A 276,068-nucleotide genomic window follows, 5' to 3' on the forward strand; every position below is an offset into this window, starting at 1 on the left:
CAATGAATTCACTCTCAAGATTTCCCAATTCCCATTGTCCTTCACCTCTTATTGTTCAAGATAATAGACCTACAGTTTAGTTCTCAAAAGCCTAAAGAGGGGCCAATCAACATGATACAAGTGAGAAATGAATAAACAATGAGGTGCGCTGGAGGGCACAGCATGGAAGAGAAGCTTTGCCTCCCTAGAAAAAGGAGTGAGCCCTTCCATTTTTTTCAGTTTCCCCAAATTTTCAAGAGAAGCCAGATACCTGAGTTTTTAAAGGTTAGAATCTAATTTTCCAAAACTGAAAAATGATGTTTGTGAGTCAACATTATTCAGACCAACATCACGGGTTTGAGAGATAGATTTGGCTATTTAGTTACCAATTTTGGACTTCCATAATCTCTTTAATGATTTCTCCCCAGATTGCTGGGGTAATTACACAAGTAGTACTGGTGGCTCACTTATCACCCCTTAGATAGTTTTGATGAGCAGGCCAATTTAAAGCCTGCTTATGGTAGAATCATCTCATGTCTTTTTCAGCTCCGTCTGGCAAACAGCTCCCCCTGGCTCACAGAAGCACTGCCCAGCTGACTGCTCGCGGTACACTGGGGCTCCCCCAAGAACAGAACACAGGAAAATTGCCAAATCACTCTGTCCTGGGGATGAAACTGTCTATATTGAATAGTTTATGATGCCACAAGCTGGTCTATGGCTCTGCAGCCACCCCTGCAATAGCAGTCCAGAGCATCTGTCATACAGACTCTGTAGACATCAATACTATTGTTATCTTAGGCACTAGGATTTTATTTTCCTGAATACTTTATTTACTTCATTGAACTCTATTGAATTTTCTTCTGCCTGAGTTGGGTTGTGAGGCTAAATCATCAGCAGGTGCTTTAAATCGTTCTCTTGATGATCGCTTGTTTCTATTTCTGGTATCGTTTTATCTTTGAAGTACTGCTTTGGATTTTCAATTTCAGTGGTCAGTCTGTGTTTCTCTTTACCAGAGAAGCTTAAGCAAGTCTCAGAGGCATGTCTTACTATTTTATTCCTTGTTTCAAATGTGTCAGGCTAGGTTGGGCAGTAGCCTGTGGGAGCTGCAGGCTGTTACACAGAAAGTTTCAGAACCACACCAGACAAATTTTGGGTGTGGTGAGAGAGGGAAGAAAAGTGAAAAATCTGTTTAATCATACTCCAAAAGTAAAAGAATAGCTATCAGGGCTTTTTTTTTGACCACCCTTTTTAATTTTTATTTATTTGTTTTTTGCCCAGGTATGATCCTATGCATCTGAATTACACATACTGTGATAAACCCCCATTACCTGAATAAAAAGCAAACCATAAGAAAATCAAGATGCTATTTCCTTCCCAGGGTTATGAAAGGACTGTTTCAGTCATTTTCTCATTGCCTTATAGATAGTTGTTTTCTCCCTGTGTCTCTTCATATTGTCTTTCTTCTCTGTATGTCTGCTTTTGTGTCCAAATTTCTTTTTATAAGGATACCAGTCATGTCCTTCAATAGAATCATTTTTAATTTTATTAGCTCTATAAAAAGTCTTATCTCTAAATATGGTCATATTCTAATATAGTGGGGATTAGGGCTTATTCTATGTATTGATACTATATAACTGAGGAAGACGTGACTATAACTGAAAAGAATTATGTTATCAATTAAAGCACCATTGTTTAAAAGGACTCTGATAAACAGATGCCCTAGACACAAGGATAGATAAGAACCTGACTGTGTCTAGAGGCCAAACACAAAGCTAACATATAGCCATGATAATACATCTCTGATGGTCATATAAATAGAGGAGGTAAATTAAGCCAGTCTGAGAAACTTTGCCCCTGAGGACTTCTAAGGCTTCTCCAGGTTTTTGCAACACCCCTGGAGGCTTTGCCCAGAACAATCCTCCCTGTACCATTAACTGAGACCCCAGTGGAAACTCTGGATCTGAAGGAACATGGCCAGCCTTACACATGTCTTCAGAACCCTGCCCTTGTGGTTCATAACTTCCCTCCTATTACTGTCATTGAATTGTATGCTTACATTATTGTAATATGGGCTTTCTCTAATAAATCATAATGTAATCATATGCAATTGGCTTGACTCACAAGTGGATGTTAGCATATGAGATCTAAACCCCATATTGTAGAAATATGAATTTTTGGAGGACAAAATTCAGCTCCTAACATATTTATTATATAATTGTAATTATTTTTTTTAAGATTTATTTATTTATGTGTACAAGAGCTGGGGTACAGGCCAGAGATATGGGGGATGAGAGAAGTCACCAGAGACAGAGTGGGGAACAGAACAGGCAGATTGACTGAAATACACTGCTGAGGGGAGCAGTGGGTGAGTCAGGAGAGGTCTGGGGCGCCATGTGTGTAGCTCCCTGGCCAGGGATCAAACTTGTGCTGCAGTGGCTACAGAAAGGTTCATAGGTTGCGTCTTAACCCCTTGTGCCACCAGAGAGGCCCAATATAATTAATTTTAGATCTCAGGGATCATACATTGCCTACACTTATTGGGTAAACTTAACTACACTCATTAAAGAGTTTATGATATAAAGAACTATGTAACCAAGGGTCAAAATTGTACTGATTGTGTTTATGTGTTGGAGTTAAAAATAAAAATAGCATTGTGCACTAGGTGTAATCAGAAAACATCCCAGACTCTAAGAAAAATGGAGGCTTAGTAAAAATAAAGCTAGACTTTACTAAAAATAGAATATATGTATATGATTTATATCATATATATAACATGAAAATGGCATATGAGAGGAAACTTGTTGGGAATACAGAAGTATAAATGATTAAAAATGTAAGGCATATTTATGTCAGCGTGAGTAGATGATCTGACTCAGGAAGAAGTAACATGTTGAAGAAAAAAATTTTTAAAGGCTAAGTTAAATGAAAAATGAAGGTTAGGCTTATGGACACAGTTTTTGGATTTGATATCTTGGGAGCAGAGTTTTTACGTGATCAGAAAATGAAATAGCTAGTCCTTGAAAATTTACAAGCAGATTGACAGTGATTGAAAGTTTACAGATAGGATACAGAAAGTTCCAAAATATTTAATTCCTCCTCTCATCCATGTACTTTATAATGTGACTTTACAGCTTTTTCCTTCAGGAGGTGGCGACTATTTTCCCTTTCCAGTGAATCTGCTGACTTGTGACTTTGGCCAATTGAATATGTCCTAGTTAATAGCATAGCCATTTTGACCTTGGCCTGAAATTAGTGAATTAAGACTTTCCATCTCTTTCTGTTTCTATGTCTCCCCACCTCTCAAACATATACACTCGAATATACACAAAATTTGAAGAAGTTTGGTGTACCTTTATTCGAGGATAGAAAACCATTGAAGAAAATTCACTACAGATGAGGCAATTCTTGATTGCTAGCTTAACTGTCAATTGCCTGCAGACACATGAGTGAGCCCAAGCAAGATCTGGCCTCCCCTCTAACCAATAGACTCATGAAAATTAATAAACCCATAATATTTAAATCATTAAGTTTTGCAGTTGGTTGTTAGGCAATATTATTGTAGTAGAAGATAATTCGAACGTGACATTCGAGTAATTAAAGAAAGATGAAACTGGCAGCAATAGTAGTATGGATTGGAGTGTTTGTGAGTGAAATAGGAAGTGGAGGTGGGCAATTATAATAAGTTATTGATAGGAAATTGATCTAAGACAGAATGAAGACTCTGTTACAGTAATCAAATTATATAGATAGGAAATTGATCTAAGACAGAATGAAGACCTTGTTACAGTAATCAAATTATACAGTAAGGAAGTCATGAAAACATTTGGAGAAGACTAGTAAACCTTGTGAATGGAAAAAAAATGGGAGGGGAAGGAGAATTAAAAATTTCATTTGTATTTTGACAAAAATATGATAACCTTTTGCTATTTTCACCTAAAAATCTTTCTAAGGTGAATTTTTATATATCAAATGAGAAATTTCTTTTAGTCAATCTGTTACAGGGCAGGGAGAGGGGCAGCCCAGACCCCGCAAACCTGCCTGCTCTAAATAGGTTCTGCCATCTGACGCATCAACACAAAACATAGGAGACTTTAATGAAAAGGAACTTTGATACAATTAGTAAACAATACAGGAAAGGCAAAGAATATAGTTTCTAAATCAAGTACCTGTCCCCTCGCGGATAAAAGTCCACCCAAAAGGATTGGCCCAGAGCAAGGCCCAAAAGCCTGCCACAGGTCTAAAGCACCTTTCGGTGGGAACCCACAAAAAAGTGTCAGAAACAACGAGAAAAGTTTGGGAAGAAAAGAGCAAAATCAAAACCAATATAAAGGTTGCCATTGTTATCTCCCCACGGTTCTCTACCTACATCTGTGTCAATCAGTCCATGACCAAAAGGCAAGCATACTTTCTTCACGTGTCTCTCTGCTCCATGTGCCTCCTCCAGGTCTCCTGGCTCCATCCTGCTTCCTTCCTTCCTCAGTCCTTTCTCCAGCTTCTTGTTCTCCTTGCTCAGCTCCACCCTCCTTTGGGTGTGGCAGGAAACATCAAAACTCCCCCTTTCCTGGGGACCACCCTGTTGCAATTCTTTTATTAGTTTGTCAAAATATATCTAATCATTTGGAGTTCTAATAAAGGGAAACTAAAACACATTTCTATAGGATATGTGGCTTATCAAACATTTTTCAAAAATAAAGACTTGGCTTTAGATATTTTGTTTAAAACACTGAAACTAGGGGCCCCCTGTTGGCACAAGGGGTTAAGACGCAACCTATGAAGCTATCTGCACCTCTGAAGAACGAGTTTGTTCCCGGGCCAGCCAGGGAGCAACCCACATGGTGCAGCAGACCTCTCCTGACTTGCCCGCTGCTCCCCTCAGCAGTGTACTTCGGTTGATCTGCCTGTTCTGTTCCCCACTCGGTCTCTGGTGAATCCTCTCATCCCTGTACTTCTGGCCTGTATCCCAGCTCTTGTATGCATAAATAAATAAATCTAAAAAAAAAAAAAACAACAACATTGAAACTATGGCCATTCTACCCCCAGTTGGAATAGCTACCTTTTGAGCTTTCTTTCCACAGAAGCAACAGGGCATGAATTTAAACTGCGAGTCATAAAGCTGGAACCAAGAGACACTGGCACGGAACCAAAAAGACAGGAAAAGGGATCACCCTTTCAGAAGGAGGGACTATCTACCAGGAAAAGACTTTGTCCCTATGGAACTCTTTCTAATTATCCAGAGGATTTTAGCCAACTCTGAATTCCTCCAAAGGAAATTTTCTCTCCTCGCCAACAGATGAGTGTGGGAGAAAAGCATTTTAAAGAACTTTGCTCAATAGTTCAAGTTATTTGGCCTTTAATCTGTTGTCCAGTATTGTCCAGAATAAATAATATGTCAGTCTAATGGATACAATTGATATTTTCTGGAAGGAATTGCAATTATATATCAGGAACAACACAGTGAATAAGTTTACAAAATTGTTTTAGTTTTGTGTAAGGTACCTATGGATAAAAACAGAGACTAGGAGAGTCTGTGAATATAATTTTTATATGTGCAAAAAATGAAAAAGTGAGACAATTATCTGTGGAAAAGAGAAAGAGAGAGAGAATGCATTTTTTTATATGTGGAAAACAAAAATGTCAAAGAAAATGTGATAAGAAACCTTTGAGGAATTGTATTGTGGCAATACTCTACTTGCATTTGCTTTTTTTGAAGAGAAATCGTCTCAGTAGCAAGATCTGTGAATAGAGGCATCTGGAAGTAGGAAACAATATGGAAGCTATTAAAATTTTATGGTAAGAAAAAACATCACTACCCTAAATTTATACGTGCAAGTTTCAACATGTGTGAAAGATATTTAAGAAGGCAAATTGCCAGAAATACATGATTGATTTGCTGGAATAGCAAGCAATTGACAAGGACTCAAATGTTTTCAATTGGCCAGGTGAGTGTGTGGGTAGTGGTGCCATTAGCTGGGATCAATACAAAACATATGAGATATTTTGTTTAAAACAAAATATCTTTGCCATCTGAGAAAATGCATTTTGGATTTAATAAATACTCCATTATTACAATGTCAAAAAGTTTCAATACAGTGCAGGGTATGAGTTCTATACTACTGGATAGAAGTATAAATGGTGGGTGAGTGTAGGATCCCCAGCCTCCTTGTTCTCAAGAATATTGTCTTGGTGCCTATAATTCTTGCTTGTCAGCTAGTGTAGGGTCATCAGGGGATCTCTTACCAAGGGCAAAAGTCCTGGTATGAGGAATATACTGAGAAACCAGTATCTGCTGAAAAGAGCAGGCAGGTATTAGAATAGAGATAATATGCTTTGACCTGCAGGAACAATGGAGTCCCCCAGGCAATAGTCCCTGGTCACTCCCCCCTAGCTTACATCCCCAATAACTGCTTCCCATACACTTATACTCCCTACTTACTTGTGCCACCTTTGTACTTGATATTCATAAATACAAGACTGCCTTTGAATTGGGGCTGCACATTACTTTGGATGTAGCCCCTTTAGGCTTCTCATTGCACCTCTTGGATTTTGAGTAATCTCTCCCTCATCAAGCACCCCTTCCAACACTGCCGCCCCATGACAGGTGAGAATGTGTAGGCAATGTTTATAATCCACCTATAAGAAGTTTCACTTTGAAGAGCAGGCAAGGGAGGACATAAAGATATGACACCTGCATTTGTATATTAAACATACATTGAATGTCTGAAATACCTGATGATTTTATAGCCAGATAATATTTTTCATATTAAATATATACTATTATTTCCAAGACTTCTTTATTTGTGTGCTAATTTTTCTTTATGAAAATTTCCATATCAGCAGGCACAACTACATAACAACAAAATTTTAGCAGTTAATTTACCTATAAATCTGTATCTTCTGGGCTTTAATGTACATGAACTTCTATGGGAAATAGGCCACTTGCCCGTAACCTTGCAAACTTATATTTTTAAACAATCACAAATTATTTTCATATGCACTTTTTAAATTAAAAAAAAAAATTCATAGCACTGGGGTGTAGGCCAGAGGTGCCAGAGGTGCGGGGTGGGGGGAGGTGAGAGGATTCACCAGAGACAGAGTGTGAAGCAGAACAGGCAGATTCTGTTGTTGAGGGAGCAGCAGGTGAGTCAGGAGAGGTCTACAGCGCCATATGTGTTAGTTCACTGACCAGGGATTTTGAACTCAGGCCCTCATGGTGATAATGCATAGACGCAATCCCAGGGCACCAAGGAGGCCCCCACATTTACTCTTTACAATAGTATGTGTTGCAATAGGAGCTACAATGTCAACTGATAAACTCATGCCACGTGACATTTATCTCACTGAGACCAGTTGGGTTTTTAGAGTTTGGTAAAGTTAAATTTTCTTTTTTAAATTTGTCTTATAATATATATTCTTTTTTAAAAAAAAAATTATTTATTTATTTATGCAACAAGAGTTGGGGCACAGGCCAGAGATGCAGGGGGATGAGAGGATTCACCAGACAGAGTGGGGCACAGAACAGACAGACTGACCAAAATACACTGCTGAGGGGAGCAGTGGGTGAGTCAGGAGAGGTCTGTTGTGCCATGTAGGTAGCTCCCTGGCCGGCCGGGGATTGATATGCTGCAAAGGCAGTGGATTGCTTCATAGTGGAGTGCTAAACTCCTTGCGCCACCAGGGATGCTCCTAATATATATTCTTAAAGGCTAGGCAACTATAACTTATTTTAAGATTAATTCAGTGACTGGTCTAAAATATTTTAAGGTAAAATATGATCTTTTCATATTTCATTCTTGATCACTGATTAATTGGCAATTAGATAATCATATTTTCAGGCATTGATGGCCTATGATTCAATCATTCAGAAATATTTGACTGTCTTTAGAAATATTCAATATCCTGATGAAATAACTTTCAATTATTCACCAAAATATATAAAAAAAGTTTTTATCTAGTCATATTGCTTTTCTATCTTTGGTTAAATAGTCAATGCTTTTCAACTTTTGTTTGTTTCATTATTATTTCTCCTTTTTGATTCTTATTTCCCTCAGTGGTCACGTAAAAATCACTAGCTAAGGCCTCTCTGGTGGTACAAGTGGTTAAGACGCAACTTATGAAGCTGTCCGCAGCCACTGAAGCACAAATTCAATCCCAGGCCAAGGAGCTACCCACACAGCACAGCAGACCTCTCCTGTCTCACCCACTGCTCCTCACAGCAGTGTATTTCAGTCAGTCTGCCTGTTCTGTTCCCCAATCTGTTTCTGGTGAATCCTCTCACCCCCTACACCACTGGCCTGTACCCCACTTCTTGCATGCATAAATAAATCTTAAAAAAAATTGCTGGCTATATAGAAGGTAATAATGTTATCTAACATGACTTAGTTTCATTTTATATAGCTAAGATACTTTAGTTACGTACAAATACAATTCAGGGTTTTAAAAATAAATTTTACCTCATAGAAAAACTGTGATAGTAACTTTTACGCAATAATTTTATTTTCCTTAAATAGACAAGAAGACAAAGTCCATATTATTAAGGAATTGGTTTCATAGAACTTTCCACTGGGTTGACCTGAGGGCTCTGCACATCAGTGTCTATCTCAGAGGCTTGTCTGTTCCATTTAATATTGCCTGGCCACCCCTCACAGGGTTGAGCCCAAAAGTGCATGTCATTTTGTGGATTTTCCCGTGGGCCTTGGAAATACAAATTTCCTTCAGAGAACCAAAAAAATAGCAGTCAAACAATTTTTTTTTAATATCAGAGAGCTAATAGCATGATGGCAAATTAAGATAGTAGACGTGTCAGCTTACTCTGTGCCCGGGGCAGTTATCAGAGTCAGAGCTGGTATGGGGACCTGGGTTTTTCTTTTTGATTTTGATGAAAGGCAAATATTTCCATTATGGAAAGAAGGCCTACTTGTTTATTTCTTACTAGGTACATAGAGACAATATATAAAAATAAGAATCAGTATATTTATATACTTTATGTAAGTGTTACTATAGGCAGAAATGCCATAAAAGTTATTATAAGTCCTAGTGCCTGCAATCATTTCAATTTATAATTTTGAAAAGAATTAACAATAGCCTTTTGCTACTTTTCTTTCTCTGCTTTGACCTTGATCATTATTATTTATAAATATTGACTGATGGATTTACAAGATAGAAATTTAATGAGGAGGGCCTCCCTGGTGGTGCAAGAGATTAAGTTTCAGCACTATGAAGCTATCCACAGCCACTGCAGCACAAGTTTGATCCCAGGCCAGGGAGCTAAGCCATATGGTGCAGCAGACCTCTCCTATCTTGACCCCCGCTCCCCTCAATGGTGTATTTCAGTCAATCCACTTGTTCTGTTCCTTACTCTGTCTCTGGTGAATCCTCTCACCCTCCCCACTGCATGTCTGGCCTACAGCCCAGCTCTTGTACGCATAAATAAATAAGTCTTTAAAAAAATAAATAAAATGAGGATTCTTTAGGGGGCTGCTGTGTATTGATTACTGAATTTGGAATGCTTTTAGTGGGATTTTTTTTTTTTTAAGAATTGTAATAGCAAAAATGATGCAATATCTAGCTTTCTGGATTTCGGTTGCACTGTGGAGTCAGTTATATAAACAGTACAGATATAGGAGTAACAAAGAATAAAATATTAGAGATCCTGAAAGCTACTAAGTTCATCCTTTTGAAAAATAAAATATACCCTGGTAAAAGGGGATTTGAGAAACTGTTTCTAATGAAATTATTACTTCTTTTTCCATTGCTGCTGCTTTTCTGTTTTATTTGTAAATCATTGGTAAAGCTTGTACTTAACTGAGTATGTTGATTTGGGCCTCTGATCATGCAATTTGTGTAATACTTTATAAAAATCAAGTATTTATAAAGAGGGGATGAGGTATAACAGGTGTCATTTGTTACATTTTGGAAATGAACTTACGCACTGTTAGTAATTGTGGCAATAAGAAATCTAAAACAGTTGCAATTGTTTACTGAACTCAGTCTTTATCAGTGTACTAGATCCTTAATCAACTAATTTATTTTGCAATTATTAAGCATGCAGAAGACTATTTACTGTGAAACTATTAAAGTTTAAGCTTCAGGATTTTTCCCTTGCCTGGGCAGCACTTAACACCTCAAGGAATTTCCTGAAACTATGTTCATGTGGTCATACAATTGGTAAAATCTTCCAAAAGAAGATTATTTAAAAATGGTTGCTTAAGAATCTTGTCATCCCACTTCAACTCCCCTCTGACATTCTATTCTGTATTAGGTGGCATGGAAGGAGCCAGTGATATTTGATTAGGGATTATTTGGAGTTAGTAGAATGTTTCCTCGGTGGACTATAATTGTATGGCTTGTATTTCATATTTATGTATAATAAATGCGAGTAATTCTAGCATAGAAATGATTTTTTGAAATGATCCTACTACCCACTATGTTACAAAGATGAAAAAAAAAGAGGGCAGAGTTGGAACCAGGACACAAGTATGTTTCATGGTGCCCTGAACCTGAAGAATCTAATGATAGTGGAGGACAAAGAAGGTATGAAATGTACATAATCAGGAGGTTGTCTGTGGAAAACTCTCACAAATTTACAGTGCATTTATGAGATAAAGCTCTTACTAAATTTAAAATGACCTAAACATTTTGCAATACTTACCATTAATAAGATACAAAACTGAAAGAAACATCTCTATACCAATAAAATAAAAAAAAAACAACAACAACCTGTTAAACTTTTCTATGGAAACTCAAATTTAACAATTCTCATAAAAAGGGCACTCAAAGAGACTGATTGCAAGCAAAAAAAAAAAATTAAAAGGAACCACATAGGATTAAAATATTACAAAGTATTTCAGAGAGTTAATCAATCATTGATATTTTCCAATACTTTTGGTATGGGCTCATTTTAAATCATTTGTTGTAATTTTTTTACTCATTCTATATAGTAACTTCTATATATTTTTTGTAATTTTGTATTCTTTTTCTTAAAGAGGCAACCAATTTTGTGTGTGTCAGATCCAGAATCTATCCATGTTTTCAAGGCCAATATTATTTTTCAGAATTTACAGTAAATAAATGACACATACTTGGATCAGCCTTTTTTTTCCATTCAACTGAATGGACTATAACAGTGGGCTATGGGTGTCATAAAATAACTGAACTTCCCGTTGTCCAGATTAAATTCTAAGGGAGAAAAACATCTTGTGTTATTCAAAATCACATATGATTCATGCAAGAAATAGGAATTGGTAGATGATAGTATATTCATTAATTTGATCAAGTGCCAAATTTGAGTCTATTTTGTTTAAATGGACAAATGATACAACTTCCCCAAGTCAATATGGAAATTATTCTCTTATATTCATTTCATTGTCTGATTTATAGAATCCCTCTGGAAAAACAATATTTTATCTATGATCTATAAGATATATATGTGTAAAGATATAGAACATATATACACAGGTGTATATATGTATTTTTTTTAATTGTGGTAACATTGGTTCACATCATTGTTTGTATATTACAAGTATATGCTCTCCTTCCTCAGGTACTGTTACCAAGTCACACCCACCATCAGGATATCCACAGTCCATCACCATAGTCCATTGTGCTCCCTCCCTGCCATTCCCTCCCCCCACCCTGTACCCTCAGTTTTATAGTAGAGATACAATAGAGATTATATTTTAAATAAAAAGTTCTGGAAATATTTCTAAGGCTAAAATGATCAAAACATTGTGAAATGCTTAATTACAAAATATGCTTTGATATTTAAAATACAACCTATATTATTAAGGTAATATATTAACCTACCTAAAATAGTGTATTATCAAATGGTTTTTATTATTATAGACATGTGGAAAAATTAAACATCTCTGAAAGAAATATGCTTACTAAAAAGTGTAAAACTACTCTAAGCTGGATGGTCAAGAAATAGATTTGGAAATATTTTCTGCAATAGAGAATAATTTGGAACTACTTAAGAAAGAGAATGACCAATCCAGGTAGACAAGACTTGAGTTTATTTATATGATTCATATCTCCCTTCTTCAAAGGACATTTACAAACTTGATTTCAAAAATAAAAGAACTTCTGAATGACAAATGTTCACTTCTTAAATTCAATATTACAGGTATGCTCTTTTGTGATAAATTATCAGTTGAAAATGTTCCAGAGGAGTCTGGTATCAGTTAATTTAACACTCATATAAGAAATAATAAAACATTTATTTTCAAGTCTTACATATATTATTTAAAATAGATACAAAGTTCAATTTGTAATTTTAAAAATTCACTGCTATTTCAAGCTACTGGAAAGAAAATACCTTAGCAGAAAAAAAAATGCTTTGATTGTTTTTAATAAGAATGAATTGTAAAACAATCACTGTTAGTACAGTCCACCCATATGTTATTTAGCAATTAATAGGTCAAATAATGTTTGATATTATTTTGAAATAACCATTATTTATTGGGCAGGTGCAGGTAAAATAATATTTGAGACTATTATAATATGCAACTTAGAATCAAATTCAAAAAGTTGATTAAAATATAACATTGCACAAATTCATAAATAATTGCTTGTTTTCATCTTTTCATATTAACCTGCATCATTGAAGCACACTGAAAACAATAAGATGAGAGAAGGTAGTAAAAAACTGTACATCTGATTGCTTGTTGGAAGCATAAATTTGTTAAAATAGCTCTGACACACATTTTTCCTGTCCAAAAATATAAACTTGCTTATTTTCCATATATACAAGTATCTTCTAAAAGCTTGGGTTCTGAAAAGAAAAAAGGTTGAGGTATAGCATTAAATAAAGCATCAAAATGCATGATATTTTTGGATGAAATTCAGCAATTACTGTCAGTAGAAGAGTTGATCGGGGTGTGCTTCCGAAAGTCTTCCAGTTTTTTGCCCTCTGAGAAATTTGTTGGCGGCATCAAATAACTGAACTCTTCAACATCAATATATACAAAGGCATTTTATTATTAATCAAAGAAAGGGAATTAGAGTCATCAGAAATTACAACTTTATTTTTTCATAATACATATATTTATTGCCATCATAATTCTGCAATTGTCATAAAATTAGAGTCAGATGGAATTCATAGGCACGTGCAAGTTTTGGAAATGGACACATAGATAACAGTCTAGAACTGTACATAAAATAATTACAATTTATTAAACACACTGTTTAGCACATCCTTGATGGATGAGAATGAATGAGCACCATATCTTTTATGAATATATATTTTTCTCTCTTTTTTTCTACAGCACCAAAGAAATCCAAATAGAAAAAGAAGGGATCAGAACTGGGAATAAAGAAAAAGGCCTGTTTCCATCTCAGCCACACTATCTCAGTTTTTATGATTTTCAAAACTTTTGTCACATCATCCTGTCCCCACAAGGGCATCAGTATTCCCTAATTGGCACAACTAATTGTTCTCTATACCATCCTTATTCAAAACTTGCATGTGGCATAAAATGGGTTGGTGGCACCATGGTAAATTTCCTGTTGATTTCATGTATTCTTTTTCCTAATCTTAGCCAAGAAAACAAACAGGACCAACTTCAAATCCAAACTTCTGATTCTGATCACCAAAGTCATTGATCATTACATCAACAATAGGGACTTGATCAATTTTCGGTGTATTGATTTCAATCACAGTCTTTTCATAGCCTTTTCTGGACTGTAAAGTTAAGCAGAAATGAGAAGTTATACAATCGTTTCATATTTTTAATATATATATCACTTTTTTTCTTAAGCCTCTGAATGAAGGTTAGAAAGTAAAAAAGAGTGAAAGGCAAATTTTTCACTGTCTGTGGTAATTAACTTTTCTTTTTATCACTACTGTCATACATAGTTTTTAATCTTGAGTGTTGAAAATTACATTTTATATTTAATAGTAATTACCCAACTATAATACTCTAGTACATTGCATAGTTTAAAAAAAATCTTACTAGACTGATAAACACAGTTTAGTATGAAAACTGATGCTGGTATTGGGTCATAACATACTCCTATGTAAATAATATATCCTTGTCTATAATTATAATTATATATACACAGCCAAATAGTAAGAAAAATTTGAATACAGTATATAAAGTATAATAGAGTTCAAAAGTCAAAACATTTCTGCTGCTATCTATTAATTTTGTGGATAATTCTTAATATTCATTAGGAAATCCTTCCAAAACACTTGTTCTTTTAATTTGCTTTATTTACTCTTCTTTATTCTACTTGTATTCCATTCATTTTGCTGAAGACATAGGCCTGCTAATTTATAATTGTGACTTTTCTTCAGTTGTCAAAGACAGCCAAAACAAGTAGCTCTTTAGGATGCTCTATGCATCGTTTTTAATATAAAATTCTTACATGTCTGAGAAAGAGAGTTCCAGAAGATAAAATAACAAAATTGATAGCAGTTTCCTAAAGTGGCATAAGATAGTTCCATATCAACAAGCCCCTCTATGAAAAAAATGCAGGGCAATTATCTGTTATAATTATTTATTTATTTATTTATTTATTTATATTCCTAAATTTTTTTTTTTTTTTACATTTTTGTTCATTTTGATACAGCAATTGGTTTCTCCCCTCAGGTGTAAATTATATAAATGATGATCCATTTATCTATCATCTTAAAAGCAAGGAGTAAGGAGGCAAATGAAATAAGGTTTTTGATTTTTTTTTTATTTCAGGAATAACCAGCTCTAATACCATTCAAACTAACCAACACTACCTTCTGCTATGAAATCCAAAAATGTGCTTCTGGTTCCGAATTTCTGTGTTTGCATGTGTTACATTAGTGACTTCTAACATACTGTATTTTAAAATGTCAGTGTTAAGCACTGACATTTTAATAACAATTGGCAACCACTTCAGGAGAGAAACTTGACTCACACCAGCATTCCCTCTCACCTTTGCGAGAGGAGGCAGGCAGAAATGGTACTCACCGAGCAGCCATCATATAGCGCTTTCACATAAGGGTTGTTGTCATAGGATAACTCCTCATCATTGGATCCCAGGAACCGAAGTGCTTTGTCATAGCTTCCTGATGACACGTCATACCAGGCTGCTGACTGATGACAGTTGTAGGTGAAATTTTGCCGAGCAGAGGCTGTCAGCAGCTTCAGGAATGTCATTTGCACCATATTAATGGAATTGCCTTCAACATCCAAATAGGAAAGCTGTGAATAAAGGAATAAAAGCATTAAGATTAGCTTCTTCTGTTACATGATAAAAAACAAAATAACTGTTGACAGTGAACGGTGATCCCAGAAGCATGCAGATAAATGGACCCATGTTAACTTAATGAAAGAAAATGTGCATTAAGCAACAGAAGACGGAGACAGGATTTTATGAAATTAGAATTGTATTCCCGCAGGAGTTAATGTACGCACTGCTTATATTTGAAAAAAAAAAGTGATGTTATTTTCTATGTGTCAGTTTTCTTATCAGTAAAACCTGCACAAAAAAATACTTTTGTATCTTTATATATAACAGATTAATGAAATAGGGCAGCACTGACAAGAGAACTGTCAGTGCAATGCTACAGTGTATAGCATAGTATAGTCCATTAAAAAACATATCACTGTGTAGCTATATTAATATTTGGCTCAAACTTTAAATATGTTTCTGCAATTCTCATTTACTGACTAGGGACTCAGATGATGAGGATCCTTGTGAGGATAGAGAAAAAAATATTTGGGAAATGTACTCTAAGCAAAAGAATACAAAACAGCAAAAAATAAATCCATAAACACAATTCCATCTGTGTTTGTATTATTGACTCATACAAATAAGAATGTAATATGGATACTTAATATGTAGCTTGAAGACTGATCTAGTGAATAGTGTCAAGTGGAGAAATTTACCAGACATTGTAAATATGTATAGGCTTGTATAGGGATAATTGAATAATCATCATTGGAAAATAATATCATTTTAAAAGAAAATTAAAAAATTAATAATTATCAGGATGTGTAAAACTTTAAATACATTTCAATTAAACATTTTAGTATTTTATTTTAAAGTTTTAAAATGTAAATTTAGTTTTGGCATAATCTTAATCTTAGAAAATTATAAACAATGAATTCATAATTGGACAGAAATATCTAAATAAAATTGTTCTACAAACAAATAAATGCACAAGCCCATCATTCACATTATTTCCAAATATAGTTATCAGAAAAATATATTGCATTCTAAAAGTTTTTATTGAAGTAGGTAACAAAAAAATAAATTAAGATTCAAGTGAAATGAAAATTAAATAATTGGAATCAAAGATATCAACTAGATATTATATTTTCTATATTTGTTATTAATAACAATCTATTTTTATTATGTCTACCTCTGCTCTTTATGAAATGCATACTTTATTTTATTTTATTTTAATAATTTAGCATATTTCAATTAATTGTGATACAAACATTTTGACTTCTCTAGAATATATAAAGGTAAAAACTATAGATGGAGTAAACTAGGGAGCATAGTAAAATTTAGACTTTTACAGACAATATTTAGACCTATATAACTTAGCTTCATTCATGAAATTCAAGATAAACCATTTCATTAGGAGGTAATAACATACCAGCTTTCCTCTCTTAAATTCACTAAACCAGCTTCCTGGTTTCTCCTTCGGCCATGATGAAATTCTTACCTGTTGCATAGAAATGAAAATTAGACAGTAGGTAAAAGCCATGAACAATAATATATATGTATTCAAGAGTAATTTTCATTGACTAAGATACTAAAGCACTTTTAAGTGGCATCTACCTTGATGTATATAGAATGAGGCAAGAAGCAAAATTTGAGGTAGAACCTGTGAATTCTAATCAAATTTAGGGGAGGCTGAATGGGGGAGATGGTTGGTGGGGAGGAAAAATAACATTGTAAATGGATACTAAGGACGTAGGGGATGCTGGTGGAACTCTTAGGCCTTGCAGAGGAAACCCTCACAAGACCAGTGAGCATTTATTATTGTCATCAATTCAGGTACCATCTGTATTCCACAGCCCAAGGAGTCATCCTGAAAGTAACCAGCCAGTAAAGGATGGGATTTTATGGAAAAGTCATTGGCAGGGTGCAAGAATATTTAGAATCTTTTATTGATCTGCACCTTTGCAAAAATCAGTATATACGTGGGTGTATATCAGCTCACTATAGGGAATTTGAGTCATCAGTATAAGGGGAGGCATTTCCCATTTTTTCACATCCTTCTGAGACTAGAGAAGCTTTATTAGGCTTTGCTGTATGCCAAGGTGGTTGCAAAACAATTACTTTGCCTCCTATCCCTACTATTGACCCTTTGCTTATAATCTTCTCTTCTACAAGTTATTGGCCACACAGAAACTTATTAGTTTTACCTTAAGGAATTTCCATTTCTCTGTACATCCACACCACTTACTAAGAAGGTGATTTACTATGTTATTAATTTGCATGTAGTTTTAAAGATAGACCTCAAATAATTGATACTACTATGTGAAAATAAAGAAATATGTTTGAAGATCTTATGCAGTCAAAAAATAGTCAAATTCAGAGAATGCTCTTCTTTTATAGTAAAGATTAATTCTTTATAAAAATGCATATTTTGAATATACTATATAGCTGTGAGTTCTACCACATTCTAATTGGAAGGAAGAATACCAGATTCATGCACTAAATCTGAGAATCAGCTGTGCCATGTCATGGGAAACCAGAACATTTTAGGGAACAAGCAAGTGCAACTGGGTAAAAAATACAACTGGGTGAGAAATAAAGGAGAGAAGTAATTGTCAACTCTGTACGTCACTTTGGTGACTTACTCATGTTTATGCACATGAAATGCTCTAATTATTCTGTAAGAAAAGCAGATAAATGAAAATATGACAGTATAATTTCCCTTTTTAGTTCAATATTGCAAAAACATGGCAGGAACTGTCAGCAGTCACCATCAAAACGGACTGGTACTTACGCCTTCAGATTTTTTGTCTGGATAAATGCAAGTCTCACCCCCGGATGTGAAATTACAGTAAACTTTGAAGGAATCTCCTGAGCAACCTTGGTTAGGATCAATCCAATATTCACCTAGAAGGCAGAAAAATATGTCATCTATATGTTAACACATCAAAAACCAAATGTATATCTATCACATTTAATTAGAAAGAAATAAGGAAAAACGAGTATTCATAGTTCTTTCTCAACATGAATCATGAATTCCTTTTATGCTTTTGGTCATATGAGGATATTTGTTTGAAAAGTTAAAGAGTGACACTGTGTCTTTCGCCTCAAAGTTTGCAAATGCCCCTCACACTTCCTGGAACATCCTTTTTTCTTCTTAGCATGCCGATTGGATTTAGGTTTCAGCTTAGATGTCACCTCTTCAAATATTAACATTGTATTTATCCATGTGTAATAAATTGTATGCATATTGGGATGGGGTACACACAAATGTAAATACCATATGCATTAATATTTAAATAATCTGAAAATAATAATCAATATTTTTTCTAGGTTTATTAATCTGTAATAATGGAGGTGATAGTATCTACTTAGCCTCAAGAATCACATTTTTGCATTACTTTATAGCAAATAAATGCATTGCAAATAAATGCATTCTACATTTGAATGGGATCCTAAGAGGAAGGTCTGTTTTATATATTTAAATGAAGTTTTCTGTGAATACAATCATTTAAATACTGCAGAACAAATTTGTCATGTGAATAATCATGACTGTTAACTTGGTATGACATGAGTAATGATCAGTAGTGGGAGTAATGAAGTTATTGTTTAAATAATTGACAAAGTGGTATTTGTTAACATGAGTTATTTGGTATAGAATTGATACACATGTAGTGACTATTCTGTTTTCCGCCAATCATTTTTCATACTGTCACATATTTGAATTATGCCAATCCATTGGTTATAAACTTTCAAAATTTTAAAAGTTCCACTGCTTAGTTTAGTGCTGGATTTCTTGAAAAGCCAATGCTAATCTTCTTTATCTTTTACTGTTACTGCATAACTAGAAAATAATAATGATTAAGTTTCTATTATATCAGGTAATTTGAATATAATATGTACCACAATATTTATACATTTCCTAGTTATTCCATTAATGCAATCCCACCTAGAATAAGTTGAAATTCTCAGGAAAAAAAATACAAAAAATCATGTAATAGTTTATCAATTGGAATAACAATTCTTAATTTTTGATATTTCTTATGGTTTTTAGGAATATATAAATTTGAATTATATGATAAGCATTACTTTTATCTTGCTTTATTCAGTTAACATTGTCATTAAACATTTCAAACAATATATTAATATCTTATTCAGTAAGATATCTTTGTTCAATAAATTCAATATATTATAGGTACTATGTTAATTTCATCCCCAATTTATTAATTTCCTACTTCTACTGTCACATCCCTAAGTCAGACCTAGATTAGTCCAATAACTTCTTTGTTACTTTAACTGAAGTAACATTGCATTACATTATGTAAGTTTCGACTGTACATCACTAAAAATCAACATATATATATATATATATATATACTACATTAAATTCACCACTAAAAGTCCATTTCAGTCCTTCAATATTCAAATGATCCTTTAGGTAAACTGACTTAACTTCCTTTTTCTCTGGTAACTACTAACTGGTCTTACAGTTTAAAAGTTTATTTTTGTTTTATTTAGTTCATTCGTTTGTTTTTATTTTTTTGTGTGTATGAGAAATATTTTAAAAAATATATTATTTTTTTAATTTCATATATATTTTTATCATTTTTCATTTTTGCACAATGTATTCATTTTCATCTTGATTATAGTCCCCATGTAATTACAACTCCCACCACTCCTTGTTTTGATCCTACTCCCTCCTCCCTCCCTGTATAGAATGTCTCTGGTTTATAGTTGCTTGTTGATTTTGACTTTTACTTTATTATAATTAGTCTTCTTCCGATCCCTTATTTAGCTTTTCTAAATTCCTGCTAAGAGTGAGACCATCTGATATTTTCTTTTTTTTTTTTTTTCTGGCTTATTTCGTTGCACCTGATCCCTTCCAGCTCCATCCATGTTGCTGCAAACTGCATGTGTTTATCTTTTTGGATTGCTGAGTAATATTCCATTGTGTATATGTACCACATCTTCTTGATCCAGTCATCTATTTTGGGGGCATTTGGGTTGTTTCCATAGCTTAGCTATTGTAAATAGAGCTGCTATAAACATAGGGGTGCAGGTGCCCCTTTCAATTAATGTTTCTGTATCCTTTGGGTAAATACCTAGGAGTAGAATTGCTGGATCATATGGAAGCTCCATCTTTAGTAGGTTGAGGAGTCTCCACACAGCTTTCCACAGTGGTTGGACCAGTTTGCACTCCCACCAGGTGCAGGAGAGTTCCTTTTTCTCCATAACCTCGCCAACATTTGTTGTTGCTAGTTTTTTTTTAATATGTGCCATTCTCACTGGTGTGAGATGGTATCTCATTGTAGTTTCGATTTGCATTTCCCTGGTTAGAAGTGAAGTTGAACATTTTTTCATATGCCTGTGGGCCGTTTGCATATCCTCTTTGGAGAAGTTTCTTTTTAGCTTTTCTGCCCATTTTTTGACTGGATTATTTACTTTGTTTTTGTTGAGTCTCATCAGCAATTTGTAGATTTTTGTGATCAGTCCTTTGTCATTAGTGTTGTGTGCAAAAATTTTCTCCCAATCCGTGGGGTGTCTTTGTTTTGGTTGCTGTCTCTTTTGCTGTATAGAAGCTCTTTAATTTGATGTAGCCCCAGCTGTTTATCCTTGCCTTCACTATCACTGCTTTGGGTGATATGTCTTTAAAGATGTTACTGAGGTGTATGCCATGTAGTGTTTTGCCTATATTTCCTTCTATATATTTTATGGTTTCATGTCTTATGTTTAGTTCTTTAATCCATTTTGAGTTGGTTTTTGTGCATGATATGAGGTAGCAGTCAAGCTTCATTCTTTTGCATGTAGCAACCCAGTTTTCCCTGCACCATTTATTGAACAAACTTTCTTTGCTCCATTGCATATTCTTTGCTCCTTTGTCAAAGATTAGTTGAACATAAATCTGTGGGTTTATTTCTGGATTTTCTATTTGGTTCCATTGGTCTGTGTGTCTGTTCTTGTTCAAATACCATGCAGTTTTGATTATTATGGCTTTGTAGTATAGTTTGAAGTCTGGGAGTGTGATACCGCAATTCCCTTCTCTTTTTTTTTTTTTAGGAGAGCTTTGGCTATTTGGGTTTTTATTGGCTCCATATGAATTTCATCATTATTTGTTCTATTTCTTTGAAGAAGTAACATTGCATTACATTATGTAAGTTTCAACTGTACATCATTAAAAAATCAACACACACACACACACACACACACATATATATACTACATTAAATTTACCACTAAAAGTCCATTTCTACCCTTCGCTATACAATTGATCCTTTGCCTGACTTACCTACTCTTTCCTTTTTCTCTGGTAACTACTAATTGGTCTTATAGTTTAAAAGTTTATTTTTGGTTTATTTAGTTCACTCGTTTGTTTATTTTTGGTTTATTTAGTTCACTTGTTTATTTTTGGTTTATTTAGTTCATTCGTTTATTTTTAAAGTCTCCTTTAATTCCATCTTCCTTCCAAATCAAGTCATTTTCCACTTTGCTCACTATTATTCATCATAATGACCTTCTTTCAGTTCTTTGAAGACAAGATTTTCCTTCAAAGTTTTGCAAATGTCCCATGTCCTTTGTATGGAATAAACTTTTGGCTATATCACTACTATTTCAACTTAAATGTCACCTTCTTAAATTAACATTCTATTTATCCAAACTAGAATGGCTCTTTAATTATCTAAATATCAATTTTTTCCCCAGTATCTGTCATAGTATACTATTCTTAATACTTTTGGTTTTCTTGTCTCCATCCTTACATAACTAACTCAAAGATTTCTTTCTATTTATGTGTGAGTCTCTGAGATAATCAGTGCCTGGAACTGCCAAAGAGGTAAGGTAGGTCAGTAGGTAAATAAAAAAATAGTAATTATATATAACACATTAATGAAATATTAAAGCTCATCATAATATGGAAACCACTTGGCACTGTAGTCCATAGTGAGCATTCCACTTCCCAAATTTACAATATTTTTTTCTTGAGGTTTTCATTCATCACATTTGTTTCATAACTAAGTACATGTTGGCATCTTAAACATTTCAGTTGCAATTGCTTAGCTACATCAGTGTGAGTCATTAAGAATCATGGAATTGATATCAAACTAAACATATTTTTTCAATTAAACATCTATTTTAAGGTCTTGTATGCCAGTTTGCATAGGATTCTAAAAAAAAAAGTGTGTTTTAGTTTTAACAGGCTGTGTTTGATTAAGATAAGGGATTTTGTGACATTCTTCCTGTATGATGGTGACTGTTTCTGAATTGTATTAAACTTTTCTATCTGTAGGGGCTTATTTAGATATGTTGTAAACATTCGGTATATGACTGATAGTACAAAAAAGCTGTATTTGAGAGTAAAAAGTGGGGCAAAGTAGACCAACATAAAGTGGGAGCTTAAAAATCAGATAAAGATCTGCCCCATGTTAATTAGTAATTGTCTGAGATAACTAACTTGGATAGTCGAAACTCTTATCTTCTTAGAATAGGTATATGAAGGTTTTTTTAAACAGTAGGTATAATAAATTATTCTCATTAGTTTCACTAATAAATTATTTATATCTGTTCTGGTTATTTGTGGATCAAAGAAAGAAATCTTTGTCTCCACCTATCCCAATTCTTAAATATTCTGTTTACCACAGTACTACTAAATTGATAGTTAAAATATGATTCAGTTACACTATATAACAATGTCAATTTTGCCTATATTAATGTAAGGTAAGTTAGGAGAGAAGACATACATAATTATATAGAAATATGCTCATGTGTGCGCACACATAAAACCCATTCCATGACAGTCACTACAACGCAAAACGCATTTGTGTTACCTATAAGCATCCAAAAATGATGTTGTCATAATTAAATGAAACCTTATTTAACAAAGATTTTCCAAAGCAGATCTTGATTATGCAGTGTAAATTACCTTTTCTGTTGACAAGACTGGAATTAATAATTGTTTGTTTTAGTTTTACTTAGAGACTATATTAAACATTTAACTAGAATTAATGAGCTGACAATGCACCTCAGTAACTTAGAAACTCAGTACATTTGCTTTGTCATGTATTATTAACATACCATCTGGGAAGTCAGGATGACTGAGCTGCAGATCCTTGCAAGTCCGGGCTGGGTTGGTCTGAGTACCCATTGGAAATTTCATATGCTCAATGTCTTGTTTCAGGGAATTGAGTGAACCAAAAATTTCTTCCATGCCATCCGAGTAATCAAGAATATTATCACTTGCATCTGCTTGTATGCTTTCAGTATGTCTTCTTGTTTTTTTGGGTGACAAGATTGGTAAGGGTTGAATGACTTCACCAGGTGGACCCTGTAAAAGAGATGATGTGCATGTAATGGTGTCCTGAGGTAAATATTCCACAGATGTTAGTTTGTAGTGGTTATATCATTGTTACAGGAAATTATAGTTGGTTTAGCTTTACAATGTTCTCCACATATTTGTTTTGGTTTCTCTAATTTTACTAGCTGCTAGTTTTACATATAGGCTCTGTATGTTTATGGATATATACCTATATTTAAACAACTTTGTAAGTTCTTTAAAAAAGAATATAGAAGAGATATTGAGGGAGGCATAAAAATCAGCTGATTTTTGGCCCTTTTTTCTATATAATAGTGTCACTCAGATTTGTATGGACATACGTTACTTTATATAACATGTGTTACTTTTTTTATTAGTTGCATGCTCATTTGCATGCTCTAGCTCCACAACTAGATTCAAAAGTCTCTTAGCATACCATTTTAAGCTTCTTGTACTATCTAAAGAGCTGTTGATTATAATTGATGAATTATATTGGGAAATATTAAACTTTTAAAAATATATTAGCTTGCTTCAAATATTTATAACTGAAATCTTTTAAAATTAACATACTTAAAAGAAATACAACCAGATCTAATTTACACATTCAAGAATATATCTGCACTAAATTATTAATCCATTTCCTTATGGGTGGAGTTGTGTACCATAAAAATTCACATGTAGAAGTTCTGTAGTCCAGTAGCTCAGAATATGACTTTATTTGGAAATGGGTTGCTAGAAACATAATTAGTAAACCTAATATGAGGACATCAAAGTTGGCCCTAATCCAATATGGCTACTGTTCTTATATGAAGGGGGCATTTGGACACAGAGGACCTATAGGCTGAAGACCATGTGAAAAGATGTGAGGAAGAGACAGTTATCCGTACATGAAGGTGTGGTTTGGAGCAATTTTTCCCCCCTTAGCTCTACAAGGGACCAAATGCTGCTAACACCTTGTTCTAGGACTTCTGGCTCTAGACTTCTTAGACAACACATTTTTTTTTTTGTTCAAGCCACGTTGTGTATGCAACTTTGTTATGGCAACCCTAGCAAACTAATACAAACTAATACACATATAGTTGGAAACGGTTTAGCACAAGAAGAAACTATTTTTTTCACATGGATCTACAATTAGTAATTGCACGAAGCCTGGAAAATGTGAGCATTAATAAATGGGAGCTATTATTGTTGCTTTTATTATCATCACTGTATGTTGTAGGAAAAAATATCAAGTATCTGAACTATCTTTATTCTTAGTTTTAGTTATGAATGCAGCGCTGTGGAGCACAACTAGTTAGTTTCATGAAAATGTGACAGAAAAATATATATATTATTTTCTTCAAAAACTAATAAAAATGCTATTATCTATATCTATTATCTATCTGTCTATCTGTCTATCTATTAATCAATCAGGCACTATCACATTTAAAGAGTAAAACAATTAATAGACAAGACTTGGCATGTACACTGATTACTTAATCAATGCAGCTGTTATTTCCTAGACAATCAGTATTTTGAAGGTAATGTGATTTTTCATCTTTATAAATTCAGAAAAATCAATGACAGTATCAGGATGCTAATTGTCAGAATATTACTCTTGTAGCCATGCACTTACAGGAGGCCCAGGAGGTCCAGGAAGACCACCATCACCCTTCTGACCAGCAGGACCCTGTTGAAAAGAAAAAAGAACAAAATAAATAGAGGACAAAGCATTCAGATAGGCTTCACTGAAAAAATGCAAACACTGAAGGGAAGTACTTACAGTAGAGCCTTTGTTACCCTTTGGACCTTGAGGGCCCTATACAATGCAAAGAGAAAAAAAGTACAGCTAAATATCTAAAGAATTGGTGTCTCTGATATATTTGCAAGTTAACTATAAAATTATTGTTTCCTGTACTCCTGTACTTACTGGCAAGCCTGGAGGACCAGGTGGGCCTATGGGACCAGCAGGACCTGGAATTCCCTAAAAAGAGAATCATCCAAATTAAAGAATTTCCTCTGCTATTCCACTGCATGGTTTGCATAACAACACACATTGCAAAATCTAAAGAATTCAAAAATATTTAAGAAAAGTCTAAATTTTTCCATTGTGAATCTATGAAATAACTCTTGCAAGATCATCTGAATTATTTTTATTTTGCTGCATTTCTGAAGGCTGAAGGAATGTGTGTGTGTGTGTGTCTGTATTTAAAGATTTGCATGTATTGAGGATTAACCATTAAGCTATAATTTTATAGCTCACTTGTCACAGTTTTAATTTATTTAAGGTTAAATGAATTTCTTTCTGAAACATCACAGATTTAAGGAAATTAGAATAAAGATGCTCTAAATCATTTTGTTAGTCATCTTTAAAGGTATGTGTGAAGAGTGTGTGTACGTATGATTGGAAAGGAGCAGGAAATCTCCCATATGTTACTCACCCCATCTCCCTTTGCTCCTGGAGATCCTTGAGTTCCAGGGAGTCCCCTGTCACCCTTTTCACCTTGTTCTCCTGGAGGACCAATTAACCCAATTAAACCAGGATGTCCCTGTGGAAGGCAGAGAAAAGAAATTTTAGGAATATATAAATTACAACCATTTCATTAAGTGAAAGTCATAAAATAATTTCACATTAAAACTGTGAAGCATTACAGTGAAAAATTTATATAAAATTCTCTAAAATCACTTTGTGAATGCAATATATGATTAAGAACCTCCTCCTCTTAATCTCACAGAACTGTTAACTGCTTATGTGATATTTCTATCAAGAGTTGGGAGTATTATGGAACAAGCTGTTTTTCTAAAATATCATCCCCAGTGTTTCATTAATTAAAAAGTATTCCCTCAACTATGATCAATAATGACCTTATGCAATAGTCATGAAACAAGCAATTGAAAATCATTATTTTAATAAACATCTCATTTTTTATGAAATAATTTCTATTCTTCAGAGACTCTGCAATCATTAAAAGCTATTTGCATACTTAAAAATAATCCAAAACTATGAGTGCCATTCTAAAAAAGACTTATTTTCTTTCATTGGTTTATACAACTCAGAATATATTTTGGAAGATCAATTTAAAAGATAGTATATTTCAAATATTATTATTTGAAAGATATTCTAGTTTAAATTTTATATTTTCATTCTTAAAAACATAAAAATGGGCATTTTATTATTCCCTTTGTCTATTTTCTGAATAGTTATTTTAATATAACCATATGCTTTCACCATATGGTTCCTACAAGGGGACATTAAAAATATATAGCACTGAATTCTGGTACTTTTTTAACTATTACTTACATATTTTGTCTTTTCTAAACTCATTGGAGTGGGTTATCTAAGAATTGACAACTTTTTTTTCATTGTTCTAATGACAAGATATTCTTTGAAATTTCCTTTTGAGTTATTTTAATCTTCAAAATTATTGCCTCTACCATTTGAACATCAAAATTATAACAGCATATTCTTTGTTCTCACCTTTTCACCCTTGGAGCCAGGGTCACCTTTGAGACCAGGTAAGCCAGGAGGTCCCTAAATAATAAGAAATAATAACCACAGTAAGTATGAATTAGAGAATTGCATTAATTTTAACAGGATGTTTCGTATTGTTAATATGATGGGAATTAAAATAATAAATATGATCAGTGTTAATTTACTTTTTATGATTCCAAATTAACTTATTTTAAAACTTCATGATTTAATACTTAACCATATTAAAATATAACATTAATAGCTTGATTAAATAAATATGAAGTTAGAAATAGGATGTGGTGTATATGGTTTTTCAGTTTAGACGATAAAAAACACTTTTAATTATAGGAATTTTTTTATGCAAGAAGTTTCCAAACCATACAGCTAGTTAACCAAATATTCTGAAGTTAAACTCAAATACAAAAGTAATCATATTTCTGGTAATATGTTATTTAAAACATATGTTATTTAAAATATGTTATTTTGAAATATGTTATTATAAATAAGTTATTTAAAACAATAACATCCAAAACTTTTGACAATACACTGGCCTCTAATAAACACTTTTCCTAAGTAAACTCACAAAAAAGTGTTTTAAATTGCAATTCCTGAATGGAATCTTTTCTGAATGATTTGTATATTTAATAATAAGGTGATTTAATTTTTTCATAGAATCATCTCTATTTTAGAAATGTGACATACATTTACATTCCATTTATAACCTGTGCATCCCTTTATGCTAAATTATATTTTTATGGAAATCATGGCATGACTTTAGCAATTAACACTTGCCCTGACTCTGCCCATAGAAATATTGCATACTGATGACTCTTAACAAACTTTTTCATGTAAAAATCAATGTGCCCCAACTTCAAGGCAACACGAAACAATATCCTTGTTCTGAAATTATAGCAAGTGAAATGAAGAAAGATCTGATCTATCAGAAGTGTAACTAAAAGATGGTTTCAAAATGTAGGTAACTACTGCCTGCCTCAAGACACAGAGTCTGAATTATTAGATGAAATGAATTATTTCAATAATGATCTTTAGCCTATCACTCAGAAAGCAAATTGTTTTCACTTTACCAAGCTATAGCATGAGTCTTTACTACTATAATTTTTACAAGGCTACCATAAATAATTTTCCCCCTCTACCTAAACACTTTAATTGTTTAGTGTGAAAGAGCACTTTAAATCCCAGCCCATGAGTTTTTATGAATTTAAACTATTAAGAACTGTGGATATGATCCAAGCTGCATGATGCAATATGAAATCTATGGGTTTAGGATGGGATACACTTGGAAGAACAGTTAACCTTCCTTATTAACAATGTAAATCAGCTAGACAAAGGGGACTTCAGTTTTGTCATCTATAAAGCAAAGATTAAGAGATATATAAGGTAATTCTTATTGCATGGGGCTTCTATTAGATTGAACACATGGGCACTTTCCTTCCTTAGTTTCTCAAATCTATTTCTCAAACTGAAAATCTTACCATCAGGAGAAAATGAGAATTGTGTTAGTATCAATTAGTTCTGTGTAACAGTAGTATTTTGGTCTATTACTAGATTTATTTGTATTTGTTTTAATTCATGAATGATTCAGAAATTCTGTAAGAATTGATATAGACAGGGGCAATTTCCTTACATCAGTCAATTAACAATATACAAAAATTTTCATAGCAATTATGTATGACTTAAAATGTGAATGTGCTTAAAATATTATAAGAAAAATATTTGCAGAAAAATATGTTAATTCAGTTTATAGTCTCTTTTATCAAAAAATAAACAGTCATGCCACCTTTTTAAACTCTGCAAGGAAATTGATAAATTCACTTTCAAATATATCCTAAGATTAGGGTGAATATTGAACTTTCATCTAGTTTACTAATACCCTCTCATAGCAGATCTCAAAGTGTGGAATTCAGACCAACAGCACTGGCATTATCTGTGAATTTTTAGAAAAGTAAATTCTTAGTTATCATCCAGACCAACTGAAACAGAAACACTGAATTTTGAGACCAGCAATTTTTTCATTAAAGTTTGAGAAACAGCTCCCAAATGCAGTTAATCCAATATGCAAATCAGAACAGCATAAAAGGTTTCAATTAGTTGAAAATCAAAACATTACATATTCAGTCTTAGTAGTTTAATAATTTTAAAATTAAGGGAATAATTTGCATCTTCCGCTTTCTGATCTCATCAGAAGTACTTGGTGAATTAATTAGGAAGACAATCTTGTCCAATCTCATAGTCTTAAAGAACTAATGTAAATAAGTAATGGAAGCAATAATTTCTTGAGTTCCTGTTACCATCAGGATGGATGCCAAAACTCTACATGTTAGAACAAGGTGACATAAAAACAAGACATGAAAAAAATAGTTCTAATAAAAACATAACTGCATGAAAGAACCATATACTTTTAAAATTCACAAAAACCATTTAACAATATTGGTTATACTGGACATATATTAATTGCATAATAAGTTAAAAGTAAATACATTCTTAAATTGAAAGAACAAAACTATTTAAAAAGGCCACATTTTTTCTTTCTTCACTTCTCACTTTACATGCCTATGATGCTCTCAGGCCTATGATATACTTCACAGGAATTTTGCTGTAAGTGGGAAATGGTGGGGCTATTTCTTGCTGGGCATCAATATTTCAATAAGTATTTCATTCAGTCCAAATTTAACACTTACAAACTGGGTTATACATGAATCTATTATTTATTATCTTTGAGATTTATTTATAAAATTATTCTAATGATAGTAACTTTGTCATAGAAATGTGATGATGAAAGAAAAATCAGGCCTATAAAATCAGTGCATAATGAAGCATCATGTAAATGTACATTATTATCATTCATTTCTGATATGCTACAGAGGCATCTGTTAGTTTCCTCATCACATTCTAGTAGTATGAATTGAAATGGCAAAAAAAAGAAATATTAGTAATTCTAATTGCTTAGGCTTAATGAGAAATATACTAGACATCACTTGTGTTTTACGCATTTTAAATCACTTCTACAGTTTTATTCACTAAGAAAGAGGAAATAAGTATGATTCCTATAAACTAATAATTCCTTATGAAATTATGAACTATAAGGAGGAATTTTCAAGAAAAACAGTTTCTTATTTTCATCAGCTGAAAATAGAAACTGGTAAAGTTATTATATTGATAGCAGTTATAAATAACCCTCTAAACCTGGAACCTATCACAAATATCAACTGCATATAAAAATGTTATTCCAAATAAACATATTTTCTATTTCATCTTTAGGATACAGTAAATTGAAAAACCCTAGGGAAATATATAATTCATAAGTAATAAAGTGAAAAGGAAAACAGACGATCCATTCTTGTCTGGAATGCACAATCATTGTCCCCTGCAGTATTATGCTTTACAGAATATTTGCTTTGATATGCATCTCAAAACTCCAGGGCCTTGAAGATTAAAGAAACTACAGTCTATTTAGAATGTGAAATTGTGAAATATGTTTAATTTGGTGAAAAGCAAATGCTTTGTTCTTTAAGTCTGCTTAATTATTATGGATGGCTACACATCTCAACCTCACTTTGAGATAGTTTATACGTAGCATTAAAAAAACTGCATTTCAAATACCTATTCTACCTCTTATTTAGGCATATATGGTTTGAAAAATAATGCTATCACATTTTTTATTTACTAGTTTGTAAATGTATGATAATACTAAGGGGCAAACTTGTTGAAAGATAAATACACAACATTTTTCAGCTCTTGATACATTAGAACAAATATGTTTCTAAAATGAAGGAATATGAAACAAAATAAAAACAAAGCTAAAACAGTTATTAATCTGACCTTCAAAAAATCAAATAAATGTTAGAGTAAGATGATTCAATCATGATAATTTTGACTATGCAGAAGAGGATAAATGTAGCCAACACTATTCTTTACTTAAAAACACTCAATCTTGGGCCTCCCCGGTGGCGCAGCGGTTGAGCGCTGGGTTGCGAAACTGCGCGCGGCCTCTGCTGCGCCGGTTCGATCCCCGGCTGCTCCCCGGCCACCGGAGGAGGGTCCCACATGGCGCGCAGACCTCTCCTGCCGCCCGCTGCTCCCCTCAGCAGTGTACCTCGGTCCTTCTGCCTGCTCTGCTCCCAGCTCTGGCTCTGGTGAATTCTCTCACCCTTCCTCCCGCACTTCTGACTGTACTCAGTGCTTGTATAAACAAACAAACAAAACAAACCAGCAAACAAATAAATAAAGCATGCCTCTATTAAAAAAAAAATTAAAAAAAAAAAATAATAAAAACACTCAATCTTAATTAATGTTTTGTTGATGACTCAAAAAAATTATCAGTCCAATTTAAAGAAATTATTAAATTCCATCATTCTTCATTTTTCTTTAGTTCACACACATAATATTTATCTTCAGTTCTATATAGTAATTGTGAATAGTTTAAGCTAATTTTTATTATGAGAAATCTGTAACCTTTAAAGTAAAAAATAAATACTATATCATATTTGAACTTTACAGAGCAAATTACATAGAGGGTGCAGACAAGAAACAAATATTATTTTAAGAGTTTTTAAAAAGGTTTGTTTTACTCCATCCCAAACTATCTCCAGAAGTTAATATAAAATTATTTATCTGTTCCCTATGCCCTATTAGAGAGCTCTATTGTCAAATTAGTTGTTGCCAATCTGGAATGAATGATGGAAGAATTGTATGTGTTGAATAATTAAGTTTTACATTAAAGTGAGGAGGGTAATGGCATGGAGGCTTTTTCTGACTAGTGTGGCACATAATTGGAAGTTACCTGCTGCTTCTAGAAGAGGAAAAGAGACTCAACAGACTCAACTGCTAGTTGCAAGATTCTAATAATATACAGTTGGAAGCAAGTATAGACTTGCATGTGGGTATAAATATATTTATAATTATAATGAAAACAAGTACATTTTGTAGGAAGTATTCAGATGAACCATGTGCATTAATTTCAGTGACTAATGTAAACTTGGAGTTTTCAAACTTCTGTTACATTTGCCTCCCATAGAAGAGCATCCTTCCCTTGATTAATCATCTCACGCTACTTCTAAGGAGGGCAGGGTGCCAGAGATGGCAGGTAAACAGTACTACTCAGTGTGATCTATTACTGTGCTTTTCATATACCCTAACTGCTATAAGTAAATTTAACTGTGTTTGCTGATCTGTTGATGTCAATGATTTAGAAACTAGTTTATTTATCATAGATATGCATGAATGAGGTCACATTTACTTTTCATTAGGATTATGAAAGTATTTCAAAACATTATCATTGGCCTTCCCTGGTGGTGCAGCAGTTGAATGGTTGAGCGCTGGGCTGCGAAGCTGCTCGCAGCCTCTGCAGCACCAGTTCAATCCCCGGCTACCGGCGAGAGTCCCACATGGTGTGCAGACCTCTCCTGCAGCCCACTGCTCCCCTCAGCAGTGTATTTCATCAGTCTGCCTGTCCTGTTCCCTGCTTTGGCTCTGGTGAATTCTCTCACCCTCCCACGCTTCTGACTGTACCCAGTGCTTGTATAAATAAATAAATAAATCTTTAAAAAAAAACCATTATCATTATGTCATTCATTTAAAAATTCTTTGGTGTAACTAGTGCCATCAATTGTCTAAGTGTTTTAAAATTAATTCATTTTATTAACAATAAGAACTTTGGGCTTCCTTGGTGACCTAGGGGTTAAATCTCAGCTCTCTCACTGCTACAACCTGAGTTCGATCCCTGGCCAGGGAGCTGACTCACATGGCGCAGCAGACCTCTCCTGTCTCGTTCACTGTTCCTCTCAGCAGTGTATTTCAGTCAATCCGCCTGTTCTGTTCCCCACTCTGTCTCTGGTGAGTCCTCTCAACCCCACCCTCCCCACACCTCTGGCCTGTGCCCCAGTTCTTGTATGCATAAACAAATAAATCTTCAAAAAAAATTTAAATTCCTAGCAGAGAAAAAGCTTTGTCATGAAGTCAAATGAGACACTATACTTCCTTCTTTGTGTAAGGGGATTCAAGAAACACAGATAAAAGTGGTGAAACTTAAAAGAATTGATTAAACCATATGTTAGAGAGGATCAAGATAAACTGAAATTCTCAAACACTACTCTTTGAGAATGCAAGATTGTTCAACTACTTTACAACACAGTTGGACAGTTTCTTATAAATAGACACACTCGTAATCTGACAAATACATATAATCCTAGATCTTAACTCAAAAGAAGTTCAACAAATTTCCATATAAACACTTGATACAAATGTCTGTGACAACATTTTCTCTAATAGCCAAAAAATGAAAACAACCAAATGCCAAAGTTAAATGGGCTAAAACCAAACCAAACAAAAATCTGTTTGTATGCCTTACACCCAAGGATGAACTTCAGAATGATTATATGGTAGGAAAAAACTACACAACAGAATAGTCAGTTTATACAAAATTTTGGAAAGGCAATCTATACTAAAATATACAAATGTACCATGGCAGACAGGGAGAGGGACAATCAAGGGAAGGGAGAGACAGTTAGATTTAACATCTTATTCAGGATGATGATTTCACCAGTGCTTGTCCCCAAGCCCATCAGTCAGTGTGTAGTCAAACCAGGACCTCAGAGAAGCAAATTCTCCAGCATCAAATGGTGGTTCAGAAGTGACTCAGTCTCATCAAGGAGACCCATACCCCCAAGAAGAAGTACATAGCCACCTTTTCAAAGGTCACCCTGCCCCCCAGGAAAGACACCCACGCTTTCTGGCAGCTACTGCAGTCCTGGCCCCTATTCCACTGTTCTTTAGTCACACCAAAGCCAAGTCACTCAGTGTAGCTGACACCATCAGGGTCTGTGGGAGTATGGGGCCAAAGACATAGGAGAGGAAGGATTCCCCAGCCACAGCAATCACCGTCTTAGCCCTGGTGAGACCCATGGGTGGCTGCACCAAGCCCCAGAAACCCCTCAGTACTCTGGAGTCTGTGAGCTGAATAAACACACCTGAGAACTGAGGGTAGTTCTTGTTGATAAAACTCAAGTAACGTGGCTTGAGAGTCAATGAACTTACCCTTGAGAAACCACAATAGGCTACTTCTCACTCTGACAAAAAAATATCTACTAAAAGAAAACTTCTTACCTGACTGGAAAAGCTTATTAAAGTGCTGTAAAAGGTATGTTAAAGATGATTTCCCTGCCCACCATCACCTCAGGAGGATCAAGTAGCGTTTTCACTTAATTGAGATATCACAAGCTACAAGAAGCTACAGTCTATTCACATTATAAGTACTCTAATAAACAGCAGCAGAGAAAGGAAGCTATGCTGTTCCATCCTGATGCTTTTCATTTCACTTTTGCTATAAAGGGTTATTCATCCCCTCACACTACAAACTCACATTTACCTAAGAGTCAGAAACATAAACTTTTGCAAGCTGGATTCAGGTGGTGTGTCTGATGGTTTTATTTTTAATATTAGCTGAAGGAAATCTTCAGCATTATGCTTTTTTTATTTCATCTAGAGAAAGGTCAAACTACTTATTGGAAAATTCTGAAATAATAAGAAAAACATCTCTGGCAAATTTTAAGGTGACATTAAGGCAAAGTATTTTTTTTTCCAGCCGCTGACTCTGTGCAGTTAGGAGTTTACCCTATTTAAGGAGATCCTGCTTCAGCCAGACTTATGGAATAAGGTGCAGATTTAATCATTTCCTGTTTGATGTCACTCAAAATGGGTAACTACTATCCAGTTATGAGAATAAGTGATATCTAACTTTTAGTGAAAGTTTAAAATTAATCTCTGTAACACAGGGGATATTTGGTATGTCATAGGAATTTTTTGTGTGGCATTTTTACTAAAAGGAATGGCTAAAATTCCTCCTGAGTAATTAGGATTGTGAATCCAGTTTGGTCATTTTGTGAGTATGTATATATCTCTGAGTTAATTGCTATAGTCATGATATGAGAGGCATTTTTGGAAAATTTAAATTGCTACACAGAGGAACTTAACTATTTACAACAATAAGCATTCCATCTGTGTAGTGCTGTATGAAATTTTTACTGTTTTCATTTATCCTTTTTACACATAACTGGATTTAGACAATTAAATTCAAATACATCTACCATGAAATAGAATCTGCTTATAAAGCAAACATATCATCTAATAAATGTGATTTAAAGAGTAGAACTTGTATGGCTCAATTTTTTTCAAAATTGTCTCATGAGGTTAATCTTGATTCCTGTAATAAACTTCATCTATGACCAGATGCTGGTCAACGAAATGCTTTATTGCACTGTTCAAGCAGGTTGTTTACACATAGTTTATGACAGTGATCAAGTTTCAGTATTGTCATAATTATATCTTTCCTCACTTATGGGGCTTAATATTTTATCTTTCAGCCTGTGTGACTCATGAAGAGAACAATTTATCCAGTGAAGAATCACTGGATATTTGAGCCAATGTTATTCCTTTTAAATGAAGAGCCAGGAAACTCAGTGTAATTGCCTACATTCTGGGGAACTGTCCATGTTTGGAAAAATATTTGTTGGGTCATTAGTGGTATTTCACTCTGAATGAAAACCTTTTTTAATATATAAATGATATAAGAAAAGAAAGATATTCTGATTAAGGGGAATTATTTCCAAATAACTATTAGTTGGGGTTATTTCCCTCTTTTTAGTCTAACATAGTACATTGAATATTGTACAAAACATAAACCAATTGATAAGATAATATGATCTGACTTATTGCTTAGAAACAACACTGTGTTGGAAATCTTCCCTTTCTAAGCAACAGAAAGGATGTTACTCACCATAGGACCAGGTGGCCCATCTTGGCCTGCAGCTCCAGGGAGACCTTGTTCTCCCTGTAGAAAATCAACATTTATTAGTATTAGGACTATTAGTATTATTAACAAAAACAGACATATTTATTTCTTTATTTTAATTTTGGAGCTACAAGAAAGAAAGTAATCATCACCTTTGAATTCCATCAGATGAAGAACATCTACAAACACAGTAAGAAGAGCCTCCCTGGTGGCGCAGAGGTTAAAGACAGCTCTATCAAGCTATCACCAGCCACTGAAGCAAGAGTTCAATCCCTGGCTGGCCAGGTAGCAACCCACATGGTGCAGCAGACCTCTCCTGTCTAGTCCGCTGCTCCACTCAGCAGTGTATTTTGGTAAATCTGCCTGTTCTGCTCCCCACTCTCTCTGGCAAATCCTCTCACCCTCCATATCTCTGGCTTACATGCCAGTTCTTGTATGCATAAATAAATAAATCTTTAAAAAATACTGTAAGCAATTTTGAGCCTTTTTAATGTGAGTATATCTACATATATACCCTGATGGAACTATGTAATTCACACAAACAAGTGACATAAGAATTGTATCCTTTTTTTATTCATGCATAAAAATTTCACATCTTTGAGATAGTAGGGTTCAATTTTCTAGTCTTCCTCTATAAGTTAGAATTTTGTGATGAATTTATTAACAAAATGACACACTTGAATGTGTCATTTAAGAGTATCTGGACTATAATTATTACACCATATTTATTGAATTCCCTTAAAACATTTACTCTATAACTTATAATGCTGCCATAAAAAGTCCCATTCACTTTTTTTCAGAAATAATTTTTTTTTTAAAGCACCTTTTAGGACAGATGCTTACCACAGGGCCAGGGATGCCCCGAAGTCCTTCTGGACCTGTCTTTCCAGCAGGTCCCTGGGGGCCAACTGGGCCAGTTTTTCCAGCAGGACCTTCAGCACCTGCTTCACCCTTTTGGAAAAGAAAATATGCAAACAATTAATAATGAAGGAAGATGTCATTGATTTATTAAAAGTATTGTTACAGATGGTCAATGTATGCATAAACTTTTCAAACATAATTCCTTTAAAACATAGCTTACCTTAGCACCTTTTTCACCTTGTCTTCCCTCTGCACCAGCAGCTCCTGGGGGACCCTAAAAACATAATATTCCATTTAAAATATGTATTGAGTAAAAGTATTACAGTTGAGCACAATTTAAATTATAACAGTTTCTAATAAATCACAGTTTCCTATAGCTCTTTGGTGTAAAACACAAGGAAAAGCCAAACCCTTTATATATTTCCAATTAGCATATTAAGACTATTATAAATAAGTGAGCCACAGATTGGGTAGAACATAGATAATCACATTGTACCAGTGTAAGGAAACACCAAAGATAGAGTTTTTAAAGAATTGCTGATAACTTAGCCACAATTAGTCTTTTGAATAATCAGAAACCATATATCTTCCTGTGTCAATAGAAATGGACTGATTGTATTGGATTTCACTTCTATCTTTCCATGTGTTTTATGAGTGTCACCTTTCTAAGTCTTAGAGCATGGACATGGTCATGTATTTTTATGTTTAAACCAGAACAGAGCATGTAAAATCTTGATCAAACGATGTAATTCACATAAACAAGTGACATAGGAATACTATCATTTTTTAAAGCCTAATGAGAGTCAAAGTAGAAAAAAATATTCACACTTAAGAAGTCAGAAGAAGCATTGAAAAAGATGTTCTGCTATTTTCATGACTCTTGCATAGCTGGGATGGATGGAGAAATGTTAAATAAACAATATAAGGGTTGTGGTGCTAACCCACAGCCTGTTGAAAATCCATGTATATAGTAGATCCCTAAATGACGACACTAATCCCTTCTATAGACAATTGTATAATGAAAATATATGAACCCAATAATACATTGACATTGCATAATTCATTCTAAATGGCATAATTTAAAATGTTACAACTACGCTTTTTTAATCTAATACTGTGATATATGCAATAAAACAATGAAAATACTGAATTTCATTTTATTGACATTAAAAAGATAAAATTAAAAATAAGTAAAACAACTAAAGCTGGAAAAGGTTATTTAAAAATCACTTAGTGATTTCTAATGGAGCTGGTGGGTAAAACCAAATTATCATACCATGTCACCTTCAATGTGTTTTCATAATTTCTTGATTCAATTTTATTGACATATTTTTAAAATATGTACTTTAGGAATCAGCGTTACAGTTTAGCATAGTGTGTATATGCATTTCAACAACTACTACTTGTATGAAAGTCTACATAAAGACTAAAGGAAAAAACATATCTATACTAAAATAAAGTGTCTTCCTGTGTGACACAGAGTTCACAAAACTGATAAATATGTTGTGATTGGCTCATGGACTAACAATTATTCAAATACCCCACCCAAAATGGCCCACCCATCTGGTCTAGACGGTAGCAATAGTTCTGTGAATATTAAATCATGAAGTGATTAATATTTCAAGACGAAGAACTCATCTTAAAGTAAGCTGACCCTGTACTGGACTAATCGTAAAGCAAAGTTGACTGTAATTTATAGTGAGCCTTATAGTATATGCAGGTTCCAAATCTGTGTATTCAGCCAACAGATATCTGACATCCAGAGTAAGTTTAAACCCTGACTGGGGAACCTATGAGGAGGAAAAAAAAATCCTGTGAAAATAGACCCACACTGTCAAAAGTATTGGTTCAGTGATATAATCTTCTATCTTTGTAAAGTTTCTATTTACCTAGTTCTCTTTAGTTCTTTTTTTTTTTTTGTCTCTGTGACTAAACATTTAACAAATATTTAGCAACTAAATATTTAGTATTTCTGAACTTCAGTTTTTAGTATTTCTTAATTTTTTAGTATTTCTGAACTTCAGATGGGTATCAAATGTTACAAAAAGAATTCTGGGGGCCTCCCTGGTGGCACAAGGGGTTAAGTCTCAGCACTATCAAGATATTGGCAGCCACTGCAGCATGACTTTGATCCCCAGCCAGGTGGCTGACCCACATGTGGTAAACTGACCTCTCCTGTCTCAACCACTACTCCCTCAGCAGTGTATTTCAGTAAATCTGCCTGTTCTGCTCCCCCACTCTGTCTGGTGAATCCTCTCACCTCTCACACCTATGGACTACAACCTAGCTCTTATATGCATAAGTAAAATAAAATCTTGAAAAAAAAATTATCTTTCTATAAAATTGGTGTTAAATTTATTTATTTATTATTTTTTAAAGAAGATTTATTTATTTTTATACAAAAGCTGGGGTACAGGCCAGAGGCATGGGAGGGTGAGAGGATTCACCAGAGACAGAGCAGGGAACAGAACAGGCAGACTGAAGAAATACACTGCTGAGGGGAGCAGCAGGCGAGACATGAGAGGTCTGCCACATCATGTGGGCATCTCCCTGGCTGGCCGGGAATTAAACCTGCCTGCAGAGACTGTGGACTGCTTCATAGCACTGCACTCAACCCGTGTGCCACCAGGGAGACCCAGAATTGGTGTTAAATTTAAATGCTATCACACATTTTAAAATATTTTCAAATGTTCTAATGTAGCAGTATCAAAGAAAGGTATGGAAATTTACATGTAAAGCCTAGGCTTAGAATAACTGACTTCAGATCTTGGCTCTGTCACTACCTGCATGGTCTTGGACAACTTGCACGCCCTGTTTGTGCTTCAGTTTACTTCTCTGTCCTAATATTGCTAATAACAGTAGGTTGTGTTCCATAGTCATTGTGAGAATTCTATGAGTTGATAAGTACAAATGGCTTGTGACAGTGCCCAAGACACAGAAAACACTGTGTACATATTGACACTGTCATTATTGTCTAAAATTATTAAACAGCATTATTCTTCATTAAATTATTTTATCTATACTTTTCAACATATCAGTAATCTAACAAAATCTAACAAAACAGACTTTCAAAATACATTTGTCGACACCTTGTCAATGAATTACTTTTCCTATAATGTTATTCATTATACAAAATAAATTCCATGTTTAAAACCAGTCTGAAATAGAAAATTTCAGGTAGGTTAAAAATATACTGTATAGTACAAGCCTATAACAGAATTGTATCATGAAATCTGATATTCTAATTTCCTTCTTACATTTATGCAGCCATATATGAAACATAATACTTGATAATTCTAAAACTTGCAATACAATAACAGAAATGAATGACAAACTATGTAATATTCAGAGAATCAAATAAAATAATTTTTCAAGATAGAAATGAAATATAATAATCAGCATGATTTCTAAATTTTGAGTTTTTTAATTACACTGAGTGCTTCATAACTGTATTTGTGCCATTTTAGGCAGCCCTTTCAGCTGAACATAAGCAGGGCATTGATTTGATAGTCCACTAAAATAAGAGTGTTTTTGGCCTGTAAATCTGCTCAATATATCATAATAACTCATACCAGGAAATACAAAATTTCAATGTTAGACTAAAATATTTATTTTATTTCCATTATTTACTTGATTTTTTGGTTTGTATTTAACAGGGGTCAAGATTCAATCTGATGGTTAAAATTTTCTATGAAAGTTCAGATATAAAGATTAAAAAATAAATTTAATGATCTCCAAGAAACTGCATTTCATTTTCCCTTAGAACTTCTTGTTTTCATTTGTCTACTTCAATTTTTGCAGTGAATTGGGATAAAAATTATCAGCTGAGATTGGGGTTAGAGGTTGGGGACAGTGGTCACTGTGGTGTTAATTGGTGAGAATAAGGTGAGGCAAGAGGATGACTTTCTCTCTTTCAGATGCTGTATTAATATTCTAATGGTGAATATAAGCTCGACTTTCATATGGTCTTTTAAATATACTTCTAAAATGAATATCAAGCACTTCATCAAACAGAGTTCTGTGAACTCATTTATCTCTGAGAGAGTAAATTAAGACATCATTAGTAATTATTTTCTCAACATCATCACCGTAACTTCTTACATTATTAGACTTTCATTGTGCTTCAACCCCAAATTAAGAAATTGCATTTATATAAAAATATATATAGTATAACCAGTGTGTTGAAGCAGTAACAATATGTTAATATATGCATTGAAATTGAAGTGCATCTTTTTAGCTTCATACTATTTATGCAACTGGATTTCTATATTGAAGCATAGGCTTCAAATATTTCCTAGTGTTAAAATGTTGAGTCACACTTTATTTTGGTGTGATGTTTAAAATATTAACCTAATGCAAAGTGGCTAAAACAACCATAATGAGTAAGAATTAAGGAGTAGAAATTATTAAATTCATCTGAATAATAGAATTTTCCTTAGTTTTTAAAAGTTTTTCTTTACACTAGTGACATAAAAATATAGGGTCTTATCCTGAAATGATTGCATATAAACACATGAGCTTTATAGTTCATTTATAAATTTCTGGGTTTTTTTTCTTTTGAAAAGCAAGTCATCAACTATCTAAAAAATGATAAAAATACTGCTTTCTTGCAAATGAGAAGAGAAAATCCAAGAAAATTTGAAAATCCTAGAGAATTTTAACATAAACTACAAATATGTATATACATATGTATATTTACACATATATAGCAAAGCTTCCTCTGTATTTGTACAATAAACATTATCAGTTATTATTTTAATTTTATTATGAACTTTCTTGTGGAAATGTTAGATTTCATAAAATTCTATTTAATATGTGAATTTTCAATTTGCAATGTTTAAATTATTGTAGTCTGTTCTAAAATTTTTTTCAATAAAAGGCCATGAAATTAAACTTGGTTTCAAACAGCTATAATAACTTGAGTATTAAAATTCCTTGACTTATCAATACTAACTTTATAATACTCTAGTTCCTTAAGGTGATATACATTTATTCTTAAGTTTTACAAATGCAGGACAAATGTTCATGCACATTAAATGACAAATAATTTTCCCACTTGTTCAATAACTGTTGAAATGTTGTTTTTCAATATCACTGCCACTCACAACATTCTGATCAATAGTCTATTAGGAAGGTTTGTTAACATTTATTTGTAATATTCACTCATGGAAAAAAAGTGATAATATTTTTTAACACTTTTTTTTAATCATTACTATTCTGCTATAAGATGCTATAGCAATACTGTTAAATTAGTCTACTTTTCTGTTGCCTCTAATCCTAAGGACAGAAGAGATATTCATTTTCACAAAATATATACAAAGCTTACCGAAATTTACATGTTCTAACTCAACCATGTAAAGGGAAATATATGGTAAGGCAGTTGTTCATTCTCTCAAATCACATGTGTGTAGATCATATATTGTACATTATTTCATAAGACTTTGTTCTTACTGTTTCTATTAAGATGACATTTAGTTGACTATGACATCAAAGACATCACTCTGCTCACAGAACAAAGGCTGGTGAGAACAGAAGTCTTCCCATGACTTTCAGCTCACAAATTCACCCTGAACTATTCCCCTGGGGATTAAGATGATTTGTTTGCCCACTGAATAAAAGAGTGACCTCAGGTTTGTACAGTACACTTAAGTTCCCAAGTACTTCCTTCCTCTTTACTCCATTAAATCACTAGTTTTTTCAAATTAGTCCTAAACCCTGTTGTTTGGCAAATCCACTTTATCAAAATATATGCAATTATCAAAAATTTAAATCCTCCCTTTTTGGGCAATAGTTCTCATATGAACTTCCTTTACACTGATACAGCATTTTACATAAACATGCACCAAAGAATAGTACAAATTTAATGTACATTATACCAATATGTATCAATTTAACAGAATTATAATAAATACAGTCCTTTGAAAATGTAATTAATTTTTTATAGACTTTTGTATGTCATCCAGTTAGTTCAATATGAATCATTTTATTGTCAAAGAAAAATTCAATAATAAACAAAAGTAAACTACCTGGAAGTTATTATGAATTTATTACCAATAAAATTTCAATTTACACAACTCAGGAATTTAATGAAAATGCCTGAATCTTCTTTTTACTTGTATATTTTGTTTAATATGTTCATTTACTTTCTAAATATTGCCATTCCTTAAGCTCCAAATAAATACAGATATTGGTCATGATGCTTCAAATATAATTTTATTTAATTTAGTCCTCATTTCAGCAAAAATTAGTGTGCTCATTTTATAAATGAGAAAATTGATATTCAAAGAAATGAACTTACTCTAAGTTATAAATCTAGGTAGCAAAGAAGGGCTTGAAACCAGTTTTGTTAGATTCTAATGCAACAGTATTCAGTATTCTTCTATGTGTTGATAGTTGTGAAGAGTGTCAGCTTATAAATTGAGCAAAATCTAAGTAAATAATTTGCATTTATATTTTTTAGCTAAGCCAGCTATTTTTCAGGCTAAGGTAGTACTCTTGATTAAATTAACTAATTTGGTTGATTTCAATTTAAAAGAGTACAAGCATTAATTGTTAGTGTTAAATGAGAGCAAATAATAGTTTTAACAATGATTGTTGACACGAGAATAATCTTTCACACCATTAAAAATATACTTTACTCTGCTGATGAAAACAGACTATTGTGTAAAACATATAAAGTCAATTAAGCCCGTCAGTTTATCCAAATCTAATATAGGATGCAATTGAACACAACATGTTGAATAGCTTTCAGGTTAGATTTAATGATGACACATTTGTAAAGAGAAAAGCCTGCACGATGGTGCTCAATCAGACTGACCTAAGGTTGATTTTTCTGCTGTATTAAAATGAACGTAAATAGTTTTGTAGGCAATGCACAGTCATCACCATTCTCAAGTCATTAATAATTCATGGATACAGAGTCTTCTAATTTTGTTTACAGTGACTGGAGTGGATTAAAATAGCTCATTGTATTTGTATAAATTGTTTAAAATGAGAGGATAGAACATCCCCACAATTTTTTATGAGACTATTTAAAAAATTCATCAAAAAGCAAAAAGGGAGAATTCCCAATGAAGAACTTTTAAATAATGCTGAAGAAAAAATATAATAGAGAGAATGAGACAATTAAGTATTTTACTAGTTCTTTCAACATGTAAATGCATTACTTCCCATTTTTCCCTCACAATAATTGTCACCCTCTTTCTTTCAGAAATGAATGCCATCCTAAATTTTGATTAATCATGGCTTTAATTTTCTTTGTCATTTTTTACCACTGATGTCTAAATGCTACATTATGTATTGCAGATTTTTTTGCATATTATAGAAATACATGAACGTACAATCTCCAGCTCGATGTTATTATATTTTCAACCATAAAAAAGGATGCAGTGCAGTCACTTTCAGCAAAAAGGAGGGAATTTGAGAGAATTATGTGCAGCCTAGTCAGAATAATAAAAACAAATACTGGACATTTGCTCCTTTGTCAAAGATTAGTTGACCGGCTATAAACCAGAGACACACTGGGGGTGGGGGTGGTAGGGAGTAGGATCAAAACAAGGGGGGTAGGAATTGTATGGGAACTATAACCTAGATGAAAATGCATACATTGTGTAAAAATGAAAAATGATGTAAAAATATATAAATAAAAAATGAAAAAAATAAATGGATGATTGAATGAAAAAAATAATACTAAAAAAATTGGATATTTACATAGCACACAATTAGACAACTCAAAATACTTTTCAAAACTAATAGATATTAACATTCGAAGGCTCTGAGGTTAAGAGGCAGGGGGGAAGGGGAAAAAAAATGGGGACATAAGAGATAGTAGGGGAAAAATACTATAAACATTTTCTCCTTAACATCAGCCATTTGTAATTTATTTATATTGATTTGTGAGTCTGCAATATATTCACTTTCATTGCTGTATAATATCTTAGTTTATTGATATATCACAGTACTTTTATAGTTTACTGTATCATGAAAAAGTGATATAGATAATTGTTTTATACATATATACACACGTGCATACATATGTAGACACATATATACATGTGTATCTTGGTGAAAGTGTGTAGATATCACCTAGAATGTGTACCTAGGAATGAAATTACAAGATGGCAGGAAAATTTCATGATCAATTCTACCAGGTAACATACAGCAGTTTTTCTAAAGCAGTTGTATCTATTAACTTACAATAACTGCACACTAATCTCTATTATACATTTGAAATTGTCCTCTCCAACCTTTGGCCTGTTACACTTAAATTTCTGTCATTTCATGGATATGAGATGGCATCTCAATATCATTTCTAACACAAATTATCTGAACTTTTACACATATCTTTTCATGTATCTGCAGAGTATTTCTGTCATATAACTTCCTGACTTTTGCTGATATTTATTCTATTTGTGAAGATCTTAATTTGTTGGACATACTTAAATATTTTTTTCTTTGCAAGTTTTCTATATTCTAGAAATACTTTCTTCTAATTGGATATTTTCCTTTTCAAATTTTTAGATAAGAAGAAACTTTTAATTTTAATATATTTGACACATCAATCTTTTCCATTCTGGCCAAATCTGTGTGATTAGAATCTATGACTAGAGGTCATACATTTATTGTCCAATAATCTTTGCTAAAATATTCCAAAGCTTTTTTCATATTTAAATTATAATTCAACTGGAATTGATTTTCTGTGAACAGAGAGAGGTAAGTTGCAATTTAATTTTTTTCCATATAGATGTTCAGGTTTCCCAGCATAATTTATTCAAGTTTATCCTTTATCCATTGACCTGCCATGTCTAATTTGTATCAAATTGTGCTTCTACATTCTTTGAGTTTTTTTTTTTTTTTTTTTTTAGGCTCTCTTCATTGAAACCATTGACCTATCTAAGTTAATATAAAAATTCAAAATTTTGCTAATACCGTACCTTAATTCCTTATTTTCTACCTGTCTCTTCGATGCGCTCACAGTTTTCTATTTCGCCAAGATCGTGCTTACTTAAAAAAATTAAGCATTCAACTGTTTTAAAATGCATGATCTGGGGCCTCCCCAGTGGCGCAGCGGTTGAGCGCTGGGTTGCAAAGCTGCCCGCAACCTCTGCAGAGCCAGTTTGATCCCGGGCCGCTGGGCGAGGGTCCTGCATGGTGCGCAGACCTCTCCTGTTAGGCCCGCTGCTCCCCTCAGCAGTGTACTTCGGTCCTTCCGCCTGCTCTGCTCCCTGCTCTGGCTCTGGTGAATTCTCTCACCCTCCCGTGCTTCTGACTGTACCCAGTGCTTGTATAAATAAATAAATCTTAAAAAAAAAAATTGCATGATCTACCACTGTATAGCTACATCTTATACCCCTATACCCTGAGTTGATATACAGGGTACCATAGGATCTTTTACAACAGCTATGATATTTGTACTAAGGGGAGACCTTAGTACAGGGAGGTGGGAAACTACTTTTATTGTGACACAGATGGGTAAATTGTGTTCTGTTTCAATCAGTGTTTCGAAAAATTTAAAAATTACCCTTATCTCTAGGAATTACAATGTGTTACCTATAACTTACTTATATTTAAATTTATACACATATATGCAAATTATCCATAGATAGCAGATAATGAATAGATGCTTCAATAGAGGATTTTTAATACTTACTCTTTTTCCAGGAGGACCTGGTGGACCAGCCTCACCAGATGGGCCTGGAGGACCCTACAAAATGTAAAAAATGTTTTTAAAGAAATTATTATAGCCCATAGCTCTTTTAAAATTCTGAACTAAAACCAATTTTTTTCTTCATTTCCCCACATCTGTCTCACCTGGAAAAAATCTCACCCCTACTTCAGATATCTAAATTTCCTCTGCATACCTATAGTTAGAACGAGTAAATTCATAAGAAAAATTCTTGCTAGTTGGAAAAAAGTGACTCAGACTCCTGTTTAACTGTGTTCTTTCAAAAAGTGCTAACTTCTATCTGGAAATCATTTAAGAGACATACCACTTAATGGAATCATGTGGCCAATAATTCTACTCATATTTCATAATTTATGAAATCATAAAATTATTGCCTTGAAAGTTCTTCTTGTGCAGCACCAGCAAAGTTTTTATGCTAAGGTGTATGTGTCCCACTGGGATATGATCTTCGAGTCTTCTCCACCCAGAATAAGCCTAGATCTCTTTGCAAATATTCAGTGAGAAAGGCTCTAGAGACAAAGCTGGGTTGTGTTAGGAGTATAGTGTGACACCTACATAAATTAGTGTCCTCCATTATTTGTCTAAAAAATCTATGTGGCCAAAGTACCCCCACATTGAAAAAAATAGTCCTACATTTATGTTCAGTAAATTAAGTTAGTGTTTAAAGTATTCATACTAATGATATGCTATTTTACTTGTCTTTCTTCTGTCTTATTTGTATTTTTAAAATAACTTGTTTTTTTTAAAAACACAAATGGATAGATGATTTTGATACAGTATGATAGAATGTATAACTACATTTTTTATTGTAGTTGTTTATATTAAATAACAAGTAACCATTTTTAGTGTAGTTGTTTATATTAAATAACAAGTAACCATTTTTAGTGTAGTTGTTTATATTAAATAACAATAACTACAATTTTATTGTAGTTGTTTACATGAAGTAACAAGTAAATACTTCATAAGATCAACTTTGATCTGGAATTCAAGAATAACTGATGATTTTTTTGAAAAATATTACATGTATTGTTATGCTTTTGAATGGTTGATCATATTTTGTTACTGCTATAAAGTGCCTCAAGACAATGAAAGATGAAATAAAATTGGTGTGCTTCCTTACCGGCTGGCCAGGATCTCCGTCTTCACCCTTATCACCACCAACACCATCTTGACCCTATAAATGGGCAGTAGAAAGTGAATTCAGATATTTCACATTATTAGTTGACTTTTATCAGAAAAAAAGTACTATAGTCTTATCTTTGCACCTTTTCAAGATAAATTATTACCAGATGGAGAAATAAAAAAATGTATTATATTTTTTTCTTTTTAAGGATCAGATATTTTATACTATTGCTTGACTTTTATCAGAAAAAGAGGTACTACAGTCTTAGAATGTTCTCAAGATAAATTATTACCAGATGGGTAAATACAAAAGTATATTCTTTCTTTTTAAGAATTGTGTTATATCTCTCACAAATAAAGATTTGGGAAGTTACTATCTTAAATTTAAAATATAGTTTATACTAGATATAAGAAAAGGAGAGGATGTTGTTTGTATTCAGGGATGATACATGCTTTTGTTATGAATAAATATGGCAAAATTGAGGTAGGATTTGCATTACAGAAGAGACTAAGATGAAAGCAAAGAACCCATAACTCTGAAAATGCTACTTAGGTAATTAGTTTGTGCAACCCAACCAAGTCTGGGGAGCTAACCCAAATGAAAAGAATAATCATGCAGCAGAGATCTAATAGACTCCAACTACATTAATTTTGTTGTTGTAGTTGTGAATGCAGTTTATGTTTTCTTTTTTTTTTCTATTTGTTGTGTTCACTTAATATAATTAAGACATTTCTTTAACAATTCATCACCGAGACATAGAAACATCTTCACCAAAACAATTCCTTTATTTTTCCATGATACTTACTGAAGGGCCAGGTTCCCCAGGAGGACCAGGATCTCCAGGAAAACCTACAGGACCCTGGTATGATATTTTTAAAGGAAAGGAAATAAATGAAACATTTTTATAAAATCATGATTTTTTGAAATTGAAAAGGTAAAAGTCATGCAAACTACATGAGAATGTATTTCTTCTGCTACAAAGCATATTAAAAATGAAGTCAACTGAGATGCTTAGGGATAGATTAAATAATGATAAGTTGATTTCACCAACTATAGGCCAGCTCCTACGCTTTCTAATCTTTCTACAAAAAGTTCCATAATGGTTTTGACATAGATGCCACTTACAGGAGGACCAAGCTCACTCACCGGGTTACCCTTAGGGCCATCATCTCCTGGCGGCCCCTTAGCACCAGGAGGTCCAGCAGCACCAGGTGGACCAGCTTCTCCTTTTTCCCCTCTTTCTCCTTTGGGGCCCTATACAATGTAAGAAAATAGAAAGAATATCTCATGAGCTCTAAGTAAGATTTTCTTAACTTCAGTCTATTGGGACAGAGTATTCTTTGCTATGGAGGGCTATCCTGTGCATGAAAACAGCACCCCGATCTCTACTAATGAAGTATCAACAGCTGCCTTCCTCCTAGTTTGACAAGCAAATATGTCTTGGTTTCCTGGGGATGAATTAACATCTGGTTGAAAATAACCTAAATAATAGTATGATATTATATAATTATGTTTACTTGGTGTTTTGGTTTCTTTTGTAAACAGTCCACCAAAAATAATTAGACAATAAATAGCTTATAATATTAAACTCCTAACTTAAGCCAAATGTGACTTTTTTTATATCAGTCAAAATATACAGAAGATACACAAAAATATTAAACAAGAAAGCTCTGTATTTGTGATTAGTCCTAATGGACTGGACAGGGAAAGCAAATAACTGAGTTGCAGCTAGGAGTTATGTGACAAGTTTCAAGTGTGCTGAAATTAACACCTGCATCAATTACACCTTAAACTGACAATAAGACAGCACTTACGCCTGTGCCTGCTTCTCCTGGAGGCCCAGGGTTCCCTGCTTCACCGGGTTCACCCTATATGTAAAGAAGAGACAGAAAGAATATTAGAACACAGAAAAGATGTTTGACATTTGTAAAATTACATTCATGGCTGACCATGAGAGTTTAGACTAGCCCTGAAATCATTGTAGTATTTAAAAGGTTTTGAGACACTTTAATAAGAGGAAGAACTTTTTCCATGACTGACCTCAATACACTTATTTCTCTAGTAAAGAGGCAGAACTAGATAGGGTGGGTGCTACAAATTTCAGTAAGTAGCTAATAGTTAATTTATTAATCCAGGTTATTACCGAACTGCACAAAAATATATCTGCATATTCCCTAACAATTGTGTATTTGTACTGTATCAATATTCATATTGTGATTAATTGATTATTCCACCAAATTGAAATCCCAACAAAGGACAATACACAAGGCTACACATGGCCTTTTAAAAATGCTCCTTTGTCTGCTTGTATTTATGCAAGTGTACCTTTTTCTTAGTAAACTCTGGAGTCATAGGTTGTGTGTGTTTTCAGTTTAGTAGATATTGCCAAAGAGTTTCCAAAATAAGTGTACCAATTTACATCCCAGAGAAGTATTTAAAAGTTCAGTTGATTCTACATCCTTGCTAACACTTCAATCTGTCTATTTTTTTTTTAAGATTTATTTATTTATACAAGCACTGGGGTACAGGCCAGAGGCAAGGAAGGGTGAGAGATTCACCAGCGACAGAGCAGGGAGTGAGACAGGAGAGGTCTGCCATGCCATGTGGGTATCTCCCTGGCCGGCTGGGAATCGAACTGGTGCTGCAGAGGCTGCAGACAGCTTCACAGAGCTGTGCTCAACCTACTGCACTGCCGGGGAGGCCTTATTTTCTTTTTTAATCATTCATGTGAGTATGTGGTGCTAATGCATTATACTTTTAATTTGCACTGCCTTCTAAGTTGCCTTCAAATTTCCACATGTTTTCACATGCTTATTATTTCATATTTTTATTGGCCATTTTGATATGCTCTGTGCAATACAACTTCAAGACTTCTGCCCATTTTTCTTTTCTATACTTTAACTCTTATTGATTAATGAGTTTTTTTCAGGTATATAAGTTGGAAATTCCTTATACCATGGTCAAACTTTCCTTCTCACTATTTTAGTGGTGTCTTTTAATAAAATGAAGTTCATAATGTCTTCTTTTTCTTTTAGAGGTAGTGTGGTCACAAAAGAATTTTTTTTTAATTTTTTTTAAAGATTTATTTATTTATACAAGAACCAGGTTACAGGCCAGATGTGCAGGAGGGTGAGAAGATTCACCAGAGACAGAGTGGGGAACAGAACAGGCAGACTGATGAAATACACTGCCGAGGGGAGCAGCGGGCGAGACAGGAGAGGTCTGCCGCGACATGTGGGACCCTCACCAGCCGGCCGGGATTGAACCGGTGCTGCAGAGGCTGCGAACAGCTTCACAGCATGGCGCTCAACTGCCTGCACCACCTGGGGAGGCCCCACAAAAGATATTTTATGAATTTTTCTAAAGTTGCTATCTTTATTTTAGTTTTAAATTGTGTGTTTTTTTTTTTTATCAAGGTGACATTGCTTTACAATACTGTATATGATTTAGAGAAATAGGGCTATACCTTTGCAGATGTATGTTATCTTTGGAGGAGAGGGTTGGTTTCTCTCTTATGTTCATCAGACTATTTGTCCTTGAGTCAATACCAATGGTCTTAATTAGCTTTATATAAATCTGATGTAAGGTACAATAAGTCTTCCTCATCTGTTTTTTGAAATAGAGTTGCAACTATTATTTTTTATATAAATATTATTAAAGATTGCCATTTCTACAAATGACTTCCTGATATTTTCATTGAGATTGAGATGGATTTATACAACTAAATCTAAATAATTTTTGTCTCTAATGCATGAATAATATATCTGTTTATTTCTATCTTCCTTAATAACACAATGATGTTATTTTTAGTATAGGGTTCTTTCATAGATTTATTAAGCTAGGTACTTGATGTTTTTGTTGCAAAATGCAATATTTAAAATTTTAATTTCTATTTGTTACTAATATATATAAATGAAATTATATTTTATGTTGGTCTTCAATTAGGTAATTTTGCTAAATTCTAGTTCTTTGCATGTAATTCCTTTGCAATTGCTACATCACATCTATATTGTTTGCCAGGAAAAAAAAAAGACGACCTTACAATCGTAAACTCTATTTTGCTTTTGATTTCTTGGGTGCCAGGAGTTACCTATTGTTTGTTTTTTTCCCCCAATTTTTCTACCTAGAACCTCCAATACTATAAAATAATGATTATGTCTGGCTGGTCTCAAGCTGAGAAAAAAGTTTTGGAATTTTCACCATTAAGTGTCATTTTTGTGGGAGATTTCTTATATTGATTTTAAGAAAAACATTGTATTATTTAAGCATGCCAATAAATGTTTATTGGCATCAAAGTGGCTTAGGAGATAACAGATACATGTTAAATTCATTATTCACATTTTGATGTTAACTTTGAAAACTATAATTACCTGACTCTATTAACCAGATATTTGTCAAGCATTGACAAACATTTATATCATACATACAAATACACACACATGGATATACAAATATTAGCATTGTCACTATACATTTATTGCCTTGACTGAAATTTCAAAATGAAGTGATTTCAATAGTTTTTTCATTTTTACCGCTTAAATCCCTCCTATTTTTTTCTAAAAGTCTTTAGTTGCTTGCTTTTCAATACATGTATTAAATGATTACAATTCAGCTGTGAATCCTCTTCTGAACTTATGAACTATTGATTACAAATCAACTTCTAAATCCTATATCTCTGAGGATATGGTATTATAAATTTGATAGCCTTTATTATTTCCCAGTATAGATATGGAAGGCTATTTCATAGTTCAGCAAACAAATAAATCTCTTAGACTAGTAAGTTTTATTTATGAAGGTCTGTCACTAATGCTTCCCACTTAGAAATGAATAAAAATATCATATTCCATGAGTAATATTTCAACTGAAAAAACACAGTATATTCATTTACCATGTTTCTACACAAAATCAGTAGCACCAGAAAATTTGAAGAGGAAATTGTTCTAATTTCTTTTATAAAATGTTAAGACCTGATTTTCCTTTAGTTACTTTAATTAATTTTCCTTTAATTCCTTTAATTAATCTGCTATTTTCGATATCCCCACTATTGCTCATAAATTGGTTTGAAATGTATTACTGTGAACATAAACATACTATCAGGGCACAGAACATTTTATGTACATAATTCTTAATCTTTGATAATATATATATATGTGTGTGTTTTAACTTTCAGAATTATCTATGTAATGGTTGACACTATCAAATTTATTAATTGTGTTGTTTATGAATTATTTTCTCCTCAAGATGAGTAGCAAATATTTCCAAGTGAATATCTTGGATAAACCTTACAAGTAAAATATTGCATTTGCATTATTTATAAAGCAATGAATCATTCAGCTATCTCAGCATGATGGAATGATATATAAGTACAATTTCTATAAGCTGTTATTCATCTTTGAAATAAAATTTCAGCAGTTTGCAATTCAATTGCAAAATTTCATATTAAAAACTTCATGTATAGAATATATCAACATATACAGCATACTTCATGATCTTACTTATATTTGGAATTTAAATATTTAAACTCAAGTAAGCAGAGAGCAAAGTGGTGGTCCCCAGGGACTTAGGGGTGGGAAAATGTGGAGCTGTCGGTCGAAAAAAGTATGAAATTTCAGTTGTGCTAGATGAATACATTCTGGACATTTAAAGGATGTCAATATGGGCCTCCCTGGTGGTGCAAGGGGTTAAGACACAATCTATGAAGCTATCCGCAGCCTATGCAGCATGAGTTCGATCCTTGGCCAGGGAGTCACTCACATGGCACAGCAGACCTCTCCTGGCTCGCCCACTGCTCCCCTCAGTGGTGTACTTCAGTCAATCTGCCTGTTCTGTTCCCCACTCTGTCTCTGGTGAATTCTCTCACCCCCACACACCTCTGGCCTACACCCCAGTTCTTGTATGCATAAACAAATAAATCTTTAAAAAAATAAATAAAGGATGTCAATATGCCTATAGTTAATAACACTGAATAATATGCTCAAAATCTGCTAGAGGACAGATAGATCATAAGTGTTCTCCCAACACAGTGAAACAAAAGATATCGGGTGATGGGTATACTAATTACCAGGAATGTGGTATTATTTCACGATGCATTTTTGTATATATATTAAAACATCAAGTTGTATACCTTAAATTCATTTAATTATTATTTGTCAATTATACCTCAATAAATATTAGGAAAAAATAACAGAACTCAATTGGTCATGTACGAAATGTTTTCTTATGCACCACATGACCCACAGATAATCACAGAAGTTAGGACAAAGGAGAAATAACTACTTTTAGTTACCTGCTATTTAGTCAGAAAAATAACTTTACTAGTTGAAAGAAAATAGCCACCACTACATATTTCATTGTTCCCCTATAATTGGTGTCCATGACAAAGTTAAACAGATTATGAAGGGATTACTTTACCTTTTTTAATGAGGGTCATGGTAGGTGACAAAAAGGCGGGTTTAAGAAATTGTCAAAAGTTAAAGACAGGTTGTTAAATAGTCTTCATTTTAGAATAATGCATTCATATTCTTTTTTTTTTAAATACAGATGAAGAATAACTTTTTGTATACCTAAATCATCAAATATGTTTAAATCTTTAGGTAATGTTCTGATATATATTCTTTTTTTTTTTTAAAGATTTATTTATTTATTTATACAAGCACTGGGTACGGGGACACAGAATAGACAGACTGATGAAGTATACTGCTGAGGGGAGCAGCGGGTGAGATAGGAGAGGTCTGTGCGCCATGTGGGACCCTCGCCAGCGGCTGGGGATTGAACTGGCACTGCAGAGGCTGTGGGCAGCTTCGCAGTCCACCACTCAATCACTGCGCCACCGGGGAGGCCCTGATATATGTTCTTGTTTAAGAAGGTCATTGAAGTACAAAACCAGCCAGAGCAAATATATATTACATGAAAAGCTGATTAAACATACTTATGCAAAATGTAATATGACTAAAGGATATCAGTATTTTTTTCCCTTCTTTTCTTTCATTGAATTAGTAACTTGGAATAACATTTCCTAAATAGAAATAGCAGAGCATTTGGCCAGAATCAAAGTCTATGAGGAACTTATAGCAATTTATATTAGCCCAGAGTAGAGAAAAAAAAAATAAAGTTCAAGTTTATCTATTGCCTCTTTGTCAAATAGAGTTTTTTTAAATAAGGAAAAATTAACACTATGCCTTTTTGTGTAATAAGTTTAAAATCAGATACAGTTGAATTTTAAGAAGTTGAATCACCATTCTGACTGACCAAATCATTTTCTTAAGATTCAGAGTTGGCAAACTATTACCAGATAGGTTTTAAACAAATGGAAACAGTATGGAAAGGGAGTTCCCCCAAACTCCAAACATCTGGTATCCACGTCTATCTTCCAGAGTAACATATATAATAAAAGCATAAAAGCAGCAACCAAAGTATTTTCAAATGTTCCCACTGCACCCCAAAACTTAAGGGAACAAGTTCAATAGCTGAAAAGGCTATTAAATGATTAAATGGTTTTAGAATTTGCTATGTAGGCAAAACTAAAACTAGCAATTAGCTCACACAACAATTTAAAGGACATTAGAGTCCAGAGGAAGTGATACAAAGGGAAGAAAGAGAATGCCTGGGGGCTGTCTTCACCTAACACAGCCACACCAGCCTAGACCAGTCATCTCCCTGGTTGTACTCATGACAACTGACCTCCATAAGAGGGGTTCCTTTAATTCCACCACTAACTCGCATGCACATTTCAACACAAAACTTTACATTTAAGAGTATAAAAAGGTCCTCTGGAGTGGGGTGAGGGGGAACTAGACTGTTTATGCAATAAGAAATAGATAACTTTAAATTATTTCTAGCAATTAAGAAACTATTTAATCATATAAGGATTAAATCACAATCTGCGCACCTTTTCAACATAAAGCTTTAAGAGTATAACTAGGTCCATGGGGAGGGGGCGGGGGAGGAGCTAGACTGTTCATGCAATAAGCAATAGATAACTTTAAAAATTTTCTCATTTAGTAATTAAGAAACTATTTAATCATATAGGATTAATCACAATCAAAACACTAGAATGCGGATAATGAAAATAAACATCAAAATACTACATTCTATCCTTAATACAATTTTTTCACTGAGGCTTAAATTCTTTAATTAAATAAATGAATTTAAACATTTGATAAATCAAGAAGTTTTAAGACCAAGCAACAAATAATTTTTGAGATTAGGATAAAGCTATGCTTCTGATATCATTTAATTAATAATCAGCAAATTCAGAAAATGTCTTTTTTTTTTTCACTGTATATTTTATGGTATGAAATTTAATATTCTCTCAAAGAGATTTTTTTTATTTATTTATTTTTGTATTTTTTTAAAGATTTAGTTATATGTTTATGCATATAAGAGCTAGGATATAGGCCAGAAGTGCAGGGGGTGAGAGAATTCACCAGAGACAAGAATGGGGAGCAGAAGAGGCGGATCTACTGAAATACATTGCTGAGGGGAGCAGGGGGCAAGACAGGAGCAACCGGTCTGCTGCTCCATGTGGGTTAGCTCCCTGGGCAGGGATCAAGCCTCTTGCTTCAGTGGCTGCAGATAGCTTCACAGTGCTGAGATTTAACCCCTTGCACCACCAGGGAGGCCCAATTTTTGTATTAGTTTTTTTATTGATATAATGTGGGTTCACACTGTACATGATCCAGATGTACAGGTTCTCAGCTCTTTAGAAGTATGTTACCAGACGACACTAACTACCAATTTAAAGTTGGCATTGGGACCTCCTTGGTGGTGCAGGGGTTAAGTCTCAGCGCTATCACCACTTTACAGCCTGAGTTAGATCCCTGGCCAGAGAGCTGACCCACATGGCATAGCACACCTCTTCTATCTCTCCCCTGTTCCCCTCAGCAGTGTATTTCAGTAAATCTGCCTGTTCTGCTCCCCACTCTGTCTCTGTTGAGTCCTCTCACTCCCTGCACCTCTGGCTTACACCCCAGTTCTTTAACGCATAAATAAATAAATCCTTAAAAAAATGTTGGCACCGATGGAGTTGGCACCTCTACTGAGGTCCATTGGGCTCTCTTCCCACACTGCATTCAATTCAAACCCACCCCTCTGGAGCCTCAGTTCTACAATTTGTTTTTAAATGTAGCAATTATCAATGCTCTTCTTGAAAATCCTAGTTTAAAAATGAGCATGAATGCATAAATAAGAAATCAGAAACTCATTTTGACATTTTTATAAAAAGAAGAGCGGATATTTTAAGTGAGTCATGTTTATGAGAAAAGAAAGCAATTTTGAACTCAGATGTTATGGCACATGCCAACGATTTTGAAAAGTGTCAAAGACAGGTCATAGTATTAATAATGAAAATATAATTCAAAATATAATAAAATAAATGATTAATTCTTTTGTAATTTTAATGATTCTCTTTTCTCTTTTAAGTCACTGCATCTACAAATCTTTTACTCCTTTCAATAATGAAAGTCATTACAGACACTTAGACTAGTCAGCTGTAGAGGCATTGACACGAATCCTGACTTAGTCATATTCTAATACAAAACACTGAAGAATTTACTGAAAACTTCTGCTTTCTCAGCTTAAAAATTTGAGTAATAATGCTATTATCAGTAGGTAGGTATATTGATTAAAAGAAATCATTCATGGGCCTCCCCTGGTGGCGCAGCGGTTGAGCGCTGGGTTGCGAAGCTGCCCGCAGCCTCTGCGGCGCCGGTTCGATCCCCGGCTGCTCCCAGGCCACAGGAGGAGGGTCCCACATGGCGCGCAGACCTCTCCTGCCGCCCGCTGCTCCCCTCAGCAGTGTACTTCGCTCCTTCTGCCTGTTCTGCTCCCCGCTCTGGCTCTGGTGAATTCTCTCACCCTCCCGCGCTTCTGACTGTACCCAGTGCATGTATGAATAAATAAATATATCTTTAAAAAAAAAAAAAAAAAAAAAGAAATCATTCATGTGCATCAATCAGCACAATACCTAGCAATCAAAAGCAAGATATCACAAAAGCATTTTATTTTATGGACAGAGAATGAGCTATGATTCATAGCTCTTCTTAAAAGACTGTATTGTTAAAAGCACTTAAAATATTAGCTATTATCAAATTCCTCAATTCTTGCTATTCTAAACTATAGATCTACATTCCTTACCTTATCTCCAACACCACCAACTGAACCAACAGATCCTGGGGGTCCTTGGGGTCCCTGCAGTGTAGGAAAAGGATTACAATTGATCCATATTCTTGTAATGAAATAATGCATTCTTAAGTATGTATCTTGTTATTCTCAAAGAAATAAATATGAACAAGAATATTCTAAGTCATGTGAAGGATAGGACAAAATGATGCCTTTTACTGAATTGTCAAATTTACTGGGCAGCCAAAAATTTAATTTAAAAAGTTATTAGATTACTTTGATATTCAAATTTGTCAGAAATTTGAAGGGAAAGCATGAATTTTTCCAAGTCCAGTCATGACAGTTGATTCTCTCAACATAATTTCAATCTCTCTGCCCACTAGGTCACTTTTAGAGGGTGATTTTGTAGACTTTTGTGGTGTAACAAAAAGTGACTGATTAAGAATCACGCAATCTATGAAAAAAACTGTCATCACTTAGCATTTACATTATATAAGGGAATTAAAACCTAAAGGTTATTTTAGTTCATCTGCTTCTAGTTTGCTTCTATTCTATCTGGGTCTAGCCCAGAATGAAAAACAAGCAAACAAAGATCAATAAAGACAAAAATAACTGACTTGTCCATTATGTAAAGGTGAAGTCAGAAAAAAAGCTGATAAACTCGCTAGTGATAACTATAAGATAAACATGGCATTATATCTCAAGATTCCATAATATTAGAAGAGTAGTCAAGATTTTCGTTTTGGGGAAATCATCTTTATGAAATTGAGAGGAAACATTTTGTATAGTAAAAGGCACACTAATTATAGTGCACATGTTACTCTACCATATTTTATAGACTAACCTTTTAGATAAAAGCCACTGTGATAGATTCACACATAAAGAGTGTTAGGAGTCTAGACTTAGACTAATATAATCAAAGCCAATTACAAATTATCTCTCAATATTGTCAGAGAGAAAAAAAAATGAAGCAATTCAGCAATTATTCATTGGCCAGTTATTACATGCAAGGTAAAGTTTTAATATATTGAACTGAAAGTGCTATTTATTATAATATGGAAAATATTTCTCACTTATCAGTGAATATATATTGAATGTGTACCTATACCTATTTTATATGTGTTGTAACTACTTCCCTTAAAACATGTTTCTTTTCCAATAAAATAAAGTACATGATCCTTGATTTGCTTTCCACTGCTAACATTAATTAATGGTGTTATTATCTCCATTGTATCTTAGTCATCATGTGCCATTAAATACCAACACTGCATAAAATAAAAATATTCATTTCACAGTTCTTACATCAGCTCCATTGGGACCTTGAGGGCCTCTTGGGCCTGGTGGGCCTGGTGGACCCTGTAAGAGATGAATATTAAGATTTATGAGGAACAAGTTCAAATGCATTTTTTTAAATTTTATTTTATATATTTTTTATGTCATTTTTCATTTTTGCACAATGTATGCATTTTCATCTTGGTTATAGTCCCCATACAATTCCCACCACCCTTGTTCTGATCCTTCTCCCTCTCTCCCCCACCTCACGTAGTATGTCTCTGGTTTATAGCTGCTTGTTGATTTTTATTTTTACTTTAATATAATTAGTCTTTTTCCTGCTCCCTTATATAGGTTTTCTAAATTCCTGCTATGAGTGAGACCATCTGGTATTTTTCTTTTTCTTTCTGGCTTATTTCGCTGAGCATGATCCCTTCCAGCTCCATCTATGTTGCTGCAAATGGCATGAGTTTATCTTTTTGATTGCTGAGTAATTTTCCACTGTGTATATGTACCACATCTTCTTGATCCAGTCATCTATTTTTGGGCATTTGGGTTGTTTCCATAGCTTAGCTATTGTAAATAGTGCTGCTATAAACATAGGGGTGCAGGTGCCCTTTTGAATTAATGTTTCTGTGTCCTTTGGGTAGATACTTAGGAGTGGAATTGCTGGATCATATGGAAGTTCCATTTTCAGCAGATTGAGGACTCTCCACATAGTTGTCCATAGTGGTTGGACCAGTTTGCACTCCCACTAGGTGCAGGAGAACTCCTTTTTCTCCACATCCTCGCCAACATTTGTTGTTGCTAGTGTTTTTAATATGTGCCATTCTCACTGGTGTAAGATGGTATCTCATTGTAGTTTTGATTTGCATTTCCCTGATTATAAGTGATGTTGAACATTTTCTCATATGCCTATTGGCTGTCAAATGCATTCCTTATTTTTTTTTAAGATTTATTTATTCATTTTACACAGGAACGATGGTATAGGCCAGATGCGCGGGAGGATGAGAGGATTCACCAGAGACTGAGCGGGGAACAGAACAGGCAGATTGATTAAATACACAGCTGAGGGGAGCAGCGGGCTAGACAGGAGAGGTCTGCTGCACCATGTGGTACCCTCGCCGGCTGGCTGGGTTCGAACCGGCACTGCAGAGGCTGCAGACAGCTTCACAGTGTAGCGCTCAACCGTCTGCGCCACCAGGGGAGGCCCCATTCCTTAATATTTTTGTTTTATGATTATGAAAGCTAAAAGACATTTCAGCCTGTGAAATCATAATCAGGGAAGTATATTAAAGTTAAAAGTAATTTTTGACAGATCATGTTAGCAAATGACTCTATATAAAGCTATGGGAAAACTAGGACTCAAGAAAAACAATTTCATAAAAAATCAGAAAATTCTATTGCTAATATCTGGTACAATAAATCATTATACATTTAGAAATATTTTATGCTAGACTATACTGGAATGCTGTAGTATAAAGGGAATAGAAAGTTGGAACAAGGAATTGTGTTTCAGTAGGTTTTAATCTTACTAATTAATCCTATAAAAACATTTTTCATTGTATTTTTGAGTTTGTATCAATTTTTATGCTTTACATACTAGAATTGAAATAAGATTAACTAGTTAGTTATCTTTCTTCCTAAAACAGAATTTCTTTTTCTGATTGTGTATAAAAATTATGTTTGGGCACCTTTTTATAAAATAGGCATGGCCTGGACTCCTTACTCCAAGGTCATGACACAATTATTGTGTAGTGAATATTAGGGTATTAGTCATTTTTTTAAAGTCAGGATTATTCTGATACCATTACTGAAAAGTTTATTTACTATTAACTGTCTCCCTAACTATAGGTTAAGGAGAAAGTATTAATGAGTCAGGGAACGAAAGCCATAATATCTATATGGGAGCTTGCTATGTGTCTAATGCTGGAGAGAATTATTGAAGTATTATTCAGTTATTTGAATCAGTGGTGCTGATTATGTTCCCTATTTTTAAGTTCATTATAATAACAATTATTTATTATTTAAAGATGTAAAAATCAAACAATGAAGTGTAAAAATATTGAAACATACATTCTTAAGAGAGTAAATATTGAGGGTAATGTTTATTGAAAGGAAGGCTCATATAGGAAATGTATTCACTACATTTCATTACAGATTTCAATTACCTTGGCCAATTGTTTCTTTACCTAAGGTAGTGCTTAATAAACACATGAATTTCAAATTTTTCAGTTGAGCTATTTGACATACACTTGGAGAAGAAACCCAAATCGATAAAAGCAACTAATTATGCCACAGCATTCTTATAAAGACAGAATTCCTTATTGAATTAAAATTTTGTTTCATTAAACAATCAGTTTTTAAGACATTTAATATCTGCTAATTATCCAAATCTTGGAAAGCTATTATCTATCTATACCCATTCTAAATTAAATTCCAGGGCTAAAGACTAATGAATAATTGTAGCATGACAGTTTATACACAACCCATTAACATGTACACAAAGAAATAAAAAATACATGACATAATATAAACCAATGAATGTTGTGCATTTCTATAACATTATTCCAAAGTGAAAAAGAGAACAGATAGAGATGCAGGATGATGAAAGACTTTAATGGTGGCAGATGTAGGTTAAGTGGGGGAAATAGTAAACAACAGTCTAAAATGTAATAGTCTTTAGGATTAGTTTATATTATACTTTAGGATTAGTTCATATTATACAACCTTAAAAAAATATTGGTAATGTGGAAATGCACACTATCCATTAAACACGAAACCCCAGGAACTTACCATAGGACCCACATCTCCATTTTCACCCTTTTCACCAGGTGGGCCAGGCAGACCCTAAAAAAACATAATAGGAAAAAAATAAAAGTGACTCATGTATTTAAGAAGAAACTTCTAATATAAAACCAAAAGCTAAATATAAAGACAAACAAGGACATGGAAATTAACATTCAGAAACTAACATTTGCAAAAATAATTACAATACAGGAGTTGACTATATGTGATAAAATCTTCTATCTATATTTACAAATATGATTTTTATAATATTATACTGTTTGATTTTAATTATAACAGCTAAAATATATAATTTGATCTGGGAATTTAGAACACCTTGTCATTCACTCCATCTTTTGTGAGTAGCCCATAGGGCTGCTTTTGCAAAGATTTTCTGAAGAATATTACCTCAAATTATTTTAGAACACACTACCCAGGTGAGGCTTTTATAGTTAGGTACCATTTTGACAAAATTCTTTGAAAATAAGTATTCTAATACATTTCCAGAGTTAGAAATATGTTCTGAATTTTTATTTTGTCAACTGCATTTCTGTTTTATTCAATTGCAGTGCAATTGCTTTAGGAGAGATTCTGTGTTACAGAATAAACTCACTAAACAAGTTGCATTCAAATTTTACTAGGCTATATATTTCTGTAAAATCATTTGACTACTTCTTGACTTTCCTAACTAGTTCCCTCATGCAAAATTGTTTATATTTCCTTTTGTATATCATAATACTTTGCACATGTTTGAATGATATACTTAAAATCATGAGCTACTTTGGAGCAGTGTCAAATTTTTTTTAGGTGTCAAATTTTATCTCTGGCAGCTAGCAGAGACACAACAAAATGATTTTAATAAAATTTTGATTAAATGAGGAACTAATAAATTCTTAGAAAATAAATCAACAAGAAAAGCTTAGATTTCAAGGTCCACAACTTCAGAGATTCTAGTTTTTGATGGAACACATGTATCTAAATTCTTATATATGTAAAATTTAACACAGATGAAATAAACATTTCATTTTAGTCCCATTTTTAAATGGTCATGAATTTAAGATGACTTAACATGACATGAATTTAACTTAAACATAATTCTTATATGCTACATATAAATCAACAATCATATTCCTTACCGTTTGTCCTGGTTTGCACTTCCTTTAATATAGGGTGGATCTCATTTTTGATCCCCAAAATGAATGAAACATAAATATTCATAGTTTTCTTTTTTTTTATATATATAGCAAATCCAGCTCTGCATTGTCATCTTTTTATATGCATATGATTCTTCCTAATATTAGATTAATAGGAAGCTCCCAATAGAAAAGACAGAAATATTTCTTTTTGATGAAGTTTGATAATAGTTTGAGTTGATTAAGACAGAATGTTCTTCTTATTAAAAATAATGGAGATATAATGAGTCAAATTCTCTTGTCGCAAGGAACTAAACATGTTAAATGCCACTCCAGCGTTAATCAGCTTTCAAATGTCCTAACTTTCTCCTAGGGAGTAATTTATGCAAGAAGAGGTTCTGTTTTAAGGTCTGTCAGTTTAAAATCACATGCCACTTAAGTGATGAATCAAAAAATGAATTTAGCCCAAGAACTCCCATTACATATGTCTCTTTTTTATGGAGTCAAACAGTAAATATCAAATTGAAAACTCAAGTCACTGAACCAGAATACTAGATTATTATTATTTATGTCTATTATAATTGCTAATATCTAGTCTGCCACGAAGACTTAATTAAAGGATGGAGATGCAATTGTGAACATGTTAATTACATTACCATCTTTTTGATTCCTGATTTAAAGAGGTAGCTGTGGGAAAATATAATCATTTTTAAATGAATGATTTCTTGAGTCATCCTCATCAAAGAGCACATTTCTTACATAGTGGAAATGAAGGTAGTATGTTATTTAATATTTTATAAATATAATCTGTGAGGTATCTTCTTTAATCATAAGAATGAAATTCCTAAATTACATCCTTATAGGATTCTGACTAATCAGTTAAATGAAAAAGCAGAGAGTGAGTGGTAGTGTATCCATTAGCTATATAATTTTTAATGTCTTGTTGTTATCAAATATGTGCTTAGCACACATATTGACACAGTACTTATGATTGCGTATTCATTATTATATAATAAATATAAAACAGTTAAACACAAATATTAAAATGAAGTTTTTGTATTTTCCATGTTAAAGAAATATTTTGGCATTTAAATAAGAACAGAAAACATATCCACCAGCAGACATCCAGTGTTATAACAATAATGACTATAATATATTAATTTTACTGATTACAATGTATTATTAAGTACAGGAGCTATATAATAGTGAAAATCAATAGTTTATAACTTATAAAAATAAAGGTAAAAACTGAATTTATATAAATTCAGCTTCTCTTTACTTTCCTACAAATTCATGTTTTTAATATTTTTGTTATTCAGGTAGCATTGGTGTACCATATGCTATATGATACACAAATACAGTATCCTACCTCTTCAGGTATTTTTATCACACCATGCCTACCTTTAAGTACAGTTAATCTAACTACTTCTGACACTGCCAGTGTGGCATAATTAATAGAACACTGTACCCAATTTCCTGCACAGGAAAAGGAAAGCTGGTTTGTTTTACATCCACCAGAAAGCTTGGTGTAGCAAGCAGGTAGAATGATGTGCACAATGCAGAGAGTCTTACCTGAAGACCTATGGGGCCAGGAGGTCCCGGGAAACCTCTCGCACCCTCATCACCTTTTTGGCCAAACATCCCTTGTTGACCTCTGGGACCTGGTTCACCATCACCTCCCTACAGAAAAGCAACACAAATGATCACAAATCAGAAAATCATGAATTTGAAGCTTGTATTTATATATATATATATATATATATATATATTCAAATAAAGCAGGTCTATTTACAAAGTCAACCAAGGAAAATTTTGACTAAATTTCCATCGTGTCACAAACCTGATTGCTTTGTTTACATTGTTTTTGAAATACGACTGTCCTTTATTTCCTCATGTTTACCAAATGAAGTAAAAGCTGTCTAACAAGGTAAAAATGATGTTCAGCATTTACTGCAAATTAAGTATTTCTCAACTGGTTATTACCCATTTTCAAATGAAGTCACAATGTTTTTCATTTTTAAAGAGAGGATCTGCAAGCTGTTTTAGATCATTTAAATTTGATTCAATGTTAAGCATACAAACAAACTTATCACCATGAAAAATTAACTTGTTTTCTGATGGCTCATAAATGGAATAAGGGAACTATAAGAATTTAGATTTGCTGAAGAGGAATACTTACAGCAATTCCAGGGGCACCAACTGGTCCTTGAAGACCTGGGGGGCCAGGAGGACCCTGCAAGGAGATAAAAATCAGTAATTTTGAAACTGACACGAGAAAAGGCTCAGCTCTATAACACAGAACATTTGGCTGATCAAAATCTATTAAGCATCTTTGCTGGAAAAAAATATTTTGCATTTAGTGCAGTCAACTGTTCTTTATTTTACTGTTTGAAACTGATATTTGCAATCAACTTTAAATTGGCAGTTATTGAAAGCACTCTCATTGGTAATGCAAGGAATATTTAAAAATAAGTTTCTATGCTAATGTTAATCAGGATGAAGTTTTCCATTTAAAAATTTCCGAAATATTAGTTTTCTTTAAAGAGATAAATATGAGTGGTAAGAGCTCATGAAAATTTGTCTATACATTATCTTTTAAGTTAATTTTAGGATCTGAGGATTCTAGACAGCCAAAAAGTAGTGATATGAAAATTAAAAATGTTATTCATATATGAGCACATGAAAACTCGGTGTTATACTTAGTATATCAAAATTTCTTATTATGAGCAACAGATTTCAATAGCCATCATGAGTATGAATGCATAGATATTTTTTCTTAATGTATTTTTTTTTTACATAGATAAGATCAAGCACCGGCCCAGGCACTAAAGAAAGCGCAATGATTGGACTATATGTCTTTGCTATAAATGCTGCATATTGGGACGGTGCTTGAGGCAAATGTTTTGAAAGGGAGGCTCATGGACTCTAGGGATACCTGGGACTCTTTCTAACAGGTCAAAATTCTTTCCACAACAACACTAGGTATCATTTGTCTTTTATACCATGTGGAATTTTGAACTAATGATGCAAAAACAATCGAGGGTGAAACAGCTGGTGCGCTAGCCTCAGTCTGAAGGTTTTAGGCATTTTTGCATAAGTTAACACATAACTTTGAAAACAGTTTTATTAGAATTTAACTGAGTTCCAAATTGAAGAGTTCCCAGAGAGGTAATACAGAGGTTAGAATCTTCAGATAGGTAAGTGATATTATAAAGAAATATCCATGGTTATTAAGAAAAGTAGTTACAAGAATAATGCCTTGTCAGTAAAATATAGAAAACTCACATTTTCTCCTTTGTCACCCTTGCTGCCTTTTTGTCCTGGTTCACCAATTTCACCCTGTATTTGAAATATTGAGTTAAAGTTTATCTCCATTAAGCCATAGCTGCATTACATTGTCATCACTATGTTCTCATTAGTAAACAAGTGTAACTTTAAAATAATCTCCTGCGAGCCTTTCATATAACTGATTATATTTTAAAAGCTTAGATTCCCACTGCTTACCATTTTTTAGTTGAATATAAGTCATCTTTAAGGAATGCTGCAATTGGGTTTTTAATTAATAAATCAATTTTATCTGAAATATCAAAATAAACTGACAGTGGAAATACATTGATTTATACAACAATAGCACTTCTATTCATCAACAATTACTTTTTCCCCTAGTTTCCAAATGCTAAAATGATGTACATTATCAGAGTGCAAGGTCACGGATTTCATTATAGCACTTACTCATAGAAGAAAATATACAAAATTCAAATACCACAACCCAGCTAATAGGCAGAACCAAGAACGTCAAATCTTTACTTTATATGCTAGTAAGACAGAGAAAAAGATCATCAAATATGGATGCAGCTCATTCTTAATCTTACCCAGCAATAGCCAAGAGAAAGGGCTATACATATACAAGCAATTAATTACATACATTTTATATTTATTTCAGAAACACATTTAAAAAATGTCTTATTACTTTGGAGAATAAAAATGCTAGTTTGCTTAAAACAATTTTTGAGAATATAATAGATATAGGAAACATTGAAAACATTATTTATGCATAAAAGAACTGGGGTACAGGCCAGAGGTGTGGGGGGTGAGAGGATTCACCAGAGACAGAGCGGGAAACAGAACTGGTGGATTCACTGAAATACACTGAAGAGGGGAGCAGCAGGTGAGTCAGGAGAGGTCTGCTGTGCCATGTGGGTAGCTCTCTGGTTGAGGAACGAACTCATGCTGCAGGCTGCAGATAGCTTTATAGAGCAGTGACTTAACCCTTTACCCCACCAGGGAGGACCTGAAAGCTATATCCTTTCATTTGGCTTTTCAGCTTTAAAATGATTGAATCTAGGATTCTTGAGAAAAATTATTTTTTCACAGAATATAATAACATGAATTAAGAACACTGACCTTGTCTCCATCTTCTCCAGGAGAGCCAGCAGGCCCAGCTGGCCCTGGAAGACCCACAGGGCCCTGGATTCCATCTCTCCCAGCGGGGCCTTGGGGCCCTTTTTCACCCTGTATCAAAAATCCAGCAGATCATTACTTTGTTGTAAGAAACTTGTAAATTAGCTCTTTGTTGCAATTTTTAAGTACAGTGACAATAGTCATTCCTACTCTAATTTCCTATTCAGTAAGGACATTGTTTTATACCCCTAAGAAAAAGATATTTTCTAGTAACCAAATGAGGGCACAAAATATTCACTATATTTTTTCATGCTGCAACAGGCTATTCTTGTTAACAGTTTATGAATCTCAGGCTATGGTTCATGAAATGACCCAACTTAAAATGTTTTTTTTCAAACACACATTTTCTAATCAAGTATTTATATGGATAAATCAGATGCTTGATCTCTATGAAAACTTTCTGAGCTCTTACTTGTCTTCATTGGTGCTAGTGAATAGTTGGACAGTGGAAAATAGGCTTTAAATGACATAAAATGTACCAAATAAGACATTAGTGGTAAAAAAAAAATCAACCTAGTAACAATACAAAACACAACAAAGCAAAAACAGACATTTATAAACCAGAGACATCCTGCAGGAGGGGAGGTGGGAGACGGATCAGAGGGAGGGAGGGAGTAGCACAGGGGACTGAGGTGATAGTGCACAGGTGCATTGGTGAAGGAAACTCTATGAGGACTAAACCTGGGGTGGGAGGAGCAAATATTGTTTCAAAATGAACAATGATCTAAAAAATTAAAACATAAATAAAAATTTTTAAAAAGTCATAAAATGCATTTGCTTATATGCCCAACTTTATAATAGGCTTTCTCTATTTTTAACAAAATGTTTTGTGGATTTTCCCATATTCTATTTTGAAAATTAATTCTATTTCCATAAAAACAAATCCATCCAGAGTTTCAAATAATTTCCTAATGCTCAAGATTTCATCAGTTTCGCACAAAGTGCATTCTTGATAGCACTCAGAGCTTCCACCTTTATTCCTGTTAACACAAACAATGGATTCTACAAATATTAGTCCCTGCATATGCATTATACCTTTTTACTCCTTTTTCCCTCACACCCCTACTCATTTACAATGACTTAAGTTTCATCTGTTTTGTCTCTTAGGAAAAAATATATATATATATGTGTATACACTTCATTTTATTTCCACCTCTAACACCTTATTCCAAAATACTGGTAGTCTTCATCTGAACTACTGAAATAACCTCCTGCCTGTCTCAGATCTATGTTTATTCCCCTCTTCTTTAGTATCTATTTTATGCTACTATTCTTGTATAGACACCTTCTTTAAAAATACTACCCAAGACAATGTACACCATTTATTCTCAATAACTATTTGCTGAATAAAAGGACAATAGAATGAATACATTGAAACTTTTGTGGGTGGCAGGAATAATTGAGAGAGGATAGGTAAGCAGAGTGTTCCTTCTCTCTTGCTAGTCAGAATATTATCAATCCCAAGGAAAACTTGCTCTAACAGCTCTCAGAATTCAGTAATCCACAAAAAGCTAGTTTCTTGCTATCATTTTCAGTTTTTTCTATGCATGTCATTAATTTGATTTTTTCTTCATAAAGTCAAGGTATTTAACCACTTTAAAACCCAGCCTTAATTTATTATCTTCATAAGATTTTTTTTTTTTTTTAAGATTTATTTATGCAAGCCCCGGGTACAGTCAGAAGTGCAGGAGGGTGAGAGAATTCACCAGAGCCAGAGTGGAGAGTAGAACAGGCAGAGTGATGAAATACACTGCTGATGGGAGCAGCGGGCATGGCAGGAGAGGTCTGTGAACCAAGTGGGACCCTCACCCAGCGGCCGGGGATTGAACTGGTGCTGCAGAGGCTGCGGGCAGCTTTGCAACCCAGCGCTCAACCACTGCGCCACCAGGGAGGCCCAGTCAAGAGATTCTTGACTTCTCATGTTTGTAGACTATTGATTTGTATAAAAAGCAACATATATCCTTTTCCATTACATGCATTCTTTATTGTGTTGTGCCAAGATACAGATGCCCTGGATTTTTAAATAAACTTCTATGAAAGGACTCAAATTTGTATCTTTTTATCTCTTTCCACCCAGTGCACAGTATACTATAAATGTTTTATAGAAAAATGATTCTGAGGATAGCAGAAAAATACATAACTTGTAAGAGGAAGACAGTGAATAATTTTTCATTGTTTACAAACATCTCAGAAAATACCTAAATTTCCACAGGTTTACTAAGCTGGAAATATATTGTTTTTTAAAAAGTTCCAAGTAATTAAAGATGCTTTTTCTGTTACCCAAAAATACTATCCACAGTGGCATGACCTCACTCTATTAGTCTAAATAATTCTGCAAGGAAATGAATAACAGAAAACAATCATTTTAATTTGGAAACACTTTAATAATATCACAGTGATGACAAAACATGCACAGACAATGAATCCAGACAATGAATCAACCTGCCAAAAATAAAGTCTTAGTGATAAAAAAGTATTTCAAAAATTATAGGCTTATGCTAGATTATATGCATATAAGAGCATTAAACTCAGACTTTTGTATGCTGTGGTCAGTGATTTTTATGTATATTAACTAAATGAGTTTGTGTTTTACTCTTGAAGAATGAACATCCTTTCCTTTTAAAAATGATCATGATTGAGCCAAAAGCTGGCCCAAAAATGAGGAAGAAATCTTGACTAAGAAACATAAACCTAATGAATGGAATAGCACTTATAATCATTTAAATTTAAAAATTCAATAAATATAAGATGAAATAATTGGTTTCATGTTTCTCATCTCACTTACAGTAGAACGAACTTCAAATTACATGAGACGGGAAACCACTTTTTATGGGTTTCATTTGCAGACTATGGAAGTGATTGGAAATGAAGTTGTATTATAAGAGGAATGAAAAGTGCACTCTTTTCTAATATACAGCAGTAAGGCATAGTTTTAATCAAAACTCCAACTTTATTTTTTAAAAGGAGCAAAATCAGAGACCTTTTACATTAATAATATTCAACTCCCTTGCAGGTATTAGGGTTTTATAAAGTGTGGAAAAATGTCATCTCATTTAATTGAATTTGAAATTTTCCCTATTATAAATAGAAAAAGAGATGTGTTTATATGCCAGACACATATGCAGAGAGAATGCAGTGGAGTATGAAGAGCTAATATCCTTGAATAAAAAGTAATAACTTGTGCAGGGTGGCGGTATAATGTATTTCTCCTTGAAATTACTTACAGGAGCACCTTTTTCTCCAGCTGGACCAGGAGGACCCTGGGGTCCTGGACGCCCTGGCAAACCAATTGGGCCAGCTGTACCTGCTGATCCACGTTCTCCTGGTGAGCCCTGGTGTGTGAGAAAGGAAATATTTTGGTTATTAATAATGGAAAGTGTGATACTCCTTAAGAATCACTTACTGTGCAATAGAATCTCATAGTCCAGTAACTATTATAAAAAAATCATTTTTAGTTAATTTTAACATAGCAAATATGAACAACTGTACATATTAATTGCTAACCTTCATAGTAAGCAAAGATATGGGAGTTAAATACTGGTAAGATGAAAAATATTGTCAAAGTTATATATCTTTAACATTTCACAAATATTAACTTTTTGCCTTTAATAAAGTTTTCAGTTTGTTCACAGTGCTTAAAAAAACATAAATGCAATAAATAATTTCCTATACAATTTTCTCTCTATTTTATTACAGATTGGCAGGATGTACTTTCTAGAGTAGCATTTCTCAAAGAGATTTCTGGGCTTCCGTTTAAACATGCTGAATAACAGATTCAAAGTCCTATAAATGAGTTGAGTAATTATCATTGCATTAGGCTACAAATATAATTTTTCATATAATACAATTTGATAATCACTATTACAGTGTTTGGACTTTTTACGAGAAAATAAGACTAATAATCCTGTGGGGATCATTAGGCTTATTAGAAACACCAGCAAAATAATTCACATGATATAAGTTATATCCAATTGAGTTTAAGAAAGAAGCCAATTTTTTTTTTTACATTTCACAATTTAAAATATCTGTTATTTGAAATTAAAAAAAAAACTGTGTGAATGTCACATCTGTATAATTATCTGTAGCAATAATTTAAGAAAACACTATTCAAAGAAAGAATAAAAGAAATTCAGAAATACACTTACTAGGCCATGTAAAGCTCAAGTATAATCTATTTACTATTTCCCATTTTATTTATTAAAGCATAACAAGGCCGTTGTCCTTCAAATATACTACTGATGAATGGCTAGGTTATGATCCATTATTTTCTTTCATAATTTAACAAAGTGTAGAATAACTCTTCCTTATATTGCATCATGATTAGTCAAGAGTTACATGAAAACTAAATTCTTAGTTGTCCTTTATTTCACATACTAAAGGAAAAGAAATGATTATAAAGAAAACTAGCAGTTAGTATTTTTTAGATAATAAACATCTACCCTGTGTCAAAATTTTCTTTTTAATAATATTAAATTAATTTTATGAAATCAAGTCAACCACAAGTGATATAACTGTTAGCCCGTTTGGCACACTTTGTATGAGTGGTTCCAGCGGTCAGTGCAGAAGACACAAATAAGGGCAGAGGGCTCTAGTTGTTTTACATTCAAAAATTGTAGCCCTAGGCCTGCCTGGTGGCCTAGGAGTTAAGTCTCAGTGCTATCGCCAGGAGGGCCTGAGTTTGATCAGTGGCCAGGGATCAAACCCACATGGCGCAGCAGACCTCTCCTGTCTCACCTGCTGCTCCCCTCAGCAGTGTATTTCAGTAGATCCACCTGTTCTGCACCCTATTTTGTCTCCGGTGAATCCTCTCACCCCCGCAACTCTGGGGTACACCCCAGTTCTTGTATGCATCAAATGAATTTTAAAAAAAGTGCAGCCCTAAAAGTGAAAGGAATATAAAGATCTGTATTATTAGTGAGCTGCAGGTTAGCGGGGACCTGACGGAGTGAGGACAAGGACAAAGGTAAGGGCTAAGGGGATGGAACAGAGGAGTGGGTGAGGAGAAAGAGGGGGGCAGAGAGGACAAAGAAAGGGAAAAAGAGAAAGAGAAGTAATGAGGCAAGGACAAAGGTAGTAAATAACAAGACAAATAGGGCTCTGAAATTGAGGGAATGCAAAGGTATTTCTTGATTTACAAAAAAAGTTCCTTAAGGAAAGCACTTTTTTTCTTTTAGTAATAGAAAAATGTCAACAGAATACAATATATAACATGATCAGAGCAATTCTGTTCTATTTGGCTTAACACTAACAACACCCCTGAAGTTAAATCTCTACTTCTCTGAAAAGCTGATTTATTGAAGATCAATGTCCATGCAAGGTGACTATATTACATTTTTGTTTTAACATTTTACTTGTAAAAAATCTCAGAAAAGGATTACTATCCATTAGTGTTATCAAATCTAATCTAAAAATTCAATTTAAGTGTTGAGATATTTTATTTGTCATGACTAACAATAAGACATGATTTTGATTTGTCAGACCATAAGATTTTTCTTTTTAATCTTGTCTTAAATTTAAGCCACCAACTGTGTGAAGACTATCCAAGGAAGATATCACAATAGGCTGTGTTAAGGTTGACAGCTATGAAACTGTAAAGATAAAAAGGAAGATTCACTAGAAAGTGAAAGCATGTATTAAGAGAATTTTTTTTTTATTTTCCAGTTTTTGAGCCTATTAAACAAGTATCATGCTACTTTACATACGTGATATAAGATAATTTCTGTATAATTTATTTATTATTCAGGTAAATGTTATAAGACTCAGGGTTTAGCTGATATGCCCTGATTCATACAAAGTCTTTTCCTACAGTACTGAACACTTCATAAATGGTGGGAAAAAAAAAATCCTCAGTCTTTATACCACAATAAATCAAATGTATCTTACATAAGTAGAAGAAATATAGGCTTTCATAGGCCACTTCTACCAAAATAAGCATAATGATTGACACTTTCTTAAATAAGAAAACTTAGAAGAATTGATAATTCATTCTCCATTGTTGAAATAAACATTCTGCCATTTATTTAGTTCACCTGACCTTTGTTATGCTATTTATTAGCATCTCTGTCCTAGTTATAACTGTTTACTAACTTGTTTTTAATTTTCAACAACAATGAATTACTTGTTTTGAGAACTCTTCAAAAAGTGTTATCCATGACACTACAGGGTCTTTCAACATGTTTCACCTCTGATTCAAGTTAAATATTTCATTCTCATCAATGAAGAACCATAAAACAGTTTAAATTAAAGCATCTTAGTGAGAATATGCTTATTCTTAATCTTCCTAGAAAAAATATTCACATACTCAGAATTTTATTTTACCTCATATTTTGGTATAGTAGATTTATTTTCTTACTCTTGTTTCGCGTGTTTACCCCTGAGTGTTCAGCTCAACTTATCTTTTGATATGGACTGTCTTTTTGTCTTTTTCTGTACACTTAAAATTCTAGTCATTCTTTAAGTCTAGGATAACTACCATCTTTTCAAATGGGTGGATTATTCTCAGAATTTATAGCATGAGATATTATTCTATATTCCCTAGACAGTGAAACATAGCATGTACATTTTCTACCATTATTTTTGGAATAAATTAATGTAGCATTGGCATATTGAATTTTATCCTATAAATATCTCCATGTTTTCTTAATACCTCCAATGCATAAAATACTTACTGTGCACATTAAATAATTATAACATAAATAATAGTAATAAATATGAGCACAGTAAAATTAGAGATACAGGGTGTGTCCATGATGGATATGTTAAAAATATTTAGGATCTAAATGTACTCATATGTAGTCAATAGAAATTTTCCATATTTGAAGAAAAAGGGTGGCATCAGAATTAAAAGAATACAGGGATTTTACTTAAGAGAAGAATGCCTCTCCATTGTAAAGTGAAATGCGTTCAAATATTTAGGATTGGGGCCTCCTTGGTGGTGCAGGGGTTAAAGACAGTGCTATCAAGCAATCTGCAGCCACTGCAGCACTAGTTGGATCCTGGCCAGGCAGGGAGCCAATCCACATAGCACAGCAGACCTCTCTTGTCTCACCCTCTGCTCCACTCAGCAGTGTATTTCAGTCAATTCACCTCTTCTGCTCCCTGCTCTGTCTGGTGAATCTCTCACCCCCCTGCACCTCTGGCCTGTAACCCAGTTCTTGTATGCATAAATAAATCTTTAAAAAATAATTTAGGATTAATCAAGGAAATCTTTTCACATATATTAGTAGAAAAAGAATGCTGATTTGAATCAATGACAATGTATACACTCTGTGGATGTTATATTCTGCTTTTGTACTACAAAACTTAACTTTTTTAATTTCCCCCTTGGGGCATGCATAAGATTAAATTTCAGATTGCCATCTTGCTTGTGCAAGATGCATTAAAATTAATAACAAAACATGTAACTTTCCTGTAGTTAAAATATTACTCATGATCTTGTCACAGCTCATTAACTTCGAAACAGTGGATGAAAACTACCAGAGGAGACTTTTTCGATGTACATTCATGCCCTAAAGTACAACTGCAATTTCCCTTTCCATTAGTTTTTCAAGCATTCTATAAGTCTAGATGTTTTTAATAACAGCATGCTCTGCAATGTCTTTATTTTATCTATCTACAAATGAAAAGAGAAAATCTCTGATGGTATCTACTGATTAAGCAAATGCTATTACAAACTTGCAAATTTTATTTAAACATTCCCTGGCCAACTTTTAAAAGGATAAGCCTCATGAATCTTTTAGTCCCAATTGAATCACTGGAGAAGTCTTGTTTAAAAGAAAAATGAAAATTTAAACCTAATATTAAAAAGAGAACATTATATACATTCACCAGAAAATACAGTGAGGTTCTACTCTCTTCTGACTCTGACAGGGAATTTGAAATGTATTATGATAGGTATCAGCCCTTGAGAAATTCATATTGCAAATGTAATTTTTCCTATAAAGGGTAAAACATTTATAGGGATAGGGAATTATAGCATTGCAGTATAACTGGTCATTAAAGAACAGAGAAGAGGGCTTTATAGTTGTCAAATAAACAATCACATCTAAAACAAATATGTTTGTGTTTAAAAATGTCAAATGGATAATGATCAGCTCCACAAAGGTGGGATTTTGTTTGTTTCTTCCACTCATCTCCAGTACTTCAAGTACTTCAAGTTCCTGGCACACAGCGTGTCCTAAATAAATACATGAACTGAGTATGTGATCATTTCCTGAGCTAAAATCGTTAAGCTTACATCTTGAGCAAAGTGATAAACTTCTCCAGGGCTCACTTTTCTCATTAATAAAATGAGGACAGAAAATGTTTGGCATCAGGTTTTTGTACCATTCTGTATAGTAATACAACTAAACTTCTTTCAACGATGTCTTAAAGTAGGAATACAACAGATGTTAGAGAATCGTACCTGAACAGCTATGTATTTCAAAATAGAAATGAAATCTCAAATAACTGTAAAAATGAAACTTTATAGAAAAGAAAACAAAGACCCAGAAGGTTACTTGAAAGTTGACATTGGGGGATGGTGGTGACCTATGTGTGATTTGGTGGTGTGTGCACTCTGGGGGAAATACCTGATAGGGGTGCCTAATATTGCCTCAATTAAAATAAGTAATAAATACACACAAACACACGTCTTTATAGGAAGACCTAGAAGATGATATAGAATGTTTAACTTCAAAATGTTAAAAAAAAAGTACAACTTTTTTTGACATAAAAGTAGCATTAATCCTAATTTAAATTGCTTTTAAAATCATGTGCCCATAGCATTGATAAATAATTTGCACAACAAAAGTGCTTAACTGGGGGACCTCCCTGGTGGCTCAGCAGTTGAGCACTGGGCTGCGAAGCTGCCCACAGCCTCTGCAGTGGCGGTTCAATCCCCGGGATCCCAGGCTGTCTGCAAGGGTCCCACATGGTGCTCAGACCTCTCCTGCTGTGCCCACTGCTCCCTTCAGCAGTGTACTTCAGTCCTTCTGCCTGTTCTGCTCCCTGCTCTGGCTCTGGTGAATTCTCTCACCCTCCCATGCTTCTGACTGTACCCAGTGCTTGTATAAATAAATAAATAAATCTTTTAAAAAAAGTGCTTAACTGGGAAGTACTCACAGAAAAGGTGCTAAAAACTATAGAAATATAATTTTCCCAATTTACAATTTAAATAGCAATAATATGTGATAAATTAAAAGTTTTCCAAAGGCAATTGTCCGTATTGAGTTATATCAATTATAATGGCCACAGTATCATAAAACTATTCTGTTCTTTTATTACCAATAATCACCACAGGTTACTTGTTTTTCAACTGAAAGTTACTTGTTTCAAATGTCAGATGGACATTTACTTGATTTAAAAGGGAGGAACTTACATTACTCTATTTACCTATCTTTCTTTAACTTTATGATAGCTTTATCCCCTTATGTAGCCTTTTTCCCTAAAACTTACATTAATGAAACAATAAAAAGACATCAATTTATGTTCTTGGAGTGATGACAAAACAATGGCAACAATGGTGTTTTCTTTAATTATTTGCAAATAGGAGAAAACACCCAGTAAATATATTCTCCAGTATTTCTGTGTGTGTTCCATATTCTGAGAAGTATTTATGGAGCAAATGAAATTAATAAGCAGAGAAATCATCTCATTAACTTTCAGTTAAAAGGAATCTCACCCAGGAAAGAACAGAAAAACAAGTCAATAGTTCTTAGGAACTAGACCCGTACATACAAGCAGAAGGTAAAACAAACAAACAAACAAACAAAAAAAAAACTCTGCCCTTTTCTATTTAAAGCCAAGTTGACCATAATAAAATTAAATAGATGCAATTGCACTCTCCAGGTAACACATATTTTAGATCACAGAAGCTAAAAATTCAGATAAAATATTAAGCATTACTGAAATGTAAACATACATTTTAAATAATTAAGACTAGTCTTGCAATATCTTAATCTTCAATCATCAGTTTCCCACCATCATCTCTATCTATTCTTTATTCATTCCAGTTTGGCTATGGCAACAGTTCACTAAGAGATGCCTGGATTCCAATAAGGAAAATGTGCATTAAATTAAAAAATATCAAATATGACTCAATTAGTCAACACATATCTTTTTTTTAAAGTAAACTTGTTTAGACCCTTGTTTGCTGAGTAAAATTCACTGAAAAGAAGATTCTCTGGAATAGGATGTAGACAAAAAAAAAAAATAGAAGGAAAAGGAATTATCACCTTAGGGCAAGTGAACTCTAAGGAGGAGATGATAATAGGAAGAAATAATAGCACAGTCAGAATCATGGGGGGCAGTCTCAGGAGAGAGCCCAATGTGTTACAAGATTGTGAAATATTGGGGTTTGCCTGTTAGCAGCTCTGTGTTTGGTCTCCTTTCAGATTCTTTGTCCATATTAACTGCCACCATTGTCAGGGAAGAAAAGAAATGTGGTTGTAAGGATATTTAATCTCATTTTCAGAGAAAGAGCTGTTGGCAATGAGAGGATTCCATATCAAAAAATAATATATGGAGGAGAGTTGTTTTAGAGAAAATACTTTCCTTGGTTTTTGATTATAAAAACATAAGCAGTGAAGGAAAATCCTGAGAATGTGCAGGCAAAACATATTTAGATAGGTAGTGTTTACATAAATATGTTCAACTTGTGAGAAAAATATCGAACTGCCTTCTCTCTTGCTGTTTAATCCCCTGTTGCTTCTGCCTCGTGCATGTGCATCAAGACATTCATTTAGTGCCTAACCCTTGGGATCAGAAAACATGCCGTGCTTTGATTGGCATCTATTACCAGCTCTTACGCACAATATCACGCATACAATGAGCACTAGGTTTCGACCAGACTTTAAAAGCCCAAAGTCACGGTACCGTGTTGTAATAATTTTGTTTGTCTTGAGTGGAAGCCCTAAAAAAGATTTCTCAGTCTACATTCACTTCTAATAGCAAAACCTCTAGAACACTATGCCATTGACATACCAGTTTTTGGCTATTAAGATAAATATAGTGATGAGTACTGTAAAGACTGTATTTTGCAGACAAAAACCTGTTCTCATAGGTAAAACTGATATTTATTTATAAATCCTCTCCCACTGTAATTTCAAAAACTGTTGCTTTTACCTTGCTTTCATTTTTCTACATTTATCTATTTCATATCTATCTTCTTTTGTAAGCTATAAGCCTTTTCAGGAAATTTCCACTGAATAAATCTATATAACTTTAGTTAAATAGATTGCATGGTATATTCAGATATTTATTTAATTACAGATTTTCCATGAAAAGAAGATATAGCAGACTACAAGGAAGATAAGAAGTACAAGAGAATATAAGTAAGAACTAAGTGAGAGAAATAGATAAGCAGGTAAATGTTATTGATACAAAAGAGAACCAACAATATAAGTAATCTAAAAACGTATTCTATAGATCGGTTTTTCTCCATTGCAGGTCATTAAGTCAATGCAATGGGTTATGTCCAATACTAAAAGAAATAACTAGAATAAAATATAATACATAATATTAAAGTACATCACATGTACTTTATTTTTTAAAGATTTCTTTATTTATGCATACAAAGGCTGAGGTACAGGCCAGAGATGCGGGGGTGAGAGGATTGACCAGAGACAGAGTAGGGAACAGGACAGGTGGATTGACAAATACACTGCTGAGGGGAGCAGCGGGCAAGTCAGGAGAGGTCTGCTGCTCCATGTGGGTTGCTCCCTGGCTGGCCTGGGATCAAACTCTTGCTGCAGAGGTTGTGGATAGCTTCATAGGTTGCATCTAAACTCCTTGCGCCACCAGGGAGGCCCCATCACATGTATTTTTTAAATAGAATTATATTGAAAAAGATACAAAAATAGTGAAGAGAGTTTCCTACTCTATTGTGTCTTGATTTTGATTTTATGATTTTTATAAGCCAAAGCCAAAAGAGAAATCTAATTTTTATGATTCATATCAGTAAAAACAAAAAAGAAACAGCTAACTACTCAAGAAATTATAAAATTTCTCAGTCTGTGATTAGCAGGTGATATCTTCTGTGGATATTCATCACATAAAGTAATCTCCTATATCTGCCTACAGATTCTCTCGGATAATATAATATGGCATATCACAGGATCCTTTAACCATAAGTCAGTGGCATCACAGCTAAACCCAAGAGTGTTGAATAAACCCACTTCTCTCATGTCAGCAATGTGACACAAATTATGCAGCCCATGTTTTTGATGGAAAGGAATACAAATAAAGAGAATGGATGGCCAATATACTTGCAATTTAATAGAGGGACACAAATATGGGTGGTTGAGTATGAAATATTATATTTTGTTCTGTGTGCATCAGAATATATAGAAAGGCTGTAGTGTATAAAGTATATAAAAATGACATGTACAAACATGACATATTTCACTGTGGGAAGGAACTGCTCACTGATAAAAACTCTGCTTGGATTTTCAGTTTTAGTTCACTGGGATCTTCTTTAACTAAGGAATTTGTTATTTCTCTAGTAATCCAGAAATACACAGAACAACAACGGTTCTTAAAAATTGTATTCTAGGATTACAAAGGCAATAGTATACAACAAACATCTATACTCTCTAAGGATTCAACCTGTCTTTAAGCAGTTTAATCTTTGATTCATTCAAAGTAGGCAACTGTTATAAAGAGCACATATAGGAATATTAAAGTACACACAGATGCTATATAAAGTCCTCTAATCCTCTCCCTGCACACCAAATTGTTCACAGTGGCAGGAAAGGATTAAGAGGATTTGAGGAGAGAGGGAAGAGAGGGAAGAACAGAGAGGAAGAGGGTGGGAGAAAGAGAACTTAGCCAATGTTTACAGAGTAAGAGATAAATATACCTGGAAATGGGTCTAGGTAATGTGTTTTCATGGATTTTTGTCTTTACGGGTCTATGAACTAAAGAGTTGTTTACCTTCTCTAACCCTCAGATCTCTTACCTCTAAAAACGAAATGATAATATCTATAGGATCAGGTGGCAAGAATCAAATAAAATAATGACTAGAAAGTTCCTAGCATCAGGAGTTGAGAGATTAACTATTCTTAAGATTATTCTATTTTCAAACTTATTTCCTGTATCCTTGATATTCTTTTCATAAGAGAATTCTAATTTAATATTGTTCCTTAATATGAATAATTGCTGAATCTCCATCCCCCTCAAATTCTGATTTCAATCTTGTACTTACCATTACTTGGTAAATATCTCAACGGTGAAGTTAATATGATCAATATACACTCAGACCTATCTTTTAGAGAATCATGGATCCCTATAGGATATTCATGTCTTTATGCTTATGACTTAGAATTTCATTGTCTCTCACCTACTGCCAAGATATTCCTCTTTGAATATTTCAATGTTACCTCTTTTTCAACATTGCAAACTAGAACTCATCTCTCTTGCCAAAAAACTCACTACTCCTGATTTCTTGTTGTTATTACCACTTGCAAGGTAACCCCTTAAACCTCAAAAAAAAATAAGAAGAATAAATTTTCTGAATGTTACAGTTCACATACAGGAAATCAATAATTTTTGTCTTGTTTTAATCTTAATCATTTGGAATAAATATTTTTCAAAATCAAATTTCATATGCATGTAATTATTTTAAATTGAATAAACCAAGGCTGACTTGGTATCTGTTATGCAGGAGTCCCCGTCATGAAATTCTTCACTATTTTTAACAGCAATTACAGCAAGATCATTAGAAACTAAAAAATGCGGATGATGTCTTTCCTTTCAGTGACTCCTCTTCCATAAATTTTGAGAAAAAATATTAACTATTTAATGCCTACAGAATAGGATATGTGAATTTATTATAAGGATAGGAGTTCATTCCAAATAATTTTTTATTTATTTTTTTAATAATCTTCATTTGTTTTTTAGATTTATTTATTTATACAAGAACTGGGATACAGTCAGAGGTGGGGGAGGGTGAGAGAATTCACCAGAGACAGAACGGGGAGCAGTTCAGGCAGACGGACTGAAGACACTGCTGAGGGGAGCAGCAGGCAAGGCAGGAGAGGTCTGCTGCACCATGTGGGTTTCTCCCGGCCGCTGGGAATCGAACCCGTGCTGCAGAGGCTGCAGACAGCTTCACAGCACAGTGCTCAACCCGCTGCGCCACCAGGGAGGCCCTCCAAATAAATTTTAAGCATTTGTGAAGCATTCCTATTATCAAAGTAGAAAGGCTTTTAAAATCCTTTGTGACAGCTAAAAGGTTTTGGGGTTTTGTAGGAAAGTGCTTTGTGTTTGTTATTGTTCCTAAGCAGGTCAAATTGCTGCAACCGTGGAAGGTATCACTGAACTGTCATTCCCACAAAGACTGAGGCTTGAGATCATCATTGAATTTTCATCTACTCTCATTGTCCATATCTGATCTTAGTAATAAACCCTACTACCATGTCCTCCCAGTGTTTGTTACAGCCCCATGTCCTTTGCCTTCCCACGCCCTAGTCATGAGTTCACTCTTACATGATGACATTGATCACTGAACTTTCAGGCTCATCAGATCTCACAATCTCTGCTCTGTAGTACACACTGATGATTTTTCCTAAATTTTTTTACACCAAAAAACTTTGATTTTTCACTCCACTTGCCCCCTGGAGTCCTCAAATGACTTCAACTTGTCATTTTAGAACTTTAATAATCACATGCCATATAATCTTCCTGCTTTAGCTTTTCAAGGTGTAAATACATAGCAGAGGGTCTGGATCCTAGCAAGAATCCAAGTTCTATTCCTTCTCCCAAGGTGTTTCATTTTGGTTAGACCAAATATTCCCTAACAGCTATATTACCTTCTTACTTTCACTTTCTTGCTCTTAAATGATTCTGTGAAGCCAAGTTCAAGAACCACCTCTCTCTCGACCCTCCTGCTGTTTTCTCTTCTCTTCACCCTATCCTTGCAGTATTAATATTGACTGTCATTAGGCATTTAATCACGAACTCACTCAGTTTATGTTGTGTTTCTCTTCAAAATTTTCTATCTCATTTTAAGTTTCTTTTTTTTTTATCCATACAAGAACCGGGGTATAAGCTGGAGGTACAAGGGGTGAGAGGATTCACCAGAGAGAGTGGGGAGCAGAACCAGAAGATCTATTGAAATATACTGCTGACAGGAGCAGCGGGGCTATCTCCCTGGCCAGGGATTGAACTCATGCTGCAGTGGCTGGAGATAGTTTGATAGAGCTGACTTTAACTCCTGTGCCACCAGGGAGGCCTCTCATTATAAGTTTCTTAAAGATATATCTTCCGTGAAACTTAATTTCATACAGAGAAGTAAGTAGTAATTCCCAAATAAAGAACTACTGTAAATGAATAACCTATTAGGTATTTGTATCATATCCATTATATTATTCTACCCATAACTGGATAACTACTATTATTTGGTTAAATCATATCTCCTGGCATATCATGTCCCCTACAAATATATTGAATTCAATTGTTCAACTACCTGGGACAGCATTGTTTGGTTGGGCCCTAAATTCTTACTGTCATGATTCAGGTTTTATACATGCAATAACCATTAATCTTAAAAAAAATCTAAAATAAAATCACTTTGGAACCTAAAAGTCTGCTTAAATGGTTTGCACTGCAATAATATTTTTGAAGATTTCATGCTCAAAAAAAACTTTAGTCTTACTTGACTGTTGTTCATGCTAATGTTACTACAACAAATGTCTAAGGACTTTTTTGAAATGTTCCACATCATTTTATTGCTTTAATGAATATGGAAAGACCAATATAGTTGGTGAAATAAATATATATATATATTTAAAGATTTTATTTATTTATACAAGAGCTGGGGTGCCAGCAGAGGTGCAGGAGGGTGAGAGGATTCACCAGAGACAGAGCAGGGAGCAGGCAGACGGACCAAAAGCACTGCTGAGGGGAGCAGCAGGCAAGACAAGAGAGTTCTGCCACGCCATGTGGGCATCTCCCTGGCTGGCTGGGAATTGAACCAATGCTGCAGAGGCTGCAGACAGCTTCACAGCACTGTGCTCAACCCACTGCACCACCAGGGAGGCCCCGAAATAAATACATTTTTTCCTTAAAACATCTTTAGTAAATATTCACACTACCTGAGTCACTATGATACAACATTTGCAAGATCTTCATGTTAAGTATAATGTTAATAATCTGCCAAGGTTTATACTCACTGTGTTCCTACTACTAGTTACCTGACACATCTTACTCTGATATCAGACTTTCTAAGTCTGATAAGTCCCATAGCTTGATACATGGATTATAGTATGTCAGGCACTTTGCTATGAATGCAACCACAGAAATTCAGGGCACTTACAATCTAACAAGAGAGACAAAGTCTACTTAAAGTAAAGAAATTTTACTAATTAAAAAAAATAGTGGTCAACTGTCCAAAGATGACTTTATAAAGATTTAAAATATAAGGTTGATCTCGGTGGGTAAGTAGGATTTCTGTCAGGTAAGAAAAGGAAAAATCAGGTTCCTGGGAAAGAGGAAAAATTAAACCATTCTCCCTGAAAATTATATAAGTTCATAGTCCTTTGAGGAGCAAGATATTCAATGCATTAGACTATTTAGAATTAGAGAGTAGGTATTAAGGAATATAATGATTTGGACCAAATTGTGAAGATGTGTTGTTAGTCGAGACAAAGAGTTTGGTCCTAAAGGCAGTTTGGTCCTAAAGAGTTTGGTCCTTATACATAAGAAATGTATAAACAGAGGGTGTCACAGTTCAGGATATTTAGTTAAAATTCTAGGATTAGTGGGCAAAAACTGAATAAAGAGGGTCAGAACATAGTAGATGAGTTAAGCTAGAAGAGAAATAAAAAATGTCTGCTTGTAGCTGCTGTAGTGAAAATGAAATAAAGAGAACAGGCTAAAAAAACATTTTGGAAGTGAAACTAATAGGACTTCAATATGCTCTAAAAGGAAGTTGAGAGAGCATTTAAGACAACTTTAAGCTTTTCATCTTCATGAAATAAGATATAGATTGAGGAGAGACCACTAAACCTGGCAGTTTGGGTATGGCTCGTAAGGTGTCAGAGTATAGTTAAGAACAAAGGTGAATTTGTGGAGAAAGTGAAGGCTGCATTCAGTTTCTGTGAGGAATTGATGTGTATGTCAAGAAAAGAAAAGAAGAGGCAAAATCTGAATTTTGCTCATTTGTCAATATTTTATTTTATTTTATTTTTTTTATAGAGGCATGTTTTATTTTTTTGTTTGTTTGTTGTTTTTTTTTTGTTTATACATGCACTGGGTACAGTCAGAAGCGCGGGAGGGTGAGATTCACCAGAGCCAGAGCGGGGAGCAGAGCAGGCAGAAGGACCGAAGCACACTGCTGAGGGGAGCAGCGGGCGGCAGGAGAGGTCTGCGTGCCATGTGGGAACCTCCTCCAGTGGCCGGGGAGAAGCCGGGGATCGAACCGGCGCTGAAGAGGCTGCGGGCAGCTTCGCAACCCAGCGCTCAACCGCTGCACCACCGGGGAGGCCCCATTTGCCAATATTTTATAAGATCACATTGATAAATAAAGCAATCTGGATAAATTAATATTCTACCTGATGCTTATAGGATTTTTTTAAAAAAAGATGAACAAAACTCAAGTTAAATACTCTGAATTACAAATTATGATGTATTCCTTAGGTATTGCAAGGGACAATAGCAGCAGTGGAGTGGACTGATAGCAGCAGTGGAGTAAATATTTTCAACCTTCTACATTCTGCTGTTTCTGCATGCATTAGAGCATGCAATTAGCAGAAACCAGGCATTGACTGGTTTGATTGACATGTGTTTATTTTTCCTCGAACATACTGTGGGTTCACAGCATGTGACTAATGAAAAAGGAGCGATAATTTACAACCCTGGAAAGCATGGCTATTTATTATAATCATACTTACAACTGGACCTGGTGGGCCCTGGGGACCTTCCCCGCCTTTCAGTCCAGATGCACCCTGGGAAAAGTGAAAAAAACAAAGAAAATGAATCAATATGAATTGAATATTAATAGGAGGAAATGTATAATTGATAAGAAAGGATGCAAGGAAGTGGTTAGACAAATGTACATATTGTTATATATATTCTAATAATTGATACATATGCTTATATATTTCTCCTGAATAACCCATGCATTTTTCTTTAGTTAAAACTTGAGAAAAATGCATCTACTAAGCAATTTCATTGACCCACTTCATCTATATTTTGATTATACCTGGGCTCCAGGAAGGCCTCTTTCACCTGGGAAACCACGCAGTCCTGCTGGTCCGTCTTTCCCTGAGATGCCTTGAGGACCTGGGTCACCCTAAAGATTATAATATACACCTGTCAAATAGAGTAATTTCTGCACATGTACACAAACAAAACTGTGATTACCTCTAACCACTCTATGTGAAGCCAAAGTAATATTCATAACGAGAACATTGTACAAAATACCATTAAAGTGAATCACTATCTATATTTATTTTTTTTTAAAAAAGGAAATGAAAATAGTTTACTTTTTATTTATTTTTTTTTAAATATTAAATTTTATTTTTATATTCCCCCATACAATTGCAAACGCCCCATTCTGACCCCAATCCTTCCCCTCCCGCCCCCCACCCCAAAAAGTGTCTCTGGTTCATAGTTTTTTGTTGATTTTGATTTTCACTTTCTTATATTCATTTTCCTGGTCCCTTATTTAAGTTTTCTAGATTCCTGCTATGAGTGAGACCATCCGGTATTTTTCTTTTTCTTTTTGGCTTATTTCGCTGAGCATGATCCCTTCCAGTGCCATCCATGTTGCTGCAAATTGCATGTGTTTATCTTTTTTGAATGCTGAAGGTGAATATAAATAGGTGGTTTTATGGTCAACGTAATTAACAGGTCTACTATTATTGATGAGAGATGCCTTGATGTACAATAAACTGGATATTTTACTGACACATTTTTCTGACATTCACTTAATACTATGCTAACATTTAGGGAATTTGTGGCCAAGGGATAAGAAACAACAGTAAAAAGTAAACGGATATTTTTAGACAAAAACCTTCCTTGAGCATATTGTACCTTTGCACCTTCTTTTCCTGCAGCACCAGGAAGACCCTGTTCTCCAGGGGGGCCAGGGGGACCAGGATGTCCACGTTCCCCTATTGGACCAGTCTCTCCAGTTGGTCCCTAAATTGGATAAACATAACCTCATCAGAATGTTTTTTAATTTTTGGCAATGACAACACCAAAACAAACTTAAACATTGCTTCATTTCAAAAAAGTGTATCATTCTCATTTATTTTTGCAATGTCCTATAAAAACATTTCATATTAATCACTGAAAATAGCATATCTGGTAGGGTTAGAATCTGGGTTAGAATCTGAGTGTACGAAGGATATACAAAGATACAGTTCAAAGAGATGGTTTCTTTATTTAGACCAGAATTGCTTCACAGTGTGGTCAACCCAGGCATTGTTAAAAACCGTGGTTTTAGCCACAGGTTCATTCCATTCCCTTTTTTTATATAATGTGTCAAATGAATTTAAAAGTAAGAGGCATGGGTAGCACATTAGTAGCGATTAAATGAATCACTGCTTGATGATAAGTGTAGGTCTCCTGGAAACCAAACAACCAAAGTTGTTCTCCTTGGAATTGCCATGACTGGAGACCACCTTATTGTTAATCTATATTCATTTGACAAAGTCTAGAGAATGTGGCAAGGGGATCCTGCAAGCCATGAGTTTGGCCTGGCAGTTCCTCCCGGCTGAAGGCTATAACAAATAGCCCACTGTCTTCAATTGCTGCAAATGCCAAAGTGAAAAATGTCAGGTCATTTATGTGTCCCCTGAGTGGTACTGTTTTGTGGTGCTAGGGTTTAATGAACTTTCAAGTATAAATAGAGAGTGGTGACCAGTTGCTCTCTATCTCCACTTAGAATAAAGCAAAATGAAGGATTTAAGTTAAAGATATATTAAGGGAAAATTTCCAGGCACTAAGATTGTTTGACAGTGGAATGGTTACTGAAACTGCTTATGGAATCTCACTCCTTGCTATTTTTCTTAAAATGCAGTAGAATCTTACCTTTGGTCTTGAATAAAGAATACATTTGCCCCAAACCTGAGTGTACACTTTAAAGTTTAAAGTGTATTTCTTTAACTATCTATTGCCAAATGTCCTCAACTTATTTTGAATGTGTAAGCTTTTTTTCTCAGAGGAATTTTTCCTTCAATATCTAAGTGCTAGAATTTCAAGGGTGTGGGATGTAAAACTGATCTTAATTTAAGGAATATTACCACTGAGCTAAGAACGAATAATGATTCACATGACTGGACAAAAAATAAATGAATATCAAGTCTTGCAATCAATATTGGAACTGTTAAATCACTTCCTTTGTCCTCACATGAAAATAGGATTACATTTAAAATAGACAATTAGATTTTCTTTGTTAAAATAACTATAAGGAAAATAATTCAATAAATTCAATTAGGTGTTTCAATAATATACTGGCTACTTTTATGTCTTAACATAGGGAGATAACAAAAATCTCAGGTATCAAAAGACAGTTGTCTGCATGAGGCAGAGAGGAATTCTCAAAAGATGTGAGGTCCTGAAGTGTTCAGGTAATGCCCATGATTTTGCTATTCTAGTTGGATTCCAACTCCATTTCTATTCATGAAAATTTAATATAATAGTAATCATTCCTTTAGCTAAAGTTGTCCAGAGAAAACTTTTGTGAGTTATTTGAAATTGAAAATGTATTTTAGGGGAAACTAATTATTGCGAGAATAGTTTTTTAATCCAGACTAATCAGTAGCTAAAAGGGAAACTTTTAAGCATAAAAAAATAGACACATTTGCATGTACACTGTTTTCTCAAAAAAAGGAACAAACAGCATTCCTTTAATTTGGGATTAACCTCTCAAGTAAAATGATCAACCAATCTAAGAATTTTTCATGTTTGCTATGTCACACAGATCCCTAGAAAGAAGATGCAATTTTTCCCTCTGTGTCACAAAGTATTAGAACTAATTATAGACTGAGAAAAGACTATTTAAAGAAATTAAATAATTAAATACTTGTTCAACTGCTCTTAATCTTTCATTAGAATTTGTTATTAGCAAAGGTAAAATTCCAACTGGGTAAAATACATTTTTTCTCCATTAAACATGCTCATGTTTTGCCAGGATAAAACAGAATGTGTATTTTATTGAATTATTCTCTAAAACTATTTCAAATTATAATTCAGGAAAGTGCACCAATTTTTATAACTCTGCTACTTATCTTGAAAAAGCTTCTTTCTTAACAGTATTTGGACATACTCAAAGATTACAAACCAATACTTTATCAATGATTGAATTCCCATCATAAATATAGAAAATTATATAATAAGTTACTATTATTAAACTTTTAGAATAAAGGTTTTTCAGGGCATTTTATCTCAAATATAGTATACTTCTCAATCTAATTTATACTCAGGCTTCTGAAGTTACTTTCAATTTGACAACCTATGGAAAGATGATGGAAAACATTTAATAAAGTATTTTGGTATTTTTACTATATGGTGACATGTCAGATTTTCATGTTAAAATCATTGTGAATTTTTTAACTTATTTTCGTAAGTTTATTTAATTTATATATGTAGTTTATTCTTTTTTCATTAAGGCAACTGAAAAATCATTTTGGCTAAGTAATAGCTTGCTGAATTTTATTTGATGTAGGCTTGCTGCATATATTTAAATGTGATCTAAAAAATAACATACATTATTTTGACCATAATAAAATCGGCAGATTTTGCACATCATGGAAAAGATTTTAATGTAAACAGAAAGGTAAAGGGAAATAAAGAAGAGAAACATACCTGAGGTCCAACAACACCTCCTGGTCCAGGAGGGCCAGTCTTGCCTTGAAATCCCTAAGGACAACCAAAAAAGCATAATCTGTGAAACCACACAGGGCACAAAGCATAAATTAAAATTGTGTGATATAATTGAATGGCTCAATTTAAAAGAAAGCTGACATTTCATTGGAATATACTTATTTTTCATTGTTCAAACCTAAATGATATCCCAATTTTTGTTATTTAAATTTTAAAATGTAGCATCTTCACTATTTTACATTATGCTTCAATGATTACTTTCAGTAGTCTTTAAAATAATGGGATTAGGGCCTCCCCGGTGGCGCAGCGGTTGAGCGCTGGGTTGCAAAGCTGCCGGCGACCTCTGCGGCGCCGGTTCGATCCCCGGCTGCTCCCCGGCCACTGGAGGAGGGTCCCACATGGCGCGCAGACCTCTCCTGCCGCCCGCTGCTCCCCTCAGCAGTGTACTTTGGTCCTTCTGCCTGCTCTGCTCCCCGCTCTGGCTCTGGTGAATTCTCTCACCCTCCCGCGCTTCTGACTGTACCCAGTGCATGTATAAACAAAACGAACGAACAAACAAATAAATAAATAAAAAAAAAAAAAACATGCCTCTATAAAAAAAAAAAAAAATAAAAAAATAAAATAATGGGATTAAGTTGGAGTGAAAACATTCTTATCCCTGATCTACTGAGTCAAACAACATAGAGAATTTTGACCTAGCAACACTTTTGGATAATCAATGATGATTCAGACATTCTGTGAAGCAATCTACTGGTTCTATATATTGAGACAGAGGTCTACTCTATAATATTAATGAATTTCTCTCCTGTATTCTAATAACAAAACAAGACAGATAACCAAATTTATAAGGAATACCTAACATGATTCATCATTATTTTAGCATTTTATCAATGTTCTTTCTTTAAATGCAAAAGAATATAATTGCAAATGAAACTTGCAAATAATACAGTCATTAAAATTAAATCTGGAAGATGTTAATAGCAACTACTCACTAACCAAAGCCTTTGGGCATATATTTTAGAATCTAATTCTTTGGATTAGGTTCTTAGGTTATTCGTTCTACATGAAAACACAGTGATTGGCAAATTTCTTTCTCATGTGAGTTAATGTACATTCAACAGTTGGATAAACAATACTGGACAAAAAACCTTCAAAGAACTGAATTAAAGCAAATAGTGTTTGCAAGGTTTAATCAGACTGGAAATAATAATACTATAAAGCAAAGGACAGAAATAGGTAACCCCATATTTGTATCACAACCTCCCAGAAGACATTAAGTTTTTTTTTACAAAATTTTATGAGCAGGAAAAGGGGGGAAATATATATTATTATTTAAATTGATGTTACCAGGAAAGTAAACTGATTGCTCCCATTTTTAAATGGATTAATCCTAAGGCCATGAAGGTTCTACTTGAAATACTACTCCCAATAGCTAAATGGATGAATTTTATTTTGCATATTATAAACATCCAGTTGATTGACTGCTTCATTTTAACTTTTCCAAACTTACTGATTTGGAAATTTATACACACACACACACACACATATACACATTCACAAACATGCAAGTATAGTACATGTATATGTATGTATGTATATGTGTCTGTCTGTCTATCTATGCCATCAGCTTGCTGTTACTTTTACCAATTTTTTCACAGAGTTAAGTTCTACAACCTAGCCACTGTCTAGATTATCTCAATAACTTCCATGAACACAATTGTTACCTAATATTGATGAACTTCTTTGCAACAAACTATTTCTCAACGTCAAAATCTCTTCAGAGCCTGAAAATTCAGTAAGTAGACATTTCTGCTTATATCTAATTCTTGCTCCTCAATTTAGCTTTCTCTACATGGAGCTCTCTAACTCAATCCTCTCTTCTGTTCTCTCCCTTCTTCAATGGATTATCTTCAGATCCCAGGTTTTCCTTCTGTTCTCAGACTCAGTCATTTATCTTAGTGTGTATTCTCAGAAAATTCTCAAAAAAGAACCTTTCTCTAGTTAACTTGTCTTATGCAAACGGTGATCATTACTTTCCTTAACACTTACATTTTCCTTGACAAGTACAGTTTCATCAATTGTCCATATTAGCCAGTCACCACACCACAAAAGCAAACCTAACCAATTCATGTTGGCATGCATCATGCCATGTACATACCAACATCTATACAATTTGTGCCCAATCTGCTACTGCTGTAATGTCGTTGCAGTGAAAATATCCTAAATTCTATCCATGTTGATTTTCTTACCTTTCCTTGAAAAACCATATGCAAAATCTTTGCACAGCCTATATCCTTTGTTTGAATTACACTTCTCCCAATTTCTCAGCACTAAGTTTGATAAGAAAATGCAAATGCAAGGCTAAACTTAAAAGAAATTAAAATTTTATAAAACTTTGTTCTAGCAACTATGAGATCAAGAATAGCACAGAGAATGATTATCACAATTGTTAATCATTAAAATCATTGGATTAAAATCCAATGTTCAATTGAGAAAATTCTGTAAAAACTTTGCAATCCATACTTGCACTTATATTTATTAGGGGAGAACAGAAAAGCTTGGGTGTTAGCATACCCAAGCAGGTGATGGACTTAGGAGGATACTGAAGACAGTTTTGCCCATATGTCTGTTAATGTAATATTTTCAGTGTTTGTAGTATCTAATATATTTAACAACAGGACTTTATAAATAAAATCCCAACAAGAAAACTTATATGTAAGCATGAAGTGTACTTGTTCAATATTGTCATATAAGACTACAATTGCCATTTAATTTTAGAATAGCAAGTCAACTTATATTTTTCAAAGTCCCTGAATAATACGCTTGATAAATGAACAATTTTAAAAATCTGCTGTAAAACCTTCAAAAATGTAACTCCCGGTCATTTCTTAGGGAGTAAGTTAATTTTAGGATTGATGAAGGTTTTGACACTGTTTCTGAATCAAATTTAGGTTACATCAATGTAATAGAACCTCTTTCTAATTATTACCTGAAAAACTTTAAAAGCTGTGATTGCAAGATGTCACACGAAACCTCAATTCAAAATTTCTGACTGGGATAAATCTCAAGCATAATAAAATAATTTATTATTTAATATAAGATAACACAGATACAGCAAAACATAGCTGCTCTAGATTCTAACTCTTTTCAAAAATATTTATTTATTTATGCATACAAGAACTGGGGTGCAGACCAGAGGTGCAGGGGGTGAAAGGATTCACCAGAGAGAGTGGGGAGCAGAACAGGAGGATCTACTAAAATACACTGCTGAGGGGCCAGTAAGATATTGAACTCATGCTGCAGTGGCTGGCCATAGCTTGATAGCTCTGTCTTTAACCCCTGCACCACCAAGGAGGCCCTCTAGATTCTGACTTTTATACAAGATAGTCTTGGATCTCAGTCAGTACAAAACAAAGCGAGGAAAGATTTGGGGTTGGAGGGTATTTCATTATTGATCCTACAAGCATATTTGAAATAAGAAATACAAATATACAGAAATAATCCTAGCCTTTGTCAATGAGAAACTATTAAATGAGATCACATTTTGGAACCATTAATTAATGTATTATTTTCCTCTTAGTTCACACATTTTAATGTTTTATATACAATGTTTACTATGAATAGAAGCAGAAGCTCTTGATTAAATTCAAGACCAAGAGCATTTTATAATGATGATTCCTTAGATATCATTTCCTCACAAGACATTTTGGAAATATTCCAGAGTTATTCCCATGACACTACCCGATGGCTTAGGTAAAAACGATGGCCTACAAGATTTGAATGAGAATATGTTTGCAAACTTGAGTGTGGATTTTCCTTTAGAGAGTTTATTTTGTACTCCTCATGCAGATATCATTCCCAGGAGAAACCCCAAACAATTTTACTTTTTGGTTTCACTAAATTATTCTTGATTTTTGCTTCAAATTCCAAGAATCTGAAGTTTCCAATCTGACTAACTGTAAGACGTTGTTACGAAAAATTGTTACTTGGTGAGTGAAAGAGGTTTGGGTTGCTGCTGATACACTGTTTCTCCTATGTAGAAAGTCATCATGTTTTGGGCTTTCCTGGTGGTGAAGGGGTTAAAGTCAGTGCTATCAAGCTATCAGCAGCCACTGAAACATGAGTTCGATCCCTGGTCAGGGAGCTGACCCACACAGCACAGCAGACCTCTCCTGTCTTGCCCACTGCTCCCCTCAGCAGTGTATTTCGGTCATCTGCCTATTCTGCTCCCCACACTGTCTCTGGTGAGTCCTCTCACTCCTCGCACCTCTGGCCTGCACCCCAGTTCTTGTATGTATAAATAAAAAATAAATCTCTAAAAAAAAGTCATCATGTTTTCATATTTGTTACTATGTACCACCAAGCAGCTCCAAACATTTGCATGCTGGCACATCGCCCTACTGTGATTTGAGCCATACAAAGAGAGTCTGTGTCTGGGTTTCCTAGAGAAATCTGGATAAAATTAATCAATGGTGAGAACCAAGAATTGATTTTAAGGAAACGTGCTAATCCTTGAAGACTTCTGATTAGTCTGACATGTTTCTGGAAGAGCCAGACACATGGTTTTGTAACAAAGGCGGAATAAATAAACAAACCCACTAGGATATTTAAGCTGTAGTTGAGTTGCTAGTTTCTCCTCTGCCCAAAACATTGTTATGTACATCAGGTGTTCAGACAATTTATTTAATATTATATTCTTTATCATTTTTAAATAAAATTCAGTTACATATTTCCATTTTCCTATTTGAGGAAAAAGAATACATTTGACATAGTTCCAGATCAATTATAGTCTTATGGTTTGAACATCAGCAAATAATTCATTCCTTTTTTATGGATAGAAGATTGCATTATCCACATGGTTTGTTGTAATGTGCTTCATTTAACGAATGCAAGAGTAATCAGGTTGGATGGATAGTATCTATAATCAAAGACTTGAGAAAAAAGTTAAGGTGTGCAACTTTACAGAGGCATCTCAAAAAATAATAGTTGTTTGTTTTTTTTTAATCAGCTCATCCCTGAGTGCTGTTATTAACAACAAACCAACTGAAAATCACATCAAGTAACATACCATATCCTTCAGCATATTCATTTAAGTGATTAGACACAAACATGGGCCTGTTATTTAATAAAAGCTTTCATGGAATCAACTTCTTGTACTTAAACTGGTAATTGAGTTGTTTATAATAAAGTAACTTTGTGAAGTGATGAGGCATTAGAAATGGAAAATTTCAGTAAGAAGGAGGGGGGGCTTACAGTCTCTCCACGCTGTCCAGGGTGTCCTGGAAGTCCATCCTTCCCGGGAGGTCCCTGAAATCACAACCACACACATCATAAATATTTCATGAATTATTTTTCAGTCTGAATATAATGTCCTAGACAACTTATAATATTTTCATTTGATATCATATTTAAAGTTTTTAAAAATTTTATATATGGTTATATATATAGATGTAGATTGAGAGAGAGAGAGAAAGAGAGAGAGAGAGATCTTATTAGGGTAATTTTATAGCTTAACAGTAAGACCAAGAAAAACCCTATTTTGAATATTTTAATAACTTCATTAGCATATGTCCTTTTATTTTTTTAGCATGTGTCTGTTTTAAAAGCACCCTAATAATGGTTTGTATTTTAATTTTTGCAAAAAAGTTAGTTCTGTGGTACTTGGAAAATAAATATTTTCCCCTTTTTTCACTGTAGTCTTTTCCTAATTCAATTTCCTATACATCAAGACTTGGCTAACCAAGTGAGAGAGAGAGTGCCCTCTAGTGGGTATCTGAGCTTCTACCTGTCAAGAATGTGAAAGATAAATGAACTTCTTACCAGCAAAGGTAGTTTACCTCTCAGTCATTTAAAATAAACACAGCATTATGTTCAGTTTTAGAAGTTTTAAGGTCCAATTTTTCCCAGTAGGTGTCTTAAATATCCTCTTAGAAGGATAATATTTATTAAGCATTGGAGAGCAATCTACCATGCTACCAGTTTCTATAAAGGCTGTTGTTTTTGTCATGACTGAAGAAATAAATGAATCAATTAACTAAGTAATTAAAGTAAACAACAGTGAGGGCCCTATGTTTTAGATACTTAATAGAAATAGATAACTTATTTTGACTGTCTTATGGATTAGTCATCCTATTAAGGAACCATTAAGTATAAGGCTCAAATATCAAAATGAGTTTATAGGTAAAAGCAAAAATACAGTTATTCTTCCAGATAAATGACGAGACATGATAATTTCAATAAAATCTTTAATAACAGGTATATATTGCATGATATGTTAATTATTTACATCAATGAATTTTTCAACAAATCATAATTTATGTAAATCCATTTTCAAATATCAATTTTTGTAAATTGAATTTGCAAAGGGCTTTGTTTCCAAATAAATCAATTTTAGAGATACATTCTCCCACTAGAGTAATACTTTTTTTCTAGGCTATCTACAATACTTTAGGAGAAAGTCTTCTTGATAGTGCCAGCTCAGCTTCCTCTCATCATTACGGGCATATCAGTTGTCATTAATTATCATCTTTAATTAAAAACATACATTAGGACATTTCACAAGATCATTACTTGCACATTGGCTGACTCATGTTTTCCAGGATCACTTTAAATGATTCAAAATATGAAAACTAAAATATTTTTAAGAAGGGCCTGAAATATTTTTGGACAATATTTAATCACTCTCTTTCAAATACTTTCACATTACATATCTATGTATTATGAAGAGATGATGTATAAGGTGTGGTTTTGACCTCAGTTTAGAAAAGAAACACAAAAATACATCGCTAATTCTTAGTAGACATCATCCAGGCACAGTATTTCAAAGCAGTAAATAAAAAACACTTTCAGTACCTTATCACTATTTGATACATATGGGAATAAATGTACTATCAGCTGAGGGCAGCAGTAAAAGTTTCAACTAAAAACATAGAAGGTGACAGCTAAAGGATAATAAATATGAGTCGGCATTTTCTTTCCATCTTACTAAAATGTATCTCAAATGATAGTGTTTTTTCCACCAAAAACTATTTACTTGTTTCCTAATATATTTACAAATATTAAAGTAAAACTATTTCACTGTATTTACTGGTGTGAGGTGCATAGATTTGCAAAAAATAGTATAATCCTTTAAAACAGTCATCTTAGACCTAAATGATGTCACCGAGAGTGAATCCAGCATGATTTGCAATGGCTTTTCTAGAAAATCTGATGGTGCTGTATGAGTGGATACATGAAGATTTCATATCATCACTTTCTTTTTAGAATTAAGTATGTACTCTTATTAAGTAAAAATTCTGAATAATTGTAATCACTCCATATTGCTAACCAGTAAAATAGATTAATTACTAAGCAATTTCATAGAATTTATTTAAAAATAACAATTCTATTGATCAAAATAGAATGCCTTTTTGATCTAGTTGGTGAAGGACAATGGAAACAAATTCATCCAAATGAGGGTAAGCATATATGGAGGCAATCCATGAAGAGACAATCATAAATAATTGTTAAGGATGTTTTTTCACTGCCCACTAACACCGAGTGTTCATTTTTCTTCTTCTATAAATACAATAAATCACAAAATAGTAATGTTTTAAATTTGAATCACATGAAGTGAGAAGTTTTCTTAAATGAGATAAATACATGCTAACATTGACATGAGATTAATAGACTCTAAATATGAACATTTCATGCCTTCAGTCCTTATGTCTTAGTATATATACATATGCAATTTTATATATTTATATAACTATATGCATGCAAATGAATTGTCATTAAGGTAACATTAGTTTATAACATTACATACATTTCAGTACAGTATCTGAAGTTACGTCTAAAACACTACAAGATGACAACCACCAAAAATCTAGTTTCTACCCATTACTTCACACTTGAACGCCATTATCCATTTTACCTACCCCGCCCCCATGTATATTAGCAATGGAAATGAACCAATTAATTTGCAGAAAGAGTCTGGTTCTAGTCCTACACCAAAATGTCTTCCTTTGGGTATCATAGAGATGAATGTTTTTCTTTCCTTAACTTCATAAAACTGCATACCAGAAAAATGATAGGTACTTTTATTTCATGCTCTGATGTTTCACTTGTCAGAGAAACAGAGTATAATAATCATTTTGTTTAGCAGTGAAAGCAATGTTCCTTAAAAGTGTCATGTCTCTCCAACTAGACTGCATGCTTCTCAAGTGTAGGCATTTATTATACTTCTAATACCTCTTAGATACAAAATACATGCATGATCAATGGCTCAAAACTTGTTGAAAGATACATGAGAGAATGGGCTGAAAAAGTGTGAGGAAAAATGTGGTAAATGGTTTTCTTTGACATTAAAATTACATTACCTGAAGGAAACAATTCTTGGTATCTACAAGTATAAATGTTATGATTATGCTGTGGTTATACATATCACTGGATTTTATTGTTATGCAATGATCTATACATATGATTTTAAAATACTTATGAGAAAATTGTGTGGATATAATCATTTTTAGTTTTATTGAAAATAACTGACATGCATTACTGTCTAAGTTTAAGGCTACAGCATGATGGTTTGATATACATATATTGTGAAATGATTACCACGATAGATTCAGCTAACTTAATTTTTCAGCTGCAATTATTTTTGAAACTGTGTTTTCACTTCTCTGTATACTAAATGTTGCATAACTTAATATTATACTTAGAACAAATTTGAGATAGTGAATAAACAACATGTGCAAATAAAATCAACCTTATCCTATATTAATGCTAGCCATTTGCATTAATCCTTTTATATCCTGTAATATAGGTGACAGTCCTTTTTAGATATGTTTGCAGTATAAAGTAAAACCATTATGTTCAAAATATATTAAGTGCAATGTCTAAAATATTAAAAACAGTAAGAGTTTGTGCAACATTTAATTTGCCAGTATTTCATAACAAATATTTCACTTTTAAAAATGTCAGCTAAAGTCACATTTGAATGTAGTCAGGAAAACAGAAGGTTATCAAACTCAAAAAAATTGGAGAACATTTATAAATTATTTTCAATGTATTTAAAAATATCAGCTATAATAGCTATTTAAATTTTTCTCTTAGAGTTTTCTGGATTGTTCCTTTATTCAAGACTGTATTTGGACTATAGTTGATTAAAATTACTATAAATTAGAAAACTGTATTGTAAATTTTTTAAAGATATTGGTATATAAGGTCTCATGTAATTTTCTTTTGTAAGATGAATGTTAATGGTTTTATAAGGTACATTTTGAAGATTCAGCTCAAAACCAGCTTAAAATATTCAGTCTAAAAATATATACCACAGTGTCCTAAATAAAAACATCCAGGATGTGAATAATATTACTAGTAATAATTTACTGGGAATTAGTTATTTCTTTACAATGAAAGAAACATTTGGTACTTAAATCATGGGCTGAAAATTTTAACTATATTTAGCTTCCTGGAAAGCATATCCAAATTCAATTATGTAGGTTCTATTTTTAGTGAAAATATTTTTTAAGATTCCCACTCAAAGTAGGGCCCATGAATGAGCAGCATTGGCATCACCTGGCACTTGTTAGTAACATATTCTCAAGCCCACACCAGGCCTACTGAATCCAAATCTCCTTAACTAACATGCTGCCATTGTGATTTGCATGCTTATTACATTCTAGACTTAGAACAGTAGTTCACAAACTTAACAGGACTACCTGTATAGAGTTACTTAAAGTATAATCTGGTCTCACTGATTAGGTAAGTGAGGGGGGACAATACTTTGCATTACTAGCAAATCCCCTGAGATGCTGCTATTTCAGTCAAGGACCAGACTTTGAGAACTTTGTGAAATAAGTGGGTGCTATGATCTGAATTTGTTTTGCCAAAACACGTATGTTGAAATTCTAATCCCCAAAGGTATCATAATTAGCAGTGGGGCCTTCAAGAGATTTATAAATTGTGAAGTGGCATCCTCATGAATGGGATTTGAGAGAGATTAAAGACTTCAGACAGGTCACTAGTCCCTTCTATCATGTTGCATATATAATGGCAAGTCTGTGTAAACCAAAGATGCCACACCCAACCATGCTGACACCCAGTTTTAGACTTCCTTTCTCCAGAACTGGTAAGAAATAAATTTGTTTTGTCTGTAAAATATCCAGTCTTTGGTGTTTATAATACCTAAAGTGTTATATAAAACTCTGGTTGTAATAACCTAAATGAACTAAGATAGCGTGTAAGCTAATTCTTGTTCTCATGAATAAACAGAATATTTTGACAAAAGAAAGAAAACAGAGTAAACAACTGAGCATTAATTGTGTCCCATAATCCAGTGACTATTTAAGCATGAAAATAAAGGATTTCAATTAATTTTATGAAGATATTTGATGAAGATATCCAAGAGTGTTGTCTAAACATAATACAAATGATGTAATTCAGAAAGGGTTATCATTAGTTTTAAGAAGAATTTATCATAAAGACAAAAAAGAGTAAAAAAATAGAAATTTAATACAAAATAAATATCAGAAAGTTGGCACATGTTTAGAACTTGGTATTTTGAGTAATATATTGGAAAATGGAAGAAAAAAGGGAATTCAGATACATAAAATAGTAAAGATTTGGTATCTATTTTAATGTCATCAATGATATTCATTATAGCTGAGAAGCAGCTGAGAGTTTCATGCTAGTCTTATCTTTGATATACTTTGAAATATTTAATATTTAATTAAATTCAGAAACATTTTATAAACTCCATAAATTGAAAATATCTGTTCCATGGCATGATTGTGATTTAATTTTAGTGGGGATTTTATCAATATTTGTACGCAAAGATTATTTAAAATGTAGTCTATGGCTCTTAAAAATTTGAAAACATTGTCCAAGGTAGAATAAGTAAGAAAAACTATGAAACTTACAGGAGGGCCTTTTGGTCCAGGAAATCCAACTGGACCCTGAGGTCCTTGAGGTCCCTGAAAATAAAAAGCAGTGAAGAAATTTGAGAATATGCCTTAAAAGACATGTGAAAATGGATGATTTTTCACACTCCTCATTACTCAAAGCTGCACATTACATCAATGGTCTTACTCTAGAATACTGTGATTATTCAGAATTCATATTAGAATCTAATAGAACATATATGTATCAAGAGGTTTCACAGATTTTATACTTTCAACATTAGTTACAAACACACATAGAAAGAAAACTGAAAGGAAAAATAAGTGACAATCACACATACATGGATGCCTTAATTAATGCCTATATTTAAAATATATTTATTTTTAGTATGTCAATATTATATTTTAGTCATTTATAAACTTGCAGATAAGATGAAAAGAACTTCATTAATAATCATTCTCATTAACATTCAGTGCATTGATGCTTAATTAATTATACTATCATTACCATATTTATGTAACTTTAAAATGCAGAAAGTCAATCTTTAACAGTGACTGTGGTGGGGGCAGCAAAAGAATTGGTAAAAAAATAATCCTTTCTGTGTCCAGAACAAAGAAAAAAAATACACACACACACACAAAAGTATACATTATAATGGTAGATAATACATAGAGGTTTATTAAGAAAAAGAAGGATAGGTTTAATTTATATTATGTATAATAAAATTAAAAATAAAGTTTACTAAAGTTGGTCTTTACTAGAATTAATTTATCAGTTTATCCTTCCCAAGGGAAATTTTATTGCCATTCTTAAATGCCATTTCAGAAATTAGTACAAATTATTGTTAGTATCTGTATCTTATCTTAAAATTGAAAAGAAATGTCAGATATAGAGATACTGTTAAAAATGTGTTTTGCCAAAACACGTGTGTTGAAATTCTAATCCCCAAAGGTGTCATTATTAGCAGTGGGGCAATTATCAAAAACACTGGACAAATTTTGGAATTCATAAATTTTGAATAGTTTAATGAAACTCATTCTTAAATATATATCACAATAACTTAAAATTGTGAATAATAAATTCATTATAAATATAAAGTTTTAAGAATAGTATTTCTGTATGTGATAGAGAAAGCTCTATATTGCTAGTTTCTTAAAATGTTACTTATTTGCTCACTAAATTTTGCTTTTCAAGTAAATTTTGATTATGAATTTAAATTTCTTTCAGCAGAAAATGTTTAAAATCACTTCTCAAGGTAAAATAAAGAAGAAAAAGTTGAGTATTTCTTTATAAAATTCCACAGAAAATTGTCAACATATTAACACTGTATTAAAATATTTCCAGGTGAGGTATAAAACTCATGAATACTCAGTGTAAAGTTGGACCCTGATTCAGGTTACTGGGTAAAATGCCCAGGGCCTAGTAAAATTAAGTTTATATGATTTTTTTAAATCATTCCAAATATCGCAGGGTATATACTTATGCCATAGATTGTGTTGGTATATTCAAATTTTACTGGTATCTTAGTTTTTTTTAATTTGTTTTTTAATTATTTTATTTTATATAATTCTTACATCATTTTTCATTTTTGCACAATGTATGCATTTTCATTTTGGTTATAGGCCCCATACAATTCCCACCCCCCTTATTCTGACCCTAATCCTACTTCTCCTCCCCCTGCACCCCACAGTAGTGTGTCTCTGGTTTATAGTTGCTTGTTGATTTTGATTTTTACTTTATTGCAATTAGTCTTTTTCCTGGTCCCTTATTTAGATTTTCTAAATTCCTGCTAAGAGTGAGACCATCTGGTATTTTTCTTATTAGAGACTTATTAGAGACTTAGTTAATGCAGCTTATAGTTGGGCTTATAAGAATATTGGACTTAGGAAAAACAAAACAAATTAAGCACACCAAAAGGAGATTATTTGTTTTGTTTTTCCTAAGTCCGATATTCTTATAAGCCCAACTATAAGCTGCATTAACTAAGTCTCTAATAACAAACATCCATAATCTACAATTATTGAGTATGAAAGTATTTAACTTATAGAATGTCCTAATAAAAATAGATATAATATTTATGTATTAATTAGCATTTAATATATTATACATAACTCTATAGTTAAGTCCATTGAAATGAGCAAAAACAGGTGTTACCATTCTAACCGAACATTAACACACAATTCTTTCCCTGAATTCTCCAAGTCTTAAATTTTGAAGAAAACATCTTTGTGATATAACTTCTAACATTCTTCAACTCTGTGCTTAAGGCATAACTAAATTATTCAGCAACTGAATTAACTAATTTATAGCTAAATTATTACTGTGAATTAAGTTCACAATACTTAAAATACTTTGCAGAAAATGAGGATATATTTGGATGAATATATTTCATCAGCTATACAGAATACAGGAAATTCTGCCCATAGGGAAATCTAACACATGTATAAATGTTTTTTGAATTTTTTTTTTCTGTCTTACTATAATATTTATTTAATCAACCTTTACTTTGGTTCTCAATACACACTTTTCTTACTCTCAAAGTAACTTCTCAATTACAAATAATCATGCTGTTGGGATCACACTACTGTTCTACAAAATAAAATGTCATCTAAAGTGCATTCACTTGTAAAGATACATTGTTGACCATGAACCTTTGTAATGCATAAGCAAAATGTGTAAAGAGGAAATAATTTATACTCTGAAAACAAAACCTTTTGTTTTGCTATAATTTGTTAAGTGGTTCTACTTGATTTAACGATTCAGCCTTTTTAACTAATTTAACTCTATTGTCTGGTAAAGATGATTTTGACCATAAAATATTTTTAAAAGCAAGTATTATTTATGAACTCAAAATGTGCAGCATGGATTTAAATTTGGAATAGTTCATTCACAGTGAAAAGTCTTTTGTGGAAAGTTTAATTTAATTATATATGAACTACAGCCTTTAAGCAATTAAGTGACATTGTCTTCATAGAATTATTAAAAGTAACTTATTCTCAATTTTAAGTTATATATCACAGTGTTTCTGCTTTTCTTTTTGTAAAACATCCCTTATAAATTTAAAAAAAAACCTAGAATAGACTGACATGACAGCATAATACTGAAAATTATTACAGAATATTAATAATCTAATGTCTTTGATAGCAATACAGATTTTAATACTAGAGTTCCTTCAATAGAATACAGAATAACTTGCAAAAAATCTGACTATAAAAATGCTATATTTATCCCAAGAAAATAAATAAAGCACCAGTTTGCTCATCTGTATTTAGCTTTACCTTATATCAGTTGAAAATCAATTTACTAAATAGCTTTCCTATTTACTGGAATAGATGTTTTATCTTGATTTGAATAAATATTGATCGTGGCTTAATGGCTACTGGTAGCTTGTATTTTACCAGCATGTTGCTGCCAACAGGGCCATGGAAAGCAATGGCAGTGGAGGGGAAGGTAAAGGATTGTATGCATCTTAAAAAAAAAAAAATCTTGGGCCTCCCTGGTGGTGGCTCAAGGGATTAAGATGCACCTATGAAGCTATCCTCAGCCACTGCAAAACAAGTTCAATCCCCAGCCAGGGAGCTACACACATGGCACAGCAGACCTCTCCTGACTCACCCACTGCTCCCCTCAGCAGTGTATTTCAGTCAGTCTGCCTGTTCTGTTCCCTACTCTTTCTCTGGTGAATCCTCTCAACCCCACCCCCAAAAACTCTGGCCTATACCCCAGTCTTGTATGCATAAATAAATAAATCTTTAAAAAAAAATCTTTATTTTGGCTTGAGTATAAAAGCACATCTAAAAAAATAATAAAAAAATGAAAGCACATCCGAGGTCATTTACATATATTTTCCTCATTTTTAAACAAAACTAGTAGCCCATAACTGATTGTTTTGTTTTTCTAAAGGAGTAAATAAAAAAGGAATTTTAGAAACCTAACTAAGAGTTTGTGGATGACTATGTATATATGCTTGCCGACACAGGTACCCTTTTCTAGAAATTTAAACACTTGTAAAATATTAATGTTTATTTTATATTACATTTTATTACATTATAAATACTTTATATTTATTTTATATTATATTACATTTTATCATACTTACTCTTTCGCCTGGCGGGCCAGGAGGACCATCACCACCGGAAGTACCCTGGCAATAACCAAAAAAAAAAGAAAAAGAAACAAAGAAAAAAAAATCAGTTTTGATTCCGTCTCATAATATCTAGGCTCTGGAAGAGGTTCTCAGAGCAAAGCACAAATGGTACAAGTGACCTCTATACCTTTGGGCCAGGCTTCCCAGTGGGACCTCTTGCACCTCTTGAACCTCTGGGGCCCTGCATATAAGACAAAAGAGGAAATAGATCCAAAGACAAGGAAACCCAGAGGCATAGTGTCAGTTTTTAGGTTTGAAGAAAACTATCTTGAAAGGTTAAATCCAGTATGAGAAAAAAAAAAATCATTATTGCAAATCGACACCCACCGTTGGACCACGCTGACCCCGAGGGCCTGGTTTGCCAGCTACACCCTGTCAAAGACAGTTCAAAGAGTTTCAACACATAGTACATCACAGTGCATAGTAAGTCTGGTGCAGGGAGATAAATGCTCAGGCAAGAACATTCCACCAGATAGTCCCCAACTCTACGCATGCGTATCATACCCGTGCACCTTTCTCTCCGTTGGCACCTGGAAACCCAGGAAATCCAGTGGAACCCTACAAATAAAAAAGTAACCAATAAATATGGTATTAACATGTTTATTAGTCACAGACAGTAAGTTTTTTGGAACACAATGATTTTCATAAGCTTGTAATAATTAAATCTAAAATATAATTTTAAGAACTCTACCACCTCACCTCTATTTTGGCATTTGAAAATAAACCTAGAGCAACATGTGAAATCCTTGGAGCATTGAAAGCATGAGTTGATGAGACATTTTAGTTTGAACTTTAATCAAATATTATAATACTCAATATAGAAAATAACAAAGGGGAATTATATGAAATAAATTTTTGACAATTTTGCATACTTGTTTTAAATCTGAAGAAAAATACTACTTTTTCACAAGTCTGAATAATCCAATATTAAAATGGGAATTTTATAGAATGTTATTCCTGAATTAACATTTTTGTATTAATATCATTATCAATTTTTTATATTTTAAAACTATTTGATCAAATCAGAGTCTAAAATTCTACTTCTACCTTTTCTGCTTGATGTTTGAATCGGGTTGGAGCTAACAGAGTCTAAGACAGTCCAGTATCAAAACATGTTTTTAGAATTCCAAAGATATAAATTCAAGATTTTGTTTGTTAAACATCATCTCAGTAAGTTGGATATATAACTTTTCCTTCTCCAGCATAGTTTTTTCTTCTGTAAAATGTGTAATAGTACAGAACTTACATGTATTTTGAAATTTGTGGGAAGTAGAACAAGGATGACAAGGAATAAAAATAATAATAATACCTAACAGTTGATAATGACTATCTTAAGATATAAGTACAGTGAAATATTATTTAATTTTGTCCACACATGACCATATCATAATATAATAAAATTCCCAATAACCAAATTCTTTCACTTTACCTCATACCTTCAGGCAGATTTTCTACTGCTCAGTGCTTTGATCATGACTGTGACTGGTTTGTTCATCATCACATCATGAAAAGTTGAAGATTAGGATTCAAATACCTGGTCCCTGAGTTGCTAACACAAGTGGGATTCCAAATACACTCATCTTACTCAGTGTGGATTAAATGCAATACAATAATGTGTAAAATATCTAGCAAAGACTAGTAACTACTCAAACTTCACATGCTTCCCTGTTCAATAAGGGATACATAACAAAGCCTCCTATGACTTGAACACTTTACTTGCTTTTCTTATTCACTCATTTGGACTGATCTACTCCTCCAGGGATGTTTCTCCAAGTGGTAAATGGCTCCTCTGAATCAACAATATCTGGAGTGATTGCTCCACATATGTATCTTCAAGTCCCAGTACAGAGCTACTGAAGTAAATGCTCTGGCAGCAGGGGTTCAAGAATCCACATTTTTAATAATTTCTCCAGGTGTTACATACAGGATGGATACTATCGATTTATATTTCCTCCATAGGTCAGGAAAACTTATGTGAAGCTTTATGGCAGCTGATGGTGAAAATTATATCCTAAAGTATGTACTATTAAGTATTTTTTTATGACCCACTTTCAAATATATAATAATTTCTCCCTATAGAGATAACTATGTGATCAATCTGAGAACAACTGTTAATGACATGCAGTATTCACATATAGGAAAAAATCTCTGCAGATTTACATTTTTTGAAGGACTTTCAGTCTTTTCATTTTTCCTACAACCAGATACATCTGATAGATTAACGATATTCAACTACTCTAGTATTTGATGAGTATGGAAATAATATATTCCATCAACTTTGAGAATAAATATTGCTTTCCTGATATAATAAATAGTTACATTTACATATTGCTCATATGCAATAATTTTTTTTAATAAATGTGTTTTCTTATAGTTTCTGCTCTAAGAAACGTATGGGAAACTAACAAAAATGTTAGTAACTAAACGGTATGCACTATTTGGATATTTTTTCTCTTCTCACATAAGGATTTGACAACAAAATACACAATTTTCATAAAAAGGCAATATGTGCTTTCAGATGGAAGAAACAAAGGCCATAAAGTCAAAGCTAATGGAGAAATGGGTTATCAAGAAGTATGAATTTTTCAGAAATTATTTTTAATGCTGTTTCAATATAAAGTAACCTTATCTTAAAATAGAAAGTAGAATTTATTTTTGAAATAGCTATCATTTTGGAACACATATGGTAGGGTATTTTTTAAATACGCATTATGACTTTAATACCTCAATGAGGTATGAGATAAATTATAGTGTCTAATTATCATCCTGAAACCCCTCGAAAGAGATTAGCAGGCCAATTTAACCAATGGTATAACTACTTAAATGTTAATGACCAAAATATATATCAATTCACTTAGCCACTTTAAAATAACTAGTCAATGCATCAAGTGCACTTTTAACTAAGTTTTATGATTCATTTGGAGAAAATTAAACCTAGACATGATATTTTTTAAAAATATCCCTTTTTATGCTTAAAATATGTCTATTTCAAATAGCCAAAAATAGAATTTGAGTGGTGTAGTGGGTTGAAAGGCAGCCTTAAAAATGATATATCCAAAATGCAAATATCTGGAACTATGAGTGTTACCTTATTTGAAAAAAGGGTCTTTGGAGAGGTAATTAAGTTATATGTCTTGAAATGAAATCATCCTGGAGTACCCAAGTGGTCCCTAAATCCAGTGGCAAATGTCCTTGTAAAAGACAGAAAAAGAGAAGACAGAGACACACAGGAAAAAGGTCATGTGAGCAGGGAGCAGAGAATGCAGTTCCAGACACAGGCCGGGGAATGCCAGCGGCTGCCAGAAGCCAAAGAGACAGGGACAGATTTTCTTGTTTGTGCCTTGGCAGAGAGCTTGGCTCAGCTGACACCTTATTTGATACCTCTGGGCTCCACAACTGTAAGAAAGTGCATTTTCATTATTTTAAGACACTGAGTTTGTAAAAATTAGTTACAGTAGCCCAAGGAAATAAATACTGTAGAAATGAAGGGAAATAAAGAGGATAAAAGAAAGAATTCTTAAAAAAAAAAAAAAAAAGTCAAGGGGGGGGCTCCCTGGTGCCTTAGGAGTTAAGTCTCAGCACTACCACTGCTATAGCCTGAGTTCATCACCAGCCAGGGAGGTGACCCACATATGGAGCAGCAGACCTCTCCTGTCTTGCCCGCTGCTCTCCTCAGCATTGTATTTCAGTCAGTCTGCCTGTTCTGTTCCCCACTCTGTCTCTGGTGAATTCTCTCATCCCCTGCATCTCTGGCCTGCACCCCAGTTCTTCTATTAATTAAATAAATACATAAATAAATAGAAGTCAATGAGAATTAAAATCTTTTAAGGTATAGAAATAAAATCCAAAACTAATATCCATCATCTGCCATTCACTTTTTAACCTCTAGATATGTAGCATGCTGCTTGGGAATAGTTCCTATTCACAGTTGCCTGCACTTTCCTTTCATGAATCAGCCTTGTAAAATATTGCACAATCACTAGGCTCTCTGAGCTCCCTGTAATACCAAGTGCTCATTTACCCTAAGACTTTTCTTTGCAAAATTGCTTTCTAAAGATTCATTATCTACATGTGACAAACTAAAAACGTAATGCTTATGATTAATTTTAAGTTTCTATAAAATGTAGACAAATAAACTATAAAAATTGAGCAAAAACTGTTTTACCTTTGGACCTTGTCTTCCTGGATATCCGGGTAATCCTGGAACACCAAGTTTCCCCTGAAGTTAAAATAATGATAAGAAGAAATTCTAATTGAATTGAGTTTCATGATGATGATAGTCATTTCTCTTGAAATTATTATCACATATTTGCACACTAGGAAGATTTGTAAGTTCTTACCATATTTTAATTTCATTATATTTTTTCATTTGAATATGATAAAAGGTTGCTTTGGACACATTTCTAATGCTGTAAGGTTAATCAACTTAATCTCTGTTATCTAAGTGACAGTACCATCTTTGAAGACATAGAACCTTGAGCTAAAAAAAAAAAAAAACACCTTTGACTGTGAACATTAAAGCATTACTAAAGAAAACACCAAAGCTTTTCCAACATTAAGCACTACTTGAAATTAGTTGGTGCAGCTGGAACTACATTTATGTTTTATCATTCCCGCTGAAGTTTTAATAAAATTATTTCCTTTCTCACAGTGAAAATATAAAGCATCTATCATGAACTATTTAACCTTCTCTCATTAAGTAAATTTAAATCTTTATACCAAGAAATTCTGACCTAATTTTTGAGCAAAATTATTTCTTTTGTTCATATATCCAAATTAATGTAGGTTAATAAACACACCAAATGTTCAGAGCCTTAGCAAAATAATGTTTTTTGAGAAAGGCAATTCCTGCAGGTAGGTATTTGAATGTGCAACTACTTTATTCCAGCGGGATGAGGTGACCTCTCAATCTGAAGATACTGAGACAAATAAGTTATAATGAGTTCAAAGATGTTTAATAAATACTGAAAGTTTTAAAACACTAAGAAAATTACTCTCTTGAAAAAAAATTACTAAAATAATACAGGTAGAGAAAAGCTAAGGTAAGATATGAATCAAACAAATAAGCTTGTGAAATTTTACTGTAAATTGTTTTCTTTAATGACATACTTCTAAAAGAACACTGCACATATAAAATATTGTTTATCAACGTTAACAAGTTAACAAGCACTTAGTATGATTTTTTCCTAAGTACATTCATACAAAAGAATAAAAACAAGCCCAAAAAGCTATATAAAATCTTAAAAGATTAACAGTGCTTTAGGAACAAAAATAAATATTTTACAAGATGAAGAAAGGCAAGAAATTAGAAATATAATTTATGACCTTGTTATAGATTAAACTAAGGAGCTAGCTGATTCAAGATCAGTCCTGCATAGGTAAGCAGCCTTTGGGTGAAATATGCAAACAAGCTCTAAGAAGCATCCTTAAATGATGTCCCCTTGGATGCATTAAGTTATCATAGCTTTTTTTTAAATGCCACTGATTTCAAGGTTAATGAAATTTTCTAACTATGATCAAAAAGCTTTTGTGTTCTATGTTAATTACAACATTAGAATGTAGACTCTTACTCATTTTGGAGTCATTTTGAAATAAATCCAGACAAAACTTGTTTGTATTTTCAATGTGGTGACAGGCATCTTCAATAAAGGAAAATTACTAATGAAACATTAAGGATGAAAAATTGTGGGGTAGTTGAAGTTTCTGAGGTCTCATGTTAGTTTCCGAGACTATTTACAAAGACTAGAGAGAGGTTAAGCAATAAGAAGATTCTAGGATAGTCTTAATCTAATAGCAAGTGAAACTCTATGTGGAATGATATTAGGGCCTTACAAACTTCCTCTAGTTTTTTCTCTATGGCCTAAACTCAATGGCATGGGAACTGGCAGTGCAAAATTATTCTACTACATCAGAAGAACCATTACACAAAAGAGTCATAATGACATAAGGAACTTGTGTGTGTGTGTGTGTGTGTGTGTGCAGTCCCAATTCCCAATAATCCCTGAACAATATATAATCCTTATGTTCTTTTCTTAAATAGCATAGAATTTCCACCTATTATAGAACAATGATATGCTCATTATAGAAAATTTGTATAACAAATATACATATAAAAAAGAAATCACCTGAATTAAATTGAGATATTATTTTTTATGTTTTTCTTTAGTATACATACTGGTGTAAAACTTGCCATGGACATTTCTAGTTTTTCTTAATATACCTTTATAGTACACTATAAGGTGTTTATCATATTGTAAAATACTTTCCAGAGGCATAACTTTAATATTGCCTAGTAGCATATCTAAATATAAATGTAATGGTTGCAAGTATTTTTTGAAATATTACATATAACCCAGTGTGTTTTAAAATACAGTGAGTGCTGTGTGGGTTAGCCCAGATAAATACTAAAATCTCTTGAATTTGGGTCTGAATATCACTACCTTGAAAATACTTATCCTGTGAAAAGACAGGTTTAGGTAAAAGAGAAAAAAATATATAGAGTAGTTTGAGGGACAAAGATAATTCTACTTGTTTTAACTTAATAAGTAGACAACCTTTCACTGATTTTTTTTCATCCTTCATTTATCATATCAGATTCTCAACCTCCAATGTAGAAGAGTTTTATTTGTGACTGGACCAGTGTGGACAAAGAGAGCAGAAGGGACTAGAAAAGAATGAAGAATTAAAATGACAAATGTACCCACCTGGTGATTATACTTCTAAATAGTATATGGATATGCTTTAAAATTCATTGAATTCTCTAGATTTTTAATATGATTTAAAATATTTTAAAATGACAATGAAGGGCCTCCCCAGTGGTGTAGCAGGTTGAGCGCCACACTGTGAAGCTATCCACAGCCTCTGCATCATGGTTTCGACTCCTGGCCGGCCAGAGAGCTACCCACATGGCGCGGCAGACCTCTCCTGCCTCGCCTGCTGCTCCCCTCAGCAGTGCCTTAGGTCCATCTGCCTGTTCTGATCCCTGCTCTGTCTCTGGTGAATTCTCTCACCCTCCCGTGCCTCTGACTGTACCCCAGTTCTTGTATAAATAAATAAATCTTTAAAAAAATTGTTAAAAAAAATAAATAAAATAAAATGACCATGAAGCATCATTGGCAAAAGGACCTCTGAATTTAAAACTGTTCACTGACCTTCTCTCCTGCTTGACCAGAAGGACCAGGGTCTCCAGTTGGGCCTGCCCGACCTTTGGGGCCTTCAGGACCATCTTCTCCCCTTGGGCCTAGCTGGCCAACTTCTCCCTGAAATGTAGAATAATAACATCCTTGTAACATAAACTGTATTGGAGATGGAATGACAGAGATGAGAATCTCTCAAAAAGTCATATTCTTCAACTCTTGGTTTGTGTGCTCATGTTTAATATATGACAAAGAAGTTGGAAAATGTTAACTTCATCAATCTTTCCATTAATAAATAAACAACTGAGTACAGTCTGACATTTGAAAACCTACAGAAGCCCAATATAACTAAATATCATATTAAACTCCTTTTAATTCATCTGAGTTGTGGAACGACCAAAAAAAAAAAAATTAAATAGTACAGGGAGGGAGAATATGCCACTCCAATATAGGCCACTGTGGCATAAGGATTATTTTCAGCCGAAGGCCACTGAGAAGCAGCAGATACAAGAAAAACTCTCCCCCCCGCCTTATTTGCCTAAAAGCAGGACATAATTTGCAAAGGTGTCTTTTCCACTCTCTCTACTTAAAAGACAAAAGTTAATCATTAGAGGCAGCAAGACTCTTATCAGTCCAGAGCAGGAAGCAGGCATGGAGGAATCTGAACAACAAACTTAACTAACTAGCCTTTATCTACAATTAATTTCTCACATACCTACTTTCCCACAATTTGCAGCAGCAGCAACTTAAAATTGGGCTCCTTTGTCTTTTTACATCTCTAAAAAGTTATTGTTCCTTTGCTAAAATACTATGTAAGCCCAAGTACTAACCAATCCTTTAAGTTGCTAATCTTTGAATACTCCCCTGGGTAAATGTGATGGATGTGCTAGTAAACTTCTGTTTGCTTCTCTCGTGTTTATATATGTTTTAAAAACAGTTTAATTTTGCAGGACTCCAGCCTGAGAACTAGAAAGAAGGGTACAAGGAAAATGAATTTTTCTCTACAACAATAGTGAAGGGCAATAAAAAATCAGTCTTCCTAAAAGTTTGGGATTTCATGGGGGGCTCTGAAGGTTGGGTGCTGGTTGTTTTTTAAAGACATTTATATGGAAACATCTCTCTGTAAAGGCATCTCCCTCACTAAACTGAGATCTAATCTCATCATTTTCCCCTGAGAAACAGGACTTAAGTCTGTATACTTTGTTTACTCTGCCTTCCTTGGTAAACTCCCGAACTGACCTTCCATTTTTTTTCCCCCCAACTCCCATGTTGTAAAGCTATTTAAGATAGACTATGAAGCTATGTGGCAAGTTCCTTAGTTCGGCTCAGTGTCTCCCATGTGTTCAGGCAGTATATAAATGTCCTTATTAAACTTCTTTTTGGCTTTTCTTCTCTCATCAATCTTTTTGATGCTTGTTTGATTATATCCGGAGGGGTATGGGTTGATTTGTTTTGCATTCAGACAACAGCAAATTTGGAAATCAGTGGGACACAAGCAAAATATTTTTATTTTACACTAGGCTTTCCCTTTTAATGTGTTAGGAACTGGAATGTGTAAGCCATTGCTCCCATCTTGGTTTTACGTGCATTTTAGAGAAACAAAAATATTCAGCAGTATGATTACTTATCAGGTACTCTTATATTAATTATAAAATAAGTCTTCAGAATAAAAGGTTTAATTTACTTTAGGTGACTCACATTACTTTTTGTTTTCTAGATACTCATTTCCAGAAAACTCAGCATACAACACTTACAATGAAAACTTCAAGACTTCAATATAATGAAAATTCAGATATAGTTTCTAGGAAACAAAGCTCACATAGATGGACAAAATTTAGAACAAACCTATCAACAATTCCTTCTTTTAAGTAACTTAATCATCATTTTAGAAAATGTCTGTAAATGTTAGAATTCATTCAAAGTATTACAGAATGCACCTCTGTAAAAGGGGGAGCAGTATCACAGAGCAGTGAAGGGGTGCCAGTTTACCTGCCCCCACTTACATTCAGCACCTTGGTCTACAGTTCCCACTCAGAATGCCATGAACTGGACTACCCGAATGGGGGCGGCTAGGAAGGAGGGAGGTAGATACACAAACTGAAGTGGAACAAAGAAGTGAGAGGGGACAAGATGAGAGACACTGGAGAAGATATCTGTGACAAGGGACAAGTAGGGAGGATGCTCCAGGTAAGTGACAACCATTGCCTTGACCTCCCGGAGGATTACATGGCATATTTCAAATTTCGAGCCTCTCCTCCTGTCCTGACTTTCTGGTGTTTGCCAAACCCCTTTCTTGTGGTTCCTCGCTGGAGGGTGCCTTAGACATGTGGCAAGCTTTTGGGCCTCGGCCTCCCCACTTTTAGCTGAGCCTGGCTGTTGTCCACATGGGGATGGGTAATTTTCAGAGTTTGACCAGGAGTCTGCCATTGGAAATTCTTTTCCCCTGCCTTTTCATCTCCTCCCTACTCCTTTCTCCATCTACTTTCCTCTCTCTCCCCTCTCTACACACCAAATAAAGATCTTTCACACCAAAAATTTGCTTTCCTTGCCTTTTCCTACATGCATAGCTGAAAGCTTTTTAAAACAAGATCCTTAATACTTGGGGGTTGGGGCCTCCCTGGTGACACAGGGGTTAAGGTCTCAGTGCTATCAAGCTATTGCAAGCCACTGTGGCATGAGTTCAATCCCTGGCTAGGGAGATGACCCACATGGCACAGCAAACCTCTCCTATCTTGCTTGCTGTTCCCCTCAGCAGTGTATTTCAGTAGATCTGCCTGTTCTGCTCCCCACTCTGTCTCTGGCAACTCTGGCTTATACCCCAGTTCTTGTATGCATAAATAAATTAAAATCTTAAAAAAATATTTTGGGGTCACTGAGTACACCTTGGTTAAGGGTGGTTACAAAATTTATCTATCTATCGATTGATCGATCTATCTATCTATCTATCTATCTATCTATCTATCATCTATTTACACAGAGAGGTCTAGCTATTAATATAAAAAACATAAATACCTACAGATAGGCATTGCTATACTACATATATATTAAAATCTAGTGCAATATAAGCAAATTATCTGCAAAATTTTTAAACATATTATCTTCATATAAAAACTAAAATGAGAAAAATCTCAAGTAGTGCAAACATTATTTATCCTATGATTGATATGTTTCATTATTAGGATACACACCCATACAAGTAATGCTAATGCAAATTTCCTTTTTACTTACTCTGTCACCTTTAAGGCCCATGTCTCCTTTGAATCCTGGAAAACCATCTTCACCCTAAAAAATATAATAAAAGATATGTTAAATCAGTTTTTGGGTAAATCTAAAATATGACTCTATAAAATATGAATCCTATAAATAAGATAAATGGTTCCAAGAAACAGTAATCCTAGTTGTGAAACCTCTTTATTTTGATACTAATTCCCAATATTCTCCCATATTTCCTATGTTACTCTTGGAAATTTTTCACAAATAGGTCTATTAAGTTTTCTGTGTTCTTGGGGATCTAACCATGTTCTTTAAACAATACAAACCCTATACTGTTTAAACAAAGAATATTTATATAATCATCTTTTTAACTTTGATTACAAGGACAATGGAATACCAAGTAAATTATCTTTATATTTAATTTACTAGTTTACATCTAAAACTTTATATTGTGCATTTTGTATCATGTGTTTTATATAAATGCTTCCTAGCTCAAATTTTTCTCTATATTATAATCCCTTCTCATATAAAGAATAAGCAAATTAATATTATCCTTTATATGAAACAAAGATTATTCATTGACACATCATAAATATAGGCCAATGATACAGAAAACTGGGCAGCCTTTGAGAGTAGAAATATTGACTATGACAATATTTCCTACCATTCTTACTGAAATCTAGACTTTAATAAGTAAATTTTGTGAATGACATTACTATCTCTTAATTTCAATACCATTTTAAATTTCTAGAATACTCAGTAGCAAAAATTGAGTAATTACTCTGTTCAGAGTACTGTGGACTAGTTTGAGGCTCTTGTTTTACCAATACATGAAAGGTAGAACATTTGTTTGGGTGTTTTTTCTTTTTTTAAGATTTATTTATTTATGCATAGAGCTGGGGTACAGGCCAGAGATGCAGGGGAGTGAGAGGATTCACCAGAGACAGAGTGGGGAACAGAACACAGGCAGACTGACTGAAATACACTGCTGAGGGGAGCAGTGGGCGAGACAGGAGAGGTCTGCTGTGCCATGTGGGTAGCTCCCTGGCAGGCCGGGGATCAGACTCATGCTGCAGAGGCTGCGGATTGCTTCATAGTGTGGTGCTTAACCCCTTGCACCACCAGGGAGACCCCTAAAGGGTAGAACATTTGTATTATTGTTGGGGACACATGAAGTAGAATGGGGAGCAGGAGAAGATAGGATAATGATGCTGGTGTTGATGCTGGTGTTGTTGCTGTCCATAAGGCAAGAAGTGAACTGGAGGGGCCTCCCGGGTGGTGCAAGGGCTTGTCTCAGCACTATGAAGCTATCCATAGCCAAAGCAGCACAAGTTCAACCTCTGGCCAGGGAGCTAACCCACATGGCACAGCAGACCTCTCCTGTCTCACCTGCTGCTCTCCTCAGCAGTGTATTGTAGTCAATTCGCCTGTTCTGCTCTCCACTCTGTCTCTGGTGAATCTTCTAACACCTCTGCACCTCTGACTTACACCCTAGCTCTTGTATGCATAAATAAATAAAATAAATCTTTAAAAATAAAGTGGTGGGAACTCCCTGGTGGTGCAAGGAGTTAAGACACAGCACTATGAAGTTACCTGCAGCCACTGCAGCATGAGTTCAATCCCCGGCCAGGGAGATGACCCACATGGTGTGGCAGACCTCTCCTGACTTACCTGCTGCTCCCCTCAGCAGTATATTTCAGTCAGTCTGCCTGTTCTGTTCCCCACTCTGTCTCTGGTGAGTCCTCTCATCCCCACACCTCTGGACTGTACCCCAGTTCTTGTATAAATAAATAAATCTTAAAAAAAAGACATGGAGAAAGTTTGCTGTGGCAGTCAGTATCTTAATTAGTAGTTAGAGAATGGATATGACTTGCAGAATTTGACAAAAGGACATTTCAGGCATCTGTGAGAATGGCCCATAGCAAAAAGTCCAAAAATAATAGTACTGATGAGGGTGTGAAGAAAAAGGAACTCTCTCATATCATTGGTGGAAACACAGACTTATTCAGCCCTTACCAAAAACAGTGTGGGGGTTCCCAAAACATTAAAAATAGAACTACCAAGTGATATAGCATTCTCACTCCTAGGTATCTACCTTAAAATACAAAATTAAAATTTGAAGGGATGTATATGCACAGCTATGTTCACTATAGCCTTATTTCCAATAGCAAGTTAGGAGAACAAGATAAATGTCCAAGGACAGATTAGTGGATTAAGAAGATGTGGTTTAAATACATAATGGAATATTATTTAGTCATAGAAAAAAATGAAATTTTCCCATTTGCAACAACAGGGATGGGACTGCAGTGGGTTAAACTAAGCAAAATAAATCAGGAGAAAGACAAATACTGATGACTTCACTCATATATGAACCATGAAGAAATAAAATAAAGGAACAGACAAAACCAAAATAAATCCTATCAATATGACCAAGAATTAAGATTTCCAAAGCGGGGTGTAGGGATTGGGAGGAAAGTGAAGCAGCGTGGAAATTTACTGGTACTTGGATGGTGGGCATGGATTGGTAACATACATTTGAAAAAGTGTGAGCCTACATCCCTACTGTCATATCACGTGAAGTAGATGAACATTACCTCAGTAAGAATAAAACAATTTTTTAGGAAATCAACACAAAAACATTTAAAAAAATTAAAAATTTTCATGATTGTGAAGTGCTAATGATGAATTTAAATTGCCATCTCCTTTTACCTTCACACCATGATTTAACTCTTTTTTCATCTCTGCAGTCTTGACTCCCTTCTATCACCTCCCAATATTTATTCTGGGATTGAAATGTGTAGAAAACCTGAATAACCTGTATTTCCATTTGTAATTCTTGGATCGGTTGTTATTTCTCTCTCTCTCTCTCTCTCTCTCTCTCTCTCTCTCTCTCTCTCTCTCAACTTTCTCTCTCTCACACATTCCTACAAACCTACACATCCTTTACTTTTAACCATCTACCTCATGCTACTTCGCTCTTCTTTCAATAGTCAATGAATGATTCTACTAGAAGTTTTGACCTCTGTTGTTTCTTCCATAAGGTTAACCTCTCTGTCCTGTGTGCCCCCACTGAACATTTATTATCACAAGATGTCATCCTGCACTTAGTAGATCACAGGTCTTTTTCTTTCCATTTGGTAGAAAAGCAGAATCATGCTTACTTGAACTCTGGGTCTCCAATGTCTAGTAGATTTTGACCCTCAACAATCATGATATTTAATAAATGTCTACTAAATGAACACTTGGACATCATTCATGCTTCAGTTTTAGTTTGGCAAGGTATAATAAAATTCAGAATATATCAATTAATTATGAATACAAAAGACCTAACCCTGGAAAAAGGATACAATCTTGCATTTTCCCTAAACCTAAGAATTATGACAGAGGCAGATTAAGACAAGAGGGTGATGTTTTCAACATCTGTCTGTAAAGCAGTTTTGAGGGATGAGGATTCTGTCTGTGCTGAACAAAAATGGACAATAACAGAGGCTTAAGAGCTAAAAATGACCACTTAACTTCCTATTGACTATTATCTTCATTACCTTCTCTCTGGAGAGAAAGGTAATTACACAGTTGCCAAATTTAGTTTAAAGAATACTGCACACTAACTCTAAAAAGCAGTAGTAGCTTTTAGTATTTTTTCCAGGCAAGGTTTTTTGGGAGAGAATGAACTAGATGCTATTTCTGTCACATCTTTGTTTTCAATACATTCGGAATTAAAGAAATTCACTAAGTGGTTCTTAAACTGCAATACGTGACAATCTTTAAACAAATGAAATTATCAGGTTACTAAACTTCCCAGCCCTAAAATGACCAGGTGTGAATTAATATTCAAATAAAAAGAATGACAGAATGTTAGATGCGTAAAGAGGAAATCCCTGATACTTGGTGTAGGAGGCATAGTGTACAACTTTAAGGAATAAATCTGAGTCCAACAATGAAGAAATTTAATCCCAGTCCAGGTGCTAACTAGCTCGTTCACCTTTAGTTAACATTTAAAACTGTATATGTAAAAGAAAAATGGTTTTAGCTCCCTTAATCTTTTATGGGTTAAATTGTTGATAATAATAAATATTTAGGAAAACAATATAATGTTTAAAATAAGGAATTAATTATCCTTCATAATTTGAATATAGAGAATTCTGATTATTAGAAAAAAGTTTCCATTAATGTTTATATAAAATTTCTCTAAATCTGGATAAGCAATATATTAATAGATTAGTACATGGAAAATTTGTACCTAGAAATAAAGGTATAGCTGAAAAACACCTTAAATATTTTTTAGGACAATGTCTTCATTACATAGACTTAAAAAAAGGCCCAGCATTTGTCTCTCTCTTAGTTTTCATGTCTAATTAGTATGAGAACTAGATAGAACTCAGAACCTTTCATTCTCAATTTAATATATTAATTCTTTCCCTCTATAACCACTTATGATTTTCTGAGATAATATACTGCTCAACACAGTCAGTTAACTTATTTATTTTTTCTTGCATATGAGAAATACATTTTTTTTCCCCTGGGTGGAAAAAAAAGATATCCTATATATCTGTCTCATGACCTATAATTTTATTTACTTCTATCATTTTGCCACTAACTTTCTTCGCAAAAAGATCACTATTTCCCACCACAATTAAATACCTTTCCTTTAAAAACCTTACCTTTTCTAAATATTCTTGGTAGGCATTAATTCATGGCAAATATTTGAATTGATATTTAAATATTTTAAAAAGAAATAGTCCAAACTAACACAATATAAGTTTGCATAGGCAAATGGAAAATAATTACAAGTTCAACACTGACTGAAACATACTGTGCTTCTTTGCCAATCAGTAAGACACTATATCCTGAAGTTCTGTGGTGATCAGGATGAACTGTTTCTCATTAAAGTAACTGAGTTAATTTAAATGCATAACATTTTTCATACAAATAGAACTGACAATTAGCTGGGTACATTGTCAATATCTAAGTATAAAAAATAAATTTAAAAGGTATAACTCCATTCCTTCTTGTTAACTTTCCTGATTGATAACAAATCCCCCTTAGGTGCTTTTGATAAAACCATGACTATGGAAACAAGCAGTTATTCTTTATACAAAAATTAATAGTAGAGGGCCTCCCTGGTGCCGCAGGTGGTTGAACGCAGCGCTGTGAAGCTGTCCGCAGCCTCTGCAGTGCAGGTTCGATTCTGGCTGGCCAGGGAGCTACCCACATAGCATGGCAGACCTCTCCTGTCTCGCCTGCTGCTCCCCTCAGTAGTGAATTTCAGTCATTCTGCCTGCTCTGTTCCCCGCTCTGTTTCTGGTGAATCCTCTCACTCTCCCACCCATCTGGCCTGTACACCGGTTCTTATATGCATAAATAAAATAAATCTTTAAAAAAAGATAACCAATTAAAAAAATAATAGTATATATATGCATATATATATACATAGATATTGCCAAATCTATCAAAGTTATATACTAAACCCTAAATTTAAAATGTAATATATTGTAGGGCCTCCCTGGTGGGGCAAGTGGGGCAAGGGGTTAAGTCTCAGCACTATTAAGCTATCTGCAGCCACTGTGGCATGAATTTGATTCCCTGACCAGGAAGCTAACCCACATGGTGCAGCAGACCTATCCTGTCTCGCCCGCTACTCCCCTCAGCAGTGTATTTCAGTAGATCTGGCTGTTCTGCTCCCCACTCTGTCTCTGGTAAACCCTCTCACCCCTCTGCACATCTGGCCAGTTCTTTTATGCATAAATAAATAAAAATAAAATTTTAAAAAGTGTAATATTGTAGTAAGAATTAACCAAATACTGACCATTAATAATGCCATTCCATTTCAACATAATCACTGAAGGATTGGAACACTATTCATATCAAATATTTATATTTTAAAAAATCACAATTTCATGTTCTCCTTTCAATTGTAATTGAATTGTAAATACTCTTTAAATGATTATACATTCTTTTATCCACCTCTGATTGGTTTTAATCCTCATTTTTATTTTCATAATACTCTTGCTTTGCATGTAAAATCCCATTGGAAGGTTTCCTTTCTCCCAAATTGATTTAGGTACTTCCAATTTTCACATTTTGCAATGTGTTTCAATTCATGAATCTGGGAGATTTTAGTAAAGATAAAAGGAAAAAACATTCCTCTGTTATGCACATAACTGTACGTTGCACAATACCTGCAGCAAATCTATTCATAAGGCCAAACGAATGATTTACAAAGTTAAACATTTGTAAGAAAAAAAGAATGCTAGATTAATTCTATCTATGACATACCTTTGTTTCCATTGCATAATTTGGTCCTCACTCCAGTATATGGACATTTTTAAAACACAATTAACAGGTACAGAATTGTCTGGTATATAAGTAATCACTCAATGTATTTGGGAAATAAAATAACATTTAATATTTTAAAATTTTGATAACAGTAATTAAGATGATCTTAATAAATTATATTTTTACCTTTTCACCTTTAGAACCCTTGAGACCTCTGACACCATCTGCTCCCTGTAGAATAGAGTAGAATAATTAAATGCCTATGATATTTTAGATTAAAATTAAATTGAAGATTAGATTAAAATTAAATTAAAGATTAAAATCTTACTGAAAAAAATATAATATTTACCTTTACTCCTCGGGGACCAGGGTAGCCAATAGGACCTTGTGGACCAGGAGGACCCTGAAAAAGATCCACTATAATTTAAATATATAATACACTGAGGTTTTACCAAATAATTTATATAAAAAAGGTATTTTTATTCTATTGGTAAAGTTATCATGGGTAATTTCCATTCAGAATATGATAAATAAGTCATAATAAACTTTACTTACTCCAAACATATTCTATTACATAGTCATGTTAAAACATATAACAATTTACATATTTTACAAAAAATCTGTAACATTTAAGCATGTAAAGTGAAGTAATTATATTATTATAATTAATACTCTAAACCTGAAAAAATGTGATTTCCTCAATGTCTACAATAAGCAACTAGACATTAAATAACAAAATAAATTCTAACAAAACACTGGTATAAATTTGTACCATTCACATCATCAAGAATATGATCAAAATTATAATTTTCACAACTGTCTTTATTTAATCAGTCTACCTAAAGGAAACAATATATAGAACATAATAGGTACTTTCTATACTAATGCTGATGATTTAATACCATTTTACTAAGAGTTCCGAAACTAATAATTCTAAACAAAAAACCTGCCCTTGCCATGTAATCGAAAATATTAACATTGAATAAGCTTTAATTTATATATTTTGTGTAGATATATTGATACTTATTTCCCTTAGATTTTAATCACTGCTTATTTAAAGGTTACTGGCAATTAATATGTAAGGATAAAATTGTAATTACATAGTTTAATGATATTCAGTACTTTTTGTTCAATTTCATCATCATTTCTAGTTATTTTACATATACTACAAATAGAGTGTGAGTTTATTTCTGACCATGAAATATTTAAAAAACAGAGGTTGCAGTCTAATATGCAAAACTACTAATACCAAATTAAAAGACACAACTGTATTTTATATACCCCGACAAAAAAAAATAATTATCAGGATATGATATATATTTGTTGGCGAAATTCATTAAAGACATATTAACATAAAAGGATAGGGGATAGTAATATTAGAAAATATTTCTTCTCTAAGTGATAAAATAAGAATACACACACACACACATCTCAGAGAGAAGACCAAAATAGGTACTAGGAGAAAAGGTTAAAAGGTGTTAAAAGGTTAAAAGGGAACCAGAATTTTGTTAAGTCAGTGAGGTGAGGTTTATAGACACTACTGAAGATGTACTACTGAAGTTATACAGTACTGTAAATCAATAGTTATTCAATAAAATTTTATGAAAAGGAAGGTATATTCTCTTCGGTAACATAAGGTAAACCAAGGTAAATCATCAGGAAAAATACATTTAAATGGATACTTTGTAACATACCAGAGCACCTTTTTCTCCAGATTGGCCTTCTTTTCCAGGATGACCCTATATTTAATACAAATAAAAACTGGTGAGATGCAATATTAAAGTTATTTGTAATACTGTGAAAAAGTTTTGTCAAACCTTTTGAGGTCTTACACTGTAAGTTTCAAAACATTGAATATTATGTGTCAGAGTATGTGGCTTTAAGTAACATTGAAAACTGGCATTTAGAAGAAAACATAATAAATTTTTTTTTGATGGGTATGTATCATCAAATTCATAAGGTACTTGAGAGACCTTAGGAAAATTACATACACAAACATATATTATTATTTATTAATAATTCAACTGCAGTAGAGTTTAAATAAAGGTGTTTCAATTTGACTTCCAATTTGTATAATGATCAGATAATCATACATGCATCTTCTAAGGCAACTGCAGCATGTGGAAAGGACATTTGAAAACATAGTAAGAACAAACATACTAATATAGTTAATGAAGTTTTTGAGAATCCATAAATAATAATGACTAGTTCCATCACTCAATAAAATTTTGTATCTTAATTCCCAAAAATATGAACAAGTAGTCTGAAGGCAAAAAAAAGAAGCAAAATAATACATTTAAAAAATAATAACTGTAGAGACTGTACAATTATATTATTTATTATTATACCTCAGAATGTAATAAACATCAGTATATTTTTAGAAAAGGAGGAAATCCCTGAAGACTGAGAAATTTTCATGGAAGAGTCTGAGGAAATTCACAAAGGTGAGGATTTTCTCATGGACTCTCAAGAAAAGTGTACTTTGGAAAGAAAGAGGATGGAAAAGTGCTTTCTATAAAAATAAGAACTGAAGGAAAGGTATAGCAATGGAAAAGTTTAGAGCATGCTGAGAGAGTTTGTGGATCTGTTTGTTTGGAGCTGATGGTTCATGAGAAAGTAGGAAAATATGAGATTCTGGCCTAGAGTGCCAGAATAAGTTTATCCAAAGACCACTGCAAACTCATTAAAGATTTTGCAATATGAAAATGACATGATGAAATGATATTTTAGAAAGATCAAAGTTTAATTATTGGCTCAATTTGCTTTTATTACTGACTTCATAAAATCACCTCTAAAACACATGTAAAATCTATTTTTGAAGAGACGATATAGAAATTTTAATGACTCTTACTGGAGGCCCATCAGCACCAGGAAGTCCAGCCAGCCCTGATTTTCCCTGTGGTCCCTAATCAAATAGAGAAAGAGAATATTTTACTTAAAAAAATGTAAAGAATGAAAAGTCTGATTTTGTACATAGGAATAAGCTACTAATAAAATTCCTTTTTTATTTATGTATTTTTTAAATAGCCATGTTTATTTTTTCTCAAAATAGGATTTTTCCCCTCAGGTGAGGTTACCATAGTTTTTCCATCACCAAAGTGCCCAAGGTCCTAAACCATACTCTCTCCTCTCCCCCTCCTCTTGAGTGTCTCTTAACTTGAGTCACTCACTGGATTTTAATCTCTAAGACACAAACATCTAAATAACTTTTTATCATATATAGAAGTTTTCAACAGATATAAAATAAAACCAAGTTTAACATGTACCAAAAACATAGTAGATTTTCTACAGTGTAGCCCTAAATGTATCTTTTTTAGTTAACAAATTAGCTCGTGCATGCCACAGTAAACTATAGTATAAAGAATAAAGAGGGAAAAAATATAGCTCAGAAACATGTTTCTTTGTATCACTGAAGAAGCAAACATTGGTTATTACCCCAATGATATTAATGAGTACCATTCCAAATAACTATAAATTAACATTGATGAAGCATCAATAACTATCGAAATGTTTTAAGAAATATAAGTTACAGTATGACAGTTATTTTTTAGGACATAAAGAAAAATAAGTCTAGTATTTTGCTGTTAAAAAACATAACCTTTTATTATGCAACTCATAATGACAAAGTGACTATTTAACAGCTTATTACTTGTTTAACCACATCTTTAAGTCTCTTTTAATTTGACTGATGCTAGAGTTGAAGCATGATAAAAATGACTAGTGCAAGAAGTAGGTCATTTCTTAGGAGGAAATTAGGCTTTCTGCTAAGAATTCTTAACCTTACCAAGTAGCCAGGCCTCAAGTCATTAATGCTTATTGATCAAGTTATTAGACAGGGTTTGGGAACAATTGAAAGGACAAGGATATATCAGCAAGTCCAGTTACTAGACATATTTTTAGGTTTTTCTATTCTCAGAAGTGTCTAGAAAAAACATCACACATGCAGGCTGTATAGAGCTTTACAAGAAGTTTCACTGAAATCACTATGGAACAAAAAAGCAAATTAAAGATAAACTTTACATTAAACAAATTAGATTTAATAATTGATTGATTGCAACTCATTTAAAGAATTTTAAACTTTTAGTCCCATCTATTACTCTACAAAATGATATTCAGTCAAGAAACTTAATGTTATGTAACAACTATTATAAAACACCAAGTTTTTAATGGCAATATTTGCCCATCACTTAAATTATCCTTTACCCTTAAGGCAAGTCTTATTTCTCCAAAACAAAATGTAAAGTACAGATTGTCACAATGACCTTGTGACAATACAGTACAGTTTTTTTCTTATTGTTGTTATTTATTTAAGGGAAGACAAGAAATACTAAAACCCTTGCTCTATAAGATGATTTTTTAAATATCAGGTGAAATAAATCCATCTATTTTAGAACAGAAGCTCTATGACAACAGCACTTTGGAAAACAGCTGGAAGCTTCTTAAACTTTTAAACATAAATTTGTCATATAATCCTACAATTCTACTTCTATGTGTACACAAAAAAAAGAGAGAAAACTCTCCATACATATATATATTCATAGCACTATTCATAATAGCTAAAATGTATGAACAACTCAGATGTTCATCAACTGCTGAATAGGTAACCAAAATGTAGTCCATTCAATGGAATACTATTTAGCATTAAAAAGAAGCAAAGTATTGATTTATGCTAATACATGGAAGAATCTTAAAAACATGCCAACCATAAGAAGCCATACACAAATGTCACATATTATATTCATATGATAAAATTCATGTCTGAAATTTATTTACATCAAATGTTCAGAAAACTCAAATCTATAAAGACAGAAGGAAGATCATTGGTTATTTAAATATGTAGGTAGAATAGGAAGTATAAATTGACACAAGGTTTCTTCCTGGGGTAGGAAAATAATTTTTTTGTGTGTGTGTAAAACTCTGTAAATTTACTAAAAATCATTGACATGGATATTTAAAATGGGTGAAATTTTAAAATATGAAGTTACATCCCAATAAAGCTGTTAACTTTTAATATACATATATAGAAATTCATAGGTATGAATGTTCATAGAAATGAAGAAAAAAAGCAGCATAGAAAGAACCATTATGACTTCATGACTACAGGGGACAGAAAAAAATGGCTTGGGGAATCTGGCAGAGGAGATCAGGGGGAAAAAGATATCTTTTTAATTAAATTCATTCTTGTTTTGATCCAGACAGAGTTATTAACAAGAACATCATTTGCCATTTACACATGAAAAATGGTGGCAATGATAAAGGCACAGTTTTCCCTTAATCAGATCTTGCTAAAACCCCTTTGTCATAAGCAAACCTAATTACATTTTTTAAATAATGAGAAATAAAAGGAAGAACCACAATAAAGAGAAGACATTTACTCATACTAGTACATTTTTGAAATTAATATAGCTAAGATTGTAACATTTGGAAGCTATCCAAATGGAAACTCTGAAATATTATACATTTACAGTTCAGAGATGTTTGAATGATTTCTCCTCATACTGTACACTCTCTCTTTTCTGGTTTAACTCCAAATTAATTCCTTATATGCTGAGCCATCTGGCTATCTTATCAAAACCAGAGAGTAGGCCGCAGAGCAACGTAAGGTTGATAATGCAAACTTGATCACCAGATGTTACTGGAAAAACAGAATAACTTACTTTTTCACCAGGAGGACCAATTGGGCCTTGTGGACCAGGAAGACCCTATTTTGAAAGAATTTATTTCATATGTCAGTAATCCTATCATAAGAATGACTTTAAAATAGTAAATTATTAGTGTTCTTCCCACATGCAATGAGTTATGAGAATCTCTATATATATCTCCCACATTCTCCAGGAAGTTCTGGAACACTGAGGATTTTTACACAAGCTACTCTTTTGGCAGTGGAACTGTAACGTGATTCCGCAGGTGTGGCTGTTCGTCTTAGCATTCCATGCACACTGAATGACTCATTTTTCTCTTGGAAGAAAGAACTCTGCAAATTTGCTCAACATTTTTTAAAAGAGGGGGTGGGGAATCGAAGGAAAAGAATTCTCTTTCTACTTTCATATTATAAATCCTTTAGGCCTACATAGAAATTACTAAAGTTGTCAACTTTCTCATAAAAAAGACACTATCTTACCCCACTATCTTTTTTTATGTTATAATTTTAATTTATCCTTTTAATTGTGGTAACATTACTGTTCTACCATCCAGGTATCATCACCACATGGCACCCACCATCACATCACCCACAGTCAACCACTGGCAATGCAGTGACTGGAACTTACTTGAGGTCCTGGATTCCCTTGCTGCCCTGGCGGTCCAGGTTCCCCCTGGGGACCCTGTCATGGAACATATAGAAATTTTTTAGTAGGACTATTTTGCATAATAGGATTTTTTCTTTTCAATTGAGAAATCAGTTTTTCCCATAGAGAATCTGGAAAACCTTGCAAAACAATGCTGGCAGAAGGTAATATGCATAGTAAGCTCTTTCTGTAAGAGATCTTTAATTTCCATTTAACAAGTGGTTTGTTAGTAACCATAGTTCTGAAATGAGTGTTTTAATGGATATTTTGTACGTACCATATTCCCTTTTGGTCCTGGAGGCCCATCTATACCTGCCATACCCTTCAATGCAAAAAAAAAAAAAAAAAAAAAAACACAAAATATGTAGGGGTGTTCAGAATTTAAATGTAGCAAAAAAAAAAAAAAACCAAAAAGGCTAACCTAACAGCATGACACACACTGGTCTAGAGTGAGTAAAAATCATTTTAAGATTTAATGGAAATGAAAGGTAAGGGGTATTTTATCCTATCTATGTCTACACTGAAGACAATCCAGCAGCACTTTGCACTGGGTTCTGGGAATCTGACATTGAATAATAAAATAGATAAACTAAACTGAAGAGAAAAGAAAGGAGATGGAATGTAGAATGATCAATTAAACTGATAGGCAGAAGCATTAGGTCTTAGAATGTAAGACGGAGTAAAGGCTTGGCCATATGTATACTAAAGCTTTCATGACCCCTGAACTTTAAAAAGTCTGCAGCAAACTTTTCATAGAAAATCTTAGAAAACCTGGAGTGTTTCCAGCAATACGCACAGGCTGCCCAGTGGGTCCTGGAGTTCCCCTAGGTCCCAGCAAACCTCGTGGGCCCTAGAAGGAAAAAATAAAAGCACATCCTCATAAGAAATGTCCTCCAAATATGCCTCTTCCTCTTAAAAAAAATAAATTAATGCAAAAATGTCTATATATTTTTAACTCACCAAAAATGGTGTTTAACACACCATTTTTATTTAAAACCAACATCTAGTGTTTACACAATCCAAAAGCCAGAATAGATAACAGTGAGGCTTCAGAATAGTATCTGCATATCTTTGATTCTATAAATTTACATCTGAATCACATGGGAAATTAAAAAAAAAGGAAGCAGTTTAATGATTTAAATAAGTCACTTCTGCATCATCTTCTGACTTGAATGGCAACACTGAATCTTATTAAGTTTTATTATTGAATCAGATAAACTACACCTAGAAGAGTTCTGATTGTCATTGTCATGCTGATTGGGCAAATTCCATCATGAAAGAATACTCACTGCAAAAAAGAATGAGTAGGGAAACTATACTTGTATATTATAGACACCATTTTCTTGAGATTTTAAAAATTATTATAATTTAAGCTTTACTGATTTCTTCTCTTATTTTCTCCCTCTTCTTTCTACTTCCCTTTCTTTCTGTCTTGAGAAAAGTCGCAACAATAATTGTTTTCTCTGATATTTCTTAGCTATAATGCCTTTAAGTTGACAGCTCTATTATGTGGCAAAGCAGGACTGAAATTAAAGAGGACTGCTGTAGTCTAGTTCTTTGGTTAACTAGTTTTGGGTAGCCTTCGGAATTCAATTTCCTCATTTGTAAAATTCGGTAGAATAAATGATAAAAGCTACCATATTTAATCTTTACATCTAGCACATACTAAGCACATCTTTTTGCTAGTTTCTTCTGGTAATAAGAATCCGTTAATGCTAAATACACAGATTCTGGATCTACTGATGATATTAAGGAAGTAAAACAAGCAAAGAAACAGTGATAAAAATCAGATATGGCTTTTTGACCAAGATGCTATATTCCATATTTCCTCTCAGTTTTTTGAGATTTTTCTCTATACCAAAAGACGAACACTGTGTGTTCATTTTCATTTTTTTTTACACATGACAATTACCTGGTTAGTTTAGGTAAAATTGTAACAGTCACCTGAGTTTATTATTGACTTAATATGTGAAATAGCAGTCACTATTCTTTCCAAACACGGTGTTATTTAAAAAGAAAGGAAGAAATTTGCTTACAGCTTCACCTGGAAGACCTCTTGGTCCTATTTCTCCATCTTCTCCCTGTCAATGATAAAGTAAATAAGACAAAGACAAAGTCTTATATTGATAAGACAAAATCTTATATTGATAAGACAATGCATCATTTCAACATGATTTTGCTGTTATGTTTTAATTTTAAATATTTCTTAAAAGAAATGAAAAGAAGCTTAATGTACCCTCATTCCATCTTCACCAGGAGGACCAGGAGGACCTTGGGGACCCCTTTCACCCTATTAAATAAATAGAACTTTGGTTAGAATATGAATTAAGGTATAAATAATGCTTAGAAATCTATCTTATAGATGTTAATCAAAGATAACAGGAGATTGGCGGGAAAACATACTTTATTTGCCCTCTTGAGAACACCTTGTTGCTAAATCATAATTTTACATTACTGATTTCATTTATTAGTACTCTAGGGAAAATGTTTTTCAATTTAAATAAAATTTAAGTTGGTTTAAATAAAACTGATAAAATAATTATCAGATATTTAAATAAGATATTAAAAAATTATTTTCTTGAAGATTGTTTTAAACATGCTTTAGTGATTTTAATTTGTGTTTTGTTTCTAAAATAATACATAAAATCAGTACAACTCTAGAAGAATAAAGAAATTCTGGACTTTTTAAAGAAAAACATACATTTGTATTGAAAAGTGATAGGTTTATACTAAATATTTTGCTAGATATACATAGGGTGCACTTTTCTTTTTCCTGTTTTTAATCTCCTCCAACTTTCCTAAAGGTTGTTCTACCTTCATTCTTTACTTCTGGAGAAGAAAAATGTAAAGATCCAAAATTGATTTTTTTGGAGGGGAGATATTCTCTACTTCCTACTAAAAATATCATCTGGATTATTGTTTAATGGGATGGTTTATTTAGCCTTGTCAAATTGTAAGCTTGTGTAATGTGTTAAATCTCATATTAGTACAATGAAATAACTTCCGGTGTCTCTACCTGAGCCATCTAATTTTGTATGAGAAAATGCCTAATATATTATTATATTAAGCATAGACTACCAACAGATGTGTTTTTCTGAATATATTTTCAGGAAAATTACAAGAGGGAAATTTACGCAATTATCAAAAAACTAGAATCCAAATTAATAATCCATACTTGCTCTTCAATACATATGATAGTTTCATATGCATGTACATAAAGACTCTCCTTGGCATATGGTTGAATAAAATAATAATTTTAATGTAAGAACAATTTAGTCATTGTTAAATTATATGATTTAATATCTAAAATCAACTTACATTGACATCACATGTGTAATTATTCTTTTTTCCCAAGAATCTGTTAAATGTAATAATTTACTAAGTAGATTCACAAATATTGAGTCAATTTTTCTTGTGATTTCTAAAGTGTATCAATCCCAAATATTTCATGATAATCCTATTGTTCCTGTATAAAAAGCAATAGAAAGTTATATCTTACCCTGTGGCCTTTGTCACCTGGCAGACCTGGAAGTCCATCAAATCCTCGATCTCCCTATAAAATCATCAGTATCATCATCAACATCATCCTCATCACCACCAGCAAGTCATCAGCAGCATCACTGATGATGCAGCTACAAAATTTGTACTGTAATTTGAATGTGAAATAATGTTTCCTATCAAGAAATTTATTTTACAATATAAAATTTTCAAGGGTGAACTGACCTATAAGCTTTGAATCAACAAATATATGAGTGGCTGACCTTTGACCCAGGTTCTCCTGGCATTCCTCGTCCTCCATCAGCTCCTGGACGACCCTGATAATACCAAGAACATAACTAAGCCAAAGGGATTCCCACTGGCACAGTGTTTAAAAAAAGAAGAGGGTAAGTGATGATTTCAGATGCATTCAAAATACGCAATGAAAACCAACCATACCCTTTTGCCAGGTTTTCCAGATGGACCAGGAGGACCTTGGACACCACGAGGGCCCTATATCAAAACATCATGATTAATTTGTTTTACAGAATGTTTAATCAATAAAGTCAATTATACTGCAAGATATGGTTTTAGAAATTTATATCCTTTTTGCATGACCATAATAATTTTAACACGAGAAAATTATTTCTTACAGAAATGTCCAGATAAAGCAAAGGGCAAGACAATGAATTTTTCCATATAGTTCTTGGAGAGAGTCACATTATTTTATTAAGTCTATACAGACATATGATTAGACTTAAGCTAAAGGAATAAAAGGCAATATGTTAACTTTAATAAAAATTTTCAGCTATTAATTTTATTAACAAAACCTTGAGGTTCTATATTTCCCTTGACTGAAAACACTCTTGACTATCCATTTTATTCCTCTTCTCTTTCCAATAGCATTCCCTTCATTGTTTGTAGATTCTCTTCTATTCTTTTATTGTACTTAACACATTGGGTTGTAATACCATTTTAAAAATAGTTGAATCTCCCTTTTAATTGTTAACTGCTGCAATTTTAGACTAAATTTGTTTCTTTTTTTACATAATATTTTTACAACTTAGCACAACATCTGGTACACACTTCTTTTGATCATCCAAAAAATACTGGAGGATGACTTGGTGATTCCTACTACTAATTCTTGACTGTCATGTCAGATTAAAGGTTAAAGATTCTCAATGTGTTTTTTCTCAAAGCATTACAATATAACATTATATCCATATATAATGTCTCATGTGGGATTGATACATATGAATTTTTAAAAATTACACAGCTAATACTAGAGCAAATACAGTTTGAGAGTAAACATTACATATGCCTTTATAATTAATTATGTGCTTTTAAAAGTTAAATAGTATTCATATAACAAGTATGGTCAAAATGTAACATACATTTGAAATTACAAATGATTTTTGTTATAACTGAGAAATGTTATTTATAGAAATGTGAAATTAAGGTTCTTTAATAATTGGAGGTTAAAGATTATAATTTAAAAAAGTATAATCAATGGGCTATACTTCTGTATCCCAGCTGGAAAGCAAGGGACAATAATAGCAGAACAAATCTCATTAATTTTAAATGAAAATGATCTTTCATTTAATATTGAATTTCTTTGGACTTGGAGAGTCAAGGACATTCACAAACTCCATGAAAACTACAGCATGTTTTCAGAGTTAATTATTTTGTAAAGATATTGTAAAGTTCATAAACTACAACATATTAAGCTTCCTAGATTTTTATGTAGTGTCATTTCAATATTCTTACACAATTCTCAGTTAAGCTGCAAATCTTTTCATCCCTTTATGGTAATGTTAACCAAACATGAGAAGGAAGGCTCCCACACTCAGAATCTTTCCAAATTCTTTCTCAATTTTCATTATGTTTGCTCATTTCAAAGAAAACTATGGTGAATTTATACAAGGAAATACTACTCAGCCACATGAATGAACTATTGATGCACTCATCACCTGTAATGAATCTCCAAAGCATTAAAGCTGAGTAAAAGAAGCCAGTCCCAAAAGTTACATAATGTAAGATTTCAATTATTGAATTCTTGAAAACATAAACCTGGATTGATTAAAGAACACATCTGCAAATATCAGGTATTAGGAGTTGGGGGATGATGTAACTATAAAATGCTTGTTCCCCAGGAAATTATTTTGGGGTAATAGAACTGTTCTCTGTCCTGATAAAGGTGGTGGTGGTCACAAATAACTTATATAGGAATTAAGATTCAAAGTGATCTTACAATATTTTTAAAAATAGGATCGCAACTTGAGATCTCCTGCAATCCAATCTGAATTTATATTTATTGAGTATATCAAGAAACATTTACATTGAAAGATAAATGCACTTATGCTTATATTGACAAGCTTTTATCTACTTACCATTAAAGGAAAAATGATAGTTTTAATTTGGCACCATGTAAACATAATCTATATTTCTTTAAATATTTCAGCTGAGATGTTCTTAATTTATTTAATTCCTCACCTCTGCAAAGATTTAAAGTTAGTTTTCCTTTGAGTTAATAAATATCCTGTCTAAGAGAATATACTAAATTTACTTTCCAGCAAAAACATCACGAGTTTGTGTCAGGCCCACTATAAGTACAATTATAATAGTTCTGCTATGCTTGATACAATCACAAACCGATTTTATATTCGGAAGGGCTAGTACTATCAAGACTTTTCCCATCACAGCTTATTAGCTTCTTTTAATATTGTTTAAATTAATCAAGTTATCAGCAATCAACACACTACTGGGAATTTTTCAATTAAAGGAGGTGATGTGAGCTTAAAGGTAATGAAAGCAATTTCTTTACTCACAACACAGATGTCCAATACCCTACTTGATAAAATAAAGTCACAAATAAATTAGGTGAAATGGCTTTTTCTTTTACCTGAGGACCTGGATCTCCACTCTCACCTTTTGCCCCAGATGAGCCAGGCCCCCCCTGCAGAAAATAAGGATATAATCATTTAACAATTCCCCGATAACTTATAGCCTACCTTTCACTTTAAATATTTAAACATTATTCAAATATATTCCATCAAATTTGTATTATTTTAATAATTAACACAATAATATTTTCAAGTATTTTGAAGTGCATCTCTTCTCAGATTATTGTTTTTCAGTGTGTGTTATATTTAAAAGTCTGTATTTTACACAAAATACACAGTAGGCAGTCTTGAAATTTTCTTTAATGAGTACCATAAGAGCACTTATAACAAACCACAAAGCCCTATTTACTATTTCACTGATGTGTAGCACTAAAGACAATACATTTTCACTGATTTGAAATTATACACAGTCCATTTTATACAGCAAGAACTTGGCAAATATTGCTTTTATACTCAGAAATTTCTCAGATACTGAATTCTACAGATAAAGATATGGCAAGAACAGATGCTAATACTATCACTATAATTGTCCCAAAATAATATCAAGGCATTTTTTTCTGAGAAAGGTTTGTTTTTTTCCCATAAGAATGAATCCTTAAGACCAACAAATCTAACTAGGTTTTGCTTAATTCTTAAAGTACAACAAAAACCTGGTACACTAATTGGAAAACATATAAAACCAATTTATAAAGGTGATGTGAGTTTTGAAAATAAATACTTGGTGATTCATTCCTGAAAAGCTTTAGACCATTACAATTAAGCTAGGTGCTAATAGTTGCTTCATGTTGAGAAGTATACTTTGTATGCTCATGAAGTTTTTGATTTATTTAAATTAATACATATTCAACCGTGCACTGAATCAAAGTACAAAAAGATGAAATTATGCTGTATGAAAATGTTAGATATCTAGAGCCTCCTGGTGGCCCCAAAATAAAATAACTGTTAATATGACTCCCAAGAAATATGTCAAGCAACATGAATATTCTCATCTTGAAAAGTACAAGAATGATGATTTTCAAGTACTAATTAAAATTTCTTGCAACTAAATTTCTTCAAGAGAAAAAGTGGAAGGGGTTCTAGTCTGCATTAAATCAGATTAGTAATCACTGAATTGAATGCAATTTTAGGACAGTCGATTTATTTTTAATTAATTTACTACATTATATCCTCTGTATGTATGCATAACCACTCAATGGATTTAATTACTTTGCCTAAACACTTCTTCCAAATACTGTCATGCAATAATTGACAGTAGCAGGACAGGAAAATCAATCATTTTATCCATTTCCTGCATTTTATAATATAGACCTCCATTTGTCTATAAAAGCAGTTGGAAAAACAACTGAATTACATAATTTTCATTGAAAGAATGCACATATTTTTGTCTTAAAAATTTCTTGCTAAAATCTCAAAGTAAAAGAGGTATTTCTTAGATTCTAAATTTAACAGATATTTAAAATGTATTAGTAATAATTTGATGTTCTGGATTAAAGATAGTAGAGAAAATGGTGAAAAGAATATTTTTTTAAATGATCACTCCCTTTTTTTAAAGATTTATTAAGTTATTTATACAAGAACTGGGGTACAGGCCAGAGGTGCGGGAGGGTGAGAGAATTCACCAGAGGTAGAGCAGGGAGCAGTACAGGCAGACGGACCGAAATACAGTGCTGAGGGGAGCAGTGGGTGAGGCAGGAGAGGTCTGCTGTGCTTTGTGGGTATCTCCCTGGCCAGCTGGGAATTGAACCCCCGCTGCAGAGGCTGCAGACAGCTTCACAGTGCTGCGCTCAACCTGCTGCGCCAACCGAGAGGCCCAAAACAATATATTTTTTACAGTAGCTGCCTTTAACATTTTATGGAACAAAAATTTTCCATAACAAAGATTAAGTACTAAAATAATTAATCTTGTATATGATGTTGAGAATGAGTACATGGTTGTCAATGTTTCTCATTACAAATATGCTAAGAATGACTGAAACTTAGTTGGTATAAACAGGAACTGCTAATGTAACATGCTTTTATTGGTTTTGTTCTTCACTGTCCTTACCCTCTACAGATCATTATGCTTGTGTTTGTCAGAGTGATTAGTAACAAATTATTTTGTAAAGTAGAGATTTAGAAATACTAGATTAACATTTTTAAGTCTTATATAGCAGTATTTTCCAAACATGCTTAAACATAAGTATCAGCCTGGTGCACTCATTAAAATAGTTTGCCAATGTCTGTTGTACCTTCTCTTTCATTTCTGATCCTATTTATTTTCTTAGTGGGTCTAGCTATGAATATTTATATGCTAATAAGTTCAATAGCCTAATAGAGATAGGTAAAATCTTAGAATTACACAACCATCTGAGACTGAATAGGGAAGAAATAAAAAACCTGTACATAACAATTGAAAGCAAGGACTTAGAAACAATGATCTGTTCCCCAATTTGTCCCCATCCCTTTACCCACCACACCTCCGGTCTGTACCCCAGTTCTTGTATGCAAAAATAAATAAACCTTTAAAAAAACAAAAACAAATAACTGTTTGATCAGAAATCAAAAAGGGTTAGATAAAGACATATTTAAAAACTGAACCCTTGAAAGCTGACTATAGAACTGAGACACTCAGAGGTGAAATAAAGGAGGAGGTGTGAGCAAAAATTGGGGAGGAAGCACAGTGGAAATGGTATTGGATGACAGGTGCTTTGGTAGTGGGATGGCTGTGGTAACAACCTGAAACAGGGTGATCGTATTCTTCTAAAACAGAAATGTTGTAAATCAAAGTTACCACTCAAAAAAAGATTTTAAAAATGGTTTGCATTTCCCACATGAAACTGTCATCTAGAGCCTCAAGTTCAGGGCCCCCAATATCTTTTATATTCAATAAAATATAAAATTAATTTTTCCACCCAAAGTATTCCACTAGAATATATTTGAATTACTTCAGCTATGCAAATTGAGAACAAAATAGTAATTAAATAATAAACATTTATTCCTTTGTAAAGTGATGCCAAATTTTCCATTTCCTTGTATTTGAAAGGTAAAAATATCTGACAAAGAGTAAAAGTATGTGACAAACACTTGATAATGTGTTTAGAAAAATGTGTAATTCAAATTTCTAGAACATATTGCAAAAATATAAATTCCACATAAGCCCATATTATTGACTTGTAGCCCTTCAAAATGTATAGTTATGAAATTTCAAAATTAAAAGAAATATAAATTTATGTAAAACTATATCACCGCTTTGAATAAAATGCCTGAAAAAAAATCTATCATTCTAATAAGACAGTAAAACAGGTAGGATAATTAGAAGACAATTTGATGCAAATTTGAAGAAAACAGATTTGTTGTATGTGTCTAGTAAAAAAATCAAAAATAATATTTTAATGTCCAGAGTAAAAATTTTTATAGATATCATTATTTCAACAAAGCATATTGAAAACATAAATCATATACAATCAGTAGAAATAACATTTTACATTGAAAATTAATCTTAAAATGTAAATTACTTGTTTAATTTTTAGATTAATGAGAACACTATTAGAACTCTGTAATATCTTTTCTCTTAAGAAAAAAATATGATTTGGGAAATATCCTTGTGAATTGTCTACACTGCTTAACATCGGTGTATTTCAGAAAAATTATTCAGAGTATATCAGCTTGTAGGGAAAAATGAAACATTTTTTCAAGAACGTCTAAAGAATTAAGTATATTCCTTAATTTATTAAGCATATTGGGAAATATTAGAGGCAACAAGCAGCTTAAGCCAAATATCTCAATTACTCCTAGGCTTGGGGAATCATTTAATTAGCAACAAATAATTATCTTTATTTTTTAATGAAAATTTTGCTTAACATAAAATCAAACACATATTTGATGTAAAATTGAATTTTAGTAATGCTGAACAGTAAGCAAATAAATTACATCTGAATATGTGACTACACTTCCCATTTTTTTTTTTAATATTCATTGGCACCTTTTGATCAAAATTTTCTGAGGACTAAACTGAAATAGATTCTTTAAGATTGAAACAAAACCAAGCATAAGTAGATATATGTAGAATAGTTCACCAGCCAGATATATGCATAATGTCAGCACCAACTTACACAGGAAGCTATTAGCATGGGAATTTAAACAAACATGATGATATTGGGTTACCTACCACAGGGCCTGGTCTTCCAGTTAGACCCATTGGGCCTGGTGGACCTCTCAGAGCAATCTGGGAAACAAAATAAATCAAATTAGAAAATGTATTCCTGGATGATAAGGTTATACCACAATATTCACTTCACAGGCTTATGTAACAAATGATCAACACAGGTTTAACAGAAAGGATACCCACTTTCTGAATTAAAGTTTCTAGAATGACAAATGACCTAATTAAGTATTACACATTTTTTAAACTACTATAATTTATATACTATTTTGTACCAACATTTATTCTATGATGAAAGTTAAAATAGGTTTCAGAAAACAAAATCTAAATACCTGATAATTTTCTATTGTGAAGTGTACTTCAGAATTACGTATATACTTCCTTTAAATATGTAGGTACAACAGTCATTGAAAATACTTTCAGAGGTGAATAAGTGAACGTGTTTTAAATAAAATTTCTCTAGCATTATTTTAGCAAAAATATGACAAAGCCAGATAGAAAGAAGCAAAATTGCTCAAAAAGTATTATGTTAAAATACTTCTTTTAACAGATATGAAATTTAATGGCTATGGAAAAATACATTTATTTTCTATAATCATAGGTATGATAAACTGATTACATGGACTGTTGTTACACAAAATATTAGAAATTTGAAATTAGCAAATTTGAAAAGTTGGAACTAGCAGAGTGCAAAGAATAAATATTTGATAAGTGTTAAATTAGCATGGTATGTCATATTTTAATATTAATGATTTCAGAAAGATTAATGCATAAATTGTCAAAACATATAAAAAATAATACTGTGATAGAAAATAACATGTAAAGTCATATTAGAAAAGTGTATGAGATGAAAACAATGAGATCACCAAAGTCCTACTACCAACTCACCTTGTTTTGACAATATATTTCTTAATCCTTGAGATTAAATATCTGAAAAATTGGAATTATAATGCTTGCTACCTATTGCCAAGTAGGTTAATATGACTTGAAATGAGGAAATTAATGGCCTCAGAACATATCTAAGTTCAAATAACAGTAACATCATTTGTAAGAAAATTGTAGAAATTGTTAATAAATTTTAAAAATATTTTTAGATTTGCATTATGCCAAAGTCAAGTGAACAAATATTTACAACTGTCTTTTTTATATGTGATATAACTAAATTAAGACATCTTTTAATATTAATAGGTAATAAGTGTATAAAAATATCATGTTAATACAACCTTTTATTTTTTAAATATCTGATACATTTGTCAATTTTTGATGGTAAATAGAAATTTATCACATAAATGATTTATATCACTTATACTCATTTAGAATGTACCCATATCTATGCCAAATATAATCTATTTCCTTTTTCCTTAAAAAAGTAACCTATGCTATAAACAAATGTATTATATGACTTTCAACCCTTTATTGACTCATTTTTGTCAGTCTCTATGTAAATTTTAATTACAATGATGCTTATTAAAAAGTTAATATAATTACATTTCTTATATGTTAATTATATAGGATAATATGTTAAACTTGTAAACTAAATTTTTAGCTTGTAGAATATATTCCACAGAGAGTAGAAACTTTTAGTTGACAAAGGATCATGAACTGAATAGATTTTGTAAAGATATAGAATATAAATACAATGTTTAGAGCTTAAAATACATTTGGGAAGACTTTGTTGCTATACAAAACACCTAGTAAACTTAATTTTCTGGATTATTTGTCATGTTCCCAAAAAAAGATTTGAAAGAAAAACTTTATTTCAAACATTATTCTTACTTCTTATTAATTAATAAGTGATTTATGCCTTGGTAGGAAAAATGATATGTGAAAGTGAGAGGTTTTGGTATAAATCCATCAGTACTCCTTGAAAAAAAATGGAGAATTTGTGTTAGGGTGTATGTATTATTGACAGAATTATATATGAAAATACCATGAGGATCAATTTAACTATCATATTCAGTTAAAGAAAACATTCCCCTGGAAAAACACATATAGTCTTAGCATTTTTATTTTTATTTTTTTTTAAAGATTTATTTATGTATCCATACAAGCACTGGGTACAGTCAGAAGTGCGGGAGGGTGAGAGAATTCACCAGAATCGGAGCAGAGAACAGAACAGGCAGATCGACTAAATAAACACACTGCTGAGGTGGGCAGCGAGCGAGACAGGAGAGGCCTGCACGCCATGTGGGATCCTCGCCGGTGGCCGGGGATCCAACCAGCGCTTGCAGAGGCCGCAGGCAGCTTCGCAGCCCAGCACTCAACCGCTGCACCACCAGGGGAGGCCCAATCTTAGTATTTTTAAATCTAAACTCAATATACATGAAGCGGTATTTTATTCCTATTAGTAGTATCTTCCATGCACACACACACGCAAACACACACACACACGTGCACAGGTGTGCACAAAGTTGACATGGCATCACTCCATGGGAACACATGTTTATCTTTTCTTACCCGTGCCTGCTGAAGTATGGCCTGGGCTTGAGCTTCCTGAGCAGAGACGGTGGGACCTTTGGAACCATCACCACCATAACGAAACTAAGAAAAATAACATAAAGAAGCTCAAATTTAGCCTTTATCAAATACGTTCTTTAATTTATGAAAGACCACTTATAAGGACTTTACAAAATTCCAATGACATATTGTTTTTTAATTCTCCTCATAGAGAACTATACCCATGCTTTGCCATTTCACAAGAGATGAAAGACTCCTTTTCCAATTTTAAACACAATAATCTCTGAAAACTTGGAAAAAGTCATTATGCATTTTCACCTGCAAAAATTCTACCCTTTCCATTAAGCCATTTGTAAAAATTCCAAATATACCGAGTTCAGGGGTGGTTTTATTTTTATTACTATTTTCTTGAGCAAAACTTTGGTAATCTTTATGAATGCAGATAAAATCTTCATTGAGATATATTCATTTTTTATCTTAAGTAATTATATTCAAAAACTATAAAATCATAATGCTCCTTTTAAATTTTAATTCAAAACACAGCATGAGTCAATTTCTAATACCACAAAATTCCCTGAAATGTTATTATATTTAAAGGACATATTTTTTCCTGTGAGAACTACAGTAACTTTAAAAAAGAATTTTATGCTAAAATAAGTTTTGAGCAACAGGTAATGTTATTACAATTTATCTTCTTTTAAAAGTGTCAACTATAATTGAGATGGGGTAAATGATATGTACATTGAAAATATTCTACCAAGTAAGGCATATAAAGCATGTGAATCATAATACACAGGATAAAGCACATAACAGGAAATAGCAAGAAAACTGCCAAGATCTGTTGTCAAACATGTAAATAAATAATAAAACCTTAGCTGTAATGCAGAGATTGACATTTGCCAGCATTTTGTTCAGCAAAATTTCCCTTAATTTCTAAAGGCTGTTTTAACACAAAGATCTGTAGTTAACATGATGGTTTTTTTATTTTTTAGTTGATTATTCTGCTATATAATTCAACACTTTTCAGCATGATGATAAAATAACTCCATCTTTATAACAGAACAACAAAATAAACATACCGGTAACATTAACATAGTACCGGGAGGACCAGGCAGACCATCAGCACCTGGTAAGCCAGGACGTCCTGGGGGCCCCTAGGATAGTAAATTAAATCATCAAAATAAATTAAATAACAAATTTATGATAAAAATAATGACTCGTAATAAAAGAAGTCAACATCTTTCTCCTTAGTTATCTCCATTAATACCTAGAAAGGGTTGTATTTCTTGTACAGAAATTCAGTTTTATGTGATTTTAATAATGTACAAAGTCCACTGGCTATTCAAAGATGGAGAAAAAAAAGGGAAGGGAATTTTACAAAAAGATTTTGAGACACTTAAAACAAATAGTTTCCCTATGTGACCCAAAATGTTATCTTCCAATTATCTTAAATTATCTTCAAAGTAGAATACTAACTTATTCTATTAGCATCTTAACTAAATATTTATGGATATTCCTGGAAAATGTGTACGGATTCAAATGAAAGAATTGAATCTAATATAACAGGTTAATATCAATATAGAATTTGTTGAGAATAAGTTTTTTTATTGATTACAACACAGAATAACCTACATCTTTTACCCCCACTTTTAAAATTACAGTTAGTCACAAAAATAAAAAGACAACCTATGAACTGGGAGAAGTTATTTGCACACAAAAAAATCTGAGAAGGGGTTAATTTTCAAAATATAAAAGAACTCATACAACTCGACAACAAACAACCTAATCAAAAAATGGGCAAAATACCTAAATAGGCACTTTCCAAAGACTTTCAGATGGTCTATAGGCACATTAAAAAGTGCTTAGCATCCCTTATTATATGGAAAATACAAATCAAAAAAACAATGAGTTATCACCTCTCCTCTCCACCACTCCTCCATCTCCCATCTATATCAAAAAGACTGGTAGCAACCCATGCTGACAATGATGTGGAGAAAAAGGAACTTTCATTGGTGGTGGAAATGTTATTTGGTTCTTCCATGGATAACTTCATGGGAATCCCACCCCCCAAAAAAATAATATGATACAGCAGTATGACTGCTAGATATTTACCCAAGAATATAAAAACTGATATGAAAAGTTTTATGTAATACTATATTTATAGAAGCCAAGTCATAAAACCAACTTAAATGTTCGTGGATAGACAATTGGATAGAGAATTGTGGGGTGTACCCTCAATGGAATACTATTTAGTTATTTAGAAAAATGAAAGTGTCTTTTGAACCAAATAGATGGATTTTGGGGGTATTATACTAAGTGAAGTAAGTCAGAAAACGAAAGACACTCATTTGTGAAGTACAAATAACCAAGGAAAAGAAAACTGGCAAGACAAAACAAATATAATTGTTAAGCTCTGTGAAAAATATACTGGTTACCAGAGGAGGGAAAGAGAGGAGGAAATAGAGAGAAGGTGATGGGACATTGTACTGGAGCTTTGCTGGAAGGTGAGTAAAACACATGCACATATGGAGGTTTGAAGTTCTGCTCCCAAAATCACGTAATTATGCACGTGATTGGTAAGTCAGTAAAATTTAAACAAAAATAAGTAAATAAAATTGTGGTTAGAAAAATTAACCAAAATGTTGTTCAACAGTGAATTCACAGAATGCTTCCCCAGTGAGTTATATTTATAGACTATCTTTGAATTCTTTTAATCTATGTTACATTCTTCTTTTGTTATAAGTTTTTTCACTTACCCTTTCGCCCGGGTCACCAGGGGGTCCAGTGGGACCTTGTAGACCTGGAGGACCCATCAGACCCTGCAGAGAAATAAATCATGATCTGAGTCCAAATCCTCCTACTCTCATTATTATTCAAGGAAATTCATCCTACTAAAATCAAAGAGCTCATTTATATTTCAAAGTATACACTTGTCTCCCAAACAATAGTCCTATTTATCTCTCTATGAAAAGACAATATATAGACTGCTTTGTAGCTAGCTCAACTCTTCTGCTATAAAGTTGCTCTCAAAATTGAAATAGACATTCAAAAAAAAGTCAGGAAAGGATAGCATGCCAATGTAAAGTCCATGGGGTTGAAGTTGGTTCCCAGTTCTCAATGAAAAAATGTTATGCAATTAGGACTCAACAATGTGATAGCAACATTGAAAGTGCAGAAATCATTTTGCTCGGATGCACTTTTACATTTTCTTTAATGGATATAAATTAAAGGCATCAGTATCACATATTTGTTTCTAATGATGAGATTTAATTCCATAAAAGCCAGAAGAGTCCTTACAAAATCAGATCAGTACAACTACCTTAGAATAAGTAGAAATTGAGTGATAATAGTAAATGATATTTACTCCATTAAGCAGTAGAGATAAGTAGTACAGCTAACCAGACCTACACTTCATTCACTCAATATACTCTTTTAATAAAAAGATTTCATAATTTTCAGTCATAAAATTGATAGGAGGTCAGAAGATGCAGAGTTATCTAAGTAACAAAAACATTTAAGACAAAAGTTTAATTCTAGTGCTCGCAAAAGAGTATCACATGGTAGCCAAGGGAGAAAGCAATTCAAGGCTACAGGTTCTCTGAACAAATATTTGCCTCTATAAGTCAAACTCAAATCAGTCTAAAATACATAAATACAAGAATATAATTGAAATCTTGTGCCTGTATATACTTTTTTAATCAAGACAAAAATCTTAAGGCATTTACATACCGCAGGTCCCGCTGGCCCTGGTGGTCCTTCCACAAGCATACCCTGTAATAAAAAAAAAAAAAAAAAAAAACAGAGACTCAGTACACTCATTACCATGAAAATATAATCTCCAACCTCTTGTCAAAGTGACCCTAAGAAAGTATCAGACAACTGCATTCTAAAAAGTGAATTTTCGACTCCTCCCACATAAAACAAATTACAGTTTGCGAAAGAAAAAAGACATAGTTCCTGTCCTCAGGGAAGCTTTGTGCTAATCAGAGAAGAAATAAATAGGCAGATAAGTCATATTGCAAGAAAAATACCCTATGTGTTGCCAAGAAAGGCATTTGACAGTTTATCCAGCACCCAGAATAATGCTGAGAACAACCTCACTTAAAAGTAAATAAACAAAAGAATAATGCTAGGAACAGAGGAGGACTTAATAAATATTTTCAGTGTGAATGAAAGCAATTGGTACTTAAGGGTAAGGAGAAAAAAATCTGAATAAAAAAAGTAGAGATAATTTTATGAGATAAACTCTTAAGTAGGCAAAAGAATAGAGTATATTTTGAGGAGAACTTAGTTCTTACAAATTTGATTCTTTGATTTTGGACTGCTGAAATTTTTTTCATCACTTAAAATGCTGATGGTAATTTTTAATAACAGGAGTATATTCAGTCTGAAAAAATATTTATAAAGCTTTGGTAAGTTTGTGGCATGATTTCTCAGATTAGGAAGTAATGGAGCAGATGGCTGACAATGTCCTGATAATTACATGTTTTCAGTTGTTATCATTCCCCTTATTTTATCTGTTGGATTTTTATGTCCTTGTAAATTCTGAAGTGACTTTCATGATCCCAAAGCAAACAGTTAAAAATACTTCCTTTAGTTTATAGTACCAATAGTTTTCCCAAGTTCTGATGGGGGAATAAGAGTATAAATTGTTTTCCAGTAAGAATTAATTTCTTAACAAATCTTGAACAGTCATAACATTAATAAAATTTTAAAAATCACTTTTGCAGTAAAACAGAGCTTTTTTGAAAAAAAAAAAAAGGGGGAATTTAAAATGAATATTTTGTATGTGTAATTTGAGTATGAAATAAATATCCAAGTCAGCTAATAGATTTCTAAAAATATCAAGTCATAAAACTTAGAGGAAAAAATTCTGGATTGAAAACTAGAGAGCTAAAGTCTGATTATATCTCAAACACCAAACATTTGAACCTCAGAGAAGTTATTTAAACCCTTTATATCTCATGTTTCTCAGCTGTAAAAATGTAGTAATTAAAATAGCTAGACAAAGGTTAGCTATTTTCAAATTCAAAAATTCTATAACCTCTATATTTTGAACTTACAACCTCATTTATTTGTGGTAAATTATAAACATTTGGATATTAGAAATTTTATGGTGGTATATGAATGACCTAATAACTTAAGGTGATGATGACTTATAATATAAACTAACTAATTATAGCACTTTGAAATTTGTGCACACTGGTACTTACAGGTTCAACAACTGCTGGTTCTCCTTTCTGTCCTTTTTCTCCATAAGTACCATAACCATTTATCTGTTGAGTGAAAAATGCAAACAGCCTGTCTCTAAGTAAATAAGATCATGTAAGTATTTTTAAAGGAAATTTAACCATCTAAGCACATTTAAAACAACCTCGTAAACTTGTGTATGTAATAGAGATCTATCAATAATCCAAATGCTGAAAATATAAAAATAAAAAGCTAATGAACACTAATACAGACTTCTGTATTAAGGAATAATTGTTTCTTAAAGACATAACATAGAAAAATAAAGACATCTGTGGACTTCACTTATTATTCCAAGTCATTAAGTGGCAGAAAGTGTTATCAAATTAAACTTAATAAAATAGCCTAAAAATCAGAAATTAACTTACTATTCAGAATAACAATGGCTATATTTTAATCTTATCAATGACAAGAAAATTTGAATGCAATTCTATTCAAGATTATACATTCAAATGAAGACTCCTTTAGTGTGATACAACTGCTGATGATTCCCATGAGGAAAAAAATGTCAAAGTGCCCCACAAGTGATAATTTACATAAGAACAAAACCTGTATTTTAAACTTGAAAAGACACTGAGATGAACAGGAAAGTATTTAAAAATAAGACATATGACACAGCGTAATACTGACTTACGCTTGTTTCTGTGAAATCAGTTTCTGCTGGAACACCTGGACCAAATTCTTCATTAGGGGAACTTGTTGGTTTATCTTCATATTCTTTATATTCATAAAAATCATATTCGCCTAGATCTCCATCTACCAGAAGATCAGAATCCCTGCCGTCTATTCCTTTGTTTTCATATTGTGTATCCTCGGAATTTTTCCTTTGAGAATCATAATCCTCTCCAGTAAGATATTCTTCAGTAAATACCTCTTCAACTGGATTTGGCTATTCATTTAAGTTGCAAGGAATTCGAGAACATGAAATATATTGTTAGTAAAGCAAGTAAAGTGTTTGCAATCACAGTTTGATGGCATGGGATAGAAAATTATTTGAGTGCTACTGAAGCAAGTCTTAGGCTGAAAAGACAGCTCTAAGTATCATTGAAAGAAATATATTTGTACATTGGTTTGTACAAAGAAATATTGCTTTCAAAGCTCTTTTCCCAATAAACTGCAAATATACACATAGAATCAATATGTGTATTTGCTTGTTCCACTGGCAGAACCATAATCAATTAAATGTTTACTTTTTAGTTTAATATTTGAAAAATAAAATTAAATAGTTAAACATTGCTTAATTTTCAAATCTTGCAAACTTCATTTGAAATGCAATTGTTACCAGAAGAAATCATGTAAGATGTTCAATCCTAAAAATAAAATAAAATGCCACTATTATCAAGATTTATCACTATAAAGATATACAGAGTATGGAGTAAAAAAGTGTCCCTTCACCAGAATTCTTTAAAGCAAATTAAATATAAGTTATAGGCTTCAAAATTTAACAAATGAAATAGGATGTATCACCACATGAGCTCATAAAGAGGAGAGAATACAAATTCACTTAAAAGTAAGAATTCTATCACCTAATACTTCCTCTGAGATATAGAAAATTAAGTCAAATATAATTTTCTTATTCTCAGAAATATCTCCTTATAGTATCATACATCTGAATCATATTTATTATGCAATCTTTGTCCATATAATGATTTTGATGAGATTCAATTTAAATAATTTATCTTGCTACTTTATTATTTCACCTTTAAATAACTTGCTTTCTATAATAGTAAATTAAGATGATAGAGTAATATTGAAAAAATAAGTATTACACAAATTTATGTGAATAAAAATGTGGATAAATGATTAATTCATCAATTGTTAAGTAAAATAAAATGTCTAATATCCATGTTAGTGAACTCTTACACAGGAGGATATACTTTTTATAGAGGTTGTGTATTATCCAGAGTCAGAATATTACTACAATCATAACTCTGAAGTAAAAAAAGGATGAAAGTTGGTTTAATAAACACCCTAAATTAAGTTATCCATGTTTAGAAAATGATTCATTTGGACTTGATGAAATCTGAAGTCTGTTCTCACCCAGTAACACTATTATCTAAATTATATGCATGTAACACACCTCTGAGATTATTTGCTACATTGAGACATGTCATATAAAACTTCTAATAACTAAATTACTCAGGTATATACCTGAGTAAATTACCAGGTATTTAACAAAATTAAACTAAATTATATATTCATCTTTTCCATGATCAGAATATATGATATGAAATTCAGGAACATTGTTTAATTGGTACCTATAGTCACTTAACCATTTTCATAGTAAAGTATGGAAAAGGTTAAGATACATTGTTTTAGTCATAATCAACTTCATACTCTTAAGGAGTGTGAATATGCAAACAGCTATTAAGATTCACCCAGACTACTTTTTCTTGGAATGTTTGCTGACATAAAAATGCAAAATTATTGGTCAGATGAAGTAAGTTCTAATCGTATCATTTGATGATACAATTTTCATTTTCCAGGATTCTCCCCCTCATGGAAGGGAGAATACCTTCATGTTGTGAATACCCTGTATCACAACATACTGAGAAGGTTGCTCAATCAAGAAAATGATAGCAATCAATTCAGTTCGATCATTTTAGCTTTTGCATGAAGCAATGGGTCATGCAAAACCTGAATTGACATTAATGTCAAATAAACTGGTTTTAGTAATAGTGACCCAAAACTATAGCTTCTCCTAACTCAGCAAAAGAAAAAAACTATCAAAATTATAAGAGGTTATATATCTTCCAGGGGGGAGGTATATTTAAAAATAATGAACATTATTAAAAGTTGGATTGTGTTTTATAATACTCTGTATTACCTCATTTGGTCCAGACACACGCCTAGGAGCTTCTGTTTGGTAACTTTCCATGGTGCCATAGTTGTATTCTTGAAAATCATCAACGATATTTGCCTAAGATAAATTTAAAAGAAAATCAATTAGTGACAATGTAAGGTAATCCCAAGTCTATGGAAATCATGATTCTATTGGATATTAGATTAGCCAAATGTGGTTTTATCAAGTTGGGTTAGGACTATGGCTCATCATCAGAGATCTTCCAGCTTATCTAGGAGAGATCTTGATTGCTTTTTCTTTGCTACCTTTACCCCTAGTTTGGCTTTTGCTGCTGCTTGATAACTTTTCTTCTTCTTGGAGGCAAATTTTTCAGATTTAGGGGGCGTAAACTTTTTGGGCTTTTCCTTTGAGTTAGTGGCCACTGTCCTCTTCTTCTTTTTGAAATTGGATTTCTTTTTCTGTAAAATGTGATGAAAGATGGAATGGAAACATAAATAAAGTGGAAAGGAAAATAAAGAACATGGACAAAAGGAAGGATAAAGCAAAGCAAAATGAGCATCATTTCCTTCAGGACAGCTACTGTCAAATAAAAATCCGTTATTGGTTAGCAGAAATCGGGTGAATGAAAGGTTTATGATCAGTCTGAGAAACAGTGGACATAGGAACCAAAGAATGACAAACACAGGACACACCATATACACAGCCATTGCTTTATTTTACCTCAGTTTGTGCTACTGTCTCCTCAGTTACAGTGGGTCTCTCAGTTACAATTTCAGCCTCTTTATATTCTGCTTCCCCATACTCATAGTCATATTCCATTATATCCTCAGGTGCATACTACATTACAAAGGAAAAATATCAGGCAGTTTTGTTAGTTGCAGGTAATGCTGTCAACAAAGTGGGAATCATTTTCTTTAAGCACTAGAGTAAATGTTAAGAGATAAGGAAATACTGTTATTTAAATGTTATTTTTATTACATAGAAGTATTATATGGTCTTTTCATAATATAATGACATAGAAGTGATAAAGGAAATTTTCTAAGAGAGGAATAGTAGTTATGATTATGAGGAAACTAAAAGTTCTGAATATTAATTCAAACTTTTAATTAATGATTATTCAAACATAGCAATTATGTACCCGGACATAGTTGTTAAATATTCATATTTTTGATTTGCAAAAATTGATACAGAAGACTTTTCTATAAGATCTTACTGTAACATTTCAATTATATTCATTTCATTTAGCGACATGTTTAAAAATGTGGAGAACAGGCTTCCCAAGTATGAAAGGATTTTCATATCTTTCATATCTTCATATTTTCATATGAAAAGGAACAGGGAAAGGAAATATAAGGAATATGAAATGAGTCTATAATTTATTGAAATTCTGGAACCAATGGGAACATAAAATCTAAAATTTATCATAAAGCTGTAATTTACTCTAGACTTACTTAAGATTAAAATGAGCACAGAATACTTGTGATGCATTAGAAGACGATTAATTCTGTTAATCAGTAATATATAATTTCAATCTTTTTAAGATTGATCTTTTTCTCTGCCAAAAGAGCATCCACTTAGCTATCTTAAACGACTTATACTAAACTCACATTGGATAGTAGTGTTTCATTCTAGATCCTTCTGTATTAAAATAATTTTGTTGGAAAGAGGTATGTTTCTTAGCAAAAGGATGTATAAGACAATCAGACATATTGAATGATGAGGGGAAAATATGTTCACACGCAAAATCAAATATCTCTACCAAAAAGTTTATCTCTAAGCAGGAATATATATTGTGAAACACTATATATATATTGTGAAATAATATATATATATATGTATATATATATATATATATAGTGAAACAAGTACTGGATTTAGTCAAAATGACTATAAATGCACAGTGGTCAAATATACCATAAATATCTTTTAAATTTATTATTAATTTTAATTTTGGGGGCTACATATACTCCTCCATATACACACATATTCTATTCAGCCTCCACCATAAAATATTAAGTAGCAAATTCAACAAGCTAAAACTCTAATACATGTAAGTTCCTAATGTTAAGGGAAAACTTTTTGGAATTCCTTAAATATCATCTTTGGGAAAACTTCAACTACGTTCCAACTGGTTCTCTCTTGGCATTTCAACCAATTTCTTAATCTTTCAGCAATATAACTGTGGACCACACATCTTTAAGAAAACTATGATTACTGTGAATCTAATAAGATCTATTGGTTAGAGCAATGCAAATGTGTGCAAATTTCAAGATATAACCAAAACCAACCCTGTAATAATATTATAAATGTGTCCCTTACTGCCATACCCTCCGAGAGAGAGCTTTTCGAGATGATCCATCTAAGCATCAAAGTAAAATATAAACATAGACATGCTTTTAGACATGCTTCAAGATTGTCAAAACAGTGTCATAGTTTTAACTCTCCATTAATGGTAGCATTGTCAATGAATATACATTTGAACCCCTTCAACAAAGTTTATTCTAATTACAATTTGTGTAGAATTTGGTTAAATAGAAAAATCCATGTATACATAACATTTTAAAATTGTTTCTTCATGCCTCTGCAAGTTATAATGCCAACTATTTCTAGGACAGTTAATGCAAACATGATTAATAACATCATTAAGTGAAATAAGTACTAAAATAAATATACATTAAATAGATATTAATGAAGATGACATATTATCTAATGAGTAATTTTTCTGTAGCTGTGGTTACCTATGTTGGAATAAAAAATGTTGCATTTCTATAATTACCAGTTGCCAGCTGAAATTAAAATGAAAAAGATTTGCCAGTAAATATTAAACTTCAGTGTTTTAAAACTTAGCAAACTTTTAAGAATCACATACAACTATAATGAATTATAAAAACAAAAACTAAAGGTTTTTGGTTAATCAATAGTTTTTTCATACAGACATGGAATGATTATCTTAAAACTGAAATATCAATGTAATTTAGAAATAGGGAAAATGAATGAGACCTGAGTCCTCTTAAAAAAAAAAAACAACAAACCTTTCATAGTGAAATAATCAATACTGAGCTGATCAGAAATGGTATTGATTACTGTCTCATCCAGCCAGATTTTCATTGTAGCAACATATTATTTTCCTCATCATATGCTTTAAATTGAAACAGGTTTTACATCTCAGAATTTTAAATAGACATATTAACAACTAAAGTAGGAAAAGGAAAATTTGTTTCTAAATAAATTCTGTATGGATCAAAATTACTATTTTGATTTAAAAATAAATCAGTTTGGCTTTTGCGGAGGGGCGGAGCAACATGGCGGCGAGGAGACGCTGCGAGTAAGATCTCCCATTAAAAAAAGTTAATAGGGAAGAAAAGCGGCAGGTCCCAGTGAGAAATGGGACACTGAAGATAAACGGGTGACTCCAGCAAACTACCCGAAGAAGAAAGTGGCCATAAAAGAGGACTAGAAGGGAGGGAAGCTCAGAACCCTGCTCCCCTCCCCCGCCCACAGAGTCGGCACTCTCCGACCTGCAGAGAGGAGGGAAAAAACACACTAAAACGACCAACAAGAACAAACTACGCAGCAAGCAGGACTGGGAGTGGAAAGGAACTATTGCAGCCACCACACCCCGTGAACAGGAGCTGTGGAGAACCCTGCAGGATTCGCCGCGTAGGTGAGCGAACAGCTCCAGGCGCCATTAGAGAAGAACAAAGAGACTCTGGAGGAGACCTGCACTCAGCCCCGGGCGGGCCGGTAAGCTTGCGCTCGGGATCACGGCTGCCCAGGTCCCTGCGCCTGCGACCTAGGCTTGAGGGGAGACGCGCAGAGGCCCTCATTGAGGTGAAAGTCCCTCACTGAGTAATCAGGAACCAGGCGCCCAGGCACAGAGCGGGTGCAAAAGGCGCCATTCCCGCGCCACTGAACTGGGCTACAGCCTGCGTCCTGGACCTGAGGGCTTTGGAACTGAGACCCGGGGCACGAAGTTCGGGGCGTGGGTTCTCCACGACGGTGGGGCACAAGGCAGACACAGCACCCCAAAGCCGTTGAGGTTTACCCTACCATTCCCGCTCTGTTATCTGTCCCACGGGGTGGGGAGGGCGAAAAACAGCCCCCCAAGGACAATAGGAGAGCTCTCTGGCGCCACGTAGCGACCAGAAAAAAAGTCACTAACACCCCATAGAACAGGGAAATTACTTAAGACTGCTTGAAAAGGGCAGAAGGCTCCTGGTGGAGACAGTGGCCAGCTGGGAAGTTAGCCCACGCCAGGCCCCTTCCGACCAGCATTCTGAGCCCACAGAGGGAACAGGCACCCACGGCCGGGGCAGACCAGGCACGCAGAAGAGTGTGCCTGAGACCGGAGGCTCAGGGACTGAGTCCCGCATTGCCATTTTAGAACAGGGACATTTCTTCAGTAAAGACTTCCTGAAACCAGCAGAAAGCTCCCTCAGAAGCCAGACATGGCTCCTGGAGGAGCCAGAGGGGAGCGGAGAAGTTCACCCAAGATGCCGGCCAGTCTGAGCAACACAGTGTCCCAATGCATACGACAAATTAGAAAACACACAGTAGGGAGTAGAAGAACCACACGCAACCTAACAACTCCTCAGGAAAAAAGCACACCACAAAAAGAAAACCACCCCCCAGATTGCAACGACAGTAACTTAGAAGAACTTCTGAGCCTTCCAGAAAGAGAATTTAAAATTGCCGTGATTAAAAAAATGACAGAACACATAAAGGAAAACAATGATCAGAAGAAGGAAATTGAGTCCCTAAAGAGGGAAGCAAAAGAAACGCAGGAGATCAAAGAATTAATGGAGGAACTAAAGAACTCTGGGAAAAGCAATGAAAGCAGAATAGATGAAATGGAAGAACGAATAAGTTCTCTTGAAGACACAGAAATAAAAAGAACCAAAACAGAAAAGGAAAGAGAAGTACGAAGGAAAAAGAACGAAGAAAGACTTTGGGAACTATCTGACTCCATGAGGAAAGGAAATATAAGAGTTATAGGAATTCCAGAAGGAGAGGAGAGAGATGTAGGAACAGAGAAAATATTCCAGGAGATAATTGAAGAGAACTTCCCAATCGCGAAGAAGGAGCTGAAAATTGATATACAAGAAGCAAGAAGAACACCAAACTTCCACGACGAAAGGAAAAATACAGCAAGACACATAATAGTAAAGCTACCAAGAATCTAGGACAAGGAAAAAATAATGAAGCTGACAAGAGGGAAGAAACAGATAACATTCAAAGGAAAACCAATCAGGCTGACATCAGACTTCTCTGAAGAAACACTACGGGCAAGGAGAGAGTGGAGGGATAGTCAACAGACTCCAAGAAAACAGATGCCAACCAAGAATACTCTATCCCACAAAGCTCTTCTTCCTCTATGAAGAAAGAATAAGGACCTTCCCAGACAAAGAGAAACTCTGAAATTTCATTATGACTAAACCCCCACTCCAAAAAATACTACAAGGAATCCTAAAGCCAGAACCTCAGAGGGATGAATAACAACAAAAGAAGGCCAAAAAAAAAAAAGTTATTAAAAGAATAAATAAATAAAATCAAAGGAAAGACAAACACAATGGCAAATACAGATGCTAACATATCAATATTAACTCTAAATGTAAATGGACTAAACTCTTCAATAAAAAGACACAGAGTTGCAGCCTGGATTAAAAAACAAAACCCAACCTTTTTCTGACTCCAGGAAACACATTTAGCTACAAAAGATAAAAATAGGCTCAAAGTTAAAGGATGGAAAACAATCTTACAAGCAAATGGACCAAAAAAGAAAGCAGGAACAGCTATACTTATATCAGATAAAACAGACTTCAAACTCAAAAAAATAAAAAGAGACCCCAATGGTCACTACATTATGATCAAGGGGACAATACTTCAAGAAGAAATAACACTCATTAACATATACTCACCTAACGAAGGAGCACCAAAATATATCAGACAACTGTTGTCCTCTCTGAAAACAGATATCAGAGAAAACACATATGTAGTGGGAGACTTCAACACACCACTATCAACAATGGATAGATCAACAAGACAAAAAATAAGTAAAGAAACTAAAGCTCTAAATAAGGACCTAGAGCATTTGGGCTTAACAGACATCTATAGAACACTAAACCCCAAAAAAACCGAGTACACATTTTTCTCAAGCGCACACAGATCATTCTCCAGGATCGATCACATACTGGGGCACAAGACAAACATCAACAGATACACCAAGATTGAAATCATATCAACCATCTTTTCTGACCATGAAGGCATCAAACTAGAAATAAACCATAAAAAGAAGGCAAGGAACTTTCCTACCTCATGGAGATTAAAAACCACACTACTGGAAGACCACTGGACTAATGAGGAGATCAAAGAAGAAATTAAAAAATTCTTTGAATTGAATGACAAGGAGGACACCAATATCCTAAATGTATGGGATGCAGCAAAAGCAGTAATAAGAGGAAAATATATAGCAATAGAAGCTCACATCAAGAAACAAGAAAGAACTCAAAGAAACAACCTAATCTCGAAGCTCAAAGATCTAGAAAAGAACAACAAAAAAACCCCAAAACCAGTAGAAGAAAAGAAATAATAAAAACCAAAGCAGAAATAAATGAAATTGAAACTAAAAAAACAATCCAAAAGATCAATGAAACCAAGAGCTGGTTCTTCGAAAAAATCAATAAAATAGACAAACCCCTAGCCAGGCTCACAAAGGAAAAAAGGAGAAAGCACAAATAAACAGGATCACAAATGAAAGAGGAGAAATCACAACGGACACAGCAGAAATCAAAAGAATAATCAGTAACTACTATGAACAGTTGTATGGAAACAAGTTCAACAATCTAGAGGAGATGGACAAATTCCTACAACTCTACAATCACCCAAAGCTAGATAAAGAAGAAATAGAACACCTAAACAGACCAATTACAATTAGCGAAATTGAAATGGTAATCAAAAACCTCCCCCAAAACAAAAGCCCAGGACCTGATGGAGTTCCAAATGAATTCTACCAAACATTCAGAGATGAATTAGTGCCTATCCTTCACAAAATCTTTCAAAAAATTGAGAAGGAAGGGACAATACCAAACACGTTCTATGAAGCCAACATTACACTAATACCAAAACCGAACAAGGACAACACAAAAAAGGAAAACTACAGGCCAATCTCCCTAATGAACACTGATGCAAAAATCTTCAATAAAATTTTAGCTATCAGAATCCAACAATGTATCCATAAGATAATTCACCACGACCAAGTAGGATTCATTCCAGGGACACAAGGATGGTTCAACATCCGAAAATCAATCAACGTTATCCAACACATCAACAAAATGAAATATAAAAACCATATGATAATATCAATAGATGCTGAGAAAGCTTTCAACAAAGTGCAACACACATTCATGATAAAAGCCCTTGAAATTCTTGGGATACAAGGAACATACCTCAACATCATAAAGGCCATCTATGACAAGCCAACAGCCAGTATCATTCTCAATGGTGAAAAGCTGAAAGCAATTCCATTAAGATCTGGAATAAGACAAGGATGTCCACTCTCACCACTGCTCTTCAATATAATACTGGAAGTCCTAGCCAGAGCAATAAGACAAGAGAAAGACATCCAAGGAATCCAAATAGGAAAAGAAGTCAAACTATCACTATTTGCAGATGATATGATAATATACATAGAGAACCCCAAAAACTCCACAGAAAAACTAATTCAACTCATCAATCAGTTCAGTAAAGTGGCAGGATACAAAATCAACATGCAAAAGTCAGTAGCCTTCCTATACACAAACAATAAATCTGAAGAAGAAGAAATCAAAAAAAAATCCCTTTTATTATTGAAACAAAAAAAATCAAATATCTGGGAATAAATCTAACAAAAGAGGTAAAGGACCTATACAAAGAAAACTATAAAACACTGTTAAAAGAAATAGAAGAAGACACAAAGAAACGGAAAGACATCCCCTGCTCATGGATTGGAAGAATAAATATTGTTAAAGTGGCTATCCTACCAAAAGCAATATACAGATTCAATGCTATTCCAATCAAAATTTTAATGTCATTCTTCAAAGAAATAGAACAATTATTGATGAAATTCATATGGAATCACAAAAAACCCCGAATAGCCAAAGCTCTCCTGAAAAAAAGAGAAGGGAATGGAGGCATCATACTCCCAGACTTCAAACTCTACTACAAAGCCATAATCATCAAAACTGCATGGTATTGGAACAAGAACAGACATACATACCAATGGAATCAAATAGAAAATCCAGAAATAAACCCACAGATTTATGGTCAACTAATCTTTGACAAAGGAGCAAAGACTATGCATTGGAGCAAAGAAAGTTTGTTCAATAAATGGTGCTGGGAAAACTGGGTCGCTACAAGCAAAAGAATGAAGCTTGACCACTACCTCACACCATACACAAAAATCAACTCAAAATGGATTAAAGAACTAGACATAAGACCTGAAACCATAAAATATATAGAAGAAAATATAGGCGAAACACTACGTGATTTGCACATCAAAGACATCTTTACAGACACATCACCCAAAGCAGTGAGAGTGAAGGCAAAGATAAACAGCTGGGACTACATCAAATTAAAGAGCTTCTGCACAGCAAAAGAGACAATAACAAAAACAAAGAGAAACCCCACCAACTGGGAGAACATTTTTGCACCCAACACTAATGATAAAGGACTGATCACAAAAATCTGCAAAGAGCTGATGAGACTCAGCACCAACAAAGAAAATAACCCAGTCAAAAAATGGGCAGAAGAGCTAAAAAGAAACTTCTCTGAAGAGGAAATGCAAATGGCCAACAGGCATATGAAAAAAATGTTCAACATCACTTGTCATCAGGGAAATGCAAATCAAAACTACCATGAGATACCATCTCACACCAGTGAGAATGGCACATATTAAAAAAACTAGCAACAACAAATGTTGGCGAGGGTGTGGAGAAAAAGGAACTCTTCTGCACTGCTGGTGGGAGTGTAAACTGGTCCAACCACTATGGAGAGCTGTGTGGAGATTTCTGGACCTACTAAACATAGAGCTTCCATAGGATCCAGCAATTCCACTCCTAGGTCTTTACCCAAAGGACACAGAAACATCCACTCCAAAGAACACCTGCACCCCTATGTTTATAGCAGCACTATTTACAATAGCTAAGCTTTGGAAACAGCCCAAATGCCCAACAATAGATGACTGGATCAAGAAGATGTGGTCCATATACACCATGGAATATTACTCAGCATTCAAAAAAGATAAACACATGCAAAAATTTGCAGCAACATGGATGGTGCTGGAAGGGATCATGCTCAGTGAAATAAGCCAAAAAGAAAAAGAAAAATACCGGATGGTCTCACTCATAGCAGGAATCTAGAAAACTTAAATAAGGGACCAGAAAAATGAATAACTATAAGAAAGTGAAAATCAAAATCAACAAAAAACTATGAACCAGAGACACTTTTTGGGGGTGAGGGGCGGGAGGGGAGGGATTGGGGTCAGAATGGGGGGTTTGCAATTGTATGGGGGAATATAAAAATAAAATTTATTATTTAAAATAAATAAATAAATCCGTTTGTCTGGTTAATAGCTTTAATACTTAGGAATAAAACAGCAAAAATCAGACCATGTCTATTGTTAAAAAGAACAAGACTCACTTTAAAAAAAAAAAAACAAAACATAAGCAAAGTAAATCTCATCACTCTAAAGCCTGTATACATTATGTTATAATTTTTAAATTAGCACATAATCTCTAAGATATAATAGTACTATGATGGGAATTTACCATTCTCTTGGAATTCACAGAAAAATGTTTTAACAATTAAGGAGGGAATGACAAGAATGAAGTGCTGGAAACTTGTGAAACAAGCAAACACAAACATCCAAGAAATTTCTCTTTCCTCTCTCATATTTGCTTTCCTGTCAGCTTAAGACTTTATCCTGTTTTTTGAAAAAGAAACATTCATATTTAGTCATGGAAAGATCAGTTCCACTGAACTCACTATCATGTTAAAGAAAAGTAATGTGAAAAATGTATATTTCAAGCACTCAAATAATAAAATCTAAATTGAATTCACATGCAGAAATAACATTAAAGTTAAAAGATAAAATCTTAACCGGCTCTAAAGTAAAACTCAGAAGGTATTGCCTTGTGTTTTATTCAGAAGGTAAGAAAAATATTCTTTGAGTTATTTCCAAAGATAAGGACAATTTGGATGCTTTAAAATGCCATTTTCCTTCTAAAATTTAACATTTTTTTATCTTGAAAAATATTTACAGGGCCTCCCTGGTGGCGCAAGGGATTGAGTGCAGCGCTGTGAAGCTGTTCACAGCCTCTGCAGTGCCAGTTTGCTCCCTGGCCGGGGAGATATCCACATGGCATAGCAGACCTCTCCTGGCTTGCCCGCTGCTCCCCTCAGCAGTGTACTTTGGTCTATCTGCCTGTTCTGTTCTCCGCTCTGTCTCTGGTGAATCCTCTCACCTCCCACACTTCTGGCCTGTACCCCAGTTCTTGTGATCATAAATAAATAAATCTTTAAAAAAATTTGCAATGTAGTTTTGTTCCCAACTAAAGTATAAATTTATTTCACTTTGCTTATTTATTTCCTAAAAAAATCTTTGTCAAAAATTTTACACAAGAAATCCAGGGGGAAAGTCCAAAATATATTTTTGGTTCTTTGATATATTCAAGTCTGGTAAAATTGCCATGACTGTACGAACTTAGATATAAATAATTTGGGCCTGAAAGAAAATAGAGTCACTTCATGATGGTGAAATTGTTTTGCAAAAGTACCCTGGGAGGATGATATCACACCTGAATTTCCAATAAGGTGACATAACATTAATCAAAGTGTATGAATAGTTTCAGTTACTGCAATCAGTTCATACTGTTTTCCATTTCCTTGCTCTTTATATCAAATTTTGTGCAAGAAAATGGATATATCAGTGTTGCATAGCCCCATAAGAAACAGAAAAAAATTCCCTCTAAATATTCAACACAGCCTGAAAGCTCTAAGAAAGCTTTAATGTCATTTTTTCATCTTCATGAATTGCCAAAGGCCTGGAGAAAATAGCAAATTCCCCATATGGTATGTCATTCGTATTTTGAGACTGTTAATTGTTTAACCAGTAAGGGCAAAATGTGCCCCCTTTTTCCCTCCCCCCAAAAAAACCCCAATATGCTTATATACATTGTATACAATATATCTGTTTTAAGGCATTTAAATAACAAAATACAGTTATGCTTCACATAATATGTTTTAGTTTTTGATGGCCTGTATATATGACAGAGGTTCCTCTAACAGCCGTGGTGTGCAGTAAGTTAAACCTTCCAGGTTTGTGTAAGTACACTCCTTAACACTGGCACATCAACAAGATCACTTAATGGTGCATTGCTAAGATGCACTGACTTTATTTAAAAGAGAGGGAGAAAGTATGAAAATCACTTCTTCCTAGATATATGAAGGCATTATTAAATACAGTTTCATTAAAATTGAATAAATAGAAATAAGCCTCCAAATTGCAAGACTGTGTCTATACTATAGACATGAGAAATCCTGCCCTGGCCTGATGTGCCTCACCTCATCAATCTGGGGTTCCTGAGCCTGTGCAGCCTTAGGTGCTGAAGAATCACAGTCAGGGCTATAGTGATCACAGTAGTCATAGGCAGCTTTGGGGTCTCCAGTGATCAGCAGTTGCTGGATGTCTCCCTGACAAAAAAGAAGCACAGAAGTAGTGGATATTGAGTGCACACGTCTCTAAGGTTTATACACAATAACAGATCAATTGTTCTTAAATATCAGAAGAAAATCACTTATTTACATTTCAATGTTTGAAATACCTTACAGGAAGGAGAGAGAAACTCACACCTGTTTTATATATCAGTTCTTAATATTTGCTATTGTTCTGTCATTTTGTATTCAGGAAATCTATAGGCTTTTGTTTGTTATAACTTGCCTTTAGGGCCCCCCCTCCACCTCCCGATGGCACAGTGGTTAAAGTCTCAGCACTACCAAGTTATCACCAGCCACTGCAGCATGAGTTCAATCCCCAGCCAGGGAGATAACTCACATGGCACAGCAGACTTCTCCTGCCTCACCAGCTGCTCAGCTCAGCAGTGTATCTCAGTAAATCCGCCTGTTGTGCCCCCCACTTCATCTCTGGTAAATCCCCTCACTTCTGCACCTCTGGCCTACAACCCAGTTCTTGCATGCATAAATAAAAATAAAACTCAAAAAAAAAAAACCCAAAACATTTTACTGTATTCAGTTAACGCTGAACAGAATAAGACAAATGAAATGTAAGTAATGACTTGATTTAAGAAAAGCAAATACATTTATAAACTCTACATATAGAAAGTATTGTACTTCTAATATTAAGTAACTAGAGTTCAGTTGAATTCAATAAACTGAATTGAGTTCAATAATCTGAATAATTTATTAGGAAAATTTACATGATAATTTTAAATGAATATGTAGATCCAACTACCATGTTCTATTAGAGGAATCAGTATATCTAAAATAAAATTACTGCTTACAAAGATGAATGAGAAATGCAGAGACCAGAAAAATCCAACTTATAATTAAAAAGCATGGGTCTCGTGTATTTTTATTAAGAAAAAAATTGGAGCCACCTAAGCATGCATTAAAACCATTAAAACTCATTACTTTAGTTTCCTTCTATTATGGCCTTTTCTTGTGATAAAGAGATAGTGAACAATTTTAATTCTCTTATTTATTTTACTATATTCAGAGGGTTTTTTTTTTGAGTGATTACTCTAGGGATTGCAACTATCATGTTAAAACACTGCTTTTCAGATTAATATCAATTTAATATTATTATTATATAAAACTATGTTCCTATATAGCTCCATTCACCCTTCTTGTACTATCATTATTATTCAATTATGCTTTATACAATGTCATGTATCAACATAGTTTTATGTATTTTCTTTATATAATTGTATTTTGAATCAGGTAAAAGAAAGTACTATAAAAATATAGTTTATATTATTTTGTATTTACATATGTACCAGTGTTCTTTGTTTTTCTATCTGAATTTTAATTAGTGTCCAGTGTTCTTTTATTTTAATCAAAATTTCCTTTTTATTTCTGGTAAGGCAACTCTATTAGGAATAAATTATTTGTCTTATACTTTCATGCAGTTCTTAGGTCATGGTTTCCTTAATTTTTTTGAATATATTAGTAATTGTTGATTTAAATTCTTTAGTATGTTAAGGACAGTTCTTGTATTTCTATTCCCTGTATATAGGACAAAATACCCTGGTTTTTGTGTGTCTCAATTTTTGGCCAAAAGTTGAACATTTTAAACGTCAACTCTAGAAATTAAATTCCATCCTCATTGCTCTTCATTGGTTAATTTTTTTTGCAGTTATTGCTATTGCTGCTTGTTCACTTAGTGACCTTCCTAGTGTAATTTTGTAAGTTAGGCAAGTATTCATTTTATCTGTGGCCATATGTGTCTACTCATTTATAATAGTGAACAGCAAATAATTTGATAGAGACTTCCTTAACTATATTGAATAAACATGCATCTCTCATTTTGCCTAGAAGCTTTCTGTGTCTCTGCTTTAGCCCTCAGTTCTTGCTGTATAGAACTGCAAAAGTAGCCAGGCAGCCATGTACAAGAAGCAAGGGCCTCCTCAAGTCTTTTCTAGATATGATCCATCTAGATCCTCAAGAGTATCTTGAAACCTTTCAAAGTATTTTGAGTGTTTTGTCTAGCACTTGTTTGCGTCATAGTCTGATATTTAAATAAACATTGCCAATGACCTGATAAAAATCTTTATCTAGAATGTCTCATTATCAAGGGAAAAGTGATCATGAATAAAATATCAAAAATACATATTCACCAATAAAAAAATCCACTGACATGAAATACTATGTAATATTTGGTCATTCTTAAATATTTTTGAATTCAACAATTTCTCTATCATTCATATTTTGCTACATTTTTTCAAATTATTTGGCTATTTATTCAGCCTTTTTTCCCAAGGGAATTTTAAAAATGATTGTGACATGGTGATGTGTTACAGGAACACTAAATAAGGAGACACCTATTTTATTTACCAGTATAACATGAAATAAAGTACAATTAAAAATATTAATTCTGAAAACTGTACAATTTACAATGGTCATGCTATGATTGGTGTTTTCAACATGAAATATACATATTATACTTATTTTTATATTTAATGAGGGAATACAATCACATAGACTGTTTCACAGATTTTTTTCAGTATGTTTATAAATACATAGGAAAGTCTTGAATATTTTGTTATGCCTACTGATTTTAAACATGCTCACACAAATATAAGTTCTTAAAATGTATAATATTTCTCAAATGTTAACTGAACAATTTAGATCATTTAATAGCCACAACTGAATTAGGTAAATGAATAAACACAAATCACAAACTTGAATACAGAATTCTTCATTCTCCTGTTTGAAAAGACAATAATGAGGCATTGTTGAATAATGGCCTCACTGAGGTTTTCAATGAGAAATACTGATTCCTGAATTTTCTCCCAATCTTACAATTAATACCCGGAAGCACACAATTCATTTACCCTGATTTATAAAGTGAACAAATTTACAGACCATATTTAAGGTCCTTTCCAAGAAAAAAATTCTAGAATTCCACACTTAACTCATGGGGAATATAAGAATCAAGAGAAGCTATTAGTGAAACAGAGAAAAAAGTTGCCTATCTTATAAGCATATGTACTTTTAAAACAGAATATAGACTGGTTTAGTCCCTATGGAAAACAGTATGGAGGTTTCTGAAAATATTAAATATAGATCTACACATGACCCAGCACTTCTAGGTATTGGCCTGAAGAATACAAGAATACTAATTCAAAGGGGAACAGACACTCATGTTCATTGCAGCACTATAATAGCCACACTGTGGAAGCAATGCAAATACTTGAATAAATATGAGTACATCAGAAAAATGTGTATTTATACACAATGGAATATTACTCGACTATCAAAAAAGATAAACCCTATCATTTACAACAATATGGATGGAACTGGAGGGGCTATGCTAGGTGAAATAAGACAAAAAAAGACACATACTGGATGGTGGCATTTATATGTGGAATACAGAGAAACAAAACAAAAGGTAAAGCCAATCTAACAACAAATCCTAGAAATCTGGTAATACACTGAGGCTACCAGATGGAGAGTGAAGGGGAAAGAGGTGAGAACAAATAAGGGAGTCAGTACAAAGGACTATGGGAGCAGACTGAGGATGTTTTCATGGTGTGAGTGGTGTAGTGACACTTGATCGTGGAGATCTTATACCTCAAAAACATAAACAACCATGTAAACAAATGCAAACTCAATTTAAAAATAAAATAGTATATTTTTAAAAAGAATATTGCTTTCCTAAATACTTACTATTCTAGCTAAGACACTTGATTTCCTAAAATGAAACCTTGCCATTTTTTCTACTATAAATTCTTATTTCAGGAGTTTAATATTCAGTCCTCAAATATACTACTGGAAAGAAACTGGAAAATTCAGTTAAAAATCTACAGAGCTATTTTTCCCAGAAGGCATTTTACAGTGTTTTATGCTAATCATATGACATGTTGTGATACAGTCTGTAGATAAACAAAAGCATCCTGGCAGGTCGAATGAGCTGCAAATATTTAGATTCAATAGTTATAAAAATTTCCACAGCTGGAAAGGGGTGAAGCAAAATTGGCATCTCTAACACACAGACATGAAAAAAAAATTTTCCTCCTCTAATGATTTATAAAGCCAAGATTAAAGTAGAATTGATTCAATAACCTTGTCATCTGCAGCTGTCTCAACTAGGTCTGTACTATAGTATTTGCATATAGATGGTTTGAATTTAGAGGAAGAAAGCAAAGCAAATATAAGAAGCCGAATAGAACCTATTCATAAAGTTAAGACTCCTCTGAATGCAAAGTAAAAAAGAATCCTATGCCTTTTTTATCAAAACCAATTATGTAAATAATAGTGCATGCATATATTCTAATAATGTTTGTTTGGGTTATTTTTATTTATGTGTGTTCATATATAATAAATCTGTATTTCTTTTTTCTGCAATTATATCATGCTCTGTGAAATACACAAGTCAATATAAAACTAGCTTTTTGCATATATAAAATACCATATTTGTTGAAAGTGTGGTATAAGAAATTTGTCTAATGACTTAAGTTCTCATGTCAATGTGTCAATATTAATTGTCTGAATTTATAAATTCAATTTCTCATTCTATGAGAAAGTCAGCCAATACTTGGTTGAAGTCAGAACCTAGCATGAGCATTCACTGAATTGTATAGAACAACAGCTGATTCCAGAAAAGTAGCAAGAACAAACCAGACTAATTAACTGTGATAATGTGACCTGTGAATGAATTATGTGCTTGGCACATACTATACTATCATCACAAAAATGGCAGAGGAAATTCAGATACAACCAAAATAGCTAATGTAGAAGTTGAATCAATGTTCAACTATAAATGTTAATTTTTTTATAGTCAGTTCATAAATAATCTTGAATGTCAAATCCTACATCTAGTAATTATACAATCCCTTAAGACTTTAAAATCCCCTTTGAATCTTGGAAGACTTAAACTGTTCTATTTTATTTTTATTTTATTTTATTTTATTTTATTTTATTTTATTTTATTTTATTTTATTTTATTTCTTTTCTTACATCATTGTTAGTTTTTGGACAGTTTTGGGCCTCCCCTGGTGGCACAGCAGTTGAACACTGGGCTGCGAAGCTGCCCACAGCCTCGGCAGCACTGGTTCAATCCCTGGCCACCGGGCGAGGGTCCCACATGGCGCGCAGACCTCTCCTGCCGCCTGCTGCTCCCCTCAGCAGTGTACTTCGGTCCTTCTGCCTGTTCTGCTCCCCGCTCTGGCTCTGGTGAATTCTCTCACCCTCCCGCGCTTCTGACTGTACCCAGTGCTTGTATAAATAAATAAATAAAATCTTTTTTAAAAAAATAAAATAAAATAAAAATTTGGGCAGTTTTGATTTCTCCCCTTAGGTGTAGTGCCATAGTTCTTCCAGCACCACAGCCCCGTGATCAATCTCCACAGTCCCTTCTGCTCCCCCTGCATCTTCTGAGCACTTGCTCTCCTCTTCCCCTGCTATATGCCTCAGATCTAAGGTCAGCTTGCAAGTTTTAAGACTTAAATTTTTATTTTTTTTTAAAGATTTGTTTTTATATATACAAGCACTGGGTACAGCCAGAGGCGCGGGAGGGTGAGAGAATTCACCAGAGCCAGAGCGGGGAGCAGAGCAGGCAGAAGGACCAAAGTACACTGCTGAGGGGAGCAGCGGGTGGCAGGAGAGGTCTGCGCGCCGGTGGGACCCTCCTCAGGTGGCCGGGGAGCAGCGGGGCATCGAACCTGCGCTGCAGAGGCTGCGGGCAGCTTCGCAACCCAGCGCTCAACCGCTGCGCCACTGGGGAGGCCCAAGACTTAAATTTTTAATATTAAAACTTGGATGCTATTTATATTCTAAGAGAATAACTTTGGGCAAAATCTAGAAAACAAAGCTCCAGGGGTCTATTACTAATGTATTTCACTGAATTTCCGGAGTTTCTAAAATTAAAAATTTTATCTCAGGCCTCCCTCGTGGTGCAAGGGGTTTAGACACAGCCTTATGAAGCTATCCACAGCCACTTCAAAGTGAGTTTGATCCCTGGCCAGGGAGCTGACACACATGGCGCAGCAGACCTCTCCTGACTCACCCGCTGCTCTCCTCAGCAGTGTATTTCAATAGATCCACCTGTTCTGTTCCCCACTCTGTCTCTGGTGAGTCCTCTCATATCCCACACCTCTGACCTGCACCCCAGTTCTTGTACGCATAAATAAATAAATCTTTAAAAAATAAATAAAAAATTTATCGCTTTAATGCTGGAATAAATCACACAGCTGTAAATCTATTCTCTAGAATCCAGTCTCTGAATTCCTCATGGCACATTCTTCTATTAACTTGAACCACATGCCAAGTTTGTCCTAGCCATGAACACTTTGATAAAAATCTTTTTGGAAAAAGTCTGATGATTTGTCATGAGCAAACAGGTGTTAACTTGATGAGGAAGATAAATAATATTATGCAAAAATAAGCATATTACACAAAATTTTAGAGGCAAGAATATGACAAAGTCAGAGATGTCATATGTCATATAATGCTACATAGTTGAAGGGACAGTTCTTATGATAATGAGTAGTAAGGACTGAGTCATTTGAGTGTGCTTTACAGCAATGACAGGTCTCTTTAGTAGAATAAAATGTGTAGACACAGCAAAGGGGAGACTAGGTGAAGACCCTGGGATAAGATGGCCATCTGAAAGTCATGGTCAAAGACCTCAGAAGAAATCAGCCCTGCTGAAACCTTGATCTCAGACATTTGACCTCCTGATATATGAAAAAGTAGATTTTTGTTTAAGATATTCACTCTGTGGTGTTCTTTATGGCAGAGGAATGAGTACAGACTGAGCTAATACTTGTTTTTGATACCTTCTGCATGTTGTCTTTATAATAAAAAAGAGCACTTCAAAAAATGTATTTCTGGTTAATTATATTATTAAAATCTAATTCTGTCCAGGGACTGGTATTAAGCAGATGCTGAAGCAATAATGACTGATATAAATGCAAATAGCTAAGGACTCAGAGTAATCATAGGTTGCATCATTCCTGACCATAACACCATGTGAAAGTCAGACCCAGAACCCATTCTCAAGAGAGCCCATAGCCTAGAATGCAGATGAATTTACACAAATACATAATACATATGAAACATATGCTGTATGTTTTCTAATCATAAGGAAGAAAGTGGTAGAAAGGACTACATGCTTTCTTGTAGGAAAATCAGAGGAATGATCTAGAAGGACCTGAGACAAAAGAGACAAAAGAAATAATTAACAAGAAAGTCTGGTGTGTTTTTTTTTTCCTTTAAATAAAAGGATACTTAGTATTTTTGGTTGGGTCACCAAATCCTAATCATTAACACTCTTCCCTCTTAGCCCGGGTCCAAAATAATCTGTCACTTGTAGCCCACACCATCAGATTGTTTATTGGGTTGATTTCTAGGAGCAACAAAAGAAGTTACCACCAGAAGTCAGGAAAGTGGTGGGAAAAGGAGATTGAAGCAGTTTCTCCTCGGACTTTTCAGGCTCCTAACACCAATGAGGTGCCCTGACTGCTACTATTGGAAAGCACTTCTGCAGGGGCTCAGTTTTCAATGAATTCTGAACAGTACTATTTCTGATCTTTGCTCCTTTGGTCTTATAGAAGGTGATGCCCATCACTAAGTTCATCTGCCTCTGAAGTCACTTGGGTAGAATTCTCTTTCCTGCTAGAGCCTAACATGAAGTTACAGAGGATGTGTAGAAGATGTAAAGAAAGATCACAAACTTGAAGACACCAAATAGCTACTGGCACCTCCCATTATTATGTACTAAGTCTACATTCAAATCATCCACATGTCTTTTGTGAGGAAAGTAGGCTATCTCTAGCAAAAGACAGGAGGCGCAGTTTACAGTCTGGGTTCACTATTTAGTCAACCAGTCTACACAGTTCAATTAAATTCACTGGAATATAAACTTCATGGCCATAGTAGTCTGCTTTGTTCTCTCAAGTTTTCACCCCATCTGGACTAGGCCTGCATGCAGTTGGTACAAAAAATGGATCTCTGGGCAACCAACATATTCAACATCACAGGACTCTCTCTGTTCTATCACCTGTAAATTAAGAAAAGCACTATGTTTCCCCCTAGATATTTTATAAAAATAAAAACATATACAAGCATTTATTAAACTGTAAAGTGCACATAAATAAAATATATAATTATGATAGAATTGGGGGGCAGTAAAAGAAGACCATGCCTTGGAATGGAAAATTCATATACTAGACAAGGTGTACATCTATAAAATTTAAGAAACGTTGCTGGAAAATCCATTTGTAATTGTTCCCAAAAAAAGGTTTAGTTTCAAGAGTCTTCAAGTAATTATTCTGTAAGTAAAAACCATCAGGAAAATATATAATAGAAGAGAAAGAAAAATACATTTAGCTAAGCAGTTTCCAGCATGTGCCAGTGCAATAAAACAATAGTATAACAGAATTATACAATATTTCCATAGACACCTCCTAGACTCTAAATTTTCTGTTCACACTTGCTCAGAGCTTTGTTAAAAAATCTGGTGGGTGTGGTAGAAGTTTTTGATTGTATATCCAGAAACAAGACTGACATTAAATACTAACTGAGGCAAAATAGTCTCAAAAAATAACTACCATTATCAGCAGACTAAATGAAAACCTATGCTTCCTGCCTACTCAGACATTTAGGTTTTCCAAGACATTAACCTCATCATAGTCTTTCTCAAACATTCCATATGGTTCATGATTCTTTCTCAACTATTTTGTGTGGTAGAGTAAAGTTGCCAAAATGCTTAAAACTTTAGTTTAACTGAGGAATGCATCAGAGATTGCATTTGAACCATAATTCAAAGGAAAGAATGAGGGAAACCACAAAATTACAGTTAGAACTGCTCCCCACATCGCCCTTACATTGCACAGTGTGTGTAAACCAGCTGACAACATGTGTTTTAAGAAATGAGTCATGTTCCCAGTTTACTCAAATGTATTCATTCAACAAGTATTTACCAAGTATTATATAGAATGCCTGAAGTTGTGCAATATCACCACCAACAGTGCACATTTACCTTTTACTTTCTATCAAGGATTCATCCTGAAAGCTGACTTCCAATGAGGCTTTATTTCACCAAATATATAATATATATGTAATATGTAACAGATATTACATAGATATATAATTCAATACAATAAAATAACATGATTTCTAAAAAAAAGAGAATAGGCCTTCCTTCCTATTTCCTGGTTTGTCATAGATGAGCTATACCCCTTGAATTAGCAAGTGCTAAAAAGTGTATTTATTCATTACTATTAAAAAGTTAAGTTGCAGATATTATTCTAGACACTGGAATACTAGGTGCCTACTCTCTTGGAGCTTACATTCTAGAAGGGGAAGCAGAAATTAAGCAAAATGCCAGAAAGTGGTATTATACAAACTATGAAATATGATAAGGGAGATGTGTTCAGAAGACAGGATTTTAGGTTACAAAGTGTGATCAAGAAATGCCCCATCAATAAAGGGACATTGAGACAGAGACAGTGAAGAAACTGAGCAGGAAGGAATGCAGATATCCAGGGGAGAGTCTTCCGGCAAGAACTATTGGATGTCCAGGCCCTCCAGGCTAGAGCACGTTTGATGTGTTCAAAGAGAGGAATCCTAGAAGACTAGAGGAACAGGAAGAGAGAATAAAGGAGAGAAGACTCATTGGTAAAGTCAATGAAAAGGGGCAGAGCATGTCATCAAGTGACATAAGAACCTGCAGAATATTGAAAGAACTTTAGCTCATACTCTAAATGAAATAAAAAGCCACTAGAAGATTCTAAACAGTGTTGACATTCCCTCATTCAAGCATTCTTTCAGTCTGGAGCTATTTAACAGGCATGGGCTTGTTGCTTGGAGAAGAGAGTAACAGATGAACAGGAAAGAAGTAGGGTTCTCAATGAAAATATTTACAATTATACAAAGTACAGGACTAACAGTTATAATAAAAGATAATACTTAGTTGTCACTCACTGATGATACCTGACATTCTCCTAACACTTAAAAAACATTGACATGGTAATTGAAATAATCCATCATATTCTTATTATACACCTTCGAGCTAATAATTTCACATTAATTGTGCTTACTATCAAACTGGATATGTTGAGTAGAAAGAAGGAGACCTAAGATTATTTTGTCCAGGTTAATCCTATGGCCTTCTAGTAAATTTAAATCTTTGTTAAATGTATGCATTTCAAAATTTATAGAAAAGAAAAAGAGATTAAAGCCTTTTAAAAATAAGTAAATATCTTAGGTGTCCCTAGTGGTCCGGGGTTAAGTCTCAGCACTACCACCACAATGGCCTGAGTTCCAACCCCTGCCAGGGAGCTAACCCCACTCTCTTGTCTCACCCACTGTTCCCTCAGCAGTATATTTTAGTCAATCCTCCTGTTCTTCTCCCCTCTCTGCTCTGGTGAATCCCCTCACCCCCTGTACCTTTGTCCTACACCCCAGTTCTTGTAAGCATAAAAATAAATTAACTACATTTCTAAGCTTATATAAATAGGAAACATCAACTAATTACTATGGACTTAAAGTCTGAAGGATTAATTTCCTTTTAGGAACCCCTCACATCCAGTCAGGACACAAGACTTGTCCTTCCCTACTTTAGCATCATGAATAAAAACCATCTCTCCATTTCTACCACAGCCTTGTCTCTAAGCACTTTTATTTGAATCACTGTTTCAATAAATCGTTTTTTTTCTTTTTCTTTTTTTAGTTTTTTTTCAATTTAAACAAACTTCTTTACTTGTTAAATTCCTCTACTTAAATTTCTCATGGACTAAAATTTAAAGTTCAACACCCTCAATGTTGTATAAATGATTGTTCATGACTAACTCATCCAATTGGGTCATCTCCCATTTACCCTCAAACCAAACAAGAGTTCTGCTATGCCCACTCCAAATCCACATGTCATCATCTTTAAGTGTCCTTTTATTTTTCATTATTTTGGATACATTTGTGACTCCCGAACATTTCTATGTCATTGTTATGGACACAATTATATCTTATTACAGCTATTTCCTTATGTTTTGTTATCAATAATTTAAGCACAACATTTGGCATAGAATATTTATTTTGCTTCAACCAGGAGTAATCTTAATGAACACCTAACTTCCAAATGACATACACTATCCTAGAGCTATCCCTACCCTCTTTCCTACTAACAAGCCATAATCACCTCCAGGTACCTCATTCACCATTGTATTTATATAGCACCACTAGCTATAAATGCTTTGCCAAACTTTGTGTTAGATAATATTGTTGGAATATTTAAATAGTGAGATATAAATAATGCTCTAAAGAAAATGTAATCTCATGAGAAAGCTATACATCGAGAGTTATAAAACAACATAATAGAGATGACAAGATTGTAATGAAAGAAGGCTTATTCTTTCAAAAGTTAAAATGTTACAGATTAATAATAAACCTTAAAATGGAAAAATTAAGAAGACAAGTATCATCTTTTATCAAAGTAATTAGAAATAGAATTCATGAAAGGGACAAAATAGAATGTATGACCTTTTATTGTGCACTGTTGGCAATGACTCCAGAGATGTACTAATCAAAAAATAGAGAACTTTTATTTAGCAATTTCTAGAAGTGTTTAAAATTAAGTAATTAAAAAATTAAAAATCAGAATTGTTCTATGTATTCACTAAGAAAAAAGGGAGAACTGAACCAAGGAGAATAATCTGTCCCATGAAGCTACACTGAGTTTCTTGAAACTGTTCCAACTGTAAGTCCTCCTAAGCATCACATTATGCTGGCTTATCAAACAGCCCCAAAATGTACCCTATCTGCAGGAAATGATCACAGTCAAATGGCAGAGGACAACATGCTGTGCTTGTACTACAAAGTCCAGTGATGGCTACAAAGCAAACTGAGGAAATACCTATGGTATCAGTGAAATGTGGTCATAAATAATCTGATACATTTTTGTGTGTTGTTCCTCACCACACTTGTCATTCCAGAATTGCATGCAGCAATAAGGAATATAGCTACATGCCAAATACCCAAAACAGATGTTCCTTTCATTTGGCTAAGAACATCTATTCTCAAAAAAGTATCAAACTGATGTTGTGGTTTGAGATACTCCTGTTCATGTGGTCAATAGTAAAATTTAAGAATCTCCTAAAAACAGAAATCAAAAGGGGAAAATCATGTTTGCTATCACAGTCTTGTAAATAATTTATCTTTAGCTACAAGATTCTGTCATGCAGATACATTGGACTATTTCTGCATGAATCGTAAGATCCGCTTTTAGAAATAAACAGCACATGCATATCATTATTTCATATATATGTGTGTGTGTGTGTGTGTGTGTGTGTGTGTGAAATTCATATATCCATGAATCTAAGCTGTGCTGTTGCTGGATGAGTGTCTGGTACCCCAAGGGATTTTTACTCTAAATTGCTCTGAATCTGTGTTTACTGCAGTCAGTATGTATTTGGACTGTGTTTGAACATCAACTCTGTCAAATTTGTACCTTATGTTTGGCATCTACAGTTTGTTACTTCTCTTAAGATTGTTTATTATGTCCTGAAATTTAGAAAATAATTTTGATGTCTTACTAAATTATATGAAACATGAATCAGAGAACTGATTACAGAGTATGCTTTATAGCCAATGCTTTCAACAAGTACAAAGAGTCCCAGTTACATTCCCAAATGCACATGTTAACCAAAGATTTATAGGAAATGAGTGAAACTAAACAACCATAGTAAATTCAAAATGTTCTTGTTTTTCTGTTTTGCTATCTTTACACTACTTTGAAAGAGTAAGTAATAAACTCATATTATAGAATGGCATTTTTTCCCTCAGTTGTTGAAAGCTTCTTTAAAATGTTAAACTATACAAAGGGGCTTTTTGCAAAGTCAATTGTAGCTACTATGTTAGCCATATCTGTTGTTTTTACCTAATTTCAGAAGTAATTAGTAAAACAAAGTTATTTTTTCAAAAAAAACATAAAATACTCAGAAAGCAAGATGCATATGCAAGATCTTGAAAAATGCTAACTCACTAATCCTCAAATGACTCAATGAGAAGTAACAGTAATTCCATTTTACAGTTGTAGTAAAAGACATTGAGAGATAGACTATCTTGCTCATGACTTAAGTTCCCAACTGAAAAATCAAACCAGGTCTGTCTGACTCCTGAATTAATACTGCTAATTATAATGTATATGGTTTAAAAAGACAAAATATTAATAATCATCATCATATCTGTCTTCACTGAACCATTTCTGTACTTTTTAGACACTGATTGATACCTTTGTCTTCATCTTTCAATTCCCAAGTTATTCAATAGAAATGGCTTTTCATCTGTATCTACTCATACCCACATTTGTATTCTTAAACTTCATGTTATACGAAAGGTCTTCAAAATATTTACAAAAAATTAAATTGAAAGATTAGTGATTATAGCTTTATGCTTTGACTTTTAGATTAAAAGCACATAAATAAAGACTTTAAATATAGCAACCACTTCTTTTTCTTTTCATTCTTAATATAAGAAAATCTACAAGGAAGCCAGATTGAGAAAGCTTTAGAGATAAATTTTGTGATAAGAGAATTTTAAGAGTTTCAGAAACTTGGAAGATGAGGCTACAGTTAAATACCATGCTTAAGGCTCCAAAGTAGGTTTTTCATGATAAAAAATTAATACTTTTAAATGTTTATATCTTCTGAGTTCCAGTACTCCTATGGCAGGGTAAACCCATGTCAGCCCAACCCTCATGTTGATGACAAAAATAAATGATGACTAAAAGGCAATAAACTACTACCTGAGAAGTTTATAAAGCAGGTAGGTTGTGAAGGACAGTTAAAATTCATATTAGTGAACCCACATGTGTAAGTTACCTGTGCTTTTTGTTTTTCTTCTCAAGGTTTTGCCCCTAGGGTGGAATCCAGTAGCTGAGCACTGTAACAGTGCTGTGGCTAAAACCTTGATGGAAAGCCTGTGTTTCTGGACAGAGGAACCAGGAAAAAAAATTGCCAGTTAGAAGGTGTGGAAGAAATCTGAAGAAAGACAGTGAAGAAGGAAACTACCTAATTTTTTGATGAACCACAAAAATCTCACACTAGCTCCAGAACTAAGCATCTGTACTGGACTCAAATAAATTTAGGACAGATTTAGAATATTGAACTGAGATTAAAACTACCCATACAAGTCTCAAAATAGCTCCTGAACTTACCTTGTGTAAGTTCAAAATCAAAATTCTAAGAATAAAAAACTCCAAGGGGACCCAGTCATTGGGAGTACCCCACACTTTCGTGATTTCTACAGCCAGAAGTTCTATCAGGTCCACACAGTAAATACTGGAGAAAAGTCCTCTCATGCTTCTAGAAGGAGGAGAGGAAAATAAATCATTTTTATATCCACAAGTAGCCTGTTCTTTTTATCAAGGTCTACTCTCAGGAGAAAATACTTTGCTGGAACCTAACTCACTTGGGTTCTATTTTAGTCTAAGGTAACTGGGAAAGGGAAGTATTTAACTTCAGCACTCTGCAGCTATCCTATGCCACATAAGAGAGGGAAAAAACTAAATAGCATTGATAAAATTATTATCCAAGTGCACTGGCTCACTAAATACTGATACCTATTTTTAGAACCATAGAATGCTGGTCCTTTTCACAAACCTTATCACCACTTCACTTATGATCAATTTATTGATTTTTTTAACTTAACACATCATGCCCATATTTCAAAGAACAGTTACAAGGCATATAAAAAGGCAAAAACAAACAAACAAAACCCCAACAGTTTGAAGAGGTCAAACATTAGAACAAGAATCAAATATGGCAGGATGTTGAGATTATCATACTAAGATTTTTATTAACAATGAGTCATATACTAATGATCTTCCAGTAAGGCATGGGCAATATGCAAAACAGATGGATACGGAATCAGAGAGATGGGAATTCTAAATATGAAAAAGAAATGCTAAAGATCATAAACACGAAATTAGACAAATGCCTTTGATGACCTCAATTACTAGACTGGACAAGAAGGAAAAAAAACCTCTGAGCTTAAGGATATAACAAAAGAAACTTTCAAAACTGTAAAAGCAAATTGAAAAAAAAAGGATATTTAAAACAAAAAAATGCAAGAGTGTAACACATGGGTAAAAGAAAAAAGGAGGCAGAAGATGAAATAAAGAAGACATAAAGGAGAAAGGAACACAAGCAATACTTGAAGAAATACTGACTTAGAATGTTCTTAAACCAATGTCAAACAGCAAACCACAATATCAGGAAGTTCACAGTATCCCAAGCAGTTTGTGTTAAATAAGCACAAACAAGGACACAAAAACTAAAACTGAGTGTATCATATGTAAACTTCAGGAGATCAAGAAAAAGAAAAATCTTAAAAGAAACCAGGAGGTGGGGGGAATGCTTATCTCTAGAGGAACAGAAATAAGAATTACATAGGATTTTTCTTCAGAAAATAACACAAAAGATGAGTGAAGCAAAACGTTTACTATTGAGAGATGAAACACCCACCAATTTATAAGTTTTCAGACCACAGAGTGAATAAGATTTCTTCATACAAACAAAAATTGAGGTCATTTGTTGGTAGTATACCTTCGTTGCAAACAATTCAAAAACAATTTCTTCAGAGAAAAGGAAAAGGGTGTAGATAGGGATCTTGACTTTACATTAAGAAAGCAAGGGCATTATAAAATTAATAAGTAAAGGTAAAATTATTATTTTTTTATTGTTCTTAAATGATCTAAAAAATACTTAATGCCTATGTACCAAAAAATAGAGCATTCAAATATGAAAGATGAAAACTAGCAATAGATAAAAAATAAATACATTTACATTATAGTTGAAGACTTTAATACCTCTCTACCAGAAATGGACAAATATCGCTGCATAAAATTAGTAAGGACATATTTGAACTCAATAGGACTATCAATCAACTGTATATAATTGATATCTATAGATTGCTTCATCCAATAATAGTAGACTACACACTCTTTTCAAGCTCACATGGAACATTTGCCAAAAAGGGGCACATTCTGGGTCACAAAACACACCCTAACAAATATAAAAGAATGGTAGTTATAAAGTATCAATGAATACAATGGAATTAAACTAGAAATCAATACCATAAAGATGGTTGTAAATTTCCAATATACTTGGAGATCAAACAACATACTTCAAATTCATGGACCATTAATGATATTTTAAAAAAATTGAAAATATTTTGAACTTAATGAAAACAAGTCAAATTATCAAAATTTGTGGGATGTAGCAAAATCCATGCTTAGAGGAAAATTTACAGCAATGAATGCATATATTAAAAATAAGAAAAATCAATAATTTATATTCCACTTTAGGAAATTAAGAAGAGCAAAACAAATCCAAAGTAAACAGAAGAAACAAATCATAAAAATTAGAGGAGAAATCAGTAAAACTGAAAATAGTATACGAATATAGAAAATCAATAAAAATAAAAAATAGTTCTTTGAAAACATCAATAAAATCAATAAGCTTCTAGACAGGATTATTGTACAATGTTAGATAAATTTACATTATAGTTGCATAGTATAGTATTGTGTCTTCTAGAAGATATGACTCCTTTAAAAACACAGATTATTAAAACTATAATTGAAAGAAGGGACATTACTACAGAAGCCATGAACATTAAAAGGATAATAGAGGACTCTTAAAAAACATGGACAACTCTCTGCACTCAAATTTAATAACCCAGACCAAATGAATCAATTATTTGAAAAACATAATGTGCAAATATTCACATAGGAAAAAACAGACAATCTGAATAGGCCTATAGTGGCAAAGTAATTGACTGATAATTAATGACATTCCACTTGGATTAGTACATTGGGGAATTGTGCCAACACTTATGAAAAAAATTTATACCAGTCTTCTACAATCTCTTTCAGAAGATAGAGTCAGAGGGAATATTTTCTAACTTATTCTATAAAGTCCATAGGCCCAAATGACTAATATCAGACAAAAGCATAAAAGGGAAAGAAAGCTACATGCATATGTTGATTACATGACTATGTATTATTATAAACCAATATTAACTTCAGTGAAAAAAGTAAAATTTAGAGATCAATAACTCCCATAAAGATGAAAAAAATCAACAAATTATTAGCTCATATTAATAATGAATCAAAAATGTATAAAAAGAATTATACACCATGACCAAGTAGAATTTATCCCAGGTATGTAAGGCAGGTTCAACATTTCAAAATCAATTATTTGGGAGGCTTTTATTGGTGAATATAGTGTGATGACATGTATCTGAGAGAGGTGATTCTTAATCTCACACAGTGTTGTAAATGTAATCTTTTAATCTCATACAATGCTGTAAATCAATTACAGCAATAAAAGTTAATTAAATTAATAAACAGAAATACCAGATAATCATAATAATAGAATAAAAAATGATTTTAACAAAATTCAACATATAATTAGGATAAAAACTCACTGAGAAAGAAAAGCTAATAACAAAGTTACTAGTGAGAACTTAAGGCTTTCCACTATAGTCAGGAATAATATAAGGATATCTCTTTTACCAATGTTTTTCAAAAATGTCCTGATAGTCCTAGATAATGCAATAAAACAAGAATAATAAATAAAAAGATACAGAAAAGGAAGAAAAAAATAAATTGTTCTTATTTGCAGATAACATAGTCCTCTATGTAGAAAATTCAAAATCAGTGACCAAAAATTAATACCCCCTCTGGAGCTAAAAATCAAAGATAGAATGTTTACAGTGTACAAGGTTAATATACAAAAGTAAATTGCTTTAAAAATACCAGCAACAAACAAGTGAATTTGAAATTTAAAACACAATACCATTTATATATGAGAAAAAGGACAATATTTTGATGAAAGATATAAAAGAATTTAATAATTGACAGAGATTACATATTTATAGATAAGACAAAAATGGGATTTCCAAACTTGATCTATAAATTCAAAATAATCACAGTCAAAATCCCTGAAGTTGTTTTATGGATATTGACAAACTGATTCTAAAGTTTAAACAAGTAATAAAGATCCACAATAGTCAACTCTATACTGAAAAAGGGAAACAAAGTGAAAGAACTGAGAACGCAATTTCAAAACATACACTAAAGCTACAATAATCAAGACATTGTAGTTTTGGAAATACATATGGATTTATGGAACAAGGAGCCTGGAAATATACCCCAAATAGTGTCAATTGGTCTTTCATATAGAGCAAAGACAATACAATGAAGCAAAGATAGTCATTTTGACAAACAATGCTGACCAACAGAATATCCACATGAGGAAAAATAAATTAAAACACAAATCTTAATCCATCACAATAATTAACTTGAAATGGATTATACATATAAATGTAGAATGCAAATTTATAAAACTCCTAGATGATAACATAATGGAAAAATCCAGATGACCTACATAATATTGGATATAACAGTGCCTTTTTAGATGCAATACCAGGGACACGAAAGAAATAAATGCTTAACAGGACTTCGTTAAAATAAAAATCAGTGAAAGACAACCTAAAAACCAATGAAAGAACAAGTCTGGGAGAAAGTATTTGCAAAAGACACATCTGATAAAAGGATTACTATCCAAAATGAACAAACAATATTTAAAAATCAGTAAGGAAAGGAATACCCTGATTAAATATTAGCAAAAGTCCTTAACAGACATACATAGATAAATAAAGAATACGAGAGTCCAGAAAAAATCCCACACACAAATGAATCACTAATTTACATCAAAGGTGCCAAGAAAGCACAATAGAGAGGAAAGTCTTTAATCAATGGTATTGGGGAAACATCAGAAATAAAAGCAATTGCCATCAGAAATCTTATAACAATTAAAAAATATGTAAGAAATTACTTCAGCTTTCAAACCAATAAATGTAATAGCTTAGTTGAATAGAAAAATTTTTGAAAAGACTTACCAAATTGATATAAGAAAAAATGTATTAACACAGATCTAGTAATGAAATTCAATATGCGGAAAAAATTCTGAAAGGAAAATGCAGACACTTCACATTTTCACTAGTGAATTCTAACTAACATTCAAAAAAGAAATAACATTAATCACACAGAGAAGCTTCCAGAAAATAGACAAGTAGCTCAATGCCCAGACTATTTCATGTGGCCAGTGTACACCCAACTCTAAAAACTTCAAAGACACTACTGATACAAATAAAACTGTACACCATTACCCCCTCATTAATATAGACTCAAAAACCTTAAAAATTTTAGTAAATCCATTCTAATGCTACCTAAGAAGATAATACATTATGTCCATGTATAGACTACTAAGGAATAAAAATTTTTCAAACCTTTTTAAATTATTCAATGTTAATTCAACAATTTAAGTGAATAAAAGCACATGGTAATGTCAGCAAATATAGAAAAAAATTGATAAAATTCAATATACAACAGGGATAAAGACTTTCAGAAAACTAAGAACAAGAGTGATGTTCTTGAAATTGACAAAGTTATAGTAAACATCATATATAATGGTAGAAGGCTGAATTTTTCCACATGAGAACAGAAATAGAAAAGATAAAAATGCCTTTTTTATCAATTCTATTCGATATTTTGGTGGAAGTTTATTCATTACCATGTAAGAGAAATATAGAAAAGTACTGATATGGTACCTATATTTAGCTTATGTCATTGTTTGTATTTAAAAAATCTAAACTACTAAATGTTTACAAAGTTGTAGACTTAAAAATCCACTATAATTTTTATATACTAGCAACAAAACATTGAAAGATGAAAATGGAAGGTAATTCAATTTACCATAGTATAAAAAATATCTAGAAAATAATTAAAGATATCTATGCTGCTACACTAAAATCGATTAAACACTACAAGTGAAATCAGAGACAATCAAAATATACGGATCTTCAGGAAATAGAAAATGCAATGCTTATAAAGAGATAACAATTTTCGGGCCTCCCCGGTGGCGCAGCGGATTGAGCACAGTGCCATGAAGCTGTCTGCAGCCTCTGCAGCGCGGGTTCGATTCCCAGCCGGCCAGGGAGATACCCACATGGCGCGGCAGACCTCGCCTGTCTCGCCTGCTGCTCCCCTCAGTAGTGTTTTCAGTTCATCTGCCTGCTTGTTCTGCTCCCTGCTCTATCTCTGGTGAATTATCTCACTCTCCCTCGCTTCTGGCCTATATCCCAGTTCTTGTATAAATAAATAAATCTTTTTAAAAAATAACAAATTTCTTCCCTTTGATGCCTAGCTTCAAGGCAAATCCAATTAAAATCTAACAGCTATAATTTTAGAAGTTGAAGCTTATTCCAAAACTTATGTAAAAATGTAAAGGACCTAGAAGGAACACTTATTCCATCTAATTTTAAAAAGTGCAGTAACCAATATGTTTTGATATTAGTGACAAGACAGAAAAATAAATCAATAGAATAGGATAATAGAGAGTTCAGGAAAGTACCAATGCATAGAGTCAACTGACTTCTAACATAAAGCAAATGCAATTGAATGCCTGAAAGGAAATTCATTTTGCACAACGTGCTGGATAAACTAGATAATTTTATGTAAAAGCAATCATGTTGACCTTTATCTCAAACTATGCTCAAATATTAATTCAAAATTGGGCATGACCTATTTGTGGAACGTAAAACTACAGTGTTTATTATATAGTAGGAGAAAAGCTTTATGATCTTGGTGCTTACAAAGATTTCTTAGAACACAAAAGTATAAAATATATCAAAATTAATAAACTGAACTTTGTCTAAATGAAAAACATTCCATTTGAAAGACACCATGTAGAAAACAAAAAGGCAAGACACATGCTAGAAAAAAACTGTGCACATCTTTCAGACTGCATGAAGATGTATAAAAAACTCTTAAAACTCCGAAGTCAGAACATAAAATCCAGTTTTTTTTTTTTTTAAAAAGGGCAACAGATACTTCACAAAGCACAGTTCACCAAAGAAGATACATAAAAGATCCCCCCAATAAATAAAAGAAAACCGTCAAAAAAATGTCTGGCATCATCAGACATGAGAGAAAAGAAAGTTAAAACCACAATGAAATACTACTATATAGCCACTTAGAATGGCTAAAATTAAAAATACAGGCTATGTCAAGTAAAGAACTTCAATCTGTTATTCAATATGGCAAAAATGAAGAATAACTGGAACTCTCATTTGCTGCTGGAGGGAGTATAAAATGATTAATGACACTTTGGAACACAGTTTCACAGCTTTTTTAAAGTTAAACAGGCATCTACCAAATAACTCAGGCATTCTACTTCAGGTTATTTAACTAAAACAGATAAAAAAATGTTTGACCCAAGAAAATTTATGCATGCATGTTCATAGCTGTTTTATAGACAACAGTTTAATTCTGGAAACAATCCAGATACTCACTAACAGGATGAATGCATGAACAGATTATGGTTTAGTCAACACTGAAATATAGTTACTAACAAAAAATGAAACAAAGCAGTGATACCTAAGACAAAAGGGTTAAGTTTCAAAAGTCTCAATATGCTGAGTGGAAAAGTCAAGCTAAAAAGAGTGCATTTATATGATTCCATTAAAAAGTTCTAGAAAAGTTAAACAAACCATAGTGATAGAGAGCAAATTATTGCCAGTGGTTGTGGTAAGGAATTCATGGAATATAAAGTATGATACAAGTAGAAACTATTGAGCGTAATTGCAATGCTATTTTTGTGTTGTTGGTTTCAGAGGTGGATACATATATGAAGCCATAAGAGATCAACTTTAACTTCTAATATTAGTGTATTATACTTCATTTACACCTAAATAAATGGTGAAAAACACCCCAAGAGCTATGAATTAAACGTATCCAGACTGGGAAAGTTGAATGGATGGAGAAGCTACCTGTATGCTATTCTATTGCTCCATAGGAAAACCATGTCACCTAAAGGTCAATATTACTTTAAAAAGCATGTACCTTGGAAAACAGATGTAGTAAAAAATATATATGGCTATCACAAGGCAGCAATAAAATTCTTAACAGAATATTTGAGATGGCTATTTTTATTTTAAAGTAAGTTTTCAGGCCTGGTAGAACTACTAAAACAGGTTGCTTTTAAATATTTTTTTCATTGATTTCTCCACAGAAAATTAAAGCCAAAATTTTTTTTCTGAGCAATTTGGAAAAAAAAATCAGTAATCATTTCTACTAAAATTGCCACTATATTCCCCTCATGGTTTCAAGTAAAAGAAAAAATTTCCCCTAAAACAGATGTTTGTGAAAAGTGCGATAGATTCAGAAGAAACTTCGTTTGATAACAATGAGAGAGAAAGGGAGAGAGATTGAAATAGAGATTACAAAGGTGAGTCACAATAGCTACAACTGTTACTTAGTAAGAAATTTCTTGTTGAGAGATTCCAAGGTAATTCTTGAGAGTGAACACAAGCAACATGCTTCTTCTAATTTAGTTTTTTCACACAACTTTGAAGCGAATTATCATTCTAGAAGAAACCAGTGGTGTTGATTCAAGTTCGCTTGGCCAGCAGGAAAGTATCGCCCTCTTAGACCATGTTCTGTTCACTAGGTCTGTACCAAGGCCCTGTCTCCAAGGATGCAAACTGATCTAATCCCCAGCACATATGTTGCAAAGTAGCAGTAGCACAGGAAAGAATTTATTTACAAAGAGATTCAGTAGGACTTTGACTGATAAGTAGATCACTGTTAGTCATCCATATAAAAAAATGTATATCATCTGAGATGCCAAAATTGTAATGTTATAAAAAAAGAAAGCTATATATTAATACACAATTAAAGGAGCACATAATATATAAACTATAATTACATAGCAAGAATTCAAATAAGTGAATCAAGAATTTTATATAAAAAAGTTCATTTTTAAAACAAATACTAATGAAGGAGATTGCTAGTCTCATTTGATAAATGAGAAATTGAAATTTAAATATAGTAATTTCAGAGAAAAATATGATTAAGCTAGATTCTAGGATTCAAAAGTTACTCCTAGATTTAGAGTATGGTTTGCATTATAAGAAAATTAATACTTATTCAAAGATCATGCTATAATCTCTGCTCCCAGTACCTCTATCTTAGGACATTTATTAAATTCCCTTGGCAATAATTGAAAACATATAGAAATATTTTACAGAAATCACCTTTAAATATTCTAAGGGTTGATATTATAATCAGTCTAAGGAATTCAGGAAGTTTTACTACAGATTTTAATATGTAACATCAGGTCTAATTATTTATTTTAGAAAACAAATTAACTGTGATAGTATGAAACCACAGTTCAAAAAATCTAAATTAGACTCCTGAGAACAGGAGAATAGTATCTGGGAAAGAGGTGGAGTCTTTGTGTATCTGTGTATTTGAAGGGTGGGGGAGTAAAATATAAACAAATAAATGATATTAATTTATCCTAGAAATAAGTTCAAGTTAATTTCTCAATGTTATGAAATTTCATGAAAATGACTAATGAATATCTACATATATTCATATCAAATATCACCTCTCAGAGCAAATAAATTTGAAAATTAATTAAATTCACTTTTTTCTTTGCCGTATTTTTTTTATATATTCTAGCCAAACATGATGAACAAAATCTACTCTTAATTTCCCTTTTTTTAACTTTCACTGGCTCTGTTAGTTTCTACAGTAATAGACTAATACATGAAATGAAATATCTGCTGATATGGTTCTTCCCTATTGCTCATCTGTGTTCCTGGAAAACAAGGTTGTCTGTGTGACAAAAATAAATTTAGCCTGTGAAATCAATGCTCATAGTTTTATTTTAAAATAGAATTTGGCAAGACTAAGTATTAAATAATTTATTTACAATTTTAATTCATCTAATAAATAAATAAATATTTATTACTATTTCTGTGTAATTAATGAATGATATTGGAAAACGAGTATATTAATACATTGCCTGAATCAGTTTTTCATTTACTTTAGTATGCTATAATATATTAAAACACGTTTTTATAGTCAAAGGCTTGGGTACATATTAATGGAGAATGTCAGAAAAAATAGGATGCAAAATAAATAATATGAAATTTTCACAAATGATAAGTATATTTACAATTATGCCATAGATTACATAAAACATATATAAGCATAGGAATGCAATGTTTTAGTTGACACTCTGAATTTATACTATTTTTCAATGAAAATGCATACTGTTTGTGCATATATGTAGACATATATGTGTATATTTACATGTAACATTATTAAACATGATTATAAAAACTTGAAGTTGATCTTTTGCAATATGATTTTTATTAATCTTGAAACAATCAGAAAGAACAAAGAAAGGTAGAAAATCTGACTTGTATATTTCTCTAAATCACCCAGAGAAGGTGAAGAAAATAATCTTTTCTCCAAGGAAATAATAAGAAGTACTAAGAGAAAGCCATTTGCCTTTTCTAGGAGAATAGCAAGCCTGTGTTCAAATCAACAAATCTCTTAAAAGTTTCCCAGGCATTCCAGTAGCCATTGTCCAGTCATTCTCTTACTGAACAATAGAAAACATCACCACTGCAGCCAAAAGGGAAGAAAATAGGTCATTCTTTAAAGTTTTTCAACTTTTCTTTATAGCATACGTGGATTGTTTCTGTTATGAACTCAGTCCACCTGATTTAAAAACATTCAGCTTAAAGATTGATTTATTTTTACCTCAAACACTTCTTCATCCAAAATCCTTGTTCCAAAAACCGTGATTCCATTGGTGTCAACAATTGCTCTCTCACTTCTGTCAAGTGGTTTTGTAGTTTTCTTCTTACAATCAACAATCATAGTCACAGTTTTCTTCTCGACGCTGATGGCTACTCGATGCCACCTAAAAAAAGCCAAATAATTCTTTTGGAAGTTTCAGAGACATTGTCACCAAAACATCATTCACATTAACACATAATGTAAAAATGAGCTGCAATTGTTCAAGCGCAGATTCATCTATTAATCAGTAAGTCTCTGTTGATGCAGAACAGTGTTAACTACTCAAAAGGACACATGCCATGTTAGATGCCGCAGGATTGGCAGTCAGTGTTGATAAGAAAGTGCCCATCCTTTGCTTCACTTTGTGTTGTGACAAAAGCTTAATCTCACCATATTCTGATGAGGGTGTTTGATAGCAATTTCAGGTAGAATACGGGTAAATAACAGTTGCTAAGTATGTAAATGCTTTTTCCAAAGTGGAATTCCACTTTTTAGAATTCTGCTCTAGAAATCCCCTGAGGTTGATTGTAAAAAGGTATGTCTACTAATTGAATGACTGTTCCATCTGGAGCAACTGAACATTCTTATTGTAAAGTACAATGTGTTTCTCTGCCTTTGTTCACATTTATTTCAAGGGCTTTCATTTTCTTTTTCCACTTTAATTTCAAGACAGTTGTAGATCACTATTGTGGGTGGAATCCAAGACTGAGACACAATATCTTTCCTTCTTTGCAGGGCTGGCGGAAAGTGGGAAGACTGGAAAAAAAACACAGTCATCTCATGCACACAGTGAGAGTCTCAATTCACTCTGAAGCGACTGCTTCAGCTAATTTACAGCAGTGAGGGCAGACCTAAGGGGGAGACATGGCCACGCCTTTGGAACACACATACTCTAATCATACTGTAAGAGGGTAGGTTTTATTAACAGTATTTGGTGCTAACAGAAACCACTAAGTGTAACTCACATGGATTTTGCAAGCCACTCTGGTTTATGTTTTTTTTTCCAAATGAAAAGTGCTAAATTAATATTCCAGAAGTGTCTAAGACTAAATCCATGAAATAAAGTACCCAAAAAGATTTAGAGCCTTCCTAAAATGTCTACTTCATGTGACTTGGCATGACTACTGATGAGAGCCAAGTATATTTCCATGTACCTCTAATCTTTGGTCTTTTCACAGCACATTCTAGTAGCATAGGTGTTTGGTTTGAATTGAGCAGAGATTTATGTAAGGGACCACTTAATACGGTGAGAACAAAATTTGTATTTATTTCTGCCAAGAAGCTAGTGTTTTAACTTAAACCATTCCCTCTATTGCAGGTTTGTGATTTCTATCCAGAGAAAATGAAAATGATTTCAATTTGCTAAAGATTGATTCAGACTCTAAATTTGATGTTTTGTTGAATTATTTTAAACTGTGGTAATAAAGGTATGTCAAGATGATGGTATAAAGGTCATAGTCACAATACTACATTAACATTTTGAAGTTATTTTGAAGTATTTTTTCAAGTATACTTACTACAGTGATATCCCAAAATCCCATCAATCTTATATTTAAAATATGCGCACAAATACAGTGTCTCAACTTTGTTAAAGTTATAGTCTCTGTCACCAAACTCTTACCTAACCTATCTCAATTCCACTGTGATGTAACCAGTGATGATTTTAAACTATAAATCAGATCAAGTTTAGGTCTTGCTCAAAACCAATTGTATATTCACAGTAAAAGATGGAGGTTTTTTTTCCTGCCTCAAAGTGTTTCCTGGCCCTGTCTGACCTCACTGCACCTGGACTCCCTGCTCTAAAATCACACTGCTGTAACTTTATTGCTCTGAGAAAACGTCCTTCACTCTGCAAGGAATACTCTTCCTGCATATCCCAAGATGGCTCACACTCCCTCACTTCCACAACTTTGCTCAATACAGCCATCGTCAACTTCCCTAGGAGAATACACTGTACTGTACATTGTATAATTGTACACGCTAACATTCCACTCTCCATCCCTTACTCTGATTTACTTTCATGCATAGCACTGACATTACTCTTCACATTAAGGATAATAATTTCAATTATATGTGAAAATCTAGTTATTCTTAGCCCCAAGACCCAAATATTTCTGCACAGTCCTAACAAAGACACAGAGTATGGATTTTGTTTTCCCATCACATTGCTGTTTCCTTCTTATGTACATTACCAAATGTTGTAAGTTAGAGACAGTTATTTTTAGATACCTAGACTCCGCAATAAAATACCAAGCAAACTGGGCCTCCCTGGTGGCACAGGGATTAAGACACAACCTATGAAGCTAACTGCAGCCACTTCAGCACGAGTTCGATCCCTGGCCAGGGAGCAACCCACATGGCACAGCAGACCTCTCCTGACTCACCTGCTGCTTCCCTCGGCAATGTATTTCAGTCAGTCTGCCTGTTCTGTTCCCTACTCTGTCTCTGATGAATCCTCTCCCCACCACACACCTCTGGCCTGCAACCCCGTTTTTGTATGCATAAATAAATAAATCTTTAAAAAAAAACAAGCAAACTTAATACATATTTATTTGTATTTTGCTGTTCCCTAAGTGTAAACTACGTTCACAACATAAAATTCAGAACTGAACGTGACTTTCAGAAGAGTGTGATACTTATAGGGGAGTCAGAATATCTGAGCTCAACCCTTCTGTGAGCACTTTCTAAAGAAATGACCTGTCTTTACCACTTTCCAAATACGTGCCCTTAGGCTTAAATTCTCTACTTAACTAAAGGTACTTAAACTCTCTGTGTCTCAGTTTTCTCATCTGTAAAATGGGTTTATTCATATGACTTTCTCATATAGTTCTGAAAAAATTAAGAGTTTACTATACATAATGTGTTTAGAATGATATATAGTACCTATCAAGTATGATATAAAGCTTCCAATGATTGTCAACATTAACATGGTAATAGGTAAGTCTAATCAGGCCATTCCTCCATTTAAGATGTCTACAATGACTTCCCATTCACTTAGCAAAGGCGCCAAAGTGCTTACAAACACCTACAATGTGTTATATGGCATCCTCTTTTTCTCCACCCTCAACATGCCACTCATACTGCCACATGGTAGCCTTGATGTTGTCTGGAACAAATCAGACACAACTGGAATTAGAGGATATGTACTTACTTCCCCACACCTGGAATACTTAAGTATTAGCACATCATATACCTATCCCTCTTTCACATGCCACCTTCTTAGTGAAATTTTCCCTGATTTCCTTAAAAGTTCTCCCTCTATGCTATTCCTATTTTCTTTACTTCTATTTCTCTCTCTCTCACCCCAATATGCTATTTATTAGTATTTTTATAATATAATTGTTCATCTTTTGTGAATGCAGACTATAAATTATATGATTATTTTGTTTTGTTCATTTCTATATTGTCAATCTTCAGAAAACGTGCATCACACTTTATAAATATTTGTTGAATGATCAAATGAAAGAATGGCTTTCAACATAGCTAAAACATTGAATTATTGTGTTACTTACTTTCCATCAGCGATGTTAACAGTTCTGAAGAGGGGATAGTCTTCTGGGGCAGGCTTTCCAGTGTGGTCTTCAAACAGGAAAACAGGTGATCTCCCGACCTCAACACCAATTTGCTGAATACCATGCTCATTATATATAGATAAAAGGAAAGACTGAATTCCTTTTTTGGGTTTTACTGTAAATAATATTGAAAAATCTTCTGGAAAAGTTCCTCCTGAGAAGAAAGAGCCAAAGAGTCATAAATTCCAAATGTCCATGTAATTCCTGGATTACCCTACTATTTTTCAACTTTATACGTGGATTATGTGCCTTAATAAGCCACCTTAGTTCAAACAGTAATTACAACAGTAGTTACACAGGTTTAAAAACAAATGGGGAGGGGACCACTATTAAACTTTCTGTGCAAGAGTGGTCAAAGCTATATTCAAACTTTAAAGTTAATCATTTAAAGCACAATGATTATATAATATTGAAGTTCAGAAACCAGATCATGGTGCTAATAAAATATCAAACCCAATAGTAAATACGTAATTACCAATTTTGGTACAAGAGTTGTATTTTCTCTCTTAGGGCAATTTTCAAAGCAGCATTGCAACACAAGTATACACAGGTACTCTTGTTGTCACTGCTTCAAATGATTAAAGTCTCTGACACCCTTTACTTTTATGCATTGTAGTTTCATATAAAAGCTATGTCATTAAAAAATTGGAATGTTTCCCAATTTAAAAATAAGCAATCACAATAATCTAAAAAGATTACAATCTTTAAGGTACAACCTTTAAAAATAAATAATTTAGCTAAAAAAAAATCATGACTTGATGTTGAAATTTTCACTGTACCCTAAGCAACACACCACCTTAGATTCTTCTCTATTAGATATTAATCAAAGTTCATAACACCTGAGTATATCAAAGAGAATTTACTATGTAGTGCAACAACACACATGTGCTACATATTGTGTGAAACTGGGATTTAAATGGTACCGTTACTCGGTGGTTATGAAAAAACGATCAGATCACACAAAATTTCTACATAGTATTTGTCCACAGCAGAATTTTTAAAGAGGGCAGATAAAATTTGCAAATTACCACTTCTATTCAGTGGACAGGTACAAAGTTCTCAGATATTAATATTATAGGTCTCAAACGTGGCATTTGGAAGACTGATATCTTTATTCTACAGGAAGATTATGATGACTATCTGGTAACCCTTCAACCCCACCCCAAAGTTAAAGCTTAATTTGGTCATTAGAAACAAAAAGTTCCTATAAGTCCTCCCATAATGGTAGACAAAATATGTCAAATATTATTTTAAAGGTCTATTTATTTCATAGAGAATAATATCCACATATTAACTGTTTGGATTTTTTAAAAGGTGAATGTGTCATGGTCATTTTTATTGTCATTCTGTATTATATTACAGAAAGCTCTACCCTCCAGAAGGCATGATTTTAATTATCTGTGTAAGGAAGAAATGAGGTCTCTATCATAGGCATCTCTTTCACTCTGTAATACTTATTGTTAGAATCATAAGGCTAACAACAATATTGTGAGAGTGAAAAATAACTTAAATATAAATGAAGTCTATTAACTGATGAAGAAGGAGCTCCTAGAAGCAAATCATGCACTGTAATTTTCCTTAAATTAAACAATAGAAATGATTGAATTAATCAAATCAATTATTTATGACAATGAAAGGCAGAAAAAGTGACCCAGATATGTTGAAACAAATTATTAAAGTTATGAACTAACTCTTGAGTATTTCCCAAGATTTTCCATTAACCTATTTTCTGTTTTTCTCTCTTGAAAATTCCTATCCCTTTTCTATTTCTGTATTAAAGTACAGATAAATAGAAAAATGACTTAGTTTTTTATTATTCAAAAATTTTTAATTGATTTTAAAATGCATTTAATATGGATTTAAAAAATAATATTTAATTTAAAATGGACTTAATAACCACCTTAATTTTCTTTTTTTTTAGGGTCATAAAATTGTGCATTAACATTCTTCATATTTGTACTTTGTTGGTTTATTCTGTCGCAAATGATTGCAAAACAGGAAATACTTTGGAAGAACCAATGGATGATCAAAAATAAATGTGTCTTCAAAATAGTTAAAATCTCTCTCCATGAAAATTGTATTATCTTGTTTGTAATTTTAATACCTTGATTTTAATTTTTCTATTAGAAAACAGCTTTATGTGAAAATAGAGAACTCTTAGTCTTTCTGGTAGAGGCAGTATAGTACAATATAAAGAATTTAAATAATAAATTATTTCTCAGAATCTCCCAAAGTCACAAAATGGAACAATTATTAACATCAAAAACACTGTCCTTGCAGCATATGAGATTTGTATTAAATCTTTGTAATTTGTACAACTATGTAATTTGAACAACTCAGAGACCCTTAATGACCTAGTTTCTTCTTCTGTGAAATGATGAGGGCCTTAACTTAGTAAAGTTGTAAATAATCCACGTAAGTGCTACAACAATCAATCAATCACCTGTAATGAGTTACCTGTTTAGAAAATGTTACTCAAACATTGCCATTTCCCCACTCAACCCACTTTCCCTATATTATCATGATTTCTAGGTAATTAGTGCTGTTAGTTCAATTAGTGCATTTAAGGGAAGAAAAACTATTCATCAAATACTTTTCAGTACCATTCTGAAAATCTTCCAAATAAAGACAGAAAATCTCTAGTCTCAGGTCTTCCAATAAATGTGATGGGTGATTCCATTTGAGAAAAGAATATAATTCCAAAATAATGCACAACGATTGATTTTATAATAATACAGAAAAAGGATTTCAATATAACTTTATATTCATTTTAGAAAAACATGCATGCTTAAATTTGTATGCCTATTAAAGCAACACAGACATTAATGTTAAAATTGCCAAATTCTGGCCCTCCTGATGGCGCAAGGAGTGAAGACGCAACCTATGAAGCTGTCTGCAGCCACCACAGCACCAGTTCTATCCCCAGCCAGGAAGCTACCCACTTGGTGCAACAGACCTCTTGTGACTCACCCGCTGCTCCCCTCAGCAGTGTATTTCAGTCAGACTGGCTGTTCTGTTCCCCACTCTCTCTGGTGAATCCTCTTGCCTCCCCATACCTCTAGCCTATACCCCAATCTCATATGCATAAATAAATCTTTAAAAAAATTGCCACATTCCCCCAATAAATAAATTCTACTAAATTGAATGCAAAAGTAAGTTAGATGTCTTCAAGTGTTATCAATTTGTAATAAAATAATGAATTATTATATATTCAAATAAACATGCCTGTGAAAGTGCTGAATTAAGATCAGCAAATCATATCTTCAGTTATTTTCATTAAGTCACCTTAGTCATCACAGTGTATTGGTGTCTGACAGATGATGAATTATATTTCTGTCCAATTGTGGTGCATTACATCACATGATAAAAGAAATAATTGTAAGTGGCAGCACATAATAATAAAATGAGCATACCTGGAAATAGTTGTTTCGTTGGGGCACTGAGTTGTGCTAGCTTTGAAACTCTGTAAGCAGTATCAGAACCTTTTGAATTCTTTCTGTTGGTACAAAAGCCTGTTGTTTTTGATATTCCTTCTGGAAAATTGTGAAAATCCAGAGCTTTTAGTACATCAACTGGAGCAGCTGAAAAACAAACAAACAAAAAAATACAAAAGTGCAATTAAATAAAAAAAAACTACTAGAGAAATGGGTATTTTAAACAGAGTAGTTTATTGTTTCACTTTTCTTTTTTTTTTAATTTCTTTTTAATTGAGGTAATATTAGGATACCCCATGAGGTACTGACACTGTGGTACACCCATCACCATATCCCCCACAGCCCACCACATTGTCCATTGTGCTTTCTTCCGTTTGTTCTTACTCTTCCCTCTGCCACTCTGGATGCTTCAGTTCAAGAGTCAGCATTCAAAAGTTGGTTTCTAAATTTGTCTTTATCTGACCCTTAGTTTGGTTTCTCCACATTCCACAGAGTAGTGACGCTATACCCTATTTATCCTTCTCCGTCTGGCTTATTTCACTTAGCATTAACCCTTCCAGGTCCATCCATGTCGTTGCAAATGGCATGAGTTTATGGTTTTTTGGGTCATTAGTAATATTCCACTGTGTATATATACCTCATCTTCTTGATCAGCTCCTCTGTTTGGGGCATTTAGGTTATTTCCATAATTTGGGTATTGTAAATAACACTGCAATGAACACTTTCAAATTAGTGTCTTTGACTTTTTTTTGGTAGATGCTTAGGAGCAGAGTTACTGGGTCCTATGGCAGGTACATTTGCTTTCCAGAAAGGCTGGAACCTTATGGAAGGTCTTCATTCTCACCAGCAATGTAGGGGAGTTCTCTTTTCTCTGCATCCTTCCTCATCACTTGTTGCTTTTGGTCTGGGGCATTTTCCCCTGTGTGAGATGCTATTGCATTGTGGTCTTGGCTTGCATTTCCCTGATGATAATGAGTATTTTTTCATGTGCCTGTTTTCAGTCTGTCTATCTTCTTTGGAGAAATGTCTGTTTAGTTCTTCTGCCCATCTTATTTTCATCTTTCACTAGCATTTGGGTGGAGGTTTAAGGAGTGGGGCAGGAAGTAAAATACAAATCATAACATTCTCAAATATATATCTCAAATCAGGAATGAAATCATGGAAAAGCAAAATAGAAGTTTTGCTTGTTTTATACACACACACACACACACACACACGGGTGAATGTGTGTGTGTATATTTAGAATCTAATTTAACCTATGTATGAATTTTAACATTCTGATGCATTCAATTACAATTCATAAAATCTAAATCATATCAAGTAATGGCATCATTTGAAATTAAGTGAAAGCCAGCATCTGTCCAGGCATCAGCCCTTACACATCTTACAGATCATTATGCTCTGTGCAGATGAAAGAATTGAAAATCAGAGAGCAAACTAAGGATACTCCAAAAGCAGGTTCAAATACCAGCTGTAGATTTCTTTCAAAGTAGTGTTTTTCTGTTCTTAGGGTAGATATGTAGGAATGTACAGAACACTAATTGAAAATAAGTATAGACATTTCCTCTTCACCACCCACATAGTGCTTATAGCCTAGAAATAAAAACCTTATCAATAAAAAGCTTAAAGCATAAATATACTAAAATTATCTTGAGCCAGTTATTTAATTTCTGGTGTTTTTATATCCTTTAAATTAAACTCAACCTATGTTTCAGGTTATAAAATATTCTGAAGGAGGTGGTTTCTAAAAGTGACAGCATCTTCTCTGCTTATTTTATCTTATCTTGGTCTGAAGCTATTAGCAAAAGTATATCTGAATAGGGCAAAGGCTCAGGGGTAAAGCACAAACACAGCTATGAAAGCCATACTTCTCTGAAGTAGAATAAAAAATAAAGTGGAATTCAACTTTGTTTGCCTCCAGGTTATCTTTTAACAGTGTGACCTTGTCCAAAAAGCATAGATTTTGTCACATGTGTTCCCTCTTTCTTACAAGCTAGTTAAAATATGCATCCCCTCTAAGGATTTAAAATAAGTGGACTACTGTTAAAGCATTCCAAAGTTCTCTGTACACACACGATGTGATATATTAATATCATCCTTCAAAAAACGGTGATATATTAATTCACCCTTCAAAAAAACTTTATAAAGGAAAATATAATTAAGATTTCAATTATAAACATAAAAGTCAATAACAAGTTAAAAATGCAAAATTCAGTTCATCAAGTCTTAAAATTTGTTCCTTTCAAGTAAGCAAAATAACAAATTACCCACTCTGAAATTGTGCTATTATTTGATCTCATAATCTTACATTTATCAAATTCTCATGACATGGTTTTTATTGTTTTATATACATACATATAAACAACAACATCGGGGGAATGATTGTTCATATTTTATTAACTGACCTACAACATTTTAAAGATTAAAAACAATAATTTATTGTGATCACAGCTTTAGATACTTAAAACAGTGAAAATTCCATATTCATAGCAATTCTTGTATGTGCTTACTATTTCAATTCATTGATGTTGTCAGTATTGATGGCACAGATCATAACTAGCATTTCAGATGTATCAAATTCAGCACAGTATTTTGTTCAATAATACTTTTTTGCCTTTGACTGTACACCTAAAGATTTATGAATTGGGAGAACAGGATGGCAGAGCTCAGTGCACTCCCAACAGTCATCTATTTTCCATGGCTTTTCTCATCAATCTGCCCCCCATAGTTTGAATGTGCTTCCAAAACTCCATGCATCATGTCGATTTACCATTTAAATTCCTTCAGAGAGACTCACTGACTTCTACATAGTATCCCCAAACACTGCATATAAAATCTTAATAAGCTAGATATATCCCATTATTCTCAGTTTCACCCTACTGCATCTCCATGCTTTTCCCTCATTGCTCCTATTTCCTCATCCAGTGCTCTAGTCATACCGATTCCCCAAGACTCACCATGTCTCTCCCCTGCCTCTGGGCCTTTATAAATCTCCCTTCCCAGTCTGAAATAATTACCTCCAATCACCTAAAGAATAATCAGGGGCCTCTCAGCACTATGAAGCTGTCTGCAGCCACTGTAGCACGAGTTTGATCCCCAGCCAGGGAGCTAACCCACATGGAGCAGACCTCTCCTGTTTCGCCCGCTGCTCCCCTCAGAAGTGTATTTCAGTGGATCTGCCTATTCTGCTCCCCACTCTGTCTCTGGTGAATCCCTCACCTCCTGCACCTTTGGCCTGTACCCCAGTTCTTGTACGCATAAATAAATAAATCTTTTAAAAAAAGAATAATTAAGATCTAACACACTGAAACCCCCTCCAGAAAACTCTATCTCCCAAAACTGGATTAGATATGCTCGTCTCTATCATAGCACTTTGTCACACTTGGCTTTAATTATTTATCCATACTTGACTTTTTTCACCAAATGAGAAGAGAATAGGTACACACACACACACACACACACACACACACACAGAACCCACAGAGATGACATAAAATATCGGTGGAATATGAAACATAAATATGTGATAACATACAGAAGCAACGTCCCTCTGAAGTCTATAGGGCTCTCTTACCTTGAAACAAAATCAAACTTTGATAACCTAAGATGATTTTTCTATTATGTCCACCAATCTCTTCAACACCCCCATTCAATCTTACCAGCCCATACCAGGGCTTTTAATCTTTTTTCTTATTGCTTCAGTGTCCACAAGGATCACTCATATATAGCATCTCACAAAGCTTTGACTGTTTCTCTCTAATTCCTCCTCTAAATGTCTTCATACACTACTGTGACCAGTAAGTAGTAACAGGAGACATTATATAGTGAAGTCATATTTGTTCTGTTAGCACATCACCTTGGGCAATCAGGAACCCCAAACTGTTAAGAGGTGCACACTCTGAAAGGGATTAAACCATATGTATGCACAAAGGCAAAGGAAACAGGTTCTTAGTGTGATTTTTTGATAGACTTAGTGTACATAGAGAGAAAGAGAAGAAAGAATTTCAAAGAATAGTTTCCCAGGAAAACTGCCCAAATTACCCATAGTCATGCGGGCGAACGCCCAGCCAAACAGAATTGACCCTAAGTGGGCCAGTGTATGTCTTAATTATAGTTATGACTTCCCTGTCACAGATGATTCATAACATTTAATTTCTCCCTCTCCCCCCAAGCTTGTAATTTATTGCTCGTCTGCCTCCCCTGATAGATCGTGAACCCTTCTGATAGTGACGTCAGCACTACTTAGGTTCACTGTAAATTCTCTTGGCGTCGAGACTAACACATATTAAGCAATCAATAAGTGAATGAGTAAATGAATGAGTGAGAAACTACATCTTGCCTGAGAGTTGAAAGTTCTTTTCCTAATAAGGAAAAGGCAGGGCAGGGAAAGTGACCTTTAACAACAGCACCCTAAAGAGTTTCCTAAGACTGGTTGACTCTGTTGTTTTCTAGTAGACATTTACTTTGTGAGCCACCTATTTTGTACTTATATCATAGGTCATACACAAAATGTACCATCACAGAAAGAAATAAAAATAAAGTAAACCAGAAAAATATATAAACCGTCTTCCACCTAGTCATGAAATTCTTTGCTGGTCTTAGATGACTATCAAAAAACAGGGGTGTGGGGGTGCCTGTATGTGGTAGTGGAAAGCAGGACTGACGAAAGAAGAAATGAGAGAAAAATGACTATTCTTATAATTTAATTATTACCAATAGCCTGCTACATATTAAAATCAAAATAATTCTTAATAAGGAATCTAAAATGTAGGCACTGACAAATGAATAGACAATTTTAATCATTCCATTTATGTAGTTGAAACTGCCTAACTCCCATGCCAAGTTCAGCATTTATTATCTGTATGACTTTCAGGGTAAATACTTAACGCTTCTAAGACCTATTTCCTTAAATAACCTCAATTTCAGAATTAAATTAGATAAATAATTTTAGTCTTCAAGGATAGTATCTAATACATAGAAAGCACTCAATCAATAAAATTAATATTCCAAAACTGCTGCTCTCAAAAAATGTCTCCCTTTCTGAACATCTCTCATCATTCCAGGGAATACCACCCACGATTCTTGTTATAATTCCCTTGATTCCTATTTTCCATTTCCTCTGACTACCTCAGAAAATCTCTGTACAATACAGCAGAAAAACGATGTCCTCTAAAGGTTCATTAGATACTGCCCATGAAATTTATGTAATGTTTAGTGCTCTCTCCAGCACATTCCAATGGTATTCTAAGTAAATACAATCCCACAGGTGGTTCTTGAAATTTAGAAAATTTAAGTACCCAAATCAATCTCAAATCTGTTTTTATGTTAAATGTACCATTACTATATGGAAGCTCAATTGATATCATCACCCCACTGTTATACATCTTTTATATTTACATTCTACTGTTGACTGTTCAATTCTGAATTATCTTGAGGCTGAGAAAAGTCCATAAAACATGTGATCTTACAGATAACATTGATTAGGAACAATAAATGAATTTGCATTTGATTATCAACACGTGAAAACATTTCTTTGACCGTATCTACTCTGTACTTGCTTTCTAGACCTTAAGCTGGGACCATCCTCCATGTGTTTTCTAGGTTACCATAAGTCCTACATCACTGCTTTATCAATGTAGCAAAGTACAGGGTCTCATTACCATTCTTACACACTTAGGATCTTTTAAAATAAAATGTGCATGATGTCTACTAAATAAGTAAAATACTTCACTGCCTGGAATTTGTCATATGAATATGTTTAAATATGCAAAACAAATGAAAAAGTAAGGAAATTACTTGGGCAAATCTGGCATAGAAAGTGCCCAAATAATTTAAAGGAACATTTGTATTCTAGAATGATCAAATATTACATTTTATATAAAACCTTAATATAGAATTTTAATCTTTAATTTGAATAGATCATTATTTTTATACATAACACAAATTTGATTAGTACTATAGAGAAAAATAAATCGGTAAATAATTATGGGGTAGGCTAAGGAATCGAAGATCTTAATATCAAATAAGAAAGAAAATAAAGGCCTCAATAAGAAAGTGATTTTGCCAAGACTGGAAAGTCATAATAAGAGATTTCTCTATCTTGATATTTTTATAGAATAACATTTATCAATGTTAGAATAACATTCAAAGCAAAAGGAATAGCGTGAGCAAACAACCTGACATAGGAGTTGGTCCAACATGTTGGAAAGAAATTCAGGAAGAAAAATAGGCTTTCAGCAAAGGAAATAAAAAGGGTGTAAATTATGAGGCCAGAGAAGTAAAGGCAAGAGCATGCTGAAGGTAGATTGTGTAGGTCCTGTTGGATCTGCAAAAAGTTTGGAACCTACTGGAAGGTTAAGTGGGAAGGAGAACATGAACCAACTAACTCTTTAGATCATTGCCACTGCTACATTGAGAACAGACCCTGGGGACACTGGATTAGACCCAGTGAGCAGAGAGGAAGCAACTGTGATTGACACAGACAATATTGTTAATTTTGTTATGTTGGACTGAGAGATGTGCTATGTCAGATTCTGCATACATTCTGATGACAGTGCTGACAGGAATTGTTGATAGGTTAGATGTAGGATATGAGAGAAGGAATCAAAACTAAGGTTTGCAGCTTGAATGTCATGACTGCTTATGTTGTCAATAACTGAGATGATGCTATAATTTCAGTAATAAAAACACATAAGTTAGAAAAGTTAGGTTTCTTCTTTGTTTTATAACAGATTTTATAGTTATGTGCAAATACTTGCTTGATGTACTCCTTTAAGAAATAGAAGGATCATTAAAGTATGTTTTAAGTCTATAAAGTCCATAATTGTTTCAATAAAGACTGAGATGTACTAATTTTCATGGAAGATCCCAGGTAACTTCAGTAGGTTACCTGACCCCAGTGTCAGGTAACCTACTGAAAATGCCCTATGACCCCAGTGTTCTGGTTACTGGAGGATCCAATGGTTGCAATCGAGGGCCACCTAGTATGAACAGATATGCAAGTATGCATTGACCCAGTCTACTTAGCAATGTCCCTGTAATTTTTCATTAGTCACATGTTTCTGTGCTGTGCAGAAAAATATATCCATATGTTCTTGTGTTATGTGACCCCTCACCACCCCACTAGCTCCAGCATTCCCTTAGCTACTCCATTAGAATGGAGATTGGCATACTATCATTGTGGCCACAGAACTCAAACCAGACAGCCATATATTTTCTTGTGTTATGAAACAACCTCACTTTTGAACTTTCTCACATCATAAAGACTTATATGAACTGAAAGTTGCAGTTATGACAACTCTAAGGATGTCAAAAACAAGAACCATTGACAGTTTGATATTTGAAAAGTATGGTATTTCTGATTTACAAGTGGCCAATCCTATTAAAATAGTGTATTATAAAACTAAAATTAAATTTGGAATACAGCATTTGATTTTAATGTTAGAGCAATAATCACAGGTATTTATATACTATATACTATAGGGGAATTAAGAAAAAACATCATATCTTAATGAATTTATCTGCTTAAATCAGTTTTTACAAAACCACAGCTATTTGGCAATGATGTATTTATTGGATGATTTGCACATAGCAGAGAAATTGACTTTTGGAACCTTGTTATAATGCTGGGCACATTCTCATGTTTGTGTATATTTATGTCTTTTTATAGAAGGTTTGTAAAACCTTTGGCTGTGCATCAAACTATCTGTGAATATTTACAAAGCACCTATGCCTTTATAACTTGTATGTGGAATCCAAAAGAAGTCAGTATCATAAAACAGAGGTTAAAATATTGGAATACAGCATACTAGGGGAGAGGGTTAGGATTAATGTTGCTTCAGGGTATGAACTTGAAATGAGCAGTAAATAAACCCTAGAGATGTAAAGCAAAGTATAGTGGACATAGAGACAATATTATGATCATCTTTATCAAACTTGTTAAATGAACATTTAATTATTCAATAACTAAAAAAGAAATGACAATTACATAAAGTGATAGAGGTGCCAACTGTCATTTCTTTTTTATCTTATACCAACAATAGTTTTAGAGGCAATAAAGTCAGAGTAGCTTCGAATATTTGGAGGAATCATTGCAGAGAATATACCAAACTGTTTTCCAGACGAAGAAAGCAAGAGAGAAACCCAAACTCTACTTTCAGAGAGCAATGAAAGAGAAGGAACAGGGGACACAATTACTCTTAACATGGTATTAGAAGGTCATGTCACACCACTCTAAGTTAACTAGAGTCTAATTTTCTCCCAGTTTTCCAAAGTAAGAAGATAATTAGTAATCTAAATAGTGAACACATTATATACTATGTGTCCTGACATCTTGGTACATATTGGATGCAAAAAATAAAATTAACGCCCCAGAGAAAGACTAACATATAAATGAACATTTTTTTATATAATGATTTTTGGCAAACCATGCATCTTTCAGTTATGGTGTCCCAGTTGATTGCATTCCAAAGAGTTCTAATAAAACAGAACTGACACTTTTATACTGAAGGAAAATGTATAGTCCTGTAGTTCAATTCCCCAAATTTGAACAAGACCTGTTATTTCTTTCAATGAACGCTAATTATTGGGTTGTCGGAAAAGTCATGATGTATTTTTTCTATGTTTTCTATGCAAAAATGTATCGTGAGTTTTCCAACAACCCAACAAAACAAGCAGAACTCTATAATTGTCTTTGTTACTTACTGAAAGGACACCACCCCCAATTTGAACCTTTAACACCAATGGATAAAGTTGTCAAAGTAGCATTTGAAGACTTCCAGCAACTGCACTTTGGATTCCCACCATCATTAGGGGTTAGGTTTGTCCATAAAATGGTAGGAATGATATGACTTCTACTAATGAACTTCAAAGCAGGCTGAAGAGCTACCTGAATCATACCAACTTTTGCCAGATCTCTGTATTTCTCCATGGTGGCAATCAAGCGATTTACACAAATGATATGATGTTTATAGTGGTAAAACAACCTAATTTGTGCACTATTGTGAGCTCCCAGGACAACATCTCATCAGTCAGGGAAAATTATAAAAGCATTAAAAGATACAACAAAGTAAACATGGACACGTGATCAAAAACAAATCCTCTCGTGCTAGACTGTCTGCGTCCAAACCCTATGTGATCTTAGGCACAATAATTAACTTCTCTGTTTTTCAGTTTCCTCATGGGTAAAATGGAGATTTCAATATTAGTTTACTTTCAGGGTGACTGTCGGAATGAAACAAGATTCTGTTTGGAAAGTGCTTACAATAGAATCTGGTACATAATAAGGATGCATTCTGTTTTAGTTCTTACTATTACATCTGCCTGGAAATATGAACTAAGTCTTGAAGCCAAACAAGGTGTTTACTAGATGGATGAGAAGAGAACAGATATTCCAGGAAAAGTGAATATGTCAAAGAGATGAGAATGTGGGCAAGAAGTTTAGTGTGACTAGAGTGCAGTGTGAGCTGGATGGGGTTGGAGTTATTAGGAACCTGGACATACCAAGGGGCTACATCCTACAGGGCACCCCACATCATGCTAAGCCCTTTGGACAATACCAGTGAAATATTTTGAAGCTCATCAGTGTTTAAAAAGAAGAAAGAAGAAAGAGGGTCTCCCTGGTGGTGCAAGGGGTTAAGTCTCAGCTCTATGAAGCTATCTTCAGCCACTACAGTGGGAGTTCAATCCCCAGCCAGGCAGCTGACCCAAATGGTACAGCAGACCTCTCCTGTCTCAACTGCTGCTCCCCTCAGCAGTGTATTTCAGTAGATCCACCAGTTCTGCTACCCACTCTGCTTCTGATAAATCCTCTCATTCTCCGCACTTCTGGCCTGCACCCCAGTTCTTGTATGCATGAATAAATAAAATAAATCTTTAAAAAAAAGAAGAAAGATAACAAGTAGTAAGTTGTGCTCCACTAGTCAGACTCTTTAAAAAGAAAAGTCAAGAACACTTCTGTACTATCTCAGGATCCTCTTTCTCTACAGTGCTACCTAAAAGCACAAAGCACAAATGTGCACTAAAGCTTTTTATTAGTTCCATCAGGAATTGCAAGCACTGTTCTTTCTAGCAGTCATTCTTTTGGGAAGTTGTATGTGAAAATCTTACTAAGGACGGAAAGTTCCTTGTGCAGTGTAAAGTTTGGTTTTTTAAGCCCGGATGTCAGTTTACCAGTCAGACAGAGGAAGGAAGCTACAGTTGACACTCTATTCGCTAAGTCTATGAATAGGGACCTTCATTTGCCAGTACAGTACAGGGCCATTCAAGAGCAATTAAATTTGGTTAAAATAAGAAAGAAATGCTTTTTAAGGAAAAAAAGGTTTGAGGGGATTGCAAAAGTTGATTGTGCCAAAGCACTTTTACACAGGTTAGTTTTAGTTCTCAATTGTCAAGTCGTATTTAAGCTGGTCACTTACTCTGAAATATGATAACCTTTCTTTTCTCTGAGCTCTTTCTCTTAAATTAATAGCACTGTCTCTAATTCCATGCGCAGCAAGCAAAGAGTTTATTTTACCAGATAACAGTAGAGGTCTGGTGATCAGCCAATGTCTAAAGAACCACTAGCCAACTCAGTAGTAGGCCAAAGACTGCAACTGATAAATAGATATTACTTAGTAAATCATGTTAAAATTGACTTTCATTGGCACTGTGAGCTAGGATTATCGATGTGGAGTTCTGACACAACTCAAAGTAGGAAAACAAAACCGACTTACCTATGAGAATAAAATCATACCGGGGTTTCGATAGAAGAGGAAATAATTATTTAGACGCATTATTATATAAAAGGCGGTTTAAAATGGGAAAAATAGACTTTGAATAAAACTGAAAATAAATTACAAGAAAAAATCCAAATTGAAGGAAATCACTAGATTGCACTGGAATTTGCATTGAAAATTGACTTTTCAATGAGAGAATTTATGGAAGACTAAAACTTTTTGTAGCATCTATATATAACATCTTTTCTTTTTGCTAAGGAACAAAACATCAATGGTTAAAAAAAAAGCCTTGGTCTCTCCCCACTCCCAGCCCAGGTCACATTTCTCCAGTATTAAATGAGGGAAGTGGAGGAGTAAAAGCAGAAATGCAGATCAGCTCTCAGCCTCACTCTGCAGCCTGCCTTTAATTCCTAATGATTACACCAACTGCCCCTAATTATTTCTCCAAAGGGAGGAAGCAAAGAATGGCATATTTGGGATACAATAGAATTCTGGCTTTTAAATACCTAAATAATCACTAAAAAATTATACAAAATGATGGGGATAGCTCAGTATTTGTAAAATCCCACGCTTAAATAAAGTGTTAGATTTAATCATGAGATAAATATTTGCTTTCACAGTATCTTTTTCAGAATCCTAAAGACATGAAGTTTTTTTTTTTTTTTTCCCCTAAAGACAGAACTCTTCCTTTGCTAGAAATACTAAATCACTTCCGAAGATTGGACTTTTAGAAATAAAGGTAGAGGGGTAAAATAGGTCTTTCTTCCCTTTTCAAAAGTCCACATGTGGTGATAAAATTTATCATAGTTGTTGGCAATAAAATGGTCATGGTAGTCAATTAAGAGTAAGCACTTCCCTAAAATCACCTGCCTATTTCTCAGGTAGAAGGTGTCTATGTAGTTACAGCTACTTTGAAAATCTGAAAGAGGCAGCACTTTAATCAGAATATGCATGGATAAATGCTTTCCAAAGTTGGCCACATTTTTGGAAATAGATTATCTGACCCATATCAAATAATAATATATTTGCGATCTAGTGTATTAGTAAAAGTCATATAATTATATGTAATATATAATCATCTAATCAATCTAGTCAATAGGAAAAGCACAGAAATGTGACATTATTTGCAATAAATATATAATTTTCTTAGCTTTTTGAAAATTCAGTTTTTGTCTGGTCCTCTATTAGCAATTTTAGAGAGGATAAAAATCTGTGTTCTTAATATAGCTACAATTATATACTTAATATAGTATACAGTATATTTCAGTGACTATTAAGCTTTCTACTCTAATACAGATTATTTTCTAGAACCACATACTTAGGAATATTAACAAAATAAATTATCAGAAATTACCTTTCTTCAAATTTAGGAAATTGAAGTATGCATTATAATTCTATTTCTTTTCCAATTTTCTTTGAAGGCATTTTCACCTAATCCATTTTCTCACTAATCTAAATACTAGCACACATTTAAATTATATCAGGCTATTCCACAAAGTCTCAGAGTACTATCACTTAATGATATTTTAACACTACTACAAGTTTTCACCCTACTCATTTGAGAAGATCTTGAATACTAAAAGGGGATTTTTAAGCTTGTATGGGAGTATTGCACTAACAACTTCTCTGTGCCTTAATTACCTTATTAGGATGGTGAAAAGGTAAAACAGAAAAATGATTTGTATAATTTTTATCTGTAGCATTCCTTTTTTAAAAATCTCATATGAACACCTTTCTTCCTTTCAAAGATTCCATTTTTTAATTATAAGCTCTCAACCACCTTGATTTGAGTCCATGTGTTACCACTAGTCAGTGCTTTAAAAAATTAACCAGGATAAAAGGAATTTGTTTCAGAATAGAAGCAAAGTTTTAGAAAAGAGAGGTGACTTCTTAGTTTTTCTGGGTCAGATAAATCTGAAAAGGAGCACAAGTTTGCCCTGATGTGTTTTAGGGATAACTTATAGTCCTTCTAATTTAGTTACAAATGGAGGAAAACATGGAAACTGAAAGTTTAATTAAAAATAAGTTTTAAGCAATCATAAAATATACACATTTCTCATTTGTAATTTCATAATTTTGTTGAAAACTATGGACTGTCTCTTAGGGAGTAATTTTTACAAAGTCATCTGTCTGCTAGAATTAATTATGAAATTTACTATCACTTAGATTAAAAACTTAATTTCGAAACTAATAGATAATCATGTGAAAGTGTCTGTATTAACTGAATACACACATACACCTAAAATTGATATGATCTGTATAAAACATGCAGGAAGATGTTTCTCCTCAGATACCTATTTTAGTTCCCTATTTTGGATGTTGCCATATTTATTAATAAAAAAAAGGACAGAGAAATACAATATTAATCATCTTAGCAAAAACCACACTTGTCAGAAGCATAACAAGTATGCTTGTGAGTAAGCAACTAATTTCTGATTAAGTAACCAAATGGACAAGCTCCTTAAAAAGGTGGATTTAGCACATACTCTGGAAGCGAGCACCATTTCACCTGCTGATCCCGGGCACTCAAAACAATACTCTAGCAGGGCTCACTAACAATTTCTGTCAGGCTTAGAAAGTTCCGCGTAAAATTAGTCAACTTTTTGCAAGACATAATATTGGTTTCACCACCAACAGTTGAGTGCCATTTTAGTGAAAAAAATGTCAATTAATATTACTTTTTAGTACAAAATTGTAGCTATTACTTAAAACTCCTAAGCCATCTCTGCTAACACACAGTATAGCCACTGTAGATTCTAGGTAAATCTCAGGGACTAATTGACAAAGAAATCCATAAATTCCTGAGATAAATCATTTATGTTAAACATAAACAAACATGAAAATTAAATTGAAGATAATACAAATGAGTATATTATAAAATAATGCCACTTTATACTAAATCATAATAAATTATAAAATTTTCAAATAAGATTTCTAAGTTATAGAGTTTGGATTTGTAAAGAAAATTAATATGACTGCATAAGCTCATAAATTTTCTTTTAACCCATTCATTCCAAAAACTTTTCTCTGTTAGGTTAGATGTTTCAGCATTATAGCTATACTTTCTTTGGAATTCAATTTTATTAGGAGTCAGAACTTTTTAAGGCTTTAATATTTTTAATCAAAGAAATAAAAATTTTAGATGAAAACAGGGTCTATTTTAAATTATCTTTGGCTTTAGCAAGCAAATCACACCACTGCATCTCAGTGAAATCAATAAATTACAGTACGATGCTAGCATGTAGTACCTTTTTAGAACTCAGAATAAAATCCTATACATTATTCAATTGCAAATCTAAAGGCTAATATGAGAATTGGATGATGGATTTTTTTTCCTTTTATTATGATTCTGGCCATTGTTTCCTTTTAAAGATCAATATACTATTACTTCCCTTTTTGAAATTTATTAAGTGATGAGAATGTTTACAAGAGCAGGTTGAAGTAAATAAGTAGCCTCCCACTTAGTACTTAGTGCCTAGCGAAAGGTGAAACAAATACCGTATAGTACAATATGAATAGCTAAGCAATCAGAAAATTCTCAAGATAGTGGATAAGCTATGACAAACAGAAATAACATATTAGCCTTAAATTTTGTTGTTTCACACATTATTTAGCTTTATAACAATAGGGAAGGTACTTTTTCCACACTGATCTGATGCACTACTGAAATGTTTGTTTAAAATGTTTCAAGTATGTAACTAGATGGAAAAAAATAAAATTATGCATTGCAAGCATAGACATCCCATCTTTCTGAAAGATTCAGGGCTTTAAGGCAGGTCCAATGTGGCAAAGAAATATAAATACCTGCAGAGAAATAATCCCTGAACATCTTCAGAGGTGCCTCTTTGGAGTTTATATTTCATCTGTCTCCATTGAAGATAGTCTTAGTTTTTATATATTTTTAAATAAATAGCTGCCATCGTGATACTCTTGTCTACATGTGTGACAAGCTGGCAAAAAAAAAAAAAAAAAAAAAGGTCTATCTGTTCTTCCTTAATTGTGTGTTCCTTCCCAGTATTACCGTAGTTAGAAGGATTTTAAGAGGCCTCATTTAGGAAGGCAGATGCTTGAATTCCAAATAATAAATAAAACCAGCAGAGGGCAGAACTGCTGACAGAACTGACCAATCCAGCTGGTGACCAGGTACCAGAGGTAAAACACAAACTTTAAATGGATTTCATGTTCAAAGACTGTGCCATTTATTTCTGAAAAGTAGAAAGGAATGACTCAATAGAATTCATTATAGCATAATTCATTTCAAAATTCAAAGGCAATTCAAATAAGGATCTGACTTGTCACCAGGGTGTCACACAGATGAATAATCCAGCACTGCCTGCGGCTCAGCCAGGTGAACACCACTAACTGTGAGGAAGAAATAGAGACCTGTTCTCAGAGTTTGGCCTCCGGGAGAGCTAACTCCCAGTAGGGAGAACTCAGATCTTGGCATCTACCATTGGCCAGACTCAGGTTTCTGCTAAAACCTGAGCATTTGGGTTGACAATTTCTTTCTCCCTCAGCCAATCCCCTCCACCCTGCTTCATGTTCCCCACTTTTCTGTGCATGCCTGACAAAGCTTGCTTTTTCACCCCAGACTGCACTGTACTCTCTCAACTCCAAAGGCGATCGGCTGCCATTCCTGTCTAGGCACCTAACGGACTGCTCCAGCCAGATGCCTTTGCAGGAAGGGCGGGGAGGAGAAGGGAGGAGTAGAGAGGAGTGAAGTCGCTCTCCCTCCTCCGGTACTGACAGGGCTGCAGACTTCCCAGCAGGTCTAGTCACTGAATATTTGGTGGTGCCACGTAGGAACTTTTCCTCCCACCCCACCCCACGCCCCTTCCCCTTCCCTCCCAATCCCTATTACTCCACCCCCCATCCCATTTGCTTGGAGAGTTTCATCATTCTGCAAAAGAACTGCACGTCCAACCTGCAAGAAGGTGGGGGGGGGGCGTATGATTGGGAGGAGGGGATTGAAATTCAGAGAAAAGTGTTTGTGTCCTAAATGCGTCCCTGACAATTTTCTCCACTTAAAATCTTTTCAAAATAACACACACACACACACACACACACACACACAGAGCTCTCAATCTTCTAGATTCAGCCTCCTGCTTGCTTCCATAGCCCTAAAAGTTAAACTGCCTGCTTCTCACTTTGTTCCAAAGAACTTTACCAAGGTTCATTTCATACACTTTCTCTATATTTTCTCTTCAGTTCACTCTTAAAAAGATATTTCTGGGCCACCCTGGTGGCACAAGGGGTTAAGCACAGGACTATGAAGCAATCCACAGACTGCAGCACGAGTTTGATCCTGGGGCCGGCTGGCCGGGGAGCTACCCACATGGCACAGTAGACCTCTCCTATCTCACCCGCTGCTCCCCTCAACAGTGTTTCAGTTCTGCCTGTTCTGCTCCCCACTCTGTCTCTGGTGAATCCTCTCGCCCCCCGCACCTCTGGCCTGTACCCCAGGTCTTAAATAAATAAATCTTAAAAAAAAAAAAAAAAGAAAAGGTATTTCCATTACTCAAAATCTGAAGAAACCAGATGTGTTCAAAGGGCAGCCTAAGGACTGTTTCTCCAACAAAAGCTTTGCACAACGGCTCTTGTGTTCAAGGTAATATTTTTCCCCTTTTCAAAGACTCTGGAAAGTGGTGACGGGCATTTCAGCAGCCTCTGTGCCTGACAGATCTTTTTTCCTGCTACCACCTCTCCCATGACTGTCCCGCCTACATCCATCTCCCTCTCTGGTCTTCACTTTCAACCTGGTGGCACTCACAATCTGGATTTTATTTAGGAGAATTACATGGGGACTTGCTGGGGGAGGTAGGGGGTGGAGAGGGTGCCGGGCAGTGGGAGGGGTACAGAATGAGGGAAACCTCCAAGGCCATCTCCCACCTCCCCAAATCCGTTTTTCTCTTACCTCCTCTGACCTCTCTAGCCTGGAAGAGGAAAGTCAACGCGAGGGTCGTTACGGTGAAATCCCAGAGCCACCGTTTCGTTTTCCACCTAGAGGACCAGCGCTCCATCTCTGAACCCCGCAACTCACAACTGTGCACTCAACCCACGGAACTGCGGTTGCAGACCAACTTCTTCCCTTCACGGTCTCGTAAGGGGCGCTCGCTACACAGCCATTGGGGAGGGAGAGGTGGCCAAGTCAAAGGGCTTTTTCTTTTCAATTTGATGCTTTGCTTCCTTCCTCGTCTCTCGCCCCCTTCTCGCCCTCTGGGCTGGCCCCGCGCCGGGACCCTCCGATCCGTGCTCTGAGGGGCCCTACTTTCAGACTGAAGGCAGATGAGGGGCTTCAACCAAAAATCTGAGATTGCTGCGTGCCCCTAAAGGCTTCATGCCGTCAGTGGGCCGGACGAGAGACTCCCGGCAGCCCCCCCTCCCCCGCCCACCCCCTCCAGCGCCCCCCTTAACTCTGGGCGAAACTGACAAGCCGCCTGAGGGTCAGACCCAATCAGACGCCTCTGGGACTGCCCGGAGCCCGCCCCCCTCGACTCCCTCTGCCCAAGAATCAGGGCTCCCGGCAAGCCCAGCCCACCAGGCACCCCCCCATCTCCCCACTCCCCCCCTCGTCTACCCAAATCCCGGAGCAGAAGTGGGAGGGAGTTATGGGGGACGCGTGCTTGGCTCCTGCACTTTGGGAATGAAAGGAATTGCAGGAGAGCCCCGGAGCCCACAGAGTTTTCAAGGAGCTTCTGTATTCAATAAAAGCAGCTACTTGTCTACTTGCACCGGTTTGTTGGTCTCTCGCTGGTCGGCGGGGGAGGGGAGGAGCCGGGTGTCTAATCCGCCACACCGCTGGAGTCCTGGGCTGGCAGCTGAAACCTTATCCTTGTGCAAAAATCTGCTTCTTATAGCAGACGTGGAAGCGGCGGGCTCATGGCTCTGCCTGCCTTGGAAATTACTGTTATTCTTTTTATAAGCCAGGAATGAGACAGACGGGATGAAATGGGGATGGGGAAGCCAAGAGGTCAAAACCCATTCCTTATCTTGCAGGAAAACTGCTGAAGACCTGAAAGTGACAGGTTTTTCTCGTAAGTGTTTAGATTCTGCGTTAGCTTCATTCACACTTTCTTCACTTGGAGCTCAACTCTGCTCTGAGGCAGAGGAAAGACATGTATGGGATGAGTATGTTAAGGGGGTGAATAATTTGATCTTTCCCCAGTTGATTCTGTCCTGAACCAGAATGAAGGGAAAGAAAGAAAAAGACTAGCAAGGAGCTCCAAGTTTCTAGGCCCACATTCCTCACACCAAGGGCCTCAGGAATGGAAAACACCATCATTCCACAATGAAAATAATTAAACAGGTTTCTAAATTCCTTCTACTTACCCCTTCTCAAAGGAATCCACTTAAACCTGGAGTACAGATTCCCTGGCCCCTTTTTCCACATTTAAATTATTCCCTCCTGTTGACTCCTTATTACTCCCCAGTATTTCCCAAAATGTCTCTTTCAAAAATTTTCTGGCACAGAGCCCACTAAGGTGCCAGCATACCTAAGGTGCTCAATAGAGATGTTCTGAATGAATGAATACATTTTCCTGTTGACAAAGATTGGAGGAGTTTTAGGCAGGATATATGCTGAATATTTAACATAATTAAATATTTGAGAGTTCTCAACTAAGTTCATCAGGCACCTATGTCCACTAAACCTTAGGAACCCAGGTTTTTTTTTTTTTTAGATATATTTATTTATGCATATAAGAGCTGGGGTACAGGCCAGAGGTTGGGGGAGGGGTGAGAGAATTCACCAGATACAGAGGAGAAGCATAACAAGCAGATCTACTGAAATCCACTGCTGAGAGGAGCATCAGGTGGGTCAGGAGAGGTCTGCTGCACCGTGTGGGTAGCTCCCTGGCCGGCCAGGGGGATCCAACTTGTGCTGCAGTGGCTGCGATCAGATTCATAGGTTGCTTCTTAACTCCTTGCGCCACCAGGGAGACCAGGAACCGTTTTCTGTTACTTATCAAAATCTGCCTCATGACTCATCAAATTATGTCAGATATTCTCTTTATGTGATTTAAGTTGAAGAGGAAGACAAAAGTGCTTAGGAACATGTATAATTACAATGCATATGTATAACAACATATTATAAGGAACACAATAACAACACATAAAATGAAGGTGATTAAAAAATATACCTCCAACAGGGCTGTCTGTTGGCAAACAGACAGAAAACAGGTCTCTGTAACAAACACCATTCCCATCTCAAGAAGTTTGCTTCTTGGGCCTCCCCTGGTGGCGCAGGCGGTTTAGTGCCGCACTGTGAAGCTGTCCGCAGCCTCTGCAGTGCCAGTTCGATCACAGCCCACAGGGCGAGGGTCCCATATGGCAAGCAGACCTCTCCTGTCTCACCTGCTGCTCCCCTCAGCAGTGTGTTTCGTCAGTCTGCCTGTTCTGTTCTCTGCTCTGTCTCTGGTGAATCCTCTCACCCTCCCACGCATCTGGCCTGTACCCTGGTTCTTGGATAAATAATCTTTAAAAAAAAAATAAAGTTTGCTTCTTAACTAACAGGTTTTTGCCTCCCTCATGGCACAAGGGGTTGTCTCAGCAATATGAAGCTATCCAGGCCAGGGAGCTGACCCACATGGCGCAGCAGACCTCTCCTGTCTCACCCGCTGCTCCCCTCAGCAGTGTATTTCAGTCGATCTGCCTGTTCTGCTCCCCACTCTGTCTCTGATGAATCCTCTTACTCCCCTCCCCCTGCTCTGAACCTCTGGTCTACACCCCAGTTCTTGTATGCATAAATAAATAAAATAAATATTTTTTAAAAATTACAGGTTTTAAAGAGTACCTTAATAACAGGTTGAAAAAAGTACCTTAAATTAGTAATGCTGCTGGAAGAAAGTTCAAGATGCCTGCTATCAACTGCAGAAAAATATCTCCAACCAGCTTTTCAGATTACAGCCTCAAGCTGTCAATGTAATATGGTGTTTGAACATGGACTGTGCAGTGGAAATATAAGTCAATGTGCCACCTCCTCATCTTTCACTTTCTCAAAATATTTATATGTACTTTTAGTTCTCAAATGTTAGCTCTCAAGCCTGATTTTTCTGCCCAGTTCTCTTAAAGCTTATTTTCCACATCTTCTCTTAAATGAGCTTAATACAAAGTTTCAAAATATATATTTGTGAGGCTGCCAAAATCTTTAATCAACTCAATAGCTTAGAGAGAGTTACAGCACTCAGAGTAACATATAGAAATGGTATTCCAAATTGTTTCTCAGTAGCTCTCCTGATTTATTGAGAATTCCACGACCAGATCCTATTCTAGAAGGTGAGAAACGATGCAGTCAATCAAGCAGACCCCTCCTTCTGGTCGCATCTCAGACCTTCTTGCTGTGATGAAAGGGTCCTTTCAGGCCAAGTGTCTTGAGTGAATAGACTTATTACTACCTTATGCTCTCTGTACACTGTGGTCTAAATTCCTCTGGCCACTTCCCAGCTAGGCATAGCCTGGGTCTGAATTAATGCCTTTGGAAAGAAATATAGTAGATTCATAGTAAGGAATAATTAATTTTGCCTAACCCCTCCAGCCTGTAGCAGCTGCCAGATCTAAAGACTCCCAGGAACCTGTCCATGGATTGAGAGGGGGTGACTTTAGTGAAAAGGATAATACTGAACAATAAAAGGAGCAGAGAGAAGCTGGAAGAAACCCACTTCACTAGCTTCAAATTCATGTGGGACAACTTATAAGTGTTATTCTTTTCTCTGCCACCTTTCAGGCATTCCTTGATAACTGCTCAAGCAAAAATTTTAAATGTACTAAATTATGACAGTTTTCCTGATATAGGTCTTTAATATGAAGCACAATTAGCAAATGACATCTTCTGTTTTTTCACACTAAAAAACAATGTTAAAGATATTTGTTCAGCTTTGTAGATTCATTTTGATAGCAAGCCTTTCATAAACAAGATGGAAAAAAGAGAATAGTCACTTCTTTTGTAGCATTATTTTAAATTGACTGTCTAGATTGGTTTGTCAGAGAAACTGAAATAATAATAATTGATTAGGAGGTCAGACTAGGGAAACCTGAATGTACTAGATAATTTTTAGAGTTTATGGAACTTTATTAAATCTTTTGAAAAGCTCACAGATCTCTCTTAATTTCTTCATGAATCTTTAGGAATCAGGGGATTTCACTAATGTTTCAATAACCAAATTTCTGCACCAATGTTTCAATAACTTCAGTTGAAGTATTGAAGTTTCAGTAACCAAACTAGGATTGAAGAAACTTTGTCCATAGCTGGACAACCTAATATAAATAGTACTGGAGTACTGGAAGTAAAGAGGACTCTATACCAAGACCTAAACTGGTACTGGTAGAATCAGGGGAAGAAAAATTAGATTAGGCAGCAAGAAAGATTCATCACCTGTATATAATTTGTCAGTCATTTTTCTTCATTTATATTGATGCTTTATCCTTTCCTATTTTTCTTAGATAGAGATACCTTTTTCCCAAACACTTTACTATAACTAAAACCAGGATATTAAATTTGACTTATTGAATGAAAAACTATAATAGTGATGGGAAACTGTTGCCTACATCAGAAATACTTAAAATGTTCAAAAGAAAATTGCTGTGGAGTACAATTCCTCTTTTACTATGCTTAATGGCTTAAATTTCTTGTCCTTTTCTGAACTTCAGGTCAATTATTTTAGGGAAAAAAATGACTAAGCAGTTTGACATTTACTTTACAGTTTTTGTAATACACGAGTGGCTAAAAGTTAGTCTCTGTTTAGAAGTGGAATTAGTCCCTCTTACCTCACAGAAGGATCATTGTATAATATAATGTGGGGGCAGAGGGAGGACAGAGCTTATTTCCATAGTGTAGCCTAGATCACAAGTACCCCACAGTGATGACTGGGTATTTTTCAGCATTTTTACTGTGAGTAGCATACATAACTTCAGAGGAATCCAAATTTAACCCAATTTCCATGACACAACAAAATCTTCGGATGCAAAATTTAGTCTGTTGGATTGCTGAAGGAGCCAACTCAGAGATGACAGACCCACTCTGTTTAAAAGAACCTAGCATACATCTGAAGACATGAAACTATGTCCTTAAATCACACACAATGTGAAAAATTACATGATTAAAATTAAATGAAGGACTCTAAAGTAAAATGAAATCTAAATGAACCACAAACAAGAAGGGACTCTGGCTGTGTACATTCTTTTTTTTAAAAACAATTTTTTAAATTTATTTTTGCAAAAAAGAGCTGGGATACAGGCCAGAGATGAGGGGATAAGAGGATTCACCAGAGACAGAGTGGGGAGCAGAACAGGTGGATCTACTGAAATATACTGCTGAGGGGAGCAGCGGGCGAGACAGAAGAGGTCTGCTGTGCCATGAGGTTAGCTCCTTGGCTACCCACTCAGGCCTTGGAGGTGATAGTACTGAGAATTAACCACTAGGCCACCAGGGAGACCCCATCTTTATACATTCTTAATTAGCTATACTCATAGGAAGCTATAATAGTTGTTCGTAATTGTCCAAAGAGAGAAGGGGGTACAGAGAACACAATGATTTAGAGCAAAATCTTAAATAATTTTTGGACATCTGTCAAGATAGTTTTTCTCTGTTATCTTTTTCTTCTTAATTGAATGGATTTAGCCCTCACTAAGCTCCTGTGTGTTGGCAAAAATATAAGACATTTTTCAAAGTGGCTAGGATGACTTCACCATTTAAATCAGTAGAAGATAGGATTTTAAACATTTTATTAAAACATGGCCCATGGCTAAAGGAAGTACTACACAAGGCATATATATCCCAATGATGCTTCACTATATATGGAGGTGCAACTGTCATTTGAATAGTATTGCCTTGATTTACACTGGTTGTTCCTAATAAGATAAGTTTGGGATTTTAGCTTCTTCGAAGGGATTATTTACTCCTACGAATTTACTCAGAACAAATCCACAAATTATTTTTTAATTTAATTTTGGTAGCAAAATGAGAAAATACAAATAATTCAAATAATTTTTCTTTGACATCTATTATTTCATAACAAATAATAAAAAAGCAACAAGATTAGGAACTACATAACACTTTCTAAAATAAGTAGATTGTTCTTTTCCACTTCTTCCATGTCTTTATACATTAACTCTAATAACATTTGTCAGTATTCTTCATTTAAAATGAATATTATTTGCAGAAAAGCATATGTAATCTGTTTTGTGCTTCTACCACCTATACCAATTAATTTAGTCTTGAAACCAAATGCATATGCTTCAAAGTCTGAAGAGTCAGTTACATAAAACAGATTTTGGAATTATATGCACTCCTTCTGTTATTTTTATGATGGTTTCATATATTCTCTTGATGCTACAACAAATGCCAAATATAAGAATTTAAGACTGGTGAATATGGTTAAATATGGAAATAGATCTGATTTTAAAAACATCTGTGATGAATAGCTCCAGCTTAATTTGTTTTGCAGATTGTCAGTTTTTAATAATCCTCCCAATATTATATTTTCTGCCTGTACAGGCATGGCAAAATTATTGCACACTCAAATGCCTGACAAACAATTGAGGCTATTTCAAAAGTTTTCACACTCTTAGCTCGAAAGACCATAAAATCACAGAGGACTTAAAGAGTTACATAATAAACAAAATTTAATAGAAAGGTATACTTTTGTAAGCAAAATACTGTAACAATAACTTTTCTATTTAAAATACTTAATGGATTTTTTGTTCATTTTCATTGCATCTTCATGAGATAGGAATGTGGTAGTTTTAATAGTTTCATTTTCAGGATGAGCTAAGGGACACTCAAGTTCAGATGAGGAATACAGAAACAATATGTAAAAAAAAGTATATTTTCCCATTTCTCCCTAATTTTTTACAAGTGAAGTATTTTGAGGACTTTTTTTTTTTGTATTTCATAGTAGTGTATTTAATTATTGTATTTCATTAGCTATTGCATTGTTTTCTTATAGATTATTAAAATGTATAAAAGATCTCCAGTACTGAAAATCTTAAAATAAGGAGAGGTAATGTTTGTGGCCATATTTAGTCTAAAGAAAAATCCATGGGCCTCCCCGTGGCACAGCAGGTTAAATGCAGTGCTGTGAAGCTGCCCGCAGCCTTTGCAGCACTGGTTCGATCCCTGGCCAGCCAGGGAGATTCCCACCTGTCATGACTTGGCAGACCTCTCCTGTCACGCCCGCTGCTCCCCTCAGCAGTGTATTTTGGTCCTTCTGCCTGTTCTGCTCCCTGCTGTGTCTCTGGTGAATCCTCTCACCCTTCCACACCTCTGTCTTGTACCCCAGTGCTTGTATAAATAAATCTTTAAGAAAAAAAAAAAGAGGAAAATCCATAAATCTAATTAAGGTATTATATCTTTGAATAGACATACTTTTCTTGACACTTAACCTTAAGTGTATATTTCAGTTCTGCTTTAAAACACTAAAGATGGGCCTCCCTGGTGGCACAGTGGGTTAAGTCTCAGCACTATGAAGCTATTGGCAGCCACTGTAGAATGAGTTCAATCCATGTGGGTTAGGGAGCTACCCACATGGTGCAGCAGACCTCTCCTCTCTGGCCCACTACTCCCCTCAGCAGTGTATTTCAGTCAGTCTGTCTATTCTGCTCCCCACTCTGTCTCTGGTGAATCCTCTCGCACCCCCACCCTTGGCATCTCTGGCCTACACCCCAGCTCTTGTTTGCATAAATAAAATAAATCTTTAAAAAAAAACTAAAGAAGACATGATTTTGACCATTAATTTAAAGCACTGGAACATTAGATATGAGTCACACTATCCCTGAGACCCATGTTGGATTGGACTCCCACGATGTTACTGGTAATACCATGGATCTCTTACCAACCTGTAATGAAGATAAAACACTAGTATCTCCCATGAAATTAGACTTTTTAGGTGTAGCCCATCAAAACAAAGTTTGACATAGTCCATGAAACAGAGTTTGTTGGAATTTTTAACTGAAGCAGGATTCAAACCTTCAGAAAAATTAGTCCTACAGACACAGGTCCTACCCAGGTCAGACCTCATCTGTACCATCTCATGATGATAAGAATCCCACATATTTACCTAATTTCCCAAAATCTTTGTAGCCATCAATGTGACTATATTTGAGATATGGTCTGTAAAGAAATTATTATGGTCACATGAGTGAGTATTTAATCCACTGGACTGGTGTCTTCATAAGACTGGCTTCCTTGAGCTGTGTGGAGATTTCTGGACCTACTAAACATAGAGCTTCCATATGATCCAGCAATTCCACTCCTAGGTATTTACCCAAAGGACACAGAAACATCAATTCCAAAGAGCACCTGCACTCCTATGTTTATAGCAGCACTGTTTACAATAGCTAAGCTCTGGAAACAACCCAAATGCCCAAAAATAGATGACTGGATCAAGAAGATGTGGTACATATATACCATGGAATATTACTCTGCATTCAAAAAAGATAAACACATGCAATTTGCAGCAACATGGATGGCACTGGAAGGGATCATGCTCAGCGAAATAAGCCAAAAAGAAAAAGAAAAATACCGGATGGTCTCACTCATAGCAGGAATCTAGAAAACTTAAATAAGGGACCAGGAAAATGAATATAAGAAAGTAAAGTGAAAATCAAAATCAACAAAAAACTATGAACCAGAGACACTTTTTGGGGGGTGGGGGGCGGGAGGGGAAGGATTGGGGTCAGAATGGGGCGTTTGCAATTGTATGGGGGAATATAAAAATAAAATTTAATATTTAAAAAAAAAAAAAAAGGAAGACACCCAGTGAATTCTACTGAGCCTTCAAAGAGGATCTAACACCTAATCTACTCAAACTCTTTAAAAAATAAACAATTGAGGAGAGAGAAAAATCATATGATTCTATTAAGTTTGTATATTCATGTCAACATGGGTTTTGTCCAGGTACTCTGGTTTCCTCCCATACTCTAAAGATATGCACATTAGGCTCACTGGCAAGTCTCCTACTCCTAATAAGAGTGAGCGAGTGAGTGAGTGTGTGTGTGTGTGTGTGTGTGTGTGTGTGTGTGTGTCCTGTGATGAAATAGCATCCTGTCGAGCTTTGTTTCCCAACTTGCATCCTGAGCTGACAGAATCACTCTTGAACCCGAACTAAATTTTTCATAATTTATGTTTTTTAATTTAATTTAATTTTATATATTTTTACATCATTTTTCATTTTTGCACAATGTATGCATTTTCATCTTGGTTATAGTCCCTATACAATTCCCATCCACTGTGTTTTGATCCTACTCCCTACTCCCTTTACACACCCCCCCACACTGGTAGTGTGTCTTTGGTTTATAGTTGCTTGTTGATTTTGATTTTTACTTTATTATAATTAGTCTTTTCCCTGGTTCCTTATTTAGGTTTTCTAAACTCCTGCTATGAGTGAGATCATCCGGTATTTTTCTTTTTCTTTCTGGCATATTTCACTGAGCATGATCCCTTCCAGCTCCATCCATGTTGCCGCAAAAGTTTATCTTTTTGGATTGCCAAGTAATATTCCATTGTGTATATGCACCACATCTCCTTGATCCAGTCATCTATTTTTGGGCATTTGGGTTGTTTCCATAGCTTAGCTATTGTAAATAGCGTGGTTATAAACATAGGGGTGCAGGTGCCCTTTTGAATTAATGTTTCTGTGTCCTTTGGGTACATACCTAGGAGTGGAATTGCTGGATCATATGAAAGCTCCCTCTTTAGCAGGTTAAGGAATCTCCACACAGCTTTCCATAGTGGTTGGACCAGTTTGCACTCCCACCAGCAATGCAGGAGAGTTCCTTTTTCTCCACATCCTCACCAGCATTTTTTGTTGCTAGTGTTTTTAATATGTGCCATTCTCACTGGTGTGAGATGGTATCTCATTGTAGTTTTGATTTGCATTTCCCTGATTACAAGTGATGTTGAACTTTTTTTCATATACCTGTTGGCCATTTGCATTTCCTTTTTGGAGAAGTTTCTTTTTAGCTCTTCTGCCCATTTTTTACTGGGTTATTTACTTTGTTTTTGTTTTGTCTCATTGGCTCTTTGTAGATTTTTGTGATCAGTCCTTTATCATTAGTGTTGTGTGCAAAAATTTTCTCCCAATCTGTGGCATGTCTCTTTGTTTTGGTTACTGTCTCTTTTGCTGTACAGTTCTTTAATTTGATGTAGTCTCAGCTGTTTATCTTTGCCTTCACTATCAGTGCTTTGGGTGATGTGTCTTTAAAGATGTTACTGAGGTGTATGTCACGTAGTGTTTCACCTATATTTCCTTCTATATATTTTATGGTTTCAGGTCTTATGCCTATTCTTTAATCCATTTTGATTTGGTTTTTGTGCATGGTGTGAGTAGTAGTCAAGCTTCATTCTTTTGCATGTAGCAACCCAGTTTTCCCAGCACCATTTATTGAACAAATTTCTTTTGCTCCATTGCATATTCTTTGCTCCTTTGTCAAAGATTAGTTGACCATATATCTGTGGGTTTATTTCTGGATTTTCTATTCACTTCCATTGGTCCATGTATCTGTTCTTGTTCCGTTTTGATAAATAATCAGTTTGATTATCATGACTTTGTAGTATAGTTTGAAGCCTGAAAGTGTGATACTTCCATTCCCTTTTTTTTTTTTTTTTCAGGAGAGCTTTGGCTATCCAGGGTTGTTGGTGGCTCCATATAAAAATTTCATCAATATTTGTTCTATCTCTTTGAAAAATGTCATTGAAATTTTTATTGGAATAGCATTGAATCTGTAAATTTCTTTTGGTAGAATGGCCATTTTAATAATGTTAATTCTTCCAATCCATGAGCAGGGGATGTATTTCCATTTCTTTGTGTCTCCTTCTATTTCTTTTAACAGTGTTTTATAGTTTTCTTTGTATAGGTCCTTTACCTCTTTTGTTAGGTTTATTCCCAAGTATTTGATTTTTTTTTGTTTTAATAATAAAAGGGATGGTTTTCTTGATTTCTTCTTCTTCAGATTTATTGTTTGTGTATAGGAAGGACACTGATTTTTGTGTGTTGATTTTGTACCCTGCTACTTTACTAAACTGGTTGACTAGTTTGATTAGTTTTTCTGTGGAGTTTGGGGTTCTCTATGTATATTATCATATCATCTGTGAATAGTGATAGTTTAACTTCTTTCTTCCCTATTTGGATTCCTTGTATGTCTTTCTCTTGTCTTATTGCACTGGCTAGGACTTCCAGTATTATATTGAAAAGCAGTGGTGAGAGTGGACATGCTTGTCTTGTTCCAGATCTTAATGGAAATGTTTTTAACTTTTCACCATTGAGAATGATATTGGCTATGGGCTTTTCATATATGGCCTTTCATATATGATGTTGAGGTATGTTACTTGTATCCCAAGAATTTCAAGGGCCTTTATCATAAATGGGTGTTGTACTTTGTCAAAAGCTTTCTCAGCATCTATTGATATTATCATATGGTTTTTATGTTTCTTTTTGTTGATGTGTTGTATTACATTGATTGATTTTTGGATGTTGTACCATCCTTGTGTCCCTGGAATAAATCCTACTTGGTCATGGTGAATTATCTTATGGATACATTGTTGGATTCTGATAGCTAAAATTTTATTGAGGAATTTTGCTTCAGTGTTCATTAGAGAGATTGGCCTGTAGTTTTCTTTTTTTGTGTTGTCCTTGTTTGGTTTTGGTATTAGTGTAATGTTGGCATCATAGAACATGTTTGGTATTATTCTTTTTCCATCGTACTTCTCTTTCCTTTTCTGTTTTGGTTCTTTTTATTTCTGTGTCTTCGAGAGTACTTATTCGTTCTTCCATTTCATCTATTCTGTTTTCATTGCTTTTCCAAGAGTTCTTTACTTCCTCCATTAATCCTTTGATCTCCTGTATTTCTTTCACTTCCCTCTTTGAGGACTCAATTTCATTCTTCTGATCATTGATTATTTTTCCCATATCATTTTTGACTTCTTTCAGTTTTTTAATCATGGCAATTTTAAATTCTCTATTGGGAAAGCTCAGAAGTTTTTCCAAGTCACTGTCGTTGCAGTCTTGTGGTTGATTTTCTTTTTGTGGTATGTCCTTTTCCTGAGAGCATGCTTGGTTGCTTGTAGTTTTTCTTCTCCCTGCTGCTTGTTTTCTGATTTGTCCTATGCGTTGGGACATTGTGTTGCTGGTATTGGCTGGCATCTCTTTGGTGAGCTCCTTCTGGGATGTCGGAAGCTCTGACAATTTTGGTGAGGTCAGAAGCGAACCTCCCTATCTTAAAGATGGCGTGTCTGGGGGATTTGCCCTTGCACGGGTGGTCAGCCCTGGAGGTGGCTTGATTCCCCTCTGGGCTCCCTCTTGCAGCAGTGTCAGGCCCAGCTTCTGAGGGGTGAGAGTTCACCTCTGACTGTGGGGACCGCCCTTTCTCAGTTCCACACAGTTTAGGTGAGGTCTTGATGGACCCTCCCTGTCTCAAGATGGCATAATTTATATTTAATAGTAAAGTGTTTTGGATCTCTATTAAGAAGTTTGGTGATGTTTTTGACACCAGAAATATATCACAGAGACTTGACTTTATTTATATCGATTAATCTATGGTAAAATTAGTGTCGTCATATGTCATTTCAATTAAAATCTCAGTTTCCAGGAATATATCCATGACATTATGTGAGAACTTACTACATTGACGAATGGAATAAAATCAAAGACCAGATATCAACTCATATATTTATGACACACTGATTTTTGACATGGGTGTCAAGACCCTCCAATAGGGGAGGAATATTCAACAATTGTGTGGAAACAAATGTATTCACATATGCAGAAAAATTAAGTTAGATCCTTAGCTCATATAATATACAACCATTAACTTAAAATTATATATGAGCTAAAATCAAATAAGAGCTAAAATGATAAAGCTCTTATATGAAAATACAGTGGTGATATCGCCAATGTATTCTTAGATATGACACACAAAAATCTGAATAACAAAAGAAAAATCAGATAAATACAACTTAATGAAACAAAAACTTTCATGCTTGAAGGAACACATTATAAAAAAGGGGAAAAACAGCTTAGAGAATGAGAGAAAATATCTGAAAATAAGATATATGAATAAGGTCTGTATAAATTATATAGAGAACTTTCTTCCCTCAACAACAAAGACAAACACCCCAATTTTAAAACGGCAAACTACTTTAGTATTTCTGCAAGAACATATACAAATTGCCAATAAGCACATGAAAACATGCTTAACATCATCAGTCATTATGGAAATACAAGTCAAAATGACAATGAGATATCACTTCACAACCACTAGAATGGATATGATTAAAAAAGTAAAAGAAAACAAGTGTTGACAAGGTGGAAGTAATTGAAATCGACACTTATACTTTGCTGGGGGGAATGTTAACTTCTTTAGCCTTGTGGAAAATAATTTTTTGGGTCCTCCAAAAGTTAAGCACGGAATTTTCCCTGCCCAGAAATTTTATGTGTATGTATGTAAAACCCAAAGATAAAACATTTGTTGTAATGTGTTCACACATATGTTCATAGCTACAATATCTCAAAACTGGAAACAACCTAAATGCCTACCAACTGATGAATGGATAAACAAATTGTGATTATATATATATGTAATTAATACTGTTTAGCCATAAAAAGGAATCATACTACAATATGTCATGTGAAGCATTAAGCTAGGTGAAAGAAACGAGACATAAAAAGTCTCATATTGCATCATTCACTTATATGCAATATCTAGTCATATTTTGTGAAATCCATAGGGAAAGAAAGCATATGTATGGCTGCCATGGGCTGGGGGAGAGAAAAGTAGAAGAATACCTGCTAAATGAGTATATGCGATGTATTTCAGAGGTGCGGACAACAGTTTTGAGCTACATAGAAGTGGTGTTTGCACAGCATTATAGTTGTATTCAATGTCACTCAATTGTTTATTTTAAAATGCCTATGTCATATAAATTTTACCTTAACTAAAATAAACTTCATATTTTTGGGTGCTTTTTTTGGATATATTAAAAATGTCTCAAATATATGAGCAAAACAGTATGTAACAAAAACTAGAATGCATTTGTTCAACAGCAAGCACTTTAGAACAAAGAGAAAATAGTGCCAAAGATTTGAAGGATAAAAATTCAAACAAATTGCACAGCTCCAGAGGGTTACTATTGAAGGGAAAATACAGATGTTTCTAACATTTCTCAAGTTCTGATTTTAGTAGAACCTCTCTCAATAATAAAACAGAAAATACTATTATTTTGTGTGTGGTCAGTAAAAGAAAGATGTACTACAGAATCCTCAATAAAAATAGCATTTTTTTGGAAAAACTATTTTAGTATCCTGCTTTGACAGCAATAAAGAAAAAATGATTTTGAAGCTATGTTCACCAATATTGCCATATGAAATATTCATTTCCAAAATTACTCCTAGACAAACCACTGCGATAAAGCAATTGTAGCTAAAAAGAAAAAATAAGTCATCAACGTGAGTAATTTCATAAAAAAGATAGACTGTAGAATAGGCTATCTCTTCCTTTTTTGCTTGAAATATATGCAAATTAGATGTTTTAATTACTCAATATGAATGTATAAGAAAGCAATGTTATGTCTGTTTTTATAAATAAATATTATTAGAACTTGCATAAGCAAAGTTAATTTATTATAATTCATAACGCAATAAATAGAGTAATATATAAAAATATCTGGTGACAGAGCAGGGCAAACAGAATTAAAAATATACATTTTTCTGGTATCACACTTGCGCCCAAAAAATTATTCTGAATTTACTAAATTTTTTTGGTACTACGTGATTGTCAGTGTTGTTCAATCTGGCAAATAATTCGATGTAGTGTGCTGAAATAGTCTTTCAAGGAAAATATGACATTTAGGAATAGCTAAGAAAGCAATGACTTAAATAGAAAATTATGCTAAGGAGAGAGTGCTTTGAAGGCATGCATATGGAAATGTTTCTGTCATTATGCAATCAATGCCAAAATGCACCTGTGCTAGCTATAAAACTTTCATATCTACACTCATTAAAAATGGAAACATATTCTTTTAGCTGTCTAAAACTGTTTAAAGATGTTTAGTGGGTTAGAAGCCACTCTTTTCAGCAGTGCAGTTCTTGTTATTTGGGTAAATGGAATGCCCTTCCTGTCCTTTTTAAACAGTGCTCTCTAGTGTATTCCATTCTTAAACATATCCATTTTCAAATGTCTATTTTATCTGACCTTTTGATGCATTCTTCCATTGCCTCTACAGAAAATCTAGCATTTCTACTTCACTTTTATAGCTTTCTATGAGTCTAGAACCTATCTTATCACTAAATCTTTGAGTTCTTGCCAGGGTTAAATCATGTAACATAGACAAGTGCTACAATATGGGCAAATTCTCATTCAACTTCCTCTTCTGTTTCCTTCACATAGCAAACTCCTGTTCCATGTAAACGTTCCTAGCTCCTGACCATACAACTTCTCGCTGGTCACTTCAAATATCATAATGCTTTCCAGAGAACCAAAGAAAACATCTATTTATAACTTAGATGCAAACTCAGATTTGAGTTATGCATGTTACAAATTTCTAAATGTTAGATTTAGTGCATTTTTGTTTGTTTGTTTGCTTTTAAACATATGTAAGAAAATAAAATTCTCAATGAGTTTCAAGGTGGCAGAGAAATTCAGTGTGAAGTTCATAATGGAACCCAGATATCCTGTTTCCTGCCTACATGTTCCAACAACTGAATTTCCTTGGTTTCCACTATGTTTTGTGAGCATTAAATTCAATTAAAATACAAATTACTCTAAGATATAACACATTCAATTATTCTGATAATATGCAAAACTAAATATTTAATGGTTTTTAATTCTGTGAATCTACAGAAAATTATTCTATTTTTTCCTTCTTTTATTGAGGTAACATTGGTTTAGCAATACTGTATGAGTCAAGAGTTAGAGAATCGCATCCCTTCAAGATATATGTCATCACACCACACCAGCCATAAAGTACTAATTTAGCACTCCACACTCCCCCACTGGTAGCCTCAATTCAATAGATTTCTAGAATTTTTTGTTGATGTTGGTTCGTTTGTCTGACCATTTGCTTTGTTTCTTTATAATCAACATATAAATGAATCCATCTGGTATTTGTGTTTCTCTTTCTGCCTTCTGTCATTTAGCATTATGCCCTCTAATTTTTTTCATGTTGCCTCAAATGGCAAGAATTATTCCTTTTTAATAGGTGAGTAGTATTCCATTATATATACATAGCACATCTTCCTAATCAACTTGCCTGTCTGTGGGTACTTAGGTTGTTTCTATAGCTTGGCTACTGCAGTCAGTGCTGCAATGAACACAGGAGAGCATACATCCCTTCGAGTTTGTGGTTTTGTATTCTTTTGGTGGATACCTGGGAATGGTATTGCTAAATCATATGGTAGATGTATTTTTTAATATCTTGAGAAAATCTCCATGTCATTTTCAGTTGGGACTGGACCAGTCTATATTACCATCATCAGTGTTGGAAGATGGCTTTTGCTCCACTTCCTAGCTAACACTTTTTGCTTCTGTTTTATATATTTGCTTCTGTTTTATATATATATATATATATATATATATATATATATATATATATATAGTGTATATTATATATTTGCATTTCCCTGATGACAAGGGATGATGAGCAATTTTTTATGTGCATGTTGGCCATTTGTATGTGTTTGCTAAGTGTCTGTTTAGCTCTTGTGCACATTTTTTATTTGTTTTCTTTTTGTTGAATCATGTGAGTTCTTCATGGACCTTAAATATCAGCTCCTTGTCAGGTGTATGATGAACAAATATTTTCTCCCATTAAGCAGGGTGTCTTTTTGTTTTCATAATAGTTTCTTTCTCTGAGCAGAGACTTTTTAGTTTGATATAGTTCCATTTGTTTTTATTCACTTTTGTTTCTCTTGCTGTTGGAAATAAGGCCACAAAAACATCACTGTAAACAAGTCATGGGGTGTTTTGGCTACAGTTTCATCTATGTGAAAATAGGGCTATTACCCAGAATTAGGATTTTTATCAGATATAACCATTCTATTATAGACATCTATTTATGTGTCAGAGTAAGCATCTAATTACAGAGCATCTGGTCTTTGTCAAATGGGTCACCTTGTACTTGTCCATGAGTCTCCTCCTGCCTCCTTGTAATCTGAAGCCCTTATCCTAATACTTAGTTTGGGAAATATATACACACACACGTACACACACATACAGAAATAATACACATGTAGACTTGTCATTTGGAAAAGTCCAGATTTAAAAGACTAGGTCTCACACTGTTACTATTTAAAAATTATACAGATGATTACATTTTCTTAAGGATAGTTTTACATTTTGGGTAATTCCAGCAAAAACATATGTGTCTAAGAATCTGTCCTCAGAAAATTCTTTGTGTGATAATATTAAAAATGCAGCATGTAGAAAAAGAAGAATTTGTGCTGGATTTCTTAGAAATGAAAATGACCTTTTTACCAACTTAGCCAGGTACTGTTATTCCAAATTTTAATGAGTTCCTCAAGAGACTTGTATAATACAACAGAAACTGCGTCATTCAGATCTTCCTGCCAAAGTAGAGTCCAATATCTATCATATTTTAAGTGTATTTATGCTAGCACTCAAATATAATAGCTCAGTATATATCTATAGTAATTTATGTATTATATACATTATAGGATTAACCACCTCAAAAAAATATTTATACAGCCTTTTTCCAAGATGTTCAGAGCTGGCTTTTTTCTAATAGGTATAACCTTAGTATGTGGATTTAAGGTCAATTGAGGAAGCCCTATTGGCCTCTAAAGGAGCTGTTATCATAATCTAAGAATGCAGATTACCTTGATTTAGGAACAGTTCTAGAAATAACTTTTCATTGGAGAAATTATGTTAAATGAGGACAAATATTCAGAAGTAAGGTTCTGTCACATGAAATCATCCCTTCTAGACATGTGAGATCCCTCTTCTCTTCTTAATACCCCAGGCCTCTTAGTCTTTATTTTCTCATCTTGAGATAAATCTCTGGGTTTGTTCCATTTGCTTTATAATTTATAGTCATGTGAATTCTCCTTACAAGTTATTAAATTTCCTCTTTTCTTCCTACTAACCTGTTGGTGTTAATTTGTTTCATTGTCTAACCTAAGAAGAACCCAAAGAGGTAGAAAAATTTTTCCCTATACACCAACAATATTTTTATCTATTTTATGTTTTGGTCTTCCCGCTAGAATACATGCTTCCTAATTATAGGAATTGCATAGAGTCAAACAATTTGAAATTACCAAATCTCATAGAAGTGATTATTAACTACTAGAGATATAACAATTCTTCATAATTTCAGGCAAATGTTTTGCTAACTTATGATCTTCATATGAATGATATTTACGAAGGATCTATGATTAGCTTGTCATTTTGAAAGCTGGGTAGGAGGAAGTCCCACTTGGTAACTGAACTCTGGTATTGCAGGTGAATTTTTCTCCTTAAAAAGGCTATGAAGAATTCCAATGAGAGCAAAATTTGGTCAAGATAATGGGTCTCCCTGGTGGCGCAAGAGGTTAAGCACTGCACTATGAAGCGATCCCCCACTTCTGCAGCTCGAGTTCAATCCCTGCCAGCCAGGGAGCAACGCACATGGCACCGCAAACCTCTCCTGACTCGCCTGCTGCTCCCTCAGCAGTGTATTTCAGTCAGTCTGTTCTGTTCCCCACTCTGTCTCTGGTGAATCCTCTCACCCCCCGCATCTCTGGCCTGTACCCCAGCTCTTGTATGAACCAATAAAAAAATATTAAAAAAATATATAATTTAGTACTTTAAACAAACTTGTGTTTAGCAAAACACTGACTTCTTTTTATTTATCCAGAAAAAGGGTTTGGTTTCAATGTGCCATTTACTCAAACAAATGCAGCCATTTTAAATGCAGATTTAAAATGGAAACATTTTAATCTCTGTAAACTCTAACAATGTGCGCAAATGGCCTGAGGTCTTTTCCACCAACAGCCACTGATATTCAATTTCTTGGAGAACAACAATTATTATCTTCCTTGTGCCAAAACTCATACCACAAAAGATGTAACTCATTTTCCTCCTGTGTAGAACATTCAAGAGCTCTTATCCCTGATATCAAGGAATATAATTTGACTATTAACGATCTTTTCATTTGCTCTGTATCAGTCACATCTGCTTTTGATGACACTGTTTTTCAGCAGCCTCTCCACCTATTCAGAAGCTCACTGAAAATAACATTTTTATGTTTTATTATTAAAAAAACAGAAAATACAAAAATTGTACACAATAAAACAAAAATTACCTGTAATTCTATCTTTTGCACACAATAAGATGTTTAGTATATACCTCAGAATTCTGTTTCTACTCATGTTTATACATCAGACTTGATCTTACATGATAACTTGCTTTAAATAAATTTTGAAAGTTTTTTATGTATTTCTATCCTCTGATTTTTGACATCAAAATAATGTTCTCCCTTGACAGCATGTGTTTATCCTGCATAACATTTTAATTACTGCATGTTATTCCATCATTTCAATGTGCCTGGATATATTTAACTTACATATTGGATAATGTATTTTTCCCAATTAAAAAATATACATCTATCACTGACAATCTAGGCAAATGTTTTGCTAACTTATGCTCTTCATATGAATGATATTTACAAAGAATCTATGATTAGCTTGTCATTTTGAAAGCTGAGTGGGAGGAAATCCCAATGGGTAATTGAACTCTGGTACTGCAGGTGAATTTTTCTCCTTAAAAAGGCTATGAAGAATTCCAATGAAAGCAAAAGTTGGTCAAGATAATGGGCCTCCCTGGTGGTGCAAGGGGTTAAGCACTGCACTATGAAGGGATCCACCGCCTCTGTAGCATGTGTTCCATCCCCAGCCTAGGTCAATCCTATGTTACTATCGAGTCTTCCAGATCTGACAAAGACACAATACTATCAATTATGGAAAGACAGCCCATGTCATCCCTAGCAACAGAGGCTATAACCAGGCTTCTATTAAGACTCTTAGATTACGATTAAAACCATGTTTGTGGTATACAGTAAAAGTCACTCATTATTGTTTTAATTTAAAAAACTTTGGTTAACTTAATTTGATAAACACTGGTATTTATCTATGTATCATCCATCTTTTGACTCTGGAAATTATTCCTGTTAGCATCTATTGTCAATTTTTTTCTGAGGTATTGTATCTTTTTATTAATTTATGAGGTTTTTATAAGTTAAAATTTGAACCCTTATTTTCCCTATATACATGTATATATATATATATATATATATATAATATATATCCTAAATTTCCAGTTTTTCATATTGTTAAATTCTGTTATGATGTTTTTGATGGACTAAAATTTAACATTTTATATAACCAAAGCTTTACAATATTTTTGTTAGTGCTTTTGCCAAAAAAGCACAATATCAATATTCATATGTAATTATTTGTATTTAATTAATTTTTTTAAGATTTATTTACTTATGTATACAAGAGCCGGGGCACAGGCCAGAGATGCGGGGGATGAGAGGATTCACCAGAGACAGGTGGGGAACAGAACAGGCAGACTGACTGAAATACACTGCTGAGGAGAGAAGCGGGCAAGACAGGAGAGGTCTGCTGCGTCATGGTGGGTTTCTCTCTGGCCAGCCAGGGATCGACCTCATGCTGTAGAGGCCACAGAGGCTGCGGATTGCTTCATAGTGCAGTGCTTAACCCCTTGCGCCACCAGGAAGAAGGCCCTGTGTTTAATTTAATGTCTTTCTCTTTAACTTATACTTAGTAGTAATATCTGAGGTAATGATCTAACCACATAGTTTTTAAATAATATATTATCCAAAACTTTGCATTACTTATCTATCCTCAGTTTGAAATATAACTTTTGTCATGTATTTATAACTTAAATGTATTTGGACATAATTAAGACTTTATGTTGTTATATTATTTATTTGTCCACTTTTGCTTCTCAAACACTCACATTTATTTCTGAAGTTTTATTTATTTGTTTGTTCTTCAAATATAAATTAAGTGCCTACTGTATAACAGGTACTATTCTACAACTTATCAACTACTATATACATCAGTGAGCAAAAGAAACAATATATTCCAATCCTCAGGCAATTTCCACTAAAGCTTTATATCATAGTAGATTATATTAGTGTTCAACTGTATTAATGTTGATGACCTACACTGTATGAGAACTATTTTTCCACCTATAGATAATATGAGCAATGGTACCCCCCCTTTCTCTCATACACACACACACACACACACACACAGACACACCAGATGATCCGACATACAATTCATAAAAGATTCCAGAGCCAGGTAAATATGAATGAGACAAGAAAAGAATTGGTTAAGTGATCAGCAATTTTTCTGTGTGTGAATAAAAATGTTAACAGAAATGAATCCAGTCTTTTCTACTCAGTAATACACAATGTTCTAAAGGATTGTGTTGTTTGTAGGACAATTTGATCAATGTCAGTGATAAACTGTACACTATTTTCACAAACGATGAGACAAATCAAGAAATTAAATTAGAAGAAATTTTATATAAAAGTTGTGAAGCTTTGGAATAATTCAAAGAGATTTGAAATTTTTACTGAGGATCACTAAGCACCGGTTTAATGAATATATCTCTGGAATTATATGTACCTAGCATGGAAAGAACACAAATTAATAGACCATAGGTTTTTTCAACCCATTTTTGTTATGATTTTGATAATTTTCAATGTTTAATTTCCTTCAGTTTTTTCAATTATATCAAATTAGTAGTTGCTGATTATTAAGCTCCTCAAAACTTTCTACCTATCATTGAGCTAATCATATTTCCTTATAATCATAAGGAAAGCTTTAGTTGATAAATTGAAGTTTATCAATAGTTGTTGATAAGATTGTCTCCTTCCTTACGGGTAACAAATATTTTAGGTTTAGTTTTGAGAGTCAAAGCCATTAAACATAATTTTATGTTCTAGGGAAAATTTGAATTATTTTACGCTTCTAATAATAATCAGCCATGGTCAAATGCTATCTCAAAATATTTATTCAAACACATTATGGAAATTTTAAATTATCATTATTCATGCCATGTGGGAATCTCCCTGGCCGGCTGGGAATCGAATCTGTGCTTCAGAGGCTGCGAATAGCTTCACAGTGCTACGCTTAACCCCTTGCTCCACCAGGCAGGCCCTATTGAGCAAATTTTTATTACAGATTTCTAAAACACATTGAATTACTTCCTAGAGCTAAAAATAATAGGAAAGCAAAACATTTGCAATTAGTAAGTTCTTGACATCCTGCTTGGCAAATTATTTTTACTATTTTCAGAAAATCTTTGCTATGTTTATAAAACATAAATTGTAATGGAAAAATCATGGGGCCTCCCCGGTGGCGCAGCGGTTGAGCGCTGGCTTGCGAAGCTGCCCAGAGCCTCTGCAGCGCCGGTTCAATCCCCAGCTGCTCCCCGGCCACCGGAGGAGGGTCCCACATGGTGTGCAGATCTCTCATGCCGCCCGCTGCCCCCCTCAGCATTGTACTTCCGTCCTTCTGCCTGCTCTGCTCCCCGCTCTGGCTCTGGTGAATTCTCTCACCCTCCCGCGCTTCTGACTGTACCCAGTGCTTGTATAAATAAATAAATAAAAAATAATAAATCTTTAAAAAAAATCATGTAATCTGAAAATTAAATGTAACTGTATGAGTGGATAAAGTTAACAATGTATAGAAGTTGTTGCCAAAATGTATAGGATTTAAGCAGGTAAAGGGATATGGAAGATTCCACTAGGATATATGTGAGTCTAGAAATTCAGGTTCATTGTTTCAAAATACATTGAAGATCAGTTATTACGCAATAAACTAAACATGGACGGGGGCAGAATCTGATTATGAAACTGACTCTTTTCTTTGTGACTAACACACTATTTCTGGAAAATATGCATTTCAAAGCATCATGAATAGCTGAAATTATGAAAGAGGAATTCAAAAGGCTTGAAAACTCAGCTGGTCTGAGGTAAGGTTTAAAACACCAAAGTAAATTACTCTAGGCCTGAACACTGAGAATTCAAGGGCCATACCCTAGAATGACCTTTTTCAGGTTCAGGATTTACTGAATGTTACTATTTGTAACCATAATCTTAAATGTTGTACCATTTATTCTTTAATGAAAACTTTTTTTTCCTCCTTTCTGGATGCAAATACTTCAATTGAAATTGTGAATTCAAAGTGAAAAAGTGAATTTGCTGTTAATGTAATGCTTGATCCTGTTAAGTATTAGCATAAGCATACTTCCTGGAACACAATACACTTTTTAAGAATAAAAAGAAATACTGACTGAAGAGCATTTGAAAGTATTACCGTCTTTTCAAATACCAAAGTGAACTTTGTGGGTATATCGATATTTTGCTGAAATTTAAAAACATATAATCACTGGTTTGACACCAAAGTATTCAAAATGTACTAGTATATGACTATAGAATATTTCATTTTTTGTTCCACCCACCCCATTGAATATTTCATTTTGAATGATTAGCCTAGAGTCAAATATTTTCAAGTAGTATTTCAGAAGGAAAATCTCCTGTCTAATTTAAATCAGTGTCATTAAAGCTATCATTTCTGTCAGAAAAAAAAAAATTAAAGTTAGCACAACTGCAAGGCAGTGAAGCTTGCCAAGCCCCACTGTCTGTGGGCAGGCTGCCCAAACAAATAAAAAGTAAATAAATAAAATAATTAATGTCACTTTTAGCCAGTATTACGCTTTCCTTGAATGGTGCTAGTGGAAGGAGTTCAAAAACAGGAAATGAAAGGGGAAAAAAGAGTCTCTTTCATGAATTACTGACTCTCTCAACACCAAACTGCCTTTACCTGAATTCTTTGCCTGTAAAAATGCTAATTTACCTTTACTCTGGAAAAGTAAATACATATATATACAATTTAATAGTCTGATATAACTCAGAATCTAAAAGCTATCTTCATATTTTTATTACTTTTGCCTGAAGTTTTGTCTGGTCAGAGACTCTAAAGAAAAATAGGTTCTTTATTAACAGTCCTCTCAAAATGATGCCATTTCTCAAAGATGTACAGGCAAAAAGCCTCCACACTTACTTTCAAAAAAAAAAATTATCACTATTAAAAGAAAACATAGAAGTGGTAGTTGAAAACTACATTTTGAATTTCTAATTTCCATGAAATTTCTTATTTTTTTTTAATTTCAAGGTCCTTAAATAGAGAGAAAAATGCATTTTTTTGGTGCATGGCCTGTTTTTAATTTTTTCCACCCTTCTTCATTTGACTACGGGCATGAAAAGAAACTTAAAAAAACTATTTCACACTAAATGTACTGTGGGAAGGGAGTGGTGCTAGTGGTTAGAGAGTGGGACTTGTAGTTCAATTTTTTAAGTTCTATTTCTGGCTTAATCCTGGGCAAACCCTGTGGTTTTGTGATAGTTGCTTATATGGCCTTAGATGGGTCTGACTATCTGAGAATTGTGTTGTGACTGATCTGCCCTCCTAAGAAACAGTGTTAAAAGAAACTTGATTCAATTTCCTATACAACTTTAACTTTTTTTTTTTTTTTTTGCATAGAAGAAATAAGGAGCAGGCCAGAAGTGCAGGAGAGAGAGAGAGAGAGAGAGAGAGAGAGAGAGAGAGAGAGAGAGAGAGAGAAGATTCACCAGAGACAGAGTGGGGAACAGAACAGGCAGATCGACTGAAATACACTGCTGAGGGGAGCAGTGGGCGAGACAGGAAAGGTCTGCTGTGCCATGTGGGTCACCTCCCTGGCCAGAGATCGAACTCATGCTGCAGTAGCTGCAGATTGCTTTACAGTGCTGAGTCTTAACCCCTTGTGCCACCAGGGAAGCCCCTAGATAGGCTTTTGAAACAGAAAATTTATTTCTGGTAATAACCCGGATTCAGTATATGACCCCCAATTTTTAATCTTCTAGATAATTAAGGGAGTGCTAAAAGGTTGTGTGTGTGTGTGTGTGTGCATGCCTTCAGGACCTTGATTAACCTCAGTTTGATATAATATACACCCCCAAATGACATGTTTTGGATGCCTATCCTTCATGACATACATACTATTTCTTAATAGGTATCAATGAATTTGTAACAATGTTTTAAAACTGCAACAGACAAAAGGAGTAACAGAGAGACTGTCCACATTGCTTTTGAGGTACAGTATGTGTGCGGTACAAAAGTCACTGTGAAACGCTTCGGAATGCTTTTAGATTTTAGATTTCAATTCACTAAGTGAATCAGTTCTTCTCGTTGGAAATGAATCATTCTGGATTCACATCCACTTGAACAACTTTTGATCCTCTCATTGACTCTCTTATTAACTACACTTCAGTCAATGGTCTTACAGGTACATACAAGGAAATATTTTCATCGAAAGTATCATTTTAAAATATTGAATATTAAATAGTAACATAGTGTCTTCAATCTGCTTTATCTAATACTTAAAGGACAAGATCTATCTTTAAAATATCATTAGTTAAGGAATTTTGAATTTATCTTGCACACAGAACTTTTAATTTATTAGGATTGCTGTGTCCAACTCAATAAAATTATATTTGAACTATCCTACTCTCTTTTCATCTACTTTGGAATGCAGAAATGTTCCCTTTTTGAGAACTGGACATTATAATGGTATTTGTTAAAATGGAATTTCACATAAACTTCAAAAACTAACAAAATACTGGAATGCAACATGATAATGGAATGAATGAAAACAGATAGCAGTGTATTTGGCATTAGTAAATTTCTGTTAAAGATGCTACATTCATAATGGATCTACATATTTTAAGACAAATATGAAGGAATTAGAGCATATACAATGCAATTAAGTAAAATAATAACCTGGAAAAAATTGCACTGATTTAAAAGTTTTTAAATTATTGATTAATGGATGATTCTAAAGTAATTTCTACATCTACATAATATTTTTGCTATATTCAAATAATTTTAATGTATAGAATATCTCAAGGGATCCTCACAAAAACACTGAGATTGCTTACATATGAAGAAGGTAAAATCAGACAATGCAACCAGTTAGTGGGAGACTCAGGAGAAGAATTTTACACCAAATCATATGATCTTAACTTCACCTTGAAGATGAAATAATTGTGATCCTTTTAAGGATTCAGAAATGTTTTGTTTGTATCACAAGTACCCCATGACTGATTCTTTCTCTCTCTCTCTCTCCATACACACACACACACACACACATATAAAATTTACATCTGGGGAGAAAAAGTTAAGGAAAAATAAATGTCATATCATGGCATTTATGTCAGGTTTGTATATACAAACTAAGAGCTTGGGACTTGAATGAGTATAAAAACATTTGTAATATCTCAGGAACACAGACTTCTAAAAACATGCTTGTAAAAATTTTATATGACTCTTTGTCCAATAAATTAATCTAAATGAGAATAAGGGAACAAAATAGGTTTAAACCTAAAAGGACCAAAATAAAGGAGTGTATATAACAACAAACATGTCTTGTTAATAAAATTCTCTTAAAAAAAAACAAAACAGTAACAGGTACATTCTACAATCAACCCTGGCAAAAGAATATGGAAAAACGTATCAAGACAATTTCTGTATTTAGAGATTTGCCACGGATGAGATTTAGCATGAAACATTGTGTTTAAAAAAAAAAATCCTTGAAGATTAAGTAAATGTCAATATAACAGTCCCTCTACCTCTGGATTCTCAAAAGCCCTCATTGTGTTGCCTGTGGGAATTGAGGGCTGGGAAAGGCAAAGGAAAATGCTTATCTGGCTACTGCTATTGCTGTGAGTAATAAACTGTCTTTTTACTCTGACCCAGTAGTTTAGTGTCTTCTGTCAGCATCATGGAAATGAGACATGCTCATGAATTACTTGCAATTAGGGTAAAATATCAACTCCTTTATAGTTCTTGGCTATTACAAATTACAAATTAGAAAAGCAGGTTCAGCAGGATTAAGGGATATGTTAAAGGTCACACAGCTAATAAAAAGCAAAGATTGGAGATGTACGGTATATGTAACTACAACTTCAAAAACAGATGTTACCTAAGTTGATGCCTTTTAGTAGGGAAACCTACTGGTAAAAATAATTGAGGGAGAAGTGATTATCTGTGTATCACTTTCATGGAGTATAAATCAGGATTTCAGTGGCATGAATGTTAAAAATTATCTGCAAGTAAGAAAATTCCTCAAAAATTAAAAATAGAAATTCTATATATGATCTAGTTATCACACATTTATGTATTTGCTTGAAGAATAGAGAACACTAATCTAAAAAGCTGTTTACACTCCTATGCTCCTTACAGCATTACTGACAATAGGAAAGAGTTAGAAATAACCTAAGTTCCCACTGATAGATGACTGGATAAAGAAGATGTTATGTATATGCCCAATGGACTATTACACTGCTATAAAAAGGATGTAAATATCCCATTTGCAACAGCATGAATGGACCTAGAGGACACTCTCCTAACTGAAATAGGCACATGGAGAAAGACAAACACCATATTATTTCATCTATTTGTGAAATAAAGAAAGAAAATAAATGAATAAGCTAAATAAAACAAAAAATAAACTTTAAACTCTAACACAACAAAATTAAATTGCCTGAAAGAGTCATCTTCATTTTTCTTTGAAAACAAAAGAATTGTTTGTAATTTATTCCAAAATCAGCAATGGAGCCTCAAACTGTAAGCTTTTCCCAAGTACCATTATAATATGTTCTTTCTTTTAAAAATTTTCTGTATGGCACTAATTATAACAATAAAGTATCAAAATTATGTGATATTAATGACATGGTTCTTTATGATCCTGAGCTTCACAACAAAAGTAGCAAGTGTTTAGACTTAACAGACAGTAAAAATCAAACTGGAAAAACCACAACGTGATTTCAAACATGTGAAGCGATTGCCGCCAACTAAGGGTTAGCCTTGACCAACATCTGTCTTCCCCACTTCTTCTGATTGCTTTCCAACTATGGGAACCACAGGAATTGACTTCAGGCAAACAAAGCCCTGGACGTGTGATGGTAATCTCTACCACAAAATAAATAAGCTGTTCTAGAAAACCTCATTTTCAGAAGGAGACTTTCACTTCTTGTTAATATATTGCAAACTTTTCCAGAGATACCTGAGAGCTTAGTAAAGTTTTATAGTAAATAAAAAAGAAAATGATAAATATTTCCTAAAAAACTAGAAATGCTCAAATACCTGAACACTCTATTTTTTGTTCCTTTAAAGCTCTTAACATAATGCTAAAGTAAGAATTTTAACTATCAAAAGAGAAAAATAGAAAAATAGTCTCCTGCACGTCTCTCTTCAGTCACAATCTCAGTTTCACACCCTGTTGTGTATATTTAGAAACTGAGGTTCTAGATATTTCAGCATTAAGATGCTATTATTAAGTGCCAGACCCAGATTCAAATCCAGCAAATCCTAACTCCCAACCACCATATTTCTATTTCCTTATGCTGGCCTCTTCTGAAAAATGTCTTAAGGGCATATGAGGACAAGGAACACTAAAATGTACTAAGCAGCACCAAAACCCAAATTTTCCTGATTTTTGAGTTTTTCATGGTCAATCCCATTTAGTTTTAAAGACACACAAGTATAATAAAAAGGAAATCACAGATTACTTAAGAACAAATTAAGGTTAAATCAAAAACTTCAATATGATCTTTTTAACTGAGATCTTCTTCAATTATTTTTCTCTTACTGGGAAAACAATATGCAATCCAATATAAGAAATATGCCCATCCATGCCCTTAGAATGTCAGCATCATTAAGATTAAGATATTTATGCTATTTACTGGCCTATCCTAATTACCTGGAATGGAGTTGACTATCTAGTAAGTTACTAATAAATATAACCTGAAATATATGAATAAATCAAAGAATAATCATTACTTTTGGTTCTCAAGTTCAACTTTTGGAAATCCTATATGTGGGCTCATTCTAATCAAAATGCATGAGCTAATTCACATTTTATCTGGAAGTATATTAGGAACTCCTTCTTTACCAGTGGGTAAGGTCTAGAATCAATCTTGTTGTCTTCCTTAGGTGCACTTGAGCTCATGATTTATACTGAAGCTACCCTGAGCCAGTGAAGCTTCACATTTCTACTTTAACCTTCATTGAATAAGTCAAGCCTATATGAATAGGTACTCTGTTGGATAAATAGGTATCCATCCTATTGGATAGTCTACTCCTGTCTTCTTTTCACAAAGGTTGGGTTGCCTGTGTTCCAGCAACTGACAGGTTTTCTACCTTGCTAGTGGTACCATCTACTCATCTCATTGGCCATATCAAACCTAGTAGACACCATGCAATGATTTACATTATTTAAAGCATTTAAACATTCCCTGAGGTTGTGCATACTTCAAAAGAAATGACTTTGCTTTATTTAATCCATGTGCAATGCTATATTATATATTCAGCAACTGCTTATTTGTGGATTAAATATTGGTTTTCTAACATTTTCCTCTACATTATGATATAACTCAAAATGATAATCTCATTTCAGTAATTCAAAGTAACTATGATAAATGTGAAATTGGTATTTCTAATTTTAACATGTGTTGAAAGTAACAATATCATAATTTTATTTAACTTAGTACCTACAGCTCATAATATCTCTTAGCTTTCATTTTCATCAACGACGTCTATTCTAGAACTACCCAGCAGGCAATTTTAGTTTATATAAATAGAATTACTAAAGCAATCTATGTGCTCATTTCATTATTATTATTCACAAAAACTGTTCAGAAAAAAAATGGAATAAAGATTACACTTTTAAGAGGATTTCTCTGAATGTATAATATTTATAAAGTCCTCAACTCAACAGCTGTTTATTTAAAAAAAAACCAGATACTTATTCAACAACTGCACTTATTCAAAGTACATAGCATAATGTTAAATACTATGAAGACTATAAGTGATTAAAAAAGAAATGACTTCTGCCTCTACAAAGACTGTATTTCTTACAGTTCTTGAGGCTGAGCTGCCTAAGATCAAGGTGCCAGCCCACTCATTTTCCTGCTTGTAGACAGTCCTTTTTTCATTGTATCTTCCTATGGCAGAGAAAGGAAGCAATAGCTCTTGTGTCTCTTTTTATAAGAATACTGATTCCATCTCAACAGTTCTACCCTCATGAACTAATTGTCTGTAAAGTACTGATCTCTATCACATCGGGGGTTAGGGTTGCAATGTATGATGGGGGGGGGGCACAAACATTCAGTTCATAGCAGTGCCCCAATTACAGGTTCATATAAACAAGAGTTCAATATAGACTGGAGGGACTAAAAACACTTTCCATGAGCATGGGAATTAATCTTAAACTTTTGAAGGTGAATATAAATGAAGTGAGGAAGATAATTTAGTCATGGGGAACAGGAACACTAGCACATATACAAGGAATGGAAAGATGGATCGTTTCAGAAAAGGAATATTAACCCAAACTGATGTTAAATCTATTTTGCAGTGTTGTTTCTATTGAATGTTCAAGGAGAAAGAGAGAGATGATAGACATCTGATAGAAATTTGCCAATGTCTGGAGATATTTCCTATTGCCATTACTGAGCAAGGGGGTATTACTGGCATCTAGTGGGTAGAAGCCAGTGGCAATGCTAAGCATCCTACCAAGTACAAGACATTGCAACAAAAAAAATTATCCATCCCAAAATGTCCACCATGTTTAGGTTGAGTTGCTGTTGATTAACCAAGTCTAATTGGAAGCCGAAGTTTCAGGGGCCTGCGTGATACAGTCTATTGACATCAGCCTGCTGGGTCACAGAGTAGTGTAGGAGGTTCAGAAGTATCTGGGGGTAGGAAGGTGTCAAATAGAGTATAATGAACACAGTGCTGAATTTTCTATTCATGTGCTTTCAAAGTACACAGATGATAAAAATATGATACATTCTTTTTAAGTAATACCACTCATTGTTCTATCTTGTAACTCAACAGGCTAATTTTTAAGGAGCTTTAATTAAAAGAGGTGACTTATCTTTAAAAATCCAAAAACCTTAAACCTGTGGACAGGAAAAAGAAAAACAATCTGTAAAATACTCTTGTTTGCTTAAGGTCAATAGCTGATCGAATTGTCATCTTAGAAATTGCATTTAATGTAATTACTGAATGTAACTTTACATTGAGAATAATTATATACTTGTACTTGTTATTTTTCCTTCAAATGGTATAGTTAAATGGGAAAAAAATAGAGGAATAGATAATACAGATTGCCAAGCAAATGAGAGAGAGGATTGCTGGTAGAAGACTTTCCTCAGCTTTTACTATCAACATAGTTCCCAAATCTTTTCCTACCACATACTAAAATCAAAATTATATGATACTCTTTTGTTACTACATTTTTAACATTGTTTCTAGATTATGTCCAAGTGACACTAAAATGCAATGAAACAATCAATTATCTGCATTTTTATAACAGTACTTGGAAAACATCTGGCTATATGGCACCATCATTGATAAAGAAATTTTGATCATTTGTACATATTTAGAATCATGTGCAGTCAATGTGTGACAAGAATGTCATCATAATCAGTTTAAGCTAATATTTAAAGAAATAATGGCATAATTTCCAAGACTACATTTTAAAATTTACCCCAGTAGCTCAATACTCCACTGGAAAATGACTGTTGCAAAATACAAGAGAACTATTATGTGATTTAAAAAGAGCTCCAGTAGTCTAGGCTAATCACCTTTATTATATGTATGTGTGTAATTGTATACACACACATGTACACACACACAACAGTTCAGACTGTTCTACAGTCAATAAGTCTTTCACATATATTTAGTTTTCGGAAGTGGGTTATTTGACCGTGCCTTCACCTCAGCTGCTCTGATAACTGAAGCAGGCGGTGGTGAGCCCAGCAATTTCCAATCATTACAGTCCTGAAATGATTTATTTTACACCCTGAAAACAAACTCTTGCAGCTCCTCAATTGTGGTTTACCATGTGTGAATGCAGACTCTCTGAATGACTAGTGACTACATAATTTCGGTGCAAAAGAATAGCCATTATAGCATTGAGATACTTATCATTATGTAGCATTTCCTGTGCTTATATGGCAGTAGCTGGGAAACCTACTCTTATAACAGTTCATCAAAATAAAACTTTGAAAGGTATCAATCGCAAAATCTCATGTGTGGTTTTGAGTGTGGAGATTTTAGGAATTTATTAAAAACCCTTTGCTTTTTGCAAGTAACATAAAGAGTCGGCTTCATGTACAGCTGTGAGACAAATATTGTTACTGATGTCTTAAAACTACATCGGCAGCACATTTCTCTCCTGTTCCCATATTCAGACGACACATTCTTGTTTTCTATGCCATACAAAAGAATTACAAAAAATTATGTACTCTCTTTTTCATTTAAGTGTGCCTTTTTTATATGTCAAAATCCATTCACTCAATTCATGTTTCCTGGTTCTTTGTTTGATGTATTGCCACTATTTCTCAAAGGCCTTTCTCCTTCTGGAATCACAAGTATCAATGGTTTTTAGGGTGTTGTATAACTCTATTTTAATATATATTTTCTGTTTTGCAATATTCTTATGAATTAATGCCTCAATCACAATTCCAGAAATTTCAGGAATAATTCATTCAAAATGAATGCTACTATGAGGCTGCACTGATACTAGTATTGCTGCACCAAAAAGAAAAAATAAAAGAGGAGAAAAATAAGGAGAGTCCCTTGCCTTCATATTGTTTACATTCTAGTAGTTAAGGGAAAGACAAAGAAATAAGTGGAATATGTTTTTAAAATAATACATATGCACATAGATAGTACTGAGTTGAAATTTTCATTGGCTGGTCAGAAAAGGGCCTTGCTGAGATTGTGATAACTGAGTAAATGATCTCAGTGTTAAGAAAACAGTAAAGGAAAGAAGGGCAGAAGCAGCACAAAGACCAGTAAGGAGGCTCTGAATAACTGAAGTGATGGAAGGTCATGGTTTGGTCAGGAAGGCCTCTGAATTCAACATATACTATTGCTTGGAAGAGGCGATACTGTCTTATCAGAGAGAGATATGTGGAATAGGTGAGAGATCAGTTGTAAATCCATCTACACACACACACACTCACACACACACACACAATTTCCAATAAATGATTCAAGGGCTCATAACAGAAACATAGGATAAGGCATTCTTTTAAACTATACAAGAAACACTGGTTGATTAGACACAGAAAATGAGCATTGATTACTGTTTTAAAATTAAGAACATTATCATCCTTCTTAACTGAGGTTCTTTGTTTTAACTGACAGAATCCAATGGCTACTTTAAATAGAAAAGGACTTTTATTTCTACCTTTTATTGAAGGATGAAATAAAGTACTCAAAGAACACTAATCCACTAAATAACTTAACTAAATAAACTTGATTATATGTATAAATTCATATAATCACCACCAGATCAAAGTGTAGACTACGCCCAACCTTCTAGAAGTGATTTGTGCCTCTTACCTGTTAGTATTCATCCCTACCCCCTCTAGAGGTAACCATTTCCTCTGATTTCCATACTGCTGACTAACTTTTTTTCTGTTTCTGAACATTATTTTGCATATCATTTTGAACACATGGAGTGACACCAACTGTATTCACACCTGACTTCCTTTACGGAACACAACATCTATGAAATTCATCCTTGTCACTGAGTATATCTGTCCCTTTACATCACAGTATAGCATTCTATTGGGTGAACAGAGCATAATTTATAATTGCAGTCACTTATTGATCGACTTTCTCACTTTTAAAATATTCTGAATAAAGCTCTTATGGACATTCAATAAGAAAAAGATTATTTAACTGAAAAATGCACAGTAGCAAGAGATGCTTCAGTGTAAGTTAAGAAGGAAAATATCTATGAGTTATATTTAAAAATTTTGATACTTAGTATAGATTTAACTATATGGCACATAACTTAAATTATACTTATTATACAGATATGGGTTCTATTCTTTTATGTTTTAACTTTATTTAAATGATATAAAAATGTGTCTTGCTGTAACTATTTCTGCACACCAGTTTTCATATTATATGATGCATCTCTATTGATATATGTGAGGTACATTCCATGCATTGCTGTTTTTTTAAGATTTATTTATTTATTTATACAAGAACCGGGGTACAGGCCAGATGCGCGGGAGGATGAGAGGATTTACCAGAGACAGAGTAGGGAACAGAACAGGCAGACAGATGAAATACACTGCTGAGGGGAGCAGCGGGTGAGACAGGAGAAGTCTGTGTACCATGTGGAACCCTCGCCGGTGGCGGGGATCAAACCAGCACTGAAGAGGCTTCACAGCTGCTGTCAACCACCTGTGCCACCAGGGGAGGCCCAGCATTGCTGTTTTGTATAGCAATGTGTACATTATATTTATTATACTTATTTATACTTATTTATACAGCAAGACACATTTTTATATCATTTAAATAAAGTTAAAACATAAAAGAATAGAACCCATATCTGTATAATAAGTATAATTTAAGTTATGTGCCATATAGTTAAATCTATACTAAGATATTACATTGTTTCTAGTGTGTCAGTGTTATAAACAATTCTATAAATGTTATTGTGCATGCCTCTTGGAATATAATGCTGCAAGATTTCATGAGGTATATCTCAAACTGAAATTGTCTGAATGTAAGACATATACAGGTTCAACTATACAAAATCATGCCAAATTGTTTTTCAAAATAGGGTACTGGTTATTAACAATGTATATGAATTGCTGTCATTTACATTTTTATGAATAGGCAATGTTAGTGAATTTTTCTTCTAGTTTTTTTTAATGCTAATATTAGATGGTGTCATTTGTGGTTTAATGTGAAACTTCCTAAGGGTTATTAGCCATGTTTTTTTTTTTTCTTTTATGTAATTTATCATAATTTCTCATTTTGGGAAGTTACATATGTTTGATCATATTGATTTTTAGATATGATTTAAATGAATATAATTTTATCACTGCTATAATTTTTGCAGTTGATTCCTCCTATGTGATATCCTATATTTTTCTTTTTAATTTTTTTTTAATAAGATTACTTTGGTTTACATTGTTGCTTGAATTTTGGAAGTATAGAATCCTCCCTTCCAGGGCTATTACCATTGAGTTCCCTTTTCTTAATGTTCTAAAGTTTATGAAAAATGTAACTTGTATAAATACAGTCCTTTTCAGAGCCCCAATGATATTTGTATTTGATACATTAACACTAGAGGGATGATATTATCATGACATTTTTTAAAAAGAAGGAAACCACTTAGAGGATAAAAGAAGCTTCCAAAATCAGAATATTTTTGAAGTTCAAATGATGTTTGAGGTCATGCTTCTTGGTGATACTATAAAACACATCCTTTTTAGATAACTTTCCATTATAATAATCATTTTTTTCTGATTTGAAATTTTGGGATCTGACTGATTTTTTTTGTTTGTTTGTTTTGTTTTTACTTCTTAGAATATTTGACATATTAATTACCTTGACTACAGATTTTGGATTAAAATATCCTTAGTTACTCCCCATTGGCACTCAAGCAAATAAAATCAATTCATATTGCTTGCAGTGAAAACATATCAGTGATCAATGAAATACGTAGTGACAGATATACTACAAAATGCATATATCACTTAGGTTGTGTAGAACTATGGACATAAAACCCAATTTAAATGTTTAAAGCTGTTGTATAAACCATGACAACTGTATCATTATTAATTTCAAGTAGCAACCAATAATGCATTATTCAGTGTAATATTTTGATGTAAAATTAATAGGCTGTGTATAAACTAAGTTCACTCATGCAATACAAAGGAATGTCTACTTTTATCCTGGACTTCTGAATTTCAATAGAAAATACAATGAAAGAACAATGAAACATTTTCCAATAATTATTATTTTACAAAAACAAAGATGAACTACATATTAACTAAGCTCTCCATGCCAGAGTTTATTATATATGCTAAATCAAACAAAAGCATTTAAGAAGCTGCACCAGTCATAGGTCAACCTCAGAGTCACGTATTTTTAATAAAACCCTCTATTGTGGGCTTGCAATTGTTTATGTGGCTTCTTCATATGTTCAGCAGCTGGTAATTATGCAACATCAAAACGAGGCAATGTTGTTTTCCATAATTTCCAATGCTCTCCAAATGCAAAATCATACCAGTAGCAGAATTATGAAATTAAGCATTAGATAAGTAATGCATTTCAACACATTCGAAATTGAGAAAGGATGTACATGTTGTACAATACCACAAAACACCTGAAGTATTCAATGAGTTCTATTGAAACTGAGTGACTGAAAGTCCAAGGGATAAAGGATGCTAATTAAAACTGCCATCTGTATGAAAGCATGTATTTTGAAAATAGACCTGAGTTTATGTCTTAATTCTCTCTCTTACTGTGTAGTTTATTTTAATGTGTAAAATGGGACAGTTAATACTATCTCAGTTAGACTGCAGTAACAACTCCCAGAGCTGAGTGTTTTATAAAGGGAAAAATTCTTTCTTACTGAGGCTCTATGTGTTTATCATCTCTGCTTTCCATCGTATCTGCTCATGCTGTGATACAACTTGGTAAAGAAACCCTAACAGAAAAGTAGTGATTAACTGAAGCAGAGGAAAAGGATTCCCACAAATAATTCAGTCCAGAAGTGACTAATGCCACTTCTAGTAACAATGCATTGCTTAGGATTCATATGGTCACACCCAACTTCAGTGAAAAATAAAAGAGCAATCCTACCATCTGCCTAGAAAGCAAAGATTCATAAACATTAGATATAACATTAAATGTATTATCTTATTACTCAGTTAATAGTAATCTGAAGAAAACTTCCAGCATACAGTTTATGAAATATAATACCAAATATCTGGAAACATTCTTCAATAAAGGTTGTTACTGAGCATGTATTTGTCTTAGAAAGGAAAGATGAAATATTATCTCACTACATACTCTATTTTATGTTGTTTCTCTGGTGAATATGTTTTAAATATACAGATGCTTTTTTTGTTTTTAAATGGCCAAAATGGCATTATCTTGGCTTGTCACAATTATGCAGCTAATATGAAATCTAAAAACTCAGTCAGACAATCAAAGGACTTGTGTTTCTAAATATTCCTTGGATCTTTTCCAAATTTATCAAATATGGCAAAATTTTTCTATAGAAAAATTTTCATTAGTGATTCAAATGAAGACAATCAAAAATAAATTTTATTCTTCAGTGCTTAGAAATTTTTTGATATAAACAGATCCAGAAAATTATTACTGGGACACAATTACTTGCAGGGAGGGGCAGGGGAGTTGTCCTCTACAACTTCTCACTTTGTTAGTGTGGTAAGAGATTTAATGACTAGAAACAGGTTTAAAAGTTTTGTGTCTTTATTTATTTATTTATCATTTTAAAAAGGCTTATTTATTTATTTATTTATTTATACAAGAACTGGGGTACAGGCCAGATGTGAGGCAGGGTGAGAGGATTCACCAGAGACAGAGCGGGGAACAGAACAGGCAGACTGACAAAATACACTGTTGAGGGGAGCAGCGGGCAAGACAGGAGAGGTCTGCCACACCATGTGGGACCCTTGCTGGTTGGCTGGTATTGAACCTGCACTGCAGAGGCTGCGGACAGCTTCACAGCGCAGCACTCAACTGCCTGTGCCACCAGGGGAGGCCCAAGCTTTGTGTCTTTAAGGTTGTTTAACACAAGAGTACACATGGCATTAAAATTCCTACAAGGAGTAAAGAAAATTGGATGCTATATTTTGAAATGTATACAAGACTCTGAAAAGCAAAGGTTAATTCCACTTGCATTCCCTGAATAAAAAATTATATGTTCGGATCTGCAAAAAATATTTGACAGATATTGTCTTCCAGCCTTCACCTCCTGGTAGATGACTATCTCATAATATTCAAAAAAATAATTACATGATATCATCAAGGAATTTAAAATATACTTTTGTATTACCATACATCAGACATGATGTCCCAATTCAAAATTAGCATTCTTCCCCATAATGTAACTAATTAGAATGTATTTATTTTGTAATTATAGTCAACATCCTAAACCTTATATCCCTCCAAACTTATTTATCACATAACTGCAAGATTGTATCTTAGACATTTACAGTTATACCCTAAAACTATCATAAAACCCTAATATACCTTTTCAAGGCACTTAATTTATACTTAAGGAATAATATTAGCTCCTTGGTGAGGAAAAGGAATTATATAGCCATAGCATATCTGATAATTCTGTAAGGTTTGCTTACCACTTATTAAACTACACCTATTTCTGTAAAGTTTAGTTGAACTTTAGTTGAACATCTATTAATTTAAAAAAAAAAACCTAAAAACATATCTATTGATTTTCCAATAAAATTGTGAATCAAATGATTTCTTAATTTTTTGATTACGGTAACAGGTTTACAACATTGTATATGATTCATAAAAATAAGATCCTTACTCTAGACATGTGTGAACATACCATACACACCACCAAGGCACCATAGTCCTCAGCAATAGTTCCCCCTTTCTCTAAAGCACCCCAATTCCCCACTGGTAGTCTCAGTTTTATAGTCAGATTTCTAGAATTTGTTTTGTTTTGTTTTTGTGAGACTGACTGTTTTGTTTCTCTGTATTCCACATATGAAGGAAACCATCTGTTATTTGTCCCTATCCTTCTGGCTTTTTTCACTAGCCTTAATCTCCATTTTTATGCATGCTGTCACAAAAGGCAAGGGTTCATCATATTTTATATCTGAGCAATAGTCCAGAGTGTATATGTGGGGTGTGTGTGTGTGTGTGTGTGCATACGCCACTTCTCAATTCACTCATCTGTCCTTGGGTGCTGAGGTTGCTGCCATAACCTGGCTATTGTGAATAGTGTTGCAAAGAATATAAATGTGCACATAACCCCTTGAATGAGTATTTTTGTATTCTTTGGGTAGATACCTCAAAGTGGAATTGCAGAATCATAGGTAGATACTTTGAATATTTTGACAAACTTCCATACAGTTTTCTACAGGAGCTAGACCAGTCTACATTCCTATCAACAGTGTACAAAGGTTAAGAAAGTGCAAACAATAAATATTACATTAGTTATATATTAACATACAAGGTGAGGACATAATGTATTGTACTCTACTATATATTATTAAATATATTTTTGAACATATATGATATCCATGCCCTAATAGATATTTCATGGCATGGTTATCTTCATTCATATTATTAGAGGATATTCAAATAGAGTTTCATGGGAAATAGCTACATTTTCCTTTCTGCTACCATTTAGATTTGGATAATGATTCAAATTAGGTAAAATGTAATACATTCTGACTGTAATCATACAATATTCCTCTGACAAGTTCAACTGTTACAGACTTTTCCAGGATCAAAGACTGATTTCTAATCAGTTTTGAGAGATAAGTGGGTAATATGAGTCGGGAGATAAGTATAGACAGATTGACTCTATGGTAAAAACTCCTAACTCCTCCACTTTGTTGAATTTCTCTGGAAATTAGGGAATCACCAAGTAACAGGAAGGCAATAAAACTACAAGTTTTGCCAGGATGCAGGTGAGTGTTTATTATGCTGAAATCTAAAATCTAGGAACAAGAACTCTTAACATTGCTGGTCATAAAACAAACCACACATAAAGCTGTTAACAGTAGTATAATAATAATTCAAAATTAAGCTAAAAAAGAAAAGTCTGTCACTAAAATATACAAGCTTAATAATGAAAACCTGATTGTATTGCTCATCAAATCAGGAATAAGTCAAAGACGTCAGCTCTCATTACTTTTATTCAACATAACACTGGATCTCTTAGATAATTTTTGAGGAAAGAAAAGGAAATTAAAGGCATCCAAATAGAAAAAGTAGATACAAAACTTTTCCTGTTTGCAGACATCACTATAATCTACAAAGGAAAGTCTCAGGAGTCTACCAAAAAATGCTGACTTTCTAAAACTAATAATGAGTTCAGCAGGCTTCCAGGATATAAGAACATTATATAAAAATGAAATGTTTATACAAACTAACACACACAATAAACATGAAAGACAAGATTATAAATACTAGTAATAATAACTCAAAAAATAGACATTGAATATAAATAAAGCAAAACATGTATAGTATCTGTGCACTAAAAATTACAAAACACAAACACACACAAAGAAGATCTAAATAAATGGAGAGACATAACTATTCTCATAATTTGGAGCACTCAATATAATAATGATGTTGAGTCTACCCAAATTAGTCTATAGGCTTAATGCAGTTCTCATCAACATTCCAGTAGTATGTTTTATAAATATTTATTCTATGAATTATATGGAAAGGCAAGAGAACTAGAATAGCTAAATAATTTTGAAAAATAATGAAATAGAATGGATATCAACCTAATTTTAAACCTTACTATGTAGCTACAAGTTACAGTAATTAGAGTGATGCTAACAAACATATGTATATGTGTGTTATACATATGAAATATATATGATGTATGTATACAAATATGTAACAGTAAGACAGATACAGACTCACACAAATAACGACCTACTGATTTTCAAACAAGTTACTAAAACTATTTATAGGAGAATGGTTTCAACAAATTCCTGGAATATGGAATAGCCATAGGTAAAAAATACACACCAAAAAACAAAAACCTCAGACACACAGAAACATATCAATTTAAACCGTATACCTTATAAAAGTATTAACTCTAAATGAACCAAATATTTAAATGTTTAATATAAAACTGAAACTTTCAGAAGAAAATATAGGAGAAAATTTTCAGGACTTAGAGTTTAATGAAGAGTTCGTAAAATGACACCAAAATTATGATAAAACACTTGATAAAATGTTTTAATTTTGCTTTAACTTGAAGAAAAATTAAAAGATACTATTTAAGGGGATGAAAAGGCAATCTACAGTGGGAAAATATTTCTTAACCATACATCTGAAAAAGGGCTACTATTTAGTATATATACAGAACTTTGAAAAGCAACAGTTAACACACACCACACACACACACACACACACGTACACACACATACAAATTTAGTTAGAAATTGGGCAAAAGACTTTGCGCAGATATTTCACCAAAGATGATATACAGATGTTAAATAAGCACATAAGAACATGAAAAGATGTTTAATATCATTAACCATTAGGGAAATGATAATTAAAATTACAATGAGATATTACTAAAAAAATGAGATATTAGACGTGTTAAAAAAATAATGACACTACTAAATCTTTTGAGTATGTAGAGAAACTGAATTATTCAGAGATTACTGATGGGAATGTAAATGTAAATTACATATCCATTTGGAAAATATTTTTAGAATTTCATTTATAAAATGAAATTTTATAAATCTTTTCCTATAACTCAATAATCTTATACTTGGTTATTTATCCCAGAGAAATGAAAACTATGTCCACACAAAAATATACCATAAAAGTGCTCAGCAGATTTATTTGTAATAATATAAAATCATAAACTAAATATCATCAAAATAAACTGTGACATATCCACATGAAATGTATACCATAGATTACTGCTCTGTAATAAAATGGGTGAACTATTGATGCACACAAATCTTATAAAGATCTCAAGTTAATTATATTCAGTGAAAAAAGTCAATCACAAAAAAATCACATACAATATTATTCCATTTACAACATATTCCTGAAATATGAAACTACTATGGCAGAAAAAAGAATCGTGAATATGGGTGAGGGTGGTTTTAACCGATGAAGTGGTAGCTTGAGGGAAATGGAAATTTTTATGGTGATAGAAGAGTTTCATATCTTGATTAAGGTAGTGGTTGCATAAATGCTCATATGATAAAGTGCTATAGAAGTAAATGAGTATATATATAAGCTCGAGTAAGGGCTGGCATTATAATGTCAGTGTCCTGGTTTTGCTACTGTACTACAATTATGTTAGATGTTACCATTGGAGGAAACTGGGTGAACTCTTTTTGTAACTTCCACTGAATTAATTTATAAATAAAAAAATAAAACAAAGTAAAAACAACAACAAGCAAAATCAATGGAGAAAAAAATATCTCTAACCCTGATATCCAAACCCTAACTTCAGAATTTCTCTATGATTATACAAATTGGTCCAATAAAGGCAATCTATAGGTTAAATTTTTACTTACAAGGAAAATCTTCATTGTAATAAGAATGAAATTGCATACAGCAAAGTATTTATGATGATTTAAAGTTACTTATGATGAATATTTCTGTTTTTCCATTCTTTTTCTTTGATTTGGAAGGTTTAATTTTTGGAAATAGGAAATGCATAGAAAAGCATACTCTTTAATGGAACTAAGGGGGTGTTACTTTGTAACCCAAGAATGTTCACATATGAGAACCTTTAAAGCGCTGTAGATCTGCATTTGCAATTTTGAATCCCAAAGTCACAAAGTATAGTATAACATTTTATTTTATACAAAAAGTAAAGCAACTCATATAAAACATAAAAGTGGGCAATTTATGCTATTCTACTTGAAGTGAAAGAAATGTGAAAGAGTAGCTGGTGGGTGATGGCCAGCCTTTTCAAGGCAAATAAAAGAAATAAGTGAAATCTTATAGACGCTTTGTCAAATTCCAAAATTATTCTTATCATGTATTATAGCAAAGTGAATTTGAAGAACAGAATAGATTGTAATATGAGGAAAATGACTCACTAAAAAAATGGAATTAAGTAAAGTGATGAGTGGTGATTTTACAAAATAAAAATATATAGAAATGATAAAGAAAATACTCAAACTGGTAAGTTCCCTGCGGTTGCTTCATTTCAGTTCTTACATGACACTTGGCTTTTTTTTTTATCTTGACATATTACAGTCTTAAACCTATGACCTTCCAGAGAATTTAGCAGGGTCAGAATTTATTGCTACAAAGATAAGAGGATAATTCAGTTTTTCAAATAAGGTTTGAATAAATGTCAAAGCAATTTATCAAAGCCTAAAACCTCAAACGGAAAGCATCTTCAAAAGTTTCACCTCCATTATATGAAAAGAAGATCTGTGATATCTGATGAGTAAAGAAGTTTGGCATCTGATTTCTCTTCCATTTATAAATTCCACATCATGAAAATAATTGGGATAAATCCAATGACTCTTGATTCTTAACATTTCTAAACTTCATTAAGCCCAGTGAACTGTGAATTTATCACTGTGTGGATATTTTTGTTTGTTTACTCCCCATTCCTTTCAACAGCTCTCCAGATGACTAGCTAATGGAAGCCAGTAAAAGAAAGTATATTTATATTCATCTGTATAATAACAAATAGCAACATATCAACAAATAAGCAACAGAATCGAGAGCTAAATTTGTTTCTAAAATTTAAAATAAACAATAAAGGAAGTTGACAAGTAGAGTTAATAAATTAAGATTACTGGCTGAGCTTCAGGTCACAGTAGTTCAGGTTACTCATACATTTTTCAATTTAAGGAGAGCAGGATCAGAAGCTTGAGGAGCTTTGGAAAGAGAAGTATCTGGTTTTCAGTTATCTCTGCCATTTACCTGCTATGAACCAAGATATTGCCTGTTATATCTTCTGAGCTTTAAAAATGCTTAATAAATAAGACCAATTTTACAGAGGTGTCATAGGTTTAAGTGACTTGACCTATTATAATGTTTTATAAAATACTGAGAGCAAAATAATTATTCAATAAACATAGCCGTTTTTAATCCTATATGCTCTCCAGGAGAATGTGAAAATGTAGGATTTCTAAAGATAATGAAGTCTCTGGTTAGACCATTTCTATTGACAGACACCTAATAAGTGATTTTGTGAAAAAACAGCAGGAAAAAAAAACCACATAATTTTATGAAAAAATCAACCTAGTTAGGTGAAACCTGACTTCATTCTTACCAAAATGTCTCTTTACAGTTGTAGAGAGAAGACATTAATTTTGTCAAGTGATTTGGTAGTGGATAAACACAGCATGAAGGGTTAATGTTGATTTTGCTGAGAGTAACAAATGTTATAGATCTAATCATATGAAATTAGTGAATGATTGGGCCTCTCTGGTGGCGCAAGGGATTAAGATGCAACCTATGAAGCTTACTGCAGCATGAGTTCCATCCCCAGCAAGGGAGCAACCCACATGGTGCAGCAGACCTCTCCTGACTCACCCGCTGCTCCCCTCAGCAGTGTATTTCAGTCAATCTGCCTGTTTTATTCCCCTCTGTCTCTGGTGAATCCTCTCACCCCTTACACCTCTGGCCTGTACCCCCGTTCTTGTATGCATGAATAAATAAATATTTTTTAAAAATTAGTGAATGATTTGAATGGAAAATCTGAAGTGCAGAAAGGAGAAAATTGGGTTTTATTAACCATAGTTTGACTTTGTAATGTTTAATTAATTTATTTTCATGATCTTTTTCCAAGTCATTCTCAATAAATCCAACTTTTTAAAGGCAGTATCATGAAGCTACTGTGGTCTGAAGATTATTTGCACATTACTTAGCCTCTCTGAATTTTCCTTGTATGAAGCATGTTGATGATAATAGACATCCCAAAGCCTTATTTTGAGGATAAATGAAGTAATGCTTGTGAACAAACTGAAATGGTAAGCTAGAATGCACTATACAAATGTTATAATGCACTAACATTATCTCTGGTAAGCCAATAAAAAGGGAAAAATGTAATGAGTTGGATATTGGCAGAAAAAAAAAAAAACCTCTGACTCCTTTTAAAGTGTTTCTCTACTTAAGAGGAAAAGTGGGATTCACAATAGTTTTCTTGTTTTTAACCTATGAGCTAATATTGCTATAAAGTAATTAGAATAAATTTTCCACAAAGATAGAAGAAAATCCAAAATCTACCAATAGGCAGAGAATTAGAAGTAAAAATTGGACAATTTACATCAGAAGGTTCCCCTTTTTAATGATTAAAATATTAAATCTGGGGCATCCCCGGTGGCGCAGCGGTTGAGTGCTGGGTTGCAAAGCTGCCCGCAGTCTCTGCAGCACCTGTTCAATCCCCGGCTGCTCCCTGGCCACAGGAGGAGGGTCCCACATGGCGTGGCAGACCTCTCCTGCTGCCCGCTGCTCCCCTCAGCAGTGTGCTTTGGTCCTTTTGCCTGCTCTGCTCCCCGCTCTGGCTCTGGTGAATTCTCTCACCCTCCTGTGCTTCTGACTATACCCAGTGCTTGTATAAATAAATAAATAAATAAATATTTAAAAAAATATATTAAATCTGATTGGAAAATTTAAAATTTTTCACATTTTCACAAATTTTTCACAACTTCTTGAATTTCTGGGATGTATTTTGCTTTAGAGAACATCAAAAAGCAAGAGCCATCCTTTATCCTATACTTATTTCTGCATGTCTTTGTTTTCACTAAATTTAGTATTCAAAAAATTGGGAGTGAAATACTTTGACTTTATAAATATGGATGATTGTTCTAAAAAATGGTTACTCTGAAAAAATTTTTGATAGTATTCCTAACATAGTAAAATATGGAAAAACATTAGGATAGTTTTTGATCTACAACTTGGGAGGTTATGCTTCAAAATAATGAAGTATGTCAGTGCCACACACACACAGTTTTATTGCTATGTACAACAATGTGTTTTATCTTAGTAAAATTTAATATGACTAAAAATAACTTGTGTTTACCAAAAGGAAATCATATGTATGCACTGGGCTGAATGATAGAAGAGATGATTCTGCTATATCTGCTGCCAATTTGGGCAGTGACCAATAGCAAGTTACTTAGTCTTCCCAGCCTGAGTTTTTATTTTTGGAAAACAAAGTTAATGATAATCATTTAACTCTACAACTATTTATTATAATTGTATAATCCCTATTGCACATCCTAGTTATAATCATGTGAACCAATATTTTGCATCATTTAAGTGTAGCAGGCATTTGTTTATAATGAAGTCAAATGCAGCCCTATTTCAAAGTCATATGTCATTTCAAACAGAATTGATTATCAAGTCTTTCCTCTCTCTCTTTTACCCATCTCAAGCATACATTGTTTTCTTTTTCTGATTTATGTGGTTCTCTCTGAACCACATCTTTTTTTTTTTTTTTAAAGAGACATAAGGATGTATCACAATATAAGCTGTAATTGGCTTCACTTCCTGAAATTACCACTTGGCTCTCATATGGCTACTGTATTAACATCATTCTGCAGTTTGTATAGAAAAATAATACTGCAAGTTAAAAAAGACATTTTTTCCTGGATATTTTAGAAAACTAAGTGATGACACACAAAGAGGAAAAAACAATGTTCTGAACATCACATTGTTTATATTCTACTTGTGGCAGTATGACTTATAGGGGACAAATAATTAGCAAACAATAAAACCTCACACAGTTGGTGAGTCAGCAGTATTTATAGTGACTAATAAATAGCTAACCAACTGTTCAACTGTGTGGTCCAGATGGGGACTGTAGGAGTTCTGGAGCAGAGATTACCTATGCGACCTATTATACTTCACAAGAGTTTGTTTAAAACATTCTGAGCTCCTATGAAAAAAGGTTATTATGTCAGCCAGACAACAAATCTGTCACTGGATTTGAAGACAGTTAGGCTTCCACAATGAATTGTGTAATAAAGGCAGAGAACCTAGGACAGAGCAAAAACAGAGATAATGAGTCTCATTAAATGAGATCCTGCTTATTGTCTGACTGCATACTTGCATCTGAAGAACTTTCCAGAGTAGAAAAATGTGAACCTGCTTTATTTAGAAAAGAACCTGGGAAACAGTGGCATTGGGGGCTTCAGTAACCTTGTGCTCCTCAGAGCTACAAATTACTCTAATAATTTGGTAGTCTTCAGCCTATTCCCTTTAACCCTCCCTATATGATTTTTAACTCATATGCTTATTACATACATTTAAATTGATTTTTTTGTGAGTGATTACTTTTTGGATCCTGACACTCCTTAACTGTGCTATGAAAGTCCAGATCTGTCCCATTCATTACTTTATTTTCAGTTGCTGGCACCTTGTGAACAATAAGTAAACTAATCTTGGTGTGATTTAGAACATATTCATCTTAGGGTGCTTTCAGAACCCATTTTAGCAACAGCGAGTAGTGAATTATTCCTATAGTTCTGTATCCCTGCTCTTCAAAGTCAAGAGTGCTTTACGAAAAACAGCTGTAACCACATTTATACAAACCAAGAGACTTCTCACTTCATTTTTAAACCTCTGGTTCAAAACCCCTCTTCCTACCTGAATTTTCTTATTTTGGGGCAGGATGCTTTATATCAGGATTTTTCTATTTCTTTGTTTTGAAATTGATTAAGTTGAACATGCTGCTCAAATTTTGGCTTTGGTTTTGGTCTTACTTCCAAATACTGTTCCCTGTATTACCCTCTCTGGGGACCCGTGCAGTGATACCCAGGCCATCCCTGTCCCACTCCATCCACAGACCAAGAAGGATATCTCAGGTTATATTTAGTTGCTAGTGTGCTCTTAAATAGCCAGGTTGAAGCAGATCCTAATGATGTTTTATATGTGTGAAAAGTGAGCTGTGTAAAATATTTATAAACAGTTCTTTCCTTGTTATGTATTTTTTTAAAAAAAAATGTTTACGCAGGGCCTCCCGGTGGTGGTGCAGCGGTTGAGCGCTGGGCTGCGAAGCTTCCCGCAGTCTCTGCAGCACCGGTTGGATCCCCAGCCACTGGCAAGGGCCCACATGGTGCACAGACCTCTCCCGTCGCACCCATTGCTCCCTTTAGCAGTGTGTTTCATCAGTCTTCTTGTTCTGCTCCCCGCTCTAGCTCTGGTGAATTCTCTCTCACCCTCCTGCATTTCTGACTATTACCAGTGCTTGTATAAATAAATAAATTTTTAAAAAAAGTTTACACGTCCAAGAACTGGGGTACAGGCCAGAGGTTGGGGGGGGGGGTGAGAGGATTCACCAGAGACAGAGTGGGGAACAGAACAGGCAGACAGACTGAAATACACTGCTGAGGGGAGCAGCAGGCGAGACAGGAGAGGTTTGCTGCACCATGTAGGTCACCTCCCTGGCTGGGGATCAACCTTCTGCTGCAGTGCCTGTGGATTGCTTCATAGTGCCAGCTTAACCCCATGTGCCACCAGGGAAGCCCCTCCTTGTTATTTATTAACTTAAATTCACTCTGAATAATTTTAATACACTTTCTATACATTTTGTTGGGAACTTGAGACTGGTAAGAGATGAACTAATTTTGATTAATGACAGTTTTGTTTTCATTTCTGCATTATCTCACAATAAGACATTCATTTGTTGGTTGGTTGCTTGTTTGTTGTGTTTTTTATGAGTCATATTTTTGCTTGTCTCATGATTTCTGACAATATCTCTCAGTAAAACAAAGAAATCTTATTCTGCACCTGATTTATTTCCTTTATAAGAAAAATATGCATGGCTTAACTTTAGATCTTGAGGGATTTATTAATATTTAGGTTAAATATTTTCCTTAGTCACAAAATTTATCAAACAAATGTTTCCCATTCTTTTTATAATCAAAAAGCAAAGTTGTTTTAATAGTAACGCTTATACTTATTGATAGCTTTCCTCATACTTACATTCTGGTAAGTTGAAAACAGTTCATTTTCTGATATCCTTTTGTTAACTATTAAATTATTATTAGAGAAAGAAGAGAATTCTAATTATTATTATCTAAGTAAAAACTATATAAACTATTTGTTGAAAGTCAGTGGCCTATATGCTCTGCTGAGTTCTACAAATATTTCCAACAGTCTACTGAAATGTCAAACATAATATTATAACCCAATTTGAATTTATAATCTTTCAGTTCCATGCATCCCCCACTCATCAAGTTAGTCTGCATTCTATAAGCTGTATCTATTTTAGTATTATAAATTAGAAGCTCTGAGTCATTTTCAATATTACATTTACTCATATTACATTACATTACTCATATTACATTTCTATATTCCTCAATATCAAATCAATTACCAAAAAAGGTCAATTCAACCTCAGAATTGTTTCTCAAATCTGGCTTTTCCTATTTTCCTATTGCTATATATTCCTATTGATTGATATATATATATATATACATATATTTCCTATTGATACATATATATGAGTGCCGCTTTATTCCAAACATAATTCTCACTTAGATTGCTACAGTCATACTTTAGATAGCAGAATTTTCTTCTGCCATCTTGCCCAAGAATCTACTAGGTTTGTCTTCCTCTGTACTAAATCTCCATTCAATTATTCAGTCACTCTTTAAATCTTTCTTTCAACAAATGTTCAAGTAACACCGTCTATTTCCTCTAGTCTGTGAGCAACTTAAGAAAAAGGAACACTTCTTAATCTATCAAATTGCTGACATACTGACACATGCTATGTATCGGGAATGCTTATGACTGCCTACATTTATGAATGACTCCAGGGATGAATACAGTATCAGACCTTCTAGAATAATTATGAATCAGTCAGCACAAATAAATCAGAATCACTGTGATAGTCAAATTCTAATTTTATTCTTTATACCAATGAAATTCATTACTATGGCATATGCTAAGTAATCTTCACATGTAATCTTAGAAAAACCTATTCCCAAGCTTATGAAATAACCATTTACCATGTTAAATTTTTCTAAATTTTTCTTCTTTGATGAATCCTTTTCTAGTCCACTTTATTACTAGCAGACAGCACAGAATTTATGTTTTTACTTATGATCATTCTTGGCATTTACCCCATGTCTTTTGAGCTTAACATTTAAGTATACTTTTAGGATTTATAACAGAGATAAAACAACTCAATGAAGTATTTGCTTAGGAAGATAATGTATCTAATGTACTGTATTCAATATAAAATTAATGGTTTCTTAAGGATCTCATTGGGAACTTAAAATATGGACTCAAAATATTTAAAAAATTTAAACTTCAGCTCCAATTGTTCTAATGTTCTTATATGAATACTTACTGAATACCACTTAGCAAAAATAAAGAAAACAATCTAAAAATGAACACTATTTAATATCCCATGTGATTTCTTGCAAAATAGATAACTATAATGCACACTGAAATTGTTTTTTTCTCTAGGGCTCTATTTTGACATTATAATTTCCACATAGTTGCCCCAAATGATATGCAAGCATAATCTTCTCCTTTCTAGTCTGTACTTTTAACCTATAACAAATCCCAATTAAAAATATTCTGTTCTAGAATAGAAAGCAGTTTGATTAGTGAATGTAGGCAGCTATGCTGGTATTCACGAAAATAATTCTACTTAAGTTTAGAGACCTGAAAAAAATCCAAAATTTATTTTGATAATTAACTGTATTATCATTAACTGTATAATAAATTGTATTCTTAAAATTTCCACTTTATCCTTTAAGGCAATGTGTATATGTTATAACTATGAAACATGGATTAATAACTTCACAAAGCATATTACTATTTCTCTAAATTAATAGCTTATCTGCTTTTAAGTGTAAGACAGATTTATTTCTTTTTTAAACTATGGAATTTGAAGTATTTATATACAGACATTTTATATAGAGAAGACAATAAAACTGTTGTTTTAGTTATCTGTCAACTTCCTTCAACTACTCACTAAGTCATCTGTATGAAACAGGAACTCAGTAAAAGTTATGCAAATCTATGATGAATAAAATGAAGAGAGGAAAAATTTTAAAGGTTTAAAAAATATGGGGCCTCCCTGGTGGCTCAAGGGATTAAGCACCACACTATGAAGCAATCTGCAGCCTCTGTAGAAGGAGTTTGATCCCTGGCCGGCCAGGGAGCAACACACATAGTGCAGCAACCTCTCCTGTCATGCCTGCTGCTCCCCTCAGCAGTATATTTCAGCCAGTCTGCCTGTTCTGTTCCCCACTCTGTCTCTGGTGAATTCTCTTACTCCCCACATCTCTGGCCTGTGCCCCAGCTCTTGTATGCATAAATAAATAAATCTTAAAAAAAAAGTTAAAAAACTAAATGTAGAAGGGTCCTGCATGAATGCAGACACCTGTGGATTGTTTCCAAATAGCCAAAGGTATTCTTCCAAATAGAAACTAATGTACTAGTTCAGAAAAAAATGTGACTTATTTGTATATCTTCAATAGTATTGGACTGGTGACATGTCAGTTATAAGCAATGGTAACCAATGTGTATGCAAAGAAGCCAAAGAAAAAGGGAAAAGCCACAGTTGACTACATATTCCCCTTGGTGTGGTTCCTAGAGTAATATGGGTATGCACTGAAGGAGACTTGTAGAAGTTTGCCAGCCCTATTTTTCACTGGTACACGGAACCGCATACAGATGGTTGCAAAGTGATGGTTAGTCATGGTACTGTTTTGAAAGCCTGCCTTAGGTTGCCCAATCTCTGGTCCAGTTCCCATTCCTTTATTATTTAAGACAGGTGTGGTCAGTTTGCTTTGGTCTTGATTCACTGATTTTTATTCGGGGAAATCTCCCTCATGTTTTCTCCAAGAAAGGACTAAATTCAATTCAATTTTAGCCATTTAATTTGTTGTAAAATTAACTGGCATACTGTATCACAGGGAATTATGTTATTTCATTCTTCATCTTCTATTTCCTATTCTTTTCAACTATTTAACCTTGTACTCTGTGGAATAAAAGTCTTTTATAGTAATGTTTGCACATATTTATATAAATACATGTTACATTCTTTATTCAAAACATTAGATAAACTGGCTTCTTAGAAACCCTAAGAAAATTTTCTTGAAATTTACTATTTAAGAATATTTCTCATAAATTAAATTTGTTATTCTGAATTTAAACTCACATTTGCATGAATTTTTTAAAAAGTCCTTGGAGATTTTCTGATTTCTGCAAAATCTGTATTAATGGTAGCTGGAAATTTAGGGTGTTTTCCTTTTTGCCGATTCTGATTTTGAATTTCGAAGTCTTTGTACTCTGCCTCCATATTTTCCTAAGGTCTCTGTTAATATCCTAAGTGTGTCACCTAATTTGAAACATATTTTGCTGCTATTTTAAACTGTGTTCAGTTTGTGGATTAAATATATGAGAAATAACTGCACAAAATATGAACATCTGAGGCTAGACATTCCAACTTGTACTTGCAGTCAGGAATGTGAGTTAGTCTAGGCAGGAATTAAAAACTTGGGTTATTTTAAAGTGATAGCCAATGGGTGTGAATTCTGAATTTAGAAACTTATTTAATTTATATGAAAGTTTTTATTTAAAGACAACTATACTTGAAGGATTTTGCATTAAATGAACCCAAACACAAATGTATATGGAGTGTGACGTAAGGCCAGACCTACCGAAAGTTAAGTGATAGAAGGAAATGTTCAATTTTCTGCATTCTTGTTAAGATGTTAGTTTCTGGTGTTAGTCACTTCATTTTCGTTGTGAAGGAAACAAGGAATTAGACTGAGTGAACACACACATTTGTTCAAATAAGAGGACTTAAACAGGATGTACATGCTGTGGTTAATAACAGCAAAACACCCCAAGGTTTACAATCCCTGCCAAGACTAACTCACATTCCTATCTGAACAGTTAGTTGGAATGTCTCATACCAGTAGCCCTGCAGGCAGAAATGACGAGCATTGACAGGAGAATGGTTTTCACATGCTTTCAATATGGTAGAGGGTTCAAGAGACCAGTCAATTTGATTGGCCACCCTCACAATTTGGGTGGAGCACCAAAGGAAATACACTTCTTCCAGATCTAGGTCTGTCTTTTTAGGGCAGAAGTATCATGTAATGAAACTGAAATGGAATGATAATAATAAATTTATGAAGCTTATTAACTAGCTTGTGTTAAATATTCCAAACAGTAGTAAAGTCACGAATAAGTGATTGAAACAAATACCACAGTGTAGAAAAAGAAGTCTTAGTATCTAAAGCCAACTCTGCCACTGTTACAAGGAATAACTCTTAGGAAGCATAAAAGAGTTACATGCTGTCTAGATAGGGGCAAACATATGTTCAAAATGAGGTTCCTCAAGTCAAACATGCACTAGAATATTTGAGATGGTAACAAAAACAAGTTTGGGGTGCTGAGCTTTTTTGTTACTCTTCTTCTGGGAAACAAGATGATTCAATGTAAAGTATTTAACCTAATGAATAGGTCTATACTTCAAACTAAGTGAGCACTTAGTTTTTACTAAATGTAGGCTCCTAACTCAGAACATTTCAGATACGGATTCTAAAACCAAATTTTCATATATTTTTTGTAGACTTCTGTATTTTCCTTCCTACTGTCAATAAGTCTGAATATTGTGCATGGTACTGGTTGTCATATCCCATAACATTATCTGGCGTTCTGTTCATTTGTCTTTCCCCTAATTCTAGAACTACTTGAAGTCATATCCCAGTTCAAGAGTGTGAACCAATGACTTTTGGCAATGAAAGAGGCAGATTATGGAGATTTTGACTTTCTCATCTCTGTCAATAATGTGCCTAAAATTGTGGATAATCCTTGATTCAGGACCAACATTTATTCAATAAGTGACAGCAAAGTAAGATGCTAGACACCAAGACTGCTATAAACTGTGTAATGTCATTTAAGAAGCTGGCGTTCTAATAGAGAAGATGACATTAAAAACAACACAAACTACATATATTGCGTGTAATTAAAGCTTTACAAGTAAAATGCCATGAGAACTTTTTGGGAAGGAATGTGATTTCCAGCAGTGGATACCAGGAAAGACATGTTAAAATACAAAATAGGAACACTTCACTGTGGAAAAATATCACTGAAACATTTTTAGTGGTAGAGTTTTGAGCAATGCTACAGTAAGTAAAATACCATTGTTATTTTTAACTGCAATAACTATGAAATTGTAGTTATTGTTATAAAAGATCTTTATTCTTTGAGATTTTAGAAAGCACTGGACAATGAATGTCAGAGATCATGAGATCATGTAGACTTCATATGCATTCAAATATGCACCCTTCTACATAGCTGGGATTTCACATTTACCAACATATAATTTTTGACCTAAGTGTATATATTTTCAAATTACAGCTTGTAAAATAATCCTTCACTTATTTAAGACAAAATTATGATATTCTAACTAGCTATATCCTAGCCCAATTTTTTCTGCCATTTTTTTGCCACTTGAAAATAAAGCCGCTACCTTTTCAGTACTGAAAGAATACTTTCTTTGAAAGTCATAAAGCTTCTGTATTAATAGAATCCCAAGCATTCCATAGTGGTGGCTCAACATGCTAAAATGTGAATTCAGAAAGCCCATTTTGATCTCAGCTGTTTACTCTGATTTTTAGCAGGAGGCACCGAACAAGGGTCCACAGTTCATTTCTTGAAACTGTGGTCTAGGTAGGGAACCGCAGAGAGGTTAACTGGCAACTTCCAGAATGCCAGGGAGACAGGGCAAAGGGTTGTTCCTGACATTTTTCAAATGACTTTCTAAACAGAACCCTTCTATTACCGTTTTGAAAGGGGTTTCAGTAGTTGCAGAGTAAGATTAGGGGGTGTGGGGAGTTGCTATTAACATGGGGGGGGGGAAATGCATATGGTACAAGAGGTCAAGAAGGAAAGAGCAGAAAGAGAGCAGAAAGACTAGTGAAAAAAAATTACAAATAATTATGTTAATTTAATTATGTCTTCCAGGGAAAGTCTTGATTAAAAATGACTTTTTTTACATAAATTGCTGACTTAATAAAAAACAACAGGAACTCGTATAAAAATAGGTGTTGCTTTCCTTACAAAAGTAGGTGTATCTATCTCATACATTGCAAGGGAATTTCCTTGAAAGAAGATCCCCTACTTTAGTCACTTTAGACACCCTGACATTTACCACGATATTTGACAGGTAGAAAAAATTTATTAAGTTACCGCAGAAACTACCTCCTTTCAACAGCCACCAATCACAGACATGGGACTCAAGTCTGCCTAAACTGCAGAAGAGGTGCAGCTTACATAATGTTTTGGGGGGATCTTTCTGAACAATGTATTTCTTCACAGTCATATCACAAGTGGGTGAACAATCACAAAAGAAACATCTTCCCTGCTAATTCAACCATGGAAATTCAAAAGTAACCATTGAGTTTTGGAAAGCAGAGGCTTTTTCTTCCACCTGATTAACACAGTGTTATCTAGTGACAGACTCATTACCACATGGTTATCAACTTACTGGAGCAAATGAAAATTTCATGAATACCTTACAGTCATGGCAGATGCTAAGAAAGTTTGGCAGAAAGATTTAAAATGCATTATGTCCAAGTTTCTCCTTTCTTAGTACAAACTATTTTCACTTTAGAGATATGAACTGCAGGCTTTGTCATGAGTTTCTCCTTTCGTTTTTTAGATCAGTATTTACTGCAAATAGTTCACTACTTTAGTACTTTTCAATTTTGATAAAGGGCAAACATTTATTTAGCACAGGTGAAGTAGAGCAAAATGAGTTTTCTGTTTTGTTTTTTGTTTTTGTTTTTGCTATTTTCATCTAGAAATATAACGATTAAAGATGCTGAATGTAGAATATCATCAGGCTGTTCAAAACTGAATTTTTTGATAGATTGCCTTTATCTTAGGGTCTCTATTTTAAGGGAGAAGTAGATATTATTTTTGTCATTTTAAAGTAAATATATGTTATATTTAGTCAAATCTAATTAAGACATAGGTTTATTTTCTACTTTATTTTGCCATTTTTCTCTAGATTTTTAATGTATTTGTACTATTTTTGATATAGTCAAGAATGAAGGGTTGAGGATGAATCAGAAGAATGAGGGTTTGAGTACATTTCTACACTCCTGTAGTAAATACTTCTGAGGTTTAATGGGGATCAGGAGCAGGAGCTTTATATAAAAATTTACCTTTGCACAGTTTAATATGAATAAGGTAAAGATCTGTCAATTTTCCTAATTTCCCATGTTCAAGTTATCTCAGACCTGTGTATGAGAGATCTGATCTTCTTACTGTTATAGAGCAGCCCCGACACTGAACGGGTTCCTGGCTGTGGGTCCTCACCCGTGCGCTCAAAAGGGACCCATGAATACACCATTACAGGCACACACACAAAAGGTTAACAAAAGGTTTATTTACAAGGGAAAAGGAAATAAGGAAAATGCATAACTCAGGGAAAAAATAGGGAAATAAAGTCTTTAATGCGTCCTACCCGATCCAATGACCTAGAAACCCAAAGTCACTCTCAGAGCTGGCCAGACGCTGCTAGCTGGTGGAGAGCCAAAATGGGGGGCTCCCAAAGCCCACTTGTCTGCCTTTTATATCAACCTGGCTTCTTAACCCCATCCTCAGGTCCCAGCTACCTTCCCTTTGGTGGTGATGGGATTTGGAGTTCCCAGTGTCTTTGGCTTTGGCCTGGGGTGGGTTGGAGTCCACAAAGCCTGTATGGAATTAGCTTTAGGACATCCTTTTCCCCCTAACATTACAATAAAGAAGATGTATCTTCAATATGGATATAACATCTCAACAACTAGTAGTTTTTAATGATTAGTGATGGAAGGTTGATGGAAGGTTGCAATAGTTGGTACTTGAATAGTAGTTCAATTTTCAATATGTCTTTTAGAAAAACTGAGATGTAAGACAAATTTTTATTCCATTCATTGACTAGAAACCAATCCAATTAATTATGCACAAAATTGTTTTTAAAAGAACTAGTAATCATGCAGGTCTGTATTTAGGTCTGTTATAGTTGGTATTTATGACATTTTTACATGGTCACTTCTAATTTCTAGAGCTTGCTATGAAATTACGTATGAAGAATAATGAGCTTTTTTATATTTCCTAAGTTAATGAGAACTTTATTATTTCCCCCACTGTATTAAATTAATACAGACTATTAAACATAATCCCTAAATGTCAAGCCCCCAACACATACACATGATCGTTGCCACCTGGTGTTCATACCCTGTGGGGTTGGATCTATGTTAGTGTGGGGAGGGCCAATGACTGCTTCTAACCAATTCAATCAGCAAAACTGATGAAACATCACTCCTCTGACCAAACAACAATGTGTAAGACTCTGTATTAATAGTAGACATTCTAGAGACTCTCCTTGCTTTCTTGAAGGAACAGCATTAGGAATGCTCACGTCACCTCCATTTGCTGAAGAAGGGCTTCTAGCTGACAACCAGGAGGAAACTAGGGTCTCCAATCCCACATCCAAAAGAGAATGAATTATAAAAAACAGCCTGAAGGAGCTTGGAAGTGAATTCTTTCCATGAAGCTTGAGACTCATCATTTACAGTTTAATGAATAAGGCAAACATCATCTGGGCCTCCCTGGTGGCACAAGGGATTAAGAAACAACCTATGAAGCTATCCACAGCCACTGCAGCACAAGTTTGATCCGCGGCCACCCACATGTTGCAGCAAATCTCTTCTAACTCGCCCACTGCTCCCCTCAGAAGTATATTTCAGTCAGTCTGCCTGTTCTGTTCCCGTTCTGTCTCTGGTGAATCCTCTCACCCCCCCCATGTATCTGGCCTGTACCCCGGTTCTTGCATAAATAAATAAATAAATAAATAAATCTTTTAAAAAAAAGAAAATAAAAAGAATGAACACAATCAGCTTCTGCAAACTGCTACAAGCAGGTCCCCCCTACACTACTGTAGGGAATCTACCTAGGTTCCCTACAGGTGTGATGATTAAACTGAGTGTTAAAGAATAAATTTGATCACCATAATTTACCACATAGACAGAAAGTAAATTCCATATGATCAAATCAATGTTCCTAGAAAGTATTTGATAAAATTCAGCATCCATTTATAATAAAAACCCTTGAAAAACTGGGGATAAGTGGAACATACCTAAACATAATAAAAGCCATATAGACAAAGCCACATTCTCAAAAAAAAAAAAAAAAAAAGAATGAATTTGACGTACCTAACACAGATGGAATAAAGAATGCTCTAAAAGAACAGTCAGCATAGCAAAATCCCTAAATCTGGAAGAGTTTCCACGTTTGAAGAAATAAAGAATGTGTTTAGAGCTTAAAGGGTACAGGGATAAATATTACAAGAAAGGAGACTGGAGAATTAGGAAAGAGTCAGAATGTTCTAGAGTCTAGAGTTACAAGAGTAAACCAGTGACACAAAGTTCCTACCTCATGGTGCTGAACGGCCCCTTTATGAAATGTTAAGAATTTCATAGTTTGAAAGCCATTAAAGAATTATTGGTAAGAAAATAATTTTTCAAATAAAATTAATCGTTGGATAAATTCACTTTTAAAACCATATGGTTGTACATGAAGAAGTCAGTTCAAACAATATTATTCACCTGTATGTCTATTACTATTCTAATATATATATTCATTATAAACTATAAATATCTTTAATAATTATCATTCTGTAAAATAAAAAAAGATGTCTGTACCTTTACCATGGCTGCTTTGAGATTATATTAAAGGGGGCCAGTAGATATTAAACACTAAAGAAATTTTAAGAAGTTTTCTCCTGCTTTTTAATCTTTTATTTTTTCCTTATTTTTATACAAAATGCAGGAAGATGTCTGTGATGAAGATACAGATTTGGAAGTGGCCATCATATGAATGGTGTTTGAAGTCATACGAGAGACAAAATGGCTAGAGAAACAATTAGCAGTAAAGGAGAAGAGAGAATGGGTATGTGTCAAAGCCAAGTGGAGCTTCAAAATTTTAAAGTTGACTAGAAGCAAAGGAACCTTCCTCTTCTGGCAGAAAACATGTCATAAAATATACAACTGACAGGTTCTGTCTACAGAACTATGTTGAGCTCACACCTGGATTAGAGGAGTCATTTCTAAGGTCACCGTTATCAGAAGTATGTAGAAAAACTGGATAGAGTTCAGAGAAAAGCAATGAAAATGATTAAAGACTTGAACCTGATAGATTTATGAGGAAAGATTTAAAAGCCAGAATGTGTTTCAACAAAGACTATTAGGGGGATGGGTAGAACTAAACTCTTCAAGTTTAAAGAATAAAGGAAGAAAAAATGGCAGAAAAATAACAATTTTTCCTCAGATTGCGAAAAGAGGAAAATATGTTACTCTATTTATTATCTCAAGTTTTAGAAGAGGAAACTTTGACACTGAGAACATTCATCTTTCGGAAAAACTTTTGAGGGAAACTAATAAGAAATTACTCTTTGAGATATTAAAAATCAAAATTGGAAACAAAATTTAAATTGTGTTCTATAGAACATTTCTATATATTGGTAAAAATATAATAACAAAAATATTTCTGTTTTCTTCCAGATATAATAGAATATTCATGAAAACAGAGATTTAAAGTTTTTTCATTTAATTATTATCAATATCTGGTACAGTGTTTTACATAGAGAAGATGCTCAATGATTAGGCACAGTTTCATTTTAAAGGAAAAAAAGTATTCTTAAGATTTAAATCTTCCCTGGTGGCTCAAGGGATTAAGTCTCAACATTATCAAGCTGTCTGCAGGCACTTCAGCATGAGTTTGATCCCTGGCCAAGGAGCTGACCCACATGGCATAGCAGACCTCTCCTGTCTTGCCCACTGCTCCCCTTATCTGTGTATTTCACCTGTTCTGCTCCCCACTCTGTCTCTGGTGAATCCTCACACACACAAACACACACCACTGCCCTCCACTTCTGGCCTATACCTCAGTTCTTGTATGTATAAAAAAATTAATCTTTTAAAAAAAAGATTTAAACCTCAATATTATTTAATAGAGTTATAAATGAATGACTCTTTGATCTACATGGATAGTAAATAAAGCCTGAAAGAAACAATTCAGCTGTAGATCATGTGCTCTTAAATTTAATCCATTTACTCTAGCAGGAATGCTATAGAAAACAAATTATTCATTTTAAGTGGTACAGTCACAAACTGTTAATGGAAGAATTTTAGATTACTTTGGGAAAGATGTCAGGAGTTCCTTCCAGTATGATTTTTGATTTGGCCTTTTTTTTTTTTTTCTTGAAGATTTATTTGTTTATTTTATACAAGAACCAAGATACAGGCCAGATGCATGGGAGGGTGAAAGGTTTCACCAGAGACAGAGTGGGGAAACAGAACAGGCAGACTGATGAAATACACTGCTGAGGGGAGCAGCGGGCAAGACAGGAGAGGTCTGCCATGCCATGTGGGACCCTCGCCGGCCAGCTGGATAGAGCCAGTGCTGCAGAAGCTGTGGACAGCTTCACAGCGTGGTGCTCAACCACCTGCGCCACCAGGGGAGGCCCTTGATTTGGCCTTTGTTTTATAATCAACAAGTTATTTATTTGTTAATGAGACTTGCATAGGTGTTGAGTGCTTTATGTTGCTTTTAAAAAAATTTCTCAATAGATTGAGATGTATTTCTCATGTTGACTATTCCTTAAAACTTTCAAAATAATTGCATATTCACTCACTCTTTCAATGATTCAACTAATTTTGTTTTTCTTGCTAGACCATTACAGTTAAAACATTATTTCTCTATGCTATCAAATGTTTTACATATTTTGGGGAAAACATGATCATAAAAAAATCAACATTCATTTAATAAATTTTGTTTAGACTTGGTCAATGTAAGACACAAGATTGGTTTCAAAAATTTCCAAAAAAAAATCATATAATAAATATAAGACAGTATACTAATAAAATGGATATCAGCAAATTATCACCTTTCTGACATTAACTAAACTTCCCTGAGTATCACTGCTTTAATTCAGACCTCAATGATTTACACAGAGTATGAGGCAACTTTCAATCAAGATACCCATATTAAAACCATTGAAAGATCGTTTTTTAAAGGAGACCAAAAATGGTCCAAATCTATAGTTACATAGTTACTACAACAGAGAATGACATTTAGGCTTCATCTTTTACCATTTATGGAAACTATATAAAAGATAAAGACATAGATTACCAACGAAAGGAAAGTGAATCTGGTAGATTTGGGGCAAGGAATAGGATTAAAAAATGATGAGTATTTATATTTAGATGCAATTTTTAACTTATATTAACCAACATTAGTTATCCTATTCAGTACTTATGTCAAGTCACATATCACTGCTCCTATTTTATGTGAGGGCATTGAGGCTTGGAGAAGTTAAGTGACCACAACATCCATCTCAATTATAAGTAATGTGAATGAAATTGAAAAATCAAAGTTATTTTTCAGCTATAAGTCTAGTTTCCTTTTCTTTGTTCTATCAGGTAAATCTGATACCCTTGTTTCAAATACATGTATTTTTAAAAGATAAAACTGTCTATAATCTTTCCTAATAAGGTTTTCTTATTTCCACAACCATCTTAGGAGACTTAGAACAGACACAATAAAGGAAACTAAATATTGTCACTTACTTTCTATGAATAATCCTTATCTTTATATTTATATACATATTTAATGGAGAATATATTTTAGAGCTGGAAAAGCACAGGTTTAGCTTCAGGAGATATGTTTGTTTATTTTGTATGCATGTATTTGGATCCTTGACTTTTCCTGCCTTCTTTTGGCAATGAGAAGGAGGAACTTAAGTTCCCTTCTTATCAACACTTCTGTTTTCACTGTAGTCTAAAGGAAAACTCTCAGTATAGATGTCTCCCTTTAATGTCCGTTGACACTAGCATCTCATCACAGTTAGTTTGAAAAGGAAATTATTTAATAACTACCCAATTTCATTACAAATAACACAATTTAGGGCCTCCCTGGTGGCACAGGGGTTAAGACACAACCTATGAAGCTGTCCACAGCCACTGCAGCATGAATTCGATCCCCAGCCAGGGAGCTACCCACGTGGCGCAGTATACCTCTCCTGACTCACCTGCTGCTCCCCTCAGCAGTGTATTTCAGTCAATCTGCCTGTTCTGTTCCCTACTCTGTCTCTGGTGAATCCTCCCACCCCCCACAGCTCTGGCTTGTACCTCAGCTCTTATATGCATAAATACATAAATCTTTTAAAAAAACAAACAAAAAAAAACCCCAAACAACACAATTTAGAGTTGACCTTTCCTCTATTATTAGTTATTCTAGCAGGTCCAGCTGCAGCAATGGACCGGGAAGACCACAAATAGAGGAACCAGAGCTACATAGTTAGTTCAAGCTGAAAACACAGAGATGAACTGAAACACATTTTTGCTTACCTTGGCTGAGTGTGAAGTAAGCACTGTATGAGAACCCAAAAGAAAGCACTCTGACATACCTTTGTGCCTAGCCCATAGGACCTGGAGGGATATATCTGAAACTACAAAAATTAGCTATTAGGTGTCGAAAAAAGAATCATATGTAAAATCTAAAGCAAATGCACACCTTTTAATACTATTCTTTAGGTTTTTCTTAACAGGACCTTTATACTGAACTTAAATTGTCCGCTTTACATTCTCACCCGTTTAAAGCTATATTTGGAAAGCAGGCCCAAGATGGTGGAAACGGGAGAACCTACCTCCTCCTGTAAGTGCAGGCCTCCGGCACCCATTCTCAGAGAGGCAACAGCCTGGGCTACGCCATGGCAGTCAGGTTTGGTGGCCGATCCCAGGCTTTGGGTTTTAGGGAAAAAAAAAAAAGAGAGGAAACTGCAGCAGTTTTGGAAATGGGCAGGTCAGGTTTAAGCCTGGTTTGTGCCATTCAGATACAGCAGAGCTTGTCTGCTTGTGCTCCTGCAGGAGACAGTGCAGGCAGATTGGACGGATGCACTATGGGGGTTTCAGTTCTGAACCAGGCCTGAGCTCCCACTGGCACCAATTATCTTCAAGCTTGCATCAGCATCAAGTTAAGTCTTGGAAGCAGCTGGTTTGGAAAACAAACCTATTAGGTTTGAAAAGCAGGTGTCCTGGAGGGGGATATAAGCTGAAACTGGACTAGGATTCTGAAACTGAGATGCTTGAGGCTATTGGGAAGAAGCTTGAGGAGGAGCACGGCTTTAGGAGGAGGCTGACTTTGGCTTCAGGAAAGATGCTGCTGGGGCCAGGCCTCAGCTGTGCCACCTGTGACTCCTTCCAGTTGCTGCAGGTTAGCTGGATCCTGGCTCACTTTTTAGGGGTGCCGCCAGTCCTCTGCCCTTGGTGGAGAGACAATGCTATCTTGCATGAATGGCCTTAGGTTTGGAGTCTTTTATGCTGTGGACACTATCTGCAATAGGACAGCTGGTCATTTGTCACCTTAGGAATATTTTCCTTTGTAAATAAAGTGCTATTGTTGCACTGTGACACTGAGCTATGTTTTGCAATCGGGAGTGCACCAGTGGGATGCCATAAACAGTGAACAGTTCCCTAAACTCTGCTCTATTTCACCACCATGATCACAACAAATCTACAACTAAACATGGACTCAGCTACACAGAACTGACCTGAAACCCACCCAGCCAAATAGAGCTTCCATAACAAAGGATAAAAAGGCAGCATCCAGGTGGATAGGACAGAAATATTCTAGCCAAGGAAGAAAAACACCTCCCGGGTGATGAGTTGCAGTCGGGGAAAGATTTTTAAGATGCAGAACGTTTCCCTGGGGACTGTGGGCTGGGCTGGGCATAATACCTGATACGCCAACTCGAGAATCCAACAATCCAGCATAGTGAAGACCAGAAGCTGGGCCCCCTGAATGGAAGGCCAGAGGGAAGTGAGCACAGGAAAACCGAGGAAAAAGGAGAAATCAAGAACTGCATTTTTAACCTTAATAGGCCCATGAGCAAAAACTCATTTGCTCTGATTCCCAAAGTAGTAGTACCTGCCTGAATAGCACCTGGCCCCTCGGTGAAAACATCCCAGATACTGAAGTTGTGGCCAAAAGTTTTCTTGTAAAGCAGCAGCATGTGTCCATAGCAAAAAGTTGCTTTATAAAACACGTAGGTTGTTTTGTAGAACATAGACGTAAAAGGCAGTCTTACAAAGCCAAAAAAAATCTATCTTTCCAAGGAAATCAAAATATAAATTGTGGAGAGGACTAATTCCTACTGTTCTTTTCAGCCTATATCTCCCTCCTCAGAATCTACAACCCCTATCTGCTTGTTGTCAGAGTCAATCAGTAGGCTCAGTAGGAAGCACTTGGGGCATCCATAGAATAAGTTCCAAAGCTGGAACTTTGAGGGGCACAAGCTCCTCAAAAGCTGAGAACAGCCTTGTGATATAGAGCTCTCCAATCACCCCTCCTCCCACATCCCACACCCTTCCAAAGGAACATACACCCCATTGAAAGGCATCACCAGAACCCATACAATGAAAATTTCACATCTCTCCTTTTCCTGACTGTAGGGGCAGGATGGCCCAGAGCAGGTGTTCTATGACCAGAGTAGACTGGGTAAAGGAGGAGTCCTGGAGCTCTCAGTGGCTTTTCAGGCTTTTTTTTTTTTTTTAAGATTTATTTACTTATGCATACAAGAGCTGGGGTACAGGCCAGAGGTATGGGGGGGTGTTGAGAGGATTCACCACAGATAGAGTGGGGAACAGAACCAGCAGACTGACTGAAATACACTGCTGAGGGGAGCAGCGGGTAAGACAGGAGAGGTCTGCCTTGCTCTGTGGGTTTCTCCCTGGCCAGCCAGGGATCGGACTCATGCTGCAGAGGCTGTGGATTGCTTCACAGTGCAGTGCTTAACCCCTTGTGCCACCAGGGAAGCCAGGCTTTTCAGGCTTTTATTGTCATTTTACCAGTACATGGCAGGGAGGGGTGCCTGGGGGGCCAGGAGGCTGGCAGGCCTCCTAGCTCCCAGTGAATCTTCACTCTTTCTGGGTTCTCTGGCATTCTCTCATGGCCTCTGCTTCTCTGCTGGTGCTCTTCCCATCTCTCGCTTCCTCTACTGGTAGTTCCGTTCTGCTCTGCTGGCGTCCCTGTGACACAGTCCTTACAAGCTCAGTCTCAGCACAGGTCAACCCACCTATGTATGCCCACAACCTACTCCAGGTGCCTGCCATCAGACATGTATTCAGGACCGCAGGGATCCTCACTCCACATGTTACAGAGAAATCTGTAGTTTTGGCACAAATTTACTGTAGTAATTGTATTGAAGGCCACGTGAGTCATGACAATTATGGCATAATTGATTCAGATTCTTTTGAAAGGAAAATGACAAATAAAGAAAACAGAAAATGGATGATTTGTAACCACAAGTTTTCTTTTTGGAAATATTATAGTAAAGTTTTCTTTCTCTTTGTGTTATTGTTGAAAATTAGTTACAGTAACTAGAGAAAGGCTCTGCCATATTTTTAAAGTCTCTAAATTTCTAGCATACAGTAGTTTTTCAGCTAATAATTGACATATGTTCTTGAAGTGCGTGACCCAAAGATGAATAGTAGACTAAACAGAGAGTCAGATTGGAATCTTTGGTTTTGCTTAGCTGAATTGCAGACCTTGATTTTTGGAAATCATTTACAAAAATAACAAAATGGTGTAATATGCATTGTTACATAGTTTGGCTCCTAATTTTAGTGAGATGGGGAGTATTATCAGTCTGGCAATTGGGAACATTTTGGAAACAAAAAAATTTGTATCACTAGAACACACACACATACACATGCAAATGTGCACATATATTTACCTCATCAAGTCTCTTTTCCTTCTAGACATAATATGTTTATTTCTGTATATGTATTATTAAAATGCCAAAAATTTAATTATCTTTTTCCATTATACATATGATTAATAATTATTTTTTCTCAAATACACTTATTAAATTCAATGACCAGACTCCAGAGAAAACAATTTGTGGAATATCAAAGTTTAAATGCAAGTTTTATTGAAGCAAATTTTGCTCAACTTTGTCCCTATAACAGTTTAAAAGCAAGCAAAATTTTAAGATACTAGGTTTTGTGTCAAAAAAACAAAATGATGACATTTGCTAACATTTCTCATGGTAAGAATTCTAAGAATACTGTTAGTATAATTTTAACAGATTTGATGAACCATTTTAATATTAATAATAGATTATTATGCTCAGAAATTCATTCAAATCTCATAAATAAAATTAATAAATACTTATTATCTATCAATGTTAGAATTTGGTCTTAGTTGCTTACTGGTTACTGGAATCATTTACTGACTACGGGGATTTCAAAATCTCAGCTAAACTTTGGAGAAAAGCATCATTTCATTTCTGAGGTTGCCAAGAAATGTTAGCCTTTCGCACCATCACCTTCATTAGCAAGGTGGTATTGGCAGGGTCTTCTAAAGTAAGAGGAGGAGGAAACAATCTTCCCGGCATGCTCTGCGTCTCCAGTGAACATACCTAGAGGGGCTGATCTTTTTTTTTAATTTAATTTCTCCTGTACTTCCTACTCACAAGGGAAGTGCTGCTCCTCATGGCATTTATGGCCAGAGGGAATCTTACATAATTTATATATAACTGTCTTTACTAAAAGAATGAGAATTATTCAAAGTAACACATCATCCTTGATATGAGTAGTAATCAGTGTAAGTCAGTGAAAAAGGGTGTATAATATGCTGTTCAACCTGTTGTCAGAACAAGATGACTGAAAACTAAAACAAGACAAACAACAACTAAGACATATATGAGAAACTGCATAGTGAAGTCTCTCTTGGTTCAAACTAAATACTTCTTTAGATTTTGGTAGTCATGCGTGTCTTTTAGGCTATGAACTTGCTGATCATTTTTCCATGGTATTTCACCTCGATCACAAGCTACCTGCAATGCAGTGCTATCTTTTCCCCCTCCCCTCTTTACCCTTATACACCACATACTTCATATTCCTCCTTCTTCTGAATTCCCCCTCTGCACAACCTTTTGTTTCTTCTGAAAGATTTTAATCTGAACCTACATTCCTTTTTTAATCTAGCATCTACTAATTTTTGAACTTGACCTTTTCTTGTTCTGGCTCTGGTACTTTCAAGGAAATATTTGGCCACATTCAACTATTTCTTTTTAATAGAGTAATGCTTCATGAAGTTATAATTAAATAATTTTAGAAGTTTTAACTAGTAGATGAAAACATTTATTATAAGTAGTAAGGCTATTGAGAGATACTAGATTTCAGTGGCATTATTTCATCCATATCTAGGCAAAGGCATATCAGCAGAAATTAGCCTTAATTACACAGTGGAAAACATTCCCTAGTACATCTGCAAATGTGTAACACACCCAAGTAGGAATAAACCTTAATAAAGCAACATTTGGTATTACTTTTCTATTCTACCCACCCTGAATACCAGAACTTTCAGTGGTTTCTAATATTCTAATATATAAGAACATCTACAGTGATTATTTTAGATTTCTCTAAAGATAAAATGACTAAAAATGCATTATGAAATAAATTTTAAATATTGCTGAACAATCAGATACAGTTCTGTTTCCATGACTGCGATTAAATAATATGTAAAAATAAACCTTTGTTAGATTTATTTATATTTTTATGACCCATGAGATGGTAAATTTTATAAAAGGAAGTAAATATAAAAATAGGAAATTCTCTTCCCATTTGCATTATATGTAAAAGACTGACATTATTGTTCTGTGCTCTTCCTAAACATAGCTGGTTTTTCCTTAAGCAGATCACTTAAGCATTCAGTCCACTAGTCTCTCTATTTTTTAATTTGCATGGGTTTTTTGTGAGGATTAAATGTATTAGTGTTTGGAGTTCAGCCTGGTGACTATTAAACACTATATAAAAAATGATGCTCAAATATGTAAATATGGTCAGGCTAACTCCCTTACAGATGGGACCATGCAATTAGGTACAACTTGCCCTTATCTCACAGGTCTTTTGAGTCAATGAAAGAGATAAGTACTGAGTAGATAGAAATAAGTAAAAACAAAACAACTTAGTAGAGTACAAGTCATGATGAAATGAGTTTCAAATCAAGATACCTCAGAAAACAGACGCTACTTAGGTCAAGGATTGAGACTGAGAACAGATATCCAGACAAGGGTTGATGATCAGTAGGTTATTGCTGGCCTTTGGGGAGAATCTAATAGCTTCAGACGTCAGGCAGCAAGCCATTTACTGAAGAGTTGATAATAAACAAAGGCAGCAACTTCTATTACTTTTCTCAAAAGTCAGCCCATGAAAGAAAGGAATTTGAAAGTTCATCAGATTTCATAGAAATGATGTGAGCAGGGGAGGAAGTCAATGAAGAGAAAAAGATCGGAAATGTAACAGAAAGAGTAGGTAGAGATAGAACAAGGTCCTGATTAATGTAGGAAAGA

The 276,068-nt window shown here is 33.9% G+C and overlaps 1 protein-coding gene across 2 annotated transcripts; it reads right to left on the reverse strand.

The window, feature by feature from the left end:
- Positions 1-11,973: 11,973 nt before the first annotated feature.
- On the reverse strand, positions 11,974-208,418 carry COL11A1 (collagen type XI alpha 1 chain). Of its 2 annotated transcripts, none has more exons than XM_037498135.2 (67): positions 207,973-208,418; positions 191,323-191,490; positions 187,850-188,063; positions 184,299-184,461; positions 159,506-159,634; positions 148,213-148,365; positions 147,932-148,024; positions 145,739-145,993; positions 145,071-145,133; positions 143,587-143,628; positions 142,614-142,676; positions 140,937-141,011; positions 139,858-139,941; positions 137,407-137,463; positions 133,259-133,312; positions 130,816-130,869; positions 130,641-130,694; positions 130,379-130,432; positions 129,116-129,169; positions 128,916-128,960; positions 127,676-127,729; positions 127,157-127,201; positions 126,862-126,915; positions 126,250-126,294; positions 123,444-123,497; positions 122,287-122,331; positions 120,942-120,995; positions 120,779-120,823; positions 114,332-114,385; positions 111,119-111,226; positions 108,133-108,186; positions 104,472-104,525; positions 104,295-104,339; positions 104,095-104,148; positions 103,920-103,964; positions 99,841-99,894; positions 94,193-94,246; positions 88,922-88,975; positions 86,144-86,251; positions 85,311-85,400; positions 85,000-85,053; positions 70,354-70,461; positions 67,073-67,180; positions 65,954-66,007; positions 64,848-64,901; positions 64,241-64,348; positions 61,545-61,598; positions 58,779-58,832; positions 57,492-57,545; positions 49,172-49,225; positions 48,504-48,611; positions 48,163-48,216; positions 47,355-47,408; positions 46,199-46,252; positions 36,770-36,823; positions 36,532-36,639; positions 35,674-35,727; positions 26,889-26,942; positions 25,852-25,959; positions 25,341-25,394; positions 25,194-25,229; positions 25,047-25,100; positions 23,194-23,443; positions 17,921-18,033; positions 16,559-16,627; positions 14,922-15,155; positions 11,974-13,657 (listed from the first exon to the last, which is right to left on the reverse strand). In XM_037498135.2, exons 1-67 carry the CDS (start codon positions 208,076-208,078, stop codon positions 13,511-13,513), a joined length of 5,457 nt encoding a protein of 1,818 aa, XP_037354032.1. In that variant the 5' UTR covers positions 208,079-208,418; the 3' UTR covers positions 11,974-13,510. The 2 variants fall into 2 exon arrangements, with proteins under 2 accessions (XP_037354032.1, XP_037354031.1); XM_037498134.1 differs by lacking the exon at positions 148,213-148,365 and adding an exon at positions 148,628-148,744.
- Between the last annotated feature and the right edge of the window lie 67,650 nt (positions 208,419-276,068).

The sequence above is a fragment of the Talpa occidentalis genome, unplaced genomic scaffold (assembly GCF_014898055.3).
Source record: "Talpa occidentalis isolate TD23 unplaced genomic scaffold, MPIMG_talOcc4v2.1 talOcc4.9, whole genome shotgun sequence".
Lineage (NCBI taxonomy): Eukaryota > Metazoa > Chordata > Mammalia > Eulipotyphla > Talpidae > Talpa > Talpa occidentalis.

Excerpts from the sequence above, each read along its gene's own strand:
- COL11A1 (XM_037498135.2), bottom strand. The coding sequence starts at position 208,078 with ATGGAGCGCTGGTCCTCTAGGTGGAAAACGAAACGGTGGCTCTGGGAT. Across the intron at positions 120,996-122,286 it reads CTGGAGAAAAAGGTGCTCTG|GGTCCTCCTGGTCCACAAGG; the intron begins GTATGTTACAAA and ends GATCTTTTTCAG. Across the intron at positions 13,658-14,921 it reads CGCTATATGATGGCTGCTCG|TCCAGAAAAGGCTATGAAAA; the intron begins GTGAGTACCATT and ends TTAACTTTACAG.